This window comes from Cervus elaphus, chromosome 7, assembly GCF_910594005.1.
Source record: "Cervus elaphus chromosome 7, mCerEla1.1, whole genome shotgun sequence".
In the NCBI taxonomy this organism is placed as follows: Eukaryota; Metazoa; Chordata; class Mammalia; order Artiodactyla; family Cervidae; genus Cervus; species Cervus elaphus.
The window spans coordinates 6,011,903-6,300,260 of NC_057821.1; the positions used below are offsets into that span (position 1 = coordinate 6,011,903).

At 38.2% G+C, this 288,358-nt stretch overlaps 1 protein-coding gene across 1 annotated transcript; it reads left to right on the top strand.

The window, feature by feature from the left end:
* The first annotated feature begins 5,824 nt into the window (after positions 1-5,824).
* On the top strand, positions 5,825-140,673 carry BMP5 (bone morphogenetic protein 5). The gene is made up of 7 exons (XM_043907049.1): positions 5,825-7,068; positions 80,002-80,194; positions 96,123-96,271; positions 119,715-119,909; positions 132,441-132,517; positions 134,654-134,764; positions 138,833-140,673. The coding sequence occupies exons 1-7, from the start codon at positions 6,579-6,581 to the stop codon at positions 138,980-138,982; spliced, it is 1,365 nt and encodes a 454-aa protein (XP_043762984.1). The 5' UTR covers positions 5,825-6,578; the 3' UTR covers positions 138,983-140,673.
* The last annotated feature ends 147,685 nt before the right edge of the window (positions 140,674-288,358 follow it).

The following is a 288,358-nucleotide window of genomic DNA, read 5'->3' on the forward strand; positions in this document are numbered from 1 at the left end:
AAATTGCATTTTAAGCTCAGCATTCAAGTATAAATATTTAAGGAAATCATTCTAGAAACAACTAACCTCCAAATTTGGAAAGATTGGAGACTATGTGTTCATTGCTATAGCGGATGTTGAATAAATTGTATTTAGTATATAAACAAGTGCAAACGTTTTTCTGGACGCAAGCATTGTGTATTTCCGTAAGCAATTTATTGCTTACCTGGGAATCTTAGCAGCAATCAAGGAAAAATCATAAGCCTTGTTCTAATTTGGACACTCTATTATGATACTGAAACATCCTCATGTGTGTAATGGGTTGGAAGTTGCCAAGACTATTTGTTAGGGGTGCTTAAGTTTGGCTGCTTATTCATCAGTATTAAAAAAAATACTAGTGCCTCCTTAAGAGATATGATTTAGTTGGTCTTCTGGCCTAGTCATACTAATGACTAGTGACCCAGTCATTAGTATTTTTTTTTTCTTTTTTAAATTGAGGCATAATTGACGTACATTATATTAGCTTCAGATATACAACATGATTCAACATTTGTGTATATTGCAAAATGATCATTAAAGTCTAGTCTACTCCCTTAACAACATTGGTAGTATTTGTCCAAAGTTGTCTCTGCTCCCCATTTCTGATTATGTAACCTGGCTTGAGAGCCTTTGCATTACAGGGTTAGTGTTATACACTTACAACTTGAATATTAATCATTTTTTCCGTTCTCCTCATTATTAGTTATATTTCCTCGTCATATGATGTCTTAGGGAAGACTTTGTGTCCTCTCATGATGCACAATAGGAATGGGTCTTGGGTGACATATAAACAGGCTTTTTGCTGTTGTTGCTGTTGGACAGTTTTTGTGATATAACTGGGGCTAATTTGTGAGGCTCTAGATTTATCCTGCAGCTTTACCCTAAAGCTACTGATGAGGGTGCTATGAAATAGTGTCTACGTCCTCAAAAAAGACAATATGGAAAAGCAGGACTGTTTAGGCTTCCCAGCTGGTGCTAGTGGTTAAGAACCTGCCTGCCAATGCAGAAGATGTACGAAATAGGGGTTCGATCCCTGAGTCGGGAGATCCCCCGGGGAAAGCACGGCAGCCCACTCCAGTGTTCATGCCTAGAGAATCCCGTGGCCAGAGGAGCCTGGCAGGCTACAGTCCATAGGGTCACCCTATGGAAGTGACTTAGCACACACACAGGGCTATTTCATTAAAGCACTACTGATAGTGTAAGTATGGTATCAAGGCACATTTGCATTAGGTAAAGTAATTTAAAAATTTCCTTTGAATTGTCTCATTTTGAATGTATCGATGGGAAGAACATTTATAGGTTATATCTTCCACTGAGGACTGAAGCACCATTTGTGGGAATTATAGGGATACATTGACAGTCATGCCTTTCATTCATTCATCCGTGAGACTCCTGCAAATTTTGAATTGGTTAGTATGTTGGTGAGATACTTCTAGAGTCTTCCACCTGCTAAAGTGTGAAGGATGGAAAACATGGGTTGAACGACTTTGACTTTTAGACACCCCAACCTGCTTTATGAAATGCCTCTTCCACCCTCCAGGTGGGTTCAGACTTCACTTCCTCCCAGGGTGTGTCTCAACTCTCTACGCCCACTTGAGTCTTGGCAGGTTGTGGTGTTACCTGCTAATGTCTGTTAAACAAAAAGTGGTCCCTTTCAGGGCTTCTTGTAATCTGTGTCATAAAACAGCATCCAAACTCAAAACAAATAAGCCATTACAAGCCAAAGGCATGAGGTATTCATGGACAGGAACAGAAGTTGCTCTTTTGGGTGAAGGGCCACTTTAATTCAATGGGCACTCACCTCATCAGAGCTCCCTGTGATGATAGACCAAGATATTTTGCAAGTGCTAACACAATTCATTGTTGTTTAGTCGCTAAGTCACATCTGACTCTTTTGCGATCCCATGGACTGTAGCCCGCCAGGTTCCTCTGTCCATGGGATTCTCCAGGCAAGAATACTGGAGTGGGTTGCCATGCCCTTCTCCAGGCAATCTTCCTGACCCAGGGAATAAACTTGTGTCTGCTGTATTGGCAGGCAGATTCTTTACCAGGGAAGCCCTAATGTGACTCATTATATGATGCTTTTTGATGTTTGCACTCTGATTCTTTGCTGTGGGATGAGGCCTGTCATAGGCTAGTTTCCTTGCAAAAGGAGCCTTTGGTACTGTAGGTGAGTCTTCCTATTGAGAGACAGAGGAGTTTGTCGATGAGTATGTCTATGCTGCAGCAGCAGCAGCATGTCTATGAATCCTTACAATTTATAATGCTTCCAGACAATACTGCCCTTTAAAAAAATTCCTGAAGTATTGTTCATCTTTGTTGAAAACTCAATTGTTCAACAAATATTAATTGAGCTGCTAATATGTACTGTTTAACAGTGATGAACAAAAATTCAGCACCTGCTTTTATGGTGCTTGTATTCTAGCTAAACTCTCAAGCAAAAAGTGAAATTATCTTTTGAGTAACAATAACATTTAAATAATAATTTTATGCCCTTAAATCAACTGAATCTATAAAATGTGATTGTAAGCTTTTTGAGGACAAGTATATTGTTTGATTTGTTTTTACTGTATATGCAAAACAGATAATGCATAATAGTCATATATAGGCATTCAATAAATGCTTGCTGGATTAATTATTCCAAATGTTCAGTCGTTGTGAATGAGTTTTTAAAATTATGAAACGTGCTCTATAAATGAAATTATTCTTTCATGGTTAACTAAATAACAGCTTAATGCCCAACCTACCTATTTAAATAATCTGTCAATTTGGATGACAGATAAATCCTCTGCCTTAGTAATTTGACTTATCAATGTCTTGGGGTCAGTTAATTGGAGTCTGTTTGTCAGATGAATCCTTAGATCAGTATTTCATTAACAGTGTTTCCTTTCTAATGATTAAATGTTGGTTCATTCTTCCTTAAGTTACTTCCAGACTACCTACTCTCATGAAATAAAATAAAACAATCTTAGGAACATGGACTAATACCAAAGGGTATTGATGTATCTTTTGTTTGCTTAAAAATATTCAATAATATCACCATTCATTAAAAATAATACCAACTTAAAGTTTCAAATGTTTTGGGTCACTATCTTTTATTATTCACATCCAGTATTTCTTTAACAACTATTAACCGGGCAGAAGGTGAAGGCTATATCCACAGTTACCATCGCTTTTGGGTTATCGCAGGCATGTCCAAGTCAGATGGAATGAAACAGAAAGACCTTTCCATAACCACACAGATTTATAGATACTGCAACCTTCTTTTGAAAGGCTGGGGAAAATGGATCTGTCTACTGAATGTTGTCAGTTTGCATATCCGTGGACTAAATGTGTCCAGTTTTTGTGAGGGGTAGAGAAAAATGAATAGGAGGAAAGAGTGCGGAAGGACTTCTTCCATGTATTCAATCATCTCTGTTTCCAACCAGAAGGACGCTTATATTAGCATATACCCCAGGCAAAGACTACGCTGTGAGAGGTGGGTTTTTACGAAGGCCCCTCTTGGAATGTGCTTATCTTTAGGAACAATTCTTGTGATGCCGTGGCTGTTTCTCCTGTCCCAACTTCTTCCATACTGAATATATTTCTTTGGTCTGTTCAATGACTTATGCAACTTTTAAATATATGCTCTGAAATTTGGAACATTTATACGTTGCCATTGCAAAATGCTTAACTTCTAAATTGCCCTCACGTACATACACACCCACCCGGAAATCCCAATGATGTGGCATGACACCTTTACTTTTAAGTCGAAACAAATTTAGCTTTTCGCTTGGTGGTTAGCATTTCCCCTCTCTTTCTGGCAGTTTTTTTTTTTTCTTCTTTATTTTCTTTCCCTCTTTACACATGTTGATCCTTTTGAAAATGAATGTTTGCCAAATCTAGTCTGAGTTGGAAGGGAGGTGGGGAAGAGTGGATATGAAAAGTTCTGACTAAGAACGCTAGCAACTGATTTCTAGTCTAGAGGTGGGCTCTGTGCCTGGTGAAGCAATTAAACTACAATTACACTGACTGATATTATAAATCAGACTTTGGGAAAATGAGTTTGGGGACTGGTGACACCTAGACTCATTTTTATTTTTCACTTGCATCTTAGGGAGAAAAACTCAGCACTTGTGGAAGATAAGAGTTGTTTCTTCCTCTAGGGTAGCCAGTTTTCACTTGTAACTCTAAGCTGTGCTTTAGAGACATGAAGCAAATTCATAACCTTGACCATCTCTTCTAAAATGTAAAGAGAAAAACTGCAGTATCTTTTATCTGGGGGCATATTAAAGAAATGCAGAGGAGAAGGTTTTTATCTCCAAGTAATTGATTTGAATCCTCACCACTGGCCAAAAATTTCTTAGTTTGTTTTGGATGTGAAATCCACAGTTTCAAGTTTAGTGGTTTCAGTCACTTCTTACTGAAATGATATTCTTTAATTCACTTTCAAGCGGCACTACTGCTATTCATGGGATAGCTATGTTATAGAAGTGTATCATGTATGTCAGTATTTGGGTCTGCTCCTGTGGCATGCTACTTGGCTGTTAATAAAGTATTTTCAGTAGGGCAAATATTCAACAGCATCATCAAGTTTGAATGCAATAAGTTTGTATCAGAAAAATGATGCAGACAATCAGATTCCACAAGTCCTTTTGGTATCTTGCCTTCACCAATAAATTGTAGATTTATGAGAAATATGACTTTGCTTTAAAGTTGATTTAAACCCTCAGAGGAAATATTTAAAAAGAAATTAAATAGGAAACCAGGCACCTCTAGGTAAAGGAAAAACATTAAAATTTCATAATAGTTTGAGAATTTGTTTGATAAATCTACACTGGTATCAGAATATTCTCCCAGACAATGAAGGCACTGTGAGCCCTAAGGTTAAGGGAAAATTATAGCTGCGCAGAAACATTGTAGACTTCCAAATTTTAAAGGCATTAAACATTAAGGATAAACACGCACTTTGCTCATTTCCCCAGATGAAGTGTGGCGTGTTAGAAAGGTGTGCACTTTCCCCATTGTACCCATCACATTTTGAAAATGCAAATCTGCAAGTAGTCAGAAAGAATATCTGACTTCTGTTTATTTGCATGGGTTAAGGCAAATCAAAATACTGAGTACAACATATGGGGAATATCTAATTTGTAAATCTGCTTATATTTCAACTGAAATGACTTGAAGGTTAAGAATCATGACACCATATCTTAGGCTATTTGCATTTCAAATGTGCTGCATTAACTAGAGAAGTATGAATATACTTTGCTGCTTAAAATCTTAATATTCAAAGATCACTAAAGCCAGGCTCTCTCATCACCATTATTGAATTATTATAACTATGGCTTTGGGAACTAGAATATATTTACTGATGATGAATTCTCTACTGTATTTTATTCTGAAAAGATCTGGCTGTCATTAACAAACAACAAATTAACCTTCATTTATGAAACTTCCTTTTCTTTTGTAAGAAGTAAACTTAAACAACTTGTAAAAACTAGAAACAACCTCAAATATAGGATAGAGACATCTCATGTTAATTCAGCCACAACCTGAGACTCAATATAGAAATGTACTAAATGTGTACTACTAGAAAAAAAGATCTGAAAGGGTCCTCTATAAAACTGGTGACCAAATTTTCAGTCTGCTGCTTGAAAACTGGCTTTCCCCCACTAGAACTTACATGCCCCATGCACCCCTGTGCTGTATGAGATGCGTGTCTATGAAATTGTGAAAATGGAGGCTTTTCTGGTAGCAAAGGGGTTAAGTTCTTTTTGCTTTACCAGTTTCAAATTACAATGAGAAGCCTCTTCTTTCCCAGCAGGGTTGTGCTTACATTACTCTTTAGATCTCCCTTGAAGAGGGCTGGTATATTTGTGTCTGCTGGAGGTGGAATTAACACTAAGAAGGAGAAAGAGAGTGAAGGGACTTACAGGAAGGTTTGCAAGTAAATTCAGGAAAACACATTGACTTGAATAGTACAACCTTGAGTCTTGTTTTACACTAAGACGACACAAAAGATGTTAAAGTTATCACCAAGCTGCCGGACAAATATATATTCCAACACCAAGGTGCAGATCAGCATAGATCTGTGATTCAGAAATCAGGATTTATCTTGGAAAGAGCTCAAGGGTTGAGAAGAACTCAAGAGCAAGTGAAGATCACTGTGGGAACTACAGTTTATTAGAAGATCAACTTTCGTTCATTCCAATACCAAAGGCCTGATTATCATATATTGATATAGGAATGCATAGGTCATCTGATCAAATAATATTAGCCGCCTTCTGCTCCATCCATGCAGCAAAAGCTCTTAACAACTGTGGATAATTGGAAATTCGAGTTTCAGCTTTCTTAGAAATAACTACTCTTGACATATTTCAAAATACTGAAAATAGAGCAGGAAAATCAGTGAGGATGTGTGTTCAGAAATGTCACTCTCACTTCAGAAATGAAGAATAGGTAAACTTGTTTTTCAGCTACTGGGAAAATATACCTCCTAAGAACTTAGAATTTTTTTTTTTTTTCTTTCTGGTAAGAGGACAAGAAGGACTAAAAATATCAACTTTTGCTTTTGGACAAAAATGCATCTGACTGTATTTTTACTTAGGGGTGTTGTGGGTTTCCTCTGGAGCTGCTGGGTTCTAGTGGGTTCTGCGAAAGGAAGTTTGGGAGACAATCATGTTCACTCCAGTTTTATTTATAGAAGACTACGGAACCACGAAAGACGGGAAATACAGAGGGAAATTCTCTCTATCTTGGGTTTGCCTCACAGACCCAGACCATTTTCACCTGGAAAACAAGCTTCCTCTGCACCTCTTTTTATGCTGGACCTGTACAACGCCATGGCCAGTGAGGAGAACCCCGAGGAGTTGGAGTACTCCGCGAGGGCGCCCCTGGCAGCAGACTCCCGGGGAGCCAGGAAGGGCTCCCCAGCCTCTCCCAATGGGTACCCTCGCCGCATCCAGCTGTCTCGAGCGTCTCCCCTGACCACCCAGAGTCCTCCGCTAGCCAGCCTACATGATGCCAACTTTCTGAATGATGCTGACATGGTCATGAGCTTTGTCAATTTAGGTATGTTGTTCATTTATTTGTTAATCTATGTTATTGCAAAGTGGACGTTTTCCTAATGGCTAAGTAGCTGCTTGGTAGGTGGTCATGTTTATGTAAAGTCATTTTCTATAACTCTCCTCTCCAGCTTCTGTTTCCTTTTTTTCATTGATGTAATATAAGATTTTGCCTTAGGCAACAGAGTCATATGTACATATATATATATTATTTTAATATAAATAGTTAAAATTAAACATGTGGTTTGGGTAGATTTGGGTCTTCTCACATCTTGTTAAAATTTCAATTTTGTTTAAATGTATGAATAAACAGGCAATAGTCTAAAGAATTTATGAGGACAGCTAATCTATGGGTCAAATAATAATAATAATGCAGGTATTTACAGATGAAAAGGTAAAAGTGACATTCTGAACCTTTTTTTTTGGTTAATAATTTAAAAAGCATATAAATGTAACTTAAATGCCACTTAAGAACTCTAATTTCAGGGCAGAAACTACTGCGAAAATATTGATGTGAAACTAATTAAGATCAAATAATATTGTAAAGGATTACTATCAGAGACTGTCAGGGACAGATTCTGAAATTCTGTGAAAAATATTTTGGAAAAGAATTTTCAATCTAACATTTTTTTACTAGAATGATTAAAATACATCATACTTACTTGATTTTTTTTCAGAGGCAAGAGAAATGTAAAACATGCTATGATAGTCTTTACCTATATAAAACTTTCCTTGTCATTTAAGATAAAAATATTTCAATCAGAAATTATTTAATTAACAAAATTCTTAGAAAGTAATTTTTAAAATTATGTTCTACTGAGTGCTGATACTGACAATACCAAAAAATTGATCTTGACAATATCAAATGATAAATTAATGCCTTGTTTTCATCTTGCAATATTATTAAAGAGTCTTCATTTTAAAATGATTTTACAAGGGCTGTGATTTTCCTTAAATTTTTTGGTAGCCACTGAAGGTAAAAGTTTGCTATCTTTAGACACTAAAAAAAGAAACTAAATAGAATCAACAAGTGTAATCGATTCTTAATGTTAGAGTTTTTAAAACTTTGTTTTAAAGTGCAATCTGCTTGGAGTTAAAATTGACGTGTTCTATTAGACACTTAATTAAAAACTTCCTCATTTATCAAAAAAATATTCTTTGAAAAGTCAGATAGCAACAAATCTTAATGACACATGAAGCTTTTATAGTATGTGTTGCTTAATATGCCCTGTTCATTTGCTCTGAGCAATCCTAGTAGGAAGGATAAGGTGCCTGATAAATCATATGTTTCACGTTATAAGAGACAAAGCTCTCATTATAAGCTGTAGTAAGTCATTGGTGGTTGCCTTAATCAAGTGTCCTGGGGGCCCTTTCTTCTCTATGTAATTAACAGGTTCCATTTGGAACTTTTAAGCCATCAAAATATGTCTTAATTCTAAATTAGTTTGATTGCTTTTTCCTCGTAGGAGTGACATGCAAATATGACTCATGGTATATTTGACTTTGTAGCAATTTCTCAAGATTATTCAATAACTTAACTTTCTTTTTAATATTTCTATAGATAAAGTCCAATCTGGCATGATTTAAACATTCATAAATCACTGAAAAAGCAGTGATTGTTTTATTGATTTATAAAACAATAGCTAAGTCTTGAATCTGTCCTAGTAATATATTATATTACAACTGAATACTTTGATCATTCACAGGAGAAGTGTATTTGTTTTTTCAGAAAGGAATGAAATACTATTTTTGAACCCTTGCTCCATTGCTTTTTATAAATTTACATAGAATAAGAAAGCCAACAATAACAATAAACAGTTATATTCAGGGACTTCTAGGACCATTTTTATCATTAAAGCATATTTACATTTTTAGATCAATAAAGTTTTCATTACTTGGATTATAATTACAGAGCAGTAAATTAATTATACTATGAAATAAAAGTATTAATTTTACACTAAAGAGACAATACTGGGTATGAGCTTCAGAAAATGTTTATTTATTTATTTATTCATATCATGCTTAACTTGCTGATAGTGATTTCTCTTCAATAATAAACTGTGTTGCTTTTTCTTTAAAAAATCCAAACTAAATGTCTCACATGAAATTATTGACTAATTAATTGTGATACTAAGTGAGTTTTTCCTAGGAGTCTCTGAGGAAAAGTAAACCACAATTTTATTTTATTCTCTTTAGACCATGCCTTCTAATACAGCCAAAGCTTGCAGCCAATCACTACTTAGTAAAAAGCTTTGACTCCTGTATTTCTTCCGTAATAAAATAGGTCAAAGCATACTTATAAAAGGTAAAAGTGTAATATCATTATTAGCTGTGCTAAGAATTTCAGTGTTTCTTACGGTAACATTAATTAACAAAGACTCAAGAGGATTTTATTTTTTTAGTGTCTTTAAAGATATGTACAGAGTGGAGACTGAGGGCAAACGATCAAATTAGCAAGAGGCAAGGGATTTGTATTGAGGAAGCCACCTGATATTTAAATATGTGAAAAGAATCTGTTGACATTTCCCATTATAAGTTGAATTATATAAAAAGGATCTAGTAGCATCCTTGTTATTCATGCCTGCCTGGGTCATTTTCAAGTTACATAATGGATTTTCTACAATTATCTTGTCATTCAGAAACACAGTTTTTTTTTCCAACATAAGTTTAACTCCCCAAGAACAATTAAATTTAATTCAAACTGTGATTAACTTTATGTCCATAAGCAGAAAACAGATTGGAATTTACTAGAAGAAAAAATAAAATGTGAATAAATTGCCTCAAAGCCAATGTAAAAACTAAATATGAAATTAAACACATTATTCTATTCTGACCTTTAAATTATTTTTTGTGATTTGTTCACTTTGAAGAAACAAATATTAGTTGTTAATTGTGTGAAAAGAAATTTTCCGCCTAAATTTATTCATTATTCTTAGGCCAACTTTTGTCAGTCTCCTAGTCAACAGCTTTTACAGATTGATTTCTCTCTTTTGTCCTTGAAATTATTTAATATCAGTGGAATTTTGCTTATTCAATTCCACAGTATTTTGTCAGTAACAAAAACATCATTCTGGTAATTTTTTTTTAACTATTGCTTTTTCAAAAATGTTAAGGATTAGTTTATATATCAAATATCTTTGCAAATGAAAGGAATAATTAGGTAGCTTGTTTGCAATATTTAAGTATATCTCTGTTTACATAAAGATAAACAAATAGTATATTTCTAAGACCTTTTAGTTAGAAACGAACTTTACTTGATTACTTGATTACTTGGTTACTTGGTTACTGTATAATTAAAATGATGTAACATTTGTAGCTATTTCAGAGGAAAGTACAGAAAACAGCAAACACAGGAAATTCACTTTTATATTACTCTTTGTCTACATGTAGTTCCCTGATAAAGAACTTTAGGTTTATTAATGGGCTTTGACCAGTTGGCTTGGAGTCAGATTCCTAGGTACAATTCAAGAATATAAACTCATTCTCATGCAAAAAAGTATGAAAATGTGGTGCTTACATGTTTTTTTTTTTTGTATTTTATAACAACATGTTTAGCATGTTAAGGTATGAAATAGAAAAACAGTTTCACAATTTTAAATGAAAGCCTTCTCCTTTACTCTCCCCAATCATTAAACTCTCCCCAATCATTAAACTCTCCTGGTACTGGAAGAAAAAAAATGTGCTCATACTCTCAGTTGACAGATTTGAAAGACATCATTGATATTTATTGTTGGTTTTGGCTGACTCAAGTGCCCAGTGGAGAGGAATTTATACACAGATCTACCTAAAGAAGCCTATCTATGTAGTCCCTCCAACAGGGTTATTAACACTTGTGTAACATAAACACACCTATAAACACACGCAAGATTTTTTTTTTTTTTTTTGAGGAAGGGGGGATGGGAGGAAAAAATATCTAAAACCATTATAGTACATATTCACAGATTATGCCTGGAATAACAAACGTTAATATTGGGTGAAATAGTCATCCCCGCCCCCCCCCCCCCCCCCCACACACACACACTTTTCACTTTTGAAAAGAAGTTGCTGAGGGTGGAGGCCTTTATCTTTCTTCTCTGTGAACTCTTGGCATTCTTAACCAAGCCCTGGGCGGGGTGGCGGGGAGAACCTTGTTCTTCTCTAATGCTATGTCCTTGCTGATGGACGGCATGGCTGCAGAGATAATTATAACCATAGTTTAATTAGAAGTGTTTTGCAGGTTTGAATGGTCACTCACAAATTGCTAGTTTTAGAAGTTTGATCAGGAGTCACGGCTGGAGAGAAGGTATTGACAGATGACACGCTCTGGAAGGGCTTGGGGCGGCTCACCTGCCACCTCCAGCTCCTTCCCTTGCATCCTTCCATTTCTGCAGTCCCACCGCCCTCTCTTCTTTGCCTGCCCCCGGCCCCAGCCCCGGTCTTAAGGCCTTTCCCCTGGAGTTCTAGGGCCTCTCCAGCTCCAGGCTTTCTTGGCATCCCTATCCTCACTGCCCCACCTCTCCTGGGGGCTGCCTTTGGTCCTTGTTTCTTCATGGCTGTAGGCTTAGATGAGCTGAAAATCAATTTGTCACAGCCCCATAATTGAGGTACAGTCTCCTGTTTTCTCTCTCCTTGAGAAGGAAAAGGATACGAAGGGCCCATGCAGCCTCCACGCATGAGGAGCAAAGCTCCCCAGGGCGTCGGAACCTCTCCAACAGGCTGTTGAGTCCACTTTAATTGCTTCTCTACCATCCCCAGTCTTCCCTGCCTGCTCGCCCTGAAGATCTCCTGGACTAAACTGAATTGTTTGTGCCTCTCCTAATTTATAAGACTATTAAAATTTAAAAGGGGGAAACTCAAGGACAAGTGTTACAAAGGGGAAAAACAGCATCACTGAACAAAAATCACGCTCATCAAAAATGCAACTCGTTTTTGAGTTAGAAAACCCTTCGACTGACAGAATTTTTATGGAATACTCATCGCATGCCTGTGAAGAGTGATGCTTTCCTTTTTTTAGTTGAGGAAAGATGTTGAGAAAATATAAAGAGATCAAAAGTAAACTGGTGGAGGCAGGGAACAGGGAGGATGAGACGGAGACAGAAAAAGTATTTTTCTAAAGCCCTGGAAAGGAGGAAAATGGATGGAATGAGTGTGAGGGGCCGCCTCTGGGCGTCGCAGGTGGAGGCGGTGGGGGAACCCTCCGTCCGCCTCCTCCGGAGATGGCAGCTCACGCCGCATCCCCAACCGCATCAGCTCCGGGGGAAGCCCTTTCATCCTTGCAGACTGAAATACCGAAGCGGGGCGGAGGGAGGGGGCATCAGTGTGTGTGTAGAAGGAGCACGCAGACGGGCCACTCACATTTGCAGTCATAAATAATGTAGTAACTCAGCTTGAAAAAACCACAGGTTCAAGGAAGAGGCTTCCCTGACGCAGAGAGGGGCTGAGATCAGAGGAGCCACTGAAAGGGTGAAGGAAACAATGCGTCCCTTGTTCTAGGGAATATTTATGAGTGCTTCTTTGCACCTTCAGTTCGTATTTTATTGGCCGGGCTGTGGGGTTTCCCCATTTGCTCATCCCTTAAAATAATACCCTTGGCTAAGATAGCCTTTAAAACACACCAGTTAACCCTGACAACTGGCTCATTTATTTGGGGAGAGGGAAAGGGAGCTGCTGAGATGTCCATGTCTGATGGGGATGTTTAAGATCCAGTCGTGGGTCTTAAAGTTATGACTCAGATAAAAATCGTAGTTGGAGTATTCACCTGCCATTTTCAGAGATGTTTACAAGGACCCATGGAACCAAATAGTAACCCAGGTTTGTGAGAGTCTTGTTTTAATGGCTGTGATAAAATTGATAATATAATAAGGTATTATAGAAACAAAATCTGTTGAAAATTACAATGTTCAAAATGAAAAAAAAAAATCATTGGTAAGTTAGTAAAAGTCTGCTTAGTGGTTTGAGGAGAAAAGGAAATAACAAACCTTCATAACCAAAGAGAGCACATATACTATACTTGGAAGGCAGTGAACTACCCACATATTGTAGAAAACGTAGAAACCCAGATCTTGTATAATGTTGAATTGTTTGGTTGGTATAGAAATTAAACCAAGGTTTAATTATTTTATAATTTCTAAGATGATGAAGGTCCTTGGCTTCACAATGATGTGTCCTTTCACTCTATTTTCCCCAAACAAGGCAGTCTTAGGAATTGCATTACAAAAAGAATGCTGCATTTTAGAAATAAATCCATCTCTTATTATTATCTCTTGCATATTGTGTTTATTTAACTTCTTTCTGGAAGTAAAGAACAACTTTTATTGTGCTTGTGGTTTAATAGCTTTCTTGAAGTTGTTTGCAATAAAGAAAATAGTTTAAAGAGGTCAGATGCAAATCTCATTTAGATTTTATGCAGACCTAGGAGACATGTCAACATTAAAAGATTTATTAATATTTACAAACCCCTTCAGCTATGCTGTCTTGATATGAGAAATTCAGTATTATTTGTTGTGCAGATTTCCTGTCCTTAGTGTCACTTTGCAATTAGCCTTCCTATGCAGGGAGATGGAGTCTATTTTCAGAATCCTAAAGTCCATGGTATATTACTGCTCAAACAGCTATTAGGTTTAATTATAAATGAAATCAAAGCCAAAATGCCTATATTAGAATCCCATAGGCTACCCTTTCTTTCAGGGTGACCTCAGGCAAGTTATCAATACTTACATTCTCGAGGTGCTTCTGGTTCTTTGACTAAGAAGTTCTGAAGATAATAATAACACCTTCCTCCTTAAGTGTTGAGAGAATTAAATGAGTTAATTACATACAAATTTAAGAAGAGTATTTGGAGCATAGACCTCTTGAAATGGCAGTGATTGTTATTGAAATTGCATTTGAAGCCAACATCTGTATTGCATTTGCAGGAGTAGCTAAGTAATTTGTGGAGCCCAATGTAAAATGAAAATGTGGGGCCACTTGTTTAAAAGTTATCAAGACTTCCAAGATGGTGGCTGCAGGGTATTAGAACCAGCATAGGGCCCTCCTAAGTGCATATTTGATGACATGTAACAAATGACATGTAACACTAGCGAGAATCAAGCCCTATTCATCCATTTTTATCCCCAGTGGAAAGAGACAACTTGCACAAATGGAGGCATTTGTGGGGAATTTAATTAAGGTTATAATATTTCTAATGTAGTGGGTGGGGCTTTCTGAAAAAAGTGGAGATAATGCAGCACCTGAACTTTCAGGGGAGCCTTCCTTCACGACTCCTGGGATGGGATGGGAGCAGAAGCGGTTACCAGCAGAAGAGCTGTAGGGGAAGGCACCCTAGTGGGACCAGTGGTCTTTGTGAGACGGGTGCCAGGCAGCCAACTCTAGGTGCTCAGCAGGAAGTGAGGCCTGGGAGTAAACAGCAGACTTCACTCCTCCGCTATCTCTCCTGTTGGCTGATCGTCACTGAAAGACCAGGGCCATGGGGCCAGTTGGACCAGCTCCCGAAAAATCAGCCTCTTGGTGCAGAGAGCTAAGGAGAGAAATGCGGAGAGTGGATCTTGAGGCATAAACTGAAGATATCTGGGACAAATGGATAAATGCATATTGAGTGTTTAGTCAACAAGAGTTCTAGAATCACTTCAATTTCAGTCCAACTTACTGATATGTATGTTAATCCTTGTCCAGGTTAATTGCAAAATTTGAGAGATAATGATTTATTGTGAGAGCGGTTGAGTGGCAAAAACAGGCATGGGATGCTGAAAAAAGTTCTTAAATTGTAGCTGGATCTGTAATTTTATATTATATATTAAAAGTATTGTAGAGCAAATTGAAATTAAAACAAAGACCCACAAGAACTTCCCTGGTAGTTCAGTGGTTAAGACTCCAAGTTTCCAGCACTGGGGATGTGGGCCCTATCCATGCTGGGGAACTAAGATCCCACGTGACAGGTGACATGGCCAATTTTTTTTTTTTTTTAAAGTAGTAAAAAAACCAAAAAACAGAAAACAAACCCACAATACAAACAGTAGACTAGTATTGCCAATCACAAAACTCAGTATAGAAAATACTAGCGTAAATGCAAGGAAAATATAAATAGCAGTTTATGTTTGCAATCTCAGGTCTGTTGATTCTCAGTCCTATTGTCATTCTTCCTCACATGGCCCATGAGTGTGCAACAGGTTTTTGAATTCTGAGTGGAATCACATGATACCATCTACAGCTCCTGTTGCAGGCAGAAATCATTTCAGGAGGAGGTAAATTGGAATAATTGACTTTCTCTTTGCTACCTCTCTTCTCCCCTGGAAGAGTTCCTGTGACTCCCAGATGTATAATTTCATGGGGGAACAGGTGTGTTGCTATTTAGTTCTCATAAATAACCAACCTCTAAGCCTGGAGGCCAGAGCATCCCCTATCCTTTAATACCAGATGAGCATCGAGTAGAAGAGCTTCTTCCCAGTATAGACCCTGCTCCCCTTTAAATCGCCAAAGGATGGTGATTTTAACCTGAGTTTACTTCTATAGTTATCAAAAGCAGAGGAAGAGAGAGTTCCATTTATAAAGGTTGTAGGCTTCTCAGCAGATAATCTTGGTGTAGACACTGACAACTAATTTCATGAGGAAGAAGTACAGGTCATCGTTTATATGGGCCTTATGGTTGATATTTTGCAGATGTTTTCTTTGCTGAGAGTGAGGACAGGTTACTTGGTCCCCTAACCATCTCAGTAAAAGGTTTTGGAGTTGGAATGGCTTGAATACCAACTTTGCATTAAAACCTCTGTATCTTGCTTCCCTGGTGGCTCAGATGCTAAAGAATCTGCAGTGCAGGAGACCTGGGCTTGATTCCTGGCCAGGAAGATCCCCTGGAGAAGGAATTGGCAACCCACTCCAGTATTCTTGCCTGGAAAATCCCCCAGACAGAGGAGCCTGGTCGGCTACAGTCCATGGGGTCGCAAAGAGTCAGATATGACTGAACACTAACACACACACATCTTTGAACAAATTATTTCACGTAATTGGGCTGTTGCCTTGTCTGTAAAGTGGAGATCATAATACAGAATTGTATTAATAGTTAGAACTTAACAAGGTGGGGTTATAGCTCTTTAAGCCAACATGAGGTAAGGATGAAGTTACCAGCTACTGTAACAACTTCAACTCGAGTAAGGTCCACGGTGTTCTAATGCCGAAGTTGGTGTTTTAAGCCCAGTCCACCAGATATCGTCAGATCATTTTCTAACTGAAACTGTGGGACGTTACCCACATGAATTTTGCTCTATCCAAAAGAAAATGAACTTGAATTTTCAGGGACTGTGTCTTCAAGTTGGACAGTTGATGGACTCTGCTTAGTCCTTGGGGTGTCCGGGGAAATGTCAGTCCACAACTGAACTTTTGGATAACTGGGAAGTCTCCCTGTGATTATCTGAAGGCAATGCTTTCTGGGAAGGGCTACTGAAAGGTGCATTTTAATTACTTTTGGACCCATTCCTACAAGGAACCCAACATTTTACTTTCCAGATATTATTTATTTATATTCCAGATATTACCTGTTCCATTTCCTTGCTTGTTATGGAGAAGGGAAAATTGCTGGCAGGCCAGTGTTGTAATGAAGACGTGGCCACTCTCTAAATGACCCTTTGAAAGGATGGAAAAAAATCTTGAGTTTGAAAGTTTGTTTTCAGAAGCTAACATTTTGTTTTGTTTTGTTTTAATTTTGAAAAAAGTTGACTCATGATGAAAATCTCAGTGAATAAACTTCTGAACTCTAAAAAGGAAAGCCACTCTGTTCAAATAATCATGCAATCCTGGTGTTTTGAGTGTTATCTGTTTCTCAGATCCTGTTTGAATTTATGATTTTCTAATTTCTAGCTGTTCTCATTACTGTTCGTATCATTGTGGAAATTTTGTTTCTATTTCACACAATCCAGCCTGAGGCATTTTGACTTTTCTAGACTATTTGTTTGAATTTTGTTTTGTTTTCTTTTTTTCCAGATGATAGTTGGATCTTTTTATTAATTTTTCTTGAATTGTTTCTTGTTTTAATATTTTAAAGCAAGATGGGAATGCATGGATTTTATCCAAAAAGTCGCACAAAAGGCCTTGCATGAACTGTGGACCTCTTCTGTTTACACTATCCATATTGTAAAGTCATCACATGGACTTTTGTTATTTTCTGATATGTTGAGTGGAAAAACATGGGTTTATTGTTTTTTCATTATTTTATAACATGCTGAAAGTTAAGTCATCATGATGCTCTTTGCTAAAGTTTTCATTGTGATGAGTTAAATTCTTATAACATGGATTCCGACATGTTCTGACATGTTCAAATCAACAATTAAGATTTTTTTCCTCTATACTGTCATATCAAAAATGGTCAGCATTTTACAGTTGTTTACTTGGAGGAAGAATTTATCAGAATTAAGCAAGCTGGTTATCATCGTTTTTTGTGTGTACGTGATACATATAAAGTATACATTTTCACCTAATTTTATTTTACTTTTAAAAAAAAATCATTTATGTATTTTGCTACACCAGGTCTTAGTTGCGGCATGTGGGATCTTCAGTTAAAGTAGCATGTAAACTCTTAGTTGTTGCAGCACTTGGGATCTGCTTCCCCAGCCAGAGGAGGAATCTGGGCCCCCTGCATTGGGACCACGGAGTCTTAGCCACTGGACCAGCAGGGAAGTCCCTGTCACATAATTTTAAATGATAGTATAGTTGTGGCTGCTGCCGCTGCTGCCAAGCACTCATGTCCGACTCTGTGCGACCCACTAGACCCTGCCAGGCTCCGCCGTCCTTGGGATTCTCCAGGCAAGAACACTGGAGTGGGTTATCGTTGTAGCAGTAGTAGTCACTAAATCAACAATAACAGCAATTAAATATAATTCCTCTGCCTGGACTGGACTAAGTGATTCACATGCCTTTTTTCAGTTAATCTGTGTCTCACTGTTGTGGGCAAATATCTTTCTGTTCCCATTTTTTTTTTTTTTTTTTTTGGTGTGAAAATTGAGACTCGTTAGAAGTTAAATAACTTACACAGTTCACTCAGCTGGTAAAGGTAGAATCAGTACGGGGACCACAATCTGTGTGGCTATCCATTTTTTTGTTCTTTGCTACTACTCTTTAGGTAGGTAACCTACTTTTGAAATATATAGATCACAGTGCAACTTCTAACAACAACAATAATCATGGTTTGCACTTTTGTGCATCATCATTTTTTATTTTTTTCAATTATTTTTATTAGTTGGAGGCTAATTACTTTGCAACATTGTAGTGGTTTTTGTCATACATTGAATTGAATTAGCCATGGATTTACATGTATTCCCCATCCCGATCCCCTCTCCCACCTCCCTCTCTACCCGATCCCTCTGGGTCTTCCCAGTGCACCAGGTCCGAGCACTTGTCTCATGCATCCAACCTGTAGGCCCTTGATTCTTATGCCAGGAATTTTTTTTTTTTTTTTCTTTTTTGCTTAATGTCACCTACTTTCAAAAAAATCACAAAAATTCCAGCACCAAGTTAAAACCGTTAACAAACATTCTCTAAAACAATGTGTTCCTTTGTTATTGAACTAACCAGGTAGAATTAACCTCTTGTGTACAGAAAAAAAGTTTTCAAACCCCCATCCCTTTAAAGAAAAATTTTAAAAAGAAAAGCGTCTTACCAGCAAACAGAACCTAAGGAAGCCCGTTAGTCCAAAAAGCATAAGGCAGAGGTAGACTGAGGTTCCGCACAGCTTAGAGGCTCTCTCTGAAACCTGCTCTGTATCACATAGGACTGTACTAATAGGAAAGTCCAGTGATTTCAGGGCCGATATTTCAAAAGAAGATTCATATTTTGTACCGCATGCTTACTGTATGTTCGAGAGTATAAGTGTGGCTTAAGCATTTATTATTTATTGTGCTGTGCTTAGAAAACAGGGGTAAAGATCACACAATTTTTCAACATTAGGTTATTGGATCTGTCTGAAGTTTCACCCCAGACCCTATGTTACTTCTTCACATGCGTGCTCACAAGCTCGTGTTTGCTATCTCCTCTGTTACTGTACATATTGCACATAGTATGGATTCAGGATATAATCAGTCACTGAAGACACACTTTGTCATGGACAGAATAATGAAAATTCAAAACACTGGTATACAGAACTTTTGGATATACAGCTTTGAATCTTCTCAGGATCCTGGGCATTAGACCATTATTATTTCAACTTGATTATTGAGAAACATTGCCCAGTGTTTTACCACTGCTTGACTCTTTACCAGTGATCTTCTGTGATCATGAAGTGAACATATACTGCAAAAAGTGCATCTAAGTCTCCTGGGACGCCATCGCTGAGACTGGTGCTTACCCAAGAATTCATATCAACAAAACACCAGATCGTCAAAGTGAAATCATAAGAGGAAGGACTTAAAATGTGCCCTGATTTCTGCTCTAGTGGAAGGCACTGTCTTCCTCAGCTAACACTTTGGTGCTTCTAAGGTGCCAGCCAGTGTGCTAATAATATTTCAAGTGCTACCATTTAATTCCCACAAAATGACCTTATTTTACAGATGAGGGAACTGAGACTCAAAAATGTTGTCACTGGTCCAAAGTCCTACATCCTGTGAGAGGAGGAAGTGGATTCAGAGTGCAAGTTGCCCTCTGCAGTGCCGTGTCGCCTTTGTAAATGCTGTCAGGAAGGCTGTTGGTTGGGACACGGTGTGAACTCTATCAACTTCTGTATATTTTTCCAATGTTTCCCATATTGGACTTGGGATAGTTTCACTTCATTAGCAATGCTTTAGATTTGAGACGGGAAAAATCCCTAGGAATGAGCTTACCATAAGTCTTTTCCCTGGAGCTGGGCTCCTCTAAGCCTTCTTCTGAATGGGGATGCATGGCCTTTTGAAGAAGGCAGATCCTCATGACACTTGCAAGGCAGAGGGAAGCAAGCGCTCTGCAGACCCCAGGGATGCTGACCTTTGTGACATTTGACCAGTTAGCCAGTAATGAATGAGGCAAAGGGGATCTGTGTTGAGTCCTACCTTCAAAAGACAGACTTGAGAGGAACAGGAGTAATGTTTGGCCAGAGAGAAAAGAGAAAGAATATCAAAGCTGTAAACACTAACAGGCCTCAGAAGCAGAGGTCGGAAGGTGGAATAAATAATAGTGAGTTCATTTGGATGCTGGAAAACTACCAGCACGCTGGCCAGTGTAGAAGGGCATGTAACAGCTCTGTGCTGCAGCTAGGATGAAGGCCTTGTCACAGCTTTTGTGACCCAGTCCTGGACTGGCTAGCAGATATCATGAAGAACCTATTAAACTGGAAGTTTGGGCTGTAGGACCATGTGAACCTACAAGTTAGGAAATCCCTGCTATTGCAGATGGGAGCCCTGGCAGCTAGCCTCTGCTCCATCCTGCTGGTTATGGCTGAGGTCTCCTCTGTGTTCTATATAACACTGATCACTCCACATAGAATGCACGTCTCCTGATTTGTAGCAGCCACAGCCCTAATCTCTTGCATGTGTAAAGTGAGTGCCTTTCACACAGCTCATTCATGGCCCCTACATCACACCAAAGCTAAACCTATTGTTTCTGCTTTTCACATATCTTATGAATTTAAAGCTAAGGCCTTGGGATATTTAGGGCTTCCATCTGGTGGCTCAGACGGTAAAGAATCTGCCTACATTCCCTGGAAAAGGGAATAGCTACCCACTCCAGTATTCTTGCCTGGAGAATTCCAAGGACAGAGAAGCCTGGTGGGCTACAGTCCATGTGGTCGCAATGGGATATTTAATTTGTTTTCCAAGAGAAAATATTTTTGGGGCAAGGTGCATGGGGACTCTCAGCTGCCCTCAGCCCTCAACGGGCTTCCCTGGTGACTCAGATGGTAAAGAATCCGCTTGAAATGCAGGAGTCCTGGATTCGATCCCTGGGTCTTAATACCAAGCCAAGAATCAAAAAGGGACTTGTAAAAAGCAAGGATATTTATTCATGTATCAAATTTCAGCAAAAAGCCTGAGGACTAATCTCTGTTTTGAAAGGCAAGTCAAGAAGTAGCTGCAGCAAAAGACAAACATTTAGGATGGCACCTGCTTGTTTTTAAAAATTCTATTTTCTTTCTCTCTCTCTTCTTCCCTTTTCCTGACCACTCCCACCCAATCAACCCACAGCCTGGTTGTAACTTAAGGGGAAGTATGAACAATCCCAGTATCTGACTTCTAATTGTTTACACTGAGATATACTTAGAAGGTCAGAAGATAAAATTATTGTTTATGACTGGGTCATAAATTATATTTAATTTTAATTCTGCTAACTTCATTGATATACAATAACTCAGTTCAGTTCAGTTCAGTCGCTCAGTCGTGTCTGACCCTTTGCGACCCCGTGAACCGCAGCATGCCAGGCCTCCCTGTCCATCAGCAACTCCAGGGGTTTACCCAAACTCATGTCCAATGAGTCAGTGATGCCATCCAGCCATCTCATCCTCTGTTGTCCCCTTCTCCTCCTGCCTTCAGTCTTTCCCAGCATCAGGGTCTTTTCAAATGAGTCAGCTCTTCGCATGAGGTGGCCAAAATATTGGAGTTTCAGCTTCAACATCAGTCCTTCCAATGAATACCCGGGACTGATCTCCTTTAGGATGGACTGGTTGGATCTCCTTGCAGTCCAAGGGACTCTCAAGAGTCTTCTCCAACACCACAGTTCAAAAGCATCAATTCTTCGGTGCTCAACTTCCTTCACAGTCCAACTCTCTCATCCATACATGACTACTGGAAAACCATATTCTTGACTAGATGGACCTTTGTTGACAAAGTAATATCTCTGCTTTTTAATATGCTATCTAGGTTGATCATAACTTTCCTTCCAAGGAGTAAGCATATTTTAATTTCCTGGCTGCAATCACCATCTGCAGTGATTTTAGAGCCCCCAAAAATAAAGTCAGCCACTGTTTCCACTGTTTCCCCATCTATTTGCCTTAAATGATGGGGCCAGATGCCATGATCTTAGTTTTCTGAATGTTGAGCTTTAAGCCAACTTTTTCACTCTCCTCTGTCACTTTCATCAAGAGACTCTCGTTCTTCTTCACTTTCTGCCATAAGGGTGGTGTCATCTGCATATCTGAGGTTATTGATATTTCTCCTGGCAAGTTTGATTGCAGCTTGTGCTTCCTCCAGCCCAGCGTTTCTCATGACGTACTCTGCATATAAGTTAAATAAGCAGGGTGACAATATACAGCCTTGACGTACTCCTTTTCCTATTTGGAACCAGTCTGTTGTTCCATGTCCAGTTCTAACTGTTGCTTCTTGACCTGCATACAGGTTTCTCAAGAGGCAGGTCAGGTGGTCTGGTATTCTCATCTCTTTCAGAATTTCCACAGTTTATTGTGATCCACACAGTCAAGGATTTTGGCATAGTCAATAAAGCAGAAATAGATGTTTTTCTGGAACTCTCTTGCTTTTTCAATGATCCAGCAAATGTTGGCAATTTGATCTCTGGTTCCTCTGCCTTTTCTAAAACCAGCTTGAACATCTGGAGGTTCATGATTCACGTATTGCTAAAGCCTGGCTTAGAGAATTTTGAGCATTACTTTGCTAGCGTGTGAGATGAGTGCAATTGTGCAGTAGTTTGAGCATTCTTTAGCTTTGCCTTTCTTTGGGATTGGAATGAAAACTGGCCTTTTCCAGTCCTATGGCCACTGCTGAGTTTTCCAGATGTGCTGGCATATTGAGGCAGCACTTTCACAGCATCATCTTTCACAATTTGAAATAGCTCAACTGGAATTCCATCACCTCCACTACCTTTGTTCATAGTGATGCTTCCTAAGGCCCACTTGACTGCACATTCCAGAATGTCTGGCTCTAGATGAGTGATCACAACCATCCTGATTATCTGGGTCATGAAGATCTTTTTTGTATAGTTCTTCTGTGTATTCTTGCTACCTCTTCTTAATATCTTCTGCTTCTGTTAGGTCCATACCATTTCTGTCCTTTATTGAGCCCATCTTTGCATGAAATGTACCCTTGGTATCTCTAATAACTCAAGCCCCTGCTGAAACATGATTGTTTAAATCTGTTGGACACCTTCAATTACTGACTCTTTTAAATCAGAATTCTTAGCATTTGTAAGGGGATTTCCTTGAAAGTGCTTTAAGTTCTTCTATAAGGGGTGGATCTGAAATTTTACAGTCAAATAAATTTGAACTGTTCTGAGAAACAGTCATTAAATAAGGTTTGATATTTCCAAGAGAAGACTTCTCAGTATCTTTATTATGTTAATGAGCATTGTGCATCTCTGCAAGGAGGATATGGGTTATGAGGTTTCCAAGGCACATGAACTCTGGAGCTCTCTTGACAGAGCCATGTAAACCCAGTGTTACAGGGAACTCACTCTGAGAAACACTCCTCCACTAGGAAATTCTATTATATGAAATCATTTTTGAAACAATGGCAAGCAAAGTATTATGATAAGCTAGTTTGTTGACACCATGACTACTTTATTTCCAAAATTAAAAAGAAGCAGCAAAAAAGTTTAAATCTATTATCTAGAACCACTATTGTTGATATTTTAATATTTCTTTCTATACTTTTCAAGCATTCATTTTTCAGAATTAAGCAATGTTTATGCAATGTTGTGCCCGATGTTTATTCTTGATTTTTTTAGTATATGACTATTCTCATTTCTTCATGTGCTCTTTATGAGCATGTTTTTGATGACAATAATATTTCAGCTGAATAATTATAGTTGGGCATGTAATTTTTCCTTTTTTGTTGTTGTTTATTGCTGCTGTTTAGTAGCTAAGTTGTGTCCAATTCTTTTCCAACCCCATGGACTGTATCCCGCCTGGGTTCTCTGTCCATGGAATTTCCCAAGCAAGAATACTGGAGTGGGTTGCCATTTCCTTCTCCAGGGGATCTTCCCAACCTTGCAGGTGAATTCTTTACCACTGAACTACCAGGGAAGCCCTTTTCCAGTTTTCACTATTATACAGTCTGTTGAAATGAACATCTTTATATATGTGTTCATAAATATTTTTTATAATTTCTGATCACTTTCTTAGAGTCTGTTCTTTAAAATTGTGTTAGAATAAAATTATCTTTTGAATCTTCTGGAAAATATTACTAAATATTACTAAATTGTTTTTCAGTAGACTTGTTCCAATTACTACTTGCACCAACCATAAATGCTATTTTATCGTGTGTGTGTGCGTGTTGTGGTGTTAGTTGCTCAGTCATGTCTGACTCTTTGCAACCCAGTAGACTAGATCACCAGGGTCCATGGAGTTCTCCAGGCAAGAATACTGGAGTGGGCTGCTATTCCCTTCTACAGACTATTTTATCATACTGAAATCTAAATTAAATCTATTTACATTCTTAACTAATTAAACCTTTTTTAAAAAATTTGTATTTCTTCTGAATTCAAAAAATTCAGAAAAACTGGAAAACATTCCCATTAGTTAACAGTTTAGAAAATATTTCATCGACATCCTTCTCCAGAAACAACTGTTGGAAGGTGCCATGTAGCTGATCACTGGAACAGAAATCACTAAGAATGGACAGGACGTAGTCTTCAAGGAACCGTATTTGAGAATAAAATTCAGCAGAAGAAATAAATTTTGGTCTAAATAAACTTACACCCTAATAACCTTCTGTAATCTAATTATAAAATCTGCATTTATAGATAACCTAAGAACAGGGATGGCAGAGGGGTATAAGTATCTCATTGATTATACTGTTTAAAGGTGGCATTTGGGGATTGGAGGGAGGCGAGCTAAGTAAACACACAAATGAAAAAAAACATTGTTTTATTTTTGGCTGCACTGGATCTGCATTGCTGCACGCGGGCTTTCCCTAGCTTCGGGGAGCAGGGGCTACTCTTCCGTGAGGTGCACAGGCTTCTCAGCGCGGTGGTCTCTCTTGTTGGGGCACCCAGGCTTGGCTGCCCCATGACATGTGGTATCTACCCGGACCAAGTATCAAACTCGTGTGCCTTGCATTGCCAAGCAGATTCTTAATCACTGGACCACTGAGGTGGTCTCTACACAAATTATTCTTAATTGATTATCCATTGCCTGCATTTACCCACAAATAACATACCTTCTAGTTTAGGATCAAGTTTGATTATTGGTCTAAATCTTTTTCACAGAATCCCGTGACGTTTTAGAATCACTTCTTGCCATCGGCTGTTGTTTAAATGATCATGTTGATGAGGAACATTCATGGCCCACTTTCATCAACTTGGCCTCTTAAGCATCTTCTAGACTGATCTGAGGTTAAGTAAGTGTAGGATATGCCTACACTTTTGTTTTGACTAAATCTGGTCTCTAAATCATGATTTTTCGGTACACATATTCATCATCTTATCAGCATCTCTTAGCCTTGAAAAGTTCAATGCTATATCACAGTATAGTTTTTAAAAAAGACATTTATGCAACAGTTAGAAATCTAAGTATTAGTGCAATGGTGTCCTAACTGCAAAAATAACTCAGCTGAAGTGACAATATAAAATAATTAGATAAATTCTGAATCAAGAAATAAGGCATATCAGAAACATACAAGGAGAAGAAATCAGGGGTCATAATTTTATGTTAGCTAGTCTAAGATGCAAGGGAAAATGAATGACATAAAACAGAGCAAGTCAGTATAACACGGACTGTATAAAACTTGACGAAGCTCCAGGTTTGCCAGATCTTTGTATGGGAAATATTAAATCAAAATGCATAGAATAAAAATTGTTAGAAGTGTAAGTAAAAATTGAAGCAAAGTTATAGTATGAAAACTTACCATGCAGTTAAAACTGCATAATAGAATACATACATACACAAATACAAAATAATGATGTACTTGAATAACACAGCTAATAAAGTTAAATTAATTGACTTACCTCAAGGACTTTACTTTGAAATATATTGACTTGTATCAAGTTGTGTATATACTTCTTCTAAAATTCAGTGGACTGTGTACATACACTCAAAATATTACAATACTTATTGATAGATGATAGGCACAAACCATGTTCACCATCATCAGTTATTAGGGAAATGCTAATTAAAAACACAATTAGATAGCATTACACATCATAAAAATAGATAAAATAGAAAAAAACAACAACAAAACCTCCCTGTGCCTCTACTAATAAAGATATGGAACTCTCATCAATTGCTGATAGGAATGCAAAATGACACAACCACTTTGAAAAAAATATTGGCATTTTCTCATAATATTAAACTTACACTAGCCCTGTGACCCAGATATATCACTTCTAGGTATTTATTGTAGAAAAATGAAATCTGTACTTGAATGTTTACAGAGACTTCCTTCATAATTGCCCCAAAGTACAAAGAATTTAAATGTTCTTCAATAGCTTAACTGCCTATTCAATGAAATTCTCAACAATAGAACTATTTATACATGCTAAGCTTAATTAATGATTAAACATCTATTCAATGGAATTCTCAACGATAGAACTATTGTGTACATGCTAAGATAGAGGGGCTTCCAAGGTGGCGCTAATGTTAAATAACCTGCCTGCCAATGCAAGAGACACAAGAGACCTGGTTTTGACCCCTGAGTTGGGGAGATCCCCTGGAGGAATGCATGGCAACCCACTCCAGTACTCTTGCCTGGAGAATCCCATGGACTTCTGGGGTTCATGGGGTCACAAAGAGTTGGACACGACTGAGTGACTTCACTTCACTTCACTAGGAAGAGCAACACTATGGAGATGGGGAATAGATGAGTTTTTGTCAGGAATTAAAGATAAGAAGTGTTTGATTACAGAGAAGCTACAGGGTAGTGAATTCTACAGGTAGAGAATCTACAGGTAGATTGTGGGGGTGGTTACAAACCTCTGCATTTGTTAAAAGCCACAGAGCAAGTAGCAGGTTATTTGTGAAAATAAATTGCAAACAGGAAGATAATTTACATGCCATATTTATAATTGAATATTCATAAACTGTATAATAACTATATAAATTTCCTGACTAAATTAAGAAGAAATTAGATGTTTAAGGAATAAGTTTTAATAAAAACACCGTTTATGAAAATTTATCAAAACATAAGAATGGTTGCTAAAGCTATACTCTAGGATAAATTCATGTCTTTAGAGCTTTAACACTAAAGGGAAAAGAATAGAAATGAAGGTAGATTAATGAATTAAACATTTTATTCAACATGCCCCATGAAGTCCTAAAAGGATAACATATAGAAATAAAAAACAAAATTCACCCAATTAGAAAACAAACTATGAATTGATAAATTTAAAACTATTAATTTGAAAGATGAAGTAATCAGTGAACTTCCAATAAATACTATTAAAATGGAAATAAAATAGATAAATGACATATAATTATTTACAAATTTTAACACTTTATAGAGTACTAAGTTGAAAATGAAATACCTTAAGAATGAGAAATATGAATAGGTAAGCACTGGTAATTATTGAAAATTTGATCAAAATATTTTTTTCAGAGATTTGAAACTTTGTCATTTGGGGCAGAGGAGTGAAAAAATTAAGAAACAGAGAAGCAAATGCTAATAAACTGGTCCAGAATGCTAAACAAAAAAGGTCACCGAGTAATTTTTAACAATTTAACAGACTTAGATAGAAAATATGAAACAGAGTTGTTTTTTTTTTTTTTTGCAGGGCAGAAATATCACTTAAAATTACTTGCAAATCAAAATTAAGAATCCTGTGTCAGTTTTAATTAAAATATGTGCAAATTGAAATGAATTTAAAATAGCCATATATCTTTATGAAATGAGTTTGATTCTAAAAATGAATGGATGATTTAACATCAGGGAATCTGTCAATTCAAAGACTTACATAATCTTGATTGGTGGCACACATGCTGATATTCAGAGTACGTGACACCTAGCTCCTCTGACAAAATATCTTCAATAATAATCATGAAATGAATTCAGCAAAATAAGACCACAAGGAAAATACAGTGAACAATTTCCTTATTGAATGATACATGTATATATATGCATCTATGTCACTAAAATAATAAAAAATTAAAAAAATTAAATAAATAATAAGAAAAGAGGTACTGGGTAAACACTTTTAATTGCATTAAAGAGTTTGTTGAAATAAAGGAAAATAAAAATACTGTCCAATATCAGTATTATATTTGGTAAAATCTTCTGAAATTCATAATGGTTCAGAATTTTTCAAGCTCGATCTGGGTTCTATTTATGTCTCCAAGTCATGTGATACTGTATCGTCTCCATTTAAATAGTGGATTTCGTACAGTGAATGTAAAGAAAAGTATGTAATTGAACTTAATTTCTTACTCACCCATGTGCATTAGGGTTCACTGTATAAACAGTAATTCTCCACTTTGCAACATTCACAGAATAAAATGTTTATTGTAGGATACATAAAAAAATGTGCTAATTTGAGGCTTACATGTGTATTATGAAAATACAACAGTAGTGATAGCAATTTTTCAAACACTGATCAACACAACTTTTTTTCTATGAGGAGTATTTTGTCACTGACACGGTTTAGAATTATGAAGCACGGTGATAATAAAAAGCAGAATGACTTATAGTTGGTTTTATTATTATCCTTAATGAATACCTTTCTTTCCTAGACCCACTGTAGATTGCTCTAACTGCCTGCTCTTGGTACACCAATGATATTCATAAAAGATTAATGGTGTACAGTAAAATTCAATTCCCAGTCCTGTTGGAGAGAGAGCAACAGGAAGAGAGAGAGAACTGAGAATAGAAGGATATTTTACTCACGTGATAAAATCTATCACAAATCAAGAACAACGTTTTAACACTTTAGTCCTTTTTTTTTTAAAAAAAAATGACAAATTAAACAAGAAAACCACAACAGCAAAAACAAACCTCGTGCTGGTTATGATCATAAATAATAAACAGAAATCTGGGAGTTCTGGAAAATGCTACGTCTAACTACACATCATTAACATTATTGCTCACTTTAGAACTCAGCTGAAAAGGTACTAGAATAAATTGGTTCGGCTAAATGAACAGAAATAAAATGAAACATATGCATATTTCTTGAAAATAAGAACAGTCAGTTAGAATCTATAATGAAAAATTATATCCCAATTACAGGAGAAGTAACACCACACACCAACACAATGAGGTAAAAGGTTCAATGGAACCCTCAACTGAAACATGTGCAACCTTTGTGAATAAAAAGCTTTACATAAATTAAAAAATAGTATTAAAAAAGGTATAAATCAATTCAGGGACAAACTATTTCCTGAATGAGAAGAGCTGTAGAGAATCATCTCTTTACAAACATAGATTTATTATTAACTGTGCTCACCATGAGGTACATATTAGTGTTTACTTTGAAGGAAGAAGCTCTGCTGTTAGTGGGAGTGAAAAAAATCTTGGAAAAAAGTAAGATTTAACTATATCACAGATAAGCAATTTCTCCACCTAAGAAAAGGGAAATAGAAAAGAAGATCAACAACCAGTTGTATTAAAAAAATTTGGAATCAATATAAAATATAAATTTTGGATGCTAACTATATAATGAGTTTATATAAATAAAACTAAACACCAAGACTCTAACTGAAAAAAGAGGGAATATATTATAGATATGGATCAAACTACTGTTATGGAATATATAACTACTTATTAATAGGTTTAAAAAATATATCACAGAATGCCTAAGAAAAAATGAACCAAGCTATTAATTAGCTTAATCTCTGGAAATTAAATCAGTGATTTTCTTATTTTATTCTTTATATACTTTGTTACTGTTTTTTCCAAATATATTGAGATTGTAATTTTATCATTACAAATAAATTTTATTAAAATACATACACCAAAATCTCTTTCAGTTCAGTTCACTCACTCAGTCGTGTCCAACTCTTTGTGACCCAATGGACTGCAGAACATCAGGCCTCCCTGTCCATCGCCAACTCCCAGAGCTTGCCCAAACTCATGTCCATCGATTTGGTGATGCCATCCAAGCATGTCATCCTCTGTCGTCCCCGTCTCCTCCTACCTTCAATCTTTCCCAGCATCAGGGTCTTTTCCAGTGACTCAGTTCTTCTCATCAGGCAGCCAAAGTATTGGAGCTCCAGCTTCAGCATCAGTCCTTCCAATGAATATTCAGGACTGATTTCCATTAGGATTGATTGGTTTGATCTCCTTGCAGTCCAAGGGACTCTCAAGAGTTTTCTCCAACACCAAGGTTCAAAAGCATCAATTCTTTGGCACTCAGCTTTCTTTATGGTCCAACTCTCACATCCATACATGGCTACTGGAAAAACCATAGCTTTGACTAGATGGACTTTTATTTCACTCTACTTTAGAAAATCTCTTTTTTTTTTTTCATTTATTTTTATTAGTTGGAGGCTAATTATTTTACAATATTGTAGTGGTTTTTGCCATACATTGACATGAATCAGCCATGGATTTACATGTGTTCCCCATCCTGAACCCCCCTCCCACCTCCCTTCCCATCCCATCCCTCTGGGTCACCCCAGTGCACCAGCCCCGAGCACTTGTCTCATGCATCAAACCTGGACTGGCGATCTGTTTCACACTTGATAATATACATGTTTTGATGCTGTTCTCTCAGATCATCCCACCCTCGCCTTCTCCCAAAGAGTCCAAATGTCTGTTCTATACGTCTGTGTCTCTTTTTCTGTCTTACATATAGGGTTATCGTTGCCATCTTTCTAAATTCCATATATATGTGTTAGTATACTGTACTGGTGTTTATCTTTCTGGCTTACTTCACTCTGTATAATGGGTTCCAGTTTCATCCACCTCATTAGAACTGATTCAAATGTATTCTTTTTAATGGCTGAGTAATATTCCACTGTGTATATGTACCACAGCTTTCTTATCCATTCATCTGCTGATGGGCATCTAGGTTGCTTCCATGTCCTGGCTATTATAAATAGTGCTGTGATGAACACTGGGGTACACGTGTCTCTTTCAGTTCTGGTTTCCTTAGAAAATCTCTTTAATTTCTCTATTTTATATAAATTCCAGAGTTTACTCCATATCTTTTTCCTTCTATCTTTTTCTTCTTTAGTGATCACTTATTATTTGCAACTGTATGGTATGCTAATTTCAACATTCTTTGGCATTGCCTTTCTTTGGGACTGGAATGAAAATTGACCTTTTCCAGTGGTGGGGCCACCACTGAGCTTTCCAAATTTGCTGGCATAATGAATGTAGCACTTTAACAGTATCATCTTTTAGGGTTTGAAATAGATCAGTTAGAATTCCATCACTTCCACTAGCTTTATCTGTAGTAATGCTTCCTCAAGTTCACTAGATTTCACACTCATGGATGCCTGGCTCTCGGTGAGTGACCACACCATTGTAGTTATCTGGGTCATTAAGATCTTTTTTGTGTAGTTCTTCTGTGTATTCTTGCCACCTCTTCTTAATATCTTCTGCTTCTGTTAGGTCCATAATGTTTCTGTCCTTTATTGTGCCCATCTTTGCATGAAATTTTCCCTTGGTATCTGTAATTTTCTTGAAGAGCTCTCTAGACTTTCCCATTCTATTGTTTTCCTCTATTTCTTTTTTCACTTAAGGCTTTCTTACCTCTCCTTGCTATTCTCTGGAACTCTGCATTCAGTGGGGTATATCTTCTTTCTCCTTTGTCTTTCCCTTCTCTTCTTTTCTCAGTTATTTGGAAGATCTCCTCAGACAACCACTTTGCCTTCTTGCATTTCTTTTTCGTGGGATGGTTTTGGTCACCACCTCCTGTACAATGTTATAAAACCCTGTCCAAGTTCTTAGGGCACTCTGTCTCTAATCCTTCAAGCTAGGCTTTAGCAGTACATGAACTGAGAACTTTCAGGTGTACAAGCTGGATTTAGGGAAGACAGAGGAACCAGAGATAAAATTGTCAACATCCACTGGATAATAGAAAAAGCAACGGAATTCCAAAAAAATCTACTTCTGCCTTATTGACTATGGTAAATCCTTTGACTGTGTGGAACACAACAGACTGTGGAACATTCTTGAAGAGATGGAAACATCAGACCACCTTACATTCCTCCTGAGAAGCCTCTATGCAAGACAAGAAGCAACAGATAGAACTGAACTTGAAACAGTGGACAGGCTCCAAGTTGGGGAAGGAGAGCATCAAGGCTGTATGTTATCACTCTGTTTATTTAATTTATATGCAGAGTACATCATATGAAGTGATGGGCTGGATGACTCACAAGCTATAATGAAGATTGCTGGAGAAATATCAATAACCTCAGATATGCAGATGATATCACTTTAATGGCAGAGAGTGAAGAAGAACTAAAGAGCCTCTTGATGAAGGTAAAAGAGCAGTGTGAAAAAGCTGGCTTAAAACTCAACATTTAAAAAATGAAGATCATGGCATCTGGTCCCATTACTTCATGGCAATGAGATGGCAAAACAATGGCAACAGTGACAGACTTTATTTTCTTGGGCTCCAAAATCACTATAGATGGTGATTCAACTATGAAATTAAAAGACACTTGCTCCTTGGAAGAGAAGTTACGACCAACCTAGACAGGATATTAAAAAGAAGAGACATCACTTTGCTGACCAAGGTGCTTACAGTCCAAGCTATGGTTTTTCCAGCAGTCATGTGTGGTTGTGAGAGTTGGACCATAAAGAAGACTGAGTGCTGAAGAATTGATGCTTTCGAATGTGGTGTTAGAGAAGACTCTTGAAAGTCCCTTGGACAACAAGGAGATCAAACCAGTCAATCCTAAAGGAAATCAACACTGAATATTGAATAAGGACTGATGCTGAAGCTCCAATACTCTGGCCACCTGATGCGATGAGCCAACTCCTTATAAAGATCTTGATGCTGGGAAAGATTTAAGGCAGGAGGAGAAGGGGACAATAGAGGATGAGATAGTTGGGGTACTGCTGACTCAATGGACATGGGCTTAAGCACACTCAGGGAGACAGTGAAGGACAGGGAAGCCTGGTGGTCTGGAGTTCACAGGGTCACAAAAAGTTGGACATGGCAGCTACTGAACAATAAATTATTTCAAAGCAAGATTTTATATATCATATTTACTGAATTGGGTCAATTTCAATACAGTGAGGGCAGATATATAAACATAAAAATTTTCTTTTTTATGTTTTTGTATGAAATATGTCTGGTACTTAAATTTACTTTTAAAAATTTGATAAAGAGGTGAAATTTTGGGTGTTTTTTTTTCTGAATTTATTGGGAAATCAAAAGAATCTTCAACTTTTTTGTAGACTTATGCTCACAGGATATCATTGCAATAAAATATACTTCTTAAAAACCTGACAAAGCCCAATCTTAAAGCTTTTTATAATTTTAAAGTCCTTTTTAAAATTTACTGTAGGAAACAGGTAGATGACCTCTTTTTAGATGCTTTCTATGACATCTGATCAGTGTAATAATACTATAGACATGCTTATTGCTTAAAATGAACAAGTACCTTTGGAATTCTTAATCCTTCTAGATTGATTTTGATTTTTACCAAAATTAAACATGCACGTTTTAAACCATGATGCAAAATCTTCTTAAAACCAGAAGTCTGCTCTATTTTCCAAGCCCACGGGTTCCTATAAAGTGCAATGTCCCTGTGCCAATCTATCTCTTGAGAAAGATTCCAGGAACATTCCCTGGGATTGAAAGCCCACTTTCCATACCCCTTTCAGAGATGTTGCCACCTGCTGGCTCCAAGAAGGACCTGGTTCTGGACTCCTTCCACTGTCTTGGGAAATCTTTCTGCTCTGTCTGTGGCATCTGTCCATCTCCATTCAGAAGCATTTAGCTGACATACTTAGCATAATCCCATCAATAACGTTAAGTTATAAGCCTAAAAAAGCCAGGAAGGGACTTTTGTTTTTCTGTCATAAAACACAATCATCCCCTGAAAGTGAAGTTTGCAGACAGCCCTACGTAGCTTCTTGGAATGGGGAGAGGAAAATTAAGAGAAGAAAATCTTAGATGGCTTTCTTTTTTTCTTTATTCTATTAAAATAGAAAAATATGCTAACAAAACACAACAGAAAGATCAAAACTATAACTTTGGTAATGTTAACACCTGTTAACATGCCCCTGGCTTTGCAATCCACAAAGTGACTGATGCTGCAGATGCATTTTATCCTTTGAACCAGTTCCCATCCTGTTGTGTAAATCCTGGTGCTTATGCCACATTTGCAGATGAAGAAGTTGAGGCTTGAAAAGGCCAGGTAAACTGCCCAAAGTCACACTACTCACAGGTTAAGAAGATGGGATTGGAAATTATTCTACCCATTCCCATGGCAAACAGCCTCGAGATATATACATTTAGTAGATGCTTAATAAATATTTGATGAAAGAATTTATGACAATAAACACATAGCTGATAGCATATAGCAGTGCTGCTGTCAAATACTTGTGAGTGCTTTTGTTGGAAAAGAGCATATTACTTTGAGTAGACAGAGGAGATGGTGGAAAACACACGCCTAATAACGCTTACGTGGGGTCAGTTTAAGCTGGAGAGGAATAGCAGAGCTCTGTGGGGAAGAGTGGTGTGGAAATACAGGAGTGTTGCATGTGCGACTGGGGCCAGCACCCCTGCTTAGGGATTTACAAGGGAGAGTGATACATTTGGGTATAAAAATCTGTAATGTGTATATTGTCTATAAGGGCTTCCCAAGTGGTCTGGTGCTGGTGCTGGTGCTGCTAAGTCGCTTCAGTCGTGTCCGACTCTGCAACCCTATGGACAGCAGCCTACCAGGCTCCTCTGTCCATGGGATTCTCCAGGAAAGAACACTGGAGCGGGTTGCCGTTTCCTTCTCCACCAAGTGCTGTGAGGGGGAAAGAATCCACATGTCAATGCAGAAGATACAGAGATGTGGGTTAGATCCTTGGGTGAGAAAGATTTCCTGGAGTAGGAAATGGCAACCCACTTCAGTATTCTTGCCTGGAGAAGTCCATGGGCAGAGGAGCCTGGTGGGCTACAGTCCACAGGGCTGCAAATGTTGGACAAGATTGAGTAACTGAGCACATTGTCTATAAATGTACATAAACCCATCCTTATACATGTATAGGCTTCACGTCAGGTGAAAAGAGTTAACTTTTATCTACTGCTTATCATTCATTCACCAGGCATGTGCTAAGCAATTTATATCTACTATCTCAATCCTCAATAGCATCATTATTATATAAATACAATTATTAATCTTTATCTTACAGATAATTAAAATGAGATTGGAAAAGTTAAGTCATGGGAAATGGCAACTAGTAAATGTCAGCCCTGATTTGAATCCAAGTCCTCCAAGAAAAGGAGATATATTCAAGAAAAACTGGAAGCTTTGCTCTAGGTTGAAAACAAGAAGAAAAATACAGCACTGACAGATCTTGACAGTTACCACATGTGTTTCCAAAGACTCCAGAATGTTCTTTGACCCTAAGTTCAATCAAAAACACTTGACAGAAAGTAAATGTGTTAATGGAATACAATTTAAACTTTATTAATAGAGTAGATTATCAAAAGTTGGGTGGAAAGAGTCCTATTATAGGTGCTTCCCAGGTAGTGCAGTGGTAAAAAATCTGCCTGCCAATGCAGGAGACGTGAGATGTGGATTTCATTCATGAGTGGGGAAGACCCCTTGGAGTAGGAAATGCAATCTACTTGAGTATTCTTGCCTGGGATATTCCATTGACAGAGGAACCTGGTGGGTTACAGTCCATGGGGTCACAAAGTCAAATATGACTGAGTGACTGAGCACACAAGTCTTATTATAATTTTTGATCAGAAAAATTAGTGTTGTTTTCATTACCTTCCAGTCCCCATGCTTTAAAAGACATGTAGATAAAGTTCAGTAAATTCATGGGAGATCACTGCAGGATGTGAGCCTGTTCTAAGCCATTTCATTAATTCAGGAGAGCTTGAAAGAAATTAAAACGCTTTCCGTTACAAAGAATAAAATTCAAACTCCTCATCTGTTCAACAAGACCCTAAGTAATTCCATTTCTGGTTTGCTTTCTTACATTTTCCTCTGACTCTTCCTGCAGTTCACTTGACCCTTGGCTGATTGCCCTTGAGTAAGTCAAACACCATCATGCCTCAGGGCCTTTGCACCTGCCATTCACACCACCTAAATGTTCTTCCCCAATGTATGTATGTGGTTTATGTTCATCTTACTAAATTGCCACTTCTGCAGAGAGCCCTTCCTTGACCAGAAAAAAAATAGCACCTGTTTTACTGACTATTCACTTATCCTTTGTGAATGTATGCATATATACATGTGTGTATATGTACACCCATAAATTGCATTTATCACCATCTGATGTTATTTCTGTATTCATCAATTCTTAGTCAATGCCATTGCTGCTTTCACCAGTAGAATATGAACTTGAACCCCATAAAGACTGGGATTTTTCATTGTTCCACTCCCTATAGCTACTGTTTTTCCAGTGGTCATGTATGGATGTGACAGTTGGACTATAAAGAAAGGTGAGTGTTGAAGAATTGATACTTTGGAACTGTAGTGTTGGAGAAGACTCTTGAGAGTCCCTTGGACTGCAAGGAGATCCAACCAGTCCATCCTAAAGGAAATCAGTCCTGAATATTCATTGGCAGGACTGATGCTGAAGCTGAAACTCCAATACTTTGGCCACCTGAAAGAAGAACCAACTCAATGGAAAAGAAAAAAGAAAAAAAAAATGATGCTGGGCAAGATTGAATGCTGGAGGAGAAGGAGATGACAGAGGATGAGATAGTTGGATGGCATCACTGACTCAATGGACATGAATTTGACCAAACTCGGGAGGTTGGCGATGGATAGGGAAGCCTGGCGTGCTGCACTCCAGGGGGGTCGCAAAGAGCCAGACACGATTGAGCTACTGAACTGAGCTGAACCACCCCTCCAACCCCCAGAACTGAGTGTGGCACACAGTAGGCTCACAATGAGTATTTCCTGGAGGAATAAATGACTGATCAAATGATCAGCCTGGAGTAGGGAAAATGCAGCGTGGCTAATCATTATCCTCAAATATTTGAACTGCTTTTGTACAGATGTATAATCTGACATAACCAGATTATATAGTTGAGCTCAAGATAAGGAAGGACTCTAAGAGTCCCAGTTGTCAAAGATGAAATGCACTATTAGGGGAGTGTTTGTTCCCCGTTACCAAGGATATTCAAGCAGGGTCTGCCTAATTTCTTAGTTAAGATTTACACATGATCCTGCTCAGACTACAGGAACGTTAAAAGCTCATTAAATTCCCAGTCTTTTATGACTGGGTAGAAGAGGAAAATGCCTTCCACAGCACAGTCAGAACCATAACAGTTTAGGGCTGACAGACAAGAGAGATCTTATAGAAAATGAAGTTGCAATCCCTCTGTGGCCATCCACCAACCACAGATAAAGTCCTGGGTCCTCACTCAACAACAAACATTTATTAAGCTCCAATTACACCAGGCGTTGCTTTCAATCCTAGGGTTACAGCAGGGAATGAGATAAACAAGAGCTTTCTTCTCATTGAAATTCCATCCATCGTTTGGTAGCCAGACTTACATATGTGTGCAAAATGTATGTGTATAATTATATTGAGTTTATGAATTGGATGAATATATCAGACTATGAGTGGTGGACAAATCAACTCAACTTTGTGTGTTATGATTAGATGACAAAAGATAGAGAATAGAATGTAGTGACTGGGATGCAGTGTTTTCTCTGTTTACAGATTTGCATTCTTTTGGCGTTTGAGTGATTACACCAAAGTGACAGCATTTGGTCAACCAGAAACCAGGAGTCAGCTGAATTTTCACAGGATATTTATTCATACACTAGGGTGGTCTTCCAGGAAACAGAACAACAAACAGAACATTTTACAAGCAGCATTATAGAAGTATATCCAAAGAAGCGTTCTGGTTGGAAAGCTGAAACTTGGTTTCACACTGGGAAGTCTAAATGGAATTTAGGCTACCCCAGAAATTTTGACTAAAAAGTAAATAGCAGTCTTTAAAAAATTATTTTAAAAATAATGGCTTAAGAATCAAACCTCACATGTTAGAATCATTTATCCTTCTAAGGAAAATTAATTGGAATAACATTAAAAGTACGGTTTATTGAGAATATTAGTGATCACTATGAAAAAACTATCAGTTCAGTCAATTCAGTCACTCAGTCCTCTCCGACTCTTTGCAGCCCCATGGACAGCAGCATGCCAGGCCTCCCTGTCCATCACCAACTCCCGGATCCTGCTGAAACTCATGTCCATCGCATCAGTGATGCCATCCAACAATCTCATCCTCTGTCCTCCCCTTCTCTTCGCAGCTTCAATCTTTCCCAGCATCAGGGTCTTTTGAAATGAGTCAGTATTTGCATCAGGTGGCCAAAGTATTGGAGTTTCAGCTTCAACATCAGTCCTTCCAATGAATATTCAGGACTGATTTCCTTTAGGATTGATTGATAGGATTTCCTAGTAGTCCAAGGGACTCTCAAGAGTCTTCAACACCACAGTTCAAAAGCATCAGTTCTTTGGTGTTCAGATTTCTTTATTGTCCAACTCTTACATCCATACATGACTTTTGGAAAAACCATAGCCTTGACTAGACGGACCTTTGTTGGTAAAGTAATGTCTCTGCTTTTTAGTAGGCTGTCTAGGTTGATCATTTTGAGCATTACTTTACTAGCATGTGAGATGAGTACAATTATATGGTAGCTTGAGCATTCTTTGGCATTACCTTTCTTTGGGATTGGACAGAAAACTGACCTTTTCCAGTCCTGGGGCCACTGCTGAGTTTTCCAAATTTGCTGGCATATTGCGTGCAACACTTTCACAGCATCATCTTTCAGGATTTGAAATAGCTCAACTGGAATTCCATCACCTCCACTCGCTTTGTTCATAGTGATGCTTCCTAAGGCCCACTTTACTTCACATTCCAGGTTGCCCTAGGTGAGTGATCACACCATCGTGATTATCTGGGTCATGAAGATCTTTTTTGTACAGTTCTTCTGTGTATTCTTGCTGCCTCTTCTTAATATCTTCTGCTTCTGTTAGTTAGGTCCCTACCATTTCTGTCCTTTATTTTGCTCATCTTTGCATGAAATATTCCCTTGGTATCTCTAATTTTATTGAGTAGATCTCTTGTGTTTCCCATTCTATTGTTTTCCTCTATTTTTTTGCATTGATCACTGAGGAAGGCTTTCTTATCTCTCCTTGCTATTCTTTGGAACTACATTCAAATGGGTATATCTTTCCTTTTCTCCTTTGCCTTTAGCTTCTCTTCATTTCGCAGCTATTTGCAAGGCATCATCAGACAACCATTTTGCCTTTTTGCATTTCTTTTTCTTGGGGATGGTCTTGATCACTGCCTCCTATACAATGTCATGAACCTCCATCCATAGGTTTTCAGGTACTCTATCAGATTTAATCCCTTGAATCTATTTGTCACTTCTACTGTATAATCGCAAGGGATTTGATTTATGTCATACCTGAATAGTCTAGTGATTTTCCCTGCTTTCTTCAATTTAAGTCTGAAGCTTGCAGGATCTTAGCTTCCCAACCATGGGTTGAACCCTTACCTTTGACAGTGAAAGTGCAGAGTCCTAACTGCTGCATCACCGTGGGTGAACTTGAGGATGCACTGACTTTGCATCCAAGCTTCAGGACTTTCTAGTGCAAACCTGGACAAATAAATCCCTTGGAACCTCAGATTTTACACCTATAAAATAGAAATGTAATTCTCATTACAGGAGATAATGGAGTTGTGGTTACACAAGGCTGGAGACATGCCTGGTCCATAGTTAGCCATCAGGGGTCACTTCTTCTCCCTGCTTTAGAGCAGAGATTTCATCTTGAAATTACCTTTTAACTCTAAATATTTACTTTTCTGGAATGAAAAACATCTCAAAACATAATCTGCTTCTGCTGTTGCTGCTGCTGCTAAGCCACTTCAGTCGTGTCGAACTCTGTGCGACCCCATAGATGGCAGCCCACCAGGCTCCTCTGTCCCTGAGATTCTCCAGGCAAGAGTACTGGAGTGGGTTGCCATTTCCTTCTCTAATGCATGCATGCATGCCAAGTCGCTTCAGTCGTGTCCGACTCTGTGTGACCCTATGGACAGCAGCCCACCAGGCTCCTCTGTCCACGGGATTCTCTAGGCAAGAATACTGGAGTGGGTTGCCATTTCCTTCTTCCAAAACATAATCTACCTACACTTAATTATAAAATGTCAGCAGATGTTTAAATGTGATTGGTATATAAGAATAATAAAATGAAAAACTTTCAAAACATTATATATTTAGATGCATAAAACTTGAGTCTTGCTTCAGCAGATGAAGCAATAAAATAGTTGCTTGAACTTACTAGAAATGAAAATACTGAAATTGAAGAGACATGATGTCAGAAACTATTCCGTGGGGGAAAAAAATAAACACGTTGAAATAAAAGAGAAGATATTCAGGGAAAAAAGAGCTTTATTAAGTAGTGTAAAGTGACAGGAAAGTGAGCCACGTGCACAAGATAAGAGAAGGAGGGTGGTCATAAGTGTGTGGCTCAGAGTTCGAGCTGAACTGAAGATAGAATACACACAAAAAATTTACCAACCGTTGATATGGAGAAAATGAGGGGCTATTAAAATCTTACCCGTGAGAATGTAAACAATGCTCCTGTGAGCCCCTTGGAGTGCATCTGTTCTAGCCTGCCTAAGGTGGTCAGGAGTTCTCTCTAATAATGTAGTGAGGACCCTCCCAAACAACTGGCGTGTGTCCTCAGTAATAATAGCAAAATATGAATGAAGCAAAATTTATCCAGTTAATACTTGCATTTTCCTTTCTATTTTATTTTGCCATCAATGCATAGCATTTAGATTATACATTGGCTACTGTATAGAGTAGCAAATCAATACTTCACCAGTTTCAAGCTGATGCCTTTATTCCACTTAGACTTCCCCTTCTGTGTTGAACTTTTGCTGAATTACTGGTATTTTTTTGTGTAAGGTATGGTAAAAACTGTTCAGTATTTATTATGTGCTAAAGAGTGCCCAGTTTCTATTTGCTGGAGGAGACATCTGTCCAGGTGCAAGCACTGCAGCAAAGTGTCCCAGGTCCCAGCCTGTCTCATTAGAACATTGGAGGGAGGGTTTTGGGGAGGAGAAGGAATTGGATTTCATATTCTTCTTCCCAAATACTTGATTCCATAAAAGTATAAGGTAAGGTAAGGTAAGGTGAAGTCACTCAGTCATGTCCGACTCTTTGCGACCCCACGGACTGTAACCTACCAGGCTCTTCCATCCATGGGATTTTCCAGGAAAGAATACTGGAGTGGGTTGCCATTTCCTTCTCCAGAAAAAGTATAAGAACGATGAGTTAAAATAGCTACCTAATGACACAATATGGGCTTCCCAAGTTGGCGCTGGTGGTAAAGAACCAAGCTGCCAACACAGGAGATATAAGAGACACTGGTTTGATGCCTACATTGGGAATATCCCCTGGAGAAGGAAATGGCAACCCACTCCAGTATTATTGCCTGGAGAATCACAGTGACTGAGGAGCCTGACGGGTTACAGTCCATAGTGTCACAAAGAGTCAGATAGGACTGAAGCAACTTAGCACACAAGCAATGAAACAGTATATGTTTTCCAAGAAGACTGACAATGGGAAATCCAATAAACTGAGCCAAGCGGGTACATAGTTTTCCCTCCAAATTACAGAAGGATGGAAGCAACATAGCCTTGTCCCTGTATGAAAGAAAAACCTATTCTCACTTTCCCAAGTTTCCCTGAAAGGCTTCTTACTGTGGTTTTGTGATATGTGTGTTAGTCACTCAGTCATATCCAATTCCTTATGACCCATGGACTGTAGCCCACCATGTCCCAGGCTCCTCTGTCCATGGGATTCTCCAGGCAAGAATACTGGAGTGGGTTGCCACTACCTTCTCCAGGTTTGTGATATGACCAACCTCATATTTTAATCCAAACAAGTGTATTGGCTATTTAAGTAATTTTCAAGTAGCAGTACACTATTGGTATCATCCGTAGGTCTGCTCAGTAAGTGAAAATCTTCTTAAGCTGATAGAAGACACTCATCTTCATAGTAAATGAAGCATTGTGTATCCACACATTCATGGAAATACCTCCATCTTCTGATTGCATCTCTCCATCAAAGCATTCAGACCATAACTTGGATTCAAGAGTGGCCTTACAGACTCAGTTAACTTTTCAGGTGAATTTGCTGCAGGATGATTCAGTTACTTACAGATGTCAAATAATTTGTATGGTAAAATTTTATCTTGGAATAATTCATAAGGTTTCATGTTTATTTTTCATTGTCTGAGCATATCTGACTTGTTGTGAAACTTGGATTTCTTGGCAAAAACAGAAATCTCATTATAAATGTCCATTGAAGTAAATATGACAGCTCTGTTTCTTATTACTTGCATGTGCAATGTAAAGACATTAGCCGTAAAATTTGGTGAATGCCCTCTAGGGATTTCAAATTTTAGTATGTTTCAAATAACTTGCAGAATAGCATTTGTTTATAGTTTTTCATGTGTATAGGAAATAATAAATACAACTGACAGTCATGTACATGGTGAATTAAACTGAAGCTATGTGATATATACAAGGTGTCATGCTTTGGCTTTTGAAATAAACTTAAAATGAAATTACCATGTCAAAATCAATATTCCAAAATGTACCTTTTTAGCTAAACATTTAAGTCTTTTGGAAAATATTTTGGTAGTTGTTAAGCAGCATTGTTGCTTTTTTTCTTAGATAAGTTTCATGCCAAATATTATTTGGTATGAAATCATAAGTATTTATCTGTATAATTTCAATATTGCTTATAGGAAGAGTTAGACTGTACATTTACTAGATTTTAAAGGGCAAGAAAACAAAATTTCAATGGATCATGTAATTTATAAAATTTTTAACAAAAAGTATTACTATTGCACTTATTGACAAGCAATTGAATTATAAAAATCTGCTGTGAGCTTTCTTGGAGTTTGAAGTTTGGAAAACAATGTAATCTCCAATATGAAGAACTAAAAATATCACTCTCAAGGAAAAAGGTCATCATAAAAAGGAAATTGCTTCTAGTTTAAATACATAACATTAAAAATGAATTCAGAAATACACATAATCTGTTGCAGGTATAAAATTACATAACTTCATGATACTGTATTTTCCCTCATCTGATAGTTTTTGTTTTGAATTTTGACAGAGTTTGCACTTTTTAGGTTGATGTCACAGGGAAGAAAACCTGATGATGTTTTTATTCAGTTATCCAAATCGAAATTAGATAGATGAGTCATGGTGATGGCAGTGCAGTTGAAAGAACTGATAAATTATCAGTGGACTGTATCCAAACTCTAGTTGCAAAACTTATGAATGCAAAATCTTAGTGGGGAAAGTAACTTAATGGAGAAGACAGAGCAATCAACTCCTTGGCTCCTGCTATGTGCAGATAAATAAGATGCTTTATCCAAGGGTGGACGGAAACTTCATTAAACTAAAAGCAGCTCATCCTGTAGTGTAAATACTGATTCCACTAAAGACTCCCTCCCCTGCCTTTTTCCCTCGGTGTGTGTTGGTAAAGACATGAAAAGAGCTACTGAGGGTCAAGTTTGGCTTTCATTAAAAACCTGATCACTAAGACCTAAGTAAATTAAAGGATTTCCTTTTTACTTAAACACAAAAGTACAATAATCTGAATTTTTAAACTATTCAGATATCAAGCTTCTTTCAGGATATTATTCAGGCAGGATTTTGAGTCATGCAAACCTCTATTTGAATCTTGGCTCAGGCAGTATTGAAAAGCCTTGTTAATTTATTCAAAATTCATTCATTAAGTGAATGCCACGTATCAAAGATTGCACTTGGTATGATAGAACACCAAATAAATCATTTCTATTTAAAATTAGTTATTTTTTTCTGAATATCAGATTACTCTGCTGTATACTGTGAATACTAATTCCTCCATTTTATTAAATAAAATAATGATATAAAGCCTTAGCTCCAAACTAGTGCCTAATTTTTGTTATTATTAGAGTAAAAAAAATTCACCAAAGTAGATACTTGTCTAGTATCCATTCGTGTTTTTCCCTTAGTGATGTTGAAATAACAAAACCTAGAAAACAAATGTATCAAATTCATATAGTGCTCAAATTATCTTCAGCAGTAACTTGACTTATTACAAACCCTTTTATCCAGATATATTTATATCTATTTAAATTTTATAGCTTTTAATATTTTTAAATGATTGAATTTAGGAATCATGTCATTCTTTAAGGCAGCCTAACCAATGTGAAACACAGGACATATATATTAGAGTCATGCAGAAAAAATATAAATTCTGCACTTGGGAGAAAAACATTACATCAAGCATGATCAAACGGTTATGCCAGTATGCAAGTAATTGAAGTTTTTGCTCCAAATGTCATTATAGAGATGTACACTTTTGCTTTAGTTGGCTGTATTTCTTAACTGCAGAAATGTATTAATTTATACAGTTTATAAAAGGCTTAAATGCTTAACTATTTGAAGGAAACTTAAAAAAAATTATACTTGTACCAAGCAATCCAGTCTGTTTTCAGCTAATTCAGCTGCTTTCAGGAGACTGAATCAGCCAGTCTGCTTTCAAAGCTAATCTTTTATCAGTAAGTCTTAGAATCATGTATTTGAACTGAGGATACTTAGAGAAAAAATGAAAAGGTGTTTTTACATGATGGAAAGGTTTGTCGTTCTTGTTGTTTAGTTGCTAAGTCGTGTCTGACTCTCTGTGGCCCCATGGACTGCAGCACACCAAGCTCCCCTGTCTTCCACTATCTCATGGAATTTGCTCACATTCTTCTTCATTGATTTGGTCGGTGATACTATTTAACCATCTCATCCTCTGCTGCCCCCAGTTCCTTTTGTCTTCAATATTTTCCAATCAATTGGTTCTTCACATCAGATTGACACAATATTGGAACTTCAACTTCAGCATCAGTCCTTCTAATCAATATTCAGGGTTGAGTTCCTTTAGGATTAACTGGTTTGATCTCCTTGCTGTCCAAAAGACTCTTAAGAGTCTTCTCCAACATCACAATTAAAAAGCATCAATTCTTCAGCACTCAGTCTTCTTTATGGTCCAACTCTTACTTCTGTACTACTGGAAAAAGAGTAGCTTTGACTCTAGGGACATTTGTCAGCACAGTGATGTGTCTGCTTTTTAATATTCTGTCTAGGTTTGTCATAGCTTTCCTCCAAAGGAGCAAGCGTCTTTTAATTTCATGGCTGCAGTCACCATCTGCAATGATTTTGGAGCCCAAGAAAATAAAATGCACAACTGCTTCTACTTTTTCCTCTTCTGCTTGCCATGAAGTGATGGGATTAGATGCCATGATCTTAAAAATAACACCATGGCATTCGGTCCCATCACTTCATGGCAAATAGATGGGGAAATAATGGAAACAGCAAAAGATTTTATTTTGGGGGGCTCCAAAATCACAGGCAGATGGTGACTGCAGCCATGAAATTAAAAGACTCTTGCTCCTTGGAAGGAAAGTTATGACCAACCTAGACAGCATATTAAAAAGCAGACACATTACTTTGCCAACAAAGGTCCATCTGGTCAAGGCTATAGTTTTCCAGTAGTCATGTATGGATGTGAGAGTTGGATTATAAAGAAAGCTGAGCGCCAAAAAATTGATGCTTTTGAATTGTGGTGGTGGAGAAGACTCTGAGAGTCCCTTGGACTGCAAGGAGATCCAACCAGTCAATCCTAAAAGAAATCAGTCCTGAATATTCATTGGAAGGATTGGTGCTGAAGCTCCAATACTTTGGCCACCTGATGTGAAGAACTGACTCGTTTGAAACGACCCTGATGCAGGGCAAGATTGAAGGTGGGAGGAGAAGGGGATGACAGAGGATGAGATGGTTGAATGGCATCACTGACTTGATGGACATGAGTTTGAGTAAACTCCGGGAGTTGGTGACGGACAGGGACGCCAGGCGTGCTGCAGTCCATGGGGTTGCCAAGAGACAGACATGACTGAGCAACTGAATTAAACTGATCTGCATATTTGAGGTTGATATTTCTCCCCAGCATTCTTGATTCCAGCTTGTGATTCATCCAGCCTGGCCTTTTGCATGATGTACTTTGCATATAGGTTAAATAAGCAGGGTGACAATATATGACCTTGTTGTACTTTCTTTTTTAATTTAATAAGCTTACGGAAAAAGAAAATTTTGAAAAATATTATTTTATCTTTAATTTTTTGGCTTTAAAGCTTTCATAAGAAGCAATATTAATGTCCAGTGGATAGATTTAATGATATGTATTCTTCAGAGACTACATCTGGTACAGGCAAGCAGTTAGGTTCTTTTCAGTCTCATAGCAAAGAAGTGAGTGGATGAGTGAAGAAAAAGAACTCTCTAATGTGATATATATTATTTTAGCTTGCCGTTTAAAAAGTACATAAGTAATATATTTTTTCTTTAACTATAACATACTAACTGCTATTAGATTTAGATCGTTAATGTTAAAAAACAAAACATAATCAAACAAAGTAACCTATAAAACTGGGCAAAATACACATAAGGCAGCTTTTCCTGGCACTGGACATCGGGCAGTGGAAGCTTATGATCACCAATTGAACAGGAAACACGCAAGCGGAACCCATGCCTGGCTCTCTGTGTGGAGCATTGCGGGGGCCGTGATGCAGGAAGTTGAGTTCAGGCTGAGAGCAGCAGCGTGGGCCCAGAAGCAGGGGTTTGGAGTCTGGGGCTCCTTGGGCAGCTGCAGTTTTCAGGCAGAAGCTGGGTAGATAACTGAGCTTTGTGGAGGTGCTGAGCTCCCCTCCAGAACTTGGTCAAATGTTGGCCTCTACACGAGCAGGTCGAGGCTCTGGTTAGACAGCTGAAAGCAGCTGCCACTGTTGAATGAGACACTAAGTCCTGGGCAGCGCAGGAGACCCAGCCCAGCCAGTGTGGAGAGACCTTGTTAGGACCCCAAATAAGCCATACCTTAGGAGTAAAGATGCTTAAAGTAGGGCTCACACCCTAGAACTAAGGACAAACTAAGATCTACTCTAAGAAGTCATGATTTCTTAAATGTGAAGCCTGATGAGTTTATCAGATTTATCAGAAATTTAATTTTCTATTGAAACAAAACTCAACAGCTTTTAAAGAATGAAAACATACAGGCTCTTTATAATGCATCATTCACAATGGTGGCTAAAATAATGATATATTTTAAATGAATGAAAGAGGAGATAGTTCAAAGCAAGGAAACTGTATTCTAAGAAATACTAGAAGAAAATATCCAGGCTCAGGCAAATGATGTCACTCTTATGAAGGACATCTGCACAAAAGATACAGTTAACATTACAGGAGAAGGTGAAATTCTGAGTGATTTCTAAGTTAGGAAATAAGAATAACTATGCTTCCACTGTTTATTCAACATTGTTACTATAGTTCATAGCCAGGAAACAAGCCAGGAAAAACAAAAGGCACAAAAGATTAAAAAAGGAGTAAAACATCCATTATTTGCAGACAACATCACAACGTCACATTGGACAAAATTCCTTTAAAAATTCTACACCATCACTAACAAAAAAATTAGTGGGACTAATAGTCACAGAATACAAAGTCAATATAAAGTGATAATTGTAATTTCATAGCCTGGCATCAAATAATTGAAAAATAAAAATTTAAAACAGCTTTTGCCATAGCATAAAAAATAAATTTAGCAAGATAGATGACCTCTATACTGTTTTTGTTCTTGTTCAGTCGCTCAGTCATGTCTGACTCTCTGTGACCCCATGGACTGCAGCAGTCCAGTTTTCCCTGTCTCACCATCTCCTGGAGCTTTCTCAAACTCAAATTTGAGTCAGTGATGCCATCCAAACATTTTGACCTCTGTCATCTCCTTCTCCTGCCTTCAATCTTTCCCAATATCAGGGTCTTTTCAAATGAGTCAGCTCTTCACATCAGGTGGCTAAAGTATTGGAGCTTCAGCTTTAGCATCCATCTTTCCAGTGGATATTCAGGGTTGATTTCCTTTAGGACTGACTGGTTTGATCTCCTTGCTGTCCAAGGGACTCTCAAGAGTCTTCTCCAACATCACAGTTCAAAAGCACAGTTCAAAATCTTTCGGTGCTCAGCCTTCTTTATGGTCCAACTCTCACATCGATACATGATGACTAGAAAAACCATAGCTTTGACTGTAAGGACCCTTGTCAGCAAAACAATGTCTCTGCTTTTTAATAAGCTCTCTAGGTTGATCATAACTTTTTTTCCAAGGAGGAAGCGTCTTTTAATTTCATGGCTGCAGTCCCCATCTGCAGTGACTTTGGAGCTCAAGAAAATAAAGTCTGTCACTGTTTCCATTGTTTCCCCATCTCTTTGCCATGGAGTGATGGGACTGGATGCCATGATGTTAGTTTTTTGAATGTTGAGTTTTAAGCTAGCTTTTTCACTCTCTCACTTTCAGCAAGAGACTCTTTAGTTCCTCTTCGCTTTCTGCCATAAGGGTGGTGTGTCTGCATATTTGAGGTTATTGATATTTCCTCCAGCAATCTTGATTAAAGCTTGTGCTTCATCCAGCCCAGTACATCCATTATGTACTCTTCATGTAAGTTAAAAAAGCAGGCAGACAATATACAGCCTTGAAGTACTCCTTTCCCAATTCGGAACCAGTCCATTGTTCTACATCCAGATGTAACTGTTGCTTCTTGACCTGCATACAGGTTTCTCAGGAGGCTTGTAAGGTGGTCTGGTTTCCCATCTCTTTAAGAATTTTCCTTAGTTTGTTGTGATCCACACAGTCAAAGATTTAGCATATTCAGTGAAGCATAAGTAAAAGTTTTTCTGGAATTGTCTTGCTTTTTCAAGGGTCCAACAGATGATGGTAATTTGATCTGTGGTTCCTCTGCCTTTTCTAAATCTAGCTTGAACGTCTGGAATTTCTCAGTTCACGTACTGCTGAAGCCTCACTTGAAGAATGTTGAGTATTACTTTGCTAGCATGTGAAATGAGTGCAATTGTGAAGCAGTTTGAACATTCTTTGGCATCACCCTTCTTTGGGACTGGAATGAAAACTGGCCTTTTCCAGTCCTGTGGCCACTGCTGAGTTTTCCAAATTTGCTGGTATATTGAGTGCAACACTTTAACAGCATCATCTTTTTTGGATTTGAAATAGCTTAGCTGTAATTCCATCAACTCCACTAGCTTTGTTCGTAATGATGCTTCCTAAGGCCACTTGACTTTGCACTTCAGGGTATTTGGCTCTAGGTGAGTGATCACACCATTGTGGCTATCTGGGTCATTAAGATCTTTTATGTAGTTCTTCTGTGTATACTTGCCAGCTCTTCTTAATATGTCCTGCTTCTTTTAGGTCCATACTGTTTCTGTCCTTTTTTGTGCTCATCTTTGCATGAAATGTTCCCTTGGTAGCTCTAATTTTCTTGAAGAAAGAGATCTCTAGTGTTTTATTCTAATATTTTCCTCCATTTCTTTGCATTTTTCACTTAGGAAGGTTTTTGTGATTTTTTTTTTTTTTAATCTTTCCTTGCTATGCTTTGGAACTCTGCATTCAGATGGGTATATTTTTCCTTTTCTCTTATGCCTTTTGCTTCTCTTCTTTTCTCACCTATTTGTAAGGCCTCCTCAGACAACTCTTTTCCCTTTTTGCATTTCTTTTTCTGGGGATGATTTTGATCATTGCCTACTATACTCTTTCACACTTTCACACTTTACAATGTTACAAACATCCATCCATAGTTCTTCAGGCACTCTGTCTATCAGATCTAATCTTTTATTATTGTATCTATTAAGTGTAAAATGGGAGTTCCCAGGTGGTGCAAATGATAAGAACTTGTCTGACAATGCAGGGGACACAGATATGATCTCTGGTCTGGGAAGAGTCCACATGCTGCAGAGCAACTAAGCTCCTGGGTTGCAACTACTGATCCAGTGCTCTGAGGCCTGGGAGCCACAGCTAGTGAAGCCCCCGGACCTAGAATCTGCACTCCACAAGACAAGCCACCGAAGTTAGAAGCCTGTGCACCACAGTGAAGAGTAGTCACGGCTTGCCACAATAGAGAAAACCCATGCAAAGCAGCAAAGACCCAGTACAACCAAAAATAAATCGATTAAAAAAATTTTAAGTATAAAACATAGCTGAAATAAACTAAGGAGATTTGTTTAAACAAATGAAAGGGTAGACTGACCTCTCCGAAATCTCAATATTGTTAAGATGACAATCTTCCCCTACTTGAATTATATATTCAATGTTACAACAAATGGAATACCGATTGTCTTAAAAAATATAAATTGACAAACGGCTTCTGAAATGTATATGGAAGCAGAAAAGACCTTGCATAGCAAAAATGATCTTGGGAAAAGAAGAAACAATTATCCAATTCAGGGTTTAGTGTGAAGTTACAATTATCAGGACTATGTGGTATTAGAATAAGAACTAACAAATAGAGTAAAGGAACAATAGATGCCAAAATAAACCCACAGGATTACATTCAAAGGATGTTTGACAAAGGTGCTAAGGAGAAAAGGAAATTCAACGAAAAAGGATAATCTTCTGGACAACGGGACTAAGACAATTGGGAAACATTTAGAAAAAAATGAGCTTAATTCTTGTCTCACCCCATGTAATACTAATTGATAAATAGAAATGGATCTTAGAATTAAAAGAAGTTAAATTATCTTGCTTCTAGCCAAAAAATAGGACAGTATCTTTATGACTCTGAAAGAACTAAGTAATTAAACCCCTTATCTCTCTTTCTATAGATTACTTTATATCAGTGTGAATGCATGGTTAAATCCCCCTCTACCATTGATTAAAACAAGCATGTTGTTACGAGTGAGACTACTCATGTGCTTAGAACAAAATATTTTAAATGAAATTATCAATATGTAGACTTTGGAATAATTTTTTTCTACAAAGAGAGTTCCTTTCTAACTAATACACACACATGTGTGTGTGTATACATATATATATGTGTGTGTATGTGTATGTGTGTGTGTGTATATATATATATATAGAGAGAGAGAGAGGTGGGAGGGTGGAAGGAAGAGGAGTAGAGAGGGGGAAAGAGGGAAGGAAGAGGCAGGGATTTTGAGGGGTGAATGGCCTATAGTAGCTTTTGAACGAATGAATGAAAGTGAGTGTTAGTCTCTTAGTCATGTTGACTCTGCAACACCATGGACTGCAGCCCGCCAGGCTCCTCTGTCCATGGAATTCTCCAGGCAGGAATACTGGAGTGGGTAGCCATTCCTTTCTCCAGGGATCTTCCTGACTCAGGGATCAAACCCGGGTCTCCTGCTTTGCAGGGTGATTCTTTACCATTTGAGCCTCCAGGGAAGCCCCATAGTAGCCTCTAGTAGGTGTCATTTTACTACATTCTGAGTTTGTTGAACTAACAGCAACTTTTATGTCTTTATATCCCCTATCCTTTTCTTGACCTCTGTCAACATTTCAATTCATTACAAAGCTTTATAACAATACTGACACAAAAAATACAAAACTAAAAGTATTTTTACACAATAGATGATACTCAGCGTGTCCTAAAATCATTTAGGAGCTGGGACAGAAAGAAAATGGAATATGTATCAGTGATCAGGATGAAACCAAAATATTGTTGTCTTCATCATTTCAGGTTTTCCTTATTTTTCATGTTAGAAAATATTTAAGGCAGTTTAATCGAGGAGATGGGTTAAAACATCAAATGGGATAATAACTGTTAAAGAACCTATGGTGAACATGTTACACTGGGAAAATTAGTCAAATATTCCCATAAATACCATAGTACACTTCAAACACTGAAGCATTGTTTTTCAAAATAATTCAATCTAATAGTACTATTCTAAATTTACCCTTGCTGGCATTTCTATACACACATTTTTTTAAGGTTTCTTTTTTTTCTTTGAGTTGTGTGAAATTACAAAATGCAATTAAAAGGAAAAGGGATATGGAACATGTTGTTATTTATAATTTATAAAGTCCCACAGAAATGCGGCAGGAAAAGCACCATGAAATATGTGATTTATTGATATTTCTCTGAGCTAATAATGAGACCAAGAAATATATTTTTAAATGATATGAATAACTTGGAGTTATTGATCTGGAGAACACCTCCAGAATTTCTTAAAACATTATTTAATGTGACAGCTTAAAAAAGTTGGACTGATTTAGTTCAAAATAACTACCTATCTTATCTATCTTTCCATTTTCTATTTATCCACTCATCTATCTAACATTTATCTGTTCATTTACCTATCTATCTAAATTAGTTATATTTATAAGATATAAATGACTATTTAAAAATGTTTTGCAGTTATAGAATTTTCAGTATTTCTTCCCATACTCTTAATACTAAAAGCACATTTGATAACATTTTGCTTCATTAAAGAATTTTGCTTATAGTGTATTTATTCTAGTCTCCTACAATATTTTTTTCTGATTTGAATTTTTGTAAACCTCAAGTACAATGGAAAAAATGTTTTTTAAGTTGTGCAGTAAAATAGTACTTAAGGTAGGTCTGTGAACATCCTAACACTGATGTTTCATGCCGAAACAAGAAATTACAAAGTCCAGCCACGTGAGTCCAGAATTGACAGTGCTATCTGAAATGTTGCGGTTTCCCTGGTTTCCCTAATGACTCAGATGGTAAAGAATCTGCCTGTAAAGTGGGAGACCAAGTTTGATCCTTGGGTTGGGAAGATCCCCTGGAGAAGAGAATGTCAACCCACTCCAGTTTTCTTGCCTTGAGAATTCCATGGACAGAGGAGCCTGACAGGCTATAGTCCATGGGGTCACAAAGAGTAGGATACAGCTGAGCCACTAACCCTTTCACTTTTCTGGAATGATAGCATCAGGCTGACCATCAAACTGGATGATCTGGGAGGTCTTCCAATGAGTGATACCTACTTGTGTGTGTTTGTGGGGAGAGGGGGTTAAATCACTACAGTCTAGAGCCTGTCAACAGGGAATCTGGTGTCAGTGGACAAAAATCTCATTCTTATTATTGATTCATTGTAAAACTTCATTCACCAAGATTAGATTAGATTTTCAGTCTGGATATTGGTACTCTGAGTTTAAGACCTAAACCCCGCTACATGGATGGAGAAAGGTGCCTGTTTATTTGCTTGTTTTGCTTTCGAAATATGCACTCTAGTCCTTGCAGAAAGTTCTATGTGTGTAGAAGGTCTAGGACGTGGTTAATGTTTACTCTTTATTGTTAACAGTTTTGCTGCAAAAATGTAATAGCAATCGGTTTTAAGGTTATTTTTAATTTTATAGATTTTATACAGTATTTAACAAAAAGGCATTTATAGCCTTTAATTCATTGCATAGTTTACTTTAAATGCTCGATAAACACTTGTAATTATAATAATTATTCATTCTCTGATTTTTTATGAACCTTTCTAGATATCAAAATCAACTTCACAAGTGTGTCAATTTGACATTTGTTTTTGCTTTCTTTTGTTTTTCTTGGGAATACTGAGCTCTGTAGGCTATACTTAAATAATTAATATGACAGTGTTATTATTCCACTTACTACTGAAGGAAGAAAGAACAAAATCAGTACTTTATTTGTGTAAAATCAAAATGTGTTGCAAACATACCAAGAGTGGTGTAGATGATATGTCTATTTTTTTAAAAAAAATTTCTAAACTAGTGCCGTTTAACTTTAAATTCAACTCTCACTTTGGCTTTATAAATTGAAAACTGTTTGTAACACTTTCCCCCAAATAGTTTCTGACAGAAAATTCCTTTCTCAGTCCCTTGCCACCAAAGTGTTTTTCAAGTGTTGCAACTCTGCTCTCTCTGCTGCCTTCCCTCTTGAACACAATGAAGGCTAGAGCTGGCATTCTGGAAGGGAAAAATAGGTTCCTGAAAACTGGATGGAAGCCAAGACTCAGACAGAGGGAGATGGAAAAATAGAACTGTATACCCTTGAGCCCTGAACGATGTAATTTAGTCTCAAACCCAAAACACATATTCTACTGCCCCTTCCATAACTTCAAGTTGAGAAACTGATACAAAATAGGCGCTAAGTAAATATGAATGAAATTCACCTTGCCATTTATTTTCAAGGTAGTAAGTAATGCAAAAGGTAAAACAGCATTGCTTAACCAAATCTAAATTATCCTGTACATGTGCATTTAAAGTCAAAGAGACCACCCCTACTCAATTAGGAAGTTTTGCCCCAATCCATGTTACACTTTTTTTGATGAAATCTTGCATTCTCTTATCTATTCTTTGTTTGGCACTTGGTGGAGGGAATTTGGAATAGGGTCTTGGTTCTCATGCAACTATTTTTTTAGATGGTAAATTAAATAAAAGGTGACTATTTCCCTGTCAATTAGGGAAATTGTCCTAATCGTCCCTGTGTCAGAAACAGGAGACTAGTTAGGTTAAACGCAGGAGGATTTAGCTTCACTTACCCATCTAATCTCCATAACATCAAGTATATTTACTTTTATTGAATTCTTTTCTCAGAATATAACTAGGAGGGAAATAAAAGCAGGATTCTAGGACAAAGGAGAGGCAGTGTTTGGGCATGAAATCTAACTGAAAGTAGTCCTAAGAGGACACACAATTTCATGTTTCAATAATCAAGGCATCCATCACAGATGGAAAAAGTGCTCTGATTTAATTAACAGGAATTTCCTGTTACTTTCTGTGATCTTTATTTCATCTAGTCAAAACAGCCTTGGAGTATAAGTAGACACTCACAGGTAGATAACATTTAAAAAGCTTTGTTTTATTGACGGACAGTTGATTTACAATGTTGTGTTAATTTCTGTTGGGTAGCAAGGTGATTCAGTTTATACATATATATGGATACACACATATGCACATGTGTTCTTTTTCATATGCTTTTCCATTACAGTTTGTAGCTGGATATTGAGCATAGTTCTCTGTGCTCTACAGTGGGACTTCGGTGCTTATCCGTCCTATATGTAATAGTTTGCATCTACTCATCCCAAACTCCTACTCCATCCCCCTCCCACTTCCTGTCCCCTTGGCAACAGGTCTGGTCTCTGTGTCTACAAGTCTTTTTGCCTTGATAACTTTTTGTTTCTACCTCTTCCATCTCCTTTCTGTTCCTATCCATCTCTGCTGAAAATGGTGACTGAGTAATAAGCATTCAATTAGTGTTAGCTGAATTTCTCTCTTCTCTCACTAAATACACATAGCATTAAATAAGATTATGTGCATTGGGTATAAAGTCTCATAAATGTTAGTTATAAGTTTATAATAATTATTATTACTACTTAGTCAGAATAGTCTAAGGCTTTGAAGCTAATCTTCCTAAGTTCATCAGGATTCCATGACTGAATACAGAGTGTCCTGCATGATTTGAGTGAGAAGAAAGGAGATCCCAGAGCTTCTATGTTGCTCCGTCATTAAGACAGTTAATGAAACGGACGCTGCTTTATTTTTCTATGTTGCTATTGATTGGCATATTCTTTTGACATCCTTGCTTGAAAGTATCAGGTCATGAATATTAATAACCCTTATTAACCCCTTACTCTCTCACATGCAGTTTCTCTTTCAAATGGGTTCCTCAACCATTTCCATGACCATCGTTGGCTCTCTTTAGGTGAATGATTCTTTCCATGGTTATTTTCAGCTTTAGCTGGTTTCCTTCAGAAGCAAGGGAAAAAAAGGTAGCTAGTTTAACTGGAAATGTGTGAAACATATCTTAGCTTTGGGCTTGCTTTTGTTTTCAGTGTATTAAGAGCAATGTAGAATAAAACTGCTTGGTGACGTTCCCATGCTTTCAGAATTATGCTTTTGGTTGCCCTTGTGAATGTGCATCTAAGGATGAGAAGACAAAACAGAACTTCAAGTGTATTTTCTGTTTGCATGTGAGAGCCACTCTTGGTATACTTAAGTGTGATTTAGAAATAACACTTGCGTTTTGCAGAGTCTCAATATTCTGTGCTGTGACCAATGCTTGAGGATAGCTGAAAATCTTTCCTAGTGTTAGATATTCCAAATCACACTATGGTTTCCTTATAAAGGAAATATGTCCAAAGGAAAAGTGAGAAAAAGTAAAATTTTGGAATTAATATAAATACGGGGGCAGAGGATAAAGATAAAAGTTCAAAAAAAAAAAAATTCTGTAGCCTCTTGAAACTTTTCTTAAGAGGCGTTGATGTGGTTAGACCTGGCTTTGAATCCATACTTCAAGAATCGCTGTATATGTGAACTTGAATGGATTATTTTTCTCTACTTCAATGAGAGTTTATATTTTAATTGGATATATTTCACATACTAGTAAATATAAAACCAATTATTATTAAAACTAATAGGAAACACAAGCTCCTTATTTAAGTGGAAGCATTTTGGTGAAGGCTGACAGAAGATGAGCTAAGCACCCCTGTGAGTAACTTATGGCTGTTTGCTTGGCAGTTTTTAAATGCCCTTCCTAGGGAGTGGTGTCCTGGGAATCTGGAGGGCTGTAAGGTGGGGAGGCCGGGTATGACCCAGTCCACTGAAGCCAAGAGGGAGTTGGGCTGTGTTGTCATCTCAGCTACCAGGTTTAATGTCAACAGGCAATTTGGAGGAATATGGCAAAAAAAAAAAAAAAAAAGGAAAACCTAAAATATTTTTATGGGAAAAGTGAGTATTCTCAGATGACCCAGGCAGCAGGACTTAGAAGAGAGAGCAGGAGCTTCATAAATACATGTCAGGAAGGCTGCATCTGTGTCCAAGTGTGACTCAGGCTCACTCAGACTTTGTCAAGGTCAAAGGCTGATGCAAATGGGAAAAGAGATCTTTAACCTTAAAGTATCTCTCTGTGGAGTCACACCGCTCCAATGTCGACTATCCGCCTCTATGCCCAGAGCACAACTGTCATCTTGGGATTTCCTTCATCATCATTCTGGGAATTATCTTTGCTTCTCCACATCAAACCTCCTTCTTTCCTGTAGCCTATGCCTTCTTCACCTTCTTTCTGGCTGATACTTTGTTTGCTTGTCTTTAAGATTTTTTTACTTGTGAAGAACTTTTTATTTAAATTTATTTTTTATTTTATTCAAGGACAGTAGGTCTTTGTTGGTTATCTGTTTTAAATATAGCAGTATATACATGTCAATCCCAAACTCTCAATCTATCCCTCCCTTCTCACTCTTCCCCCGGTAACCACACGTTTTTTTTTTCATATCTCTGTGTCTGTTTCTGTTTTGTAAGTAAATCCATTTGTATCTTTTTTTTTGTCTTTTAGATTCCACATATAAGTGCTATCATATGATATTTGTCTTTCTCTCTCCGACTTCACTTAGGGTGATGCATGGAGCAAAGTCTTCAGGTAATTCCCAAGAAATGTTTTTTGGGAATCAAATTTTGGATACCCTTCACATCAGGAAGTGTCCTTGTTATACCTTCATTTTGATGGGTACTTGAGTTGAATATATTGAATATATTTCAACTCAAGTGGAAATATGTTTTCATCATGATTTTGAAGTCATTGGTTCCTTGTCTTGTAGATGGCAATGTTGTTTTTGAGAAGTCTAAATCCTTTTTGATTCCTGATCCCCATGCATGGAGCGTATATTGTGTGTCTGGAAACATGTAGAAACTTCTCTTTGTTGACAGAGCAGACATTTTCAATCTTGAAATTTTTGCATTTGGCTCAGTGCACTGAATTATTTCTTTGGTGATTTCTTCATCGCTTCCTGATCCCTCTTTCTGGAACCACTATTATTAGGGCTCATTCTGAACTACACCCCTTATTTTCCCTTTCTTAATGTCTTCCTACTTTCCTTTCTTTCTCGCCTATTTTTCATTCTTTTGACTAATTGCTCTCCTTTTTGAAAATTTCTTCAACTTAATCTATCAAACCAAGACTGATTTTCAGCTTCATTTTCAAGAGATGTTTTAGCATTGAATATTTGTCTTTCATAGCATCTTGTTTCATGGATGTGAAAGCTTCTCAACTCTCAAAGGCAGTTTGGTATTTTTTAGTAATTTTTCTTTCTTTTATTGAAATACCTACAAGTTTCTTTAAAAAAAAATTTCCTCGTCTCTATATTTAAAGGGAGAAAATTTTCTCAGCTATCTAGTGATCTTTGCTTGTTAGCTCTTTCTTAATTTCAAGAGACTAAAAAGCTGATTAGAGAGTGGGTGGCTGAGTCCCTGATATCTCAGACAGTAAAGTATCCACCTTCAATGTGGGAGACCCGGGTTCGGTCCCTGGGTTGGGAAGATCCCCTGGAGGGGTCATGACAACCCACTTCAGTAGTCTTGCCTGGAGAATCCCCATGGACAGAGAAGCCTGGCGGGCTACAGTCCTTGGGGTCGTAAAGAGTCAGACACGACTAAGAAACTAAGCACATCTTAGAGACTCTTAGCATAAGGGTGGAACTTGGTATTATTTTCCAAGATATTTTTGCATTGCCATTTTGTGGAGACGTTCTTTCTGCTGGGAATGGTCAGATTTCAATAAGACGGCTCTTTTATTCTCATGTCTGGAAGGCATGGGCCTGGTTGCCAGCATTCTGGAAACTGAGTGGGGAAAGAGACCCAGGACTCAGCATTAGTCTGCGTGGGTTGGTCTAGTTCCTCTGTTTGCAGAATACTACATTCTCAACTGTGCTGGTGATGCCAGTTTTCCAGAAAACTTCCGAACTTCTCTTCAGGTGGCCAGAGCACTATGTAGCACCGATGCGGAGGGTGATCTAAGGCTCCACCCGCTTCTTAAACACCTAAGACTCAAACATTCTTGCTTCAGTTGCATTCTCACACCTGTTCTTTGCACTCACTTCTAGGTACTAGGTCTCACCAAGTCCTGCCATTTGGAGGAATATGTGGGTTAAATGAGGTTGGTATCTAGCTTTTCTCATTGCTGAATTTGGTTCTTTATGTGACAGCATATATGGGTAGTTGGATGGATTATGAAATAACATTAAGAACAAATCAAACTATTAGCAATAAAAGCATCAGAAAACAGTTCATCTGATAATGAATATAAAATTGAATTGGAGACTCAGGAAGTTATTAACTGTGACTCTAAGACAGGATCATCTGAGCTGGATCTCAGAAGGCTTATTTTCTTTCCAGGTGTGCATCTTAAGGATCTTGGAGGATTTGTATAGTTTGAACTCAAAACCAGATACTGCTCAATGATTCTTCACTGAGTTTTGCTCTGAGTTTTGTGGTTGACCTGAAATCCCAATACAAAGGAAAAACCCAGGAGTGTGAAACCAGATCAACCAAAATATGAAACTGTTCATATGAAAACTCCGTGACCTGAGACCACTAGGAATCCCTTGACTCTAATTACTATGTGGTCTCATTCCATAAATGTGGGAAGGTCATGTGATTTCTTTATTGATTCTGGCACCTGTTACATCTTTATTAAATCTAGCACATGTCCTTAAGTAGGTCTCCAATTATAAAAAACATTTTTAATACAATGTATTGATTCATCTAACACAATTTTAATAATGTGCTGCAAAGAAATGTTTAAACAAGTCATGTATTACGTATTCCAGTTTCTGTCTTTAAGCACTCAGACTGATGAAATGATCTTTCACTTTCAAGGATGATGCTAGAAAAACATATCAAATAAAAACAGTTCTAAAATTTTTTTATAATGAAAAAGAAACTAAAAAAACAAAGCATATTTCTGAAAGAAGCAACTATTTCCATTATTTTTGGTAGAAGATTAAAAATATTATGATCATGTTACCAAGTATTTGTTTATATTGCCTATTGCAGAGGAGAAATTAGTGTTTTCATATAAATAGAGGAAAATTACATAATATATAAATTATTATATTAAAATACATAAATATTCTTTTCTACAGCATATGATTCATTTTGAAAATTATTTTACGTATAATTCTATTAATAAGCATAAAATAGACCAACGTTAGTTTTTCTATTACCTTTTTCTCCTTTCCCAAGAGTAATGTATATCCATTGAAGAATCAGAGCTTCTATTATTTCAGCATTTGTCTTTAAGTATCAATATAGTTGGTGGAAACAAAATATTAGGATTATAAGTTATCCTTATTTATTTGAATCCCATTCAAAGAAGCAAATGGCAACCCACTCCAGTACTCTTGCCTGGAAAATCCCATGGATGAAGGAGCCTGGTAGGCTACAATCCATGGGGTCATGAAGAGTCAGGCACTACTGAGCGACTTCAGTTTCACTTTTCACTTTCATGCATTGGAGAAGGAAATGGCAACCCACTCCAGTGCTCTTGCCTGGAGAATCCCAGGGATGGGGGAGTCTGGTGGGCTGACTTCTTTGGGGTCGCACAGAGTGAGACATGACTGAAGTGACTTAGCAGCAGCAGCAGCAAAGAAGAAAAAGAAAGGAAATATACCACTAGGAAGAATACTATTTTGAAACATGGGCAAGACTCATCTAAGAATAAATGGTTAAATTGTAAATCAACCAGATTTCAATTTTTTGAAAAAGAACAAATGATTGAGGGGCTTTTGGCTCAGTTGGTTCAATGGAAAAGTGAAAGTGAAAGTCTCTCAGTTATGTCCAACCCTTTGAGACCCCATGGATTACACAGCCCATGGAATTCTCCAGGCCAGAATCCTGGAGTGGGCAGCCTTTCCCTTCTCCAGGGGATCTTCCCAACCCAGGGATCGAACCCAGGTCTCCCGCATTGCAGGCAGATTCTTTGCCAGCTGAGCCACAAGGGAAGCCCAGTTGGTTCATTGGAGTCTGTATTTATTCTCCCTCCTGAAACAAACAAAAAGAAACAGAATCAGACATAAATACCTATATTCTCATATGCATTCACTTCCCATGTATAGTCCTCACCTACTATATCAGAGATTGAAGAAGGAATGGAGTGCACAGTAATGAGACAAGCAGAGCTGTTGTTGTCAAGCTTTAAGTCTGGTGCCATGGAGTTACATGTCCATGGCTGATTCATGTCAAAGTACGACAAAACCCACTGAAATGTTGTGAAGTAATTAGCCTCCAACTAATAAAAAAAAAAAAAAAAAAAAAAGTCTGGTGCCAGGGGCAGCAATAGCAACTATAGGAAACAAACTTGGGCCGCTGTGACCACTATGGGCCTTGCCTAAGCAGAACAGATGAATTAGTCATAGAGCGTACAGGTAATACATTCATATATACCATTTTATTCCTTTATTAAAAGCCTGTGAACCACGTAATTGTGGTTCTGATCACTTGGTATGGCTTTAAGTCCAGTCTCGTTTCTCTGTGCCTCCTTCCTGAACCAGACTTCACTGATGCAGCCCATCAGGCAGGAAAAATGTAGTTCGGCTTGAACCACAGTTTGAACTTGAGTGAACTCTATAAAAGTTATCATACTGTTTTCAAATTTAAAGCAGCTCACTCGAGAAAGACATTTATTTGTTTGTTCAGCTATAGAAATTCTCATATCCTTTATACAATGCAAATGTCTTAAACTTCCTTCATTTCCCCCCATAGAGAAATTTTGAACACACTTAATGGCAAGTTTTCTAGTTTTCCTTTTTTTCCACTAAGGATGATGATGATTATTTTTTTTTTCCTGGACAAGATGTTTCTGAAATTCTCCAAAATGAACACTGAGTACACTAAAAATGTGATATGAAAACAGTATTTCTTTATTGTATAAATAAAAACTTGCAAACCCTAACGACTGATACACTTAGGGTGAGTGGTTTCACTTTGACATCCCATGTATCATGGTATCAAGATATCTCTCAATTATAACCAAAGCAAGTGAGAATGGATTTCAGGCCTGGAGAAGAGCTCTTAAGGGGATAATAGACTTTTGATGTTTGCCTTTTCACAGCAGCACAATGGCTAATTCCTGTAACCCCTGACCTTGTAGTGTCTCCTAACCAAGTATTGACATTAATCTACTGCTCATCTGTCACCCATCACATTTGGGAGTCCAGCCTCTGTTTCCAATTATCAGTCATTAGAGAAGACCCTGAGCAATTTCAGAGAAAACTCACAAAACCTTTGACCTGTTTTTGTCAGATAACCACAAGTATTTGCTGTAGATAAACTATCATTTCATTTCATGGTATCCAAGATGTAAAAGAGGGCTCTTTGCTGTATATCATTTACTGTAACCTCCATCACCTTCAGGTGGTTAAAAATGAACTGTTTTATTTTACCAATGGAGCAGACGGATTCACAAGGTCATTCAGTGAAATCTGGCGTGATTGGGATGGTTGACCTCTAGCTGCCAGACCATCTACAAAGACCACAGATATTTCCACTAAAGAACACGAGATAAATATTTACCAAAAGGTGATTATCAGATAGTTGTGTTTTTACACTGACTTCTTGTAGGTAAATACAAAATTTCTCAAATATTTGTACATAGTTTAACTGAAATCCATTATTTACATACTAAGTATATTCACTCATCATTAAGTAATCATTTTTATTACACAGAATGAATTAATCAGGTACCATCCTTGCGGATATTAATTCTAAACTGACTTTTGAAGTTTAATATTAACATCCAACCCACAAAAGATGAATATTTGCTTTAAAGTCCAAATAATTATTTCCTGTATAAAACATCTATAATAAAAAAACAACAAAATATTTTCTGCATGTCAGGATGCATTATTGTCTTCACGGGTAAAAAAGCTAAGTGACTTTCAGATTCCTTTAAAGAAGAAATGTTTCAGGACCTGTTAATTTGACTGGATTTATGAGTAATATATGAATGTCAAAATGCATGCTGCTGTGTCCTCTATCTTGTAGATGTGAAATATTTAAAACAAAATATTGAGTAAATACAATTATTTTCTAACTACCCACAGTTGTGAAAATCTAGCCTGATTTTCTTTGTTGCTGTTGTTCAGTCACTAAGTCATGTCTGACTCTTTGTGAGCCCTGTTCTTCATCATCTCCCGGAGTTTGCCCAAACTCATGTCCATGAATCCATGATACCATCAAACCACCTCATCTTCTGTTGTCTCCTCCTCCTCCTGCCTTCAATCTTTCCCAGCTTGGGGTCTTTTCCAGTGAGTAAGCTCTTCATATCAGGTGGCCCAAGTATTGGAGATTCAGTCCTTCCAATGAATATTCAGGGTTGATTTCTTTTAGGATTGACTGGTTTGATCTGCTTGCTATCCAAGGGACTCTCAAGAGTCTTCTCCAGCATCACAATTCGAAAACATCAATTCTTCATCACTCAGCTTTCTTTATGGACCAACTCTCACATCCATACATGACTACTAGAAAAGCCATAGCTTTGACTATATGGACCTTTGTTGGCAAAGTGATGTCTCTGTTTTTTAATATACTACCTAGGTTTGTCATAGCTTTTCTTCCAAGGAGCAAACGTCTTTTAATTTCACAGCTGCAGTCACCAACCACAGTGATTTTGGAGCCCAAGAAAATAAAGTCCGTCACTGTTTCCATTGTTTCCCCATCTATTTGCCATGAAGGGACGGGACTGTATGCCATGATCTTTGGTTTTTGAATGTTGAGTTTTAAGCCAGGTTTTTCACTCTTTGCTTTCACCTTTATCAAGAGGCTGTTTAGTTCCTCTTTGCTTTCAGCCATTAGGGTGTTATCATCTGCATATCTGAAGTTATTGATATTTCTCTCCTCAATCTTGATTCCAGCTTGAGCTTCATCCAGCCCAGCAGCATCTCACATGATGTACTCTGTATAGATGTTAAATAAGCAGGGTGACAATATACAGCCTTGATATATTCCTTTCCCAATTTTGAAATAGCCAGTTTTTTCAAGTGCAATTCTAACTGTTGCTTCTTGTCCTGCAGGCCTTTGTTCTGCATACAGGTTGCTCTGTTTTTCTTAATGCCACTATAGCAACATATGAAAATTTAATTATATAACTATAACTAAACAAATAAAAGAAAAAAAAATAACTATGACACTGTAACAAAATTACATAGCAAAATTAAAAACCAAAAAAATTTTTCTTTTCAATTTTATAACAAAGTTAAACATTATAACAAAATTAAAACATGATAATAGTCATCAACTTTATTAATATGTCTATAGCCCAGACATAGAAATGGACTTTTTGATCATCAGTATGGCTGTGTTTCAGGCCAAGTAACAATTTTATACAGTTAAATTTTTATTGATTATTTACTGCTTTTGTGATATATTTGTAAATACAAAGAAAAGGGACAAAACAAAATGGATATTCCTCTAAAATATCTTACTCAATGGGATTAATATAAAGTGACATAATAATTATAATGTAAATGGAAAATAATTCACACAAGAGCTACTTCTTTTTGAGAAATTGCTCTGTTTCAGAAACTGTGTGATGATTCTCTTTCAAATATTATTTAACTTCTATAGTACACTGTGGAGAAAGCCTTTCCTGATTGATCTCCATGTTAAAGATAGATAAATAAAGTCACAAGCATGTTGAAAATCTCTTCTAACATCACCAAAGTATTAGAGCTTCAGTCCTCCTAAATGAATATTCAGGGTTGATTTCTTTTAGGATTGACTGGTTTGATTTCCTTGATGTCCAAGGGAAAGATTAGGGAACTAAAGTGTTAGTCACTCAGTCGTGTCTAACTCTTTGCAACCTCATGGACTGTAGCCCGCCAGGCTCCTCTGTCCATGGAATCTCCAGGCAAGAACACTGGAGTGGGTACCTATGTTCTTCTCCAGGGGATTGTCCTGACCCAGGGACTGAACCCAGGTCTCCTGCAATTCAGGCAGGCTCTTTATTATCTGAGTCACCAGGCAAGAGCTAGGGAACTAAGGCTTCCAGCAGGAGAAATTAATTTGGGGGAGATTTCAAAGTAGTCTTTGAAGTATTCAAACGGGAGATATTAAGTTCAGTTAGTTCAGTTCAGTTCAGTCACTCAGTTGTGTCTGACTCTTTGCAACCCCATGGACTGCAGCATGCCAGGTCTCCCTGTTTGTTACCAACTCCAGGAGTTTACTCAAACTCATGTCCATTGAGTTGGTGATGCCATCCAACCACCTCTGTCGTTCCCTTCTCCTCCTGCCTTCAGTGTTTCCCAGGATCAGGGTCTTTTCAAATGAGTCAGCTCTTCGCATCAGGTGGCCAAAGTATTGGAGTTTCAGTTTCAACGTCAGTCCTTCCAATGAATATTCAGGACTGATTTCTTTTAGGATTGACTGGTTGGATCTCCTTGCAGTCCAAGGGACTCTCAAGAGTCTTCTCCAACACCACAGTTCAAAAACATCAATTCTTCAGTGCTCAGCTTTCTTTATAGTCCAACTCTCATATCCATACATGACCACTGGAAAAACCATAGCATAGCTTTGACTAGATGGACCTTTGTTGGCAAGGTAATGTCTCTGCTTTTTAATATGCTGCCTAGGTTGGTCATAATTTTCCTTCCAAGGAGTAAGCATCGTTTAATTTCATGGCTGCAGTCACCATCTGCAGTGATTTTGGAGTTCCCCGAAATGAAGTCTGCCACTGTTTCCAATGTTTCCCCATCTGTTTGCCATGAAGTGATGGAACCAGATGATATGATCTTAGTTTTCTGAATGTTGAGTTTTAAGCCAAATTTTTCACTCTCTTCTTTCACTTTCATCAACAGGCTCTTTATTTCTTCTTTGCTTTCTGCCATGAGGGTGGTGTCATCTGCATATCTGAGGTTACTGATATTTCTCCCAGCAATCTTGATTCCAGCGTGTGGTTCCTCCAGCCCAGCATTTCTCATGATGTACTCTGCATATAAGTTAAATAAGCAGGGTGACAATATACAGACTTGACCTACTCCTTTTCCTATTTGGAACCAGTCTGTTCCATGTTCAGTTCTAACTGTTGCTTCCTGACCTGCATACTGGTTTCTCAAGAGGCAGGTAAGGTGGTCTGGTATTCCCATCTCTTTCAGAATTTTCCACAGTTTGTTGTGATCCACACAGTCAAAAGCTTTGGCACAGTCAATAAAGAAGAAATAGATGTTTTTCTGGAACTCTCTTGCTTTTTCGATGATCTAACAGATGTTGGCAATTAGATCTCTGGTTCCTCTGCCTTTCCTAAAACCAGCTTGAACATCTGGAAGTTCACGGTTCACGCATTGTTGAAGTCTGGCTTGGAGAATTTTGAGTATTACTTTATTAGCGTGTGAGATGAGTGCAATTGTGCAGTAGTTTGAGCATTCTTTGGCACTGCCTTTTAAATCAAAGATTTTAAGGTGATTCTAAGTAGAGGAGATTTTAAGTAGAAGTGGGATTTGGACTTTAAACATGTGGGAAACATCTTAGAGGATCTTAGGTCTAGGATCTAGGTCCACCCTCAACCCACCATGTGCAAGGACAATGAACTATTTATTATTCACTCCTGTGGCCCTAAGTTTCCTGTCTAATTCCACCCATACAAACTCCTTTCTCTACATGGTGATGGTTTGTTAAGGCCAAGTTCAGAATGACTTCCCCTTGAAGCTCCTGCACTCCATGTGGCTCCTTCCTTCCTTATTTTGCCCCACACACGTCTTCCTCAAAACCCCACCCCATTGTGTCACACGGTGCTTCTCCACGTCTGTTCTTCTCATCCTGAGCTCCTAGCCCTTTGCTTCTCAAATCTCCTTAACTGTTAGGGTTTGACCCAGAGCAGTTATCCAGTTAATATTTTTGGCTTGAATAAAGTTAGAGGTAGCACTGTGGCTATTTTCAGGATAATCAAGATGTGTGAATATGGAAGGTCAGAGAGAGAAAAGCAGCTCCCTGACAGCCAGGACTGGGATTGGATCAAGGAAGGGAGAAAAAGTTAAAAATTAATATGTATTAAACTTATGAAATCAACAATTACTTAATTTATTGCTATGATTCTTTATTATTGAACATATCAGTTTTTATTCAAATGCTTGATTTAATTATTATTATTGAATTCTAATATCCACTGATGGCTGAGTGCTGGGCCCATCCAGTCTGAGAAGTGAGGGGAAAACTCAAGATAATCTTCCTTCCAGTTCCAAAGCTCTTTTTGTAGAAGACTTGATGAATTATAGTTGATTTACAAAGTTGTGTTTAATCTCTGCTCTACGGCAAAGTGACTCAATTATGCATATATATTCTTCCTCATATTGTTTTCCATATGATTTATCACAGGATATTTAATTTTTTCTCTGTGCTCTACAGCAGGACCTTGTTGTTTACCCATCCTATGCATAATAGTTTGTACCTACTAATTCCAAACTCCCACCACCTCTCTCTCACACCTCCCTCCCACTTGGCAGTCACAAGTCTGTTCTGTATATCTCAGGTTTAATTCTTTGGGTCCCTAAATTGCTCATGTTTTTAAAGCAAAGTAATAAAGCAAATTTGGAAAATTTAGCAGTGGCCACAGGACTGGCAAAGGTCAGTTTTCATTCCAATCCCTAAGAAAGACAATCCCAAAGAATGCTCAAACTACTGCACAATTGCACTCATCTCACACGCTAGTAAAGTAATGCTCAAAATTCTCCAAGCCAGGCTTCAGCAATACATGAACCATGAACTTCCAGATGTTCAAGCTGGTTTTAGAAAAGGCAGAGGAACCAGAGATCAAATTGCCAATATCTGCTGCATCATCGAAAAAGCAAGAGAGTTCCAGAAAAACATCTATTTCTGCTTTATTGACTACATCAAAGCCTTCGACTGTGTGGATCACAACAAACTGTGGAAAATTCTGAAAGAGATGGGAATACCAGACCACCTGACCTGCCTCTTGAGAAACCTGTATGCAGGTCAGGAAGCAACAGTTAAAACTGGACATGGAACAACAGACTGGTTCCAAATAGGAAAAGGAGTATGTCAAGGCTATATATTGTCACCCTGCTTATTTAACTTATATGCAGAGTACATCAGGAGAAATGCTGGGCTGGAGGAACCACACGCTGGAATCAAGATTGCCAGGAGAAATATCAGTAACCTCAGATATGCAGATGACACCACCCTGATGGCAGAAAGCAAAGAAGAAATAAAGAGCCTCTTGATGAAAGTGAAAGAGGAGAGTGAAAAATTTGGCTTAAAGCTTAACATTCAGAAAACTAAGATCATGGCATCTGGTCCCATCACCTCATGGGAAATAGACGGGGAGATAGTGGAAACAGTGTCAGACTTTGTTTTTTTGGGCTCCAAAATCACTGCAGATAGTGACTGCAGCCATGAAATTAAAAGACGCTTACTCCTTGGAAGGAAAGTTATGACCAACCTAGAGAGCATATTAAAGAGCAGAGACATTACTTTGCCAACAAAGGTCCGTCTAGTCAAGGCTATGCTATGGTTTTTCCAGTGGTCATGTATGGATATGAGAGTTGGACTATAAAGAAAGCTGAGCGCCGAAAAATTGATGCTTTTGAACTATGGTGTTGGAGAAGACTCTTGAGAGTCCCTTGAACTGCAAGGAGATCCAACCAGTCCATCCTAAAGGAGATCAGTCCTGGGTGTTCATTGGAAGGAGTGATGCTGAAGCTGAAACTCCAATACTTTGGCCACCTGCTGTGAAGAGTTGACTCATTGGAAAAGACCGTGATGCTGGGAGGGATTGGGGGCAGGAGGAGAAGGGGATGACAGAGGATGAGATGGCTGGATGGCATCACCGACTCGATGGGCACGGGTTTGGGTAGACTCCAGGAGTTGGTAATGGACAGGGAGGCCTCGCGTGCTGCGATTCATGGGGTCGCAAAGAGTCGGACACCACGACTGAGCGACTGAACTGAACATATAAGTATTGGGTAATTAATTTAATTTTGTCAATTTTAAAATTATGTGCAGCATTGGCTTTAATTAATTCAGGAAATTAATTTCTTTACCTATCACAGGACAAAATTTAAATAATTTAACCATCTCAACATTGTTTTGCAATTTTTCCTCCTTATAAAAATGTATTCATGAAGCATTTATGAGCACTAATAAGAAGACTTCAACTATAGGACATTCAAAAGTCAATTGAAATTGTTCTTCACAATAGGCCATTCCGGGGGACAGTTTTCCCTTTTTAAAGTCACACATGGCTATGGTATTAATAGGCTCTTAGGGTTTCTGGAATCTGGAGTTTACCACACTCTCTGGGATGGTTATCCTTTCAAAGAAACATGTAACATGTGCATTCACTGACCAATGAATAGCCCTTTATAGGCCCAAGTTTATGTTTCTCGGTGGACTAGTCAGTGAAGAATGCCTCGCAGGGTGAGACATCTCGGTAGTCACATGACAGCTTTGCTTTTTTTTTTTTTTCCACTTTAAAATGTAATACAGATAAGTAATAATTCTATGAGTAATCTCTTAATGATTTTTTGCACTCAGCAGCGAACAATGATCTGTATCCTTTAACAGCTGGCTGTGCTCCTGGAAAACGCTATCTTTGCCTTGCAGCTACTGGTTCTGTTTGAATCTTCCAAGTTACAGCCCTGTGTGGGAGATTAAGACTGATTACCCATGGATGCAGCCCCTTAAAACGGCAGATAAATCACTAAATAGATAAAACTGCAATTTTCTGTTAATTAGCCCTACTCTTCAGATATTGCAGACAGCAAAATATTTAGTCAGGACATTTCGATCCAATTTCTACTTATGATAAAGTCATTCAGAGAGGTGTCTGTTTGGAAAAAAGAGAATGCCATCAGTCATTGACTTCTGTAAAGTTATATCTCAGCAAGAAAATGCCTCAGTGTATGTCTTGTCTTTAAACACAAGAAGCTTAATCTTTGCCGAACTTTGGCAATTTAGAGCATTTAGAATGTAGTTTGGGGTTCTACAAAGGCGATCCTGTTTCTTTTCACTCTCAGCCCATTACTCACGGAATGTGAATCTTCTGATTCATATACTACCTCTTGCATGCTTTGATGTTGCCACTTTTAAAATAAACTATAAAAATAAATCCATTCTCTGTTTCTGTCAGTGTAGGTGACCTTTCAGTTGTTCTAGGTGGTTTGTAGATAGAAACGTTTGGAAGACACAAAACATGCTTTCTGAAAGCAGAAGGAGGTACATTTCCCATCATCATTACAATTCTGTTTTGAGTGGTAAGCTGTATTAATTTTGCTGACTTTTGATGTTTTTTCTGTGATTTGGTGTGTGTGTGTGTGTGTAGGAAGCAAATCTTTCATTTTTGGAGAGAGCTCTGTGGGCCACCATCAGCTCAAATGTTAAATAAACAACGCTGTGTTGATGCACTTGTTTAATTTATGGTGATCTTCGCTGGTTTCCATGTAACAATCTTTGAAACAAGGGTGTATCACAAACAACAGTGGGAGAGGAGCCTGTGGCATTTGGGTTGCATTTGCCTGGCTGTTTGGCAAAATACAGCCCGTTGATCTGGTTAGATACATAAGCAGATAAGAAAATAGAAGTCTAGGCAGGTTGTCCTGTTCTCTTTTTAAATACAATTTTCAAAGGTGAATCAACTGATAAAAATGTATGTTTTAAGTCTAGCTATATTTGTTCCTAAGGGCTTCCCAGGTAGCTCAGCTGGTAAAGAATCCACCTGCAATGCAGGAGACTTTGGTTTGATTCCTGGGTTGGGAAGTTCCCCTGGAGAAGGGATAGGCTACCGATTCCAGTAGTCTTGGGCTTCCCTGGAGGCTGAGCTGGTAAAGAATCCACCTGTAATGCAGGAGACCTGGGTTCAGTCCCTGGGTTGGGAAGATCCCCTTGAGGAGGGCGTGCGTGGCAATGCTCTCCTGTATTCTTGCCTGGAGAATCCCCGTGGACAGAGGAGTCTGGTGGACTACAGTCCTTGGGGTTGCAAAGAGTCAGACACGACTGAGGGATTGAGCACATATTTGTTCCTATACTCTCTTTTGCATTTCATATGGGAGAAACTGTGAAGTGTTGTGGGATGAAGAAATGATCCCCACCAGAAATAAGTGTTAACCTCCTGGTCTCAGCCTGTTTCAACCCGTGTCATTTTATCCCCATGGACAAGTCTTGGTGTGACTTGAGTGAGCTCACCCTTCTTTTTTTATTGTTTTGTTTTGTTTCACTTTTTGTTTTTATTTGTCTTGTCTGGCAATGAGATCTTTTCTACCCCCAAATAGGAATGTATTGACAGGTATGGTTTTTATAAGATCTGGCAGATCTTAATCTTGTAACACAGACTTTATTAGAAATGATAATAATGCTATTTTCTCAGAACATCCCACCCTCGCCTTCTCCCACAGAGTCCCAAAGTCTGTTCTGTACATCTGTGTCTCTTTTTCTGTTTTGCATATTGGGTTATCGTTACCATCTTTTAAAATTCCACATATATGTGTTAGTATACTGTATTGGTCTTTATCTTTCTGGTTTACTTCACTCTGTATAATGGGCTCCAGTTTCATCCACCTCATTAGAACTGATTCAAATGAATTCTTTTTAATAGCTGAGTAATATTCCATTGTGTACATGTACCATAACTTCCTTATCCATTCGCCTGCTGATGGGCATCTAGGTTGCTTCCATGTCCTGGCTATTATAAACAGTGCTGCGATGAACATTGGGGTGCACGTGTCTCTTTCAGATCTAGTTTCCTCAGTGTGTATGCCCAGAAGTGGGATTGCTGGGTCATATGGCAGTTCTATTTCCAGTTTTTTAAGGGATCTCCACACTGTTCTCCATAGTGGCTGTACTAGTTTGCATTCCCACCAACAGTGTAAGAGGGTTCCCTTTTCTCCACACCCTCCAGCATTTACTGCTTGTAGACTTTTGGATAGCAGCCATCCTGACTAGTGTGTAATGGTACCTCGTTGTGGTTTTAATTTGCATTTCTCTGATAATGAGTGATGTTGAGCATCTTTTCATGTGTTTGTTAGCCATAACATTGAAACAAGTATACTATCAAGGGTGAAACAGACCACCAGCCCAGGGCTGGTGCACTGGGAAGACCCAGAGGGATGGGATGGGGAGGGAGGCGGGAGGGGGGATCGGGATGGGGAACACATGTAAATCCATGGCTGATTCATGTCAATGTATGGCAAAAACCACTACAATATTGTAAAATAATTAGCCTCCAACTAATAAAAATAAATGAAAAAATAAAAAAATTAAATTAAAAAAAGAAATGATAATAAGGTCATATTGGAAACTCACGCATAGCATTTGTTGATTTAACACAAGTAAAATAATGAATTGAAAGGTCCAAATATTTAATACATTGTCAATCAAATCAAAACCTTCAAATATTTTGTACACATTGTAATGATTTTTCTACTTGTTTATTGTCTTTTAAGCTTCCCAAGCCATTTACAATTGCATTGAGTTATGTAGCACATGTAATATACAGAGAAACACAATATATTTAATATAAAATAATCACAATATGAACAAGGCAAAGTTAGTTAGTTAGTTAGTTCAGTCACTTAGTCATGACTGACTCTTTGTGACCCCATGAATCGCAGCACGCCAGGCCTCCCTGTCCATTACCAACTCCCGTAGTTTGCTCAAACTCTTGCCCATCGAGTCGGTGATGCCATCCAGCCATCTCATCCTCTGTCATCCCCTTCTCCTCCTGCCCCCAATCCCTCCCAGCATCACGGTCTTTTCCAATGAGTCAACTCTTCTCAGCAGGTGGCCAAAGTATTGGAGTTTCAGCTTCAGCATCACTCCTTCCAATGAACACCCAGGACTGATCTCCTTTAGGATGGACTGGTTGGATCTCCTTGCAGTCCAAGGGACTCTCAAGAGTCTTCTCCAACACCATAGTTCAAAAGCATCAATTTTTCGGCGCTCAGCTTTCTTTATAGTCCAACTCTCATATCCATACATGACCACTGGAAAAACCATAGCCTTGACTAGATGGACCTTTGTTGGCAATGTAATGTCTCTGCTTTTTAATATGCTGTCTAGGTTGGTCATAACTTTTCTTCCAAGGAGTAAGCGTCTTTTAATTTCATGGCTGCAGTCACTATCTGCAGTGATTTTGGAGCCCAAAAAAACAAAGTCTGACACTGTTTCCACTATCTCCCCGTCTATTTCCCATGAGGTGATGGGACCAGATGCCATGATCTTAGTTTTCTGAATGTTAAGCTTTAAGCCAAATTTTTCACTCTCCTCTTTCACTTTCATCAAGAGGCTCTTTATTTCTTCTTTGCTTTCTGCCATCAGGGTGGTGTCATCTGCATATCTGAGGTTACTGATATTTCTCCTGGCAATCTTGATTCCAGCGTGTGGTTCCTCCAGCCCAGCATTTCTCCTGATGTACTCTGCATATAAGTTAAATAAGCAGGGTGACAATATATAGCCTTGACATACTCCTTTTCCTATTTGGAACCAGTCTGTTGTTCCATGTCCAGTTTTAACTGTTGCTTCCTGACCTGCATACAGGTTTCTCAAGAGGCAGGTCAGGTGGTCTGGTATTCCCATCTCTTTCAGAATTGCCCACAGTTTATTGTGATCCACACAGTCGAAGGCTTTGACGTAGTAAATAAAGCAGAAATAGATGTTTTTCTGGAACTCTCTTGCTTTTTCGATGATGCAGCGGATATTGCAATTTGATCTTTGGTTCCTCTGCCTTTTCTAAAACCAGCTTGAACATCTGGAAGTTCATGGTTCATGTATTGCTGAAGCCTGGCTTGGAGAATTTTGAGCATTACTTTACTAGCGTGTGAGATGAGTGCAATTGTGCAGTAGTTTGAGCATTCTTTGGGATTGTCTTTCTTAGGGATTGGAATGAAAACTGACCTTTTCCAGTCCTGTGGCCACTGCTGAGTTTTCCAAATTTGCTGGCCTACTGAGTGCAGCACTTTCACAGCATCATCTTTCAGGATTTGAAATAGCTCAACTGGAATTCCATCACATCCACTGGCTTTGTTCGTAGTGATGCTTTCTAAGGCCCACTTGACTTCACATTCCAGGATATCTGGCTCTAGGTGAGTGATCACACCATGTGATCATCTGGGTCATGAAGATCTTTTTTGTATAGCTCTTCTGTGTAATCTTGCCACCTCTTCTTAATATCTTCTGCTTCTGTTAGGTCCATACCATTTCTGTCCTTTATAAAGTTAGCTCCTATAAAAAGCTTACATTTAAAGAGTATGATATGTATGTATTCTCTTTCATCTATTTTGGAAGTGTTGTTTAGTAGTAGATCTGATGGAGAAAGCTAATAGCTAGTGAGTTACAATTATTTTAAAATGCATTTGTAGGAAAAGGATGACCTTGTATGCTAATAGATATATTATATAAGGACTTTCCTGGTAGTCCAGTGGTTAGACTCTGTCTTCTACTGCAGGGGATACAAGTTGGAACCCTATTTGGAGAACTGGGATCCTAGAAGCCATGCATTGTGGCTACAAAAAAAAAAAACAGAAAGGAAATATTATATAATATTAATTTAACTTGTGAATACAATTGCCTATTTGTTTATAAACATTTCCTTAGATAAGAAATGGAGTAAGTATTAAACAAGTGAATATAATATAATGTTTTCTAAGTTAAAGGTTGGAGGGAGTGATTTCTAGAGTGAGTGGGGTTCAGAATGTAAGGCATCCTCTCTAGGGTAGGAACATCTTGGAGAGGAGAATGAAAGCATTGAAAAATCAACTCTCCTGAGGGATAATCAGACAAAATGAACAATCAAAATGACATCCAGGAAAAGCAAACACACAGTGTCTTGTTGGGGCTTGGGAAGTTGACATCTTGATCTTGGGTTGAAATCTGTTCTCTCCCAATTATAGGCTGTGGGCTCTTGAGCAAGTAAGAGAAACTTATGGACATAAGTAAAGTTGTGAGTATTAAATACAATATATGTCCCCCCTCCCCCAAATGAGAGGCAAATAAATCATGATGCCCTCAGTCAGTGGGAAATGTGGCTTGATGGTGCTGAGTGTAAAGACAGAAACAGCCCTTGATCTATTCATAGTCTTTCATTCAACCAAAGTTTATTAGGAGATTTCTTTGAGTCAATATTTTGTTGGGTTAGATGCTGATTATACACTGGTAATCAAACCCTTGCTTCTTCACCTCTCCTCCACATTTTTGTGTATTGCTGATAAAGATTGTTGAAATATACAGTTGACCCCCAAAACAGCACAGTTGGAACCTCATGGATCCACTAATAAGCAGATTTTTTCAATAAACATATTGGAAATGTTTTCAGAGATTTGAAGCAGTTTGAAAAAGCTCAGACATGAACATAATGACCTAGAAAAATCAGAAAAATTAAGAAAAAGTTAAGTATGTCATGAATGCATACAATATACATAGATATACTTATAACATACAAAATATGTGTTAATCAAAAGTTTATTATATAAGTAAGGCTTCCAGTCAACTGTAGGCTATTAGTAGTTAAGTTTTGTGGAGTCAAACTTACACACAGATTTTTGACTGTGCAGGAGGTCAGTTTTCCTGGCCCCTGTATTGTTCAAGAGTCACCTGTACTAACAATGAACTAGTCCCTAAGTAGGATGTCATTATGTAGGTGGTATGGACATTGAACAAAGATTTATAATGAGCTTTAGAAGACAGACATCTGTTACTGCCTAGCTGTCATCACCCAATTTCTTTTTCTTAAGTTGGGGATATTAGTATTTGACACTTCCCTAGGTAACTGAGATTACCTTGTGAATATTTGTGAGCATCATTAGGAGTGCAAGGCTATATAAATACTACTTTTATTCCATTACTCATTGCAACATGTCCCATGGAATTTACCGGTGCAATTATAATTCAAAGCAGTAGGATATAGGAATTTGAATTGCTGGACAAATCTGCTCTGCAACTTTATTCTGTGTGGTATATTTAATATAAAATTTTATTAAACTCTTTGAAAATCTGCCCCCTTAAGGGGTTAGGTTAAAGAGCCTGGATTAGAAAACTGAAATTTTATAATAACAGCTGAAACTCTAGCTTTCCACTTTATTACACTAACATCTCACAGGGGATTCCAGAACAGTAGATGACTTTACATAATATGAATTCAATACTCATCTGCATCATGCAGGTGCATGCTTTAGATTGGACCTTAACAAACTCATGTCAAAGTTCTGAGGTTCAAAATTATAGCTATTTTTGTCTAAATTTCAAATGCCAAATTGATTGTTAATGGAAAATTGAATAATGGTTGTTATCACTCAGAATTTTGAATATTGACTTTCAGAATAGAGAATATACACTTTTGAATGACTGATGAGTGCTTAGAGTCTAAAGTGTGGAATTTCTCAAGCAGAGTCTGGATCAGTGCCACCCACTCAAACAAACAGAACATTTCTGCAGCAAAGCAATAAATATAAAGTGGGGATAAATGGGGACTTTAAAAATCATCTCAAATTGGTTAATTTTCAGTTTTTCTGCCAATTGAGGCTAAAGCCAAAATTTCAGTTTACAGAGCTTTTTGGATTTTGGACTTGTAAATGCAAAATTTCAGATCTTTTATTTGCTTTTTTAAAAAATGAAATATAGTTTATTTACAATGTTGTGTTAGTTTCAAGTGTGCAGCAAAATGATCCATACATATATGTATGCATATATATATTCTTTTTCAGATTCTTTTCCATTATAGGTTATTACAAGGTATTGAGTATAGTTCCCTGTGCTATAGAGTAGGTCCTTGTTGTTTACCTGTTTTATATATGGTAGTGCGTATTTGTTAATCCCAAACTTCTAATTTATCTAATCTTTATTAAAACATAAATACTTAGAACAAAGTAACAGTCTCTTAGCACAAGCAGCCCAGCCTCATGTTAAGAATCACAGTTTGGTTCAAGTGCTTGGATTTGTCAGGTCAGTTTATTTCTCTTCCTCGGTTCTTATCTTTCACAACAAAAGTCTGGAGCAATGGAGAAAAAGGTGTAGAACAACAGACAAGTTACAGCTCAGGTCGACTCACAGATCTTTTAGAAGACAGACACTCCCAAGACGGGAGCAGGCTGGCCCCAAAGGAGTTCTCATCCTTCCTATCGATCCCTCTTGGCTTTCCCCTTTCATACTTCCAGTTCCTACTTTTGGCTATGCCCTGTGCAAAGTAGGACTCGTACCCACCACCAGTCAATGAAAGGGAATTCATGTGGGCATACCCTCAAGGCCAATTGACTACTGCAAGTTATATAACAACAGGCTGTCCTGTTTATGTCTTCCCATAATTCAGTCTGTTATAATTAAATGTAAAATATTCATGAGCTCTTCATGGACTCCTTACTGCCCAAGGTTACTTAGAGAAGCCCCTGTGGTTATTTTGCATGGCTTGGGTACCTAGGGTGCCTGTGTAGGGGTAGAAAAGTCTCTGTGGTTACTTTGAAGCATATCTGTGAGTTCTCCTGGGTGTGCCTGGCCTGGAGTTTAGAGATCAGCTTGCATCCCTTTCAGACAGGCCACCCCTTGTTGCTGCTGCCTAACTTTCTACCTAACAGATTCAAATTATTTGGCAAAGATTCCTTACTCTGCCTCCGCAGTTTCTTCATCTTCAAAATGAGGATGATAATAGAACCTGCCCCACAGGTTGTTATAAAATGTAATGTGTTAATGTTAGTAAAATTCTTAAAACAGTTTTATTTAAATTTGTTTCATGATGTCATCTGTTTTGTCTCAATTAAGATCAGAAAAGAAGTAGTTTACAGTGAATTAAATGTAGTGCTCTGTAAAAAAGAGTTTTGGCTAATTTTAAATTCATATGTACACTCTAGCTATTGGAAATACAGTTTGTAGGTAATTTTCTGCCCTTATACTTTGGAGGTAGAGACTTGTTCATAGCAGACTATACTATAGCCAGCTGAAGTTTAGACATAAAAGTGATTTAATTTATGGAACAAAATATGATCTTAAAAATGCAGTCATCTTCCTTATTTAGGGAAAGGTTAATTAATTTCTCCAGGAGTGAACCTCTTTTAGGACCAGTGAAAGTTGCTCAGTCATGCCCAGCTCTTTGCGATCCCATGGACTACACTATACAGTCCATGGAGTTCTCCAGGCCAGAATACTGGAGTGGGTAGTCTTTCACTTCTCCAGGGATCTTCTCAACCCAGGGATCGAACCCAGGTCTCTCACATTGAAGGCGGATTCTTTACCAGCTGAGCCACAAGGGAAGCCCTTAGGACCAAGATAATGATATTTAAATAAAACAAAAGTTCATGAGTCATGGGAGATAGTGCTGGTGTAACCAGGCAGCCTGAGAGCACCGTTCTTTTCAAGTTCATGGGATGAAGATGCCTCCAGGTATAGCTTACATTTTCCTTTTTGCTGGGGTAGGTATCTAAGGTGGAGGTGGGGCTGAGCTTCTTGCTGTCCTAAATCACCTGCTACTCCTCTAGGAAAAATAAACCAGAGATTATTTTGGAGGATAAAGGCAAAGAACTGTGGGTTTCTTTATCATGAGCTTCCATTCAGACTTGGAACCTGTCTGATGCTGGTACTTAAGTGTCCAACAGCCTCGGTTCCCCAAAATCACTCCTCAGTGATCAGGATTGCCTTCTTTCTTCCTTAATCCTGACCTTTCCTCTAGTTTAGGACCCCAATGTCATAAATTTCCAGCAAGGTTGGAATTTCAATTAATCTCCTAAAGATATTCTTGTATCTTAACGTAGTTAACAAACTTTGTGAGTTGTTTTTATAGCATACATCTTTTATCTTCTTTAATGGCATTTTAGCAATGAAATATCACTGAATGTATGTAAAAAATATTATTGTAGGTTTGTGAGACACCTGGAACACAGTACTTGGCAGTGGATTTTTTGTAACCTGTCCTATGGGTGCTAAATTGCTTCAGTCGTGTCTCTCTGCGACCGTATGGAGCATCACCTGCCAGTCTTCTCTGTCCAATATTATCTGAGATAACTGAGATTTCAGAAACTTACCAATGTTGAGAAACTTAATTCCACCAAATGATATGTCATTACTAAACAAGTGCCCTTTCATTAGGTTGCTCTTTAAGAAAGACTTTGGTACCCAACATGAGACAAGCTGGGATGCAGGACTCTTCACAGCAGTGCCCGCATCTGGACTGGTCTCCTTGAGTAAAAAACTACAACGAAACTATAAGGGACTAAAAATCACTATGTGTATGCCAGTTGGGGCAAAATACAGACAACAAGGTACAAAAAGATCAAAAACTCAACTGCCACTTCTAAAGAGCCTGGAGCAAAAATAGGGTGTTGAGAGCAAAATCCCGCACATTGCCCCTGCACACAGCACCGCCTAAGCCATCCCTCTGGCCTGACCCCTGGACCCACTCCTGCCCTCAGCTCATATAAGGAGCCAGCTCACTGCCACCCTCCCCTCAGCAGCAAGCAAGGGCATCTATTGCTTTTGCTCCCTGCTGCTGCACCAGGGCCCCCAGCAAAGCCTTGTCTGAATTTCTTGTCTGACCTCTGATCAACAAGCACAGACTGTATCAAGCAATACAGCATTTTATAAAGCCAGATTATGTAATGATATGCCTGACACTTCCTGTCCTGAGTTCTTCAACACTCCTCCATATTCCCAAGAGGAAAAATTCTCTGACCTCTTTTGGTAGGAAGGTTGCTGAAGGCGGAATCGTGTTGCCCTCTCAATTACGGAGCCTAAGAACAGGCGCAGGGCTTGGGAGACTGGATGCTGCTCCACCGGTGGGGGCGGGGGGCGATTGGGGAGGTTGCGCTCAGTAACCACTAAGAACTAACGAAAGTGCATTTAAAAAAAATAAAATAGAGCACTGCATTTGCTAAAAGGAGGAAAAAACTCTCCTGGGAAGACATTTTAGAAATCATCTTCCTTGTGAAAATGAATTTGTTTTATTTCCTTGACCTCTAAAATTTCATAAACACAGTCCCGCTGTGCCGGCAGCTCCCTGGGCCGCCTTCCGATTTTCCTCCCTTGGCTGTACTAAATCTCCCCGCTGACCTCACCTGGAACTCTGGAGCTTTCTATCACAGAGTCCTAATTCTTGCATGAAGCCTCCTCTGTTCCGGTACTGGATACACACACTAGTAATAACTTGACAACCATCCCTTTAAAAAACATTTTTGGATAACCTTTCCATTTAGGAGCCAGGAATTTGTATAAAACCGCAGAGGTTATATTGCTTTTGAACTAAAGGCTGTTGGTTTGTGGAATTTCCTTTAACTAGAAACACGTATGAGTCTGTGGTTTTAGTGTTTTCCCAGTTTTATAACATCCTGCTTGTTTGTTTTCCAGATTGAAAGAATTCACCATTAATTTTCATACTTAATAAAGGACTAACATTTTACTTCCTTTTCTGTTTGTTGGTTTCAGTTGAAAGAGACAAAGATTTTTCGCACCAGCGAAGGCATTACAAAGAATTCCGGTTCGATCTTACGCAGATTCCTCACGGAGAAGCAGTGACGGCAGCAGAATTCCGGATATACAAGGATCGGAGCAACGGCCGGTTTGAAAACGAAACGATTAAGATTAGCATATATCAGATCATCAAGGAATATGCAAATAGGTATCAGTATTTCATCTGACTTATTATCCTAGCAGATGCACGTTACACCGTAGTAAAATCCGTTGATAACCCGTGTAATGTATCGAATCATGCTTATTTGCATGTGATGGCACCAAGCCATGTATAGACACGTGGAAGCCACTTGTAACTGACTGAACGTGCCTCGTATATTTCACAGCTTTTTCGTACTCCCGACGCCGATCTGTGCTCGATGGTCTCAGGCTCCCCTGTATGTGTTCGCCAGGCCTGTTGCCTCGTTTCCTGAATGAGAAAACTTCCATTTTAATTATGCACATATGGAATTTATGATTAACATTATTTAAATCACTGTTTTTTAAGTTAGAGTGATTTTATTTTTTCCTGGTGTTAAGTGTAAACTGTGTATACTTCTTATGTGGGTTTTGTATTTGCAGTAAATTCTGACAGCTAATCTGTTTGTCTTCTGTCTATAAAATGCTTAATTCAAAATGGTACAAAAATGGACAGAGAATCTGAAATTCTAAATGTATGAAAACCTCAGCTGATAATTATTGCAAATGAGCTATCAAATATAAGAATTGGTGGAATTTAGTGGTATTTTCAAACCTTCCACCAATGTATAAATTGCTTGGATAAAACCTTTGACAACCGATAAGCTCTTTTGTTGGATTGCTCTTACATTTTTTTTTTTTTAATTCTCATTGAGATATTATATTGAGGTGAAATTTGTTTTCCATTCATTAATCTAGATTTCCACTTTGATGAAATACTATATCCTTCTTTGACAAGACAAACATTTAGAGACAGCTATCATGAACCTGCTGAGGCCTCTTTCTCTTCATTGAATATTTCTAGCTCCTGACATTTGCATTTATTTATTTATTTATTTTGGTGTTAAAGTGTACACGATTTTCCAGTGAGTGTTCCATAGAAACTAGCTCCTTATAATACTCAGTGAAAGAAGAGAATAAAATGCTTCTGCGGTCAAATGCATTTCAAAAGTCTCCTTGTCAGACTATGTTTTAGGTGCTTCACCGTTCATATCAGAATAGTAAAGTCTTGTCAGCAAAGAAACCTGTCAATTTAGTTTTACCTAGTCTTCTTCAAAAAACTACAGAATCTTTTTCTTTGGTTATCAATAATATCCTATGAAACACTGGTTCAACAGGACACACCTTGATGGAAGCTTTTCCCTATACAGTGTTATTTTCAGAGCAGTGATTTCAAAGCAGAAATATCGCTGCTCTTTTCTCAGCTGTAACACATACTAGCTATTTGTCTACGGATGAGTTTTTTTGTTTGTTTTAAATCTCAGTCTGGTGGTTCCATTTATAAAAAGATACGAATTATTTTCTCACTACTTTATTTTTTTAAATACTAAACAATGGTGGTGTCTTTTAAAATTAAATGACTAGAATTGAAAATAATGATCCAAATACTATTTAATTATATTGCCATAGTTAATAAATCCTTCATTTATATTTCTTTTTTACTATGTCTGTTGTGACATTTGTGCTTGTGGCATCCTGAAACAAGGGACAGTGTCTTAAGTAATTCTTTATTTTTAGAATCAGAACTATGAATTTGTTTGATATGATTTACAATTTTGAAATTATCATTAGCCATGAATGGGGTACTCCTTCCATGGACATATCTTAAAATGCTTGAATTATCTTACTTTTTGACTATTCGCAATATATTTTTATGTATGTTAAATCTGCTTGGTTATTCAACATGCCAAGTATTTTTTACAGGAACTGTTTGTACACCAGGCCCCTATTAATTTGTTTGAATCTAAATACAGACATTTACATTGACCACAATTAAAGGTCCTAAGTTTTATTTAGGTCCATTGCTCAGGATATTTTTGAATGTCCTCCACTGAACTAGCTATGCTTTGAGCTTGTTTTCATGCTATGTTGTAAGTATGTTACTACAGTTACATGATTTAAGACATAATAACAATGATGAGAATAAAGGACTAATACACTTGTAATTAGAAAATAATGCTAATATTTATAATTATTAATTATTCATTGATATTTATAGGTTTATTTATGAATGAACATATGCTGAGTTTTATTAATAATACATTTTGAAATATTTATGAGTATTGATACTTAATCAAGTATAATAGTTTTGGAAAATTTAATTTCTCTCCAAAAATGGAACATTTGTCTATTTGGAAACTTTGGTATTTCTCTAATTATAACTGATTTTAAACATGTTGCTCTCAGTGTTTTTACCACTCTGTCTGACTGCTCTGTCACTATTCTTGGGTATAATTTGGTTAAGTCTTTAATTATTTTAATATGTGTTTAAATCTACTGTAAGATCCAGAATTTCACTGATATTTTTCCTAACTCTTTGAAAATAATTTCTAAAATCTAAACTACATGTATCTCTTTGATTGGTGTTTTCTCACTCTACCATTCCAGACTCTAGAATTGCATAGCTTGGATAGGATTCTATTCAATTTAATGAACATTATTTTGAAATATTTAATTCAGTGAATTCAATTGAATATTAATTCAGTTCTAGCAAGTTCACATTTTTGAATATTTACTATTAAAGTACTGTTGCTGTGTTGTGATTTTCTCCTCTTCAGTTCAGTTCAATTCAGTTGCTCAGTTGTGTCCGACTCTTTGTGACCCCATGGACTGCAGCATGCCAGGCTTCCATGTCCATCATCAACTCCTAGAGCTTGCTCAAACTCTTGTCCATTGAGTTGGTGATGCCGTCCAACCATCTCATTCTCTGTCTTCTCCCCCTGCCTTTGATATTTCCCAGCATCAGGGTCTTTTCCAACGAGTTAGCTCTTCACATCAGGTGGCCAAAGTATTGGAGTTTCAGCTTCAGCATCAGTCCTTCCAGTGAACACCCAGGACTGATCTCCTTCAGGATGGACTGGTTGGATCTCCTTGCAGTCCAAGGGACTCTCAAGAGTCCTCTCCAGCACCACAGTTCAAAAGCATCAATTCTTCAGTGCTCAGCTTTCTTTATGGTCCAAATTTCACATCCATACATGACCAGTAGAAAAACCATAGACTTGACTAGACAGAACCTTTGATGAAGTAATGTCTCTGCTTTTTAATAGGCTCTCTAGGTTTGTCATAGCTTTTCTTCCAAGGAGCAAGCATCGTTTAATTTCATGGCTGCAATCACCATCTGCAGTGATTTTTGGAGCCCAAGAAAATAGTCTGTCACTGTTTCCATTGTTTCCCCATCTATTTGCCATGAAGTGATGGGACTGGGTGCCATTATCTTAGTTTTTTGAATGTTGCGTTTTAAGCCAGCCTTTTCACTCTCTTTCACGTTCATCAAGAGGCTCTTTAGTTCCTCTTTGCTTTCTGCCATAAGGGTGATATCATCTGCATATCTGAAGTTATTGCTATTTCTCCCGGTAATCTTGATTCCAACTTGTGCATCATCCAGCCCGGCATTTCACATGAGGTACTCTGCATATAAATTAAATAAGCAAGGTGACAGTACACAGCCTTGATATACTCCTTTCCCAGTTTGGAACCAGTCTGTTGTTCCATGTCCAGTTCTAATTGTTGCTTCTTGACCTGCATACAGATTTCTTAGGAGGCAGGTCGGGTGGTCTGGTATTCCCATCTCTTTAGGAATTATCCAGTTTGTTGTGATCCACACGGTCAAAGGTTTTGGCATAGTCAATAAAGCAAAAGTAGATTATTTTCTGGAACTCTCTTGCTTTTTTGATGGTCCAACAGATGCTGGCCATTTGATCTCTGGTTCCTCTGCCTTTTCCTAATCCATCTTGAACATCTGGAAGTTCTCGGTTTTCTACTGTAAGGTTATGCTATACTTATTGTCTTCTGTGTATTTGCTAATGTGTATGGAATTTGTTCCCTATTATTTGTTTAAATCTCTGAAACATACAAATGTACACATGCATGCCTGGCACTTCAATTTTATGTATCATTGTCCAGGTTGGAGAATCTCTTGCAAAATGACTTCCTTATATGTGAAAAAAAACATTCATCCACTGCCAGTGGTTCATTAATCCATAGTGTGCATGTGTGTTAAGTCTCTTCAATTGTGTCCAACTCTGTGCAACCCTATGGACTGTAGCCCGCCAGGCTCCTCTGTCCATGGGATTCTCCAGCCAAGAATACTGGAGTGGGTTGGCATGCCCTTCTCCAGGGGATCTTCTGGACCCTGGGATGGAACCAGTGTCTCTTATGTCTCCTGCATTGGCAGGAGTGTTCTTTACCTCTAGCGCCACCTGGAAAGCCCTACCCACAGTGTAATAAAATGCAATCCTAAAAAAAAAAAAAAAAAAAAAAAAATGCAATCCTATACTGTGTCATTGTCTGTAAATCTAGGACCCCCTTTTTGGACTCCAGTTTCTCTGCCAAAGAAAGATATTTAAGGGACAGAAGCTGTAAAAAGGGCATATACACCTCATAGTGTATTTCACGTTTCTTTTTTTTTTTTTTTTCACATTTCTATATAGGATTTCAGAGTCATTGTAGATGATGGTAGTGTATAGTAATAAAAGCACAGACTTCAGAATTCCCATATAGAGAAAGTACATCTTGAAGTTTCAGTTTATAAATCTAACCAAAAATAAAAGCAAAAATAAGCATTTCAGAACAATAAAAATATTTCAAATGTTGTGGGAAGGACTGGTGCTTATTACAGTGCTAAGATCAGAGTTGATACTTAATAAATATATCAACAGCTTTCTAGGATCATCTATTTTACTAGGATTTAGGGAGTTGTATACACAGGGTAACAAAAAGTAGGTGGTTACTATAATAATAGTAGCTACCATTTGCTATTATTTATGTCAAGATAAAGTAAGCAAAATGATGGTAGTTGACTTTCTTTAATAAAAAATTACCTGATCTTTGATTCACATGAAAGGAATTGGTACATTCTTAAGTCTAATAATGAAATGAACACCATCCAGCTTATGAGCGATTGAAGCTATTTGTGAGCTTGTTCCTGAAAACCCAAGTTTTAAATAATCAAATTGTCCTGTAAAATACAGTCAAAAAGAATGGGAGACTGCTTATCCGTGAATTTATTTTACAGAAATATCATAGATATAGAAAATTAGACAAAGATTCACATATAAATGTTTATCACAGTATTATTGTTTACCATTGCATAAGTTGAGAATATTTCAGTTTTAGAGAAGAGAAAAAGTTGTACTTTGTTTCCTGAAACATTGACATGCTACACTTTATACAGCAAAAAGAAATAGTGTTTTTTAAAGATATTTTATTTAATAGTAACACTGGAAAGTGCTTAGGCTGTAATGTTAATTAAATAAAAGTATGAAACAAATTTTATTTATGCATTATACATATAGTTATATTAGTTAGAATGAATTCATGTACAAAATGAGGGAAGCAGCAAGTTTTCATTAACAGCTTGGTGGTAATCTTAAATTTTAATTCAGCCCCTTTTATGTACTTTTTATAGTGAAAATTATTTTTATAATCAGAAACAAGCATAATAATTGTTGGGTAAAAGAAGATAATGAAACAGCTTTACATGTTTCTTTACAAAATAACAATCCAACATTTCTAGGTAGACAGAGGCAAAAAGCTGAACTAAATTGAACAAAACACCAGGATCAAAAAAAATAAGTTGCTCTTATTTTTCTCTGGCTACGAGAGGCATAGGATGAACACAGATAGTTTATTTCTTTCCATTTTTTATGGAAAATGTTCTTGACAATTAAAAACCTTGTCTGTAATTCTCTGAAAGTGAGGAAGAATGGATTAAAAATACTTCATTTGTTTATCAGGTGATTACAGTTAAAATGCAAAGAATTTCAATTTGAAAAACTAATTTTAATACTGAGTTGCTGTTATTTGTGGATTATTAATTTTTTGTGGCTTCTTATATTTCTCAACAACTGAACTGGAGATAGAAAAAGGAACTAGTACTTTCGGACACTTTCAAGTCTTGGTCACCTCTGCAAACTTTCGTCGTCAATCATGTGGGTTTTATGTATGTACTTTGTTGTTGTTCAGTTGCTCAGTCGTGCCCGTCTCTGCGATCCCATAGACTGCCGCACGCCAGGCTCCCCTGTCCTTCATCATCTCCCGGAGCTTGCTCAAGCTCATGTCCATCGAGTCGGTGATGCCATCCACCCATCTCATTCTCTGTCTTCTCCCCCAGCCTTCAATCTTTCCCAGCATCGGGGTCTTTTCCAATGAGTCAGTTCTCATCAGGTGGCCAAAGTATTGGAGCTTCACCTTCAACATCAGTCCTTTCAATGAATATTCAGGACTGATTTCCTTTAGGATTAACTGGTTGGGTCTCCGTGCAGTCCAAGGGACTCTCAAGAGTCTTCTCCAACACCACAGTTCACAAGCATCAATTCTTTGGCACTCAGCTTTCTTTATGGTCCAACTCTCACATCCATACATGACCACTGGAAAAACCATAGCTTGGACTATATGAACTTTTGTTGGCAAAGCAATGTCTCTACTTTTTAATATGCTGTCTAGGTTGGTCATAACTACACTTCCAAGGAGCAAGTGTCTTTTAATTTTGTGGCTGCAGTCACCATTTGCAGTGATGTTGGAGCCCAAGAAAATAAAGTTGGCCAATGTTACCATTGTTTCCCCATCTATTTCCCATGAAGTGATGGGACTGGATGCCATGATCTTAGTTTTCTGAATGTTGAGTTTTAAGCCAGATTTTCACTCTCCCCTTTCACTGTCATCAAGAGGCTCTTTAGTTCCTCTTTGCTTTCTGCCATAAGAGTGGTGTCCTCTGCATATCTGAGGTTATTGATATTTCTCGCGGCAACCTTGTTACCAGCTTGTGCTTCATCCAGCCTGGCATTTGTCATGTTGTACCCAGTATATAATTTAAATAAGCAGGGTGACAATATATAACCTTGATGTACTCTTTTAGTGTTTTTTAAAATATTTTATTTAAATACAGTTGATTTACAACGTTGTGTTAGTTTCAGGTGAACTGCAAAGTGATTCAGTTATACATTTATACATGCATATATGTTGTTGTTTAGTCGCAAAGTCATGTCTGACTCTTTTGTGATTCCACAGACTGTCGCCTGCCAGGGTCCTCTCTGTCCATGGAATTTCCCAGCTAAGAATACTGGAGTGGATTGCCATTTCCTTCTTCAGGGGATTTTTCCAACCCGGGGATCAAACCTGTGTCTCCTACATTGGCAGGCAGATTCTTACCTCTGAGCCACCAGGGAAGCCTAACATCTACATTTTCACCTATTACTGGCTATTAAAATATATCAACTGTAGCACAGTTCCTTGTGCTATGCAGTAGGTTCTTGTAGGCTATCTGTTTCATATATAGTATAAGATGTAATAGTGTTTTGAATTCAACCAAGAAACCATTGAAAAGTCAATGCAGACTGTACTGTTTAAGGCAGTGTATTTGACATTGCAAATGCGCACGTGCATGTGTGTGTGTGTGTGTGTGTGCTAAGTTGCTTCAGTCGTGACTGACTCTGTGACCCTATAGACTGTAGCCCGCCAAGCTCCTCTACCCATGGGATTCTCCAGGCAAGAATACTGGGATGGGTTGCCATGCCCTTCTCCAAGAAATCTTCCCTCCAAGAATCAAACCCACATCTCTTACGTCTCTTGCATTGGCAGACAAGTTCTTTACCAATAGCGCCACCTGGGAAGACCATATATGTGTGTGCATATATATAATTTCTCAGTATACTATCTATGGTGAAACAGATCACCAGCCCAGGTGGGATGCATGAGACAAGTGCTCGGGCCTGGTGCACTGGGAAGACCCAGAGGAGTCGGGTGAAGAGGGAGGTGGGAGGGGGGATCGGGATGGGGAATAAGTGTAAATCTATGGCTGATTCATATCAATGTATGACAAAACCCACTGAAATGTTGTGAAGTAATTAGCCTCCAACTAATAAAAAAATTAAAAAAAAAAAAAAAAAAAAAAAAGCTTACTTCCCTTAAGGTATCGTCTAGTAGGAGTGCCAGGGTGGGGGTCCTTGCAGTAATATAGGTTTATGCTTTATAGATATATTTTATGTTCAAGACACTGTCTGATCTACTAAACCTCTACTCTATAAATACTTTGATAGTGTTATATAATCAAATATGAAAGAGACAGACACATGATGTCATCTCTTTTCACACTTATTTATCTTAGCAAGACCCAAAACTCTTAAAATTATAGATTTTATTCCTATCATCTCCCACCTCCTTCATTTATTCGTACTCCTATTTAAATGTGTGCCATTTAAAAGAGTGTTCTGATGTTTATCCAAATCTTTATTTTTCTTGGTAAAAAGTTAACATGCTTTGCATCATTTCACTTATTTAATCTTTTCATGTGAGGCAGACAGCCTCATATTCTGTATAGAAAGCATCACTTTTCAGTCACACCTCATATATCTGGCATTATTGGGAAATGAGGTTTCCACATGATTGAATTTTCCAGATAATACATCTGAGTTGACCATGCTTTTGCTGAGCACCTTGCACATGGCCAGCACAGGGCACCCAAGGCAAGTAAGTAAGATCCTCACAGCTCATAGCCTGAGGCTGGGGTTGAGGTGGGCTTGCCACACACAGGCTTTAATAACTGTAAAACAATGTGCTAAGCAGTATGATGTAAGTATGTACTACGCGTTGTGGAAATACAAATGAGGGTAATTAATTCTTCATGTGGGAGGGTGAAGAACCTTGGGGAAAGCCACTGGGAGGCATTTACCCTTAAGTTGGGCCTTTGAAAATGAGTAAGAGCTTTTTTTTTTAATGTCTAAGTATATTTTTCTGACTCTTTATTGAAGTATAGCTGATTTACAATGTAGTGTGAATTTCTACTGTGCAGTAAAGTGACTCAGTTATGTGTGAATATATATATATATGTATATATATATATACATAATTTTCCATATCTTCTTTCATGATGGTTTATCATGGGATGTTAAATATAGTTTTCTGTGCTAGACTGGAGGACCTTGTTGTTTATCCATCCTATATATAATAATTTGCATCTGCTAATCCCAAACTCCACTCCGTCCTTGCCCCCAAAGTCTCCTCAACCTTGGTGACTGCACATCTGTTCTCTATGGCTGTGAGTCTGTTTCTGTTTCATAGATAGGTTCATCTGTGTCATATTTTAGTTTCTGCACATAATTGGTATCATGTAGATTTGTCTTTCTCTTTCTGGCTTACTTCACTTCGTATGATATTTACTAGATCCATCCCTGTTGCTGCTAGTGGCAGAATTTGTTCTTTTTTACAGTTGAGTAGTATTCCATTGCATCTAGGTACCTCATCTTCTTTATCCATCCCCTCATCGATGGACGTGCAGATTGTTTCCATGTTCTGGCTATTGTGAATAGTGCTGGTATGAACCTACAGGCACATGCATCATTTTGAATTATAATTTTTTTCTGGATATAGGCCCAGGAGTGGGATTGCTGGATCATAAAGTAAATCTATTTTTAGCTTTTTGGGAAACCTCCATGCTGTTTTCCACAATGGCTTTACCAACTTATATCCTCACCAACTGTGTAGGAGAACTTTCTATAATGAGAGAGAGTGGGGTGGTGGTTGGGAGAGAGATGAGAGAGATCCTAAGAGAAATATTCCTAAGCACTGACATGTCTAAGTATAAAGAATTGAATAATTAAATGGTAAGAATAATGCCACTAGTCCTACTACTAAGCAAAGCAGTCAGCACTCGTCCACTTAAGGGGTACTCACCGTGTGTGTAGCATTGCGCTAAGTGTTTTCCTTGGTTAGTGTCTTTCACAAATATATACATTTATATATTGCCCAGAGAAAATGTGCTGTGTAGAATTCAACCCCTTCCAAATGTTCTGCTGTGAATATAAATGCCTGGGCCCCGTTGTGAAAACATTTTAAGCTGGCCTGCTGGCTGTCATTTGCCACCTTCCCTACTTGGATATATTTAGTTGAGCTGTTATCATTCCAATCCACAGGCAGTTTCACATTGACATCATCTCCCCCTCCTGCTCCTCTAGGATTTGTGACTCTTCTGTGGACGTACTTCAGGATGCACGCTGGCAGTCACATCCGGGGGATTTCACGGCTCTTGAGAGCAGTGGAAATAAAGCTCCGATGGGCGGTGCCCTTGGCTCTGAGAACATGAGACAGCACCCAAGCATGACTTGCGTTCCTGCACTTGCAGAGATCAGGCTCTCGCTCCATTTCTCCACTGAGGGGATTCACCCCCAGGAGACATTTAGCCATGTCTGGAGGCATTTTGGGGGGTCTCACTGTTGGCGAGGGTGGAGGACTGCGGACATCCGGCGGTAGTAATGCTGGGGTGATGAAAGATGCTGCTAAAACTTCTGCCATAAACAGGGCGCCCCCACCCCACAGAGAATGATCTGGTCAAAATTGTCCATAATGCTGAGGTCGAGAAATGCTGCTCTAGCTATAGATTTATGTTGTAAAGCTAAAAATGGGCATAATTCATGCCCTAAAAAGTCATTTTTTCCTTGACTATTTCATATCCACTGGGGTCATAAGAGTCATAGCATAGAAGAATTCTTAGGATCTTGAACTGGGTATATCATTCATTCATTAGGGAACTTAAAAGCAGTTGGTTTGTGTCTGTAATACTCTCACTTCTTTGTTTCTTGTTGAGTGAAGGACTCTCTCATGCTGTGCGTGTGTATGTGTATTCAGTAGCTCATGTATAGATCTCTCTGCAAGGGAAAAATATGAAATGGTGCAGTGCCAGGAAACCTGCTAATATTATCAGTATCTTGGCAATTTAAAAAAATCTGCAAAGAGAAAAGTGGTTGAATTTTCATAGTGGGAATTCAGCTTGTTTTCCATTTTGGCCGTTCAAGTCCATGTTATATTACTATTTTACCAGTTTGCATCTATACCTTTTAAATGGAAACACAACATTGAATTAGATAATCTGAAAAATGGGTGTTCTGTGAGATTTACAGAAGCTTATTATTTCTTATTTGTTTTGGGAGAAAAAACAATTACCATCTGAAAATACCAAAGTCAAATTCTAACACTTTTAAAGTTGCTCATGATAGAAACTATTGATATTATAAACTCCAGAGAATAACATTTGCACCCATTGTTAATATGTCCCATGCTTGAACTGTATGTCACATTCCTCAGATGGTGTGTATTTCTGGTCGGATACCCAGAAAAAGAAGTATTCTTTCTTCTTAGGTGGTCATCATTACATTTCTACTAGCCATGGTAAGCTATTCAGAGACAAAGAAGATGAAAGGAGTTGAAAAAGTTATAATGGAGAAAGTTTGGGAAAAGTGGAGATATCACTTCTTGCCTCATGGAAATAGAATATTTTAACTTTTGCCTGGAAATTTATCTCTATATCTTCCAGACAGTTTCCCAAAACTTTTCTTAACTAGATTTAGAGCTTTTTGGTTAGACTGTAGAATGTTTATGCTCCTGGATGACTGTTTCTTCTTCATCTTCTGTCACTCTCTCTCTTTCTCTCTCTCTCTATATATATATATTTGTGTGTATCCATATATATATATGTGTGTGTGTGTACATATGATTGAAAGTGTAACAATATGAAGACTATTTCTCTTTCACCATCTCATTGTTGAGTATATAAATAACTTTACTTCCTTTTGATGTTTTCAACTTCGTTTTTCCCTCTTGTGGCAAAAGATTCAACTATAATTTTCCTCTCTTCCAAACAGAGATCCAGATTATATTACATTTGGTCTTCATGCACTCTTTTAAGGCAGGGATTTTCATACTCTTTTTATGCAAGGGGAAACTGAGGCTGAGGAATTCCTTAATTGTTCAAGCTCTGTCTGCTCCCTAAATCCTTGTTTACTTAATTATAATACATTGATATTTATATAAAGATGGTAAAAATTATTTTAGCTCCTCTAATGTCATAGTCTTCGATGTGCATGCATGCTCAGTCGTATCCAACCCTTTCTGACCCCATGGACTGTAGCCCGCCAGCTTCTCTTGTCCATGGAGTTTTCTAGGCAAGAATACTAGAGTAGGTGACCATTTCCTACTCCAGGGGATCTTCCTGACACAGGGCTCAAACCCCCGTGTCTCCTGTGTCTCCTGTATTGGCAGGCAGATTCTTTACCATTAGCACCACCTGGGAAGCCCAATGTCACAGTGTTAGATATGTAAGACTATTTTCAGATGTGTGGTTTTAGGATGATGATAACTCAACTTTTACTGAATTTGGCTCCTGCTTGTTTAGTCCTTAGTGAAGTTCCTACCCTTTTGGTATTTTGAGACTCCCAAGGCAAAAACCTTTCCTGTGTACAAAAACCTTTCCTCTGTCAGTAAAATAAAGTGTATTCTTCTAAAGCAGTATATCCAAGCCCACCAATTTCCCATGGAAAGGCATGTTTAAACTCTGGTCATGAGTGAACATGAGTCACATGTATTTGTACCAACCTCTCTAACTGTGTCTACACATCTACATATTATGTTTCCTCTGTGAGTAATTATATTTAATATATCTATATGTTTCCTATCTAAAGTATCTATTTGTGCTGCAAATCTTTTATCTATTCAGAGTGACTCTATATTTAACAACTGCAGGATAGCTTCATTTAGCTGTATGAGGAATTTGTATGCTAATCTGTATCATACTCAATACAAAGGTTCAAATTCTACCTGAAAAAGAAAAATACAAATTTTAGTCATTATGAGTTATTTTGGTCAGTGTAAATTGATTTCCATGTATTAGTTTTGTTTTTTTTTAAGCATTTCAGTGTTGATAATTGCTATAATGTCAGTAAACTGAATGCTCATATCTAGGATTATTCCCGCCTTTAAAAATTTTTTCAAAAGTAGTATTATGGGTTAAACTCTGCTCCCCTCTCTCCCCCATCTGTATGTTGAAGTTCTAGCCTCTAGTACCTCTGAATGTCACATTGCTTGGAGACAGTCTTTAAAGAGATAAATATTCTTTAAAGAGGTAATTTTAAAGTAGTCTTTAAAGAGATAATTCAAAATATTCTGCTATTTTCAAGGAGATAAGTGCTATTCTTTAGTGGAATAATTTTATACTTCTAAAGAAATCACATCTCGATTTCTATAGAATGGATAGGAATTTATTTTTAAGATGCTGTTATGAAACTTGTTGCATGACTGAAAATTATGTAATTATTAACATTGTGCTTATTAAAAATAGACTTGATTCTCCTAAAGCATATTCTCTTGTCTGTAGTTAACGCAGGAGAGTTCTTTATACAAAAAGAAAGAGGAGAAATTTAAAAATAGAAGTTAAGGGTCAAAAATAAAATGGCTTTACTCAAGAATAGGAAACCATGAAGCTTATGAAGCTAACTGAATGTTTATAACTTTTAAGAGGTGAACTAGAAATATATGGATTTTCCAAACCATACTATTTGCCTGGGTTTACCTTCCAATGACTTGCGATTTGCATCACAGAAATTCAAGTATTTAGGCTTTGCTAGGATCTGTTGGTGGGTGCTTTTTCTAAGTATTTCCATTAAAACTGAAACTGTTTTCCTCATAGACTTGCTTAAAAGTTTGAGACTTGAATGTTAGCAGTTTGGGAATTCTTTCTTTCAGGAAAAGTAGCACAATTAAAAAATAATAAATAACTACCTAAAGGTAGGGCTTCCCTTGTGGCTCAGCTGGTAAAAAATTTGCCTGCAATGCAGGAGACCTGGGTTTGATCCCTGGGTTGGGAAGATACCCTGGAGAAGGGAAAGGCTACCCACTCCAGTATTCTGGCCTGGAGAATTCCATGGATTGTGTAGTCCGTGGGGTCTCCAAGAGTTGGACATGACTGAGCGACTTTCACTTTCACCTAAAGATATTTGTTAACTAGTTGAAATTGCTCTCAGAACTTACCTCTTTGTTCTGTTTTGTTATTCAAATATTTATTTATAGCATGCCAAGGATTGGTAATGCTTTGCAGGATTTATTAGAACACCCTTATCATATTTCAAATGAAATCAGACTAACAGTTGAGTATTTTCAAAAGGTGAATCCTTCTCTCAACAAGTTAACAATGTGATAAGTTAATTCCAAGACAACAGTCTTAAAGATAGTTTTAAAATATATCAACATTTTAAGGATAATCAGTATTTTCTTAGATTCTGTTTATTTGGTAGGTTTTTCAAGTTACGAGAGGCAGGGAGAATTTTACTTTTGTTCACTCACAGTGTGAATATAATGGATCCTTAAAATTCAACTGGGAACAAATTAATCTTTTCATTGCATTGTATTATATGCTTGTTGTATACCTGGAGTAACTCAAACTGAGTCCTGTATTGGATGTGATAAAGTGTCTGTAACCCTTCTTTGCTAAGAAAATTGTGAAGGAGAATGAAAGCTGCATATTTTGGTATATGGTAGCTGGTCAATTTAATTGATTGTAACATTAATACCTTTATTTTAACTTCTCTAGGTTAATGGAAGAATTGTTTAAATCAAGTTTAAGTAAAGAAATGAAGTTATAGCCTCTAAGATATTGACTGAGATTCTTTACTTCTTTTGTGATTCAGTTTTTAATGATCACTGATGACTTTTTTCTAAGGAAATAATAAATGTGCATGATTTTATTAAAATTAACTGTTTAAATTTTGTAAGCCATCTTTGAAGTGACTTCTAAGATACAGTGGAGAAGGCAATGGCACCCCACTCCAGTACTCTTGCCTGGAAAATCCCATGGATGGAGGAGCCTGGTAGGCTGCAGTCCATGGGGTCGCTAAGAGTCGGACACGACTGAGCGACGGAACTGAACTGAACTGATCATGGCATCTGGTCTCATCACTTCATGGGAAATAGATGGGGAAACAGTGGAAACAGTGTCAGACTTTATTTTTGGAGGGCTCCAAAATCACTGCAGGTGGTGATTGCAGCCATGAAATTAAAAGACACTTACTCCTTGAAAGGAAAGTTATGACCAACCTAGATAGCATATTAAAAAGCAGAGACATTACTTTGCTAACAAAGGTCCATCTAGTCAAGGCTATGGTTTTTCCAGTGGTCATGTATGGATGTGAGAGTTGGACTGTGAAGAAAGCTGAGCGCCAAAGAATTGATGCTTTTGAACTGTGGTGTTGGAGAAGACTCTTGAGAGTCCCTTGGACTGCAAGGAGATCCAGCCAGTCCATCCTAAAGGAGATCAGTCCTGGGTGTTCATTGGAAGGACTGGTGCTGAAGCGAAACTCCAATACTCTGGCCACCTCATGCGAAGAGTTGACTCATTGGAAAAGACCCTGATGCTGGGAAGGATTGGGGGCAGGAGGAGAAGGGGACGACAGAGGATGAGATGGCTGGATGGCATCACCGACTCAATGGGCATGGGTTTGGGTAGATTCCGGGAGTTGGTGATGGACAGGAAAGCCTGGCGTGCTGCGATTCATGGGGTTGCAAAGAGTCGGACACGACTGAGCAACTGAACTGAACTGAACTGATCCATAAAATAATTATATAACAAAAACAGAAAATGAAATAAAAATGGAAAAAAGTATAATAAAGTGGAAACAAAAGGAAAATGATCTCTGAAAGAGAAAATTATCTCTAAAAGACTTGCATCACAGACGGCCTGTCCTCCATCTCCATGGAGAATCCACAGCCATCCAGACTGGAACAGCCACTTTCACTTCCTCTGTATTCAGTTCAACAGTTGCTTATGAACTTGCCAGTGTACTGTTTCGGGACTAAATCAAGACCACTAAGCCAGTTTGTAAAGGAAACTTGACAGTGAAGAGCCGGAAAATGGAAATTACTTTCAGATATTCCTAATCTGCACCAGATTTGGGATGGGATTCTAGCAATAAAACGTTCTGTATCTTATTCCTCATCACTTGACTCATTTGTTCTCCTTGTTCCTTAATCAACTCTTGTTATTTTAAGAGTGGTTTTGTAGTGTTTTCACTTAAGTGTAGGGAATGATGATTTTCATTCAAACCTGTAACTGTTTTTGTTGTTGTTTTCTTTCTCCTTAGGGATGCAGATCTATTCTTGTTAGACACAAGGAAGACCCAAGCTCTCGATGTGGGTTGGCTTGTCTTTGATATCACTGTGACCAGCAATCATTGGGTGATTAATCCACAGAACAATTTGGGCTTACAGCTTTGTGCAGAAACAGGAGATGGTAAGCACTGAATTTTGTACATACTGTGGTACTGGTTTGGACACATTGAGAGTTACAACTTTTTGTGGGATATAACCAATGTGTTTTTTATACACACAATGTGCAAAGTGGTGCATTCTACAAGACAAAGCAATATATTGATTAGTTAATTGATTTATAAACAACATGCATTTATTGTTGTGGAGTGTTATCTGCAGTGGCTGTGGGAGGTAAAGAAAACTAAAGCCCTATTCCTGCTCTTGGGGTTTTTAGTCTTGTGTTGAGGGCCTGTATGTAAATGAGCAGCACAGCTATAATATAGCAATACTGAAAGAAAGTGACGTGTGAAGTGCTGTGGATCTATGTCTTGACCGTGGTGGTGGTTACACAACTGTGTAATTTGTAAAAATGTATCGAACTGTACACTAAAGAAGAATGAATATTACCATAGTCAAAGAATATCTCGAAACTTTAATTAAAAAAGAAATATATATCAAAGCAGGTGATAGGGAAACAGACAAATGACCTACCATAATACAGAGGAGGATGAGGATGGAACAAAAGATTCACGAGAATATGCAGAAGATGTTGTCGAGCTAGATCTTAACATACTGTAATATTTGGCCAAAGACAACAGCTCCAGGATCACTTCTGGGAGAGATTTGTTGACTTTAAAAAAAGAAAAGCGCAACCTAAAAGTTGAGAGTTATGTTTTACTTGGTGGAAAAAACTGAGGACTTAGGCCTGGGATGCAGCTTCTTATATGACTAAGTTCAGTTCAGTTCAGTCGCTCAGTCGTGTCCAACTCTTTGTGACCCCATGGACTGTAGCATGCCAGGCTTCCCTATCCATCACCAACTCCTGGAGTTTACTCAGACTCATGTCCATTGAGTCAATGATGCCATCCAACCATTTCATACTTATATGACTAAGGGACTTCTCTAAAGAGGTAAGCAGGGAGCCAGGATATGCAGAGATTTTTTGCAACAAAGACCAGGTAGTTGGAACATCAAGGGATTACTGTTAATTAAAGAAAGCCAGACATCTCAAGTTAGGGAACTTAGTGCTTTTCTATGTATGGGAAGATGCAAGAGTATGAGTATGGACTCACTGAAATCATTCCGCTGATATCCACCTCAGCTATCCGGGGTGGGGGGGGGCCAGTATCCTGTACTTTCTCATCTGGAGTCTCCTCGGGTGCACTGCTGTGGGCGTGGGGTGGCTGCGGCGGCTGATAGTTTGGTAGGGAAGCATCTTGTTTTCGCCTTGAGTTCCCTCGGGGCTGATTGAGATGCCTGTAATGGGAGGCCTTGATGCTGCAATGACCTTTGTTTACTGATACGGCAGGTGACGTTCTTAGTACACAGGTCTATAGGGAATCTTTGCTGAGAAGCTGCAGAAGTTATTTTTATGCTCAGAAGTACTCGTTGAATAAGGATGTGCTGTGTGCTTGGCTTAATGCTGGAAATAAAATGGTGAACAAGTTCAGAGGTGACTTCCTGAGGTTTGTAGCTGAATGAGGCATAAGTAGTCAGCATGTAATATTGAGTGCGTGTTGCTACACGCTGAGTGTCAAACAATGAGCAAATTCTAGCTACAATCATAACGTTCAGGAAAATATGGTTGGCGAAGAATTGGAAGGCAGGCATTTTGGGCAAACAAAAGAGAGTTCACAAAGACTATGATGAGAAGGCTTTTGGCCCGTTTGATCAAGAGGTCAGGGAGCGCAAGACCTTGTTCACCTTTGATCACTCAGAGTCCAAAGTTTTAAATTCAAATCTAGACTTTCAGGTCATTTAAAATTATATTTGTCACAACAGGAGGATAAAACATCCTTTAATGATTTGTTACCTTGATCAGTACTTTCAAAATATTCAGAAGTCTACCAAGTGGGCCTTAGTTATGCTTTTGCTCCACACCTGAATACAGTAAGATCATGGCTGCAGAGGGTGGTTTTAAAAGTGATGATTTATTAGAGAATGTGCCATATTTTAGTTTACTATCTGTAGTTTTTTTGCAGAATCCAGCAATAGAAACATCAGCCCTAGAATCCATCTCCTTCATTTGTCCTTGCTATATTACACTAAAGCCTTGCTTAATAGACTACTGAGTTAAGTAAAAGTTAGGTCTGCCCTGGGTCTTTTTCAAGGAGGATCATTACTGACGCAATTGGACTTCATGATAGCATTGTTTTACCTACAACCAGATTCGTAGCCTGAGAATCAGACCATGCCCAGTGCTGTTACTCCAAAGATTGTGTGTGTGGAGTGAGGTTGACAGACACAAATCAAATATATTTCAGAGTTTGTCTACTGAAGGTTTCACGTGCCTCGGGAAGGCTCTTATTGAAAGTGTTACAGACAAGTTTGAGACATCTGCTCCCAACCCCTCCCAATCCAGACTTTTCCATAGATTTTAATTACAATGCTGATGTTTTAAATTTTCATAAGCAATTAAAATATTTTGAATTATAGGGTATTTTCCATTATGGCTTTGAGACTATCATCAAAGATTTTCAGAGTTCAATCATTGTAAATGTAGGCAGAAAAGCATACATCTAAATAATCTCCCTTAAATTTTTACAGTATTCAACTACTGTACATTTATGGTAAGAAATGTGACAGGGAAATGTGCCCGGAGGGGCTGAGCCAGGGGTCTCTTCTCTGGTATGTGGTCCAAACAAGAAAAATTAAATTAGTGGTATGTGCTTCCCCCGATCTTTTCCTTGGAGATATGCTGAAATGTCTAACTAAACAAAACTCAGGAGATCTGTGAAATATGACCCCTGTTTCTTTTTAACTTCCTCACCCTTCCCTCCCAACTAGAAAATTCTGAAATTTCTCCTCTATTTTTTTTTACTTCTTCTCTTATGTTGGTGCTCTTTCCTTTACACTCTAAACTGTTTAGTTCTATCTTGCTTCCAATTCATCCTTTCCTTTGAGAACTACTTTATATTTTGTTTATCCTTTTCCTTTGATTGATTTCTCTTATATTTTAGGAGTAATTTTACTTTAAATGACTCATGTTATTTATGGGTCTTTTTTTGGAGCCTAAAATAAACTAACATTTAACTTCTTTCAAAGGTTTCCAAATTCTTTATTTAAAAGTTAGGCTTGAGATACAAGCCTTTGATTTTTTAATATTGTCTGATATAAAGATGTTAAAAAGATTATATATGCTAGGCAACCTGGCCTTTTGTATTTAAGCAATAATTAAATCTTTAACACTTAACAGATTTTAACCAGCATTAGAGCATATATGGCCCTGGGAAAGCAAGTGACTCTCTGGGGTCACCTTAGTTTTATTAACTACAACCTCATGGAAACTAGGCTTGTGGCATGCTTCTATAAACATAGATAACAAGATGCCCCGACCTATTACTGCTCCCTCATCACTACTGCTGATGTTCTCAATGTTCTATTGGAATATTGCTTCAAACGGATTAGACAGACATCTTTTATTTGCAATAATGTATTCTGAATATGTTTACTTCTCAGCAAAGTAGTTGGAAATCGTAAAGAATGAAGCTCAGGAAAGTCAACTTTCAAATTCTTTTGTTGACTATTATTCATTTATTGATTTGTTCGACACAGAATCTTCAAGTACCTATCCATGCAAGACAAAGTGTTGGCAACTTCCTGGCAGTCCTGTGGTTAAAGCTACAAACTTCCAAGGCAGGGGCCAAGGGTTTGATCCCTGCTTGGGGAACTAAGATCCCACATGCTGTGTGACACAGCCAAAAAGTAAAAATAAATAATGGCAAAGTGTTAAGGAGACTATGAACTGGGAGACAGACATTTGTAGTTACTTTAGAAGGAATAAAGTGCCTTAAATCCTAAAAATAGTAATACAGTCAAGACACTACAGGGAAATGTGAGAGAGCTGGTTAGTCCAAATGGAGCCAAAAGTGCCATGGACCCGGTGACTTTTGGGCTCGGTCACTTGGCTAAGATTTCAAGAAATGAAGGTGAGGAGGGAGAGGAGGTGGTGTAAGGAAGGAGGAGTGAGTGAGTTCCTGGATGAGGAAACAATGTGAGTAAATACATAGAATGGCAAAATGGCATGGTATCCTTCAGAAAAACTAGAACTCCAGACTAGGCTAGAACAACTTTCATGTGTTTCTACGATTGCAAGTGCTGTTATTTTATGAAAGTGACTGGGAGACCAGTCATGGACGGGCCGTGACATTTATGTGTATATTCTTGTAGCTTGATCACAAGTCATTGAAGAACTAGACTTGCTGCTTTAATTAATCAGACTAACACTTTCATGGTTACATGTTTGAATATCTATTTCATAAGACCACAGATATGTATTTCTGGCTCACAGTGGTACCCTTGGTATTTGGTACCATGCAGGTTGTAGGTATTAAAAACATGTTCTGAATGATCACTGAATGAATTTGTGAAGTAAAAGATTCTTGCAGACCATCTGTCCTTGAACATGTTATTCTTTTTTCTTTTTTTTTAAGTTGAAGTATAGAGGATTTACAATGTGTTTATTTCTGGTGTGCAGTAAATTGTTTCAGTTATATAAATATACCTTTTCATTTTCTTTTCCATTTTGATTTATTACATGATATTGAATATAGTTTCCTGTGCCATAGAGTAGGACCTTGTTGTTTATCTATTTTACATATATGAACATGTTACTCTTAAGAAGAAATTCCAAACTATAAATTCGGGTTGATTATTAATCAAACAATTTTGGTTTAACACAGGAGAACTTTATACCACAAACCACAGTACAGTAGTTAAAATTGCTTCAATCTTAGAGTGAGGAGGAAATCACTGATACGGATTGTTAAAGTTTGTTTATCCTGCTTTCACAAAGAAAAAACAGCTAAGAAGCCTAAATATATTTTGGAAATCAGAAGACTGTTGAAATCAAAAGGAACATCATGATTCCTCAGAGGACATGTGGAAAGTATGTCAGTTTGTAAAATATTCTTTCTAGTAATTTGATAAATGAACTGCCATGGATTTGGCAGAAGAGTTTAAGGATATTCTATTTATTTTTTTCAGGCAGAATAGAAAATTCTCCGAGTTCCATATGTCTGTTTCAGCTAATAAAGCAAACATGCAAGCAAGCAAATGGAGAAGAAACATTGCTACTTCTTAACAACAAAATTTAGAAACTCCATAGAAGTGGTTCTACCAATTATGCTAAATCAGTTTCAGAATCCTTGAACACTCTCTCACAGTAGTCAATAACTTGGTAATATAGTTAGTCTTTTTTTTAGCAGGAAATGAGTAGGTTTAGATCTGTCTTAAAATTTAAGATTTTCAGTTCCCTGAAGTATAAAGATACATTAATTATGTGCCTTGTTAGATCTTTATTAAAATTGTTAGTAAATCTATAGTAATTATGATCCTTTACATATATAAACATGCACACACTCACACACACATGCAAACACATAGACAAATGTGTATGTACACAGAGTTTATTATCCAGAGAGCAATTTACTCTAGCTTTTAAGCCTTGAGTTTTCTCTGAAAACACTATAATTTTCCATTGTTTGATGCTTTATATAGTTTAAACCTTCCAAGTAAATTAATTCTTTTTTTTTCAAATTTGGGTTTATAGAATAATTTAAAGATAGAAAACAAAGATAGTATTTTTGGGACCATTAGAATGTCTTTTTAAAAACCCTATGTTTTCAGACGTTTTAGGTTTGGCAATACTCAGGGTAAATTTTGCCAATGACTTTTTCCTTTCTATTCAAACCCACTTATACGTCAAGGAAAATTCAATCCTTATGTTTCTGATTCATTTGTATTCAAGTCATCAAAATGTTGTTCTGTCAGAGTATTGTTTAATGTCCAAGAAACAGTATAAGGTTCTTAAAAAAAAAAATAAGACTCTAAAATCCATTTTTCTTTGAACAAAGTTTGTGGCATAATTTCCAAGTGTATCAAGGTAAAAAATCAGATTTTAAGTCAGGGATTTCAAGGTTTTAGTAAATTTTGTAGCCACATCAAGGGGGAAAAATTTCAGAGATATGAAATTATCAAATTATATTCATTATAATGTTTAATATATTATAAAAAATTTATACGTTTTGTTATGGTAACTTAGATTTTAAGGTTTTGATACTTAATTTAAATAAGGAGATAAACAAAGTAGAAAGTGCCATTCTGAAAGTATAAATTCTAGGAAGAAATCATTAGGAAAACTAGATTAAAATCTTGGCTCTGAGAGATATTTTACATTTTAGCCATAGCGTTAGCTAAATGAGTAAAATGATAACACCTTTCAAAATGGTGCACAATTATATTAGACAATAGTACCTGAAACATGGTAGGACAAGAATAAAATCTGTGGGTTGAATTGGATGAGAAAATACACAAAGACTTACTCCACATGACACTCCTTTAATTTAGGGTCAGTTCTTTTATTGTGCAGATTTTACAGATGATTTAATAGGGTTTCAGATGAATTCACAAATGATAGTCCACTGGAGAGAGGCTGCATTGCAGGCGGATTCTTTACCATCTATCTGAGCCACAAGGGAAGCCCCAAGATTATTGACATATGTTCTTAAATCTTGAGTTGGAAGCATAGTATATTAGGTGCACGTCTAATAACTTTGGTTAACATAATGATTATTGGTAGGAAGCTTTTAAGTACATTCAGATCTAGGGTATGAAGCCAACAGAAATTCAGCGATATGTGCCATGATCAATTGAATGCTTATATTGGCTAGGTCTTCATAGGCATCAGAAAATATCAAGTTACTAATACTTAATATGATAGTTTTAAGATTCAACCATTTTATTCTTAAGAAAAAATAATATAGTTATTTGGGAAATAACTAGTTACATCAATGAATATAAGGGAAATAGCTGTTGTTATAGGGTAATGTGTATTGTACAAGCATAATTGATTAAAGATTGCAAAAGGTTGACCTATATAACTATAAGAAAAAAATTTCAACCCAGAAATAGATCAGTGTAAATTACTATCATTTGGCTTCATTAACTCTTCATAAAACTATTAACAAACCTTGCACATCAATATGGCTTCTTTCAAAGACAGTTGAATTATAAGCCATATTTTAATGGTCATAGAACACGTGATTAAAACACATTTATTTTCTTTGTTCAAGAGTTGGGCCCAAGAGCTCCTAATGTGTTAAGATTTTTAGCAAATTGTATAAAATCCCCACTACATAAATAATATTTTCCACTGAGAAAATCAGAAAACTGAAGATACTCTATTGATTGGAAAAACATCACAGAAGACCTTTCTGAAAGTCAAGGAAACGAACTCTTAGAATTGTTGCTTTCTCAGGTTATAGCCCATATTGATTAGCAGCTGTATTTCCCAGACATTGTAAAGGGGTAAAATTATGGCTTTTTAAATTTTTTTCTGCTTACTGTGTTCTCAGTCTTATCTGACTCTTTGCAACCCCATGTATAGAGCACATGAAGCCTTCCAGGCCCCTCTGTGCTTAGAATTCCCCAGGTAAGAACACTGGAGTGGGTTACAGTTTCTCTCTCCAGGGGACCTTCCTGACCCAGGGATCAAACCCGTGTCTCTTCCCTCTCCTATGCCACCTGGGAAGACTATTTTTCCTGCTTGTTGGTACACAAAAATTTCTCTATTACATATAGAGAAGGCTGAGTGTCGAAAAATTGATGCTTTCGAACTGTGGTGTTGGAGAAGACTCTTGAGAGTCCCTTGGACTGCAAGGAGATCCAACCAGTCCATCCTAAAGGATATTAACCTTGAATATTCATTGGAAGGACTGATGCTGACACTGAAGATTCAATACTTTGGCCACCTGATGTGAAGAGCCGATTCACCGGAAAAGACCCTGATGCTGGGAAAGATTGAGGGCAAGAGGAGAAGGGAGTGACAGAGGATAAGATGCTTGGATAGCATCACTGACTCAATGGACATGAGTCTGAGCAAACTCCAGGAGATAGTGAAGGACAGGGATACTCCATGAAGGATACTACATAGCTTGCTGTAGTTCATGGAGTGGCAGAGAGTCAAACACAACTTGGTGACTGAATAACGTTTATATATATATAATTCAGAGCTTTTCTAAAAGCACCAACAATTTAATCCTCTTGTATTTTCACCAATATAATTACTCAAACTATAAAAAAGGTCTTGAGTTAGTGCAATTAAATTGAAAGTGCGTATTTTTAAAACTTTTATTACCCAAGGTTTTGCCATGCTCTCTACTCTTCACTTGTGGGAATTTTAGGGTTCATTCCTGGAAATTGATAGCTGCCACACTTACATTAATAAGAAATGGGATTCCATTTTGTTTTTCCAAAAATATGAATGGGTTGCCTATTTCTATTGTCACTTCTTAGGTTCAGAGTAATTTAACATACTGATAAATTTTTCTTTTCCAAAATTGCAATATTTGTGAAGTCTTCTTAATGTGTTATCTTAAAAAATTAGATTTTTCAAAAATTCCATGATATATTTTCAATTAAAGAATATATACTCCTAATTAGAAAAATCTATTCTAGAATCTAAAATTCTCATGTCGCCATACATTAACCAAATGTGCAAGTTACTCACTTTGGTATTCTTTTCCTTTATTAAATGTGAGCACGTCTGTCTGAGAGAGATGTGGAGTTCTAAATGTGATATATGCTTAAAGTTAGTAAGTACTGGAATCTGTTTCTTTTCAATGCAAGTATCTGATTAAATAAGTTTGCTGAGTTATCCCTGGGTTCCCTAACACAATCTTTTTTACTTCAGGGGGAAGTTTTCCAAATGAAGCCCCTGTGTTGTCAATGACTATCTGTCTGTGTTAAGGGTCAGATGATCTATATGGCTGCTCCATCTGAATATCAGCTGACATGGTGCTAATAAGTAGCAGAAGAAATTCAGAGATCAAGTGTGATATTTTTCTTTTTGTCCTGCTGTTTTGACTACAGTTTCTCATTATTATGCATCTCACTTCAGAAAGTTGAGGTATGTCCCCTTATCAGAAGATCTCTTAAACATTTTGAGATTTGGTAATAGCTCTTCCCTTATCTGAACTTGATATTTTAAAGCAATTAAGTCATTTTTGTTCATAAAACCATATGGTTCCCTGCTGCTGAATTTATGGTGATGACAATTGGTTTCAAATAAATAAATGAGGTCTCTACTTCCAAGAAAATGTAAGAATCACATATCTTGCTAAATGTTCTAATAGGAAAAAGGAACATATAGTTCTATGATTTGTTTTCAGTAAATATTACTATAAATGAAGTGGTTCTTTATGTACTGTTTACTGTTGAGGATAATTAGAGCATACGTGCTTGACTTTAGGATGAACATTTAAGAATAAATTAGGAAGATAGTCAAGGAATGCAAGCGTGTGTGCTTAGTCGCTCAGTCGTGTCCGACTCTTTGCGACCCCATCAGCCCACCAGCCCATCAGGCTCCTCTGTCCATGGGATTCTCCAGGCAAGAATACTGGAGTGGGTTGCCATGGCCTCCTCCAGGGGATCTTCCCATTCAAGGGATCTAACCCAGGTCTCCTGCATTTCAGGCAGATTCTTACCTTCTGAGCCACTACGGTCAGTCAAGGAATCTTCAAAAACTTAAATGCAATGAAGAAGTAAAATTAAAATTTCCCTTAGTTCAGAAATTAAATCAGTGTGTGACAAAGGGCAGGTTGAAAGCATTAGATAAAAAAGTGCCCCAAGACCTGGGTGTTAATGGCTGTGGAATTGTTTGTATCATGAAGGAGTGAGTTCATGTGACTAGAATAATTCACTGTTTATTTGACTTTTGTCTAGGGATTATTATATCTCCTGAGATAATTTCTCAGATAACTGCAATTTATAAGCATATGTTTACACTTTTAGCATGATACACATATAAATATTATATTCAGAGAGGGTACAGTGAATAGATATATACCACCTTCAGGTGTCTAATATCAAATAGTTCCATTCAAAGCAAAACTCAAGATATTATATAACATCAGAGATCGAGAAATAGGTAAAGGGAAGTAAATGTTAGATATCCCATGAACTTTCCTTTGGGATAAATGTGTGTGTGTATACAAAGAGGGGAAATACCTAGGCATAAACAGATTCTCAGCTAATCATGTGAAGGATCAGATAAGCTCACAGTTGAAAATCTATAATTATTAAGGAATCTAGAGAGCTCTTATTACATCATTTAGTAGGATTGTATTTTTTCTTTTCTTTAAGTGCCACAATGGAAACCTAAATTTCTCCAAAACATTTTAAAATGGCTTCTGTTTCTATAAATTTTAAAAACATTAAGGCATAAATAAATCTATGGCAATATGTCATTTTTCTTTCTTTCTTTTTTTTTTTTTTTGGTATGAAGCAAGCCAAAGCGAGATTTAGAAGATAGCTAAACAAAACAACTGCCTAGGTCAATTTATGTGAATGATTTAAAAGAGTTTCCATTGAGAAGAATTTTTTTCTGTATCTTTATGGTAAAAATGACTAGATTTCTACTAAAAATAAATATGACATAGATTTCCTTTGGGGTTTAAGATCAGTATTTGTTAATTTTCCAAACCCATGTAAGCTGTGACCTATGGATTTTCTAACTTGTGTTATGTCTTAAAGCACATCAGAGAACATAAATCTTTCCTGGCTTTAGATTTTTGCTCTTTTCCCACTGCATAAAAATGAGCAAAATCATCAATATGCCTTTCATGGCTAGAGTAACTAAACAGAAACATTGAAGCACTGTTAAATTTCTGCCTTGTTCAACCTAACATCTTATTAATTCTCTTCTTAGTCATATACTATTTTTATAAACTATACTTTATGTATTTTCAAATTCACTCAACCTAGTAAAACATTTTCTGTCTATACAAATAACTGCTTTTTAATAATATGACTTTGTCAGTATGTTTAATTTAAATTCCATACTAATATTTTGTATTTTTTTAGTTTTCATGATCAATTCAGGTTTTATTTCCTAGGTACATCTGCAGCTCATATAAAGTAAGCATTCAAACCCTGTATTTGCTGTGGTGGTCAATCAACATAATATTAATAACTTATGGAAACTAACATTTCCTGAGAAGGTGCTAGATGTCAGCCATTTGGTGAGATTTTTAGATGGAATGTCTGCTTTATTTTCACTATTTTCTCATTTTGTACATGAGGAAACAGTCTTACAAAGCTCAAGAATCTTGCCCATGAATCTAAAAATGATTTGTCTTCCAAGTCAGATCTTGCACACTATGACTCTCACAAATGAGATGAATTTTATATAAATTCCAAACTGAAAAACAATGCATTTTTATAATTTCCAAACAAAACAGTGCGTTAATCATGATTGTTATGGAACAAAATTGAGCTTTATGTTGAATTGTTGGGAATTACCTTTGGGTTTTATATTTTCTGCCTGGAATCTAACTGTGATCTGACCGACAAAAAGTAACTGCAGTTTTGGCCATTTTTTTTTGTTTTTTAAATCTATCTACTTCAATATGGGTGGCTCAGACGGTAAAGCGTCTGCCTGCAATGCGGGAGACCTGGGTTCGATCCCTGGGTCGGGAAAATCCCCTGGAGAAGGAAATGGCAATCCACTCCAGCACTCTTGCCTGAAAAATCCCACGGATGGAGGAGCCTGATAAGCTACAGGCTACAGTCCATGGGGTCTCAAAGAGTCAGACACGACTGAGCGACTTCTCTTCACTTTACTTCACTTCAATATTACTTATAGCGCCATACACAGTTACTGTTAACTTGATAATTTGTAGACTGAAAAGAAGAAAATGTGACTTTTTTCTGCCAGTGATCAGCTTCAACATGTAATTAAATTTAGTCGAATTTCATTTCTTTGTTTTGATAACGGACGTCTCCTTTTCTTTGTGCCCTGGGTTGCTCACTAATGTATTTTTCTAGATTCTCCCTCCCATCCCTCATTTCCTCTCCTTCTGTTTTTTTACCCTTAGTCCAGACTCCCCATCATGGAATCCTCATGTCTGCTTCTCCCATCTTCCTTTATTAAGTCTCAACTGGTACCCAAGTTTGTAGTTTCAATCATGGTGCAATGAACTCACTTGAGATGAGTCAAGCAGGCAGTTTCCACAATTTATTAATTAGTTTGCAATATTTCAGTATGAAATTCGTCCTGTGTCTTATCTCAACAATTCTCTTCCTAGCATCTAGGCTGATGGTAACCTGTTATTATTCCAGCCCTAAAGAGGATTCCCTGAATTGTATTTTGGGAGCAACAAATTGGGATAAATTTTCCCCCCAAAATTGAAAAGACAAAGTATCTGGCAATGAATCACATTTTTAATTTGTCAATGTGCTTAACTTTGCTTTCTAATTTTTCCCCCTGTGAGCAGAGTTACATTGGGTTAGCCATAACAGCTTTGCTAAAAACATCATATTTTGAACAAAATTGTTTCAATGTAAATTACACATCCCTTAGTTCTTTTGGAAATAACAACTCATGATGCTGGTTTCTTTTTAAATATCTATTTTGCTATCTCTATTATTATATTTTTCTTTAGTTGGTATCTGAAATGGGCCTCTACAGTCTACTTGAGTCTTCTATAATGATCAGTAAAGGGAAAATAGCTTCTCTTTAAAAATAGATTTGACTATAGTATATATTCAGTAATAAATTGAAAATCTTGCATGTGGTGTTTTATGTCCACTATGTATACAGTGTTTTAAAACCAAAATTTAAATCAACTTATTTGTCTTAATTTATAGTATGTTTGTATTTGAATAAGAGCCACTTGGTAAACATCATTTACTTATCCAAATTTTAGCATCACAACTCAGAAACACACATGAAAAATAGTTTTGAAATCAAACAGGAGTTAGTGCTATTTCACTACCTGGCGAAAGAGGTATTTTACCATTTTTTAGATTTCCCTTAATGAAAAGGGAAATGGAAGTGTTTGGCGACATCTGTATTCCTGTTTTTGATTTTCCCTAATTCAAAACAGTAACTGTGGAGCACCCATCTTGCCAAACAAATGCCAAGGTCAGGAACATACTCCAGTTTTTGTTGTTCATTATTTTCCCTACTCTAGGCTCTAACTCTGCTTTGACTGATGATCTGAAGGGTAAATATTTTCATGGTAATATTTCATTTAGGGGCATGAAGAATATGAGATTCTCCTATTCTCATCGTGCACAGACGTTAACTCTGTCTCTTCCATTGTTCTTTCCCCTATAAGTTGAACATGGCTGAATGTGTTTCTTAAAGACATATTGCAGAATAAGGACAGTGCTGGTTTTGTATGTTGAGTATGCAGAACAGTGCAAAGAAGTTAGTTAGTTTAGTCACTCAATCATGTCTGACTCTGCGACCCCATGGACTGCAGCACGCCAAGCTTCCCTGTCCAACACCAACTCCTGGAGCTTACTCAAACTCATGTCCATCTAGTCAGTGACGCCACCCAACCGTTTCACCCTCTGTCGTCCCCTTCTCCTCCCACCTTCAATATTTCCAAAATATTCCAATATTTCTAAATCCAGCTTGAACATCTGGAAGTTCCCAGCTCATGTACTATTGAAACTTGGCTTGGAGAATTTTGAGCATTACGTTGCTAGTGTGTGAGATGAGTGCAATTGTGCGGTAGTTTGAACATTCTTTAGCATTGCCTTTCTTTGGGATTGGAATGAAAACTGACCTTTTCCAGTCCTGTGGCCACTGCTGAGTTTTCCAAATTTGCTGGCATATTGAGGCAGCACTTTCACAGCATCATTTTTCACAGTTTGAAATAGCTCAACTGGAATTCCATCACCTCCACTAGCTTTGTTCGTAGTCATGCTTCCTAAGGCCCACTTGACTTCACATTGCGGGATATCTGGCTCTAGGTGAGTGATCACATCATCGTGGTTATCTGGGTCATGAAGATCTTTTCTGTATGGTTCTTCTGTTTATTCTTGCCACCTTTTCTTAATAACTTCTGCTTCTGTTAGGTCCATATCATTTCTGTCCTTTATTGTGCTCATCTTTGCCTGAAATGTTCTGTTGATATCTCTAATTTTCTTGAGTAGATCTCTAGTCTTTCCCATTCTATTGTTTTCCTCTATTTCTTTGCATTGATCACTGAGGAAGGCTTTCTTATCTCTTCTTGCTATTCTTTGGAACTCTACATTCAAATGGGTATATCTTTCCTTTTCTCCTTTGCCTTTAGCTTTTCTTATTTTCTCAGCTATTTGTAAGGCCTCATCAGACAACCGTATTGCCTTTTTGCATTTCTTTTTCTTGGGGATGGTCTTGATCACTGCCTCCTGCACAGTGTCACAAATAGGTCCATAGTTCTCAGGCACTCTCTCAGATCTAATCCCTTGAATCTATTTGTCACTTCCATTATATAATTGTAAGGGATTTGATTTAGGTCATACTTGAATGGTCTAGTGGTTTTCTCCACTTTCTTCAATTTAAGTCTGAATTTGGCAATAAGGAGTTCCTGAGCTGAGGAAGAAGAGAGAGCTATTAGTCCATGAAAGGCATCAACAGTCACTGGCGATTTGGCTAAACTTTGGCTCACTCATAGGAACAAAGGAAAATCATAAGGAACCAAAGCATCCACCCACCTAAGTCAACAGTGTGTATTGTAAGTGAGGCTCAAAACTTGAAATTAGAAGGAAGATGCTTCGATAGGAAAATTGCAAGTCCCTAATCCTTGAACATGGGTTATAATTTCTCTGTAGTCAGCCTTGTCAAGTTTCAGTTTGAAGGGAATGGTAAGTGGTAGGGGGACCACCTGTGTCGTTGTGGGCAGAAGTGTTGAGTGGTCTTCCCTCTTGATGTTGTCGTTGTTGTTCATTGCTAAGTTGTATCTGACTCTGTGATCATGTGGACTTCAGCACACCAGGCTTCCCTGTCCTCCACCTTAAACTTCACAAAACCAGCAGCAACCACAGCATCCTTGACAGATGCAATGTAGATGTTACTGCCAGACCCAGGAGATGTTTGGATTTCCTCCAGTCTTCTCAAGGTGGGGAGCAGAGACCCAAGAGGAAGGCATTAGCCCTAGAGAATCCCTATCAAAAGGGAGCTCTGTGTACTGAAAGGAATAGAGTGGACAGGGATGACTTAAAACCATGACCCTTCTCTGATCTTTATTTTATTCCTTTAAAAAGTGTAATCATTATTTTACTGGGAAGAATACATAACACACTGTGTGTAAGACAACTGTTAAATTACCACATGTCAACATGGCAGCTGCTGCTTCCTTTTTAACTTCAGAAAGATTGAATCGGCTCCTCTCCTCAATTCCCAGTTTCCCTGACCCCTCTGAAAGGCTTGCTGGTTATGACTTCTGGGTATCAGCTCTATTTATGAGTGGAGGTACTCACACGATTTCTCTGTGAGGTGATAAAATGGTAGAAACATGAACATTCCGGTGTGTTTCTGACTCAGGCTGACCAATAGGTAAACACCTGGGAAGTACCTGTTATTTTGCTTTCTAGACAGCTCAGTAGGATGCTTTTGCCCTGGGGGCCACCATGGAATCATGAGGTCTCACGTGGTCTCTTATGAGTAAGTAAGTAAGGCTCTACTTTTCTTCACTCAAAAGAATGGTTTGTGATCCAACCATCATATGTGAAGGATTAAACTAAGTCCCAAATATCTTAACTCCATTTTTTTCTTTTTTGACAAAAAGTAGACACTTATCATGGTATATACATTAGGTATTCAGTATCAGGCCTTCACTATGTATATTTTGGAAAGTATCTTTTATTCCTTTCACTCTTTTTATTAAGTGTCAAAATGATTTATTTCTCTTGCATTTTGGTAGTCCTGCACTATTCTAAGGCTTCTAGAAGTAGCTTATGATCATTTCATAGGTTCATGTATCAAATTGAAAGGGAAGGTCAAACATTTAATGAACTATGTTTTTCTATATGATAAAAGTTCTTTTTGCATAATCTGTCATATAAGCTGGTAAAAAAGAATGTTTCCTTTAGAGACTCATAAATTTCCCAAGTAACTGCATTAAGTTCATTGCAAAGACCACTTTCATCCACTACAGATAAAATTCAGCGTCTGAAATTAATTTCAGTGCTATGAAACAAACCCAAACGAGCCTGACGTCTAAAAGCTTTTCTTCATTGATATCTTAACACGTAGTAATATATAGTTTTAAAAACTTTTTGGTTGATTTCTGCTGAAATCCTGCTTTCATTATAGTTTTATTGAACTCTCCTGTGATTTTAAAGGAAAGAAGTGTATGTGTGTGTACACATTTCTTATTTTAAAAAGTCACATAAGAACTGGAAAAGAGACTAAAAATAATTCACTCTTCCCATGGTTTTGTGAAAAGAATGTTTCTGCTTTCTTAAAATAAATGAGACCTGTAAGACCAACTGTAACCAAGCTTTTGGGGGCGTGTGACAGATGATGTCTGTAAAACTCTTAGGGCCTCGGGGGAAAGGCTCTATATATAAAGAGAAGAGCTATTAAAAAGTAAGTGCTTATGTGAGGGTAAACTACAATTCCTAGTTTGAGATTCATATTTCCACTAGCTGAAAAGAGAGCCTCAGTAAAAAGCATTTGTGAGGCTGGTCCTGCCTGAGACAGTGAGCCGCCGTGTTTCAGACAATGTCCCTGGAAGGAGACTAATCCTTTTCCATCACTCAGTCCCACCCTCAGCGCAATAAAACATTTGCGCATTCTGGAAAGCTTCCCCCATGAGGCACAAACCTCTGGCCCTACTCCTTTATGTTTCTCTGCCTTTCTTCCTTCTGCCCCGGCCCCTCTCCAGAAGCCTCTTAAACTACAGGTCTCAGCTGTTTGAGTTTCCCTCTATCTTGCCTTGAGCCATGATACCCATATTTCTAAACAAGCATCCCAATTTCTTTTCTCATCTCCATGATTTTCTCAGACGGTAGATGATAACGATTCCTTCCACAAACTTTTCACAAGGAATTGAAACTCCTTAAAATATCTTTTCCTCCTTCGAACTTCTCTATCCTTCACGTATCCCAATCCTAGAGGAAAATGAATTTCTTCCATTGCAATGTTACCAAGAATTGCAACCGCATTTCTTGTCTGCCTGAATAACAACCCCAGCTCGTGCTGGCTCCTCAGGAGCTGGTCCCCCACTGTCCTCTGTGGATGTCATACCTCCAATATTATCTTTTCCTCTTTATCATCAGCCACAGAATTCTTTCCTCATTTGCACACGTTATTACATTTGACCGTTCTTTTGTTGTTGACACTTTTTAGTAATGAATATATATACATATATATATAATTGCTAATGTATAATACTTAACATAAGATGAAGTAGTTATTTTTAATTTACTCTTTTAAATTTACATATAGCAAAGGGATTGCATGAAGTGCCTGGCTTGTTAAATAGTGTTAGATAGAAGCTCAGAATCACCATGAAGAATCACTAAAAATTCTAACCACCTTGCACTCTGAAGTTCAAGAATATATATAATTTACCAATACCACATTCCTGGGAGTTTTCAGTGTCACTGAAATAGTTTAAAATCCCAGCTTTTCCTTGTTTTTGTTTGAGATTACAAGGCAATGTAAGCCATCTTCACAACAGGAAAATTCTGAGCACAAATGTAAAATTCTATTTATGATACTTCAAATATCTGGCAATAGGTCTGTGCTTTTACTATAAAACTAGAAACTGTGCAAGTTTTTCATCAAGTTATAACACAGTTGAAATTCATAGCTAGATTACAATTTGCTCAGTTTAAGATTTCACTGAGTTAAAATGTATATTTTAAGTAGACAAAATTCTATCTTTCCCACATTCCTTAAAATCTGATATAAACATGATTTAGTCTATATGCCTGGTAGAGAATTCTGCACATTTTAAATCATCTGTTTCTAAAAAGGGTACAATTCCAGTATAATTTAGAGCCAGGAAACTATAATTTAAGAGCACCAAAATCGAATTTAATCACAGATTGAAACTAAGCAAAGAGCACGTGAGTACGTGAATGAGAAACCGTGCGGGGATTTGTTTTCTGTGAACTAGCCCACAAAGGGTGCCGTGAGCTCTTCTGCGATGAAGAATAGGTAATTTGTGCACAAGTTTCATCACAGGTGTTTTGGGTTAAGCATTCAATTACTGTGGGTTTATAGGGGGAAAAAAAGTGGAATTTATGCTAACATCTTAGAGTGATATCAACGTTTGGGCTCTGATAAATCCTCAAATGAATGTTTTTCAAATTGTGTATTCTGGAGGGAAACTGAATGCTCATATTTGGAACCACTTATCCTTATAACATCAACATGTCTCTAAAGAGCTGTTTTATGTCAGAGGCTCCTTTAATAACCCTGTTTTTAAAGAAATAAACATTTCGAAAGTCACATTTCCCCCCAAAAAACGGTCTGAAATACAAAACGAATCATTTGGGGATGGATCCTTGGTTTGCCAGTCTACCTTCTCCATGATGCTAAACTTTAAATGGTTGTGTTCAGAGGCAGACATGAATACAATACTCTGACACCCAGGACTTAAATAAAGTCATACAGATCAGGGGAGCAAATCTGGAAATCTTGAAACTTTATCTTCAGTTATGGCAAAATGTAGGTTAAAGCTCCAGAATCACGTATTTTCCTGTTGATTCTTGTGTGAAAAGAATGATTATTTCCTTAGAAGATACTATCCTAACCCCATCATTATTCGTTTTGCAGTTAATAAAACTGAGAAATGTCCCAATATTCACTTCTCAAATTCTTTCTCTTCCCTTGATACCTGTACAGTAATTTTGAAATGAAAGCAAGATGGCCAAAATTGGAATAGTTCTAAAAAAAATTCACATGGAAAGATTTAACGGGCATTCTTTGTTCAAATGTGAAAGATGATAACTCTGGACTCCCATATTTGTCCCCATCACCCCTTTTATTTTATAACCCAAGAATCCTGCGATACATAAAGCTGGGATAATCGGGCACCATGTTCCTTTGGGTCCAGTTGCCATCAGTGGGATCACTGGAACGCTGATACATCCTTCGGAGAAGCTTTTCTACCTCCTCTCCCATTTTGCGTGGAAGATTCCAAGTGAATGTAAACTTGAACAAATCCCAACAATCAAGTTCTTCTCCCTCCCTTGCCCTCACCCTGCCCATTTCCTCTTCCTAGTGAACAAGATCAGGACACGGATATGACGTAAAGAAAGTGTCTTCCTATTCCGGGACCGTTTATTCCCATCACTTGCCCTGCCCCTCACTTTGGGACAGTTTTGGGTCTAACTTCCAAAGCCTTCAGATTGCTGCTTGGCTCCGCTTTGAACTGCTGCAGCTCTCTGAAGCTGGTGCTGGTGCAGTAGGTCATCTTGAACCCACCTACACTATGGGGCTGCCACCTTGTACCAGTGTGGAGCTACTTGGAAACCACTTTTCTGATGTAGGAAGAATCTTTGGCCATCACTTGTGTTACATCATTAACCAAACTCCAAAGTAGGGCTCCCTTGCTCTCTCAGGATTTTACAGGGACTTTGGGTAAAAATAGGTCTCTTAGATTTCCATGAATTCCCCTGGTTCTTAAGGAATTAATCATGCAAACATTGGAGCAAGGCCAGAAGAAAAACTGAGTTACAGACTCAAAATCCCTGCTTCCTCATACTCACTGGGACATTATTCTGAATCTGTACTCTAGGGGTTCACCTTTTCCTCATGATGAGTTCTCTCCCTCTAGGTCTTTCTATTCTCTTCCAAATATATGCCTGGTGAATTAAGCTTACCCATGTCCTTCTAGCTCTGCCTAGACTTGTCTGAATCCTAGAATGATTAAGCTTGGATTCCAAGCTGGTGCCCCTTATCACCATTTTATTACTGTTTTTGTTCCCCCAGGTCATTTTTATTTCCACTTTATATGCTTTTATATTTTTTTTCAGTTTTCTATACATATATATTCTTTATATATAGTATATAATGCACATATTTACATATATGTTCTTTTTCATATTCTTTTCCATCATGGTTTATCACAGGGTATTGAATATACAGCAGGATCTTGTTGTTTCCTACCCACATTTTTTAATGAGAAGGCAAAAATAAGGATCAGCTTTGAGAAATAAAACCACTGTAATACACATCTACGTATATAATGGTTTTCCTAAATGAAAATGTTTTAGATAGGTTTCTTTACTGATGTATTTGCAGTATCTAAATCACCCTGTATCTTTAATAACAAAAGTCAGCATTGTTAAATAGATTTTATAAAAGATTCCTTATTTTTAATACTTGCAATAGAGTCTGGATTTCTTTAGCACTTCTAAGGAAAGTGACTATTCAGCCCTATTCAAAAGGTTCAGTCAACATCATCAGTGGAGGTGTAATGTGTCTGAAGGAGAAGGCCAAATAATGCTTCCATGGTGTAGCTCAAGATCAAGACCCACTGAGCAAGTATTAACTTATGGAATCTTAATAGTCACCTCATTGCTGAAGTGGAAAGGAAACCAAGAGGAAACTTAATAATATCAAAAGTTATTTTAAAAGGAGTTCACGTTTGTTTGAAGGGGACTTTGCCTCACACACAATATCCCCCTTTGTAAAGACCAAGAAACCCATATTTGTCACACACACACACACACACACACACACACACCCCTTTATAGTTTTCAAAGCATCAATCTTGAGAGCAATCTTCTTTCTCCAGAGATAAAAATCAAAATATTGAAAGTCTTTCAAATAATTACAAAAGGTACCCTCTTAGAAACCCAAGAAATTTGGGATTTTGGTTTCAGTGCTTATTTGATGAGAAAAGGGTCAGTGTGTTGTAATGAATAGAAAACTGATTTTTACTGTATTCCATTTGTGCGTCGTGTGGCAACGTATTTCAATATTAGAAAGATCATCTATTAAAAATGATTTCTGCAGTTATCCATGTATACAAGTAAAAAATTTCATTCCTGTTAAATTAACACTTCATTAAAACATCAAACTCAAAGCTCAACAAATACTTTTTATGTTGCGTTCCAGGACAGAAAAAAAAAAAAAAATCCAAAATTTAAAGAACAGATCGCCAGTTATTCTAGTCCATCACAGTCAAGTTTCTCAGTTCTGTTTTTCTTTTTTTCTTTTGCTGTGCTCTCTGTCACTGGAAACATCTTAAACCAATTTCAAGTGCTACACCTGAATAAACATGTTGTAAAAGTGTTTATGTATTGAGGTGGGTCAGTTCAAGGTATGGTATTTGGCTGGAACTTCTAATTTCTCTTTTTACAGCAAAAGGGCTGCCAGAAGGAGGAAGTCTGAGCTGAATTAATACATTTGTTACAGTGGAAGTAGAATGGAAACTACTCTGACCACAAATCAAACTGCCTCTTTCATTTATGCCAGTGATAGAGTTTTTCTAAGAAATATAGACTCTGGCATGGAGCCACTGTAAGTTTGCATTTAAAAGAGAAACCCATAGGCTTATTTGTTTAAGGTTTACTGCTCTGATTATTTTGAAGTTCTTTCTCTGCTAGGATGGAGTGGAGTGGCATTTGGGAAGGGAGCGGCTGTTTTCATGTTTGTAGGAATGTAACAAGTTTTCCCAATGAGCGATTGTTGAGGACACCAGTGAATGCTGTCCGCATTGATACACATGCATTTTTTCAACCAGTATCTCCACATTTGAAGGACTTCTGTGTCCCTCGCAACAGCTGCACCACCTCACTTAACACAGTCTCGTTTTCTGACGGTAGAAGGTCCCTGCACAATACAAGTATACACAAAAGTGTTTATGCTGCCAAAATAAATTGTGTTAAGAGCAAGAGTTTATTTGCTAAAATGCCATTGATGCCATTTCAGGGACTTGATTTCTTTCTTCCAAGGTGGGTTAGGTCTTATAATGCACTGAAGCTGCTGCAGAGTCTTAACTGAATAAATATTTTAAGAAAACTTGCACATCCCTCCAGGGACAAGGCATGGCCAATCATGCGCGTATTTCTAACCACATGATATATTACTCTGAAAAGATTGGTAACTTTCGTATCTGGAGTAGAATTTGTTTTTTGCACGAGCTTTGAGTAATTTTCAATTAAATGTACAACTTAAAGTTAAATACTTCATTCTCTCTGGGTAATTTTCATTGAGTTTTTTATCAGTCATTGGTTTTCTTTATATATATGCACATATATACATACAAACACACATACATGCACACACACACAAACATATATATATACACACACATATATATAATTTTCTGGGATATTTATTTTAAATGAAAAGATCATAACAAGAGTGAATTGTAAAATGTGTAACAAATGCCTAACTCCTAATGTATTTGTGAAATCAAATCAAATAATGCATGGAAACCACTAAGAAAAATGCCTACCATAGAGTCAGAAAGTATCATGGTAGATGCCAGTGGTTGCGGGTGTTGAAAGAGATGGGGAAGGGGAACGGGGACTAGCGTTTAATAGTGACACGGGTTTCAGTTTGGGAAGGTGAACAATTCGGGACATGGGTGATGGTTGGAGTTGCACAACAGTGTGAATGTACCTAGTACCGCTGAACTGTGCAAGTAAGTACAGTTAAAATAGTATATTTTATATTAATATTATGTGACTTTTATCATAATAAAAATATTTAAAAAAGAAAAGAATAATACCTAGTGTACATAGCAAGTGCTCCAAATGCATTTGATACTGTTGTAGTGATGAGTATTATTTTTGCTACCCCAATGGGAGAAGCACTTTATCAACATCTGTTTCTTGTCTGTAGGGCAGCTGATTTCTCATCCACTGTAGCACAGGCCCTGGGCACACTCCTTTTCTGATAAACAACCACAACAGTGGACTCAGAAGGGTCTGGGACACAGACTGCTTTAGACTAGGCTCATCTGGAATTTTTTTCCTTTCTGAGCATTTCCAGGCTTGATTTGCATCCTCTGAAATCCTTTCAGTAAACATCATTCAAGTGTGTCCAAGCGCAGAGAAAATTTTGAAATTTTCATGTTTGCTTCAAAATCCTTTACATGGAGAAAGACCTGTTGCTTAGGGTAAAGCTCCATGCCCAGCGGGGGCCTCTGGAAGGATCTTTGAAGTGCTTTAAGTGGATCGTAGCTTTGTAAAGTTTGCTGGGCCTAGGCCCGAAGTGAGGAGGGGTTTATCAACCCTGGAAAGTCTCCAAAGAAGCAGGGGAAAGTAGAAACCCCCAGCCAGCCATTCAGCTTTAATCACACGAAGGAAAATTACAAGGCATTTAGTGCAAAAGTGCCTGTAGCTAATATTTCTGAAATCACTGGTTAACATGGCCATTTCCAGGCTGATGGTGGTGAAGCCATTTAGAACGTTCCCAACTTTCAGGTCTGAGAAAAAGCCCATCAGTGTAGGCCTGGGGGTGTTGTGTGGCTAAAGAGTGATACGAAATGGAAAACCAAGAATGGATAACCGTCTGTGACAGTACATTTTCCACATTTATGAGATTCTTTGGTCAGCAGATTAAAGGTTCTGGTAGTGTCTTCAAACCTTTACCTCTTCCCACAGACCCTCTGAGCTCACCCCTCAGCAGGTGACCTCATCTCTTCTTGATAAACCCAGTGCCCCTTCCTCTGCTCCAGGTCACAGCATCAACGTGAAGTCGGCCGGCCTCGTGGGACGACATGGGCCTCAGTCAAAACAGCCATTCATGGTGGCCTTCTTCAAGGCGAGCGAGGTGCTTCTCCGGTCTGTGAGAGCAGCCAACAAGCGAAAAAATCAAAACCGGAATAAATCCAGCTCTCCTCAGGACTCCTCCAGAGTGTCCAGTGTCGGAGGTGAGATAAAGCCAGAGCGGCAGCTCTGCACAGAAGGTCACGGGGTCGTATGTTGCAAATCAAGTAGCCACAGTAAATTTACCCTCTGGTGTACCCTCATTTGGTCTATTAAATCATCCGGCCGTGTTTCTCACATCCCCCAAATGTTTCATCAACGAATCATTCAGTAATTCATTTTAAAGTAAGTGGGACTTACCTCAATCTGCTGAAAGATGCAATTCAAACTCAAATCAAGCTGGCAATAATAAAATTATTAAATGGCTACATCAACAAAAGCTAGTCCAAATTGAACTCCACAACTTGTGGGCTGACCGTTCCCAGGAATCTCACATATGGATGGGTAACAAGTAAATTAAAAATAAAAGCATTACTTTGGTACTTAAAACAGTATGTAAGAATCATGAGCTTAATTTTTTTGGACAAAAGAAGCAGGGTAGAGTGTATGGAAATTGAGATAATATTTATATTTCCATTAATTATTTAGAGGGATGCTATGTAGATAATTTGCTTTGAGTGTGTGTATACATATACATGCTCATATGAAATCAAACAAAATGTTGTAAATGCACAGTTGATCCCAGTATGTTTGCAATTTAATCTATTAATTGATAGAGAGATAAAAAATACACTTGATCTGAACTCATCTAATGGAGAAAATCTGAAGCAATTTATTCCTATACTTTGTACCAATAAGTACCTTGTTTAGTTCTAGCTGCAAACAAATTTTTATAAGCTGTTCTTAGATGAAAATGACGGCTATTTTATTCCTAGGAATTGTCTTATCTATGAAAAATAACCCTATTTGAAGGAGAAAGCTTGCCCTAGAACAGCCCTAGTTAGGACGAAGTGTTTGTTCATTGTAAAATGTGTATTCTTCTCTGTTGGTGGCCACCATATGCAGTGTACTTGTGAGGCACCATGAATGAACTGGTGAACAAAACAGATATGACCTCTGCATCGGTATTTCAGCAAATGCGAATGATTTGCTCTTCCAAAAAGACACATCCACACAGTGTTTGCCATTAATGATTATAAATGAAACAAAAATATATAGAAATTTTTTTTATCCTGGTACTCTTAGCAAAAATACTAAGTGGAATTCACTGGAACCCTCCTAGAGTGAAGGCACAGGAGAAGTGTGTTAGAAAGAAGTCTATTTTGTGTATCTAACAACAGAAGCAGAGGTAAGAGTTCTGTGAAATTGCATTATCGTAAATTACATTCTACATAGAAATCCATGCTTTAAAATAATTTTCCATCAAATAAGCTTCACTTTTTCAGTTGAAAGTAAATGTGATATTAGTGCCTTATTACAAGGCTATTTTATAAAGATATTCACAAGATATTTAGTTTGGCAAAATTTTTAATTGCTTAATATGAAAGATGGAGAAAAATAACTTTCTAAGAACTTTTCTTCCTTGTAAATACTAGCCTGTCAAAGTTGTATATTTTTCTTTTCATATAGAATGGTTCTGAAATGGGTTGAAATGTTTTTAATTTAATGTAGCAGATTGCATTAAGAAAAAGATTTGTTAAATCTTGAATAGAATAGTAAACAATTTTTGAGAAAATGTCAAAGGGAAAAGTCACCTGTGTATTATTAGAGCTGGTAATGACTCTGGCAGAGGTGTTCCAGCAACTGAAATCATCTTTCTCCCTATTGGTGAACTCTATTTATCTTCCCTTCCTGACCACAAGTAACAAATGTGCTTCTATAACTAGATATGAATAAAATACATGAAGCAGAAGTCACATAACTTTTCACCAATTTCCTAACACCATTTAGAGTACAAAATTATTCTAATACAGACCAATATTTTCTTTTTAAAAAGTGTGTCATTGGCACCCATTTCTGTGAAATATGTAGTAGGTGGTTTTGGAACATGTTCATATTTTGATAAGAAGAAGAAGGAAAGTAGTTGGTTTGTGTGTATGAGACTTAACCTTTCAATAGGTAGTAATCAAACAGGCAGGAAAAAGTCTCATAGGATTTGGCCCAAAAGACAGGGGTTTAATATAAACATAAAATCTGATACTTAGGAGACTTGAAATGCTAGTGAAATTTTAAAATTATCCAAATATAAATAGCAAATGCTGTAATACTACTAGGCTTTTACATTAAAACACTGTGTGAAGACGCCATAACTAAGGTCAGTAGGGAGAAGGGAGAGTTGTATTAGAAGTTTGCTTGGTTGCATTTTTTTTTTTTTTTTTTTTTGCAAAGCGTATTCTCAAATGTTAAAAATCTCCAACAGTGCAGAACCCAGGTCATTCTTGCTGTCTTTACCTCATCCCTTTCTTCTTTCAGAGTCCTGTCTTCTGACTTCTCAGTGCCCTTTTATTGTTCTGTGCTCCTGTGGGAGAACCCAGAACAGTGTCCAACACAAAACAGCAACTTCACAAACACACATTCAGGATATTAACATGGTCACTGTATGGGAGAACTCGCTTCCTTTTTCAGCTGTGTATATATAGAACCACTGCCCCTGGATTTTCAGCAGAAACCCTCTGTCTTTGCTGCTCTTTAGGTTTTTAGCAAGAACTTTGAGCAGACACTTTGTGAGAGATGTTACTTATTTCACAATGAGCAGGCACCATTGATTTGCCTTTGAACTTGGGTTTAGGGGAAAGGAAATGTAGGCAATAGCTAAATATTAAGGTAACCACCCTTTGGGTTGGAGAGGCACTAAGTTGATAAGATTTTAAAGAACCTACCAGGAGCAAGATGCTATTTTAAGGACTATAGCATTCAAAATTTAAAGTATTTACGAGGCACAGAGTTAGTTCTTGCTTACTGAAGAACTGCTTGAAAAGGTGCTTATTGCAAGCTTGGTGCCCTGCCTTGCCTGCAACTCCCAACTCTGACAGGCACTATACCTTGCCTAATGGATACAATGTAAAGTCATCCCCCTTGGACAACCATTTTAATCAAAACCAGAAAGAACAATCTGTTGGAATTATTTGTTTAGAGTGCATTGTTATATAGTTAATACATAATTTTATTTTTTAAAAATAATCACAAATAAAGCTAAAATTCTCGTTTAATCATTTCTTTTAAGATAAATTATGCTGATACACTGTTATTAACAAAATACAAGTACTTCCAAGGTTTTTCCTCCTATATGTGCATCACTTTTGGAGGATATAATTTTATTATGTGTTATATAGAGATATATTCTTTTTCAGATTCTTTTCTCTTAGAGGTCATTATAAGATCCTGGATGTCACTCTCTGTGTGGTACAGTAGGTCCTTGTTATTTATCCATCTTATATACAGTGGTGTATACCTGCTGATGCTAAACTGCTAATTTCCTTCTCCTCTTCCAACCCCCTTTGGTAGCTTTAAGTTTGTTTTCTATATCTAAGTCTGTCTTTGTTTTGTACATAAGTTAATTTGTATCTGTTTTTTTTAGGATTCCACATATAAGTGTATCACATAATATTTCTCTTTCTTTGTCTTGCTTATTTCACTTAGTATGATAATCTGCAGGTCCATTCATGTTGCTGCAAATGGCATTATTTCATTCTATTTTATGGCTGAGTAATATTGCATCAATATTACTTTGATTATCAATATTACATTGATAATCAATATCAATTATCAATATTACATTGATAATATCAATTGTAATCAATTGTAATCATTGATTATAATCATTGATTACAAAATCATTGTAATCAATACAATTATCAATATTACATTGATAATATCCATTATCAATGGATAATATTGTATCCATTGTATCAATACATGTTCACTACATCTTTTTTATCCATTCGTCTCTTGTTGGACATTTAAATTGTTTTCATGTCTCGACTTTGTAAACAGCACTGCTATGAACACTGGGGTGCATGTGCCTTTTCAAATTATAGTTTTCTCCAGATATATGCTCAGAAGTGGGATTGCTGGATCATATGGTAGTTCTATTTTTAGTTTTTTAAGAAACTTCCAGACTGTTCTCCATAGTTGGCACCAATTTACATTCTCCCCAACAGTCCAGGAGGGTTCCTATTTTTATGAACCTTTTTAAGAGCAGTTTTAGGTCCACAAGATTGAAAGATTGAAGATACATAGATTTCCCATGTACTCCTTACCCCACAAATGCATAGCCTCCTCCGCTATCAACATCACTCACCATGGTGGTGCGTGTCTTACCGAAGATGAACCTACATGGACACATCACAATCAACTACAGTCTATGGTTTACCTAATGTTCACTCTTGGTATCATATAGTTGGTCTTATGGATTTTTTAAACAACATATTTCAGTCATCTTTCAAATTAGTGACTTCATTTTTTATACTGCTACAATATATTCAATACTGCTTTTGTCAGAATTTATTTAGTCATATCGCTCTTAAAAAGACATTTTGGCTGTTTTTAAATTGGGGCTTTCAAAATCAATGCTGCAGTAAAAATCCTGCAAGGCTGCACCAGTGAGAATGGTTTTAATCCACATGGTTTTTATAGTAATTAACACCAAAAGCAGTTATCTGTGCTCTGAATATGCAAAATTTTGAAAATTCCTTCTCAAATGATAGTTATTTTGTTATGTAGATCTAGTTCGATCCATCTTTTTATTTATCTATTCATCTGTGTATGTGTGTGTGCGCGTGCGAGCTCAGTTGTATCTGACTTTGCAACACTATGAAATTATAGCCTGCCAGGCTCCTCTATCCATGGGATTTCCCAGGCAAGAATATTGGAGTGGGTTGCCATTTCCTTCTCTGGGGGATCTTCCTGACCCAGGGATAGAACCCGTGTCTCCTGCTTGATGGGCAGATTCTTTATCACTGAGCCACCTGGAAAGCCCCATTCATCTGTACCTTTATCTTTTCTTCTGTCATGTAACTCTGGGTCCACCTCTTAGTAGCTGTGTAATCTTGGACAGGGCATGTCACATCTCTCTATTTCTTCATCTGGAAAGTGGGAACATTAATAATACCTGCCTCATAGAGTAAAATTACTTGAGTTGCAAGGATTAAACGAGTTAATGGGTATAAAGGATGGAGAACACTGTGTATACTCATTCAGGGTTAAACATTATCATTATTACCAAATTAGGGTTCGATTTCTCCAAACTGGTGCCTAAAGAGTTCAGACTTTTGCATCAGTACCCATTCCCCTGATCACTTATTGTCAAGTTTCTATCTAGAGAAAATTCTAGAGATGATATGTCTGGGTGTGGTTTATTGTAAAATATTTATTCATTGTTAAATAAGCACCACAGCGTGACACAGCATTAACTATCTGATCATGCAAGATGGGTAGCATCCGAATCTTGCTTCTGAAAAGGCATTCTGTTAGACAGTGGCAAAGACGTGCATGCTAGTAATTATCAGGCGATCAATTCTGCTAGAGTAGGTACAAGGAAGTGTGGGAGCAGTAAGGATAGAGCACGACTCCAGTGAGAAAAAACAGACATTTTTCAGAAATGGAGGTGAAGCCATGTCAGATCTTACATGCAGTTACAGAACCACACAGCAGTGTCTGATGGCCACGTTGTACTAGTATTCTTGTATGAGAGCAGTGTGATATCAGCTAGAAAATCATGCAGGGACCAAGTCATAATGGTCAGTAACTGTGGTGTTTCCATGCAGGCATTTGGAAAAAGGAGTGTCACCATCAGATACGCATTTTTAAAAAGTTCAATTTGGCATCAGAAAGAAGGATGGGATGCCAAGGGGAGAAACTGGATGCCAAAATATGATTAGGAATCTAGTCTAACACTCCAAGCAATGAAGATTATAGATTGGAGACAGGGGAAGTGGGAACCAAAATATGTGGAATGGAGTCAGCAGGACTCCAGAGATGGGCGTGGAAGTGGAATATGTAGGACGCAGCCTTGAGCCCCAATGGTTAGATGAAGCACAAGACTCGAAGCTGCTATAGAAACTGGAGTAAGAGAGAAACATTAAGGATGGATCCTCCACTGGGAACATCAGTACTTTGAGTAAAGGCAAAAGAGAAAAAGCAATTCCAACAACAAGGCAAAAGACTTAGGGTCAGAGAGCAAAGAGGAGTTAGGGATGAAGGGTTATCCTAGGACCAAGTTCCCAAAAAGGATGTTGGGGGAGTGTGAAGTAAACAAGGGTGCAAAGGACTTCTGATAGGTTAACTAGGCTAGAGTTTGGTCGCTTAAAAGGGAGTGTAGATGGATTCAATGTAGGGTAGGAGTGAGAACGAAAGAAAATCAAGAACTGTATTTATTAAATTTTCTGGCTTGAGCCACTAGATCCTGTTAACCAAGTAGAATGAACGGAAAGAGTGTGAGGTCAGAAGCCAAAATAGTGAGTTGGAGGCATTTGAGAAACTTTCATGCACAGACGTCTTGCAGGCATTTGGAGACAGGTTTGTGGATGGGTTTTTATGTCAACAAGCTCTAAGGTGAGTGCGTCCTCTGCATCATCCACAGAGACACATTGCTGAGCAGAGTCAAGCAAACACACCAGACAGTTATTATGTTGTGGTGTCTGTTCTGTGTCACACATTCATACACAAATCCCTACACAAATAAATAACTGTAATTCCTACTGGGTTATATGCCAGTTCGGTGAGGAGTTCATTGGATGTGGGACTTGGGGATTAAACTAGGGTAGCAGTAGCATTTGAAATCTCTCGTCTTTGGGAGTGGTGTTATTTGTTTGGGATTTATCATGATTTTCTCTACCCCAAAGGCCATGTCAAAATTTACATTATTGAATAGTCTACAGTAGCACTGCACCTGCTATTTTATAGCCACTTCATGCCTCCATTCATCTGAAATTTTCATTTTCTATTAATTAATGAACATCCTGCAGTGTGGAGGCTGATGTCTGTGACCTCCCTCAGAGTATGAAGCAAGAGATGCTGACGTCTCCTCCTTTGTTTTGAGACACAGCATCTTGTTATATTTGGCTTGTTTAAGCTGTTGATTGTTTAAATTTTGAATTCTATTTTGGACTTTTTTTCCTTCTCTTTTACAGATTTAACTATATTTTATTCCTCAAAGACACTAACACTGGCACTTAAAGGGAAAAGAATCCTGTACCAGTTTGTGGAGTTTTTTGATTTTCCTTTGTGCTCTTCACAGTTTAGCTAGCGTGTCTTCATTTATCTGGCAGTTTCTTTGGGGACTAGTGGACAAACCATTGAGGCCCCTTTGTAGATCTCAGAAGTTTTATTAACCACTCATTTCACTTTTTTTCTAACACAAAATGAATTTTAACAAATCAAACTAAGACAAAGATTAAATTTGTATTATTGAAATGAGAAGGGGGAACTGGAAGAAGGCAGTCAAATAGTTATCATATAAATACTAAGGATGTAATATGCAACGTGATAAATATATTTAACACCGTTGTATGTTATATATGAATGTTGTTAGAAGAGTAAATCCTAAGAGTTCTCATCAGGAAAAAAAAGAACATCTTTTATTTCTTTAATTTTGTGTATATCTGACATCATTGTCCAGTAGCTAAGTCGTGCCCAACTCTGTGATGCCATGAACTGCACCACACCAGTCTTCCCTGTCCTTCACTGTCTCCTGGAATTTGCTCAAACTCATGTGCATTGATTTGGTGATGCCATCCAACAATCTCATCCTCTGTCGTCCCCTTCTCCTCGCACCTTCAATCTTTCCCAGCGTCAGGGTCTTTTCCAATGAGTTAGGTCTTCGCATCAGGTGGCCAAAGTATTGGACTTGATCTCCAGTATCAGTCCTTCCAGTGAATATTTAGGGTTGATTTCCTTTAGAACTGACTGGTTGGATCTCCTTGCTCTCCAAGGGGCTCTCAAGAGTCTTCTCCAGAACAGTTTAAAAGCATCAGTTTTTTGATGCTCAGCCTTCTTTGTGGTCCAATTCTCACATCCATACATGACTACTGGAAAAACCACAGGTTTGACTATATGAACTTTTGTTGGCAAAGTAATGTCTCTGATTATTAATATGCTGTCTAGGTTTGTCATAGCCTTTCTTCCAAGGAACAAGCATCTTTTAATTTCGTGGCTGCAGTCACTCTCTACAGTGATTTTGGAGCCAAGAAAATAAAATCTGTCACTGTTTCCACTTTTTCCCCATTTATTTGCCATGAAGTGATGGGACCTGATACCATGATCTTCGTTTTTTTGAATGTTGAGCTTTAAGCCAGCTTTTTCACTCTCCTCTTTCACTTTCATCAAGAGGCTCTTTAGTTCCTCTTCACTTTCTGCCATAAGGGTGGTGTCATCTGTGTGTCTGAGGTTATTGATATTTCTCCCAGCAATCTTGATTCCAGCTTGTGCTTCTTCCAGCCCAGCGTTTCTCATGATGTACTCTGCATATAAGTTAAATAAGCAGGGTGACAATATACAGCCTTGACGTACTCCTTTTCCTATTTGGAACCAGTCTGTTGTTTCATGTCTGTTCTAACTGTTGCTTCCTGACCTGCATACAGGTTTCTCAAGAGGCAGGTCAGGTGGTCTACTTTCTGATCCTTTTAAGAATTTTCCACAGTTTGTTGTGATCCACATAGTCAAAGGCTTTAGCATAGTCAATGAAGCTGATTTTTTTTTAAAATTCCATTGCTTTTTCTATGATCCAGGGGATGTTTGGCAGTTTGGTCTCTGGTTCCTCTGCTTTTTCTAAATCCAGATTGTTCAGCTGAAAGTCCTTGATCATGGATGTTCACTAAACTTACTGTGGTGGTCATTTCATGATGGATATAAAATCAAACCATTATGCAGTATATCTTAAAGTTGTACAGTGCTATATGTCAATTACTTCTCAATAAAACTGGAAGAATAAATAATCAAATAGCTTGTAAAACATAAATGTGGATATTTTTTCCAGAAATTGATCATAAACAAATTGGCAAAAAGTATTTAACAATAGTCAATATTTTGGTTTCCCAATATTATTGCCAATATTATTACTGGTTTCCCAATATTATTGCCATTAACAGGCGAAACAGAAATCCTGTGTCTGTGATACCTGCCTTGTGGTTGAGGAATGCTTTTCTAGTGCTGGCTGTGACTTCAGAATGTGTAGTGGTTTCTGGTGATACTCTTGAATTCTAGGCAGGTTTGTCAACAGCAGCATCATGTCCAGCTCGTTTTCTTATTTGAAGGGTTGCTGATCAATGTTTTTTAAAAATATAAATCTAATTTCTTTGCCTTTCCTCTCAGAGGTTTTTCTACCAACCATTTAGTAAAGCTAACTACAGACTTTGCTGGTTTTGGTACAACATTTACTCAGTATCCATTAATTTTTATTTCTGACCAACTAAGCATATGGTCCTAACGCTCTATGAAATCAGACTCTTGGAACCAGATTCTGTTATAAATTTCATTGCTCGTTACCTTTATGTGATGTTGCAATATATACATCACTTAGCCTGCATGAAAAGCTGTATAGATGGAACAGATCTATTTTGACTTTTAAGTTTTACTTTCTTTTTTTATAAACATGGAATTCAAATGGTCATAGACATAGTTATGGTTTTTCACATATACTTGAATGTGTTATTGGATATAAGGTCTTTATTCACATTCAATGTTTTTTATTAAGGCAGGGATGGATGAATAAATATTCTCATGATTGTCTGATGCAGGGTTTGGCAACATAAGCCATTGCCTGTTTTTATACAACCCAATTGCTAACAATGGTTTTTACATTTTTAGATATGTGAAAAAGAATTAAAATAAATAATATTTTGTTTCATGCAGAAATCATGTGAAATTCAAATTTTAAGATCCACAAGCAAAGTTTGTTTGAAATACAGTCACATCCATCCATTTATCAATACATACTAAATCCTGATTTCATGCTACTGGGGCAAAGCTGAATCACTGTGAAGGAAACCCCATAGCCTGAAATATATTATCTGTCCTTTTTGAGAAAAAATAAATTGCTCTCCCTTGCTCTAATGCATAGTTGACACTTTTAAAATTTTTTTTTAAATATCAAAAAGTTTATGCAGTCAAACTAATACCAGACTTGAGTTATTCCTCTTCCCTAAAAATGATACAGTGTTCAGACTTATCCATTTCATGGTATTGTACTTATTGTTACTTTATGCTGCTTCATTGCTTGGACACAGTTAACTTTTTTTTTTGCTATTTCGATTAAAAGTTTACCCAAAGAAGAAGGGTGCTAAATCTCAAATCAATTCTCTTTCCTCCGCTTTCTGTCATTATCTGTATATTTATTTTTTCAGATCTTTTAGCTTGTTGTTAATGAAACAGCGAGCATCTTAAGGACAGAACTCACATTCATTCTCTTGTGCTCAGTGTTGGCATATAGGTGCTTCCTAGGTGTAGTTACCATGTGAGTGATTGCATGCAAGCATGAACAAAGTGTCAGTGTCCTTGCTTGAGTTTTCTATATTTTCTTTGACCGATGTGTGTTTATGATAGGAATGTTTTTAAATTTATTTTTAATTGAAGGGTAATTGCTTTACAATCTTGTATTGGTTTCTGCATACATCAACATGAATCAGCCAGAGGTATACAGATGTCCACTCCCTCATGAACCTTGTTCCCGCCCGGCTCCATCCCACTCCCCTAGGATGTCACACAGCACCGGTTTGAACTCCCCCCGAGTCACAGCAAATTCCTACTGGCTCTCTGTTTTACATATGTTTTAATGAAGGTCATCACACACAGGAGTAACACTGGTCTAGAAGTAAAAGGATTTCTGCACTCAGATTTAATCATTACCTTCTTTTCTAGACTCGCGTTAATTAAATAATTAGCTGATGTCACTATGACAGGCAGATGACAGGATCTGTTAAGACAGGTCTTTTAGATCTTTGACGTGACTTCATTTTCATTAGCGGTTGAGGATAACGAAGCTGGCAGGTGACACGGTAAGACAGGCTGCTCTTTATAGCAAACGTCTATGTTGGTTTGCCAGAGACTGTCAGAGTGAAAGTGTTTATTCCTAGAAGAAAACATTAGCTGTCTTCCTTAAAAATGAATTATTTTGCAGTTCCCATCACCCTAAGTTTTTTCCTCTTTCACTTTTTTGTGTTGGAAATAATTACAGTGGGTTCCATTATAAAGCATGAATAGACATTTTCTGTAATGCTCTGGTTTTCTTTTGTATTTTACTTTATTCCAGATGCAAGTGGGATTCTTAATTTTTTTCAACAATTATCAAAGGTTATGAATTTTTCAGATTGTATTCCAAAATAAGTTACGGAAAGCGTGTATTTCCTTTGCTTCAGGCCATTTCTGGAACATTCTGAGGCATCCATTCTTCAGTTCCTAATTATTTATTTAGTATCTACTGTGTGCCAGGCCCTGTTTCTGACATTTGGGGTATCAGAGAAATGGGACCAGGCAAGATATTTACTCCTAGAGAGCTGACACTCTAGAAGGAGGAAACAGACAAGAAACAGTGTACATGGTGAATGTGTAAGTGGTGTAACATATTAACAGACAGTAAGCAAAATGGAAAAAAAAAAATCAGAGCAGGAGGAGAGAGAAATATGAGAGTAGGGGTTAGGATATGAAACAGGGGAGTCAGTGAGGGCTTTGTTGACAAGATGATGCTTAAGAGTTGAGGAAGCTCTGAGCGTCAGCTAAGTAGATATTCAGGGGAAGGGCATTGCGGGGAAGGGCGGGGTTGTTGAAAGGAAGGGAGCTAAGGTGAGAGAAAGCAGACCTGTGTGCAAAACAGCACGGAGGCTGTTTGGAGTACAGTAAAGGAGAGCAAATGGGCCAGAGGGTGATGGGACTGGATCGCGTAGAGCCGTGTGAGCCTTAGTGATACAGGAGCCACTGTGAGACTCTATGATGGAGCGTGACAGTCGGTCCACTTGGCTACTTTGATGGGATGGGGATGGTGCAGAGCCGGAGGACTAGCAATGAGGATGTGGCAGTGATTCGGAAAAGAGATGATAGTGGCTTCGACCAGAGCCAGTCATGGAGCTGGTGAGGGTGTCTGAATTTCAAATGAAGGTAAAATGTGTAAGGGTTTCCTGACAGATTGGATGTGGAGGTGAAAGGCAAGAGTATGTTTGGACTACAGCGTTTGTTTTGCCTGGGAACTTGCTCGCAGCCATCTGCGGGTGAAATTGGTTTGCGGGTAGGGGACAATCGGAAGCACCACTTTGGGGAATCTGAGTTTAAGATACATATTAAGATAACATGTACTCTGGAACATCCCAGTTAGTACTTTCCCAGTGCCTGCCTGTGAAAGAATACAAAACGTAGTGTTTGAATGTTTTATATGCTTAAGTATAGTCAGCACAACTGTGGTTTGGGTTAGTTAATGAATGAGCACTCATTGAGTGGCAGGCGTCAGGCTGCTATTGTCACAACGCAGAGGATCCAACCCGATCCTCCGCACGACCTCTCAAGGTCTGCATTTCACAGAGGCAGAAACTCAGCACAAGTGACTTGCTTGAAGTTCACATAGTTAGTAAGCGGCTTTCACTTGGAGATTCAAACTCAGGTTCTACAACTTCAAATACAGCCCCCTTTTGACTTTATAAGTGATCTCACAAAAGAAATACTAATATACCTGGTAGACTGCCATTTGTTGACAATCTGATTTTCATCTTCAGATTATAACACCAGTGAACAAAAACAAGCCTGTAAAAAGCATGAACTCTATGTGAGTTTCCGGGATCTGGGGTGGCAGGTAAGAACGGTCCGTCAAATTGGTTGCTGCTTTTCTGCTTTTTATCAATCCTAAATCTCTTGTAATCTTTCCTATACAGTAACCAGTTATTTTTTATAATTTATTTTTTATTGGAGTATCACTGCTTTGCAATGCTGTCTGCTGTTGAAATAGCATGTATACTATCTATGGTGAAACAGATCACCAGCCCAGGTGGGATGCATGAGACAAGTGCTCGGGCCTGGTGCACTGGGAAGACCCAGAGGAATCGGGTGGAGAGGGAGGTGGGAGGGGGGATCGGGATGGGGAATACGTGTAAATCTATGGCTGATTCATATCAATGTATGACAAAACCCACTGAAATGTTGTGAAGTAATTAGCCTCCAACTAATAAAAAAAATAAATAAATTAAAAAAAAAACACAACGCTAAAAAAAAATAAATAAATAACGTGAATGAGCCATCGTGCACACGTATCCCCTCGCCCTGCCCCCAGCCTCACCCTCTGGGTGGACACGGAGCGCCGAGCGGAGCCCCCTGCGATATGCAGCGGCGCCCGGCTCGCTGCCTGTCTTACAGATGGCGGTGTATATACGGGCGCGCGGCTCTCCCAGTTCTTCCCACCCTCTGCTTCCCCAGCTGTGTTCACACACCCTTTCTCTACATCTGTGTCTCTATTGCAATCCTCAGGAACAGGCTCATCTGGACCATCTTTCTAGATTCTATATATAGATGCTTGTTTTTCTCTTTCTGACTTCACTCTGTATCGCAAACTCTGGGTCCGTCCACATCCCTGCAAATGGCCCAATGCTGTTCCTTCTTATGGCCGAGTAATGTTCCGCTGTATGCATGTACCACATCTTTATCCATTCATCTGTCAGTGGACATTTAGACTGCTTCTATGTCCTGGCTGTTGCAAACAGTGCTGCAATGAACACACCAATTCTTTTTGACATTGACTATTCCATATAAGGATTATCCACATCATTTTTATTTCTGCATTATCCTTTCACTATTGAAGCATAATTAATAGAGTTTATGGTAAAAAAAAAATTATGCTGAAGAACAAATGCAACCTTAGAAAGTGAAGAAAAGAAGTCCTGTTGTTTAAATATACCCAAATTTCCATTTTAGTTCCCATTTTTCAGATTAACTCAAGCAATTTCCGTTTGCCTCCTATGGTCACAAATTATTGGTATAGGAAGTAGAATCCTTGACTGTGTCTGTGGTAAGTCAGATGTAGAGAAAAAAATTTTTCTTGTACTTAGAAATCGTATTGCTATCTTTTACACAAGCTTCACAAACACAGTGAGGAGGAAGATTTAACCACAATAATTTTCATAAATATGCCAAAAGAGTTTAAATTGAATTGTTAGATTATTCCTTTACAATGGATCCTCGGAATACAAGCTATTATATTGAGAAGTGATATTAACATGTAAGCATTTTCAAATTTATGATAAACCTTCAATGTTAATTGTTCAATAATTTTACATTGGTGACAAGTTTTACATCTCTGGAAAAAAAATCAAGGCCACCATCTCAAGTGCCAACTTTTTAGCTTCCTAAAATTTTTCATACACAATGCTCAGGATTTTTCTCCAACTCATTTCTTCTAAAGAGACTATAAAGTTAACACATGATTGGAAAGAAAAACAGGACAAGGAACAAATCTTAGAGCCTTAAGAGGTTGTCAAGCTTCTAAAGCAGGAATGAGTTATTAAGAAGTAATGAGAATTATCTCAATTAAGTTTATTCTTCTTTTCCTTTCTGGTTCAGTTGAACTTTGCAGAGTTCATCATTTCCTGTTTAAACAATATTTAGAATGCTATTTCATGATTGCAGCTTTATTCATGAATATATGGGCTAATACAGGCTAGGAATATCTAACATAATGACCTCTGGGAAAAATTACAGAGGACAATTCCTTGTGAAAATATTTATACTTTTGTTGTAAACTTTAAGTTAATCATAAATTAAAGGCTTGAGGGAGCCTGTCTTATTAGAATAATTGTTGGACCAAAAAGAGAAACCAATCCAGAGTATTTAATATTATATTATATTGAATTATATTAATTATATTTAAGTATTCTTTAAGTATTGTTTTTCTGCGCTTTTATGTTGGTGATCTTATTTCTTCTGCTTTCGTGCATTTTAGGACTGGATTATAGCGCCAGAAGGCTATGCTGCATTTTATTGTGATGGAGAGTGTTCTTTTCCACTCAATGCTCATATGAATGCTACCAACCATGCCATAGTTCAGACTCTGGTAAGTTTTCTTTTTGTAGAATAGAAAGTGGTTTATGATGCAAGCTTCCTATAAAGTTGCTTAAAAAAAAAAAAAGCATCTATTTGGAGTTAAAAATGCATTTTCTTCTCAAACTCCGAACGTAAAAATTGTACCAGAATAAGAAATGTGGATATAGTCAGGAAATTCAGGCTGCTCTGAAGAAAAATCCTAATTCCAAAATGAGGAAAGATTCAGCGAGGAAAATTGGAGCAATCACAGAAAATGGTCATTTTGCACTGATTTCTTCAGTAGGCAATGTGATTAACCACACAGGGGCTGTTTCTAACCTAACCATTCATTAGCAGTCATTACAGAAACTTTGAATAATAGCTGTGCTGAATTTCATCTGAGAGCTTTTAAACTCCTTATTTAAGAATGTTCCATAACGTACTTTGGTATCATGGAAGCTCTTCAGTGTAGAATATAAGTAGAAGATTGGTTTCCATTTTTTGATATCTTTTTCATTTATAACCCTTACGGTGGAAATTAATCTTCATTTCTTCCCTCCCACACTTAGGAATGCAACAGTGATTTAATCTCTACTAATCTAGGCTAATTTTTGTGAAGGAAATAATGAAATGTTAACCTCCTGGTCTCTCAGTGGTCGTACTTATCTCTTAAGCTCAGGAAAACCCTTGGGAGTCTGACTCCAACATCCATACCTTTTAATGTGATGGGGGAGCGGCCTCTGGCAGATGAGGAAGAGGTTCTAGAAGATGCGCAGGCTGTGTGATGTGACCCTGCTTCAAAGTTGGGGTCACAGGAGCATTTCAACTATAAGTAATCAGGACAGAGGAAGAGAACAAATAATTTTGGAATCAAAACACTGATGGGAATAGTTATTTGGTAGATAACAGTAGAGCAGTAGCTGTTAGAAAAAAAAAAAAATTTATCTTTGTGGGTGAGGCTTGTTTATGACCAAGAGAAAGAGCAGCTATTAGAATGTGTAAGGAGTTGACTCTTCAGAACATTATCTTCTTTTGCAATCTATTGAAAATTTAAAGTTGATGGAAATAACATCCCAGTTCCCTTCTGAATAAGAATGGTGTATACACCTTGACAGATGAAATCCTTGACTTGATGTTTTGCTGGCATCTTACTGACCTCAGAGGTACTACTGGATAGCTAGACCACAAAGATGCACATCTGTGGCACCTAGAGCATAGATTTTGTCAAAGACTTTGGAAATAACCTGGGAGTAGAGAGGAAGCGGAGAACTAAAACAAATACGTATTTTGAAAGGTAGTCACTTATAAATACTCTTTTCTCCCCCAAGTTTGAAGAGAAACATTTATTTCAGAATACAATCATGTAAAATTATCGAGTTGCTTTTTAATAATGAATGGAAAACATTTGCTCATGCCTATCCTTCCCCAACACTGATTTTTGCACCCTAGATTTCTTTACTATATCATACTCAGCAAACTTTAGAGGTGTGGGGAAAAACTACTATTTCTTCCTTGATTGCAAAATTTATATACACTGAAAGAAAACCTTAGCTTGCTGCTGCTCTTATTTCACTGTCTAAAGTGAATACCTGGAGTCTAAGTCCCAACCAGCATTTTCTTTCATGCTTGCTTTGTGCTGCCAATGCCATAGAAATATTCTTCTTTTTGTTGATTTTTGACCAATGATGTTCCCATATGCAAGTATAGAGTCAATTCCTAAGGGTATTTTAAGTTTTGATATGTCTATGATATGTTTTTATGCTATCCATAAAAATAAGCACTTCCTTTAAAATTGTTTTTGTATTTAGTTATTTTTATTTTTGCCTGCCCTGAGTGTACACTGCTGCACTTGGGCTTTCTCCAGTTGCCTCACATGAGGATTGCTCTCTAGCTGCGGTGCCCAGGCTTCTCATTCTGGTGGCCTCTCTTGTTGCAGAGCATAGGTTCTAGGTGCATGGGCTTCAGTAGGTGCAGTGTGCTGGCTTAGGTACCCCTTGGCACGTGGAATCTTCCCAGACCGGGGATTGAATCCCTGTCCCCTGCTTTGGCAGGTTGATTGTTAACCATTGAACCACGAGGGAAGCTCTGTAAGTACGTCCTAATATATGGTATTACTGTTGGGGCAGGGAGAGCAGGTATGCGGCACAAAAAAAGTTGTTATATTCAAATATCCTCCAGTAAGATGAATGTCTGGGGAGTCTAGCCTTCTATCAGCTGAAGGCTCCTTGCAGAGAGAAGGATGCTTCAATTTCATGCCTTAGAGGAAGAGCTCTCCTCACTGTCCATCCGCAGGGTCACAGCAGAACAGCCACTATTAGCCTATAGAGAAATGCCACTTAATTTCTCAGAAATTAAGCTCTTTGTACTGTCATTTCAAAGACTCAGAGAGCTTTCGCCGTTTCCTCAGATATGCGTCTAACACATCCAAGTTCGCTCAGGCTATGCAAAGCTTAATTATTAAAAAAAACTCTGTCAAATACCCGTGTCTCTCTCTCTTTTTTGCTTTTCTTAAAAATAAATATATAATTACATACTGTCAACTTTTAGAACTGTAGTCTAGAAGGCAGCGTCTAAAAACAAACATTTTTTAAATCGCTGACACGGACTTGGAACAAGCCCCTCGTCTGTATCGCTGTCCTGGGATGTGGAGCATAAGTCATCACAGAACTTGAAGGGAACATGGGAAGTTTGGTGTTTCTGGTTTTTTTTTTTTTTTTCTTTTTTTCCTGGCATTGTGCATTCTCTGTTTATTTTGTGACGGACATGAAACAAGAACACAGGCGCGTTTGTTGTTAAAGGAAAGCAGGTCTGTGCCGAACACGTTTGAGACATGATGGAAGGACAATCTCATTCTTTTCAGAACAATGGCTGGGTGAGGTGATCCTTGAAGCAGGGGGTTATCCATCCATCATGGGTGAGGGGGTTGAGGAGGATAAAGCCAAGGAGGGCTTCAGGCTGCCTCTGAAATTTGGAGAACCATGCAGCCTGCAGTTTTGTGAGGTCTTAGGAAATTTCACGTCCGTGTCGGATCACCTCATTTTTCCTGCTGTGTCTGTCCATAGGCAGGACTCCTATATCATTTCAGCCAGGAGGTTCTGCAGCCAAGACTCTAAGAGCTGTATTTTCTCTTTGTAGATCCCCGAGGACTCTGCAGTGGGACTTCCCAGAAACTCCTCTGGGGGAAGGGCTAGGGGAGGCGGGTGGAAACGGGGAACCAAGTTCTGGCTCCTTCTTTGATTGTTGAAGATCAGAGGTAAACTTGCCAGTTTGATGAAAATGAGAACAAATCCTTTACTTAAGCATTTCACTGGCCATGCTCAGCTACCTTTTCAGGCTTTGGAGGGGGAGAGGTAGGGATGTATATTCAAGTTGTAACATATCTAGGCTTCTTTTTTCTGATTGAACATAGCTTGATTTTTGGCACTTGTCTACGGGAGAAAGCAAGTCAAAGGATGTTAAACTCTGGCCAATCTGGTAAAACATTATGGGGAGAAGAGTTGAAATCATTGCTTTAAAGCAAGTATTGGATTTGTACCTGGAGTTTATTTTGCTGGGATTATGCTTCCTTTACCAAAGGAAATGAAGAATTTGCATGCTTTTAATTTTATTGTTAAAAAAGCATTGGTTTATTGTTTAGTTATCCTTTTAAGAATAATTCTTAGATCCAGATCTTCCTATGGTCAAGTGCTGTCCCTTTGTTGATTTTGCATTCATAACTTACGTGTTTCTCATGAAGTAAACAGAAGTGGCCATTTTAACTAAAAGCAGCCCAGTCCTACTTGCCATGTTCTTTCCTCCAGGAAAATTTCCACTGAATATTCCATAGAGAGAGTTTTCCTTCCTTGGTAGAATGTTTTTCAAAGCCCCACCACATAATTAGAACCAGTGGGTCGAGTCTAGGTGTTAATACTTAAGGATACCTCCTTCACTACCAGCTCCCACCTCATCTCAGCATGGAGCAAAAATAGAAGAGAGGGAGGTAACTTAAGAGAGTGCCTGATCGTCAGTGATAAAGCAAGAATGTCACCTGAAAACTACAGACGAAACATCTATTTTATTTCTTAAAAAGTAAAACATTTTCTTCCTCCCACCCAACCAGGTTCACCTGATGTTTCCTGATCACGTACCAAAGCCGTGTTGCGCGCCAACCAAATTGAACGCCATCTCTGTGTTGTACTTTGATGACAGCTCCAACGTTATTTTGAAAAAGTACAGAAATATGGTCGTGCGTTCGTGTGGTTGCCACTAATAGTGCATAATAATGGTAATAAGAAAAAGATCTGTATTAAGGTTTATGACTACAATAAAAACTATCCTTTCAGATAAAAGGGGAATTTAATAAAATTAGTCTGGCTCATTTCATCTCTCTAATCTATGTACAAGAGCATGTATATAGTCACTTTTATTTATTTAAAGGTATATATTCTCCTTTGTGGATGCCTTTGCAGTAAAATGTATTTTAGTTCACTTCATTATGCAAAAAATTGCCCATTCTAATTTTTCATAGGCTATGCTGAATCCAATTCAATTTCACTTCAATATTTTTAATGTAATTTTTATACAATTTTCTGAAATTAGACAGAACTCCTTTGACTGTTAAGTATTGTTGAAGGAAGCTGAATGCATTTGGTTATGCTGTGCCAATGTAAACTGATAGGATATTTATTGATATTTAGAATGAGACTTAAAAAAATAACCACCCAAAACAAAAATGCTTGGAGGAACACAATTTTTCTTTGAGAGTTTCTGCTTCATTAGATAAAGTGAAATGTTGAGCTGGCTTTGAGTAAATAAACGGGAGCAGAACACAGAAGCTGAAAGATTGCACGTAATTGTTGTAACTGTTTGCTTGAACAGAATTGGTTTAACTGTAGGAAAGCGTTTCTTCTTGGCTCACCGGTTGTAGATTTTGCAAAGAGCTCAAAGCTTCAGGAATTCTGTGGAGACAGACTTGAGCCTGTGTCCATAATTTTCCAAGTTAACACTAAAAAAGCGTAGTACAACCTTCTTACCTCAAATAAATCATGTCTGCCTATTATCTAGAACACTACTGCTGCAGTTTTTGTGGGTTTTTTTTCAGATTTAAAAACAGTCCAAAATAAAGAAACATTTACACGTGCTCCCCTTCCCTCCCCACAGATGAGAGTCACTGCATGCATAAAATATACCCGAGCAAAGCGGCCGACAGAGCCGTTTTCTGTAGCTCTCTTTTATAACTGAGTTTGCTGATTGATGTGATGCAAGGGATTTTATTTAGGGTAAAAGCACTGAAACTCAACTGGAGGAAATTACCCCAAATCCCAGAATGGCTTTGACAGAATTGCCATTTCGAAAGAACAGCTGAAATCCATTTTTCATATCTTGGAGAATGAGCTCATTGAAAACCTTATTTTGGAGGGGGATTTTTGTAAACCTTCCTCCAAGCACAAATAATTCCAAGTGGGAAGGTTCTGTTGTATGTATGTGCATGTGTGTTCTTCCCTCTGAAATTAATTTATTTTCTCTCTCTGTTTCTCTCTCTCTGCCTTTTAAGGCTTGTGTTTAACCCACTGACTTTTGGAAGAATGACATTTAGTGGATAAGTTGCTATTTATGTGGGCTCCACGGCTAGGATTATTTACAGTTCATCTAAAATACTCATAAAGCACCATTTATTAATCACCCTTTTGGACTTTCTAAGTACAACTTGTATCAAAAATAGCTTAAAAATGTTATGGGTTTGTTCATGATTCAGGAATATTGCCATGTTGTTTTAAAATACAGATTGTCTTAAAGTAAATTTGATAATAACTCTATTGGGGGTACATTAAGTAATATATTTTTGAATTAATGGTATACCATTATAAGAATAATAAATGAAAGTCTATTATATTATTCTTTAAATGTGCTGTTTAAATATATTTCTATGTTTTAAAATATATTAAACATGTGATGCTAGTTCCTATTGTGCTGCTTGATTTGGCTTTTCTTTTTTTTAAAGAGGGATACAAAATGTAAGTATGTCCTAACCGAGACTATAAGCGTATCAGATCTAAAATGTTTGTGTATTACATGATCTTAGTTGCCAAAACTAGTGTTTGTGTTGTTGATACGTAACTCACTATTAAATAAGCAAAGCAACCATCCATGAGTTAAATATTTTCTTAATCTGTTCCAACAATAAGGAAAATTTTTAAATAGCAAAAAAATAAATGATTAGGATGGGAATTGACCTTATTTATTCTCTTTCATTTAAGAAGGGAGATATTTAGCATCAGTATTTTTATATTTTCGCAAAATATGTATGAATATATATATATATATCTGTGCATATGGTCAGTCACATTATTTTCAAATAACTATTAGAGTAAATGCTTAGTATTACTTTGAATGCTCAAACTATTACAAGAAATCAGAATAATTTGGTCTATTTTAACAGGATCCAAACTACTCAGGTCTTTTTGGCTAGTTATGCATTGACTTTTCTGTTGGTATGTTTTTAATTTTTCTGCTTTGTAAAGTGGTCCTAATCATTTTTGATACTAGAAGGGCAAAAATGACAAATACTCATTGTTCTTTAAAACTAAGGCAAAAATAAATTTGTCTGTACTGAAGTTAAGAAAGAAACAGACACAGAAAAGAAAATGCAAAAACATTTTTTTTCTCAAGTAAAGAACTGTCATTTAATAATTCCTGTATCACCAGCATTGAATCTAAACCAGCATCTAGGAGCTACTATATAGTCTGCAAATTTCATCTCTCAAGACATTTACAATGAATAGGTAGCTTATAGTATAACTTCACTCAAGGCAGAAGAAATCCTCATTTCCAAAGACAAGTCACTGTCTCATAACGATTCAGTCAATTGTGCCGTCGATCATGTGATCTGGCTCTCAGATTACCTGCTTTTCTATGTTCTTTCTTTTGCATTTTGGGGGGAGGGGCCTGGTGCTTTTCAAAGTTACAAGTGAAGATGCCTTTGTTGTTAAAGCACATATATCACTACGTATTTATCTATACATCTGTATTTTATCGTTTACTTTCTTTTTAACCAAAGGAAAAATAGGAAAAGTAACAATCATTGACGGTATACATTCTTATGTACGTAGAAAGGTGACAGTCTATTCAAGTTAACAAAACAAAAAAAAAAGAGCCAAGTTTTGCAAAATTACTTCCAAGTCTGTTGTCATACTTGTTAGAAGTTGTTTGAAAGATGGGGATTTCAAAGACAGGAGAACCAGGATCAGGTACAGCCTTTAAAAGTACAAAGAAACTTCAGACTTTGAAAAACATGCACTTTAACCTTTGCATATTAGTTTCAACTTTACAGAGGCAGCTAGCCTCCAATCGGGTGGGTAGAGAATGGGGAGAAGCGATTCAGCCTCAAATCCAGAGGCTCGGGTACGGGAGGATGAGAGGAAGGAAGCACTGGAAAAACAGCCTCCAGACTAAGCATCTGGAAACAAGACCAAAGCTGATGGTTCAGTGGGGCGTGGTTGGTGTTTCTTCCCAGTTCACTGTGGCTCTAATGACATGATGAAATACAATAGGACCAACCAAAAAAAAAAAAAAAAAAAAGAACTAGACTAGTTATTTTCCTGTCCATACCTATAGGAAAAGCCCAAACTAGGAAAATGATTTTCTACCTTGAGCCACAGGCCAATAAGATGTCTCTGATTATCTTTACCCTTTCTTCATTAAAACATACTTATTACACACTCACTTATAAGTAAGTATATTTATTTAAACAAAATGCATACACTGACATAAAGACATATTGTTTTAAAGAAGAGAGAATAAAAACATGAATGTGAGTATGTGTGCTCAATCATGCCCAACTCTTTTGTGATCCCATGAACTGTAGCCTCCCAGGTTCCTCTGTCCATGGAGTTTTCTAGGCAAGAATACTGGAGCGAGTTGCCATTTCCTACTCCAGGGGATCAAATCTATGTCTCTGGCGTTTCCTGCATTGGCAGACAGATTTTTACTACTGGCTCGCCTGGGAAGCCCACAAAAACGTGAATGCAAAATGTTTTAGGAACTCCCCTGACAGTCCAGTATTTAACACTACACTTCCAATGCAGGGGGCACATGTTCCATCCCTGGTCAGGGAACAAAGATTCCATATGCTGACGGTGTGGCCGAAAAAAAAATTTTTTTTCTTTAAAGCAAAATGTTTTAAATGAAGAACAGAACTTCTGTGAAGGAAAAATATAATACTGGATTTAAACTTTATAGGATATGTTATGGGAAACACAGTGGGTGGAAAGACAGATAAGAAAGAATTATCCAGGAGACAGCATTGAAACATATAAAGTGATGGAAAGTCAAAGAGAATTCAAAGTTAACAAAGTTGTAACATCCATTTAATCAATATTGCAGAGAACTGGGGACAATTTAGGGGCAAACAGCAGATCAAAGCTTGCTTCTCAACTTGGAAGGCAGTGAACAGATAGTCACTATCTTCAAATTGCTCAGGAAAAATAGCTGTCATTTGGAATTCTGTATCTGTATCCAACAAAACATTAGGGCAAAAGAAAAACATTCTTAGGCAAATAAAAATTAGAATTTACCATCAATGGTAAAGCCACTGCTAAAGGTTTTACCTCAGGAAGAACCAAAATTAACCCCCAATGGTAATGTATACAAATACTATGAACAAGAAAATAATAAACATAGGGTAGATTAAAATAAAAATGTTTAGCAATTGTGGTTTAAAACAGCAAGAGAGTTAAATTAAGTAGGGCTAGCTATAGCAAAATATTGTACAACTATAGAATGCATTGGAAGGTAGGTGTTTGAAAATACAGCTTTTGTGTTTTGCTTAATGATGATGATTAAATTAGACTCATAAACAATGCATATTTTGAACCAGGGCTGGGCAAACTCTTTCTGTAAAAATGTGGTAATAAGTATTTAGGGCTTTGTGTTTGCAATTACTTACCTCTGCCACTGCAGTGTGAAAGTAGCCATTCTCCATATGTACACTAGTATGTACGGATCTCTTCCAATAAAATTTTATTTACGAAAACAAGTTGTGAGTGGGATATGACTCATTGGGTATTGTTTGCTGACCTCTATTCTAATCCAGTAGAGGGAATAATTGCGATGTGGTAAAATGAAATCAGTTCAACATGATGAAAAAGAAGAGAGAAAAGGATAAAAAGAAACATAACAAAAAGGAAGTATTGCATATAGTAATATGATAGAATTAAATCCAACATAATCATATCATATTAAATGTAAATGGCCTAAAAAGATCACTATTGCCAGGTTGGATTTAAAATAATAATGTCAACAGCTAGCCACAGTCTGTTCAAAAGAGGCACTCTAAAAACTTAATAACACATGAAGGTTGAAAGCAAAATGAAAGTAAATATATATCAGGTAATATCCATCAGAGCAAAACTGAATAAGCATATTAAGCCTTCAGGGAAATGAGAATCAAAACATACAGTTCAGTTCAGTTCAGTTGCTCAGTCGTGTCCGACTCTTTGCGACCCCATGAATTGCAGCACGCCAGGCCTCCCTGTCCATTACCAACTCCCGGAGTTTACTCAAAACTCATGTCCATCGAGTCGGTGATGCCATCCAGCCATCTCATCCTCTGTCGTCCACTTCTCCTGCCCCCAATCCCTCCAAGCATCAGGGTCTTTCCCAATGAGTCAGCTCTTCACAGCAGGTGGCCAAAGTATTGGAGTTTCAGCTTCAACATCAGTCCTTCCAATGAACACCCAGGACTGATCTCCTTTAGGATGGACTGGTTGGATCTCCTTGCAGTCCAAGGGACTCTCAAGAGTCTTCTCCAACACCACAGTTCAAAAGCATCAATTCTTCAGCACTCAGCTTTCTTCACAGTCCAACTCTCACATCCATACATGACCATGGAAAAACCATAGCCTTGACTAGACGGACCTGTGTTAGCAAAGTAATATCTCTGCTTTTTAATATGCTGTCTAGGTTGGTCACAACTTTCCTTCCAAGGAGTAAGTGTCTTTTAATTTCATGGCTGCAATTACCACTGCAGTGATTTTGGAGCCCAAAGAAATAAAGTCTGACACTGTTTCCACTGTCTCCCCATCTATTTCCCATGAGGTGATGGGACCAGATGCCATGATCTTAGTTTTCTGAATGTTGAGCTTTAAGACAACTTTTTCACTCTCCTCTTTCACTTTCATCAAGAGGTTTTTTAGTTCCTCTTCACTTTCTGCCATAAGGGTGGTGTCATCTGCATATCTGAGGTTATTAATATTTCTCCCGGCAAACTTGATTGCAGCTTGTGCTTCTTCCAGCCCAGCATTTCTCATGATGTACTCTGCGTAGAAGTTAAATAAGCAGGGTGACAATATACAGCCTTGACGTACTCCTTTTCCTATTTGGAACCAGTCTGTTGTTCCATGTCCAGTTCTAACTGTTGCTTCCTGACCTGCATACAGGTTTCTCAAGAGGCAGGTCAGGTGGTCTGGTATTCCCATCTCTTTCAGAATTTTCCACAGTTTATTGTGATCCACACTGTCAAAGGCTTTGGCATAGTCAATAAAGCAGAAATAGATGTAAACATATCAGAAAATTTTAATCACTATTGTCATTTCTCAGCTTAATAAGTAAGAGACAGAATTCTATGTTTTAGAACCACATGAATCGAAAATTCATAGAATTATGAAAAGAAATTAAAACTGCACCTTTTTAGTGAGAAATTTTAACAAATCTCTCTGATTCATTGACATATTAAGGAAAAATGATCAGTGAAGCTAAAGCTGATATACCCAATTAATAAACATTAACTAATGAACATGTGCAGAACATTAAAAAAATACATGATTTTCCAGAAAATATGGAAGATGTTTAAAAATTGATCATTTCAACCAACTTTACAAAATAAGGTTCCTAAGTCAAATCACTTTGGTGACAAGAATATTGGAAGAATTTATCTCTTCCTTGTCTTTCTTCTTTGAGATGTGCAAGTAAATAATATGTCCTTAGAAAGGTTGCAGCTGTGAGGATAGGGTGCCTCCTTCTCTTTTGAATATAAAGACATATTGTTAGACTAATAATTGTTTTTCTGTCTCCCCTGCCCCCTACTAAGTTCCTTCAGAAGGATGTTAGTCGCTCAGTTGTGCCCAACTCTTTGCAACCCTATGGACTGTAACCCGCCAGGCCTTTCTGTCCATGGGATTCTCCAGGCAGGAATACTGGAGTGGGTTGCCATTTCCTTCTCTGGGGGATCTTCCCGACCCAGGGATCAAACCCAGGCCTCCCAAATTGCAGGCAGATTCTTTACCATCGGAGGATGGGAAACACATTATTATACTTTGTGTTTCCTCCATTTTTCAAAATAATGATGTATTACTATGTTTGTTTGTTTTTTAATTTAGAAGTATCTACAAAAGGTTAAATATTATAACTTTATTTTAGGAAATGAGGTAAAAAGGAAGAAAATGATAACTAAAATGCAAAATATAAAAGAATCTACCATTTTTGCCTATTCAACTTTTGACATAACTTCTTGTAAAATGACAGAAGGAAATTAGAGAATGAAATGGCAACCCACTCCAGTATTCTTGCTTGGAAAATCCCATGGACAGAGGAGCCTGGTGGGCTACAGTCCACGGGGTCGCAAAGAGTCGGACACAACTGAGCAACTTCATTTTCTTTCTCATAAAATAATCTCTAGAATGCCTTTTAAAATTGCCAGTTTAAAATGGGTAAACAAAAATAATTTTAGTTTGGCATATAGTATCATTCTCTTAAGGTTATTAAGACATCATTTGAAAACTACTTGTCTTTGAGATCAAGGTCTATGATATTCAATACCTGCTGATGTTATTAAGTCTTTCTATGTTATCCTACTTAGAACTTGAAATAAAACATTAGGAAATGAACAAGCAATTATCCAAAGATGTTATGATAAAAAATAAGAACATTTGAAAAGTCTTGGCTATTGACTACAATGGATCTAATGAATCTCATCTCAAACTAACCTCCTAGGGTTATTATTAAGTCAAAATAAAGTACTTTTGTATTCCCAATACATAAATACATTCTGGACCTTGATAACAATTTTCCATTCCTGGGAAATATCTTCCCTAAATTCTTCTCACTGATATTCTACCAGTTTCTGAGGGCTCTTCTCATTTGCCATTTTCTTCAAAAAGACCAAATACACCAAACCACAGGTGTTTGATCTGGCTAGAAAGCCACTGCGGCCCTCTTGCTTCTAAGACATGCCTCTCATTATGCCAGTTACTATAGTTATTTGGGAAAACCTTATACTCCTAAACTGTAAGATGAAGAAATTTACCATATCCATTTTAAGGAATTTATTAATTCCTTAAAAATTATCATAAAGATATTCTTGGAGTTGATGTTCTACAAATGACTTGGAAAAGCATAGCTTAATGTACTACTTTATTGGGAAATAAACAGCAAACATAAAGATAATACTGTCAAAATTGAGATGGTAAACATACAAGAGTTCTTATTTTATAAAGAATGTCCCTAAAGTATCTTTCACTTTTAGGGCATTTGAACCTCCATCTTGTCAAGATTTTGTCTGAGTTTTTATCTTGTTCTTTTGCTTGGAACATATCCTTCTGTTTCTTCATTTTGCTTAACTTTCTGTGTTAGTTTCTATGAATTACATGAAACAGCCACCTTCTTCCAGTCTTGTAGAGTTGGTGCTGGATAGAAGATGAAAGTTGTTATTCATCCCTGCCCTAGCTCTTGGCCATCTCTCAAATTTCTGTAATTGCCCAAGCAACATATTTTACTTTAATTGCTCCCAGTAGTTGAAGGTGAGCCAAGATAGTCAGTGTCCCAAAGGGGAAGATCTCAGTCAGTACCTAGATTCAGGCAGATTGGCAGCTCGACACTCAGGGAGCACTCTTCAGGGATGCAACTATGCACTGTCCTGTGGGACCAGAAGCATAAGCCCTGCTGGCCACTAGGGTCAGGAGATCTGGAGCTGTTGCCTGGCAATAGCAGCAAAGATTTGGGCTCCATAGGAATGTGTAAGCTTCTTTCTGGGAGTGAGTGCATTGAGGCAGAGGGAGAATGTGGTGCTGGCACAGCCCAGCCCATGCTCCGTGAAGGTACTCTTGTAGCCTCCAGATGTCTGTTGGCTCTGAAGCCCACCCCTCAGGTTAGGCTGGTACCAGCAGGTAGAAAGGAAGGCGTGTGTTCTGACTGCTCTCCGTGCAGTGCCCTAGGATGGCAGCCAGTCAAGAACTCTCTGACTGCTACAGTCCCATGGAGCCCAGGGGACTCAAGGCCGTCTGGGCACCAGAGTCAGATGGCACCGATGTATGCCCTGCAGTGGCTGCAAAACTCAGGGCAGCAGACATACACAAGCTCCTGTTCAAGAGATGCTGTGTTCTGAGGCAGAGCAGCTGACGTGAAATTGGTACCCACCCTCTGAGTTTTCAGGGAAGGCTTACTGTCAGCCCTTAGATGTGTGCTTCATTAGGAGCCTACTGAAAGGCTGTTGCTGAGCCGTGAAAGATGCTGGGATTCTTGGTCTCTGGAGGAGAGGAATTCAAACTGGGGCCAATGATGAGGCTTGATCACTCACAGTTATTGTATGATAAAGTTTTATTAAAGTATAAAAGGGATAGACAAAGCATCTGACATAGACATCAGAAGAGGGCAGAAAGAGTGCTCCCCTGATAGTCTTTAGCCATGTTATATACCTACCTATACCATATACCATATACCATAGAGGTATATGTTATATACCTCTAATTAGGCTGCTGATTAGAGAAAGGAAATGTCTCAAAACTCAGAGAGTGGCACCAGGCCCCTCACCCACAACATGTATTTTTGAGATAATACTGGCGCAAGATGAATCATCCTGGGCCATGAAACGATCAACATGAATCTTGAAGAAAGGCAGGTTTCCAAGCAAATATATAGTTTCATTGACATAGATTAGGAGAACAATTGCATGAGTAAAACATACTGGTTTGCTGAATTATTATCAGTTCTGAGTCTTAGGTGGAACCAACTTGAAGAAAGACAGAGTCTAGGGTAAATACATAGTTCATTAACATAGCTTAAGAAAAGCATTTCCATAAGAAAAACGCGTTGCTTAGCTCAAGGTTTGAGACAAGTTAAGTTCAGGTGGAACCAGGTGTCCTCATGGAAATACAGAATTTTAAAAGAAACCTCCTCTTACTTTTGTATAGAGAAGGGAAAAAATTTGACACTTGTAGTTTGTTTCCTCCTGCCACTTAAGAGAGAGAGAAAAAATGTCTGACACTTGCAGCCTGTTTCCTCTGTGTGGGGACCCCTGGCCTTCCTGCCTGTTACACTCTAAATGCCACACAGGCTGCAGCTATAGCAATAAGATAATAGGCTTCATTCACTAAAAGACAGCTCCTGTGTCTGTGGCCCCCTGCTGAACCCTGGGGGGCTAGATTTTTGACACCTCCTTCTAGGTGGCTTACAGTCCTAGGACCCCCTCAAGCGTAAGCCTGCCGGCCACCCAGACCAGAGGAATGCAGAGGTGACCCCCGGCAGAGGCCACAGCAATCAGAGCATCAGACGAACTCCCTTCTGCAGAGAACAGAGATGGCATCCAAGGCCAGGAGCATCTCCTGGGACCCCCAGAAGAGACACTCCAAACCAGGAGCCTGCCCCCCAGGCCAGTGCTGCTGGATGAACAAAGAGGCTTCTTTATCAGAAAGGCTGGCATATATCTCAGGCTCTGTGCAGCCCCCTGGGTCAGATTGTCACAGTCCCCTGAGACCCAGGAACTCAAGCCCCCAACCCCCCCTCCCCAGGCTTCCAGAGACATGTGATGAAAGGGCATCCCTTGGGGGGCAGCCATGAGAAACCTGGTCACCAGATGTAAAAACTGGGGCACCAGACATTGGAGATATTGAAGCTCTGGATGGTGTGGAGATGGTGCCCATTGGCTAGAGGGAAGCAGAGAGGCAGTGCAAAGATGGTCCTCAATGAAAAAAGGGGAAAAGAGTAAAAAAGAAGAAGGAAAGAAAAAAAATGAGAGTAAGAAAAATAGAGGGTAAAAAAAAAGGAAAATAATTTGGAAAAAAAGAAGAAGGAGAAAGAACAAAGAGAGAGATGGTCCCTGTGGGGTGGCCCAGGCAGAGGAGGAACAGGAGACGTGCCCTGCCTCCACCGTGGAGAGTCTCAGCAGGGCCCTGCCTCAAACCGTTGCTTCAAAGTGAGCAAACACGTCCCTCTTGGATCGAATCTGAGTGGTCTTCTTGGGCTGCCTCTGCCTGGGCCGAGTCTTTGGCAGCCTGGGAGAGGCGTCCTAGCACACCACCAGGCCGGGGGTTTCTGTGCAGGAGCCGCTGAGTCTTAAAACCCTGCATTCTGTGGGCTCCTATCTTGGGTACCAGGTGTAGCAGAGAATGCTTTGCTCCTGGGGAAGCCATGGTGTGAGCTCCCTGCCAACTGTGGGCTCTGCACCTGGGGAGGTCAGGGAGAGACCGCCTCAACCACTTATACCCACTTTGGAGAGATTTCCCTCTCATTTGCCCCATGTGTAGGGGCTACTATACCGGTTTTTAGGTCTTTTTCAGAGAACATTGCTCCCATATAGCTGTGAATTCAGTGCACCCCAGGAGGAGGTGAATTCAGAATCTTACCTGTCTTGAACCAGAACCTATAATTCTATCCTGGGTAAAACAAACAGCACAAGGAGTCCACAGGATGATTAGTTCTTAATTGTAGGAGCAGAGAAAGACCTCCATTAAGGTAGGGACAGCTGGCTCATTCCCACAGAGGAGGAGCAGAGAGAACAGAGACAGAAGTGAGTTCTGTAGTCCATGGGAAGAGTGCTCCAGGTTCTTTCTCCCATGAACACAGCCTGGGTAAGGGGAAAGGAGGTGGGGAGAATTTCCAGAGCTTCAGCAGAGGCCGGATTGCACCAAGTCCTAGAGAGTGTGATTTGGGGCATTTTTAATATCTGAGTGAAACGTCCAGAAAAGTAGTTAAAAACAGGAGGCCTGAGAGTAGTAGACAGGGCTAACCAGACATAAATCCATAGGTCATCAGCGTGGGATGATGTGTAAAACCACGTGATCAGGGAGATCACCACTGCAGGCAGAGACTCTGCTGTGAATGAGACCCTTCCCCACTTCTCACCCATAGCTCATTCATACCCAAGGTCTACCTGTGGGAAACAGGTACAAGAAGTCCCTCTTATATGAATCTTCAAGTTGAGACCTTTCAAAGGAGTGAATGCATGCTTCCATGTCCAGTCATGTAAGTTCACGTGTCTGGTGGACTTTATCACCTGCATCCGACCTCTGCAACTGGCTGTGCTTCTGTGTACTTTACCGTACAGTTCTGTATAGCCTGGGGCTTCCTGGTGGCTCAGCTGCAAGAAGCCACCTGCAATGCAGGAGACCCTGGTCCAGTTCCTGGGTTGGGAAGTTCCCCTGGAGGAGGGCTTGGCCACCCACTCCATCTTCTTGCCTGGAGAACCCCCATGGACAGAGGAGCCTGGCAGGTTACAGTCCACGAGGTCACAAAGAGTCTGACACGACCAAGTGACTAAACACAGCACAGCATTGTATAGAGTACAGTATCTTTATTTCAAGCCCTGGATGTCCTGAAGCAAGCATACAAGCAGAGGTGTATAGCCATTGTGTCAGCTGGGTACCTAGGCTAACTTCACTGGACTTAGAAACACACTCTCAGAATGGAACTCAGTCATATATAGAGGACTTACTGTACTGACATGAAGACAATCACTGTTCTGCTTTTGTCTTCCGGGGGCTTTCTGAATCATGTTATCTCTGTTTGCAGTCAATTGGAACTCCCTGAAATCTATGCAGAAAACAGAATGTCGGTAGTAATTTACTAAACATATTTGAATGATTTTGTGATAATGTTTGCCGTGCATTTAAGAGTCCAGGAAGCTTTGGGAACATGAACTCGGCAGTGAGATAATACAGATATTAATAGATGAAGCTCAGTATCTGGGAACATTGGTATAAAATGTCATTGATAAAAACGCTATATGCATATGAGTCCTTAATAAAGGACACATTAAAAGTAATGCATCTTGGCACTAATGAACCTATCTACAAAACAGAAACATACTCACAGACATAGAGTACAGATTTGTGGTTGCCAGGAGGGAAGTAGAGAGGGAGAGGGAGAGACTGGGAGTTTGTGGTTAGTGGGTGCAAAAACCTATTACATTTAGGATGGATAAACAGCAGGGTTCTACAGTGTAGCACAAGGAACTATATCCAGTCTCCTGGGACAAACCATAATGGAAAAGAATATGAAAAGGAATATACACACACACAAACTGAGTTACTTCCATACACAGCAAAAAATACCACAACATTGTAAATCAACTATACCTCAATTAAAAATTGTTTTTAAGTAATTCATTTTCTATCTATTCTATATATGCAATAACAGGGGGAAAGAGCTTCAGTGATAGCATTAAAGGTTTAGGAGAGATATAAGGGAGGCATCTAAAATTCTACTGAACCCTGAAAAGGTTCTCCAAGAAAATACTTTGAGAAACCCTTTATAGAAGTGCTGTTGAATTTTCATCATCCCTATCTCTCAACTTTTACAAAGTATAATTCTGCCTTTTTGCTGTAAATTTCTTTGTATATTATTAAAATGTCCTTTATTTACCCAGTTTTCTTTAGAACTAAATTTATAGCTGTTTACTTCTTGTAAAACTGAAACTTTTTCTGCATTAAGGCCTACTTAGTAAGAAACTGTTTTTTAGAAAACTGAATATACTAATGCAAAAGAATTTATATTATAAGGAAACAATGTGACTATCAGTCCAATTTTTTCTAGCTGTTATAGCATTAGTGCAACTATTCTGTAAGTGAACACTATTATTATTGGGTTAAGGTGTGTTATTTACCATTAGACATAATCACATATCATTTAATACAATTATAAAAATAGAATATATGGATTTTTTTCTGATACCTTTCTTGAATATGTGCTGGTCATTTTATTTCGGTTTTACTAGCTTTAAATAACAGCGCTTCAGGTTTTGTATCCAGAGCCTGGAGAAGTCTTTAAAATATATTCTGTATTTTATTTGTTTTATTATTCTATGTTTCTAACAGTTCTCTTAGGAAGTATTTTATCCTACGAGATATTGTGGGAGTTGATTTAGAAGAGTTTAGCTGAGTGTTGAATGTTTAATTAGAATGAACATTTTGAAGAAGTCTGTTTTCTCTCTTTGCCTTTTAAACCTCTCCTCACGAAGATGTGGAAAGGACCAACCCGTCAAAGCAGGAAGACAAATTCTTTAACTGTTTGGAAATAAGTGCCACAAGCCCAAATTCTATCTGTGAAAAATAAAAATAAAATTAGAAAAATGCTCATGCTGAAAGGCTGTGTAAATTGACATGTCATCCTTTTTTATTTAGCTCTTTTAAAACTTTTTATTTATTTTTAATTGGAGGTAATGACGTTACAATATCGTGTTGGTTTTTACTATACATCAACATGAATCAGCCATAGGTATACATATGTTTCCTCCGTCTCGGACCTTCCTCCCACCCCTCTAGTTTGTCACAGAGCATCAGATTTGAGCTCCCTGCCTCTTACAGAAGGTTCCCTCTGGCTATCTGTTTCACACACAGTAACGTATGTTTTTCAATGCTGCTCTTAATGCATCTCACTCTCTCTCCCCTACTGTGCCCACAAGTCTGCTCTTTATGTCTGCATCTCTGCTGCTGCCCTGAAAGAGGTTCATCAGTACAGTCTTTCTAGATTTCACATATATGCATTAACATATCATACCTGTTTTCTTCTGACTCACTTCACTCTGTATAATAGGCTCTAAGTTCATCCACCTTATTAGAACTGACTCAAATGTGTTCCTTTTTATAGCTTAGTAATATTCCATTGTATACATATATCACAATTTCTTTATCCAGCCATCTATTGATAGACATTTAGGCTGCTACCATATGTCATTCTTGATGGCCTAGGAAAAGCTTTTCTCGTGTAAGATTTTAACTTCCTACTTATGAAACTTACATGAGACACACTCTAAAGATAAGAGAAATGAAGTGAATGTCCTCCTACTTTTCTATATATTCAGTCTATTCAGTTTTGAGAATTTGATATTGAAACTCCAACTAAAAATTTTAATTTATCTACTTAAAAATAATTGTAATATATAGTGGAACTATGTGTAATTTTGTTATGTATTTTCCAAGTCTCCCATAAATGCGTTGTCATACCTTCATACCACTGGTCATAGCGAACACCCTCTTCCAAAGACACAAGAGATGACTCTACACATGGACATCACCAGATGGTCAATATTCAGTATCAAAATCAGATTGATTATATTCTTTGCAGCCGAAGATGGAGAAGCTCTATACAATCAGCAAAAACAAGACCAGAAGCTGACTGTGGCTCAATCATGAACTGTTTTGCAAAATTCAGACTTAAAGTGGAGACATTAGGAAAAACCACCAGGCCATTCATGACCTAAATCAAATCCCTCATGGCTATACAGTGGAAATGACAAATAGATTCAAGGAATTAGAACTGATCGACAGAGTGCCTGAAGAACTATGGATGGAGCTTCTTAACACTGTACAGGAGGCAGTGATCAAAACTATCCCCAAGAAATAGAAATGCAAAAAGGCAAAATGGTTGTCTGAGAAGGCCCCAAAAAAGCTGAGAAAAGAAGAGAAGCGAAAGGCAAAGGGGAAAAGGAAAGATATACCCATCTGAACCTAGAAACCTAGAGTTCCAAAGAATAGCAAAGAGAGATAAGAAAGCCTTGCTAAGTGAACAGTGCAAAGAAATACAGGAAAATAATAGAATGGGGAAAACTAGAAATCTCTTTAAGAAAATTAGAGATACCAAGGGAACATTTCATGCAAAGATGGGCAATCTAAAGGACAAAAACAGTTTGGACCTAACAGAACCAGAAGATATTAAGAAGAGGTGACATGAATACATAGAACTGTGCAGCAAAGGTCTTAATGAAATGGATAACCATGATGGTATGATCAGTCACCTAGAGCCAGACATCCTGGAATGTGTAGTTAAGTGGGCCTTAGGAAGAATTACTAAACAAGCTAGTGAAGGTGATGGAATTCCAGCTGAGCTATTTCAAATCTTAATATATGATCCTGTGAAAGTGCTGCATTCAATATGCCAGCAAATTTGGAAAACTCAGCAGTGGCCACAGGCCTGGAAAAGGTCTATTTTCATTCCAAACCCAAAGAAGGGCAACGTCAAAAAATGTTCAAACTACTGCACAATTGTACTCTATTCATATGCTATCAAGGTAATGCTCAAAATTCTTCAAGCTAGGCTTCAATAGTATGTAAACTGAGAACTTCCAGATGTACAAGCTGGATTTAATAAAGGCAGAGAAAACAGAAATCAAATTGGCAATATTCGTTGGATCACAGAAAAAGTAAGAGAATTCCATAAAAAATCTACTTCTGCTTCACTGACTACACTAAAGCCTTTGGCTGTGTGGATCACAACAAACTGTGGAAAATTCTTAAAGAGATGGGAATACCAGGCCATCTTACCTGCCTCCTGAGAAACCTGTATGCAGGGTAAGAAGCCACAGTTAGAACCGGACATGGAACAACGGACTGGTTCCTAATTGGAAAAGGAGTACAAGAAGGTGTATATTGTCACCCTGCTTATTTAACTTATATGCAGGGTGAAATTCTAGGTACATTAGTGAAATTCTAGGCTGGATGAAGCTCAAGCTGAAATCAAGAATGCCAGGAGAAATATCAATAACCTCAGCTATGCAAATGACACCACCCTTATGGCAGAAAACAAAGAGGAACTAAAGAGGCTCTTGATGAAGGTGAAAGAGGAGAGTGAAAAAACAGGTTTAAAACTCAACATTCAGAAAACAAAGATCATGGCATCCAGTCCCATCACTTCATGGCAAATAGATGGGGAAACAATGTAAACAGTGACAGACTTTATTTTCTTGGATCCAAAATCACTGCAGATGGTGACTGTATCCATGAAATTAAAAGACACTTGCTCCTTGGAAGAAAAGCTATGACAAACCTAGACAGCATATTAAAAACCAGAGACATCGCTTTGTTGACAAAGTTTCGTACAGTAAAAGCTATGGTTTTTCAGGATTCATGTATGTGTGTGAGAGTTGGACCATACAGAAGGTTGAGTGCAGAAGAACTGATGCTTTCAAATTGTGGTGCTGGAGAAGATCCTTGAGAGTCCCTTGGACTGCAAGGAGATCCAACCAGTCCATCCTAAAGGAAATCAGTCCTTAATAATCATTGGAAGGACTGATGCTGAAGTTGAAGTTCCAATACTTTGGCCACCTGATGCAAAGAGTGAACTCATTGGAAAGACTCTGACACTGGGAAAGATTGCAGGCAGGAGGATAAGGGGATGACAAAGGATGAGATGGTTGGATGGCGTTACTGATTCAATGGACTTGAGTTTGAGTAAAGTCCAGGATATAGTGAAGGACAGGGAAGTCTGGTGTGTTGCAGTTCATGGGGTCGTAAAGAGTTGGACAAAGCTGAGAGACTGAACAGCAAAACACTTTTATAACTTAAAAAAATAATAATTAAAAAACAGAATACAATGTTGGGGATTTCTCTGCCAAAAAAAAAAAAAATGAAATGAAAATAATATTTGAGAAAAGGTATAAAAACATCTAGTAGAAAAATGAGTAAAAGTTTGAACAGGCAATTCCCCCAAAAGAGTTATGGCCAAGTAATATGTGAAACAATGTTCAGCTTCACATCATTTATCAAAAGATAAATAAAGACAACTATGAAATAACGTTTCACACCAGATTGCCAAATAAGTTTATCAAGAAATGTTTTAACCTTCACTGTTGGAAAAATATGGATCAGTATGCTGCTAAAGGGAGTGTAAATTGGTTAAATTAGTTCTGAAAACAATCTAGCTTAATCACATAAAGAATATCCACATATTCTACCACCCAACGATTCCTTTTCTAAACATTCATCATGAAAACACTTTTGGAGATGTAAACTAGGAAACTATGTTTTTGTTTAGTTGCTAAGTCATGTCCGACTGTTTTGTGACCCCATGAACTGTAACACGCCAAGTTTCTCTGTCCTTCGATTTTCCAGCAAGAGTATTGGAGTGGGCTGTCAATTCCTTCTCCAGGAGAGCTTCCTGACCCAGGACTTGAGCTCTGCTCTCATGCATTGCAGGCAGATTCTTTACCATTGAACCAGAGAAAGGAAACTATACCAGAAGACTGTGACAAGACTATTTACTTTAGCAGACAGTAATAAATAACCAAACAAATGTCTGTATATTACAGCTAAAAACGTGGACACAGAGATTTTTATCTACAGAAAATGGACTGATAAATTGTATTGTACTGCAGGGAAAATGAATGAGCGGTAACTTTACAGATAAATCTCACAAACATAATGCTGAAAAAATAAAGTACATTATGAAGCACTATGTATGGTTTGATGTATATTTTATAAATCTCAAAATAAAAAAATTCTGAATGAAATATTTGTAGGTGTATATATGTGCATGTACATTAAAGGATAGCAAGGAAATAGTAAAACAAAAATTCAAAATTCAAGAAAACAATTATCCCAAAGGGACGGGAAAGTAGTTTTAATTGAAATAGAGCCTTCTGTAATGTTACTTTTTGATATGAATAGTAGTAAACATGATTGAGGGCTTCCCAGGTGGTGTTAGTAATAAAGAACCCACCTGCCAATGCAAGCTATGTAGGAGACATGGGTTCGATTCTTAGGTCAGGAAAATCCCCTCGAGGAGGGCATGGCAACCCACTCTAGTATTCTTTTTTTTTTTTAATTAATTAATTAATTTATTTTTTCAGTGGGTTTTGTCATACATTGACATGAATCAGCAATAGATTTACACATATTCCCCATCCCGATCCCCTATATGCAAAACAGAAAAAGAGACACAGAAGTACAGAACAGACTCTTGAACTCTGTGGGAGAAGGTGAGGGTGGAATGTTGCGAAAGAACAGCATGTATATTATCTATGGTGAAACAGGCCACTCTAGTATTCTTGCCTAGAGAATCCCATGGACAGAGGAGCATGCCAGGCTACAGTCCATAGCGTCACACAGAGCTGGACAGGACTGAAGCGACTTAGCATGCAAGCATGCACATTTATGGCTGAGTTCATTAATATTTTAAAAACGTATACGTACTTTGAGTTTCAGGTAGCTTTTGCTATGTAAAAGAACACCCTTGCATCTTAGTGGGACACAACAATGATTTATTAACTCACAATTGTGGATGAGTCCATTTGAATAGACTCAGCTGTGATTGTTCCACTGATCATGCCTGGACTCACTCCTCAGTGATAGTCAGCCTATGCATCTGCTGGGGCTGAAAGTTCGGTGACAGCCTCATTCCTGTCTGGTAGTTGATGCAAGCTCCTTGATGCCAGCAGTCAGCTAAGAGTAATATGGTGGGCAGGCTTACATCTCTAGCAGGCTAACGCAGGCTCGTTTTCATGCCCGTAGGCACAGAATTCCTAAGAGTTCATGTGTATAACCTCAGATACCACGTTCCCTTCACCACTTCCCCAAATAGGCTTTTTGGAAGAAGTGTTTTCTCAGTGGTGTCTTTACAGATCAAGAAGGGTTTGGTCCTATTTAAATTAATTGTGAATGGCTTGAGAGATGCATGGTATGTCCAAAAGCAAATGAAAACCAGCAATAACAAATGTGAAAGCCCTCAGGCCTGTGGAGTTAGAGAAGAGGAAGGAAGCCAGAGGAGAAGCTGGAGCAGATTTCTGTGTTCTACAGCGGGGGTTATGGCAGATGGTGTGAACAGATCCACTTACTCACCACCACCACCCCAGAATCCACACCCTGTGTCATGAGACTGTGAGGTTGCTCTCACTAAAAGGTGAGGTGTGTTTCTACAGTTCGTGCCTTTGAACTTGAACCCGTAACTTACGTTGTCTAATAGATGATTGGTGGATGTGATATGAAACAAAGCATTAGAATCTACTTGAACGACTGGGTTTTCTCTATCGCACCCCTGCCAATTCCCTAAAGATATGTTTAGGCTAGCTCCCTCTTCCAGGAGATGGGTGCATGCTCAGTCACTTCAGTCGCATCCCATTCTTTGCAATCATATATATGGACTGTAGCCGCCAGGCTCCTCTGTCCATGGGATTCTCCAGGCAAGAATACTGGAGTGGGTTGCCATGACCTCCTCCAGGGGCTCTTCCCAACTCAGGGATCAAACCAGTGTCTCATGCTTCTCCTGCATTGCAGACAGATTGCTTACCACTGAACCATGAAGGAAGACCTGAAGGGTAAGACATTGAAAGCTGAAAGCTAGGAAACCATGGAAACATGAAAGGGCCTGGTCAGTATCAAAAGAGCTGCTAGGCTTGCCCAGTTTAGAGCAACTCACCTACAAGTGACCTGCAGAAGTGTGAATTGCTGCTGCTGCTGCTAAGTCACTTCAGTCGTGTCCGTCTGTGCGACCCCATAGACGGCAGCCCACCAGGCTTCCCCATCCCTGGGATTCTCCAGGCAAGAACACTGGAGTGGGTTGCCATTTCCTTCTCCAATGCATGAAAGTGAAAAGTGAAAGTGAAGTTGCTCAGTCATGTCCGACTCTTAACCACCCCATGGACTGCAGCCCACCAGGCTCCTCCGTCCATGGGATTTTCCAGGTAAGAGTACTGGAGTGGGTTGCCATTTCCTTCTCTGACAAAGTGTGAGTAAATAAGTGCTTATTCCTGTATGCCGCTGAGATGTTTGTGGTTGAATTTTTGACAGCATTATTGTGAATTTAGCTCACTGATACAGAGCTATAAACATTGGGTGGAGTTTTGTTCCAAGATCTCTCTTCTCTTCACTGATGAAACCACATTTGGTTGATTAGGCCTAGTGTGAGTATCACTATGCTCTGGTTTCTCAAAAACATAAGTTCTGGGCAAGTACAGATATCTGTTGTGGTTTTTATTTGTTTCTTTTTCTTTTTAAAAAATTTTTTTTAATGTGGACCATTTTTAAAGTCTTCATTGAATTTGCTACAATATGGCTTCTGTTTGTTTATGTTTTGGGTTTTTTTGGCTGCAAGGCATGTAGGAGCTCAGCTCCCAGACTAGGGATGAACCTACATCCTCTGATTTGAAAGGCAAAGTCTTAGCCCTTGGACCACCAGGGAAGTCCCAAAGATCTGTTTTGTGTTGCTCTTTTTATAATGTATGTCAATGTTCAATATCTCTCATATGTTTATTATTTTTTGAAGAGAATTAGACTCAAGATTTACTCTTAGAATCACATCTCATGTTACATTATGATAAAAGAGTAAGAAACCAAAGTTGATTTTTGCTATACGTGTCAGATAATTTTCAATATGGCTATTAAATCACAAAGGTAAATATTATTATATTCTTTAAACAAACACCATTTACTTGCTGTTGAAATTATTTTCAGTGTCAGTTCAGTTCAGTCACTCAGTTGTGTCCGACTTTTTGTGACCCCATGGATTACAGCACGTCAGGCCTCCCTGCCCATCAGAAGAGTAATAGCTTAATCACAACTTTCAAATACCTTTTTTTAAAAAATTAAAATTCTATTTAAAAAAAGGGGGTAGTCTATAGTTTAATTACAACTAGTAGAAGAGTACTGATACTTGGATATTGTCTCCTATCAGCTGGTGCATTTTGTTTTATGAACATCTGTATAGCTATTGGCCATTGTTCCTTACATGTTTTAATGAACATAAGGTTATATTTTGACAAAAATGGTTATTTATCCTCTGATAGGATACATATGAAAAACACTTCATTTTAGAAATGCTTGTAACTGAAAATGTTTCCAAAGGAACACACTGTGATGAATAACATACATTAGAAAAGCAGTTGCTGTGTTGTGTTGGTCGGCCCTGAGAAGTGTGATAAAGTAGGAGAACTACCTTGCCCTTCACCTGTCCCCATTCCTCTTCCTCGATACCTCCTTCTTAGACTGTCACACCAGTTCTGGTTCAGCTTTGGTTACTGCTCTCCCAGGTATATGGGGCCCACACCCCTCAAGAGTTCATGCCTGTGTTAGGCCCCTGATACCAGAAACCCCATTTGTCTCTCTCTTGTTCTGCTGAAGCAACCAAATACCATATACTGATGGTTACCATTTTTGTTTGGTCTGCTCTTCTTGCATTTATGTCTGGGAACCCATAAGGCTGGTGTCACTAGTTTAATGTCTCATTCTAGCTCAAGGAATATATTTCAGCTCCCACAGACTAAAGATTTCATTGGGAGGTACAACCTGTAGTTACAATATGAAAGGAAGTGGGTTGGTAATAGGAATTACAGAAACTACTCAGGGAGGAAGATATTTTTGTATAGGTGGGTCATATGCAGCCACTAACTGTACTTTGCTTGTCCAGGGCTCAACTCTCAGAGACTCATGCTCTGTAACATTGGCCTTGAACCACTGGCTATAATGTCTTCACATTAAGTTCAAGAAATGACACTTTGTATAACATTTTCCAGGATAAAAATGATATTGATAGCAACAGTAACAATAAATAACCTCCAAAACAGCAGCAGCAATTCTGAACTATTGAGACTTAGTTAAAAATTCTGTATGCTGTATGAAACCAGGGAAAAGGGAGTTCAATAAAAATAAGTGCCCTTAACAGTTTTTATGTATTACTACATGCTGAAGGGAAGGGTGTTAGAAGCAATACAAAAAAAGAAAGAAGAGATTGATAACTGACCCATGTATCTACTTTACCAAGCATCTCAGTTAGTTTAATTTAGATGAGAGTCTTTTACAAATAATGTATTAAAATTTAAAATTTTTGACCAGAATTTCTCGCTCACAGAGAATCAACGTAATTAATCACAATTTCTTGCATCTGGATTTCAGCGTAACTAACAGAACTGAGAAACCAGAGCTCTAGAGCTGATTTATAAACATTTTATTAGGACACTAAAACTTCAATTTTACCTTAAAATTGTCAGATACAATTTAAACTCCAGGAAAATTAAGTGCATTACATTTAAAATTTAACCTCAAATATCTTCAAGGAAAATCCTAATAATCAAAGAAATGTAGCTTCTATTTAGTCAACCACACTAAATAGATACAATTTGAGGTTGTTTTTTAGTTGGAATATTAATGAGTATAGTTTATAGGGTAGAAAAATTATTTTGAAAACGGGATTCTTATTTTAGAATTAACAACTTAAAATCTAAGATCATATGAAGTGCTAGTATGAAAAATTAATTTCAAACCTCGTCTCCAAAACCAATGAGAGTTTTAATTCCCATCATGCAGCTACCCAAGTTCCACAGTAATTGAATAGGAAGGAAATGGGAGAGGAGTGCAACAAAGAGCAGCTGGTTAAATCTTCACATGTTTTAGCTCCACATTGATCTAATGAAATAGGCAATTACTTTTTCACATGGTGAAGATGATATATAATATGCTTTTCTGTAAAAACTGGTTAGAAATATTTTGTGGAATAAGAAACAGTATGTTGGTGGAAAGGGATTTATACCTAGATTGGAAATTTTGACTGTGCCATAGTTCCAAGGTAATTCTTTAACCAAACATAGTATTTCTTGAGCCTATTTATCATTAATGACCAAATTGCTGGAATTATATTTTTATCAATGGTAGCCTATGAGAATTTAATTGATATATCTAATGCATTAAATATCATATATATATATATATATATATATATATATATATATATATATGTTTGTATGTATCTTATATTTAGGATTCTATGTCTGTCCTACAGTATGGGACTGTAAGCTTCCAGAAGGCAAAGACTGTGTGTGTGTGTTTTGAAGTATCCCTGTTATTTCTAGCAACTACCCAGGTGACAAGATATCATACACAACACTCAGATGTCAATGAATTGATGGAAGAAAGAATGAATGGAATCATCTATTTCATTTAGGTGTTTTCACTTTTTAGGTAAAGAGCAGTGTAAGGATATGTGTTACTGGAATTATTCTTTAAACTTATAATTTAGTCTTTAGATTTGTGGGATTTTTTCCCTATAAAATTTCCAAATCCAACTTAATTACTCACGTTTTAGTCTTTAATTTCTCTACACCATTTATACTGTTCCCTAGTATCCAACTAACTATACCCCAGATCTTTGCCTCCAAAGGATGCTTGATAACTGATGACCTTAGATAATACATTTAATCAGATGCAATCACTTCATGTTGAGATTTGTTTCATTCCAAACTTGAAATATTAATGAGACTGTTGCTGCCTTCTACCCTATTTCAGTCACATGCCCAATACCAAATTTCTTACATTTTCTGAAGGTTTTTCCCCAGCCTGTTGTGCAAATCTTATGTTGCAAAAAAATAGAAACTGATGTTTTAGGGGAAAAAAAAGACTGCTCAAGATTGAAAAATAACAATTAACATCATAGAAAATCAACTGATTGCTGAAGAGTGAGACTTGAAAAATGGCCCTTTAGAGAGGTGTTACTGCTCTGAAATCCTGAAAACACAATGGCAGAGTGTCTGAAAGGATGATGAGGCACAGAGGGGTATAGTAAATGTTGTCAGTGCTTATCCAAGACCCCTTTCTCCAGTTCTGTGTTTTCCTCACCTCAGGCAGAAAGCCAGAAGTACCTGGGGATTCACGTATAAACTAAGAAACAGCAAGGGCAGGAGAGAGTCTCCAAGCTGCAGGCCCGTCCGGGGAGGCGGTTCCAGCGCTGCAGGGACACCCGTGGGGCCAGGCCTGAGATGCTCTCTGATGGGCTTCCCTGCACTCTCCCCACGCAGATGAGTGAGTTTCCCCCTGCCCCTCACAGATGACCACAGACTCAGAGGCTTAAAGCTACACAGGCTACACGTGATGGGCTCAACACTGGTTCCTCCGGGCTAACAGGGTGTTAACAGTGCTGCCATCTGCCCGGAGGCCCCGTCCTGCTTCTCAGCTTCTGAGCCCTCACTCCGTCTTCATCTTCAAGGTCGTCTCCCAGCGTTGCCAGCTCCCTCTCAGTCTCCGACTGCTGTCTCCCTCTTTTACTTGCAAGGGCCCTTGTGATGGTGTTTGGCTCACTTGGATAATCCAGGTAATCTCTCTGTCTCAAGATCCTTAATTTAATCACTGCTGTGAGGTTCCTCCTGCCATGTGATATACCAAACTCATAAGTTCCAGAGATGGAATACGACGTTTTTGAGGGGAAGGGGTATTATTTGCTTATCACATTTGGCATCCTTCATCCTTGACCGTCCCCTGCCCCCAACTCTCATTACAAGTTCCCTCCCACCCGAGCACCGTTTCCTCAATAAATCACTTACATAGGAATCATTGTCTAAGGATATGTTTTGGGGAAACATGACCAAATACAGGGCAATTGGAAATACAAAATGATGAATATCTATTAAAGCCAAGGTCTGTAATTTATTCAGGAAAGCTTCCGGTATGCGTAAATACCTCTCCTCCTACCCGCAGTCTCATGAAAATGATTGGAATCAACATTTTAAATAAAGCACCCAAACACAACCATGTTGGAAAACAGGAAATAGAGCTACCAGTGGACCAGAAAGTTTAAACAAACCCTAGAAGCTAAAAAAACAGGTGGGATGGAATTAATGGGGAAAACAGAGCAGAAGAATTGAAGCCAAGATTCCAGAAGTGAAAGCAATCAATCCTAATGGAGCCCATGAGAAATTCTAAGATCAGAGACAATACAAAGATGAGGAGAGGGTCCTGGGAATCATTGGGGAAATTAATTAATTAAATAACTGCTTTCGAAACATCAGGGCCTGAAGAGACGTATTCCCTCTCCCTTCTCCTTTGCCATATTTGCTGATAAAATGACTGAGACCAGCAGTATTTGCCTCCAGGATAGAACCTAACGCCTGTCTGGGGAGGTATTCTAGAGTGAATGTGGGCCCGAGAGAGAAGTAGAGATGGTTTTGAAATGACTCCAGACCTTTACATCAGACGCTGAGAAAACACTAAAAAGCAGAGTGAAAGAGAGTCAAGAAAAAGTTCAATCTGGTATGAAATACAGCAAATTACTTTTTCCCCAGAGAAAACTCTCTTTAAATTGATAATAATTAGTTTGCCTGCTCTATAATCAAGCACTCTACAGTATATTGACCTGTTGATATGACCCTACGCTCTAACAGAAACCAATAATTAGGTCTCTCAGGTAAGCTCCTGGGATAACAGACAACACAACCCAAGAGAAAATCCATGAAATAACTGTGAACTAGGAACGAAGATCAATGCGTATTTGGAAGATACACACACACACATACACATACAAATCATAAATATATGGAAAGCATAACAACTAATTCCAAAGGAATTCAAAGTGATAAATGGAACAAAGGTAATTTTCAATTTCTAACAGGTACATTCCCATGTTTCTCAGTTCAGTTCAGTTCAGTTCAGTCACTTAGTCGTGTCTGACTCTTTGCGACCCCATCAATCACAGCATGTGAGGCCTCCTTGTCCATTACTAATGCCCGCAGTCCATCCAAACCCATGTCCATTGTGTCGGTGATGCCATCCAATCATCTCATCCTCTGTTGTCCCCTTCTCCTCCTGCCCTCAATCTTTCCCAGCATCAGGGTCTTTTCAAATGAGTCATCTCTCTGTATCAGGTGGCCAAAGTATTGGAGTTTCAGCTTCAACATCAGTCCCTTCAATGACATTTTGGGCCAGATATTTCTTCTGGTGGGTATTCCTGTAAATTTTAGGATATTTAGCAATACCTCTGGCCTATACCCACTAGATATCAGTTAGTAAATCTCATAACTGTGATGAGCAAATGTTGTCAAACTTCCCCTGGGAGGCTAATTCATGAGCCACACTGGGAGAATTCAGAGTGAGTTGAAAGACTATATATAAATAAATTAAGAATTGATTGCTACTGAAGAATGAACAATTTAGAAATCAAGACAGAAATTTTAAGCAATGAATATCTTTTTTCCCCAAAACTGTAAAAAATTAAGTGAACCAGCTAAAGAATAAAATGGTTAAGTTTAAAAAACCAAATGAGTGATCTATCTAAAAGTATGGAACTTACCCATAATGTAGAGCTAAAGAAAAATTCGAAAATGACATGAGAGGAATCTGAGAGAAGATTGAAAATGGAGGTATTTATTAAATAAAACATGTTCAGAAGCAGAGTGAAAGAGACAAGAAGATGGAAGAAGTCAATCAAATAGATAATAAAAGAAAATTTCCCCAAGCTATGGCAAGACATGGGTCTTCAAATTCAAAGAATCCAAAATTGCCCAAAGGAATGAATGAAAAAGGGTCTACACATGCATAGTTTCAATCCTAATGAAGAAAAACATTCCAAAATCTTGTCAGTAAATTGATTAAACACAAGAAATTGATTACACACAGATGAGCTAAAGATCAATCAGTGGATCAAAGATAACATCAGGCAATAGGATACAATAGAGCAATGATTTCAATTTCTTTTAAACAATATTTTCAACTTAGAATTCTATACCAAACCGTGTTATCAAGAAAGTAGGAGGGCAATATAAACACAGTTAAAACTAAGAATATTTTCTGCTCATGTGTCCCTAAGAAAGATACAATTTCTCAAGTAAATTTGAGAGCACAGTAAGAAGAGGATGCCTTCAGATGAGACTGATAGCTGATGATGACTATGAAAACCAAAGGAAGCCGAAAAGCCAAGTAAAGAGTGTGTTGGCCTTCGGCACATTCCCCTGCAGGTTTCAGGGACTTAGTGACATAGGAATGCACTTTCTTCTCTAAGCATTTCATTCCATTTCTTAATTTTGCATTAAGGTTCAGTTAAGTTCAGTTCAATCACTCGGTCATGTCTGACTCTTTGCGACACCATGGACATGGACTGTAGCATGCCAGGCCTACCTGTGCATCACCAACTCCCAGAGTTTACCCAAACTCATGTCCATTGAGTCAGTGATGCCATCCAACCATCTTATCCCCTGTCGTCCTCTGCGTTGACATATTTATATGATTCTAATATGATAAATTTTATTTTTATTCTTGATATATGAAAATGGTCAGTATCATATCATCTGTAAACAGTGACAGTTTTACTTCTTCTTTGCCAATTTGGATTCTTTTTATTTCTTTTTCTTCTCTGATTGCTATGGCTAGGATTTCCAAAACTATATTGCATTAAAAGTCGTGAGTATGGGCATCCTTATCATATGACCCAGAAATTCCAATCCTGGGTATATATACAAAATCAAAAACACTAATGAAAAAAGATACAGCATCCCAATGTTCATATGTTCATAGTAGCATTATTTATAATAGCCAAGATATGAAAACAACCCAAGTGTTTATCAACAGATGAATGGGTGAAGTAATGTGGTATATATATATATTCCATGGCATTGTAAAGAGTAGGATGCGACTGAACGACTTTCACTTTAACTTTCATATATATACATGTATGTATATATATACTTACATACAATGGAATGTTAGCATTAAAAGAATGAAGTTTTGCCATTTGCAGAATATGGATGGACATAACAAAGGGCATTGTTCTAAGTGAAATAAGTCAGACAGAATAACAAATTTATGAAATAACTTATAATTGGAATTTAAAAACACAACAAACTTGTGAATATAACAACAACAAACAAAAGAAACAGACTCCAAATATAGAGGACAAACTAGTGGTTGGTTACCAGCAGATATAGGAAGGGCAACATAGGGGTGGGGGAGTGGGAGGGACAAACGACTAGGTGTGAGATAGGGTCAAGGGTACATTAGGCAGCACAGGGGATACAGCCAATATTTTATAATCACCACAAATGGAATATAACCTTTAAAATTATGTAAACAATAAATTCAGAAAAAATATTCATCAAATCCAACAAACTATGATGGAATTTCTAACCAGAATCCTGAGACAATAGCACTTAATATAAAATGCAGATATAATTGTCCCAGTTATCTATTGTCGACCCAAAACCTAATGGCATAAAACAACAAGCATGTTATCACTATCTCTCGTGGTTTGGGTATTGACTTGCCTCAGCTACTCTGGATTTCTCAGTGCCGACTATCACATAGTGACTGGACTTCACAAAATCTCCAAGGCTTCCTCACATGTCTGGAGTTTCATCCTGGCTATCAGCAAGGACCTCAGCTGGGCCTGCTGGCTGGAACCCTACACATGGCCCCTCTTTGTCATCAGGGTTTCTTCAGAGTCTGGTGGGTGGGTTCCAAGAATGAACATCCCAAGGGAACCGTGAGAAAACTGTGCTGTCTTTTATGACCTACCCTTGAAGGTCATGCTACATTACTTCTGCTGTTTTCACAAGCATGTGAGATCAAGGGAAGGGAATGAGCATCCCACACCTCAGTGGAAGGGGAGTCAGCATCACACTGTAGATAAGGGATGAAAGATCTTATCTTGGAAAATAAAATCTGCCACAGTCACTTGGGATGTGAGTGAAAGGGGGCAGTGGAGTGCAGTTTTGGTGAATTCCTCCTTCTTTACGGTGGCATAAGCAATAGGTACATTCTACATCAAAACAGAGAAGTATATTATTTAGTCATAACTATAACATTGGATGATGTAAACAGGACAATTTGCCAGTTCTGGGAAAGCACCCAGGGGTAGAGAATGGGGTGATGGAGTGTGTCATTTTTTTTAATATTGCCAGTATTATTCTTTTACAATGTTATAGGAATTTTTATTTAAATACATAATGAAATATAATAAGTAATACACACTTTTATTAATATAATGTAGTTTTATAAAAGACAACTAAAAATGATATAAGGGTAGTATTTGCCAATCATGGGCATTTATTTCATCTCAAACAATAAATATTCATTGGATGCTAACTGAATGTTTGTCCTGTGCAAAAGCCAGGAGATTTTAGGTATATACACAGAACTGGAAAGAAAGTTAACATATATTTGGTCTAATTTCTTAATTTTGCAATAGGAAACTGAATCTAAGGGAAGTCTCTTTCTTTGTCCAATATCACACAATTTTTTCCTACTAAAATTATTATAGGCAGAATTTCAAAGTTGTGTTCTCTTCCCAAGCTTTCCTTCCTTGGGTTATTTTATCACAAACTAATTTAGGCACTACTGTTAAGAGACTTTGCATATGAAATTAAGGTTGCTAGACAGGTGACTTTAAAATAGGGAGATTAGCTTGGACTGTCAGGTGTATCCAGTGTAATCACATGAACTCTTAGAAGCAGAAGATGGAGACAGAAGAGCTACCCAGAGAAATGCAGCCAAGAGGAAGATGGACAGGGGTGGTGGGAGGAGGAAGGTAAAGGATGAGAAGCCCTTGACTAGCTTTACTGGCTTGGAAGATGAGAAAGGAAGGCATGAGCTGGAAAATGTGGACAGCCTTTAGAAGCTGCTGATGATCACAGCTGAAGAACAGCAAGAAGATGGGAAACTCAGTCCTACACCCACAGGGAACAATCTGTGTCACCCAGGATGCAGATTCTTTCTTAGACTCTAAGCATCCTAGTAAGAGCCTATTCAGCTGACTCTTTGATTACAGTCTCTCAAAAAGAAAGGAGTTGAGACTCCTGACTTACAAAATTCAGAGCTAATAAATTTCTATTGGATTAAGCTAAACTACTAGAGATCTCTTCAAGAAAACTAGAGATACCAAGGGAATTTTTCATGCAAAGATGGGCTTAATAAAGGACAGAAATAATATGGATCTGACAGAAGCAGAAGATATTAAGAAGAGGCAGCAAGAATACACAGAAGAACTGTACAAAAAAGATCTTCATGACCCAGATAATCACGATGGTGTGATCACTCACCTAGAGCCAGACATCCTGGAATGTGAAGTCAAGTGGGACTTAGGAGGCATCACTATGAACAAAGCTAGTGGAGGTGATGGAATTCCAGTGGAGCTATTTCAAATCCTGAAAGATGATGCTGTGAAAGTGCTGCACTCATTATGCCAGCAAATTTGGAAAACTCAGCAGTGGCCCCAGGACTGGAAAAGGTCAGTTTTCATTCCAGTCCCAAAGAAAGGCAATGCAAATAATGCTCAAGCTACGGCACACAATTGCACTCATCTCAGACACTAGTACAGTAATGCTCAAAATTCTCTAAGCTAGGCTCCAGCAATACGTGAACCATGAACTTCCAGATGTTCAAGCTGGTTTTAGAAAAGGCAGAGGAACCAGAGATCAAATTGCCAACATCCGCTGGATCATTGAAAAAGCAAAAGAGTTCCAGAAAAAACATTTATTTCTGCTTTATTGACTATGCCAAAGCCTTTGACTGTGTGGATGACAATACACTGTGGAAAATTCTGAAAGATGAAAGAGATGGGAATACCAGACCAGCCGACTGCCTCTTGAGAAACATATGCAGGTCAGGAAGCGACAGTTAGAACTGGACATGGAACAACAGACTGGTTCCAAATAGGAAAAGGAGTACGTCAAGGTTGTATATTGTCACCCTGCTTATTTAACTTATATACAGAGTACATCATGAGAAACTCTGGGCTGAAAGAAGCACAAGTTGGAATCAAGATTGCCGAGAGAAATATCAATAACCTCAGATATACAGATGACACCACCCTTACGGCAGAAAGTGAAGAAGAACTGAACAGCCTCTTGGTGAAAGTGAAAGAGGAGAGTGAAAATGTTGGCTTAAAGCTCAACACTCAGAAAACTAAGATCATGGCATCCAGTCCCATCTCTTCATGGCAAATAGAAACAATGAGAGACTTTATTTTTTGGGGCTCCAAAATCACTGCAGATCGTGATTGCAGTCATGAGATTAAAAGATGCTTACTCCTTGGAAAGAAAGTTATGACCAACCAGGACAGCATATTAAAAAGCAGAGACATTACATTGTCAACAAAGGTCCATCTAGTCAAGGCTATGATTTTTCCAGTGCTCATGTATGGATGTAAGAGTTGGACTATAAAGAAAGCTGAGAGCCGGAGAATTGATGCTTTTGAACTATGATATTGGAGAGGACTCTTGAGAATCCCTTGGACTGCAAGGAGATCCAACCAGTCCTTCCTAAAGGAGATCAGTCCTGGGTGTTCATTGGAAGGACTGATGTTGAAGCTGAAACTCCAATACTTTGGCTACCTTATGCGAAGAACTGACTCATTTGAAAAGATCCTGATGCTGGGAAAGATTGAGGGCAGGAAGATAAGGGGATGACAGAGGATGAGATGGTTGGATGGCATCACTGACTCAATGGACTTGAGTTTGGGTAAGCGCCGGGAGTTGGTGATGGACAGGGAGGCCTGGTGTGCCGCGGTTCATGGGGTTGCAAAGAGTCGGACATGACTGAGCGACTGAACTGAACTAAAGTAAATCTGTGGCAATTTGTTTTGGCAGCAGCAGAAAATAAACACAAACACCAAAACTAAAATCAAGTTCTTCTGATACTTCATTTTCTTTTCTTTTCAATGGACCAAGACTAGAAAAGATAGTATCTTTACTCAAATGTTTACAGTTTAGTTTGTTGGGAAAAAATAAACAGAGGTACATCTGAAAAGAAAATGTCGAATGAGATAGTTCAACTGACAATCCTTCACATGCCAGACTTTTTATAGGTCACCCCTCACAAGTTCCTTTAGGCCTCTTGAGACAACAATACAACTAATACCCACATTAGGTGACCACTCACAACCCTTACTTCTCTGCTAGATTATAGAACAAAATTCTAAGTGAATTGACTATTTCTCACACAGATTGGGGCTTTCTAGGTGGTGCTAGTGGTAAAGAACCCACCTGCCACTGGTTTGAGAAGATCTCTGGAGGAGGGCATGCAACCCACTCCAGTATTCTTCGCTGGAAAATCCTATGGGATTGCAAAGAGTTGGGCATGGCTGAGGTGACTTAGCACACACACACACACATACACGCACACACACTCACACACACAGATTATGTTTTCCTTTGTGAAACAGGCATTTTAAAAAACAAGGTCACAACTATAGAGATTATGGACCCTGCAGTGAAGGGCATTCTACTTTTGCATGATTTATAGTCAAGTGTGCATTTTGTACTACATTTAGTACGTTTTAGTACTGTTGGTATATAAATGTGCAGAAATGAATATAGTGTGATTTCAAGTCATTGATCTTCTAAATTAAAAAATGGGAAACTAAGTCAAAATCTGTAAATTACTGAAATGTTCACAATGATAATGCTGTGTATATAGACATAAGAAGTATCTGTGGATTTTACTATATCTAGAGTAAATGCTACTAATAAATCATTTAAAAATGCTAACAAAGTACTAAAATACTTCTGTGGGAATCACCATGTTTGAAAAAAGCATTGCGCAAAAGAAACTAAAGAGACCATAGCAAAAATCAACAAAGCTGAAAGCTGGTTTTTTGAAAAAATAAACAAAATTGACAAACCATTAGCAAGACTCATTAAGAAACAAAGAGAGAAAAACCAAATTAACAAAATTAGAAATGAAAATGGAGAGATCACAACAGACAACACTGAAATACAAAGGATCATAAGAGACTACTACCAGCAGCTCTATGCCAATAAAATGGACAACTTGGATGAAATGGACAAATTCTTAGAAAAGTATAACTTTCCAAAACTGAACCAGGAAGAAATAGAAGATCTTAACAGACCCATCACAAGCAAGGAAATCGAAACTGTAATCAAAAATCTGCCAGCAAACAAAAGCCCAGGACCAGATGGCTTCACAGCTGAATTCTACCAAAAATTTAGAGAAGAGCTAACACCTATCTTACTCAAACTCTTCCAGAAAATTGCAGATGAAGGTAAGCTTCCAAACTCATTCTATGAGGCCACCATCACCCTAATTCCAAAACCAGACAAAGATGCCACAAAAAAAGAAAACTACAGACCAATATCACTGATGAACATAGATGCAAAAATCCTTAACAAAATTCTAGCAAACAGAATCCAACAACATATTAAAAAAATCATACACCATGACCAAGTGGGCTTTATCCCAGGAATGCAAGGATTCTTTAATATTCGCAAATCAATCAATGTAATACACCACATTAACAAATTGAAAGATAAAAATCATATGATTATCTCAATAGATGCAGAGAAAGCCTTTGACAAAATTCAACACTCATTTATGATTAAAACTCTCCAGAAAGCAGGCATAGAAGGAACATACCTCAACATAATAAAAGCTATATATGACAAACCCACAGCAAGCATCACCCTCAATGGTGAAAAATTGAAGGCATTTCCCCTGAAATCAGGAACAAGACAAGGGTGCCCACTCTCACCACTACTATTCAACATAGTGTTGGAAGTTCTGGCCACAGCAATCAGAGCAGAAAAAGAAGTAAAAGGAATCCAGATAGGAAAAGAAGAAGTAAAACTCTCACTGTTTGCAGATGACATGATCCTCTATATAGAAAACCCTAAAGACTCTACCAGAAAATTACTAGAGCTAATCAATGAATATAGTAAAGTTGCAGGATATAAAATTAACACACAGAAATCCCTTACATTCCTATATACTAACAATGAAAAAACAGAAAGAGAAATTGAGGAAACAATACCATTCACCATTGCAACAAAAAGAATAAAATACTTAGGAGTATATCTACCTAAAGAAACAAAAGACCTATACATAGAAAACTATAAAACACTGATGAAAGAAATCAAAGAGGACACAAACAGATGGAGAAACATACCGTGTTCATGGATTGGAAGAATCAATATTGTCAAAATGGCTATTCTACCCAAAGCAGTCTATAGATTCAATGCAATCCCCATCAAGCTACCAACGGTATTTTTCACAGAACTAGACCAAAGAATTTCACAATTTGTATGGAAATACAAAAAACCTCGAATAGCCAAAGTAATCTTGAGAAAGAAGAATGGAACTGGAGGAATCAACCTGCCTGACTTCAGACTCTACTACAAAGCCACAGTCATCAAGACAGTATGGTACTGGCACAAAGACAGAAATATAGATCAATGGAACAGAATAGAAAGCCCAGAGATAAATCCACAAACCTATGGACACCTTATCTTTGACAAAGGAGGCAAGGATATACAATGGAAAAAAGACAACCTCTTTAACAAGTGGTGCTGGGAAAACTGGTCAACCACTTGTAAAAGAATGAAACTAGAACACTTTCTAACACCATACACAAAAATAAACTCAAAATGGATTAAAGATCTAAATGTAAGACCAGAAACTATAAAACTCCTAGAGGAGAACATAGGCAAAACACTCTCCGACATAAATCACAGCAAGATCCTCTATGACCCACCTCCCAGAATATTAGAAATAAAAGAAAAACTAAACAAATGGGACCTAATGAAACTTAAAAGCTTTTGCACTACAAAGGAAACTATAAGTAAGGTGAAAAGACAGCCCTCAGATTGGGAGAAAATAATAGCAAATGAAGAAACAGACAAAGGATTAATCTCAAAAATATACAAGCAACTCCTGCAGCTCAATTCCAGAAAAATAAATGACCCAATCAAAAAATGGGCCAAAGAACTAAACAGACATTTCTCCAAAGAAGACATACAGATGGCTAACAAACACATGAAAAGATGCTCAGCATCACTCATTATTAGAGAAATGCAAATCAAAACCACAATGAGGTACCATTACACACCAGTCAGGATGGCTGCTATCCAAAAGTCTACAAGCAATAAATGCTGGAGAGGGTGTGGAGAAAAGGGAACCCTCTTACACTGTTGGTGGGAATGCAAACTAGTACAGCCGCTATGGAAAACAGTGTGGAGATTTCTTAAAAAACTGGAAATAGAACTGCCATATGACCCAGCAATCCCACTTCTGGGCATACACACTGAGGAAACCAGATCTGAAAGAGACACGTGCACCCCAGTGTTCATCGCAGCACTGTTTATAATAGTCAGGACATGGAAGCAACCTAGATGCCCATCAGCAGATGAATGGATAAGGAAGCTGTGGTACATATACACCATGGAATATTACTCAGCCGTTAAAAAGAATTCATTTGAACCAGTCCTAATGAGATGGATGAAGCTGGAGCCCATTATACAGAGTGAAGTAAGCCAGAAAGATAAAGAACATTACAGCATACTAACACATATATATGGAATTTAGAAAGGTGATAACGATAACCCTATATGCAAAACAGAAAAAGAGACACAGAAATACAGAACAGACTTTTGAACTCTGTGGGAGAAGGTGAGGGTGGGATATTTCAAAAGAACAGCATGTATACTATCTATGGTGAAACAGATCACCAGCCCAGGTGGGATGCATGAGACAAGTGCTCCGGCCTGGTGCACTGGGAAGACCCAGAGGAATCGGGTGGAGAGGGAGGTGAGAGGGGGGATCGGGATTGGGAATACATGTAAATCCATGGCTGATTCATATCAATGTATGACAAACCCACTGGAAAAAAAAAAATAATAATAATAAAAAAAAAAAAAATGAAAAAAGCATTGCATCTCCCAGCGGTTAGAGATAAACTTATCTTTCTTTTTCTTCACCCATAAACTTCATTTGTTAAATATCCAGCTCTGGTCCCAGTCTATATTTATATTAATCATATAATTATGATTAATAATATTTGCACAGGAAAAAGCTCTGTGGAAAGCAATTTTCAAAAAGCAAAAGTATGTGGTTCACAAGTCTGTACAAAGCTAGAGTTATTTTTCTTTCTTGTCCCATATCTTCTCCTTCATCTGTTACAGAGAAATACAGAAATACTATCTGTATTTCTTACAGATAGTTTTAAATTAAGAGTGCCTAATACTTCCTCCTAACTCTTGGCGATTTCATAGTCATTCATGTTATACCTGTACTGATTTCAGGTAATTTAATCGTTCAGAAGGGAAGAAAAGTGTAGTGTTTTCCTCTTATTCCTACTGCTTCCCTGGTGGCTCAGACGATAAAGCCTCTGCCTGCAATGCGGGAGACCCAGGTTCAATCCCTGGGTTGGGAAGATCTCCTGGAGCAGAAAATGCAAACCCATTCCAGTATTCTTGCCTGGAAAATCCCAAGGACGGAGGAGCCTGGTATGCTACAGTCCATGAGGCCGCAGAGAGTCGGACACGACTGAGCGACTTCACTTTCACTTTCTCACTATTAGAGATGTTCTCCTTGGTATGACGCTTCTTTGAATGGAAGTTTACTTTCCTTTGACCTCTTCTCCCAAGGAACAAAATAAGATACATAGAAAATTGAAAATTGCTTCTTTTCTTTGTAGTATTGATGGTTTTTACATGAGTAAAGAGTTTGCAGAATCTATTTTAATGCATTTGAACTGGGTCTGGATCAGCAGCATAAAGAAATCTAAAGTTGAGAATTCTATGGTGGTTAGAACTATTTGCATCCACTGCAGAGGGTACAGGTTCAATATCTGTTCTGGGAACTAAGATCCAAGTGACCATGCAGCCAAAAAAAAGGGGGGCGGGGTGGTGGCAGGGAGACAGACAGACAGAGAGAAAGAATTCCTAAGCATTCTGGACTGAATTATGTTTTTTTGTTTATTTTTACCCCCACCCCCTATAAATGACATGGTTGCATAAAATAACTCATTTTTTTGCATGTTAAAAAAACACCCATCAAATAATATTTCCTGGCACACACACACACACAAAAGTCAAACTAAGCTGGTTTGCTATCCACACATATACTCTAAGAATTAATCATTCACTGGTATTCATTCTGTTTTCTTACATAATTAGCTGATATCTCTTGAAGGAATAAATAAAGATAGCTTATTATTTGAAATTTATTTCAGTGTTTTATTCACCTAAAAGGTATTTTCTTTAAATAATCTCTTTGAGTTAATAAAATATGTGATTTTAGTAATATCAGAGATAATTAATGTATTCATTGCTAAATTCATATTGACTCATCCTTACCATGGCAACTATATAGACTGAATTTTTTCATGAAAGAAAAAGTTATGTGAAGTTTGCTCAGCGTTCAATTGTTCTTTCGATGAATTTGTAGGGGAGAAAGTGGTTTCCCCGTCCTATTCCTCCGCTATCTTGGCTCCTCCTCGAAAGAAAAAGTTAGAATTCATTAAAATTAAACTTGTTCTACAAAGGTATTTGTGGAATGAATATACAAGACTCAGACTAGGGGAAATATTTGCAAAAAAAAAAAAAAAAAAACCAAGCGTTTGATAAAGACCCATATCAAAAAATACAAAAACTCTTAAAATTCAACAATAAGGTAAACAGCCTAATTTAATAAGTAGGCAATTGATCTGAACAGATCTCTCATCAAAGATGTAAAGGTGAGTAAACATATGAAAAAATATTTAACATAATTTGTCTTTAGCTATATTTGTTTCCTGTTACTGCTATAATAAATTGCTATAATAAACTTAGTGATATAATCCAACACAAATTTGTTCTTTTATAATTTGGAGGTTAGATGTCCAAAGTGGATTTCTTAAATTATTTTTGAAAATTGGAATATAGTTAACTTGCAATGTTGTGTTATATATGTTCTTTCTCAGATTCTTTTCCATTGTAAATTATGAATAAGACTGATTTTTAAATGTCAAGTTTTATTTCAGGACAAATGTTATCAACTAAAATTTTTCATTTACCCAAGTAAGTGCTTTTCAGTAACTTCAGCAGTTTAAAAAATCACACCCTTTAAGAACAGAGTTTCTTTAGAAAAAGAGAATTGCAATCCAAATTTGAAGCATAAAGTTCATGGTCAAATTCATAATCCTACATGAGGTCAAAATTTAAAAGACAACTGATTTTATGATGTGACTGATGACCTACCCCTGGAGATATTTAACACCCTGGAATTAAATACCAAGACACCACAGAGGTGTCACATATTACATATAGCAGACAATTGTGCTAAATTTATGAATTATATTGATTTGATTATTTTAAAGTGACTTTTTAATTTTGTTATTATATTCATTTTGAGACAAGTCAAACTGCAAAACCTTCTCCCTGTGAAAACTTACACAGAACAGAGTTTACCTCTTAATCTAGAACCTGTGTTTTTAATACAAACAAATAACATTTTTCTACATGGGTAAATAATTTAACTATTTAGAATTTACTTCCTTTGCTTTAGCTGCAAATAGCCTACCAAATCACATACATTTAATTATAGTTCATCCCCTTAATTGCTTTCTCTGCGTGCACATTTAACAACAGAAATGTTGCAGCATAGCATTTCCTAGAGTCTCACTGCAGAGAAACCCACATCCACAGGACATTAATATGTGTTCTAGGAAAAAAAGGAGAGATTTACATTTATATTTGGGAAATACTGAGTTAAAGAAATTTAAATAGGTTTATTTATTGTAGGAATTCTCTATTCTTTTTAACAGACTAATACACATTTTGAACTCCTAGTAAGAAAATATATACCACAAAAAATATTTGGCAATGAAATTCTTTTACCATAGGCACTTTCAAAGATAGTATTAATACTATTCTTATGAACACTTTTTGTGAAACACTGATGTAAGGAATAAAGAATATCTGACTAATTTATTTATTTAAAAATAAATATTGGAACATCTCTTACAAGTTTAGGTGATAAGACATAGTCTCTGTCCTCAAGAATTTAGAGTTCACTGACTGAGATCAACACATAAACTCTTAAAAGAATCATTGCAATAAAAACAATAATATTTTGAAATCTAGTGAAACTTACACAAAAGGAAAAAACAAAAGAAAGATGGGCTGAGTCTGATTGAGGCAGACAAAGAGAATTTCATATGATAGTTGATATGTTGGCTGACTCTCAAATAATTTGCCAGGGAAAAAAAAGTACATGTTTCATGTAGGCAAATATAAAATATTTTGCAAGATTCAGAACTACAGAGGACCTATAGCAATAGATATTTACAATATTATAAAATACTGATCCTTCTAGGTTCGGGAGTTTGGGATTAACAGATGCAAACTATTACATATAGGATGGATAAACAATGAGGTCCTACTGTATAGCACAGGGAATTCTATTCAATATCCTGTGACAAACCATAATGGAAAAAAGCAGGAAAAAGAATAGGTACATGTTTAAATGAATCATTTTGCTGTATAGCATAAGTTAACACAATGTTAGAAATCAAAAATACTTCAATAGAATTCAAAAGAAAAACAGGAAGCACTCATCCTTCTAAATTCATTGTCTTTCTGCTTGGAAATTTAGTTACTCATATAGTCTACATAACATACTGCTTTATAACAAGTATTTCTAAGAGAGAAAAAACAGAAAATGTTTGTAAGCTTGAAGCAAGTGATAGAAACTCAGCTTAAAGTAAGAACCAGATTATATGAACATGTAAAACAATTACCTCATAAAGATGGTGTAAAAATATAGATCTATGTGACAAAGGATATAGAACTCTAACAATTGCATAACTTCAGGTCAATTGCTCAGTCATGTGTGACTTTGTGATGCCATGGACTGCAGCACGTGAGGCTTCTCTGTCCATCACCAACACCCATAGCTTGTTCAAACTCATGTCCATCAAGCCAGTGATACCATCCAACCATCTCATCCTCTGTCGTCCCCTTCTCCTCCTGCCTTCAACCTTCCCAGCATCAGAGTCTTTTCAAATGAGTCAGTTCTTCATATCAAGTGGCCAAAGTATTGGAGCTTCAGCTTCAGCATCACTCCTTTTAACGAATATTCAGGACTGATTTCCTTTAGGAAGGACTGGTTGGATCTCCTTGCAGTCCAAGGAACTCTCAAGAGTCTTCTCCAACACCACAGTTCAAAAGCATCAGTTCATCAGCGCTCAATTTTCTTTATAGTCCAAATCTCACACCCATACATGACTACTGGAAAACCACAGCTAAAACTAGAAGGACCTTTGTTGGCAAGGTAATGTCTCTGCTTTTTAATATGCTGTCTAGGTTGGTCTTAGCTTTTCTTGAGGAGCAAGTCTTTTAATTTCATGGCTGCAGTCACCATCTGCAGTGATTTTGGAGCCCCCCAAAATAAAGCGTGTCAGTGTTTCCATTGTTTCCCATCAATCTGCCATGAAGAGATGGGACTGGATGTCATGACCTTAGTTTTATGAATGTTGAATTTTAAGTTAGCTTTTTCACGCTCCTGTTTCACTTTCATCAAGAGGCTCTTTAGTTGCTATTCACTTTCTGCCATTGAGGTGGTATCATATGCATATGTGAGGGTACTGATAATTTTCCCAGCAATTTTGATTCCATTTTGTGCTTCATTCAGCCCCAGCATTTTGAATTATGTACTCTGCATCAGTTCAGTTCAGTTCAGTTCAGTCCAGTCCAGTTACTCAGTCATGTCCAACTCTTTGTGTCCCCATGAACTGCAGCATGCCAGGTTTCTCTGTCCGTCACCAAGTCCCAGAATCTACTCAAACTCATGTCCATTGAGTGAGTGATGCCGTCCAACCATCTCATCCTCTGTCATCCCCTTCTCCCCCCACCTCCAAGCTTTCCCAGCCTCAGGGCCTTTTCAAATGAGTGAGTTCTTCACATCACAAAGTATTGGAATTTCAGCTTCAGCATCAGTACTTCCAATGAATATTCAGGACTGATTTCCTTTAGGATGGAGAGGTTGGGTCTCCTTGCAGTCCAAGGGACTCTCAAGAGTCATCTCCAACACCTCAGTTCAAGAGCATCAATTCTTCAGTGCTCAGCTTTCTTTATAGTCCAACTCTCACCCCTATACAAAACTACTGGAAAAATCGTAGCTAAAACTAGATGGACCTTTGTTGGTAAAGTAATGTCTCTGCTTTTTAATATGTTGTCTAGGTTGGTCATAGCTTTTCTTCTAGGAGCAAGTCTTTTAATTTCATGGCTGCAGTCACCATCTGCAGTGATTTTGGAGCCCCCCAAAATAAAGCGTGTCAGTGTTTCCATTGTTTCCCATCAATCTGCCATGAAGAGATGGGACTGGATGTCATGGCCTTAGTTTTATGAATGTTGAATTTTAAGTCAGCTTTTTCCCGCTCCTGTTTCACTTTCATCAAGAGGCTCTTTAGTTGCTATTCACTTTCTGCCATTGAGGTGGTATCATCTGCATATGTGAGGGTACTGATAATTTTCCCAGCAATCTTGATTCCAGCTTGTGCTTCATACAGCCCAGAGTTTCTCATGATGTACTCTGCATATATATTAAATAAGCAAGGTGACAATATACAGCCTTGACGTACTCCTTTCCTTATTTGGAACCAGTCTATTGTTCCATGTCCATTTCTAACTGTTGCTTCTTGACCTGTATATAGATTTCTCAGGAGGTAGGTCAGGTGGCCTGGTATTCCCATCTCTTTCAGAATTTTCCACAGTTTGTTGTGATCCACACAGTGAAAGGCTTTGGCACAGTCAATAAAGCAGAAGTAGATGTTTTAGTGGAACTCTCTTGGTTTTTCAATGATCCAATGGATTTTGGCAATCTGATTTCTGCTTCTTCTGCCATTTCTAAATCCAGCTTGAACATCTGGAAGTTCACAGTTCACCTGCTGTTGAAGCCTCTATTTGAGAATTTTGATCATTATTCTGATAGTGTCTGAGATGAGTGCAAGTGTGTAGTAGTTTGAACATTCTTTGGCATTGTTTTTCTTTGGGGTTGGAATGAAAACTGATCTCTTCCAGTCCTGTGTCCACTGTTGAGTTTTCCAAATTTGCTGGCATAATGAGCACAACACTTTAACTGCATCATCTTCTAGCATTTGAAATAGCTCAACTGGAATTTCATTACTTCCACTAGTTTTGTTCGTAGTGATGCTTTCTAAGGCCCACTTGACTTTGCATTCCAGGATGTCTGGCTCTAGGTGAGTGGTCACACCATTGTGGTTATCAGAGTCATTAAGATCTTTTTGATATAGTTCTTCTGTGTATTCTTGCCACCTCTTCTTAATATTTTCTGCTTCTGTTAGGTCAATACCATTTCTGTCCTTTATTGAGCCCATCTTTGCATGAAATGTTATCTTGGTGTCTCTAATTTTCTTGAAGAGATCCCTTTCCTCTATTTCTTTGCACTGATCACTGAGGAAGGCTTTCTTATCTCTGCTTGCTATTCTTTGGAACTCTGGATTCAGATGGATATATCTTTCCTTTTCTCCTTTGCCTTTAGCTTCTCTTTTTTCCTCAGCTATTTGTAAGGTCTTCTCAGACAACCATTTTGCTTTTTTTGTTTCTTTTTCTTGGGGGTGGTCTTGATCACCTCCTCATGTACAATGTCACAAACCTCTGTCCACAGTTCTTCAGCACTCTGCCTATCAAATCTTATCCCTTGAATCTATTTCTCACTTCCACTGTGTAATCATAAGGGATTTTATTTAGGTCTAGTGCTTTTCCCTTCTTTTTCAATTTAAGCCTGAATTTTGTAATAAGGAGTTCATGATCTGAACTTTGTTCCAGTCTTGTTTTTGCTGACTGTATAGAGCTTCTTCATCTTTGGCTGCAAAGAATATAATCAATCTGATTTCAGTATTAACCATCTGGTGATGTCCATGTGTAAGATCATCTCTTGTGTTGTTGAAAGAGGGTGTTTGCTATGACCTGGTAACTGTTAGTGATTTTTCTTACTACATGGGTAAGGACAAGATACCCAAATTTAATATTTTATGTGATGATAGGAAGATTTTTAGAATATCGGTCTCCAAACTTATAAAAACCATGCACTCATTCATATTTTGTAGCATGATTATAATATATTGTATATTTTTGTTGCTGTTGTTCTGTTGCCCAGTCATGTCCGACTCTTTGCAACTCCATGGATGGCAGCACCCGAGGCCTCCCTATCCTTCACCATCTACCTAAGTTTGCCCATATTCATGTCCATTGCATTGGTGATGCCATCCTCTGATGCCCTCTTCTTCTGCCTTCAAAACTCCCTAGCTTCAGGGACTTTTCCAATGAGTCAACTTTTTGCATCAGGTGACCATAATACTGAAGCTTCTGCTTTAGCATCAATCCTCCCAATAAGTAATCAGGATTGATTTCCCTTAAGATAGACTGGTTTGATCTGTTTGCTGTCCAGGGGACTTTCAGGAGTCTTCTCCAGCACCACAGTTCAGAAGCATCAATTCTTGGTGCTCTGCCTTCTATACAGTTCAGCTCTTACAACCATGCATGACCACTCGAGTATATGGACCTTTGTCAGCAAAGTAATGTCTCTAGTTTTCAACACGCTATCTAGGTTTGCCATCGCTTTCCTTACAAGAAGTATTTGTCCTCTGATTTCATAGCTGCAGTCACCATCTGCAGTGATTTTAGAGCCCAAAAAGAGGAAATCTGTCACTAGCTCTACCTTTTCCCCTTCTATTTGCCGTGAAGTAATGGTCAGATGCCGTGATCTTAGTTTTGTTAATACTTACTTTGAAGGCAGGTCTTTCACTCTCCTCCTTTACCCTCATTAAGAGGATCATTAGTTCCTCTTCACTTTCTGCCATTAGAGTGGTGTCATCTATGTATCTGAGGTTGTTAAAGTTTCTGCCACCTATCTTGATTCTAGCTTGTAACTCATCCAACCTGGCATTTCTCATGATGTGCTTAGGGTATAGGATAAACAAACGGGGTGATGGCAGGCAGCCCTGTTGCACTCCTTTCTCAATCTTGAACCAGCCAGCTGTTCCATACAAGGTTCTAACTGTTGCTTCTTAACCCGCATCCAGGTTTCTCAGGAGATGGGTAAGACAGTCTGGTGTTATCATCACTTTAAGAGCTTTCCACAGTCTGTTATGATCCACACAGTCAAACGCTTTAGTGTAGTCGATGAAAGAGAGGTAGATGTTTTTCTGAAATTCCTTTGTTTTCTCTATGAGCCAGTGAATGTTGGCAACTTGATTTCTGGTTCCTCTTCCTTTTCTAAACCCAGCTTGGACATCTGGGAGTTCTTGGTTCGCATAAATGCTAGGCTTCAGCATGACCTTAGTAGCATGGAAAATGAATGCAATTGTCCGATATTCAGCACATTCATTAGTACTACTCTTCTTGGGAACTGGGTTGAGGATTGACTATTTCCAGTCCTGTGGCCGCTGCTGGGTCTTCCAAATTTGCTAACATACTGAATGCAACACCTTGATGGCATCATCCTTCAGGGTTTGCATAGCTCTACTGGAATTCTATTGCATCTACTAGCTTCATTAACAGCAGTGCTTTCTAAGGCCCACTTGACTTCACTCTCCAGAATGTCTGGCTCTGGGTGACTGACCACACCATCATAGTAATCTGGTTCATTAAGATCTTTGTTTTTACAGTTCTTCCATGTGTTCTTTCCATCTCTTCTTGATCTCTTCACCTTTGGGTGTGTCCACCTTTGGGCAAAATTTTCCCTTGATATTTCCAATTTTCCTGAAGAGATCTCTATATTTAATAAATAAATTGCATATTTATTCATATATAAATGATACATATAAACCACTGGAATAGCAGACAATAAACATTATGCAGTACACAAAATACACATTTAAAAGGAGATAAAATGATAATTTAAAAGTTAACAGATATATAAATAAATGTATAAATTTGGAATAAAGTATATATTTGAATTAAATATTTTAATAAAGTTTTCATTTACTTTATCTGTTAATGGTAAAACCAATTTATCAATACTAATACTGGAGTGAGTGTAATGTAACTGAATTAATTTTATTACTTTTACACTCTGTTTAATAATGTGGGACAACAATAGAATGTTTGTACTGATTTCAAGTTTGTTCTTTTCAAGCTTGGTTTTGAAGCTGTCAGCTAGAAAAGATAATTCAAAATTATCTATAGATCTAAACTTTTTTATGGTAATAAAGTTATTAAATTTCCATCTTCTTAGATGTCAAGCAGTTTTCTTATTATCATTACTATTTTGAAGTTATATCTGTATCTTTTGGTGATTATAACAAACTGGTTAAGTTCTCACTGAAAATCTTCATGAGAAATGTTTTAAAAGTACTTAATAAATACCTCTTTCCACAACTTTTTAAAATATATATGGGATGGACCTAGAGATAAACATACTACATGAAGTAAGTCAGAAAGAGAAACAAGCATCATAAGATATTGCTTATCTGTGGAATAAAAAAAATGATACAAATGGACATATTTATAAAACAGAAATAGAGTCACAGATGCGGCAAACAAACCTCTGGTTACTGAAGGGGAAAAAAGAAGTGGGATGAATTGGGAAATCAGGGTTGACACATACACACTGCTACATATAAAACAGATAACTCATAAGGACCTGCAGTACAGCACAGGGAACGCTGCTCTATTGGCCTCTATGGGACAAGAGTCTAAAAGAACCAGTTGCATACACAACTGATGCATTTCGCTGTGCGCCTGAAACTACAACAGCATTATAAATCAATAAGAGTATTTTAAAATACATATGTATATAATTTTACAGATAGTGCAAATTATTTTTAATTATAAAAAATCTTAGAATGGTTAAAAACATTTTCTAAAATGAATTTTCAAAATTCTCTCATTCTTTTTAAAAATATTATCTTTATCTTGAAGGTCACATGAAACGTGATCCTCACCACTCACTCCACACATACCTTAAACAACAGGTATTATCAAGTTATCGTTACAGAAAAGGTCAGCAAACTGAGAACACTTGTCTTTTTGTAGAAAACAAAACTGTAATTCAGTCTCATACATTTTTTTTTTCTCTCTCCTCTCTCCTTACTGCTTGGAGGGATATATATATATTTAATTATGAAATATATCATATGCCAAAGTAAATAAAAATGCACACATATAATTTAAAAATAATAAAAAGTATATATCCACATAGCCACTGTCAAAGTGAAAGAATAGAAAAGAACCTTATTTCTAGAAGTTAATCACTCACTTTATTAGCTCTCTTTCAAAGTCATTTATTATCCCCAATAGTTAGCAGCCATCATGCTGAATTCACTTGCTTTTCTCACAGTTTTTATATATATATAATATATATATATAATCTTGATAAACTATCTTGTTTCCCCTGTTTTTGACATTTATATAAATAGAATCATACTATATATTTTATTTGTGACTTCTTTCATGAAACAATATACTTTTTAGATTCTAATCTATTGCTGCATGTTGTAATCAATTTTCACTGCTCTTCAACGTTCCATGCATAAATATACCATGTCTTATTTGTTCATTTCATTAATCTGTTTACCTTGCTTCATTTCTTCTGCAGCCCACAAAACCATTTCTGTACTTTCCTAGAAAAAAATCAGCAGAGTTGTTACTAGTGTTCATTACTTGTTGGTCTCTATTAATCAAAATCCTGGCAACTAGTTTCTTTTTTTTTTTTCCACAATCCTTTCACAGCTCCTCTAGAATGCTTAAGCTTTTCTTGGATAAGTCAATTGACGAAGTTTATACTGCATATACTTAAAATTTTTATATCTATTTTCCTATTTTCTCATCAGACATATGAATTATACTGAATATGTTATTTCATCTCCTCACTTACCTCTCCCCAAATACTCTGGGAAATGTAACTCCCGTTTATGATCCCATCTTTGTTCCACATGGCTTTCTCAAATAAGACATTTTCATAACCTGATGCTGTTTCCTTGACTACAGTTGATTAGAACCAAGGAAGGGCCCAAGGTAAGCTCCTCACACATTAGCCTGTTGATTGATCTATAGATAAGCTTTGCCAAAATTTAACCAGCCGGGGCTCTTCTCTCTGCTTCTGGGTCCCAAAGAGTGGGGCCATTCTCTGTTCAGTGTGTGGATCTGTAAGAATTTAAGCTCCAGACCTGTTGGCAGCCATGTGTACCAGTGCGGCTGAGGCCTTTGGTCTCCAGAGGGAATCAGAAAAATGAAGCAATGAAGCAATAAAGATAAAAGAAATGAAGTTGTGACACATGCTACAACATGGATGAACCTTGAAAACATTAGGCTCCTTGAAAGAAGCCAGATGCAAAAAGCCACATGTTACATGATCCCATCGATATGAAATGTCCAGAATAGGCAAATCCATAGGGACAGAACGTGGATTACTGGGTGACCAGGGCTGCAGGGAGGAAGAATGGGGAGACACTGCTAATAAGTATGGTGTTTTTTGGGGGATAATGAAAATATTTTGCAATTAGATGGTGGGGAAACTTGCAGAATCTTGTGCACTGTACACTCTAAAAGGATGAATTTTATGGTATACAAATTACATCCCAAGAAAACTGCTATTAAAAAATGAATGAGGGAGAGGTTTGAAAACAGATGGGAAGAAGATAAAGTTCTGGTAACAAACAAGTGACAAGTTTTAGGTATATTTAAGATGTAGGGGCTCTCCTGATTCAAGATTGTGCCACAAATTGCTCATAAAACAGTTGGTTTTCCTTCATCTCAAGTGAAAGCATCTTGCTTATATCATCTTTATTACCCTCATTTTGCATATGAGGAAACTGGACTCAGGATAGCCTAAAATAAAGGGGAACATACTTCACCCCATATCCTTATTTTAATTTATTTCTATTGCCCTCTTTACAAGTTTAAGCCTGTTGTAAATATATATTTTTCACATTTAGTATATCCACTAATTATTTAATTTAATTGCTTTTCCCACTTTCCAATGTAGGATTATTTTGTTCTTGGGGTGATTTTTTTTCCTTCATTCCTTTTTTTTTCTTCTGCATTCATCAATAATACTCCACCTATATTCTGCACAAAAGGTGCATTTTCTTGAAACTACTTCTTTAGGCAAAGTTCAAAGAAAGACCCAAGTAACAGATGGCGATGGTGATTGGTTTAATGGGAATTAAAATAAGGATACTATGTAATGTTTCCACACCTCATGGAGCCATTGCATGAAGTAATGGAAACCAAAGGCTAGAAAGCCACAACCTTTCCTGTGTGCATGTCCCTTGAGGAGGCCTTTCCTCTCTCGCTCTGTAGACCAACTCCCTCTGTTCTCCAGTCCACAAAGAATACGTATCTCATTAATTCCAAAGATTATCCATTTCTTACCCTAAGCCAGGACTTCTCAACCTTCATACTATTAATATTTTGGGTTGGTCAATCCTTTTTTTTTTTAATTGAGAAAAAATTGACATATAACATTGTATTTAGTTTCAAGTGTAAAACATAATGATTTAATATTTATATACATTGCAAAATGGTCACCACATATAGTTACATACATTATTTTATTCATTATGAGAACTTTTAAGATTTACTGTCTCAGAACTTGCAAATATGCAGCCCAATATTAACTATAGTCACCCTCTTGTATATTACATCCCATAGTGAAGTCGCTCAGTTGTGTCCAACTCTTTGTGACCCCATGGACTGTAGCCTACCAGGCTCTTCTGTCCATGAGGTTCTCCAGGCAAGAATCTCCAGGTTGCCATTTCCTTCTCCAGGAGATCTTCCCGGCCTAGGGATCCAACCCAGGTCTCCCACATTGTAGGCAGACGCTTTACCGTCTGAGCCACCAGAGAAGACATCCAAAAAGGACTTATGTATTTTACAATTAGTAACTTGTACCTTTTGACCCTCTTTACTTATTTTGTCCACCAATCTGTTCTCTGTATCTAAGAATTATTAACTGACATTTTTGTTTGCTTGTTTTACATTTCACAAATATGAGGTTATATGATATTTGTCTTTCTCTATCTCACTTATTTCACTCAGCTTAATACCCTCTAGGTTTATCCATGTTGTTGTTTGCAAATGCACAATTTCTTTCTTTTTATGATGAATAATATCCCTCTTTATATATATGTATGTGCCACATTTTCTTTATCCATTTATTGATGAATGGACACATAGGTTGTCCCAATATCTTGACTATTTTAAATAATGCTGCAATGAACATAGAATTGCATATTTTTTTTCAAGTTAGTGTCTTCATTTTCTACTCAGAAGCAGAACTGCTGAATCGTATGGTAGTTCTATTTTGATTTTTTGAGAAATCTTCATACTGCTTTCCATACTGACTTCACCAATTTCCATTCTCACCAACAGTGCACAAAGATTCCTTTTTCTCCACATCCTCATTGACATTTGCTGTTTGTTCTCATTTTGACGGTAGCCATTCTAAGAGTTGTGAGGCAATATTTCATTTCCTTTTCAAAATTAAGCAATTAATAATTTTTGGTTGCTCTGGGTCTTTGTTGCTGCACGTGGGCTTTCTCTAGCTGTGGCTAGCAGGGACTCCTCTCTAGTTGTGATGTGTGGGCTTTTCATTGTGGTGGCTTCTCTTGTTGCAGAGCATGGGCTCTAGAGCACAGGTTTCAATAGCTGTGGCACGTGGGGCCAGTTGCCCTGCAGCATGTGGAATCTTTCCAGACCAGGGGTGGAACCTGTATCCCCTGCATTGGCAGGCAAATTCCTAACCGCTGGACCATCAGGGAAGTCCAGTTTCATTGTGGTTTTGATTTGCATTTCTCTGATAACTAGTGATGTTGAGCACATTTTCATGCAATTATTGGTCATGCATACTTTTTTTTTTGGGAAAATGTGTATTTAGGTCCTGTGACTAAGTTTTAATTAGGTTGTTTTGTTTTTTTTGCTATTCAATATAAGTTCTTTGCACATGTAGGACATTAGCCCCTTATCAGATGTATGATTTACAAATATTTTTTCCAATTCTGTAGATTGCCTTTTAGTTTTGTTGATGGTTTCCTTTGCTCTGCAGTAGATTTTTAGTTTGTTAGAGTCTCTCTCATTTATTCTTGCTTTTGTTGTTGTTTTTTGTGTCAAATTAAGAAAAAAATCATTGCCAAGACCAGGGTCAATGAGCTTACCTCCTATGTTTTCTTCTAGGATTTTTATGGCTCCTGAAAACATTTTAATTAAAGACAGAATATTTATACCATTTTAAGGCCTGGTAGAAGAATATTTGTTATATAATTATGGTTCATCAATTATCATAAATAATTCTATATCTTAGAAGAATATGAAACCCTGTAAATTAAATTTAAAACAAAGAAACAAAGCAAACAGTTAATAAAAAGATAGGTAGAATTAAAAAGGCTTAATATCTGGGAAGCAGAAACCAAAATATAACTGTGGTCATCAAAATATTAACTGTGTTCATCTCTGGGTCATGGAATTACATATGAGACTTTCTTTGTACTTTTCTAATTGTTTTTACAAGCCATGTCTTGGATTTTAATCAACGTAAGGTCATTAACTTTGAGAAGCTAAATTAAAATATATTAATTTAATGAATTCTTTAGTAAAATGCCATTCATTTCTTTGGGAACATTTGCTTAGGTTAAGTGTTTGGCAATCTTGGGCTAGTTTCAAGTAAGGTGTGACCTCTGGATGGTCATTTCTCAAGTGAGGAAGTAGTGGGGATAAGTCCTAGTGAGCAATCAGAATCAAAACAATGGAGCTTCTGAAATACTGCAAATTTATTTAGTCTGTGTCTGTGTGACACTCGGAGTGAAGGCAGTCCTGGCAAATCAGACTGTCCAGGAGCCAAATTCAATAAAATATAAAAATCAGCCCCAAGAGGTTCTTGACAGTTATGAAATCTAACCTGAAATTTCCTTTATCGCCTTGTGTTTGACTATAGCCTAAGGAGATAGAAAAAAAAAAGTGTGGCTGGATAACGTATTTCTTTTGCAGAACAAGAAGAGTCTGTTAAGTGGCTTTTTTAAACGCTAGAATAGGCCTCACTATACCTATTTTTCTTTCTTATTCATTAATTTATAAAGAGAAAACTTTAGCCTTTTCATGCTATTCATGATCCATTGGGAGAAAAGGTTGAAAATATGCTTAGGAAAACCCACAATACATGTAAAATAGAGTCAGATCTCCTTACCATAGTCTCTAAGGCACCGTGAAAACTAGTGCCTGTAAGTTCTCTGAGCTCAGGTTATGCTGGGTTTTGATCTGTTCCTTAGACACATCACGCCCATTCCCCACAGGACTTTTGCCCTTGTCATTCATTATGCGTATTACGACAATTTCTAACTCCAGTTCTCTCATGACTGATTCTTTCTCCTCTCTGAGTCTTACATAAGGAGACACCAATTTCAGGGAGGTCTGCCTTGACCAGTACAGCACCCTGATCACCCACTGTTTCTCGGTTCTGTGGCTTGCTCCTTTCTTGATTTCCTGCCTGACTCTTCTCAGTGAATAGAGCTACCCTCTGAGCCCACTGAGTCACCTTCTGTCCTGTTCACACTTGTATCACCAATGTCTAGAACTGTGCCCAGCATGAAAGAGGCTCTAAAAAGTATTTCTTGAATAAAGGAATAATCTCTGAATAAATGACATATAAGGCTATTGACAATAAATATAAAATTTTGCATGGGATATTTTATTCATGTAGATTATTTTCCCTAAAAGCAATATTGATAATGACATGACAAAATAAGGAAACGAAGAAAAGTCAATTTAACTATAAAAATTAATTTCATAGGTTACCACATCTTAAGTAATTTTCTTCTGATTTAAGCTTTTGGCATTGTCTTCTGAATATTAATTTCTATTAAAAAGAAGTTATTGAAATCTATATCAAAATAGTATGTGTGTATTGTTTTAGTTTTCATCTTCTACAACAGTTTGATTTGTACAGATGGGGGATTTCCTTTTTGCATTTTGGCCACATTCAACCCTGATTTGTTATTGTTTGAAATTCTGAGAATGTTTTACACACGTTTACAAAAGAGAAACATTTGGCCTCTGATAAACGAATGCCGAGCATGATATAAACGCTCGGGGAAGATGCTTCAGAATCCCAGCAGGAGACCCACACATCTGTCTCCAGCTGTGCCGCTACTCAGAACCAAAATGACTAATCCTGCTCTGGCCACAGCCAGTAATTATTTTTACTGTTGATCTGAAGATCAAAGGTTATTCCCAGGAAGTAAGGCTAGGGCGTTGGACTTTGCTATCTAACGACAGTGGAGATTTATGACGCTATGGTGGGGCTCACGGCTTGCACTTAACCTGGCGCTAATGCATATGGATGACAGCAGAAATGTAAACAGCCTTGATGTGATATTCATTATAATTGGCTCAAAGTAAATGAATCTACTGGTCTTGAATCATCTTTGCCCTTTTGCCTGGCCTCGCATCCTGACCCCAAATGTTAGGAAAATTTACAGCAATCGCATCCCACTTTTAAAAGAAAATATGTAAGTAACTCTCTGAATCCTTGCTCCTATTCAAAACTTTTTTTGACCTTCTCTTCATTAAGATCATTTTACATCGAAAAGTCTTACTTTCAATGACTTACACAGGTGAGAACAGTCTAATCATCCTTATAAATTCCTGAGAAATCCTTAAAATGTAAGTGTTCAGTATTATTTTTACATCAAGCAGAGCATTATTTCTTGCAGTCAGTTTGCAGCATGATGTACTCTCTATTTTCATTGTTCTCTGATATTGAGCCAGACCATTCTGCAGGGGATGCTTCAATAAGAAATCATAAAATTTTTTTATCAAGGACCTGCTGTATTGGGGCCACATTTATAAACATACATATACTATGTCATGCATATTTTCAAGATATACATACGTCTTTAAAAGTTATTTTAATCTTATCATATGTTATACATAAGAGAAAATCATTTATGGTTAAGAATAAACATTAAAATTGTAAGAGTATATACATTGTATGTATACAGCAAACGCCTCCGTTTTTGAAATTTTAACTTTATTGATTTACAGTGTTGTGCTAATTTCAGGTGCAACAAGCTCCTCTTTAGTAGGAACGTTAGAGACTATATACACATTGAAAAGAACATACTGATGTGGGCACATACCATACTTAGTAGGGATTTTTTTATTTTGCTACATTGCCTTAATGCATTAATATTTTGATTAGTCATCCCTGAAGAAACAGATGATTTATTGACCCCATAGTTTCATGGAGTCTTATTTAAAAATAACTGTCACACAGTAGTAAATATATTAAGGATGTTCTCTATATTTAACTGTCCCAGAAATGATGCCAATAGCATTTAGTTTTCTTTAAAGCTCTCTCTTTGAAATAAAGCAGCCCCAGACTTAACACTAATCTTGATGTTCATAAAACACCCAGGATAACAACCTGTACAGCAGGTATTTCTCAGCACTGTAGCTGGCTAGAACTGTCACCTACTTGATGTTATTAAAGTTACAAAAAAGTCTAAAGCCCTCTCTACTCTATTAGTATTTTATCCATTTGCTTGCTTTATGCTTTAAACTAAAAAGTCACTTATCAATGAAAGAGCAGCTAATTCTCTGAGTTCACCATTTCAGCGATCACATTTGCTCTAAGAAAAAGCTGAGATTTAGAGAGCTACAATGATTTCTAGCTACATTGGAGGTGGTTTTTTTTTTTTTGGCAAAATGATACCAGCTAAATGAACAAATAACTATTTATTTGTCAAGAGTTGCTGGCATTTAGGTATATTTCTTATTGTTCTTCTTTGAATTTTCTTTCTTTCTTTCCTTCCTTTCTTTTATGCAGAGGATGTTGAAAATCAATTAAACACTTGTTAACATTATGGACTTTCAATTGCTGTGAAAGTTTGGCATGGTCTCATGATATCTTTCTCATTCTGCTCATTGGCAGTAAAGTTATTGAAGACCCCAGAGTTACAATCAGTGATGTAAAATTTAATGAGTAGCCTTTATATGAATTGAAGAAAGGGAAAACCATCAGGCCATTCAGGTATGACCTAAATCAAATCCCTTAAGATTATTCAGTGAAAGTGACGAACAGGTTCAAGGGATTATATCTGAGAGACAGAGTGCCCAAAGAATTATGGAATGAAGTTCCTAACATTACACAGGAGGCGGTGATCAAAACTATCCCAAAGATGAAGAAATGCAAGAAGGCAAAATGGTTGTCTGAGGAGGCCTTACAAACAATGGAAGAAGAAGAGAAGCAAAAGGTAAAGGAGAATGGCAAAGATATACCAAATGAACGCAGAGTTCCAAAGAATAGCAATGAGGTATCAAAAGCTTTCTTAAGTGAACAATGCAAAGAAATAGAGGAAAACAATAAAACTGGAAAGATAAGAGATCTCTTCAAGAAAATTAGAGATACCAAGGGAATATTTCATGCAAAGATGGGCACAATAAAGGACAGAAACAGCAAAGACCTAAAAGAAGCAGAATATATATCGAAGTGGTGGCAAGTATACATCAGTTCAGTTCAGTTCAGTCACTCAGTCGTGTCAGAATCTTTGCGACCCCATGAATCACAGCACGCCAGGCCTCCGTGTCCATCACCAACTCCCTGAGTTGACTCAAACTCATGTCCATTGAGTCGGTGATGCCATCTGGCCATCTCATCCTCTGTCGTCCCCTTCTCCTCCTGGCCCCAATCCCTCCCGGCATCAGGGTCTTTTCCAATGAGTCAACTGTTAACATGAGGTGGCCAAAGTATTGGAGTTTCAGCTTCAGCATCAGTCCTTCCAATGAACACCCAGGACTCATCTCCTTTAGGATGGACTGGTTGGATCTCCTTGCAGTCCAAGGGACTCTCAAGAGTCTTCTCCAACACCATAGTTCAAAAGCATCAATTTTCCGGCGCTCAGCTTTCTTCACAGTCCAAATCTCACATCCATACATGACCACTGGAAAAACCATAGCCTTGACTAGATGGACCTTTGTTGGCAAAGTAATGTCTCTGCTTTTTAATATGCTATCTAGGTTGGTCATAATTTCCTTCCAAGGAGTAAGTGTCTTTTAATTTCATGGCTGCAATCACCATCTGCAGTGATTTTGGAGCCTCAAAAAATAAACTCTGACACTGTTTCCACTGTTTCCCCATCTATTTGCCATGAAGTGATGGGACCAGATGCCATGATCTCAGTTTTCCGAATGTTGAGCTTTAAGCCAGCTTTTTCACTCTCCTCTTTCACTTTCATCAAGAGGCTTTTTAGTTCCTCTTCACTTTCTGCCATAAGGGTGGTGTCATCTGCACATCTGAGGTTATTGGTATTTCTCCTGGCAATCTTGATTCCAGCTTGTGCTTCTTCCAGCCCCGAGTTTCTCATGATGTACTCTGCATACAAGTTAAATAAGCAGGGTGACAATATACAGCCTTGACATACTCTTTTTCCTATTTGGAACCGTCTGTTGTTCCATGTCCAATTCTAACTGTTGCTTCCTGACCTGCACACAGGTTTCTCAAGAAGTGGGTCAGGTGGTCTGCTATTCCCATCTCTTTCAGAATTTTCCACAGTTTATTGTGATCCACACAAAGGCTTAGGCATAGTCCATAAAGCAGAAATAGATGTTTTTCTGGGACTCTCTTGCTTTTTTGATGATCCATCAGATGTTGGCAATTTGATCTCTGGTTCCTCTGCCTTTTCTAAAACCAGCTCGAACATCTGGAAGTTCATGGTTCACGTATTGCTGAAGCCTGGCTTGGAGAATTTTGAGTATTACTTTACTAGCATGTGAGATGAGTGCAATTGTGTGGTAGTTTAAGCATTCTTTGGCATTGCGTTTCTTTGGGATTGGAATGAAAACTGACCTTTTCTAGGCCTGTTGCCACTGCTGAGTTTTCCCAATTTGCTGGCCTATTGAGTGCAGCACTTTCACAGCATCATCTTTTAGGATTTGAAACAACCCCACTGGAATTCCATCACCTCCACTAGCTTTGTTCGTAGTGATGCTTTCTAAGGCCCACCTGACTTCACATTCCAGGATGTCTGGCTCTAGGTGAGTGCTCACACCATCATGACTATCTGGGTCATGAAGATCTTTTTTGTACAGTTCTTCTGTGTATTCTTGCCATCTCTTCTTAATATCTTCTGTTTCTGTTAGGTCCCTACCATTTCTGTCCTTTATTGAGCTCATCTTTGCATGAATTATTCCCTTGGTATCTCTAATTTTCTTGAAGAGATCTGTAGTCTTTCCTATTCTATTGTTTTCCTCTATTTCTTTGCATTGATCACTGAGGAAGGCTTTCTCATCTTTCCTTGCTATTCTTTGGAACTCTGCATTCAAATGGGAATATCTTTCCTTTTCTCCTTTGCTTTCATAGAACTATACAAAAAAGGCCTTAATGACTTGGATAACCACAATGGTGTGATCACTCACCTAAAGCCAGACATCCTGAAGTGTGAAGTCAAGTGGGCCTTAGGAAGCATTACTACAAACAAAGCTAGTGTAGGTGATGGAATTCTAGCTGAGCTATTTCAAATCCTAAAAGACGATGCTGTGAAAGTGCTGTACTCAGTATGCCAGCAAATCTGGAAAACTCAGCAGTGGCTACAGGACTGGAAAAGATCCGTTTTCATTCCAATCCTAAGGAAGGGCAATGCCAAAGAATGTTCAAACTACCATATACTTCTGCTCAGTTCACATGCCAGCAAGGTAATACTCAAAATCTTCAAGCCAGGCTTCGACAGTACATGAACTGAGAACTTCTAGAGGTACAAACTGGATTTAGAAAAGGCAGAGGAACCAGGAATCAAATTGCCAACATCTGTTGGATCATAGAAAAAGCAAGAGAATTCCAGAAAGACATCTACTTCTACTTCATTGACTATGCTAAAACTTTTTATTGTGTGGATCACAACAAACTGTGGAAAATTCGTAAACAGATGGATATGCTAGACCACCTTACCTGCCTCCTGAGAAACCTGTATGCAGGTCAAGAAGCAACAGTTAGAACTGGACATGGAATAATGAACTGGTTCAAAATTTGGAAAAGAGTACATCAAGGTATATATTGTCAGACTCTTATTTAACTTATATGCAGAGTACATCATGCAAAATGCTGGGCTGGATGAAGCGCAAGCTGGAATCAAGATTGCCAGGAGGAATATCAAAAACCTCAGACCTGCAGATAATACTGCCCTAATGACAGAAAGTGAAGAGGAACTAAAGAGCTTCCTGATGAGGGTGAAAGAGGAGAGTGAAAAAGCTGACTTAACACTCAGCATTCAAAAAACTAAGATCATGGCATCTGGTCCAATCACTTCTTGGCAAATAGATGGGGAAAAAGTGGAAATAGTGGCATATTTTCTTTTCTTGGTCTCCAAAATCACTGCAGATGGTGGCTGCAGCCATGAAATTAAAAGACGCTTGCTCCTTGGAAGAGAAGCTATGACCAACCTAGACAGTGTATTAAAAAGCAGAGACATCTGCTTTTTAAAGCCAACAAAGGTCCGTATAGTCAAACCTCTGGTTTTTCTCGTAGCCATGTACAGATGTGAGAGTTGGACCAAAAAGAAGCCTGAGTGCTGAAGAACTGAATTTTTCAAACTGTGGTGCTAGAGAAGAGTCTTGCGATTCCCTTGGACAGCAAGGAGATCAAACTAGTCAATCCTAAAGGAAATCAACCTTGAATATTCATTGGATAGACTGATGCTGAAGCTGAAGCCAACACTTTGGTCCCCTGATGCAAGAGCTGACTCATCGGAAAAGACCTTGATATTGAGGAAGATTGAAGGAAGGAGGTGAAAAGGATGGCAGAGGATGAGATGGTTGGATGGCATCATTGACTCAATGGACATGAGTTTGTGCAAACTCTGGGAGATAGTGAAAGACAGGGAAGCCTGGCATGCTGCAGTCCACAGGACTGCAAAGAGTTGGGCACAACTTAGTAGATGAACTCTGAAGGATCTGTAGCTGAGGTCTCAAATACAAATTTAGTTTGGAATTTGCCTATCAGTCTGTTGATTATGGTTAATTGCTATTGTGTGATAGACACAGTGCTAGACATTTAATATCATATGCCCTTCACTACCTGCAAGTGAAAGTGGGCATATTGTCCTTGTTTACAGATAAATGAATTGAGACCCTGCCCCAAATGATAAGAACAGTATCTGCTCTGATTCAAAATAAATCTGATACAATATGGTCTCTGGCAAAGTCAAAATGATGATTTCAATGCTGACTTCTACAGTTACATGGGATTAGAAAATCTAGTCTACTCTTCAGCAAATCTTTAGCAGTTTCTTTGTTTTGATACAATTACTGTTTTGTGATTATGAGCATTCCATGAAGGCTAAAAATTCCGTGGGTGGCTAGAAATTTTTCCTCCAGTCATTAGAATATAAAATTTATTTATATAAGCTTCCACATGAATTTCATCTTCTTGGGAGTGATAGTCTTTTATTTTAATAAAAGTTTTGTGTAGCCCTTATAGAAATTGCATACAACAAGCACTCAATAAATTCAACAAATATTGAATTTTTTCACAAATTTATATAGCAAATATCAATTCAGGTTGACTTGAGAAAGAGGTCAAGGCAACTAAAGAACCACTTGAATTTTTTCACAAACTATTTGTAACTGTTGACAGAAAATGAGTATATATGGGCACAAGAGTCTACTGTTCATTCTGTTATTCACAAATTTATATCACTCTTCCAAGGACTTTTCTCCATGAGGATGTCTTTGATTTTATTAAGTCCAGTGAGATGTGGAATCTTTTGAAAAAGGGTATAAGTATACTGCTTGATAAAATTTTTGTGTAGATGATAACAACAGGGGATCTTGCATTTAAGTAGAGGTAAGGAAGGGAATAAAACAATGCTTATTGTGGAACTCATTGTCATGTGTAATGACTTGTTAAGCAGTGATATAAAGCATATATAGGATATAAAGCATTCTTTATATCCTAAAGAAATAAGGACAGTGTGGGGAAATTAACAAGATGGGGCTGGTCAGGCCCTCTTGCCCCATGTTGTGTAAACAATGACTTTGCAAGGTTATGTAGCAGCTGAGATTACTTGGAGCACTGCACATGTACCTCACGAGGTACTTGCTTGGCCACGGGCTACTTTTGTTCTGTAAGTATATATAAGCTTTACCTGGAAAGCCCTGAGAAGTTGTGTGGTTATGTTGTGTTATGTTATGTCCGCTACTACGGCTGCTGGGCTAGCCAGGATAGAATAAACCCATCTGCAGTTCCTATGGCTCCTTGCATTTTCTTCCAGCCTCTTAGCTCCTTCATTGTCTACCATAGGTTCAGGGAACAGTGAACAGTGTGTACATGAGATAACAGTGAGACACTTGGTGCTGTGAGCAGGGTCAGCAATATAATTGGGGTAATCAGCAAGATACCCAGCAGGTAGGGGAATGTGAGGCTCCACTGGATGGAGGAGACCAGTGACCACCATAGAGCATGTGGTCAGTGTGGCCGCGAGCCTCTCAGCATGAGCTCCAGTGGAAGACTGGGAGGTGATGGACAGTTCACCAGATAGCATTGAAAAAGCAGTGAAGGCCTTGAGTTCCTATTTGCTGAATAAGGTGGTACGGACTGCAGCTGGCACTGTGGGGTGGGTTTTCCTGACTGCCCTGAAGGCAAATATTGATAGCACTCTCTGTGATGCCACACCGGTGTGCAATGTGCAGAGACACTTGGAAGAACTAGAGCAGCATATATTGGTGTTAGAGCAAGAACCCCGTGGCCCTGAAGAATCCATCATCTCTGACAGTGAGGTGGTAAGTGATGGTGATGATGAACGTTATGAGACCGTGGGTCCCCGCTTGGCAGCGAGGCCCGTTGTGCAGCAGAAAGTGAAGTGTGAGCAGCCTAAGGCCAAGGAGGGAGAGCATGCTCAAGGGACCCCAGTGTGAGTTCATGATATATCAACCATATACTCAGGCGGAGTTGGTTGACTCAGGTATGCGATTTTGGCAAAAGCAAGGGGAACCTTTGGCAGCATGGCTCTTGTGACTTTGGGACATGGCGGTGGACAGTAGCCTATATGTTGGGGACGAACTAGAACGGTTGGCATCCACAACCACTCGCCGCTTGTTGGGACAAAGTTTGCAGAACACCAGGTGACTGATGCAAGAGGCACCTGACCAAACGCACACACTCACGGAATGGGTTAACGCTGCCGTCCACAGGGCGCGGTCAAACACGGGAGAGCTCCCAGATCCTGTGCTTAACCGGCGCACCTATGCCGCGCTGACCCACGTGGTGAGAGAGCTGGGCACGAAGCAGTCAGCATTTAAGCCAAACACCCGAGGTCCGGGTGACGAGCGCTGCTGCCGGAGGCGCTGAAGACGCTCTCTGGGCCGCCGCCCGTCTGCCTCCGGATCGCTGGCTGTTGTGCTTGCGGCCTGTGTGCGCCGCCCCGTCTATGAGGGGACCTCTGCGGGGGCTAGCTCGACAGAAAGAGGGGGACGGCAGCAGGCAAAGGGTACTGTAAGCCTGAAGACCCCGAAGGGGGCCTGAGATGGTAAAGCCTCCATTCGAGCGATGAGAATGCAAATGTGGGCTGATTTTCTGGCCATGGGAGTTAGCAGCAATAAAACTGACACACAGCCCAGGGCTCTGTGCCTAGAGCGATGGAGGCAACTGAGATCAGAGCAAGTTTACTAAGTGTGGGAAGCACCCACAGCAAGAGATACGGGCCATTCAGTTAACAGATTGCATGACACCCAAGGATGTTATTTTGGAGGATGCCCTTCTCCATTTTGAATAGGGCGCAAACCAAGGTGCCCTCCTGAAGAGCCCAAGCAGGAACTGGAGGCCCCCGTGTAGAACATTGGTCACCAGCGAATGTACAGAGAGTAATGGCCCAGGTTGACACCGGTGCTGAATACAGCCTTGTTTATGCCAAGTCCGAGCCGTTTCCTGGTCTCAGGGCATACACGGATGGCCGTAGCAGCCAAATGATTAAGATTTAGGCTGTATCCTGTGATGCAGATTTAGTAGAAGAGTGTTCAGTAAAGGCTGTGGTTTTTCCAGTGGTCATGTATGGATGTGAGAGTCGGACTATAAGGAAAGCTGAGCGCAGAAGAATTGATGCTTTTGAACTGTGGTGTTGGAGAAGACTCTTGAGAGTCCCTTGGACTGCAAGGAGATCCAACCAGTCCATCCTAAAGGAGATGAGTCCTGGGTGTTCATTGGAAGGGCTGATGTTGAAGCTGAAACTCCAATACTTTGGCCACCTCATGCAAAGAGCTGACTCATTTGAAAAGACCCTGACGCTGGGAAAGATTGAGGGCAGGACGAGAAGGGGACGACAGAGGATGAGATGGTTGGATGGCATCATCGACTCAATGGACATGGGTTTGAGTGGACTCTGGAAGTTGGTGATGGACAGGGAGCCCTGGCGTGCTACGGTTCATGGGGTCACAAAGAGTTGGACACGACTGAGAGACTGAACTGAACTGAACTGAACTGTACAGTAAAGACTGTGTCCTTTGATTTTCTTGCAGATTTAGAACAATAGGAAAGAATTTGGAATTATGTGGGTGGGCTATAAATGCCACCAAAAAAAAATCCCATCTTTGAAGGGATGGCCTGGTGCCTGTGGGGGGTTTTGTGGGTCCTTAATAAAATCTCCACAGGGGTGAGATTGCCCCTGTAGAGGCTTTCCTGCAGTTTCACAAGGACAGACAGTGGACTGGACTTGGCCATAGATGATAAAGGCACTCTCCACGTGGTGGATGGCTCTTCTAGCCCCATAAGGGCAAGGACTGCAACAGGAGTTCCAGGTGATTCCTGGCATTAGGTCTTGCTGTGTACCGGGGATGTAACTGTTTGTTGTTGTAGCTACTGTTGTTGTGGGGTGTGGGTTCAAGCGGCGGTACTGTATACTAGGAGGATGCCGCAGAGGTTAGAACCTGCATAATCTGTGGGACAACAGACCCTGAAGGGGTGGAATGTGGGAAAATTAACAAGATGGCACCAGTCCGGCTCTCTCGCTCCAGGCTCCCACGCCCTCTCATCCCATGTTCTGTAAACAATGACTTTGCATGGTTATGTAAGAGCTGAGCTCAATTATAGCTCTGCCCATGCGCATCACGAGGCTCTCACTTGGCCACCGGCTACTTTTGTTCTGTAGGTGTATGTAAGCTTCACCTGGAAAAGCCCTGTAGAGTTATGTGATTATGTTGTGTCATGTTATGTCTGGTGCTTCGCCTGCTATGCCAGCCAGGAAGAGAATGAACCCATCTGCAGTTCCTGTGGCTCCTCGTGTTTTCTTCCAGCCTCTTAGCTTGCTCCTTGCCTACCATGGGTTCAGCGAACAGTGAGCATAGTGAGAACACAGCAAGGCAATTGGCGCTGTGAACAGGATCAGCAATACAGACAGCTCATCTCACGTCCTCCTGCCACATGCACGCACGGGCACACACACACTCACGAGTCCACGAAGCTCCTTACCCAAAGGCATATACACCACAAATTTTCCCAGGGACAAATTTGTTTGAGCTGATTAACCACTCTTGGAGTGCAGCTATATTCTCCTTTTCCATTCAAAAGCCATAAAGCGTTCACTAGTTACTGACTGGCAGGCATTGTGCCAAATCAGGGGGCCCCAGAGCAAACTACATGTGGCTCTTAAAGAGCTCATGGCTCCAAAAGGAGACTGGATAGTAAAAGACTATTCCATGAAGACACTATTTAAAAATGCTATGAGAGATAATGATTGGAGCATTTAACAGGGGCATCTTAATTCAGAATCATCATTAAAGGATGATGCATTTATGCTGGGTTTTGAACCTGATTAATTAGGTGTTTATAACTGCAGTGTTCCTTTGAGTGACCTCAGCAGGTAGTGGAACTTTCTTGAATGGAAATTTTAGTTAGAGGAGGATGAATGCTTTTAGAATATGAAATGCTTCCCCAGAGCACCTCTTTTATCTCCACACCAGCTTCCTGGACCTGGAAAACATCTCTTCTGCTAAACGATATGAGCCTCATCACCGGTTGCTTGAGATCCACTCTGCCCCTTACTGGTTTTCCACACCACAGTCAAGTAATAATCTGGCATGTTTGTTTAAGTACTTTCTTGATTCAAAAACTTTCAGGGATGCCCCCAGTGTCTTTAAGAGAAAACGCCTTCAGATAGCTGACACCTCCCCTTGGTCGCTCCCTTCCTGCCTCTGCAGCCCTTCTGGCTCCACGGTCTGGTCAGTTTCTGCGGTTGGCAGACCTGCCCTTTGAACGTACTGTATTTATCCATCCAGCAGATGGCTGGATCCAAGCCCCTCTGCCATCTACCAGCTGTCTCTCTGTGGGCAAGTTGCCTAACTTCCCTGTACTTTAGCTTCCTGTCTGTATAAAGAGGATAACAATCTCCCCATGTACATCATAGTGTGAGGATTATACTAGTAAAAACGTAGATAGGAACATGATAGCAACTAAATGTTTTAAACTGTTATCATTTATTGAGAGCCTATGATAAGCAGGAAACTCTGTGAGACATTTTGTATATTCTATACATTGTTACATTTAACCTTGATTCCAGCCTTTCTTTCTTTACTTAGCTCTATTAATGCCCAAATTTCCTATATACTGCATCCCTCCAAAGTGGAGGAAATCATGCCAAAAAAACAAGACAAAGCAAAAACTCATGAAAATCAAGTGAGTCCTCAGACACTAGACAAAAAGTTTACTCAACATTTTCACAATTTAAATGTCTAAATTTAAAAAAAAAAATGTCTAAATTACATATATGGTCCAAAGGTAGATAAAATCAAAGTGTTTATTTTCTTTAAAATTTTTCAGGGGTGAATTTTGCATTTTTATTAAATTAAAAATATATACTGAAATAATGTTGATTTACAGTGTGTTAAATTTTTGCTGTACAGCCAAGTGACTCAGTTCATATTTATATTTGTTTATATATATATGTATTTGTTGTTTATATATGTGTTTATATATATATATATGTATCAGTCCTGTCCGATTCTTTGTAACCCCACGGATTGCAGCACACCAGGCTTCCCTGTCCTTTACTATCTCATGGAGTTTACTCAAACTCACATCCATTGAGTCAATAATGCCATATATACATATGTATATACATACTTTTTAATATTCTTTTCCATTGTGATTTATCACAGGATATTGGATATAGTTCCCTGTACTACACAGTAGGACGTTATTGTTTTCAAAGGTTTTTAATATCACAGGCTTCCAGATCCAAAAGTCATCAGGCCTGTATTGGCAATGGTTCCTGGCAAATTTAAAGAACGTTTTCATATAATTGTCAGCATTTCCTTCCAGAAGTTTGTTAAGTACTATTCAGATGTATAGTCCACTATTATCCCCAAATTTCATTCTACGAAGTTTATTCAGACCTCCTCCTGAATAATATTAACCTACATTTCTGAAAAAATAAGCATAGTTCCCTGATTAAGTATCAGGAAATTTGAAAGATACTATCCTGTTTTTAATTTTAAAAAAAGGATCTAGTTACAAACCAATCCACCTACTAAAAATTGCCCTGGGGCTTATGTGCCCTCATGAGTCTAAGTTGAACACTTTTTAGAGAAGTGCGCTTGTACCTGACACGAACCATGAGAAAAGTTACATAACTCAGCCTTTACTTCAAAGGTAGCTTCAAAGCCATTTAATCATGAGATTAAAGTCATCCTTAAGAAATCAGCATGTGTGTCAATTCACAATCTTTTAATCATTTTGTGTGTGTGTGTGTGTAATTGTGAAGTGATCTTGACAACTACCTACAGGGTTCTAGGAAACAAAGCGCACGCATGCCCAGTCCATCTTGGTGCCTCTCTTTCTTCCTGTTTCAGCTCCAAGGATGCCAGTGATGCACATGCCTCCGTCACTCAAGGCTGAAGTGGGTGTGGTGACTGGGAACACTTCCTCTCTCTTTTCTCCCATTTGCCTCACATCTCCTGTGACCCACCCCCGGCCCCGTCTGTCTGTCTGTCTTGCTTACCTCTACAACATTTTTTTACTGGCCTCAAGAAAATGAGTGAGGTAAGCCAGAAAGAAAAACACCAATACAGTATACCAACGCATATATATAGAATTTAGAAAGATGATAACAATAACCCTATATGCAAGACAGAAAAAGAATCACAGATGTATAGAACAGACTTTTGGACTCTGTGGGAGAAGGCGAGGGTGGGATGATCTGAGAGAATAGCATTGAAACATGTATACTATCAATTGTGAAGCAGATCACCAGTCCAGGTTGGATGCATGAGACAAGTGCTCGGGGCTGGTGCACTGGGATGACCCAGAGGGATGGGATGGGGAGGGAGGTGGGAGGTGGATTCAGGATGGGGAACACATTAAATCCATGGCTGATTCATATCAATGTATGGTAAAAACCACTACAATATTGTAAAGTAATTAGCCTCCAACTAATATAAATAAATGAAAAAATAAAGGAAGAAAACACTTCTCCTCACTGACTTCATGGGTAGAAGACATGGATCAAATTGTTTAAAAATACAGAATTTTCAAAATAAAGAGCATGAATTTGGCTCCATCATTGCTGTTGAATAGAATGGTGCTCTATGAGGCTTAACATTAAGGCAACACTGTGGAGATTTGGAAAGGGCCAGTGGAAAGGGCTTATGAATGTGGCCTTATATATAAATTTCCCACGAGCCCTTGAAAGGTGGCACTTTACAAAAGGAAAAAGTTAGAAAAAGTTAGTTTTTCCCTCTCTTTTTTTTTTTTTAACCAAAAAGCTTCTTCTTGCTAAAAGAAGATGTGTTATCTACATGTTATGTTTTCAACTCCTTTGAATGTGGTAGTCAGTGGCTTTTCTATGATACAACTTCATAAATTCTACATAAGATACGTAAATACAACATTTAAAATTGAAAACAAAAAGTGTGGAGAAAGTTCTTTTCTATTATTGCTTTTACAATAAGAAAAAAAATCTGTCTCTTGTTCTGTGAGTTTTTTACTACCGTCTCACTCAGGTAATCATTTCAAAGTTTCTAGAGTATAACACTAGCTCTGCTTTTCTTTTTTTATCCTCTCTTCTTTAAAAAAATCTAACCTGAGTGCCTGTTCTTAAACAAATGGAGAATATTTCAAATTAAAAAAATAACACCATGTTGGATTTTATTTATTTATATGGAAAGGAGTTACATGGATCCGTACTATAAAAAAACTTAAAGAATGTGAAGTTTTAAAAGAACTCCTCTGTCCATGGGATTTCCCCAAGAAGAATACTGCAGGGATTAAGCATTTCTTAATTAGGACATTACCATCTCCTTCTTCAGGGAATCTGTTGGACCCAGGGATTGAACCCAGGTCATCTGCCCTGCAGGTGGTTTCCTAGACTGCAGGCAAGTTATTTACCAACTGAGCCAATAGGGAAGACAAACACATTATTTAATGGATCAAACCCCTAGTAATCAGGAGTAATACTGCTGAAGTGAAGAGAAAATACTAGGTCATATGAAAGACGATTCTGAATTTTCTTAGGATAAGCCAAGCCAAGCTGTAACAAGAAAAGATGAGAATGTTGAGTGTATATGGTTGCTTCTAAAATAAGTAATCTGTGAGTTTCTCATTTTATGAATAAGGATTCCTATTGCCTTCTAATATATTTTCACAAGGTCTTTTAGATTTGTGAAACTGCAAAAATAATTTTAAAAACTAGAATTAGGGATAAGTATTAATATCAGGATGGAACTGTAGAGAAAGGACTCTATCAAGGCAAGGGAAGTAGATAACAGCCAAATGAAAGAAGGGAAGAATTGAAATGTTCCCACTTTAGGAAAAAAGGGCTTCCATAAGGAATGAATATGATCCAGCAAAAAGCAGCATTTCCATGTCCTGTGAATCTTTCAGGGTTTAATAATTGATCCTAATTATCTTTACATCAAATTCCTTTCACTGAGCTAGATAAAAGACTGATTTGAAATCATTCAGTCAGTTCAGTTCAGTTCAGTCGCTCAGTCATGTCCGACTCTTTGCAACCCCATGACTTTCAGCAGGCCAGGCCTCCCTGTCCATCACGAACTCCCGAAGTCCACCCAAACTCATGTCCATCGAGTCGGTGATGCCGTCCAGCCATCTCATCCTCTGTCGTCCCCTTCTCCTTCTGCCCCCAATCCCTCCCAGCATCAGGGTCTTTTCCAACGAGTGAACTCTTTGCATCAGATGGCCAAAGTACTGGAGTTTCAGCTTCAACATCAGCCCTTCCAATGAACACCCAGGACTCATCTCCTTTAGGATGGACTGGTTGGATCTCCTTGCAGTCCAAGGGACTCTCAAGAGTCTTCTCCAACACCATAGTTCAAAAGCATCAATTCTTTAGCACTCAGCTTTCTTCACAGTCCAACTCTCTCATCCATACATGACCACTGGAAAAACCATAGCCTTGACAAGATGGACCTTAGTTGACAAAGTAATGTCTCTGCTTTTTAATATGCTGTGTAGGTTGGTCATTACTTTCCTTCCAAGGAGTAAGCGTCTTTTAATTTCATGGCTGCAATCACCATCTGGAGTGATTTTGAAGCCCCCCAAAATAAAGTCTGACACTGTTTCCACTGTCTCCCCATCTATTTCCCATGAAATGATGGGACCAGATGCCATTATCTTAGTTTTCTGAATATTAAGCTTTAAGCCAACTTTTTCACTCTCCTCTTTCACTTTCATCAAGAGGTTTTTTAGTTCCTCTTCACTTTCTGCCATAAAGGTGGTGTCATCTGCATATCTGAGGTTATTGATATTTCTCCCAGCAATCTTGATTCCAGCTTGTGCTTCATCCAGCCCAGAGTTTCTCATGATGTACTCTGCATATAAGTTAAATAAGCAGGGTGACAATATACAGCCTTGACGTACTCCTTTTCCTATTTGGAACCAGTCTGTTGTTCCATGTCCAGTTCTAACTGTTGCTTCCTGACCTGCATACAGGTTTCTCAAGAGGCAGGTCAGGTGGTCTGGTATTCCCATCTCTTTCAGAATTTTCCACAGTTTATTGTGATCCACATAGTCAAAGGCTTTGGCATAATCAATAAAGCAGAAATAGATGTTTTTCTGGAACTCTCTTGCTTTTTCGATGATCCAGTGGATGTTGGCAATTTGATCTCTGGTTCCTCTGCCTTTTCTAAAACCAGCTTGAACATCTGGAAGTTCATGGTTCATGTATTGCTGAAGGCTGGCTTGGAGAATTGTGAGCATTACTTTACTAGCGTGTGAGATGAGTGCAATTGTGCAGTAGTTTGAGCATTCTTTGGGATTGCCTTTCTTTGGGATTGGAATGAAAACTGACCTGTAACAGTCCTGTGGCCACTGCTGAGTTTTCCCAATTTGCTGGCCTATTGAGTGCAGCACTTTCACAGCATTATATTTCAGGATTTGAAATAGCTCAACTGGAATTCCATCACCTCCACTAGCTTTGTTCATAGTGATGCTTTCTAAGGCCCACTTGACTTCACATTCCAGGATGTCTGGCTCTAGGTGAGTGATCACACCATTGTGATTATCTGAGTCATGAAGATCTTTTTTGTACTGTTCTTCTGGTGACCAAAATCATCCCTAAGCAAAAAAAAAAAAATGCAACATGGCCTAGTGGTTGTCTGAGGAGGCCTAACAAATAGCTGAGAAAGAAGAGATGTGAAACACAAAGGAGAAAGGGAAAGATATACCCAAGTGAATGCAGAGTTCCAGAGCATACCAAGGAGAGATAAGAAAGCCTTCTTAAGTGACCAGTGCTAACAAATAGAGGAAAACAATAGAATGGGAAAGACGAGAGGTCTCTTCAAGATAACCACAGATACCAAGGGAACATTTCATGCAAAGGTGGACACAATAAAGGACAAAAATGGCAAGGACCTAACAGAAGCAGAAGGTATTAAGGAGAGGTAACAAGAATACACAGAATAACCGTCCCAAAAAAGGTCTTAATGACCCAGATAACCACGATGGTGTGATCACTCACCTAGAGCCAGACATCCTGGAGTGTGAAGTCAAGTGGGTTTTAGGAAACGTCACTGCGAAGAAAGCTAGTGAAGGTGATAGAATTCCAGCTGAGCTATTTCAAATCCTAAAAGATGATGCTACTAAAGTGCTATACTCAATAGGCTAGCAAATTTGGAAAACTCAGCAATGGCCACAGGGCTGGAAAAGATCAGTTTTCATTTCAGTGCCAAAGAATGTTCAAACTACCATACACTTGTGCTCATTTCAGATACCACCAAGGTAATGCTCAAAATCCTTCAAGCTAGATTTCAACAGTATGTGAACCAAGAACTTCCAGATGTACAAGTTGGATTTAGAAAAGTCAGAGGAACCAGAGATCAAATAGCCAACATTAAGCATATTTCTGCTTTATTGACTATGCCAAAGCCTTTGACTGTGTGGATCACAACAAACTGGAAAATTCTTAAAGAGATGGGAATGTTGGACCACTTTACTTGCCTCTTGAGAAATCTGTATGCAGGTCAAGAAGCAACAGAATCAGACCTGAAACAATAGACTGGCTCCCAATTGCGAAAGGAATACATCATGGCTGTATGTTGTCACCCTGCTTATTTAACTCATATTCAGAGAACATCCTGTGGATTTTCGAACTGGAAGATTCACAAGCTGGAATCAAGATTGCTGGGAGAAATATAAACTATCTCAGATATGCAGATGATACCACTCCAATGGCAGAAAGTGAAGAGGAACTAAAGAACCTCTTGGTGAGGGTGAAAGAGGAAAGTGAAAAAGCTGGCATCTGCTTCCATCACTTCACAGCAAATAGATGAAGAAAAAATGGAAACAGTGGCAGATTTTATTTTCTTGGGCTCCAGAATCACTATGGAGAGTGTCTGCAGCCACGAAATTAAAAGAGTTTTTCTCCTTGGAAGAAAAGCTATGAGAAACATAGACAGTGTATTAAAAAGCCAAAACATCACTTTGCCAACAGAGGTCCATATAGTCAAAGCTAGGCTTCTCTGGTAGCTTAGATGGTAAAGGGTCTGCCTGCAGTGCGGGAGACCAGTGTTCGATCCCTGGATTGTGAAGATACCCTGGAGAAGGAAATGGCAACCCATTCCAGTGTTCTTGTCTGGAAAATTCCATGGACAGAGGAACCTGGCCAGTTACAGTCCATGGGGTAGCAAAGAGACGAACATGACTGAATGACTAATATTAGCTAACTAATGGTTTTTCCAGTAGTCATGTACAGATGTGAGAGTTGGACTATAAAGAAGGCTGCATGCCAAAGAATTGATGCTTTTGAATTGTGTTGCTGGAGAAGACTATTGAAAGTCCCTTGAACAACAAGGAGAAAAAAACCAGTCAATCCTAGATGAAATCAACAAGGAGATCAAACCAGGCAATCCTAGAGGAAATCAACCCTGAATATTCACTGGAAAGACTGTTGTTGAAACTGAAGCTCCAATACTTTGGCCACTTGTTGTGAAGAGAGGATTCACTGGGAAGAAAAGAAAAAAAAAAAAAACCCTGATGCTGGAAAAGATTGAGGGCAGGAGGAGAAGGTGGCAACAGAGGATGAGATTGTTGGATGACATGGCTGGCTTAATAGACATGAGTTGGAGCAAACTCTGGGAAACAGTGAAGGACAGGGAAGCCTGTGTGCTGCAGTCCATGGGGTCACAAAGAATCAGACAGGATTTTGCAACTGAACAACAAGGAACAACCAACTTTGCGAGGTCACAATCAATGTGTGTATTGGAAACACCACCAATACAGTGTACATCTTAATTTTTAGAGACTTAAAACAACACAAATTTACTATCTTACCGGTCCATAGGTTACAAGTTCAACAAGGGTCTCCCTAAGCTAAAATTAAGGTGTTGTCGGCAAGGCTACATTTCTTTTTAGAGGCCTTAGATGCAAAGAACAGACTCCTTTGAAAAGTCCCTGATGCTGGGAAAGATTGAAGGCAGGAGGAGAAGAGGATGAGATGGTTGAATGGCATTACCAACTCAATGGACATGAGTTTCAGTAATCTCCAGGAGTTGGTGATGGACAAGGAGGCCTGGCGTGCTGCAGTTCATGGGGTCGCAAAGAGTCGGACACGACTGAGAGACTGAACTGAAAGTGAAGTCGCTCAGTTGTGTCCGACTCTGCGACCCCACGGACTGTAGCCCACCAGGCTCCTCCATCCATGGAATTTTCCAGGCAAGAATACTGGAGTGGGTTGCCATGTCCTTCTCCAGGGGATCTTCCTGACCCAGAGTTCGAACCCGGGTCTCCCTCATTGCAGGCAGACGCTTTACCGCCTGAGCCACCAGGGAAGCTGAAGGGAGATTCAGTTTCCTTGATCATTCAGGATGTTAACAGAAGTCAGGTCCTTACAGCTTCAGGACTGCAGTCCTGATTTCCACGTTGGCCATTTGTAGCTTCTAAAGGACACCTGCATTCCTTGGCTGTGATTCCCATCCCTTCTCTTTTTTTAAAGCATTTTTAAAATCGAAGTATAGTTAATTTACAACATTGTGTTAGTTTCAGGAGTACAGCAAAGTCATTCAGTTATTTCTCAGATTCTTTTCCATTATAGGTTATAACATGATATTGAATATAGTTCTCAGTGCTATATAATAGATTGTTTTATATATATATAGGTTATTATATAATACATATTATATATTAATATTATATTATATATAATTATATCATATCATATTATATTTATATATTATATTATATTATTTATATGATATATTATATATAATAGGTTGTTATATAAAATAGATCTATTTTATATAGTCTGCAGTCTGCATCTGTCAGCCCCAAACTCCTAATTTATGTCTTCTTGTTAAGCATTGCCCTCTTTAGAAGCTGTCCTTTAAGTCATAAAAACCTCTGAGAAATCTGTGATGAGGAGAGGGTGCTGGAGGACACAGGTGATCCTGAGGCGTGACTTGCTCTGAAGGAGACCATGTTAGGTCCATTCACTTGCCTGGAAGCTTGGATAAGCACCCCCCTGCCTCTTGGTGTGGGAAACCTGGAGGGATTTCTGAGTCTGACTGGGTGTTAGATTTGATTATTATGCCTCCACAGTAGGAGGTGTACATTGATGCATCCCTGAATTGCAATTTTAAAAAAGCCAATGTCCACTAGACAGAATGTTTATCAATTTATTGTTTCTGGACTTCCTTGGCTGTCTAGTGGCTAAGACTTCACACTCCCAATGCTGGAGGCCTGGGTCCTGGGACTAGATCCCACATGCTGCAACTAAGAGTTCTCATATTAAAACTAAAGATCCTTCACGCCACAGTGAAGATTAAAGATCCTGGATGCCACAACTGGGACCCAGCACAGCCAAATAAATAAATAAGCATGTTCAGTTTAGTTCAGTCACTCAGTTGTGTCCGACTCTTTGAAACCCCATGGACTGCAGCACACCAGGCTTCCTTGTCCATCACCAACTCCTGGAGCCCGCTGAAACTCACGTCCTTTGAGTCAGTGATGCCATCAAACCATCTCATCCTCTGTTGTCCCCTTCTCCTTCTGCTTCAAACTTTTCCATCACCAGGGTCTTTTCTAATGAGTCAGTTCTTCACATCAGGTGAAACTTTATTAATTTCAATAGACACAAGATTAAAGAGTAGAATACATTTGGGGATTAGAAGATACTTTGGAACTATCCAGGCTAAGGAAACTTTTAGTATTATTAGGAAGAAAGATATTTATAAAGGAAATACTCAAAGCTTCATAGCTTTTCACCTGGGTAATAATAAACAGACAGTGGTGGTGGCTTGGTACTAAATCAATAGTTGAAATGGAAAACAAAAGAAAAAATAGCTCAACTTCCAGAGTTTGGCTGTTTGAGCTTGTGAAACGGCCTAATACCACATAGGTGTGAAAACCAATACTCTCATTACAATTTATGTGGAAAGAAAGGTTCTCAGTGAGCTAATTTTACTCAGTAATAGACCACAGTTCCTCAATGTTTATTGTCAATCATCCATCCATTTTGTCCCGTCACCACTTGAGATTTACAGATGGCAGGAATAATTGCAGTATTTTGTGCTCTGGCACTTTTATCTTTACATCTTTTAATATAATTGCAATTTCTTTTCTTTTTCTTTTTTTTTGAAACCAGGAAGCTTCCTCTATTGTATCTTGCAGGAAAGAGGGGAAGTCTTCTTTTGGCTTAATTTCTTCTTGTAAAGCTTCCTCTTTGCCATATAATCATTTTCAAATAATTTCAACTGTGCTTTTTTAATGCAGATTTAAATCAAGAAATAGAGACCAAATGCTTTTTTTTAATTTCACACATTTGAAGATTGAAAGGTAAGCGTATTTTTGGCTGGACTCACCTCCCTAAATTCTGAGTCTTCTTATGTTTTAGGGAATGGAAAAGAAACTTGTGTTGGCATTCTACTTGGTGTCATTTGGATCCTCGATTTTCTGGCTTCAGTTTACATGCTAAGGATTTGGCATAGTGAGGCCAAGACCATTATAAATATACCCCTGGCTTCTGAAATACTGGGAGCATTATGCTCATAATGCAAGAAAGCTTAAAAACGTTGTTTTCATTATAATTGGAGCCTCTGTAACAATACTACAGACGTACTGTTTATATCTGGATTTATTTTTCTCAATATTTCTTTGTAAAAGCTTTACAATTTTATTTTGTAAATGGCTTTAAAAAATGGTTAAAATGAAATCAAGATGTGTGGATGCCAGAAAGATGTGTAGGCCATGAAAAATATGATGACTTAAAGAGTTGATTTTGTCCCTACATCATCTAGGCTTACCACTTACACTATTCACACACATTGGAAACCTGCCATCTTTCTACTTTGCAGTAGGAAGAACTGGCCCAGAAGCTTCCTCTTTATATATTTATGTGGGTGGGAAAGGAAATCTTCTGGAAAAGTTACTTTGGTAAAATTATTGTCATTTCTGTGCAACTGAATCTCAGTACCCATAGAAAAGTTTAAATTGTTTTATAAGTTGATTTATTTTAAACTGAATTGAGCTAATAATTTGACTATCCACGTGGGCAGACTCAGGAACAAATACTCAGGTGGAACAGGTTGTAGTTATGATGGAGATAAGAATTACATTTGTACTGAAGTGTGCTATTTAAAAACAGAAGGAACCCTTTACATGACTGTTAAACACAAATTAAGACATAATTTTTAGGGAAAATCATTGAAAATTATTTGTGATAACTATCACATTAATATCTGTAGCTTGGCTTTCTGGCCCTAATTTCAGATTTGAAGTTTTTAACCTAAACAACTGGAAGAATGGGCTTGTCTGAGGAGGAACATCATAGATCATTAGGTGTATAAGGTTTAAATTCAATAACATTCTCAGTAAAAATAGGAATCGGGACCTGTCAGCATTTCTGTGGTATTTATAGCCAGAAGACTGGCTGAGATCATCCAGGGAGTCGATGCAGATGAAGAAGAGAAGATGACAAATGAGCCCTGCGATTTTGCACATGCAGTGTCTGGGGACGAGGGGAGGAAAAATGAATGGGGCTGAGAAGGAAGAGTAAGTAGGTGAATCAGGAGGTAAATGAAGAAATTGTGACATCCTGGAAGACATGTGAAAAAGTGCATTAAATGAGATTAAAGAGTTGAAGCTGAATCTGGTTTCTGTACCCTGGCACCGAGTTAAATCTTACAGACAGAGTTTTGGGTGAATTAAAAAAAACTTTATTGCTTTGCCAAGCAAAGCGGACCACAACAGGCTAAGGCCCTCAAAGCTGTGTCCCACCCTGGAGTGGATAGTGAGGAAACGTATAATAAGAATTCAAAGAGGGCATGACCAGCTCATGGATGCTTTTCTGATTGGTTGGTGTTGAGGTATTTGGGAGTTAGCATCATCAACCTGGTTCCAATCAATATGGGGTCTAAGTGCTTGTGGACAGCATACAGTTAGCTTTCCCCACGTGGTGAGGGTTTCAGCATCTGCAGACCAGCTTAAAGATACTGCTGTGTGTGTCCTTTGAGGGGGAATCAGGACCCTGCCCCCAGGCTGCACTACTGTTTTTTGCCTACTCCTCCTTTGTTTTAGCATCCCCTCCCTTTCCTGATTACAGCTGCTTGAACTTGCTTGTTGGAACTCAGGGAAGGTCAAGGAGGCTGAATGAAGCTTACTTTCTGTAATCAAGAAGTAGGGGACACAGGAAGACTTTTGTGAACAGGAGCCCCACAGGATCCTGCTTCGTATTTAAGGTACTGAGAAGTCAATTAAGATGAAGACCTATAACTGAGCACTGAATTTACTGTGGAAGTTATCGTTACCCTTAGTGAACAAAAAGAAAGTCATGTCCAACTCTTTGTGACCCCAGAGACTATAGAGTCCATGGAATTCTCCAGGCCAGAATACTGGAGTGGGTAGCCTTTCCCTTCTCCAGTGGATGTCCCCAACCTAGGAATCAAACCCAGGTCTCCCGCATTGTGGGCGGATTCTTTACCAGCTGAGCCACAAGGGAAGCCCAAGAATACTGGAGTGGGTAGCCTATCCTTTCAGTGGATTTGTCTGACCCAGGAATTGAACCCGGGTCTTCTGCATTACATACAGATTCTTTACCAGAATATTTAGAGAAGCCTAATGGACAAAGGATTAGGGCAAATATTTGTTTAGAGTGGGTTTAAGAAGAACTGAAGGGGGAGGCAAGTGTAGACACCTCCATTCTTAACTGTTCCTCTTATATACGCCATTGTCTCATGGCCAAATTTCTTGAGACAGGAGCTGGAGTTACCCTTTTAAAATGGAAGTCAGATGTGGTCACTCTCTATTACAGACTCCCTTCTTTAATGGAGAACAAGAGGAGGCATCTTCACCTGGCTCCTCCCGTCCCTCTCTCCCCCTGGTTCCCTCCCTTCCAGCCATCCAGGTGTCCTGCCTACACATCAAACTTCAGCCCTTTTGTTCTCATTCTGCTTTTTCTTCCATAGAGATGCTCTTATTCCAAATATCCAAAACCTTCAGTCTTTCCATGAATATCATTTCAATGAGGCTTTTTGGGTGATTCTATTGAAAATCATACTCTCCTCTGTCATCTCCCACACTGACATTCACTTTGGGACTTCAACTTTTGTCCTAGGCACTAGCTAACGTTTTACATATTTATCATCTTTATTCTTTGCTTCTCTCTCCACCAAGTCAGCTCCAGAAGGGCAGGAATTAAATGCATTTTGGGTCCTAGTGTATACCCTGTACTTAAGAACACCACTCTTCGCCAATGGAAATGCAATAAATATTTGCTGAAAAAGTAAATGAGAGACACGCTACTCATCTCTGTATAAAATAAAACAAATCTCTGTTGTAGTTTTCCCATAGCAAAGATAAACACCAGCAAATAACATCACCGTCTACTTCCAAGTCATTAGGTGAAACGTGTATGACTATCCTAAATGGCGATAAATATAAGTAATAATTGATGAACTTATTACAGAATACCTGTGTTTTGAAGCAAATTCAAATGTAAAATAAAGAAAAGATAAAGGTACCTTGACATAAACATATATGAAACTAAAAAATGGTATTTTTTGAAAATATTTATCAAAAGTGAAAAGATATTGAAACAGAAGACCTTTGATGATTATCTTTGCTTTTATGAAATTAATAAACTAGACTGTTTGTTGTTCTTTTTTCACTATGCTTTGTCCAACTCTTTTGTGACTCCTTGGACTGTAGCCTGCTAGGCTCCTTTGTCCCAGGCAAGCATACTGGAGTGTGCTGCTATTTCTTTCTCCAGGGTTCTTCCTAACCTAGGGATCAAAGCCATGTCTCTTGTGTTGGTAGGAAGATTCTTCACCACTGAGTCACTCAGTTCAGTTAAGTACAGATGCACAGTCGTGGCCAACTATTTGCGACCCCATGAATCGCATTACGCCAGGCTTCCCTGTCCATCACCGACTCCCGGAGTTTACTCAAACTCAGCTCCATCGAGTCGGTGATGCCATCCAGCCATCTCATCCTCTGTCGCCCCCTTCTCCTCCTGCCCCCAATCTTTCCCAGCATCAGGGTCTTTCCAATGAGTCAACTCTTCACATGAGGTGGCCAAAGTACTGGAGTTTCAGCTTCAACATCAGTCCTTCCAGTGAACACCCAGGACTCATCTCCTTTAGGATCAGTTGGATCTGGTTGTATCTCCTTGCAGTCCAAGGGACTCTCAAGAGTCTTTTCCAACACCACAGTTCAAAAGCATCAATTTTTTGGTGCTCAGCTTTCTTCACAGTCCAACTCTCACATCCATACATGACCACTGGAAAAACCATAGCCTTGACTAGACGGACCTTTGTTGGCAAAGTAATGTCTCTGCTTTTTAATATGCTATCTAGGTTGGTCATAACTTTCCTTCCAAGGAGTAAGCATCTTTTAATTTCATGGCTGCAATCACCATCTGCTGGCAAAGTAATGTCTCTGCTTTTTAATATGCTATCTAGGTTGGTCATAACTTTCCTTCCAAGGAGTAAGCATCTTTTAATTTCATGGCTGCAATCACCATCTGCGGTGATTTTGGAGCCCAAAAAAGTAAAAGTCTGACACTGCTTCCACTGTTTCCCCATCTATTTCCCATGAAATGATGGGCCCAGATGCCATGATCTTAGTTTTCTGAATGTTGAGCTTTAAGCCAACTTTTTCACTCTCCTCTTTCACTTTCATCAAGAGGCTTCTTAGTTCCTCTTCACTTTCTGCCATAAGGGTGGTGTCATCTGCATATCTGAGGTTATTGATATTTCTCCCAGCAATCTTGATTCCAGCTTGTGCCTCATCCAGCCCAGCGTTTCTCATGATGTACTCTGCATAGAAGTTGAATAAGCAGGGTGACAATATACAGCCTTGACGTACTCCTTCTCCTATTTGGAACCAGTCTGTTGTTTAATGTCCAGTTCTAACTGTTGCTTCCTGACCTGCATACAGGTTTCTCAAGAGGCAGGTCAGGTGTTCTGGTATTCCCTTCTCTTTCAGAATTTTCCACAGTTTCTTGTGATCCACACAGTCAAAGGCTTATGCATAGTCAATAAAGTAGAAATAGATGTTTTTTTTCTGGCACTCTCTTGCTTTTTCGATGATCCAGTGGATGTTGGCAATTGGATCTCTGGTTCCTCTGACTTTTCTAAAATCAGCTTGAACATCTGGAAGTTCACGGTTCACGTATTGCTGAAGCCTGGCTTGGAGAATTTTGAGCATTACTTTACTAGCGTGTGAGATGAGTGCAATTGTGCAGTAGTTTGAGCATTCTTTGGGATTGCTTTTCTTTGGGATTGGAATGAAAACTGACCTTTTCCAGTCCTGTGGTCACTGCTGAGCTTTCCCAATTTGCTGGCATATTGAGTGCAGCACTTTCACAGCATCATCTTTCAGGACTTGAAATAGCTCAACTGGAATTTCATCTCCTCCACTGGCTTTGTTTGTAGTGATGTTTTCTAAGGCTCACCTGACTTCACATTCCAGGATGTCTGGCTCTAGGTGGGTGACCACACCATCATTATTATCTGGGTTGTGAAGATCTTTTTTGTACACTAGCGAAACCCAAACTAAACTATTAGGAAGAAGCATTTTTTTGCAGACCACACTCAGGTACATTTTCTTAGACTAAAAATGATCTGAAATGTTTTTTCAATCATGAGTTCTGCTCTCATAAAGAAGTGTTATTGAATGGTATTACAATATATAAAACAGAAAAAAGAATTAGATTCCAGGAAATATAAAGATGTCTGTACATCAATAAGAAACAGCAAAAAAAAAAAAAAAAAAAAGGAAGCTAATAGAGAAGTGAGTGTAGAATATTATAGCCAGAATGGTTAATAAACTATTGACAAAATTCTCAATTGCCCTAGAATTCAGAAAAATGCTTATTAAATGGTAATGCAGTAGTATTTTATATACAGATTGACACACATTTAAAGTCTGAAAATGCCAAATATTGGTTCAGTTAAGGAAGAAAACTCTGTCAGAAGGAAAGTAACTGATACAATCAATTTGACAGTTTCTACAAAAGGTAAAATATATATATATACATATATATATATATCACATGATTCAGCTTTTCTACATAAGTAAAGCACAGTGACCACATCTTAAAACTCCAGTTAAGTTGACTTGATTACAATCTTAGGGATACAGGAATGGAATATGTTTGGGACCAGAAAGCTAAAATTTAATGAGCTATGTTTGTAGCCTGGTTGGAGGCTTCTGAATGAAGAGTTGATAAATGATCAGCACGGAGGATAGAAATGGGGAGCATAAAGGTAAAAAAAAAAAAATGTATTAATGTACCTGCAGTACTTCCTCTGAAAGAAGACAGGGGGTCAGTTGGGATGAATTGCTGGCATCAGTGGGCTAATGTTTGCCTCTATTGCAGAGTTTTAAAATCTTGGCTTTCAGAAAGATAAAGACCAATACAGTATACTAACACATATGTATGGAATTTTAAAAGATGGTAATGATAACCCTATATGCAAAACAGAAAAAGACACAGATGTACAGAACAGACTTTTGGACTCTGTGGGAGAAGGTGAGGGTGGGATGTTCTGAGAGAATAGCATTGAAACATGTATACTATCAATTGCGAAGCAGATTGCCAGTCCAGGTTTGATGCATGAGACAAGTGCTCAGGGCTGGTGCAATGGGAGGACCCAGAGGGATGGGATGGGGAGGGAGGCAGGAGGGGGGATCGGGATGGGGAATACATGTAAATCCATGGCTGATTCATGTCAATGTATGGCAAAAACCACTACAATATTGTAAAGTAATTAGCCTCCAACTAATAAAAATAAATGGAAAAAAAAGTAAAATCTTGGCTTTTTGCATTTTGGGGCTGAATCATAGGCAGGAATAGGGGGGTGTATCTTATGCAATGTAGGATGCTTAGCTGCATTCCTGGTCTCACCTTACTAGATGCCAGGAGTAGTCCTCAGCTGTGAGAATTAAAGATGTCTTCAGGCTTAGGTGATGGCCTAGGAAGGTAGAAGAATTAGACTCCTCAAATTTGATGAATTTAATTCATCAAATGCCTTGAAACTTTCATTTGACATGAAGGTAGTTGTCCTGATTCCATCAACTGGCATTCCTACTTGAGGTTGATATTGTTCTTTCTGAACCTTGTACTCAGTAATAAAAATTCAGTTTCTTGACTTTCTAAACTGAGGACCTGAACATTGAAATGGTAAAACACACCCACATATGGTCACTCTTTCAAAGTCTGCCTATATGGCTGGCTGGTCTCCAGGATAACGATGTCATGGTTCTTTTAACTGCAACAATAGACAGTAAGATTTTGATATACTCAGTTCCCTCTAGGAATATATAATAAAGAAATAGGAAGAAATTAGGACAAAGGTTTATGCACTGAGAATTCATAGCTCCATAATAGCCATTATATTAATCTCTTTCTACCAATTTGATTCAAATGATAAAAAAAACTCCACTTAATCTACATAGAAAAGCCAAAAGCAAATGAAATAAATAAAAACAAAAGTTTGAGTAACATATTTGTATATTTAATACAGTTGCAGGGAGGGCAAATGAGGAGCTGAAGTTATGTAGCTGGATCTAGAAACCCAAATGATGTCAACACACCCTTGTTCTAACTTTGTCATCCTTGCTTCTCATAAATTAGAGCTGAGTGTTCCTGTATGTGGTGGAGCATAAATACTGTTGAAAAGTATTTTTAAGTCATCCGGCATCCAAAGATATGCACTACTAAGACTTTCCTTCCAGGATTCATGCATATAATTTTTTGCATACATAATACCCCAAACACACATACAAGCATAAATAATCATTTGGGGAGCAGACTGAGTATTTACAGTTTTGTAGCTTGCTTTTGTTACTTAGTACTTTTTTAATGAAGGTTATTATTATTAAACTTTATTTAAAGCTGATGCTCAAAGATGGCCTCCTAATTCATTCTATCGATCTTTACATAACCATGTCTTGCAAGGTGTTTTCAACATTTAAAATGATTTCAATGCTTCATCATTAAAACACAAAATAAAAGCAATCAGATACACATTTCCAGCTGTAAAATACATGTCATGAGTAAGTAATGAACAGCCTGGAGACTATAGTTAACAATACTGCATTGCATATTAAAAAATCTCTAAAAGAGTTGATCTTAGAAGTCTTTATCGCAGGCACACAAAAGAAGAAAAGTTCGGTAACTCTGTATGGTGTTGGATGTTAACTAGACTTTTCACGGTAATTATGTCACAATATATACAAATATCAAATCATGACGTGATACACCCAAAACTAAAAATATAATGTTAGGTGTCAATTATACCTTAAAAAATCTGAAACAAATTTTTCATTGTGTCTGAGAACAAATTCCTAGACACGGAATAATGGGTCAAAGGATATGTACGTATTTGAGGTTCATAAAAATGATTGCCAAAGTCATGGAAGTTGTTCTGATTTAACATTTCATCAGCATCATATGAGAATGACTTTATTACTATAAATCTGCCAACATTAGGAGTTATAATTTACAAATATGTTTGCCAACTTGACAGATACCTTAATGTGCTTAAATAATTCTTCAAATGTTTATTATTAATTTTCATGTTAAACGTTGAGAATTGCCTAAGTCTGTGTTTGCCAAATTTTATTGAAATATTTTTCTTTTCTTTATTGATTTAAAACATGCATTTATTTAATAAATTTACTAGCCCTTTATTATATATGCTGCAAACACTTTAAAGTGTTTTTGTATTGTAATTTTGTAGTTTTGATACAAAATAACTTCAGATTCATAGTCAAATTATCACTTCTTTCTTCTCCATTTTCCACAGTTACCAATACCCATTGTTGTATTTAGACATTATTATAACTGCAGTACATATTTAGATCTAATTTCAAACATATGTCCCTTTTCAACTTTCCAACTCACTCCTTCTTCCCTAGAGGACTTTCTCTCCATCTGTCCTTTACTTTTCATTCTCCTTCCAGCCCAAATTTCCCTCCTTATCCAGCAAAAAGACCATCAAGATGATAACCTCCCAGAATACCTCCTAAACTCCCCTAACCCTCTTATTTTATTTGTTCTATACAAAAACCTCTTGATTGGATTCAATTCTAGACTGTTGGCAGCAAGACTCAGTGTGATGGGAGAAAAATACGGTGGTGTTGACTGGTTTTCCAATAAATCAATGACCACTAACCTCAACAGGGCCTTTTTGCTGCAATCATATAATAGTTCCAAGGGGACTCAGTGGTAAAGCCTCTGCCTGCCAACCCAGGATATGTGGGTTCAATCCCAAGGTTGGGAAGATGCCCTGGAGAATGAAATGGCAACCCACTCCAGTATTCTTGCCTGGGAAATCACATGAACAGAGGAGCCAGGCAGGCTACATTCCAAGACGTCACAAAAGAGTGGGCCATGACTTAGTGACAAAACTACAACAACAGACTGTTAATACCCTTCTTCCTTCCAACTACCAGTTTATAAATTTTGTTCCTATTACACACACAAAATAGAGTCTGTCTTTGTTTCCATTATTTCCCCATCTGTTTGCCATGAAGTGATGGGACAGGATGCCATAATCTTTGTTTTTTTAAATGTTAACTTTTAAGCCAGCTTTTTCACTCTCCTCTTTCACTTTCATCAAGAGGCTCTTTAGTTTTTCCTTGCTTTCTGCCATAAACGTGGTGCCATCTGCATATCTGAGGTTATTGATATTTCTCCCAGCAACCTTGATTCCAGCTTGTGCTTCCTCCAGCCCAGCATTTCTCATGATGTACTCTGCATGTTGCTCTGTTGCTTCCTGACCTGCATACAGATTTCTCAGGAGGCAAGCCAGGTGGTCTGGTATTCCCATCTCTTTAAGAATGTTCAACAGTTTGTTGTGGTCTACACAGTCAAAGGCTTTGGCATAGTCAATAAAGCAGAAGTAGATGCTTTTCTGGAACTTGTTTTTTTAAGAATCTAATGGATGTTGGCAATTTGACCTCTGGTTCCTCTGCCTTTTCTAAATCCAGCTTGAACATCTGGAAATTCTCGGTTCCGGTTCTATTGAAGCCTCACTTGGAGAATTTTCAGCATGACTTTGCTAGTGTGTCCTGCTGCTGCTGCTAAGTCACTTCAGTCGTGTCCAACTCTGTGCAACACCATAGACGGCAGCCTACAAGGCTCTCCCATCCCTGGGATTCTCCAGGCAAGAACGCTGGAGTGGGTTGCCATTTCCTTCTCTGGCTAGTGTGTGAGACGAGTGCAATTGTGTGGTACTTTGAACATTCTTTGTCACTGCCTTTGTTTGAGATTGGAATGAAAACTGACCTTTTCCAGTCCTGTGGTCACTGCTGAGTTTTGCTGGCATATTGAGTGCAGCACTTTCAGAGCATCATCTTTCAGGATTTGAAATAGCTCAACTGGAATTCCATCACCTCCACTAGCTTTGTTCATTGTGATGCTTCCTAAGGCCCACTTGACTTCGCATTCTAATATGTCTGACACTAGATGAGTGATCACATGATCATAGTTATCTGGGTCATTAAGATCTTTTTCATATAGTTCTTCTGTGTATTCTTGCCACCTCTTCTTAATATCTACTGCTTCTGTTAGGTCCATACTGTTTCTGTCCTTTATTCTGCCCATCTTTGTATGAAATGTTCCCTTGGTATCTCTAATTTTCTTGAAGAGATCTTTACTCTTTCCCATTCTATTGTTTTCCTCTATTTCTTTGAATGGATCACTGAGGAAGGCTTTCTTATCTCTCTTTGCTATTCTTTGGAACTCTGCATTCAAATAGGTATATCTTCCCTTTTCTCCTTTGCCTTTCACTTCTCTTCTTTTCATAGCTATTTGTAAGGCCTTCACAGGCAACCATTTTGCCTTTTTGCATTTCTTTTTCTTGGGGATGGTCTTGATCACTGCCTCCTGTGGAATGTCACAAACCTCCATGCATAGTTCTTCAGGCACTCTGTCTATCAGATCTAATCCCTTGAATCTATTTGTCACTTCCACCGTGTAACATAAGGGATTTTATTTGGGTCATACCTAAATGACCTAGTAGTTTTCCCTACTTTTTCAATTTAAGTCTGAATTTGACAATAAGGAGTTCATGATCTGAGCCACAGTCAACTCCCAGTCTTTTTTTTGCTGACTGTATAGAGCTTCTCCATCTTTGCCTGCAAGGAATATAATCAATCTGATTTAGGTATTGACCATCTGGTGATGTCCATGTGTAGACTCATCTCTTATTTTGTTGGAAGAGGGTGTTTGCTATGACCAATGCATTCTCTTTGCAAAACTCTGTTAGCCTTTGCCCTCATTCATTTTGTACTCCAAGGTCAAGTTTGCCTATTACTCCAGGTATCTCTTGACTTCCTACTTTTGCATTCCAGTACCCTATAACAAAAAGGACATTTTTGGGAGGTGTTATTTCTAGAAGGTCTTGTAGGTCATCATAGAACTGTTCAACATCTTCTTTGGCTTTAGTGGTTGGGGCATAGACTTGGATTACTGTGAATTTGTATGGTTTGCCTTGGAAACAAACAGATCATTTTGTCATTTTTGAAATTGCACCCCAATACTGCATTTCAGACTGTTTTGTTGACTATAATGACCACTCCATTTCTCCTAATGGATTCTTGCCCAAGGTAGTAGATATAATGGTCATTTGATTTAAATTAGCCCATTCTAGTCCTTTTTAGTTCACTGATTCCTAAAATGTTGATGTTCAGCTCTTGCCATCTCCACTTCCAATTTACCTTGATTCATGGACCTAACCTTCCAGGTTCCTATGCAGTATTCTTTACAGCATCGAATTTTATTTCCATCACCAGTCACATCCACAGCTGGGCATTGTTTTTGCTTTGACTCCATCTCTTCATTCTTTCTGGAGTTATTTCTCCACTCTTCTCCAGTAGCATATTGGGCACCTACCAACCTGGGGAGTTCTTTCGGTGTCATATCTTTTTGCCTTTTCATACAGTTCATGGAGTTCTCAAGGCAGGAATACTGAGGTGGTTTGCCATTCCCTTCTCCAGTGGACCACGTTTTGTCAGACCTCTCCACCATGACCAGTCTGTCTTGAGTAGCCCTACATGGCATGGTTCATAGCTTCATTAGACTAGGCTGTGGTCCATGTGATCAGTTTGGTTAGTTTTCTGTGATTGTGGTTTTCATTCTGTCTGCTCTCTGAAGGATAAAGATAGAGGTTTATGGAAGCTTCCTGATGGGAGAGACTGACTGTGGGGGAAACTGCTTCTTCTTCTGATGGGCAGGGCCATTAAAGATTAAAGTAAACTTTTAATCCAATTTTCTATTAATGGGCTGAACTATGATCTTGCCCTGTTGTTTGGCCTGAGGTCAAGCTGTAGGGGTGATGGCACCTCCTGCAAAAGGACTTGAGGCACTCTGTTGTATTCAGTGCCCCTGACCCCACAGCAGGCCACTGTCCACCCACACCTCCACCAGAGACTCCTGGACACTCACAGGAAAGTCTGGCTCAGTCTCTTGTGAGGACATTGCTCTTTTCTTCTGGCTCTGGCTGCACACAAGGTTTTGTTCGTGCCCTCCAAGAGTCTATTTCCCCAATCCTGTGGAAGTTTTGTAATCAAATCCCACTGGCCTCCAAAGTCAAATTCCCCAGGGGTTCTCAGTCCTTTGCCAGATCCCCAGGATGGGAAATCTGTTGTGGGTCCTAGAACTTTCTTAACAGTGCGACAATTTATTTAGTATAATTGTTCTGCAGTTTGTGGGTTGTCTGCTCGGTGGCCCTATGGTGGGGCTAATGGTGACCTCCTCCAAGAGGGCTTATGCCACACACATCATGACCCAAGTCTGCTGTAGTCAGAGCTCCTGTCCGCAGGGCAGGCCACTGCTGACCCATGCCTCCACAGGAGACACTCAAACACTCAAAGGCAGGTCTGGCTCAGTCTCTGTGTATTCTCTGGATCCTGGTATACACAAATCTTTGTTTGAGTCCTCCAAGCATCTCTGGTGGGTATGGGGCTTGATTCTCAACATGATTTTGCCACTCCTACCATTCTGTTGGGACTTCTCTTTTGCCCTTGGACATGGGATATCTTTTTTGGTGGGATCCAACATTCTCCTGTTGATGAACAACTGACGGTTGTTCAGCAGTGAGTTGAAATTTTGGAATTCTATCAGGAGAAGATGAACTCACGTCCTTCTACTCCACCATCTTGTCCAGTGTCACTGCAAAAGGTGACTGCAGTCATGAAATTAAAAGACTCTTTCTCCTTGGAAGAAAAGATATGACCAACCTAGACAGCATAATAAAAAGTAGAGACATTACTTTACCAACAAAGATCTATCTAGTCAGTGCTATGGTTTTTCCAGTAGTCATGTATGGATGTAAGAGTTGGACCATAAAAAAGCTGAGAACTGAAGAACTGATGCTTTTGAACTGTGGTGTTGGAGAAGACTCTTGAGAATACCTTAGACTGCAAGGAGATCCAACCAGTCCATCCTAAAGGAAATCAGTCCTGAAAATTCATTAGAGGGACTGATGCTGAAGCTTAAGCTCCAAAATTTGGCCACCTAATGTGAAGGACTGACTCATTGGAAAAGACCCTGATGCTGGGAAAGATTGAAGGCAGGAGGAAAAGGGGACGACAGAGGATGAGATGGTTGGGTGGCACCACTGACTCAAGGGACATGAGTCTGAGCAAGCTCCAGGAGTTGGTGGTGGACATAGAAACCTGGCTTGCTGCAGTCCATGGGGTTGCAAAGAGTTGGATATGACTGAGTGACTGAACTGAACTGAACTGAAGGAACTAGAAGTCATCAGCAGAGGATCCATGTTCCCCAACTATCACACAGAACATGCAGCCAAACCTCTGTTCCTATGGATGTCCTGTCTTTGTTTCTAGGAAGGGACAATATTACATTTGGTCACTTCATCCCAGTTCCTCTCCCTTAATCATTACTTAGTTCCAGAAACAGTTCCTTCTGGATATTGCAGTGTAACTGTATCCAAGTAATCACTGTCCAGGGACAAGATCTGACTTGTGAATCTGCAGAGAATCCAGAAGACATTCAGAAGGTCCTAAGTGGTCACGGGGGTTGCTTCTCTACCATACTGAGATGACTCAAGCCCCTCGGTCCTTCTATAGATTCAGACAAAATACTGGAGACAAGCCAAGGATGGGAGAGTATTTCAAAGATAGCCTCCCCCTACCCTCCAGAGTCTGAGTCACTGGTTAAAAAATGCATTAAACAGAAGACGGTATCATGATTTAAAAAAAAAAAAAAACTTGAGTCCAATTTTCTCTATTCTCTTCTACTTAGCTTGGTGTAGACATTTTTTGTTAGCACTTTTGAATAGTATAATAAATTTTCAGCACACAAAATGAATTTCTAGTTAAAGACATAGTTGAGTGCCAACTTTCTTCTTCTGTCTGAATAATATTAATACGAACTGGTAAATACAATGATGTAGGCGCCAACTTTCCCTGAATGGAAGTAAAGTAATTCCACCAGCTCTTTAATTAACTAAAAATATTTCTGAAGAAATATGAATTCTGAAGTAGCAACTTTATTTCTATAACAGTAAATTCGAGGCTATTTATTGCCACACTTACACAGAGCAGAATCTGTTATACATATTCTTTAATACCCCGAGTGAATATCCTCTTTCAGAAGTACATATGACCTACCAATATAGCTAGTGTAGGAGTCAGGTAGGGTCATTTGTAACAGTAAGTAGGAGGCAGAGAGACAGAAAAGTGAATTTTGCTCACAGTAAATTAGAATAAGTAATCATCCACCTCTCCCTCCTTTCCTCAGGGTGTATTGAGGGTGGATGGGAGGGGCTCTCTCACATTCCTCCTGAGTGTGTGGTGTGAAGCCACTCCTAGTCTCACCGGTCCACCTACATTGCTGTTAGTTGCATCATGGAAAACTTTTTACTTTATGACTGGTCGCTGGCTGGAGCTTTCAGACCCAGGTCCCTAAACACATACTGCTCTTCACCAGAAGAACCAGCAGAGAATCTGCTGTGGTGTGTAGCGCCTTCAAATTGCTTCCATTTCTTCACATCACAACTCCTACGACTTCATCAGATTTTCTCCAAATTTAGTGGTATGTATAGGGAAGCAAAGCGTAGGAGGAAAAAAATAGGGAAATTCAAGTTTACTTTTTAATCTCATTTCCCCATATACAAGTTAGTCTACTTTTGGGAGCACCCATTTTTTTGGAGTCAGTTTTCTCCACTGCCAACTGACATCTCCTGCTCACCCCCATCTGATGTGGGTTATCTCCTAACCTCTAGCATGCAAGGCTTTTAGGATGCCTCAGTTTCTATCTGCAAGTTTAATTTGCTTGAAGACTCATCACATTCCCATCACAAAACCATAATCAACCCAGAGATGAATGATTCCAAAGATCCACGTGATTGGTCATAAAACCTACTTATGCCTGAATGGTGGTGGGCATGCCAGGCTCACTCCTGGGAATTAAGGGACCTGACCTGGCCGTGCTTCTGACACCAGTAACATCTCTCCACTGGTATTGCTTATTCTCCATGAAGTCTAGAAAGTAAATGGTGAAATTTGGGCTTAAGTCAATGTGATTCTTTCATGCTTTGGGAGACAATAAAGGTAACCTCATTACTTTGTTCTTTTTTCAGGCTGTGTCTTTTGTTGTATGGCCGCACAGGCCTGCTGTATGATCTTTTTTTTTTTTACTAAATGTTTCTCTTCCTGTGAGACTTACTAAAAATCAACTTAGTGGCAAAAAGTAATGTCATACTTACACTTCTGTACAGAAATGCTAATGAGTCAAATATATGGTTTTGCATAGTAGATATCCACTTGTGAAATGTTTGGATGTAATGCTAAATGAAATGTGTGAAATTTAAAATAAAAAATATTTATTAACATGCAAAATAACATATCCCCCTCCCCTAAATATAAGTATTAATTCTCAAGGCAGCAGAGTTTAATTCTACAATGAATAAAGAAAATTATCTCTCTAACTGCTTCTTCCTTTAAAATGTCTCTCACATGATGGGAATTCTTCCATCTTGAGGAATGAGTGATGATAGACATGTATCATGTAAACTTTTTACTTAAGCTTTGAAAAATGATTGAGTTCATAAAAAGAGCATTTCTTGAGCACCATTTACCTATAGGCACTGGCTTCTAAAACTGGAAATCTGGGTGAGATGCTCTTGCCCCAGCCTTCTGTACTCTTGGTCCAGCACTAGGGACGGCTCATTCCTTGCAGGAATGTTCTAGCAGATTGTATGCATTGTGGTACTGGGGATCTATACTTCTTTTCTCTCTCTTGTCACCAACATTGAGCACAATGTGCATTACACAATGTACATTTTGTGAATGTCATTAGTGCATTTAGAGTAGTTGTTTAAAATCTATTTTTGAGTGGATGAGTTATAAATTTCATAATAAGATCATTGACACTTTAGAGAAAAGCAGATATCTGTCCATGCAGCTGGTTAAAAATTGTGTGGAAGGATAATATACTGAAAGGTTGTTTTGTGGCTTATTTTTGTTACCACAGGGACAGAAAAATATGCCAGATACTTTTGCCTTCTTGAAAGAGTCCAAACATGTCTATATATACTTGTTTCTGATTCCTAGGTGGTGTCTTTTGTTTTTTAGTGGGATGGGAAGCAAAAGTTCCTTTGTGTTTGTCAAAACTTCTTGATGAAAATCCCTGCACAGATTGTGTCTTGTCGGTCGAAGCCCACTGAGAAACTCATTTCAGGAACTGATTAAGTGAAAGGTACTTGATCCAGCAGGGAATGATGTGGGCTTCTCCTTCGCAGGACCACGGAGGGGATAGCTGTGTGCAGTGTGTGGGGAGGCCGCACAGTTGGCTGTGGTCCCAGAGCTCAAAACATCTTCTTAGTGTGGAAGGAGAATGAGTAGTCCTGGGCTTTCTCAGCGAAGTGAAGATGACCCTTGTCTGCTCAACCTAAAGTCCCTTATAATCCCTTATAATCTCAGCAATTCTCTGGGCATGGTTCATATGGGGACCGGCTGGCAATTGAGGGCTTGAAATCAAATTTCATGTGCTGCAAATTGTTCTAGAATAATCCAACCTCATGAACAACAGATGAAGTGATTTAGAAGAGGGCAGTGAGCAATTCATTTTTTCCAATGACTTAAGTGTGGGAGGGAGGGATATGAAACAGAAGGAGTCCGTAAGCATTGATTAGACACAGAAGGGGAAGGGGCATCCCCTGGTGGTCTGGTATTTAGGACTCCATACTTCCATTGCAGGGGACAGGAGTTTGATCCCTGGACATGGAAGAAGTTCTACAGGGGTGTCTGATGAGAAGGTGAGAAACACAGGGATAGAGGGGGAATTATAAAGAAAGAATAATGGGACTTTAGCCAAAACTGAGACAGGCCTGGATTTTGAAGAATGTTGAACATGTTCAAAAGTTTGGAGTCTGAAGGGAATTGCATCATCTTCCATGTATTGTATATATTTTATTATTCCTGTTTATGCCATTTTTTATATTTATATTGCTACTCATTTTATCAGAGGTTCCCCCATACTCCTTCTTTTCATCCTTCATTTAATAAACACATTTTGAGCACTTCTTATATGTTAGACACAGATGTATGGATGCAGATGTAAAATAAATAATCCTTGAGCTCAAGAAGTTCTTAGTATAGTTCTGTTAATACTTTACTAGACTTTTCATGAAAATTGAAACATCGGTTTGCAATTTAGAACTTATGTCAACCAATTGTATAGGGAAGCTTAATCTATTTCCAACAAAATCCCATATTTTTCCCCTAAAACATAGAACATTTTTACTTCTGAAGCAAAATTCTGCCTTTAACAGGTATTTTAAGGAAGAAAACACTTATTAAGTCATAAGATCATTGCAATGAAATTCTAAAGGAAACTTTGAAACCCTTGCTACCCTGGCTGGCCTTTGTAATTTAAATATTTACAAAACAAAATGAACATCTTTAAGAAATTTCACTCTTAGTTGTCTCTTAACGAGTGATGATTGAAGTAGTTTTGAGAGTGCCTTGTTCTACGTAACTTGATGTATGTATGTATGTGTCTGGGTGTGTGCACTTCCAGGTAGAATTACACTTACAAATAGTTTAGGCTTTAGATTCAGGCCTCAGAAAATAATTCCAAACTCGGACACTTTCTCCTGTTATAGGTTTATTTTCTATAACTTCATTTTGAAAAGGTGTATTAGGTTATTTCACAATTTATTCACGCAGAAATATTTCAAAAGTGCAAAATGTTAATCATAAGAGAACTGGAAGAACATGTTTCTTCCCTTATGAATGTGTTGGTCAGTCATGAAAATACCAAAAAAAAAAAAAAAAATGCATTTTGTAAAATGCTGAAATAATATATGGACACTACGAGAGACTAAAACTACCATGCAATCAAAGGTAAATGCCCTATTTCTTTGCATCATAAAGGTGACCTTCAGTGTACAGAAGACACCTATTTTGATGGCGATTTTCTCACAGGAAGGAACATTGTGTGGCCTGCATTCTCCTCAGTGAGAAGCACCAGAAGTCTTCCAGGTGTTCCGGAGCTGGAGCCCAGAAGTGGGTGGGCATCAGATGCTACGGCAGGGCCACCTGCCGGCCCCACTCCTGGCTCCGTGGGAGGTTTGCGTTCCTGTGGCCTGCTGCCTGCAGGACCCCTCTCAGCACCTCCCAGCCCCCTGGCCTGGTTAACATCACGGCTGCCTTCCAGCCACGAAGCCTCTCTTCTGTATTAACACCAGCTCTCAAGAACGAGGGCTCCTGCCATGATTTCTTTGCTTGGAGTATGATGTTTTTACTTCATTGAGGCCACATAAAAGAAAAGGAAATATTTTTCTATGGGCTGGATTAGGAACAAATAAATGTCTTCTTCCTTAAAATCATGAACAGATCATTTGTCCTCTCATGTTTCATGGAGGTAATGCTCCTCATTTTATTCTACAAATGGTGTAAGTTAGATAAAAAATATAAATCTTCACAATATTAATATCCATGAAATGCTTTGATTTTGTTCCTTTATATAATTTATGTCTATTATATAAATTTATATATATATCTGTTATATAAATTTATATTTATATCTGTTATATAAATTATATAAAGGCCAGTAGAGTAAGTCACTTGAGTGTGTTAAAATCAGATGGCAAAGGTGGTGATCGAATTCATCTATAAACCTAAGACATTTCAGGTTTCAGAGAGGAGATACAATATCTACAATAGGCGGCAAGACTGTTGAGAAGATGATTCATAGCACTGCAGTGCAGAGTATATTGAGAACACGAAGAGAAAGAGGAAGCTGTCAGCGAAGGAACTTGCCAAAGAATGATTTTTAAATTTTCTGAAGGGTGGCATAACTATCAGGAGTGTATACAGCTAGATTTGGGGCATTGCCCATGAGAGATTGAAACAATGGCTCATCCCAGGCACTAATGTTAGAGGGTATTGACATTATTTATGGGATGCATCTTTATTGTTTTTGTTAAATAATTAAGGCTTCATATTAAAATGGAAAATTATATTTAATTATATACATATAGGTTGAAATAAAATATGTCTGATTCATAAAAAAAAGACCTAAAGCATTTTGCATATATCTTTCTTGGTTTAAGGAACAATTACTTAAATTGAATCAACATTTTAAAAAATAAAATAAGCAATTCATGAAGGAATGCTTTTACTATTCTGAGTTTCTCTAACATGTCAATAGGTTTCATATACAAACCACTTATCATGGATTGAGAATTCAGATAGAAGACAGCGTTTCCATGCAACATTTAAACCTGATTCGACCTGGCTTTTAAATAAAGTCACCTGTGACCTAAACAAGCATAGTTGTTGTTGCTCGTTGTTCAGTGCACTAATAGAAAAGTGGGGTAATAAGTTTAATACTTCAAATATATTTATAGTATTGTTTTCAAAATAATCACTGCCATTTTTCCTAAAGATAATTCATTTGAGCTTTACCAGTAGTGAGGTAATTTAAAAAATTTTAATATAATTGGAAATATTATCTTATTACTCATATTTATTCCCTAGAATACTATGATATTTTAATAGTCAAATTTATTTTTTCTATGAATTGTACATTTATTCTAATTAGGAATTATTTTTAAAATATTAACAAATTGAATTCAACGATTATATAAAAAGTATTATACACCATGATTAAGTGGGATTTATTTCAGGGACGTCATTCAATATCCTCAGTCAATGTGTAGAACCACATTAATGAAAGGAAAGATAAAAGCCACATGGTCATTCAATACATGCAGAAAAATCATTTGACATATTTCAACATCCATTCATGACAAAATTCTCATCAAAGTTGGGATGGAGGGAACATATCTCAACATAATAAAGATCATTTATGTTAAATCCACAGATAACATCATAGTCAATGGCTTTATAGCCATTGGCTAATAGCTTTTATAGACAATGGCTATAAGCTTTATAGCCAATGGTTAATATTTTCCTCTAAAAAATTGGAACAAAGACAAAGATTCCCACTCTCACCACTTCTATTTAGCATAATATTAGAAGTTCTAGCCACAGCAATCAGACAAGAAAAAGAAGAGACATTTAGATTGGAAGGGAAGAAGTAAAATTGTCACTATTTACAGGTGACATTTCCAAGAACAAAGAATTACTTAAATAAATTACAGCCTAACAACATACTGGGATAATTTGCAATGTCTTTAAACCTCAGTTGTTTCGTCTGACAAATGGGGATAATGCCTACCCTTGAAGTTGTTGTGAGGATTTTATGAGGTTATATAAGTAAAATATTTAGCATGGTACCTTGACAAAGCCACTCCATTTTATAAATTCATGTTTAGATGAATAGAAATATATTTGGAAGTATATAAAAGTAGGCAGAGATTAAGGTTGACATTGAACAACTTTATAACTTTTTAACATTCTTCTTGTATCTGGCAATTTCCTTATACTTATGATAGAATTGTGATATCTTACTTTATATTTAAGTAATCTGGACAACAATAACAACAATTGAATGGAATCAGCAAAGAAATTAGAGCAAAGTATCTGTTATTTAGAAGGATTATCTTATCTAGCCCCTTCCTTTTTCCTATTTTTCAATTTATTGAAACTGTTCTGATAATATTAATATGAGTTAATATTCTATAAGGTATGCATTTTTATTTTATTGTATTTCTAGTGAGCTCACATTTTATTACTCTTGCACATAGACACATATTGATTTATAAACTATGACTAATACAAATAGAGAAAAACAATATTTGAATGAAAATGAAATTTAAAAATCAAAAAAGTATACAGTCCTTCAAAACCAACAAAAATTCTGAACGAAAGTTCAGAAGAGATTATAAAACTTCTCAGTGATGCTTCAAAGCTAAGTGGTTTGTGAGGAAAAAATTGACTCGATTCACTTCTTACCAAATAAACATTTTGACAAAAACATTAATTAAATAGCTTCTTCTACATTACTTTCAACTGAATTGCATGTCTTTATTTTGGAGTTCAAGAACCTAAAACAGAGTAGTCAAGAGATTTCTGTCACAGGATATACTGGAATGCATGCTTAATTCCAAATCTTAAACATTATATTAATAAAAATGTTCTATTTTTCTAAAACAGTGGAAAGCACTAAAGGCTTTATTGGGCAGAGAGCAATGTCAGAAATGTGATCTTTAAGCAAAATTACTGTTGGCAGTGTGGTCAATGCACTGGAAGGGCAGAGTTAATTGAGTTGAAAATCAATATTGAGGAGCAAAGACTCATTTGTGGTTTGTTTTATGTGTGAAACTCTAGTTTCAGGCTTGGTCTAATGTAACAGGGCATTTTTCCTGGAAAAGTTGTTTTCACACCAGAGGGCTTTCCCAGAGGTCTTTATAACCTTCCTAGCATCATTGCACAAGGACACTGTCTGAAAAAAAGTTACTTTCTCTCCCATGGATCTGTTTCATACGTTTGGATATTAACTACAGATAGGGATGCAGTTTCACCTGAAAATCAAGACAACCGCTGCTAAGACTCATTTGGAAAAAAAATCATAGTTCTGTAGCCCTCTAGTGTGTAAGTAGACAGGCTTCAGTTTCATAATTTCATCATTTGCTGAAAGGCTCCATTGTGAAACTACCTGCGTACTATCTGTCTTGCAGATATTGCAGGGCTGCTGCTTATGACAGTGTGTCTGGAATGAGTCACTTTGATACTATTATCTACTTAGAGTGTGATCTTAGTCTTTGAGGCTGAAAGTCCTCATTTGAAGTTTAGTTTAGGGAAAATACTCAACCGCTTTCTTGCAATCTATTGTGTCGCTTGTAGGCAGGTGCTATTAAAACCTTCAGTTTTAAGCTAATGTGAGTTGTGAAGTAGCACTACCCACAGCATCATGTCTGGACCAGTAACACTAGCATCTCCTGGCAACCCAGGCCTCCTAAATCAGAGCCTGCACCTCACCCACAAAGCTCACCTAACCCTGTGCCCATTAGCGTCAAAGCAGTGCCCTAGAGAACACATGGGCACCTGGGTCCAGGGAGTAAGGTGCATGGTATGCCCTGGCAGTGGGTATTCACAGGAGAAACTACACTCGACTTATCATGGAAAACACTAAGAAATATTTAATAATACTTATGTGCTGGGGATTGTCCACTCATGTCCGTTCTCCTGTCCCCCCGCCCACTCATCTGTTTTCTAACTAGTTAATACAGATAATTCTGGGGAAGGTTTGTGTCTTTTTTCAAACTTGTACCTTCCAAGGACAGGGAAAAACTGAAAAGCCAATGGGATGGTTGTTTTTCTAAATGATAGAAAACTGTTTTTAAGCTAAATGACAGGGAATGAGATTGCATCCCATGAAAACAGCCACCTTCTCTTTGTGGCTTCTTTTCCTTTTTGCTCAGTATCACTACGCAGGTTGGGTGTGACAGGCTCTAAACCTCACAACACAAGTTCATTATCACCTTACTTCCAGTCCTTGTGCATAGGTTGGTGCCCTCAAGACCATAAACCCGCTTTCCAGGAATTTACTTTTTATTTTATTTATTAAGAATTCTTTTTTATTTTTTATTTATCTCCTGTGTTTGCTTTCATTCCACATGCTGTTTTTCTCGTGCACCTAATAAAGTACCTTGAAGCTCCAGAGTTTGTGCCGTTGCTCTTTTCCTGTTCTTGGTAAATTGGAAAGTCTTCACAGGTATATCTCCATTTTTAATCAGGTGAGGAATAATGATAAAGGATTTAGAAAAGAAAAGCGAGGATAAATTAGGAATGAACTTTCCAGAGCAAATATATCAGATCACGCCAAGTATTTAAATCCCAACTTATTAGTATTATTGTAATTGGGAAGAACAAATCGGGCTCTGTATTAGGTCTGTTCCTTTTATTTTAACACTTGCGCTTTGCTGCCTGTGCTTGTTCATGCTAGCTTTGCATCTTTTGTAGAGGAATGCTGCCTATAGCCTGAAATTTACAGGATAGCCCATTCTCAGGGCTCTGACCTTTAAGATTCCATTCCTATGGAGATAAAAACCTGCAGAACAGAGAATAGCATTTGTTTTGTTGGAGGTTCACATGAACATCCTGACCTAATAGCATTTGTTTTGTTGGAGGTTCACATGAACATCCTGACCTAATAACATTTGTTTTGTTGGTGGGTTACATGAACATCTTGACCTGACCTAAATGGACAGCTGCAAGAAGAAAGGATTTTGACACCAAGAATTTTGCAACAACTAATCACACCCCTCCCTCACCTTGCCTTTAAAAAGGCTTTGCTAAAACCCTTCAGGGAGTTTGGGTTTTTTGAGAATGAGTCACCTGTCTCCTTGCATAGCCCTATAATAAAACTTTCTCTACTCCAAACTCCAACATTTTAGTTTGGCCTGACTAGGCATCAGGCACATGAACTTGTGTTCAGCAACATTCTCTCAGTCACAGCTCTTGACTCTCAAAATACCAGTCATGCATGGGGTGATGTCCTGATCCGGAGCCATTAATAACTCTTCATATACAGTAGCTTTCTGGCTGATAACATACCATGTAGGTGTTTTCAGCTTGGCGCTGTGCGGAGTGTCTGGAGGCTGGGTTGTAACTCTGTCTCTCTGGTATAAAAACACAGTCTCACTGAATGCCTGCAGATAAGTCATCACTGTCATTAGTAGCGCCATCATGATCAGATATTGATCCTTACAATTTTAATAAGGATTGTCCTTGTTATTATTATTACATCCTAATATTAAGTCATAATATTAAGTCCTTACACTTACATGACAGGTGGAAGCAGTGAGTTAGCCAAGATGCTGAAAACATATGCCTTCTGTCGTTACCTCATGGGATAAGTGTGAAGATGAGACAAGATTCAGGTCGATGGCCTTCAGAAAGAGAGCATTGCCCCTGTGATATGGTCATTTGAAGGTTGCTTCATGCTTACATTCTTCGCCTCTTGGATTTGACTATTTCCTTTTCCATGCTGGGGAAATTTTTGACTATAACCTCTTTAAAAATTTTCTCAGGTACTTTCTTTTTCTCTTCTTCTTCTAGGACCTGCATAATCAAATGTTGCTGTGTTTAATATGTCCCAGGGGCCTCTGAGAAGATCCTCAGTTCTTTTCATTCTTTTTCCTTTATTCAGCCGCTATTTCCACCATTCTATCTTCCAGCTCACTTATCCATTCTTCTGCCTCAGTTATTCTGCTATTGATTCCCTCTAGAGTATTTTTAATTTCAGTAATTGTGTTGTTTGTCTCTGTTGGTTTATTCTTAATTTCTTCTAGGTCCTTGTTAAATGTATTAATTCATTCTTGCATTTTCTCCGTTCCATTTTGAAGTTTTGCATCATTTTTACTATCCTCACTCTGAATTCTTTTTCAGGTAGTTTGTCTATCTTTATGTGAGTTTTATGTGAGTTTCTAGCTTGTTCATTCATTTGGGCAATGTTTCACTGCCTTTTCTTTTCTTTTTTTCCTAACTTAATGTGTTTGAGGTCTTCTTTTCCTAAACTTCAAGGTCAAACTCCTCCTTCCTTTTGGTTTCTGCCCTCAGTGATGGGCAGGGCTGAGTGAGGTGGTAATACTGTCTACTGATGATTGGATTTTTGTGTTTGTTGCATTTGCTGTTTGTGTGAGGCATCCTACACTGTGTGATGCTGGTTGGGTAATGCAGGTGGAGGCCTTTGTGGGAGTTCTCACTAATCAATAACCCCTGGGGCTAGGAGTTCTCTGACAGTCTAGGGTCTTGGAGTCAGTGCTTCCATTCCAAAGGCTCAAGGACCAATCTCTGGCTGAGGAACTGAGCTTCCACAAGTGTTTGCATCCAAGGGGATTCAAACAAACACACAAAAGCAAGAAACAAAAGCCCCAGACAAACAGTAAATACAAAATCAGGCAAATGATAACAAAAACAATGGAATGCACACACACACACATGCAAAAATAAACAAAATCAAAACAGTCCAAAAAAAGAAAGTACAACAGATTGACCCAGTGAGAAAAGGAAATAAAAAATGATATAAATCAGTTAAAAACAAAACTGACTAAAGAACAAATTGGAAAACAAAACCAAAGCAAGGTGCCAACTGGGAAATAAAGCAAAGAAAACAAAACAACCTAACATGGGAAGAAAAAGAAGGAAAAGGAAGAAAAGAAAGAAAGACTAGAAAAGCAAGTCAAATAGAGGTAGATAAAAAAGATTTATATATATTAAAGAATAACTATGACAGGAAAAGAGTAAGAAAAGCAAACTAAAGAATAAATATAAAAATAATGAATTTTTAAAATTAAAGAGAAAAGAAAAAAACCCACAGAACTGCAAAAGGCCAATGTAGAGGCAGAAGTATATAAAGGAAATACAAAGTGTGATTATCAAAAAAAAATTCTCAAAAGCTTAAAATGGATTTAATAGTACTAATAAAATCAACAACTGTGGCAACAGAAGAAAAAAGAAAAAGAAAAAAAAATCCAGGAGCAACTATGCTGCTGCTGCCAAGTCACTTCAGTCGTGTCTGTAACTCTGTGCGACCCCATAGTTGGCAGCCCACCACGCTCTGCCGTCCCTGGGATTCTCCAGGCAAGAATACTGGAGTGGGTTGCCATTTCCTTCTCCAATGCATTAAAGTGAAAAGGGAAAGTATAGAGCAAGTCAACATATAAGAATAATGAAAAATGTTTTCCTTGATTCTCAACCATCAGGTTCCTTTCCCTAGCTGTGGGTCACAGTCCACCTTGCCTCCCTTAGATGCCTTCCAGTACTGGGCTGGTCTCTGGACCTCCTGTGTGGACAGCTCAGACTTTAATCTGGCCCTCCTCCTGCGTGTTCTTGCCTCCAAGGTCCACAGCCGCCAGATTGAGTGCGTTTTCTTTTGTGGGAGCTGTTACTGTCTTTTTATATATTCCATAGGCACAGAGTCTGCTAGTTGATCGTGTGGATTTAATCTGCAGTTTTTCAGCTGGTGGGAAAATGTTGGGTCCTCATCCTTAGCCATACTGCCACTGGGTTTCAATTCTGGTTTTATCTCCACCTCTGCAAGGCAGTGGTCCACAGAGGTTTGCTCCTGAGATTGACCTGGAGGACTTGGGCCTGCCCCAGTGAGAACTGGGTGTGGAAGTGGCAGCTGCCTGGGCCGCAGGAGTTCGGGCAGCACCAGGCATGCAGGGGAGCCAGGGCTAGGGCAGCAGGAGATAAGGTGCTCTTAGGGTTTTGTCTAGGCTCTGCCAGCTCCGGCCCAGTGGGGATCGAGTGTGGAGGTGGCACGGTTGCTTGGATCACGGGGAATACGCAGGAGTGCCAGTGGCTATTGTCCAGGACATATGGTGCAATTACGGTTTTTCCTAGCCTCTAACAGTTCTGCCCCAGTGAGGATTGAGTGTGGGGCCCTTCTGTGTTTCTTGGCTCGTTCAGGTACCTAAAAGGCCCCCCCCGGCTGGGGCCCTTCTTTGTTGCTCAACACACCAGGCACCCCAAGAGCCATGCTCTTGGGGTCTACAGTGATGGCTCCGCCCCCGGCACGGGACTCAGTGGGACCCCCGAGCCTCCACAGCTCCCTGCTTCTCCGCCGCAGGCATTTCCCACCACCATCTCCTCCATCACGTCCCCGCGGGTCTCTCCCCACGTCTCCGCCCTGCGATTGCGCTCCAATGGCTGCACTCCAGCTCCCAGCCACGCGCTTTCTAGGGGACCTGCGTCCCCACCTGGGGTTATATAGGGCTGGGGAAAGGCTTGTCTGTATGATTCTCATTCCATTCAGACTGCCACAGATCAGCTGCTTCGCTCTCCAAGAGCCTCAAATGCTTCCCCTCTGTCCCAGACAGTTGCCCCCATGTGGGGATCCGACCCCTGCTTCAGGGCCCCTCATGCCTCCGCCAGGGGCAAGTCCAGGCCTGCTCGCTGTCTCCTTCCTCTCCCATCTTCCTTCATCCTCCCAAGTTTTGTATAGGTCTCTGTGTTCTTCTCCGGTGGTCAGGTACTCCTGCGCGCTCTCAGCTTTTATCCTTAAAGACCTTCTGTGTCTAAAGGTGTTTTCCTGATGCTCTTGAGGAGAGAGATGTACCCCACGTCCATCCACGCTTCGGCCATCTTGTCAAGTCTCCCCACTTGCTGTCAGTTACTAAAGATCAAGCTGTAAATAGATGTGATTAGGTTTTTTGGCAAAATAAATTCTTTTCTATGCAATCAGTTGAGAGCAGGGACAGTCTAAAGTAGGATTATAGCATTCTGTGGCACATTAAAACATGTCATATTTAAATCAAAGAATGACTGTAACAGAATTCCCAATGAGAGACCCCTCAAAGATTCTTTTGACTCTGAAATAACAGCCCGGGACTTCCCTGATGGTCCAGTGGCTAAGATTCCATGCTTTCAATGCAGAGGACCCAGGTTCAATCCCTGGTCATGGAATTAGATCGCACAGGCCACAACTAAGAGTCTGCATCCTGCAAATAAAGATTCTGCATGCTGCAACAAACACTGAAGATCTGGCAAGCCACAACTAAGACATGGAGCAGCCAAATAAATTAAAAAGTGATAATAAATAAAGTAAAATAAATATTAGAAATAAAATAGCAGCCCTTAGGTACCAGTAGTTTTTAGTATTATAAGAAAAACAGTCTTGGATTTAGATGTGCGAGTTTGGATGTGGTAAATTTCTCCTCACAGTGTATCTCAGGCTGTAAAAGTATTATATGGAACATATTTTGTAAAGTCATATCATTTAATTTTTCTATTATCTGGGTTTGATAAAGCCTAGGAAATAGCAATTAGATGACATTTGCTAACACTCAGATTATATCTACCACAATACCACCTCTCCCCACCATTGTAACTAGGTGCTAACTGCCATTGTGTTCAAGTATATGAAGTCATAAATAGGCCCCAAGTACCATGCGAATACAAAAGCAGACAAAGCACTTTTCCTTGCATATGGGAACCATCTCTTATGAATTTAATTTCAATCAAGATAGGCAGTTTGAATTGTTTCTCTATTTCCTTTGTTAAGAAACTCTTTATATTCTTGAAAACAAGATTTCGCTTTTGGTTCTTGTATAAACATAGTGGACAACTTAAATATTTTGCCAACTGGAGAGTTTGGGTCCATGGTGTTTGTCTCAAGCACTTTCTGTAAGTGTATGAGAATTATATGACTTTGAATATTTCAGGTGTTGTAAAGATTAGTCTCCACAGTCAGTCCCAGGCTGTCCCTGTGCTGACGTTATTAAGTTTAGGCAAATGTGTGCAGTGAGTGAGGGAAATGTTTGGAAATGGGCCATGCAGAAGGGGTGAGGAAAAGCCAGACATTTAGGCTATTGCCATCAGCACTTCCTCAGTGCAAGGTTATTTAATGAACTTAGCCTTCACAGATTTTTAATAAGTGTCAAAATTTTGGAAGGCATCTGTTTGAATATTAACGCTATTTTGCTTTTCTGATTAAAAAAAATAATTGAAGGAACATCTGCTACATCTCTGGATTGTCAGTACTTTACAGTAGTTGCAAGGTAGCACCTTGTTTTTTGTTTATTTTTGCCTGTTTTTATGTTGTACCTTAAATGAGCATAAGAATATTGTTTCTCTGACATGCAGAATTGCACTTTGATAGTCATTAAAACTTGGGAAATGAGTGGTGTTTGGTATTAACCAGCTGTGGCCTTGAGTGATGAAATTCTGAAAATATGTAGTGTGCCTTCTCAGAAAGCATATGCCTTAAATATGTAGAAGTAATTAAACACATAAGAGCAACCTTCAGGCAAAATTGGCTGAAGGTGGTATAAGCATTCGGTTCTTGACTCCAGGGACTATAGTTCAGGAACTGGAGACTTTGATATGTAAATGGGAATAATTGCATAACTAACAATTCTCAAACGAGCAATAAATAAAAACATTCCTATTTTATTTTATATGTAGATATAATAAAATGAGCACATGCACACACCCAAAGAATGCCATAACTAGGTCAGATCTATTAAAGGAGTCTTAAGGATTTCAAAAAGGTTGTTGCAAGACAGAAACAAAGCCAGTGACCCTCAGTATGTATATCTCTTGCCTAAATTCATTTGCCACTTATTATTTCATATTGTTGACCTTTCAAATGGCTTAGGAATTTAGGTTTCAAAGAATCACAATAAGATAGCTAGTCACCACAGCATTAAAAAAAAATCCAGCATACATTAGTCAGCTAGAACACAGCCATTGACACCTGAGAAGATTCATAATTTAGTCCAAGAATGAAAACTTTTTATTGTTACAAGCAGTGTTAGTATCAGTGTAATCTGAAAGAATAAGAATAGACCAGATAAAAATGTTTCCATTTTTTCTTTTGCTTTTGTGAAAATAAAAAATTTATTCTCAAAACTCCCTGTAAATAGTTTTCAGTACATTCTATGCTAAATCTGTATTAATTCTATGTTCTATTTTATGCCTATGTTTACATGGAACTTTTCATTTAAGTACTTACATCAAAGTATTCATTTAGCATATTATCAGATGATGTAACAAAAAATACCACTTAGGCACAAGTAAATGTTTTTGTTTCCTTCCTGGAGAATGCATTGGAGAGAGTGGGTTTTTGTTTTTTATGAAATTCTTTACAAATATTCTAAAACATTCGCTCATAGATTTTTTTCTTCTTCTTTTTTTTAACTTCTAAAAATATGAAGTCTTTATGTCAACTCAGCAGATGTCAAATCTAAATTTCTCTTGCCACAACTGAAGCCTGTCTCCTCTTCCTCCTGGTTCACTGGAAAAAGAGAACAGCTGTTGGATATTACCCTCTAATAATAATAATTCTCCTCTTAACTTTCTCTTTTTCAGCTCATTTGAGAACCCCAAGCCCTAATTTTTCTCATAGGTCATATTATTCTTGCTAAAATTGTTGGATGCAATCTTAGAGTCACACTGCCATGGTCTAACACGTGCAGAGCCCAAAATTGGGAAAAGTTGCCTCACAAAGACCATGTTTATCACAAAGGTATGGTTGCCTAGCTCATACCTTGCATAACATTTCAAGTATGATAATACTATAGAGAGGGCTGCCCTGGTGGTTCAGTGGCAAAGCATATGCCTGCCAATGCAGGAGACAAGGGTTCAATCCCTGATTGGGGAAGATCTCACATGCAGCAGAACAACTAAGTTCACGTGCCGCAACCATCAAGCCTGAGCTCTAGATCCTGGAATCCACAACTGCTGAAGTTGAAGACCATGTGTTTCAACTACTGAAGCCCACAGCCTGGAGCCAGTGCTCCATAACAAGAAAAACCACTACAGGGAGAAGCTCATGCACTGCAACTAGAGAATAGCCCTTGCAGCAATGAAGACCCAGCACAGCCAAACATAATAAACAGAAATGTAAAAATGAAATGAAATGAAATACAAAAATCATGAAAAGCAATGAAAGGATAACATGGAATCTGAATGTACCACATTTATCCTTTCAATGCTTTTCATGATTTTGTGTTTCATTACATTTCAGTGAGGTATTCTTGTGACCTAGATCAATTGTTTTCAAATGATCCATTCCATTTTAGATTAGGTATTTCATTTATAAATAGAGGTCAGAATGAGTCATGGGGCACCTCACTTTTCCTGAAAAGGTACCTGATTTATTCACTAAAGTCCTTGATGGAGTTAGGATGTATAAAAATGATGATGTTGTGAGAATAATTTGAAAATGGTCGTAATACATCCACATCATTTTCACGTACAAACATTGTGAAATACTAGTAACTATTGAAGTAATCGCTTTCTTCCCTCATCACTCTCAAACTTATGAATCTATTTTTATTCTATTTGTATTCATAGATGTTAACAGTATGTATACTACACATATATGCATGTATAGTACTTAATAGTGTGGATTTTGAGTTTTACCTTTGACATTTATTACCTCTCTTATACACATGGACATTCTGAATATTTTTAAACTTTGCATAAAGAATTGTGCACAATGCAAGAAACACGGGTTTGATCCCTGGATCAGAAAGATCCCCTGGAGGAAGAAAATCACAACCTACTCCAGTATTCTTGCCTGAAAAATCCCATGGATAGAGGAGCTTGGTGGACTATAGTTCAAAGGGTAGAAAAGGGTTGGACAGGACTGAGCAACTAAGGATGCACTTCACCTGTAAAATGGCAAAACCAAAGCTGACCACACAATATCACAGTGTGACTGCTGGAATTAAATTACACTTGAAAAACTTGGAAGATACCTGATATAATGAGCATGCAATACATATTATCACAAGTACTGCAATTCTATTATTTTTATTACTATCATTATCCCCCAAGTGACATCATCACTAACATAGAGTTCTCTGTTACACTTTACTCAAGCCAAAGTTGTTGTGTATTAGTGATTTTGCAACTATTTTATTGTGATTGGTTTCTAATCCTACATTTTCATTGGTATTTCATTTCTTGTTTTGTTTATTTGCTTGTTTCAGTCTGTTGATGGTTCTTTACTGTCTTCTCACAAGCTATTTGCCCTAGTACAGTTTAAACTGTTATTTCTAACTTGGTTTAATATATATATACATATAAATATAAAATATACATATATATATATTTTGCACTGCATCATTTATCTTTATGTGGGCAGTGTTTTTTTTTTAAGTTTGATAATTGTATAACACAGGAAGAGGACAATCACCATATAAAATGCTGAGAACAGCTGGATTTCCCACAAAGAAAGAGACCCAATTTCCTCTCTCCGACATTTACACAGGACCTATCAGGAGGCAGTTGGAAAACTCTGGACTTTCAAACTGACTCTAAAATCTTGTTAGCATGAGAAACACTTTCTATTTGGACAATGACTTCCTGGGAAGTTTGTATATTAGTATGTATATCAATGTGGCCTTGAAGCCCACTTGGCTAAACTACCTTTTTTTTTTTTTTTTTTTAATTGGAGGGTAATTGCTTTACAATGTTGTGTTGGTTTCTGCTATCCAACAGTGTGAATCAGTCATAAGTATACATGTATCTCCTTCCTCTTGGGCTTCCGTCCCACCCCCCACTCCATCCCACCCTTTTACGTCACCATAGACTGCTGGGCTGGGCTTCCTGTGTTATATAGTAGCTTCCTACCAGCTTTCTATTTTACACATGATGGTGTATATATGTCAACGCTCCCCCTTCGATTCCTGCCACCCTCTCCTTCCCCCACTGTGTCCACAAGACCATTCTCTACATCTGCATCTCTATTCCTGCCCTGTAAAAGGGCTCATCAGTAACATTTTTCTAGATTCCCTATGCATGCATCAATATATGATAATGGGCATATGGTCATACGGTCATTTTATTCCTAGTTTTTAAAGGAATTTCCATATCATTCTCCATAATGGTTTTATAAATTTACATTCCCACCAACAGTGTAAAAAGAGTTCCTTTTTTCCTGCTAAGCAGCCTTTTTTTTAGAACTTCCTAGGAAGAGTAGTTAGGTCATTCAGGGGCTAAACTGAGTTATCAGTGATGACTATTGGTTGAGAAAATTGAAATCTTGTCTGGCAAAACTTAAAAAATAATTCCAACATCTGTGTTCCTAAAAGTTTCCTTGCTAATGAGTAGTATGCACTTATAATCAAATAGTTTCCATGGCAAAATCAATCATTTTACATTTAGCGTACTGGTGTACTAATTATTAATAATAAAAATTGGAAAATTCAAATGAGATATAGGTTCTTATAAACAGTAAAATTTGTAAAGATTTTATATAATTATGTAATAGTATATAATTACATAATAATTTCAGTGAGGTATACACAAGCTTGAATAGTTCACCTTATGTTTAAACATGATGTTTAATAACAAGACACATTGGTGAGTGTCAGTTGCAAAGTGTCTACATCCCAACTTGGTCTTGTTTTCTTTTTCATTATTATATGCCTTAAGCTCTGAAAGAAACAAGTTTGTGTGTGTGTGATTTTTTTTTTTTTTCTTGAGAAATAGTGTGCCTGAGCTCTTTGGCAAGAATATACAAGATGTATTCCAGGAAAGAGGAAGTTTTTCCATTTGATTATAATAGGAGGCTTATTAGGTGGGTTAGGAAGATAGATTAGGTATAAATGATGCAAAATCTGGAATGCCAAAGAAGGAATTAAAGTGTACTCTTTAAGCAAAGAATTTGAGCATAATAAATATACTTTATTTTATAAAACATAAATTCATAAATTTATTTTTAAAGTTTATTCTAGACAACATGGAAAACATGGGAAAGTATGTGGACTAAATATTAAGGAGTCAGAAAATTTTAAAAGTAGCACACTAGTTTATTTCTCTTTCCTCTCTTTTCTATAAATGTAATTTTAAATATGATCAGGATAACACTGATTTTTTAAAAAATAAAATTAGGTGTTGATATTTGAAAAGGTAATAATCTCCCCAGGTTTAAAATTCAGAAAGCACAAATAGGGTGTGCACTGAAAATCTCCCTCTTAACTTCATTCCCTGGCACCCAGGTATGTCCCCCAAAGTGCCAATTTACTTGCCTTCCCAGGCTAATCATGAGCATCTGTCCTTACAGCACAAATATGTGTCCTGCTAGCTGATGTTTACTTTCTTTTGCACCATATCTTTTGCAACTAGCAATGTATCTTCAAGATCAGTCCACATCAGTTTGAGACCTCTCTCATTTATCTCATGTTCATATTGAATGTTCATATGAATGTTCATATTGAATGTGAATGTTTTGTCCTTATTTAAATAGTACCCCACTGATGGACTGTACTGACCAAGAAATGCTAGCTATTATTGTATTAAGAACAACAAAAATCCCCAAGTCTTAGTTGCTTATATAACAGAAGTTTCATTTGGGTGTCAAGCTCCATCTATTCCTTCTTCCAAGGACTGAGTTGAAAGCCTTCATCATTTAAATGTCAATAAATGACAAATCTCAAGGTTAAGTTTTGACATATTTTTACTTGTTTTCTATATACTAATTCTATCTATTACTGAGAAAGGAGTGTTGAAGTCTTCAACTAGAGACTAATATCTTTAATTCTCCTTTTAGTTCCATCAGTTTTTGCATTATGTCAAAGTTTTGCATTATGTCAAACCTATGTGTTTGCATTACTTTTCTATTGCTCATAACAAATTACACAAACCTAGTGGCTGCAATCCACTTCCATTTATGACCTGGAGTCTTAGAAGGGCTCATATAGGAAGCAACAAGTCCAGGAGGGCTCATCTTGGTTCCAAAGAGAAGGGAAGGAATGGTCCAGATGTACCAAATGGTACATTTGGCGATACTTTGAATTCTAGGTCATTTCCTCTGCCCGCCTGGTATGTGCACTTTCCAGAGTCCTCCAAGGGTGACATATTAAACCTGTGCATTTTTTGTAGTTGTTCTCATGGAGGAAGGCAGAGTGGCATGTGTTCACTCCTCTTGTATCTAGAACCTGAACCCCAGCTCGGGGTTCTTAGAAGTATCAGGCTAGATGCCATGCTCTAGAGACAAAGCTGTTAATCCCATGATGGAACTCTCCTGGTGAGAGAACAGAAACTCTTATATTCCACAGTGGCTGCTGCTGTCAATAGGAAATCAGTCTCAAAGCCAATGTTCATCTTTGTCTCCAATGCCTTCTTGCTCAAGCCACTCACTTCTAAAATCCATGGCTCTCATGGATGAATCTAATCTGTGAGAATTATATCACATGTCTCTCTGTGCAAGTCAAGTCCCGCACTTGTTATTTCTAACACTGAAATCCCAGGATGTGAAAGTGAGTTCTAGGGTCCTGCCTTATGAAGGGAAATTCCCCTAGCACACCCAGGGTGTTCAAAATATGCTTGGCAACCAGGGTATGTGACAAATATCTACTGCACTTTGAGTATATTGTATAAAACAAAAGAAACTTTGATCCTGCCTTATTTAATAACAATATGTGATCAATTTTCAGTTAAAACTGTCGATACTAATGTGCTTTATATATCTAGAATGTTTAATGAAATTACATGATATTCTTAAATGCTTTTATTGTGATGTTGAACATAGGTAGACAAGAAAAATGTTATATATTAATGGATTTTTGTATTATTTTGCTTAAGAATTCATTATGCCAAGTTTTTATTATAGGCCTGTGCAACAAACAAACAAACAACAAACACACACTGGATTCTTGCCTTCTGAAGTGTTTATGTCTTCACATATTTGTTGTGGTTCAGTCACTCAGTCACACCCAACTCTTTGTGACCCTGTGGACTGCAGCACGCCAGGCTTCCAAATCCTTCACCACCTTCCAGACCTTGCTCAAACTTATGTCCGCTGAGTCAGTGATGCCATCTAACCATCTCATCCTTTGCGTCCCCTTCTCCTTCCACTTTCAATCTTTCCCAGCATCAGGGTCTTTTCCAATGAGTCAGCTCTTCCCATCAGTTCAGTTCAGTTCAGTTGCTCAGTTGTGTCCGTCTCTTTGCGACCCCATGAATCGCAGCACGCCAGGCCTCCCTGTCCATCACCAACTCCCAGAGTTTGCTCAAACTCATGCCCATCGAGTCGGTGATGCCATCCAGCCATCTCATCCTCTGTCGTCCCCTCCTCCTCCTGCCCCCAATCCCTCCCAGCATCAGGGCCTTTTATAATGAGTGAACTCTTCTCATGAGGTGGCCAAAGTACTGGAATTTCAGCTTCAGCATCAGTCCTTCCAATGAACACCCAGAACTGATCTCCTTTAGGATGGACTAGTTGGATCTCCTTGCAGTTCAAGGGACTCTCAAGAGTCTTCTCCAACACCACAGTTCAAAAGCATCAATTCTTTGGCGCTCAGCTTTCTTCGCAGTCCAACTCTCACATCCATACATGACCACTGGAAAAACCATAGCCTTGACTAGGTGGACCTTCATTGGCAAAGTAATGTCTCTGCTTTTTAATATGCTATCTAGGTTGGTCATAACTTTCCTTCCAAGGAGTAAGCTTCTTTTAATTTCATGGGTGCAGTCACCATCCGCAGTGATTTTGGAGCCCCCCAAAATGAAGTCTGACACTGTTTTCAGTGTCTCCCCATCTATTTCCCATGAGGTGATGGGACCAGATGCCATGGTCTTAGTTTTCTGAATATTAAGCTTTAAGCCAACTTTTTCACTCTCCTCTTTCACTTTCATCAAGAGGCTTTTTAGTTCCTCTTCACTCTCTGCCATAAGGGTGGTGTCATCTGCATATCTGAGGTTATTGACATTTCTCCCGGCAATCTTGATTCCAGCTTGTGCTTCTTCCAGCCCAGCGTTTCTCATGCCATAGGACTGTTCAAAGTTAAGATGCCACGGCAAAGATCAATGGATAACCTAGTCTGTATAAGTACATGATGTACAGAATGTTGAGTCTTGCTCCAAGGCCATAAGTGCAAGGCTTTGTACCAAAGCCACAGAAGTGGAGCCCAGGATCAAAGTCAGCTTCAAAGTGGACTGGGCCCCTTTGTAACTATTGCCAAAAGCCCCCGATCATCACCAGAAGTCTTCCAGACCCCAAATTAGGCAAAAATGCCCAGCCTGGGAGACACCCTATAGCAACCTGATCAATCACCTAATGCCAACCTTCCAGCAGGAATCTGCCCTGAGGTCACTGACTCCTAACCCGTGAAGCACGTCGACTCTCCCTGGGCTGCCGGGAGGCTGGCCTGCGGTACTGTGTCCACACTCTGTCCTTTGTTCCTAATAAACTCACTGCTTTCTGAAATGCTCTATGTCTGGAAATTCTTTTCCAACCAGTGCTTGGACTGCCTCAACACAGAAGTCCAGACTTTTGAAAAAACAATGTGAATGTTTCTTGGCTTCTGTGTCTCATGTTATGATAAGGGAGATTCAACTGCAGTGTCTTTTGGTCCTTCCCCTCTGTCTGTTTAAGGGTGTTTCATGCTGCTTTGGCAGATGATGCTTCCAAAATTTTGAAATGTTTCACTGGTGCAGCTTTCTGAACTGGCTGCTACCCATGCAGTAGGATTTGTTTCCTTTTGGTATAAATCAAATGTTTAAGATGATAGCTCAGAGAAAATAATTGGAGTTTTATTGCTTTGGAAAGTATCTGTGTGAGTCCTTCATGCTCCGTTAGTCAGAAAATATTAACATAATGTATGAGTCCTGCTATGAATCTGGGATAATGTATGGACCGATCTCCCATAATAAAAAAATAAAAAATAAAAACTCTAATCTTTACAAGGCTTTAACATGTAACATTAGATGTAATAACATGTAAGGTTTTTTTTGTTTTTTTTTTTTTTTACTTTCACACAGCAACAAGTGAAAAAAAGAGAATGTAACCACTTTTGCTTAAGGTCTTAGAAAATACCTCCCCTGACTAACTCAGGCACTTCAGAAAGATCACTGATTTTTGATACTTTGAGTGAATAAAAATGTGGTTTTCCATGAAGAGGGTTAACTTATTACTGAGGACCCTGTGGGTTAATTCTTGAAATGGGATCCTATTTCTGACATATTGCACAGTTTAGTTAATGCTGGTTTAAGGCCCTCTTTGTAAAAGTTATTTGCATGGCTGGGTCATGTTGGCCCCATTACATTTTAGCATACAGTTGGGCCTGCAGAGTCTCTACACGATTCAGAACCAAAGAATAGGATTTATAAAAATGTGTTCCTGTGGAGGGAAAGCTTGGGAGCTGAAAATTTATGAGCGCAGGGGTTCCTTTCCTCCACTTCTCTATGTCCCGTCATTCTCAGAAGCTTATATTCTTGTCAAGGGAGCAGTAGTTTCTTGTGTGGATACTGTGGGGCCATGTGGCCCTTCCTGTAGGTTTCAGTTACTTAATAATTTACCAATTTGTCCAACTTCATAGTGACTGTATTACATTGTTTTGTCTTTTTTTTTTTTAAATTTTTTATTAGTTGGTGGCTAATTACTTCACTGTTTTGTCTTTATAATTAAATATATATACATTTTATTGAAAAAGAATTCAGTTATAATGTGGTGTTAGTTTCAGGTTTATAGTACAGTGATTCAACTATACATACATGTATTTTTTTTCAGATTATTTTCCTTTATAGATTATTACAAAATATTGAATATAGTTATAGTTCCCTGGGCTGTAAAATATATACTTGTGGTTCAGTCACTAAGTTGTGTTTGACTCACACCAACAATAAGCATTGCAATGATATTTTCCACCAATTTACTTTGAGAAATTTTAGGATAAGATATATTTTAAAGAATTGTTTTTAACAATGATTTTAAAAACTTCCTTCTGTAACTAGATCAGTTCACAGGACAATCTTTTGCACCATGGCTGAGATTTGAGACAGATGACTTTTCAGTAATGTTTTAATTCCAGTTAAAAGCTCAAGAGGATTCCCCAGCAAGAATAAAGGGAGGGTTTGGAGCTGGCCTTGGATGAGGAAGCAGCTTCTCCAGCTGCAAAACTGTCACATGGGGGAAGCAAAAGATCGCGTGCCAAGGACACTGGCAAGAGAGGGGCACCCCTCGTTTCTGCCTTGAATCTCCCCCTAAATCTTATATTCCCCCGTCAGCCGTAGTCTGACTGCCATTTCCCTGTCCACAACATCAAGGAAATGTGTGCACTTGAAAATCACCTTGTAGCTTCTGTGATGAATGAAAACATCAGTGTCTCAACCACGGAGTATATTCTTATTTTACAGTCACAACCCTGGAGTAAATCACGTCACCTAACACTATCCACAAAATTTTTCAGTCTCTCTTTAAGGAGATAACTGTTTGCCTCCAAAAATCAAACCAAAAACATCAAAAAGATAGCCCATAAAGCCAAAACTAAAATTCTCTTGCGTGATTTCGATATACATCTATTCCCTTAACATAGAGATGCGCAACCATGCAGTAGGCAGCTTCTAAATGACCCCCCTTGTATTCATGCCCTTGTATAACCTCTTCTGCTTGAGTATGGGCTAAACCTATTCACTCACTTCTAAATAATTGTATGTGGTGGAAGGAATAAGATGACACTTAAAAGCTTTGCTTATTAAAGCATCAGGGCTTTGTCTTGGTCACTCATTCTTGTTCTCCCTCTGGGAGAAGCCAGTGGCCATGTGGGTGAGGGGTTGCTAAGTGTGTGGACAGACCAGCGTAGGAAAGGACTAAGGGCTGCCAGCAACTACATAAGTGAGCTTGAAAAGGATCCTTAAGCTAGTGAAATTTTGAGATGACTGCAGCCTGGCTATTAATCTATACAATATCTTGAGAGACCTTAACTGAGACACCTTCTGGCTAAGCCTCATCCCAGATACTAAACCCGGAGATATTGGTACATACATGTTTATTGTTCTAAGGCTCCAAGAACAATAATTGGGGATATTTGTTACAGGACATAATAGATAGCTCAGTTCAGTTCAGTTTAGTTCAGTCGCTCAGTCATGTCCAGCTCTTTGTGACCCCATGGACAGCAGCACGCCAGGCCTCCTTGTCCATCATCAACTCCCAGAGTTTGCTCAAACTCATGTCCAAAGAGTCGGTGATGCCATCCAGCCATCTCATCCCTTGTAGTCCCCTTCTCCTCCTGCCTTCAATCTTCCCCAGCATCAGGGTCTTTTCCAGTGAGCCAGTTCTTCACATCAGGAGGCCAAAGTGTTGGAGCTTCAGCTTCAGCAGATAGATAGCTAAAAAATCAAAATATTTAAGTTAATTGTTTAAAAATCGAATGTTTTCCTTCACAGACATCGTTTTAATAGTATATTCACCAATGCATATCTGCACATATGTAATTCATCTCTGTAGATATTTGGAAAGTAAGTTTCTCTCTCATTCTGTGCTCTTCATTCTCCAGTGTTCTTTCCAAGATGTAACCACTGTTACTATTTCATGTATCCATCTGAATATCCTCCATACACACAAGTAGATATGATTATACATCTTTTAAAGATACACAGGAGCCATCCACATAATGATTATACATGTTGCTTTCTAGCTTACTGACATATTTTTGAATCAAGTTATCAATTGGCTTATTGTTTTTAATGTCTACATGCCATAATTTCTCCATCAAATTCTCAACCAATGAACATTTTGATTTGTAGTATTTTGCTGTCACAAAAATACTAAAATGCACATCTTGTATCTATTCCTATAGGACAACTTTTTAAAAATAAAATTGCTTTGTCCAAAAATTAAAAAAAATTTAGTTTAGATAGATCTTGCCCAGTTTTCTATGTAAACTTTGTTCCAGTTTACACCCCCACCAACAGTGTAAGACAATGCTCATTTTCTACAATTGTATTAACATGGTTCTCCAATTTTTATATTTGCCAGTCTCAAAGTCTAAATAAATAAGTTCTTATGGTCTAATACTAATTACAAGTGTGGTTGGACATTTGTTAAGATATTTAAAAACCCTTTCATTTCCATTCCTACGGACTGCATATTCATATTCTTTGCCCCTTTGTAAAAATCAGATCACTGACTTATACCTTTTTGTGGTTTATAGAAGCGTTTCACATATGAGAACATCAGTCTTTTATCTTCAAAATATTTGCTCTCATTTTTCATCTGTTTTACTATCGTGGGCATATGGACATGGAATATTGAGATAACTGAATCAGGCGTGAAAAGATGGTTAATGGGAGTTCCTCTGTGCTTAGATCACTTTGTGTGTTTAGAGGGCTACCTACAAAGTATCAGTTGCAGGGATCTACATATGATCCAGGACTGGTCGCTTTCCCTTGACCATATCAATGTGCAGGGGCATAGCAAAGACTTCAGGAAAGTGCTGTAGTTACCATTTAATTTTGAAGAAGCCACAAAAAAGGAAGACAAAACTTTTCAGCAAAGGGAGAAAAGAAGATATCTGAAGAGACCTGGACAAATATTTTAAAAAATTAAAAAGAAAAAGCAAACTGAGAGGCACTAAATACAGTGGTTTCATCCCAGGAAAGTGTGGAGAGAATTCTGAACTGCTCATTACCTATGTAACTAACTCACATAACCACTAACTAAGCACTTACCAGATGTTTGCTACTCATTCACATGTATCAGGTGCATTACTGAGAATTCAGTGCACTAACCAGTTGTTCGTTCAATTGTCTCCTTCCTGAAATAGGGAAGGGCCTAGGCCTAATAAAAATTTAAAGGATTGCACTCCATGGATCACAACAAACTGTGGAAAATTCTGAAAGAGATGGGAGTACCAGACCACCTGACCTGCCTCTTGAGAAACCTGTATGCAGGTCAGGAAGCAACAGTTAGAACTGGACATGGAACAACAGACTGGTTCCAAATAGGAAAAGGAGTACGTCAAGGCTGTATATTGTCACCCTGCTTATTTAACTTCTATGCAGAGTACATCATGAGAAATGCTGGGCTGGATGAAGCACAAGCTGGAATCAAGATTGCCGGGAGAAATATCAATAACTTCAGATATGCAGATGACACCACCCTTATGGCAGAAAGTGAAGAACTAAAGAACCTCTTGATGAAAGTGAAAGAGGAGAGTGTTGGCATCTGGTCCCATCACTTCATGGCAAATAGATGGGAAACAATGGAAATAGTGAGAAACTTTATTTTCTTGGGCTCCAAAATCACTGCAGATGGTGACTGCAGCCATGCAATTAAAAGACCTTTGCTCCTTGGAAGAAAAGCTATCACAAATCTAGACAGTATATTAAAAAGCAGAGACATTACTTTACCAACAAAGGTCCATCTAGTCAAAACTATGGTTTTTCCAGTGGTCTTGTACGGATGTGAGAGTTGGACTACGAAGAAAGCTGAGCACCGAAGAATTGATGTCTTTGAACTGTGGTGTTTGAGAAGACTCTTGAGAGTCCCTTGGGCTGCAAGGAGATCCAACCAGTCCATCCTAAAGGAAATCAGTCCTGAATATTCATTGGAAGGACTGATGCTGAAGCTGAAACTCCAATACTTTGGCCACCTGATGTGAACAACTGACTCATTAGAAAAGACCCTGTTTCTGGGAAAGATTGAAGAGGGGAGGAGAAGGGGACAAGAGAGAATGAGATGGTTGGATGGCATCACCAACACGGTGGATAAAAGTTTGAGTAAACTCCAGGAGTTGGTGATGGACAGGGAAGCCCGGCATGCTGCAGTCCATAGGGTCACAAAGATTCGGACACGATTGACTGAACTGAACTGAACTGAACTGAACTGAAGTGGTGTAAGGAATAGGATGAAAATTCTAAGTTTAGTTTATTAAAGGATCAGGCCTTTGAATTTACTTTTGAAGTAACATTGTGCTTCTATGATACTGGTACCATAATACCCTGTGAATGCAGTGAATTAAACAAATTGTGAATTCTGTATCCCTCTGTTATGTGGTCAGAGAATGATATTTCCAAAATGTAAATAGAGTTTCATAGCTATTTGATCTTAGAGCTACATTATAAATTGCCATATCTCTGAGAAACGCTTTGGTAACTTTATGTTTGGAGGTTATTGTGGGGTCATTTACTCTCTCAGGAAGGAATTATCTGGTACCCACACAGCATAAAGTGAAGAGTGAAGATGCATGTCTGTGGAACTTCAGGATAAGTCACTGTTATACAAGAAAATCAACATGTCAGAAAAATGAAATACATATAAATGTATCAGTACATCAGTCAATGAAAATTATACTTCTTTTACACCTCTTGGACAGAGGAAGAAAGAATATGATAGATATCTGAAAGTATGGAAAATTACCAAACTCTAATTACATTTCCTTCCCTCCTCACTTACTTGACAACCACCAATTAAGCAATTACACCAGTTATTTTCTTTAGCGTTCACTTTGACGTCTAAGACATATGTTTCTGATTCTATCTCTGTAGACTGGATTGCCCCCTCAGAGAGAAGGAAAGAGAGACAGACAGAGAGACAGATACAGAGAGGAAACAGACCATCAGGTTTTCATTCCTGAGAGTCTTTGAGATAATATCTAATGAAGTCATAAACTATTTCAGTTAGGTGTATCACACACTTCTAATTCATTATCCATTTAATAAATAACCATTTGCCCCTCCCTGCTCCCACTTTCTGTTTTTTTCTTGTATTCTCTCTCTCAGGGAATGATATCTTCATCCCCTAAATTACGTATGCCAGAAACATTGACGCAACCTTAACATGATACACTCTAACCACCTACGTCCATCAGTGTGTGACAGAGTGCTCCTCCCAAATATCCTTTGACCTCCCCACTTCATTTTGTTTCCAAGATCAGTCAGAACCAATCTATTACTATATGTGTGTGTGTGTGTGTGTATATATATATATATATATCAGTGTATATATATATATATGTGTGTGTGTATATGTATATATATATAATTGTATTTATGCTATGAGCTGGTGAGTGAAAGTTGCTCAGTCATGTCCAACTCTTTGAGACTCCATGGACTATAGTCCATCAGGCTCCTTGGCCTGTGGAATTCTCTAGGCAAGAATACTGGAGTGGGTTGCCATTCCTTTCTCCAGGGGATCTTTCCTACCCAGGAAATCGAACCTGGGTCTCCTGTATGACAGGCAGACTCTTTACCCTTTGAGCCACAAGTGAAGCTCATACACATTTAATTTCTGGAGAATTCCATGGAGAGAGGAGAGTGATGAGCTATAGTTCTTGAGGTCTCAAAGAGTTGGGCACGACTGAGCAATTAACACTTTCACTTTTTGCACACACACATTAATAGTATAAGTGTGTGTGTATGGTAACTCAGTCACTAAAGGATCCACCTGCAATGTGGGAGACCTGGGTTCAATCTCTGGGTTGGCAAGATCCCCTGGAGAAGGGCATGGCAGCCCACTCCAGTATTCTTGCCGGGAGAATCCCCATGGACACAAGAGCCTGGTGTGCTACAGTCCATGGGATCTCAAAGAGTTGGACAAGACTGAGCTACTAAGCACAGCATAAACTCAAAGACAGAAGACAACAATGCTGAGAAATATGTGGAGTAAAGCATATCCTTGTGCACGATTGAGGGGAATGTAAAGTGGTACAGACATTATCAAAATATGTATAGGTTTTCCTCAAAAAATTAAAAATAGAACCACCACATAATCCAGCAATCCTACCTCAGGGTATATACACAAAGGAAATGAAAACTTTGAAGAGATATTCATTGCTGAATTATTCACAAGAGCCAAGATATGGAAACAACCTAAGTATCCGTTAATAGATGAATAGATAAAAGAACATTGGACAAGAGGCAGTGATCAAGACCGTCCCCAAGAAAAATAAAGGCAAAAAGCAAAATGGTTGTCTGAGGAGGCCGTACAAATAGCAGAGGAAAGAAGAGAAACGAAAGGCATAGGAGAAAGGGAAATAGTCTCCATCTGAATGCAGAGTTCCAAAGAATAGCAAGGAAAGATAAGAAAGCCTTCCTCAGTGATAAATGCAAGCAAATAGAGGAAAACAATAGAATGGGAAAGACTACAGATCTCTTCAAGAAAATTAGAGATACCAAGGGAACATTTCATGCAAAGATGGGCTCAATAAAGGACAGAAATGGTATGGACCTAACAGAAGCAGAAGATATTAAGAAGACATGGTAAGAATACACAGAAGAACTGTACAAAAAAGATCACAACCCAGATAATCATGATGGTGTGATCACTAACCTAGAGCCAGACATCCTGGAATGTGAAGTCAAGTGGGACTTAGGAAGTATCACTACAAACAAAACTAGTGGAGGTGATGGAATTCCAGTTGAGCTATTTCAAACCTTAAAAGATGATGCTGTGAAAGTGCTGAACTCAATATGCCAGCAAATTTGGAAAACTCAGCAGTGGCCACAGGACTGGAAATGGTCAGTTTTCATTCCAATCCCAAAGAAAGGCAATGCCAAAGAATGCTCAAACTACCACACAACTGCACTCATCTCACACGCTAGCAAAGTAATGCTCAAAATTCTCCAAGCCAGGCTCCAAATTCTTCAAGCCAGTTCTTCAAAAGTATGTGAACCATGAACCTCCAGATGTTCAAGCTGGATTCAGAAAAGGCAGGGGAACCAGAGATCAAATTGCCAACATCCACTAGATCATCGAAAAAGCAAACGCATTCCAGAAAAACATCTACTTCTGCTTTATTGACTATGCCAAAGCCTTTCTGTGTGGATCACAGCAAACAGCGGAAAATTCTTAAAGAGATAGGAATACCAGACCACCTGACCTGCCTCCTGAGAAATCTGTATGCAGGTCAGGTAGCAACAGTTAGAACTGGACATGGAACAACAGACTGGTTCCAAATCAGGAAAGGAGTACGTCAAGGCTGTATATTGTCACCCTGCTTATTTAACTTATGTGCAGAGTACATCATGAGAAACTCTGGGCTGCATGAAGAACAAACTGGAATCAAGATTGATGGGAGAAATATCAATAACCAAAGATAGGCAGATGACACCACCCTAATGGCAGAAAGAGAAGAAAGACTAAGGAGCTTCTTGATGAAAGTGAAAGAGGAGAGTGAAAAAGTTGACTTAAAACTAAAGATTCAGAAAATAAAGATCATGGCATCCAGCCCCATCACTTCATGGGAAAATGATGGGAAAAAATGGAAACAAGTGAGAGACTTTATTTTCTTGGGCTCCAAAATCACTGCAGATAGTGACTGCAGCCATGAAATTAAAAGACCTGCTCCTGGAGGAAAAGCTGTGACCAATCTAGACAGCATATTAAAAAGCAGAGACATTACCTTGCCAATAAAAGCCCCTCTAATCTCAACTATGGTTTTTTCCAGTGGTCATGTATGGATGTGAGAGCTGGACTATAAAGAAAGCTGAGCACCAATGAATTGATGCTTTTGAACTGTGGTATTGGAGAAGACTCTTGAGAGTCCCTTGGACTGCAAGGAGATCCAACCAGTCAACCCTAAAGGAAATCAGTCCTGGGTGTTCATTGGAAGGACTGATGCTGAAGCTGAAGCTCCAATACTTTGGCTACCTCATGCGACGAACTGACTCATTGGAGAAGACTCTGGTGCTGGGAAAGATTGAGGGCAGGAGGAGAAGGGGATGACAGAGGATGAGATGGTTGGATGGCATCACCTACTCGATGGACATGAGTTTGAGTAAACTCCGGGAGTTGGTGATGACAGGGAGCCCTGTGTGCTGCATTCCATGGGGTCACAAAGAGTCGGACACGACTGAGCGAATGAACTGAACTGAGACAAAGAAAATGTGTGTGTGTATGTGTGTGTGTGTTGTGTTGTTCTTTGATTCTTTATCATCTGAGACACCAGGGAATCGTCCTTATAACAGGTATGAGGTGATATCTTACTGTATTTTTGATTTGCACTTCTGTGATCATTAGTGATATGAAACACTGTTTTAAAATACCCGTATCATTTGTATGTATTTTTTGAAAAACATCCAAGCAAGTTATTTTTCCACTTTTTAACTGAGTTATATACACACACACACACACAGGCTATTGAGTTGTTTAACATCCTTGTTTATTTTGGATATTGACTTCCTATCAGATATAAGGTTTACAAAAATTTATTCCATTCCATGGTTTGCTCCTAACTTGATTATTTCCTTAGCTCTTCATAAAGCTTTTAGTTTGATGCAATCCCACTTGTCTATTTTTTCTTTTGTTGCCTGTGCTTTGGGGGTTACAGTCAAAAAACATTGCTCAGACCAGTGTCAAGATTCATAGGTAAAAATAGTTTCATGATTTCAGGTCTTACACTTATGTCTTTAATCTATTTTGTTTTGATTTTTATAAATGGTGTGAGATAAGGATCTCAGCTCATTCTTCTGCATATGGATATTCACTTTTCCGAAGACTATTTTTTAAACCATCATTTTTCTGTTGCTTCTTCTTGACAGTCTTGTCACAGATTTCTTGGGTGTAAATGCATGGGTTTATTTATTTTTTATAGGCCCTCTAATCTGTTTCACTGGTTTACATGTCTGTTTTTTGTGCATGTATCATGCTCTTTTGATGATTATAACTTTGTAATATATTTTAAAATTAGAAAGTGTGGTGCCTCCAGCTTTGTTCTTCTTGCTCAAAGTAATTTTTATTATTTGGGGTCTTATGTGGTTCCATATGAATTTTAGGATTGTTTTTTTTTTCTATTTCTGCTCAAAATAGCAATGGAATTTTGATAGGGATTTTATTGAATCTGTAGATCACTTTGGGATATCATGAACATATTTGGATTATTCCAGTCCATACACATGGTCTATTTTCCATGTATTTGTATTTTATTAAATTTTTTTCATCAGTGTCTTATAGTTTTCAGTGTATGGATCTTTCACCTCCTTGGTTAAACTTATTCCTAAGTCATACTCAACAGTAAAATGCTAAAAGCTTTTCCTCTAAGGTCAGGAACAAGTCAGGGATGCCCACTCTCACCACTTGTATTCAAAATAGCAGTGAAAGTCCTAGCCAAAGCAATTAGAAAAGGAATGAAGAAAGCATTCAAATTAGAAAAGAAGAGGTAAAATTATCTCTGCTTGCAGATGTATGATATTATATACAGAAAATCTTGAAGACTCTAGACATATACACACACAGCTGTTAGAACTAAGAAGCAAATTTGGCAAAGTTTTAAGATACAAAATCAGAAATACAAAAATCAGCAGCATTTTCATACACTAGCAATAAACTCTTTGAAAAAGAAACTAAGAAAAGAATGCTGTTTGTAATTGCAAGTCTTTTAACTGCTCTCCCTCAACCCGCTGATCAGTTGCCCACTATTCTTCTCACCACACAGAAGCCAGAGCAATCTAGTTAAAGAATATTTATCTATTTATTTGCTGCACTGGGTGTAAGTTACAGCAGATGAGATCTTTTTAGTTGCAGCCTGTGAACTCTTAGTTGTGCCATATAGAATCTGCATCATCAGAGATGCAACCTGGGCTCCCTGCATTGGGATCAGGGAGTTCTAGCCACTTGACCTGCAGGGAAGTTCCCAGTGTAATATTTTAAAGTTTAAGTCCACTTGTGTAATTTCTCTGCTCAGAAATTTCTAATAGATAAACTAGCAGATAAACTATTTGCTGTTAAGGATTGTCCTGCTAGTAATAGAAGCATTCAGTTCAGTTCAGTCACTCAGTCGTGTCTGACTCTGCGACCCCACGAATCGCAGCACGCCAGGCCTCCCTGCCCATCACCAACTCCTGGAGTTTACTCAAACTCATGTCCATTGTGTCGGTGATGCCACCCAGCCATCTCATCCTCTGTCGTCCCCTTCTCCTCCTGCTCCCAATCCCTCCCAGCATCAGGGTCTTTTTTAATGAGTCAGCTCTTCGCATGAGGTGGCCAAAGTATTGGAGTTTCAGCTTCAGCATCAGTCCCTCCAGTGAACACCCAGGACTGATCTCCTTTAGGATGGACTGGTTGGATCTCCTTGCAGTCCAAGGGACTCTCAAGAGTCTTCTCCAACACCACAGTTCAAAAGCATCAATTTTTTGGCACTCAGCTTTCTTCACAGTCCAACTCTCACATCCATACATGACCACTGGAAAAACCATAGCCTTGACTAGACAGACCTTTGTTGGCAAAGTAATGTCTCTGCTTTTTTATATGCTGTCTAGGTTGGTCATAACTTTCCTTCCAAGGAGTAAGCATCTTTTAATTTCATGGCTGCAATCACCATCTGCAGTGATTCTGGAGCCCAAAAAAATAAAGTCTGACACTGTTTCCACTGTCTCCCCATCTATTTCCCATGAAGTGATGGAACCAGATGCCATGATCTTAGTTTTCTGAATGTTGAGCTTTAAGCCAACGTTTTCACTCTCCTCTTTCACTTTTATCAAGGGGCTTTTTTAGTTCCTCTTCACTTTCTGCCATAAGGGTGGTGTCATCTGCATATCTGAGGTTATTGATATTTCTCCCGGCAATCTTGATTCCAGCTTGTGCTTCTTCCAGCCCAGAGTTTCTCATGATGTACTCTGCATATAAGTTAAATAAGCAGGGTGACAATATACAGCCTTGACATACTCCTTTTCCTATTTGGAACCAGTCTGTTGGTCCATGTCCAATTCTAACTGTTGCTTCCTGGCCTGCATATAGGTTTCTCAAGAGGTGGGTCAGGTGGTCTGGTATTCCCATCTCTTTCAGAATTTTCCACATTTTATTGTGATCCACACAGTCAAAGGCTTTGGCATAGTCAATAAAGCAGAAATAGATGTTTTTCTGGAACTCTCTTGCTTTTTTGATGGATATTGGCAATTTGATCTCTGGTTCCTCTACCTTTTCTAAAACCAGCTTGAACATCTGGAAGTTCACGGTTCATGTATTGCTGAAGTTATGAACAGTATGAAAAGGCAAAATAGAAGCATTAGTGGTAGTAAAACGTCATCAGTGAAAGCAGGGACCAACATGCTGGCATCAGTGACAGCAATGCTTTTGTTTGCAGTAATAATGCCTAGTACTTCGTGAAATCATACTACATGTCAGGAGTATGAATTATTTAATCCAATTATTTAATCTCAATAAGTTACCTATCTCATTCAGTAGGTATAATTATCATTTTGTGAATAAGAAAACTGAGTAAAGAAAGCATAAATAATTATCACTAATTACAATTAGAATTTACAGACTGATTATATACGAATAAAAAAAAGTCTTTATCCTTCAGACACTGGTAAACATTTATTATTTCAGAGTCTGCTTGGGCTACTAGGAAACACAGATTGAGATATGCAGCTCATCTTTAACAAAATTTCAGACTGTATGGTATAAATTTAGTGCTTATCATACTCCTGGCTTTATTTCCCTGTTTCTATTTTTTGCTTGTGTTAATTTTCTAAATAATTAGTCTGTCTTACTGTATATATTTTTGAAAGTTACCAAGCTACTTTCAAAAAAAAAAAAAAAGTTCAGGGATACATCAAAATAAAATTTCCCCTTCCCCTATTTCTTGTCATTTGTATGAGTACCCATGGATTAGGCAGGCTTACTATCTACATTTCACAAATGAAGAAATTTAGTTTTCAAGAAGTTCATGTGACTTTTATGTGATAGTAACATCTGCAAATGAAAAATTCAGGACTCAATTAAGTGAACTTTTCTTTTTTCTTTCTTTTCTTTCTCCTTTTTTTTTTTTTTTTTTACTTTGCTGTTTGTTTTGTTTTTAGGTTTACTTTTATGGTATTGAATTGCCATTTGTTATTTAAGTTAGTTTGTGAAGGCAAGTATTGATAAATTTCTCAATGGGATAAAATTCCTATTTCTAAAAGACATTTTATTTCCAAAGTCTAGTATCACCTTGTCCTCCTCTGTACTCCAACCAAAAATGTAGTTCCATGATCCAGATTGCAACGTTGATAAAACTGTATCTGTTTTAGACACTGAATTCCAAGGGCAAAGTTATGTACAGCATGTGGAGATGAGCTTTGTAGTTCCACCATTTGGCAGTGGTAGGGGTAAAATAAGCAATGCTTTGGGTGGCCGCAGGGTGCTCTTCTCTTAAGGCCTCCACGCTGCTCTTTGCCTTGAACTCACAAACCCATTCTGATGACAGAAGATTTACTTCCAATTCTCTACTGGGCAATTTTATCAACTATGCTTATGTACACTTATGTATGTGTGCATATCAAATTGTAGGAAAAGGACCAGGGGAACTGCATCACTCTTCATCCTGTTCATGACACCAGTTGTCTTGCTATATCTCACTGTGCACACGGTTCGTTGAACCCAGGGTAGGCAACACACTGAGCTAAGAGGCTAGAAGACCGGAGGAACCGTAGGAAGTGCAGACACATTTATTCCCTCTCCTGCCTGAGGCAGCACCCGTGGCAGTAGGCTCGCTATAGACGGTCCTCTCGTGGCTGACCCAACTGACACAGCTGTGAGGCAGCAATAACGATGCCACTTATTTAGGTGGAGCTCACCTATGCACCATACACGGTAACCCGAGATGAAGCCAGCTCCTCGTGATGCACAGGCGCAGTGCTATATATGATCTCAGCTGTTACGTAGTCATTATTTACAAAACGTGGGACGAAGAGAGCCTGGACACGCCATTTTAGCTAATTTGCTTTCTCCCCACACTCCATCCCTTTAGGGTCTCTCGCCTCACATTCTATGCACCGTCCATCTGATATTCCCTTGGTGAGTAATGCTGACCCTTGGATTTGCATCTTTCCATAGCAGTAGCTACCACAACAGTTACATACACAATACCAAACGCAAAACCCAACGCCAGGTATCACCTGGGACTCCTGTTGCAGTCCTTGTCCTCATGGTGCTAGAAAAGCCACCCACAAAAACATGTGGAGTGCCTTTATCTTCCATGGCCAAGTCCAGTCCACCGTCTGTCCTTGTGAGATTGTAGGAAAGCCTCCACAGGGGCAACTCCACTCCAGTGGAATTTTATTTAAGACCCGCAAAACCTCCCACAGGTGCTGGGTCCACCCCTTTAAGGAGGGGATCTGCAGCCTTCACAGTCTTCATTGATTACACTTGTTTAAATCTGCTAGAGAATCAGAGGTTAGTGTCAAAGGACATAGCCTTTATGCATGATAGGATACAGCCTAAATCTGCACCATCCATCACAGGATATAGCCTTTACAGTATACCTTTGCACAAATCCGCCCACAGTTGCCTCCATGTAACCCGAGTGGCCCACTTTCGTGTCTTCACAGTTTCAAAGGGGGTCTCACATGCCAGCCATCTACTTCTCTCAGTGAAGTGAAGTGAAAGTTGCTCAGTTGTATCCGACTCTGCTAACCCATGGACTATACAGTCCATTGAATTCTCTAGGCCAGAATACTGGAGTGGGTAGCCGTTCCCTTCTCCAGGGGATCTTCCCGACCCAGGGATCGAACCCAGGTCTCTCCTGTTGCAGGCTGACTCTTTACCAGCTGAGCCCCAAGAGAAGCCCAAGAATAACTTAACAAAACCTTCACTGGTGCCAGGCCCACCCCTGTGTCCCAGAGTTGCAAAAGTCATGCTACCAAGGGTTCCCCTTGCTTTTTGTGCTGAAACTGCTTACCCACGTCGACCAACTCTGCCTTGTGTATGTGCTCTATACATTGTGAATCAGTCACACTGGGGTCCCTTGAGGATGCCCTCCCCTCCCCGCCCCCAGTTTTGGCCTTAGACTGCTCACGCTTCACTTTCTGCTGCACAACGGGCCTCACTGCCGAGTCGGGACCCAAGGTCTCATAACTTTCATCACTACCATCACTTACCACCTATCAGAGATGCTGGGCTCTTCAGGGCCACGGGGTTCTTGCTTTAAAGCCAATATGCATTGTTCCAGTTCTTCCAAGTGACTCTGCACATTGCACTCTGGCAGGGCATCACAGAGAGCACGATCCGTATTCGCCTTTAGGGCGGTCAGGAAAATCTAACCCATGGTGTCAGCGACATTTCCCTGCCACCTGTTCAGCAAACGGGAACTCACCACCTGTAACACCTTTTCAGTGCTATCCAGGGAACCATCCACGGCTCCCCAGTCTTCCACCACAGCCCAGGCCCAGATGATCACAGCCACAAGGTACCACATGGTGGCCACTGGCTTCCCCCATCCAGGGAGCCGCGGGCTTGTCTACTTGCTGGGTATCCTGCCGACCACGCCAATTGTATCGCTGATCGTCCTGTTCGTGACACTAGTTGTCTTGCTGTATCTCACTGTTCGCTGAACCCCGGGTAGGCAAGGCATGAGCTAAGAGGCTGGGAGGCTCAAGGAGCCGTAGGGACTGCAGGCACATTTGCTGTCTCCTGAATGGACAGCAGCCGTAGCATCAGCCTTAGCATCACCTAACACAACACAGCCTCTCTCCTGGCTGGCGCAGCAGCTGGAGAAGCAGGTAGGCCGTATCCTCTCCTCTCGTGGCTGGCCCAGTGGACATACCCGTGACGCAACAGTAAATGCAGCGGCTTCTTAAGGTGGAGCTCATGTATCCCTATCGCACACAGGAACCCATGATTAAGCAAGTACCTGGTGATGTGCATGCACAGTGCTATAAATCTCAGCTGCTGCACAGTCATTCTTTACAAAACTTGGGGCCTGAACACGCCATCTTGTCTAATTTGCTCTTTCCCCACAAGAACATATGTGTCATTTTAATATGTATCCTTTGCTTCCTCATCCCAGAAGAAATACAGGAGAGTTGATGATCAAATGTGGTCTCTACTCAGAGAATGGTTATCTAGCTCTCTGACTGAAACATTTAAATGGAAGGACTAATGCTAAAGCTGAAGCTCCAATAATTTGGCCACCTGATGCGAAGAGCTGACTCATTGGAAAAGACCCTGATGCTAGGAAAGATTGAAGGCAAAAAGAGAAGGGGGTGACAGAGGATGAGATGATTGGATAGCATCACAGACTCAAAGGACACGAATATGAGCAAACTCTGTGTAGTAGTAAAGGACAGGGAACCTGGCTTGCTGCAGGGGTATTACAAAGAGTCGGACACATCTTAGCGACTGAACAGTGAACAACAGGGATGCTCTGAGAAGAGATGTGTTTAATATGCATATTTCAAGCAGAATGATCCCTTTGTTTTTCAACTGAATTTTTAAAGTCACTTGTCAAATGTGCTTTCATGGAAGAAGTAATTTTATTATCACACTTCTTTCAACTTTTTGGGACAACTGAGTTGGGATTTTAAAAGCTTGTATCACTGCAGAAAACTGCTTATAGCATCCCTCACCCCAGGGAATCTGTCAGACGTGAGTAATGTGCCAGGAACCCTCTTCCAGCCACTTTCTTTTATAGCACTTGTTTCCTTTTATTAAATTTGTTAAACAGTTCATCACCCTGGTTGCTCAACTTTCTTTCTTTACTGTTGCACAGATTTTGAAATAATACTAGTTGGTCTGTAATTATTATGAGAAAAATACCTGGGAAACCTGGTGTGAATACAAGGCACCTCTTGGTTTGAAGTCCCCAGAGGTATATTATTCACATGTTAGTTTAACACATCCCCACAGGCAACAACTCATTGCTTAAATTTAAGAAATATGAATCCTTTACACTAAACCATAATCTATTTAGCTTACCAGCCATTGAATTGAAAAGATTTAGGTTGTGAGTCCAGCTGTAACACTGGAAACAAACCGTGTATAGTAAGAAGGACATATGGAAATTTGAGGGAGCTACTAAAGGCAAGGCCAGAAAATGTCGATTGTCAGTGGTCAGTGAGAATGTGTTGCTGTGCATTGAAATCATTCTTCATGTCAGCCTTCAAAGTCCTGTTTCTGTCTCTACTGACTTCTATCAAGAACTATATCTGAAGATTGATGTGTCCACTAAGCCTGATATTTATATAATATTGCTGCCTGACTCAGACAGGAAAAGAATCTGCCTGCAATGCCGGAGATGCAGGAGACCAGGTTTGATCCCTGATCTAGAAGATCCCCTAGAGAAGGGAATGGCTTCCCACTCCAGTATTTTTGCCTGGAGAATTCCATGGATAGAGGAGCCTGATGGGCTAGAGTCCATGGGGTCGCAAAGAGTTGGAAATGGCTGAGCGACTAAATCTTTCACTTTCACATTCACACATCAAACTTTTAAAAATGCTCAAAATGTCTTTCTAATTCCAAATGTTTTTTTACCTTCCTCTTGGAGACGGTCTCAGTTTTATTGTGGTTTCTGTGACATATGCTGAGTCATACTGCTGATGGGTTGTGAAGACGAAACACGCATCCCCAAAGTCAAGGGTACCAGTGATGATGAGATTCACAGTTTCAGGGTTTCAGAGTGGAATCTGGTCCTACGCAGGGGTCTGTGCACTGTGATAGGACTTCTGGGTGCCTCGAGTAGACACATGTCTGGGTCAGTCAGCAGGAGGTGCCAGCAGACAAGCTACATTCCCAGAGTAGCTTCTGTTCTCTGTTCTCTTGGTCACAACATTTCCCCAAAAGTTTAACCCTGCTACTGTGGTCTCACTCCTTATGACACACCACCATTTGTCTGTATTCAGGGTCAAAAAGTCCAGGACAAAGAATCCTTCATTCAGAGTTTTCATCGTAGCGCTCGGGCCCCCTTTATTCTGCCCCTGCCACCTTCCCCAGAGATGGAATAAAGAAGAAATCTTGCCAGAAATGCCTTGCAGAGAATGCAAAATGACGGATCTTTCCCATAAATGTAAGCAAAAGTGAAAACTGACCCTCTGAAAAAATGGCATGTAATTGACAACTAACACCCACTCCAGCATTCTTGCCTGGAGAATCCCATGGACAGAGGAACCTGGAGGGCTACAGTCCACGGGGTTGCAAGACTCTGACATGACTTAGAGACTAAACAATCACCACCATGGATTTTTGAGAAGAAGGTACATAGTCTTAGTAATTTCATATCTTCATCAAATCAACTACAGAAAAATAATTTTAAAATATATGCAATTCCGTGTCTTGTTTTCAGCTGGTATATTCCACTGAAATGAGAGGAGTGTTCCTCACAGAGGACCTTTGGCTGGGCTTGTAACACCTGTTCCTCACCATGTGTAACTTCTGGAGAACTTCTCTAGTTTTCCAATATCTGATGTTTTGGACTAAGTCTCAGGTTTCCTTTACCTAGGCAGTGTTTCCCTTGGCTGTGTAGTTATGTAAATTAAAGCCGGGTCTCAGTTGTCTGTTTAGCTTTCTATTGCACATGAATGGAGAGATAAAATTTACTTGGAAAAAAGTTCCATATATTGTTCAATTTTTCCATTTTTGTTCTCAGGGCATACTTTTTTTTCCCCCCCTGTAAATTACAGATCCTCCAGAATGATGTGAAAACACATGTATTAGAATCAGATCATTTTGTCTATCCAGATGATACAGTTTAAATGTTTTGTCTAGGTCAGTTTAATTCCAGTTTGTAGGAACATCCAACATCCCTTAGGGAAAATTAAGTTATTTTATTCAGAGGTCTGTTTACTTGGAAACTCAGGATATGTGTTCCTTTACAGATTAAACTCAGCTATTTTTAGAATGCGTAAAAATTCTCATCTCCAATTTACCTTTATAGGATGCAGTTTTCCACCCTCACACTAAATAGTGTTTGATTATATTCACCAAGAGCCCCATTTGGTGGTGAGCAAGGAAATTAAAACATATTCTAGGAACTAAAACAATCTTCCAAGACATCTTCCTTTTCTGAGATAGAAACTATGTCCCACAAATGGATGTGTGTTTTATCCAGAGTGCCACGAGGGTTACTACCACTTTACCCCAAGTGAGATTTTGGAATTTGGGAGAGATTTCAACAGAGTGATCTAACTGGGAAGGAGGTATGATGTGTTTCCCTTCATTACCACAGACAGACGGCAGCAGAAATGTTGGGGAGAAGCATTTTAGTCATTTGAGAAATGTCATTGATCACTTCCAGCTACATGGATTAAGATGTTCCAAGTCATTTCTCCAGTTCCTCTTTGTCTTAAATTCCTGCTGAGTTCGCAGTAGTAATCTTAAAGAAAGAGTACTGAAGTCAAGCAAAAGCATGCACAGGAATTCTGAAGTTCCAGATGTGAAGTTTCTCTTTTATCTCCCTTTCCTTTCCATTTCTTCTACTCTTGCTGGATGTTGTGGCTGAACAGACATTTCAGCAAGCATCACATGCTCGCGCACACACATGTTTCAGTAAAATTTGAATCTATCCATGTCATTAATTGGGCCTCACTGGTGGCTCAGCTGATAATCTGACTGCCATGTGGGAGACCTGGGTTCGAGCCCTGGGTTGGGAGGCTCCCCGGAGAAGGAGAAGGCTACCTACTCCAGTGTTTTGGCCTGGAGAATTTCATGGGGTCACAAAGAGTCATTCATTCATGTCACTAATATCCGGCATCTGGCTAATGGCCTCCCTCTTTTGTTTTTCCTTTCTTTAGTGGTACAATGTTGTATTAGTTTCTGCCACTCAGCAAAGCTTCTGTCCCCCATCCCATTTAAGTCACCAGAGCTCTGAGTAGAGCTCCCTGCGGGGTACAGTAGGTTCTTCTTGGTCATCTGTTTTACACACAGTGGCAAAACTGTGTATATGCCAATCCCAATCTCCCAGTCCATTCCACTCCCTCTTCCTCTCTTTGTATTCATACACTTGTTCTCTATGTCTCCATATCTATTTTTGCTTTGCATATAAGTTTGTCTGTACCATCTTTCTAAATTCTCTCTTTTTAAAACACAGGTTGGCACAGAATCTAGGATGCCCTGCTCTGAGCCCCACTCACTCCACATCAGCATTGCTTTCTGTCTTTGACACAGGGGCTTCAATGCGGTGCTCAGCGAAACTTTCACCTTCTTCCAGTTAAAACGAAGTGATAGTAAAACTATAGAAAAAATTTAAAATATAATCCTTATATGGGTGTGAAAGGGTTGACAGTAATAATATATGAGAATACATCATTGATTTGAGTGGAATGTTTGCCAGAAGACTGGCTCTAGCATTTGTCCAAATTAGATGTACTGCTAATTGTAAATTTATTCAGAAAATATTCCCAGCACCTGAGGAAACTGACTTAAAAGTAAAATAAGCTTTTTGGCACTTTTATCTCCCCTTCTCCAAATCCAGTCAGCAAGATTTGACCATAATATAGTTTTTTTTTTTCATAATATAGTTTTAATGTCTTTTAAATTTGCATATTTCTCCTCACTTCTTATTGCCCATAATTCAATGAGTCATTTCAGAGCTTTTCAAGTGATTATTCTTGACATAAAGTTGTAATCTCTTGGGTCCGTTCTGTTCACCTATATTGACTTACTTTTTCTAAAACATGTTCTTGGATCACTTTATTTTTTTATGTTTATTTTTCACATCATTGTATCTTGCCAAAAAACCAAATTGTTGCTTGATGCCTCATCAAGGATGAACTTCTTAGACTAACTTTAATGACTTCTTTTTGCATAATATCACTCTTTGAGAGCTTCCTGACCTTATTTTCCACCATTGCATTCTACTTGCATTAAATTTATTTCTTCATTGTTTCATGGTCATCGTTCTCATTTTGATCTTTATTCCTAAATCATGCTGATTTATGTACTTGGAATTCTCTCTTTGCTAATTCAAACACACCCTTCTTCTGAGACTACGTATATGTCCCCCATGAACAATTAATGACTAGGCAAGCTCGTTTTGGCCTAGCCATTGTTTTGATTCCTGTAACTCAAGGGCACACTTGACCATATATTAGACCGTAGACATTCTCATATTTACATTGGTAATTTTGACGTTTGTGAGATCACACAAGTGCATGCAATTTGGTGGGGCAGACCTCTGAATCACCCAGGCTTGAGGCTGGTGTGGGCTAGTGAGTCACTCACTAGTCAGCAAATTGGCTGATACCTTAGTCCTTTGCTTTATATTTACATTACAGTCCTTTGTAAAGTATTAAATGCAATACTCTCCCAAATGAAAATGTTTGCAAATATGGAGATTCAAGTAGGACTCTAGATGATTCTCCCAGAGATGTTAAGAGCCCATGTGCTTTATGTGGCTTCCTCATTGCTTCAAGTATAGTATGTGGTCTCCCAGATAGTCAGTAAAATCCTTGGGGAACTGAACTCTGCACTGAAATTCTCTACTCCAGAAATCTCTAGAGGAGTACAAGGAAGAACACCATAATGCCTTTACAGAACCGAAATATATTGATTATCTACTTGGCATGGTACCTGTTACTGTATTTTATTCATCCTTAGGACCTCAGCTTCCCCTTTGATATGACACATGGTATAATATAAAGATGCACAATTCACATCCCTCAATTGATGTGATGAGTACATCCCTTCACGAGAAAGGTTAGTACTTCCAGAAAACTTAAATTGACATGAATTTTACTATAAAAAACTAAAACAGAACAAGAAATCTATTCTGCTAGTTTTATTCAAAGAGTCAGGGTTTCTTTTTTGATCTTTTACACAGAAATAAATTTTCAATTAATAAATTATATGTAATTTATATGCACATATATATGCATATATATATGTAAATGTTGTTTTCTTTAGCTGCTAAGTTGTGTCTGACTCTTTCGTGATCCCATGGACTGTAGCCCACTAAACTTCTCTGTCCATGGGGCAAGAATACAGGAGTAGATTGCCATTTCCTTCTTCAGGGGAACTTCCCAAACCAGGAATCGAAACTATGTCTCCAGCATTAGCAAGTAGATTCTTTACCACTGAGTTACCAGGGAAGCCCATATATATTATAGAGAGCTTTATTTAAAATGTAAATATGGATCATGCTTATTAATTAATAAAACTACATATATAGCATAGACATAGTAAAATATGTTCACTCAATTAATAAAGATACAGTGGTCATGACCTGATTCTTTAGCTTATTATGACTTGCTATGTTACTCTCCACTTTCTCTCAGTATCAAATTTCTTAGCTATGATGGATTAGGACTTTCTTACTCTTCTCTGGATTGCTACCATATGGTATGTCTTTACTAAGGTGAAATGTGAGGAAAGTAAAATTTGTTTGTTTGTATTAAGTGCATCCTATAATAACCTTCATCTTGGCTCAAATGTTGTTAGATATTCACTGCTTCTGGATATGGGGGTCTCCTGGAGGTATTGATTTGTTTCAGCCGTAACATCAGTTAAAATTTTAAAAAAGAAACAAAAACGTCAGTGCTTGGGAAACACAGGTATTCATAGAGATTATTCTCAATGCAGAAGTGTGAGAATGCAAACAAGACAAACAGAATCCGTATCCTAGAAGTGTTCTGCCCTCTGCTTTGCTATTCTTCAGGATTTCTAAACTACCCTGTCATCATCAGACCCTGACACAAAGACAGGGAATAGAAACATGATTATACCAAACTTCATGTGTGTATAAACTTAATGTGTATAAAATATATTCTTTTACGTATCAACTTGGACTCAAAACACATAAATGAATGCCAGAGTGAATCATGGAGGTGATTCCCAGTAATAGCACAAAGGAAATAAACCGTTACTGTTTTTCACATGAATTATTTGATTTTCAGTGTGCATTTTTAAGTGTAAAAGATGATTGATGTAACCAGAGCACCTTTAGTCCTCATTTGGAATCAGGGGACTTCAGGGCAGGTGCCCTGTGCGGCAGGGACCCGGGTGCAAAGGCCAGGTGTGAGCTCTCCAGGGGATGGTACCACTTTGACTCTGCCTGGCCTCTTGGCTTTGAACAGACAATCATGATCTTACTGTCTTTATGGTATCATTTCCTTCCTGGGGAACTTGCTGTTAGTTACAGTGGTGTGAACCGTTCATTACAAAGTACTCATTAATTCTATGGTTTGTGGAGGAATCAAATGCATGTCATTGATCAAATTTAAATCTAGGTGGCCTACCAAAATTTGCAGTCTTTTGGTTTGAATCTAAAATCTATGAAAAGGCATGAGAATCAGTTGCCTTATTAACTCTGCAGAAATATAAATTTCAGTGTATATTACAAGCAAAATTACATTTCTTAGAGGTGCTATTTTATAGGAAGTATGCATTTGATGCATTTATGCACAATTCTTTTAGATCAAAGCAGTTTTCATTACAAGTACTACACATACTCAGTCTATAACACATGCGTGCACAGAACCAAGCGTGAAAGCTCTCTCTTCCCTGTGCATGTATTCCAAATGCATCTGGCATCCTGTCAACTTCATCTTCTTTGTGCCCTTCTTAGAGTCGTTTCACCTCCCACCTCCATGCTGCTGGCTTTCTCTGGAGGGCTGCCTGTGGTCTCCATCATCCTGTAGTCGAGTCATCGTTTCTGAAATCCATGTTTTTCCTTTTTCTGGTTTTATCTTCTTTTTAGAGGAAGCACCTCTTCCAGTAACTTCCTGAGAAAAGTTGAGTGAGAAGTCAGAACTTCAAAACCTTGTACACCTGAGAATGTCATTATCTCCTCATATTGGATACAGGTTCACTGGGTGTATAATTCTGGTTGAATGATTCTGATTGAATATTTCTCTTTGGCATTTTTCAATGTTGTTAGTTTTCAGGTCTTTTCAACTTTCAATGATTTTAGGCTTTTTAATCTCCAGTACACTAAAAAAAAAAAAAAGTTACTTTTGTTACTAAAATGGTAAATAAAAAGTTACTTACCTAAAAATCCTGTAACATTCTCACTCCAAATACTTTGCCTATGAATTTCTCCCCCTTTGCTCCTCTCTCTGTAAATTTGTAGGATCTTTGTTGCTAGAGTTTTAAGGTTTCAAAATCACATAATTTATGTCAGTCTTTTTTTAACCATTGTGCAGTAATCTGAAATATTGATGTTCCTAACTTCTAAAACAATTCTTGAATAATTTGAAAATTCCATCACTATTTTTTCCTGCCTTCTCTTTCTTAGATATCTATTACTTATAATCAGATTCTTAAACTGATCCTCAAATTTTGTTATTCTTTTCTATGTTTTTTCTGTCTGTCTTGTTGTTTTGTATTCTGGAGGATTTTCTCAATTGTATCTTCCAATGCTTCTATTCAAGATTTCATTTCTGTTATTTTATTTTAAATTTTCAGTAGCACATTTTTGTTCTTAAAGATTCTGTTTCTATAATTATATCTTCTTGTTACATAGTGAAATATCATTTCTTGTCTCTCCAAGAATATTAAATAAGTTTTCATGATATTTTAATATTTTTTCTTTGCTGGTTTTGTATTTTCCTCCTGAAAAAAAAAAGAAAATTTTTAAAAATCTGTGTTAGTCTTAGTTTTCTTACTAAGACTTCTTTCATGTGAGTTAAGACTATCCTCGACTTTTTTTCCTAGTTAGATTTCTAACTTAACTCACACGAAAGAAGCACTTAGTAAGAAAACTGAGACTAAAACAGATTTTTTTAAATTTTCAGGAGGAAAATACAAAACCAGTAAAGAAAAAATAATAAAATACCATGAAAACTTATTTAATATTCTTGGAGAGATGAGAAATGATATTTCACTATGTAACAAGAAGATATAATTATAGGAGCAGAATAAAATCAGCCAGGCAAAAAAATTAAAAGAAATTAGCTCCTATATGGCTAGTAGGACGTTCCATGTTCAAAAACGGGTCTTATTCTGACATAGAAAATAAACTTTCAGTTACCAAAGGAGAGAAGGGATGAATTCAAATTTGAAATTAAAATGTATACACTACTATATTTGAAATAGATAAGCACCAGGAACCTGCTCTATAGCACAGGGAGCTCTATATTCACTGTCTTATAATAAACTATGATGGAAAAGAACCTGAAAAAACATATAGAGAGTTTCATTTTGTATACATAGATATATATAAAAGAAAATATCATAGACATATATAGTTTTGTTATAGATACATAGTTTTCTTTTATATCCATAGCTTTCTTATATACACATAGACTGGATAGCTTAAAGATCAAAGACTGGATAAATAAATAACAGACATTTATTATATTTCTCAAAGTTATGGAGGCTGGAAAGTTCATGATAAAGGTGGCAGCAGAATTGGTGTCTGGTGAAGGCCATTTTCTGAGTCAGCAGACAGCTATATTCTTGCTGTATCCTTTGTGTGTGTATGTATGTATATATATATATGCTTAGTCACTCTGTTATGCCTGGCCCGTTGCGATCCATGGGCTGCAGCCCACCAGGCTCCCCGTCCATGGGATTCTTCAGGCAAGAACACTGGAGTGGGTTGCCATTCCCTTCTCCAGGAGATCTTCTCTATCCAGGGATCGAACTCAGGTCTCCTGCACTGCAGGCAGATTATTTACCATCTGAGAAGCATATATACATATATATATATAGAGAGAGAGAGAGAAAGAGAGAGAGAGTGCTAGCTTTTGTCTCTTCTTATAATTCTTATCATGGCACTAATATCATGAGAGATCCACCCTCATGACCTAATTACATTCCAAGGGTCCATCTCCAAATACCATAACACTGGGGACTAGGGATTCAACATATGTTTTGAGGGGACACAATTCAATCCAAGCATATGATAATTTTAAATTATATTTATTTATACAACTGTATCTTTCCACTTATGAGATTGCACATAGCATTGAATATACAAAAACAGCATGGAGAAATTTTATATATATTGAAAATATAAGATATTAAAGTTATGTTAGTATTTAATCATCCTGACTATTTTTCAGAATATAAATAACATCATTTGTCCAGTAAAACAGAAATATTAGTACTTTTCAATATCCTTAAATACAACATTATTCAAGCAAACTTACAATACTCTAGGATTTCCAGAGTGTGAGTTTTAGAAATTATTTTAGGTGAGACTGGAAAGGAGAAAATTAATTTTCTTTAATTTTCAGACACTCATTGGATTAAAATAATAAGAGACATTATCTCATCAGAATGAGTTAAATTTTTTTTTCCCTCCTCTTTCTTCTGATGTAATTTTTCTGAATGGTCCTGGCTGCCCTAAGCTCTGATCCTAAGCTTTTGGATCAGAGTTAGCCTGGTGTTCTTCTAACTCCTTTTCCATTCTCAATACCTTTGTCTAAATGATCTGATTCTCTAGCAGAAATACAGAGCAGGATTTCCTTTCAATTTGGAGGTAGGCAAGGGGGAAACTAAACATCTGCAAACTTTCTGAACCCACTGACTTAGTCACCAGTAAACTTGGAATTTATCTCTGACAGAGACAAGTGTAGGGTGCTGACTGTTGATAAAGATAATATATGTAACTATGTATAAATGGGATCCCATGAAGGAGATATTACAAGACACTCTAAGACTTTTGAAGGAAGGTCAGAAGTTAAGTGCTGGCAATAGATTCTAGTTGACCAAGGAAATGGTTTAGAATAGGACCAACTCTTTATAATAATCGGCGAAACTGGGGAGGCTGCCAGGATTTATATCCTCAATGTTTACTAAAGTAAGAAGTAAATTAATGTGTCCAAGAAGATAGGAAATGATGATGGTCCAGGAGGGAGAGGGATTAGAGTTAGCTTCCTTGAAAAAAAAAATAAACATTTAAAAATATTGTTTTTGTCATGAAGGTAGAAATCAAAATTGGGGAGCAGGAAGGCTTGCTTTCCATCAACTCACAAACATTTTTGATAGAGAATTTCAAAGATACTTCTGTCTTGCAGGTTGGATTCTGAAAGAAGCAGATCTTTTTGTTTGTTTTATTGTGTTTTGGGGGGGGAGTTGCTTGTTTTCTGCTTTGCTTTTTGTTTGGGGACTTTCTTTGTTTTTTGTTTTGCTTGTCTTGTTTTAGTTTGGCTGTGCAGGCCCTTAGCTGCAGCACGGGTTTCCTGGGCTTTCTCTAGTCCACTGACCAGGCGTCTCTTTGTGCAGCACAGGCTTCAGTAATTACACCTTGGTAGTTACAGCCATCACTGCTGAGTAGTAACAGGAACCCCTCAGTAGTTACAGCTTAGCTGCTCCATGGCATATGGGATCTTGGGGGCTACTCAGCTGGCAAAGTGGTAAAGAACCCGCCTGCCAATGCAGGAGATGCAGGAGACACGGGTTCGATTCCTGGGTCAGGAAGATTCCCTGGAGTAGGATATGGTGACCCACGCCACTAGTGTTGCTTGGAGAATCCCATGGACAGAGGAGCCTGGTGGGCCACAGTCCAAGGGGTTGCAAAGAGTTGGGCATGACTGAGCGCGCACACAGATGGTATCTTATTGCCCTGACCAAAAACTGAGCCAGCGGCCCCTGTGCTGGAAGGCCGGTTCTTAACCACTGGAACACCAGGAAAGTTCCAGGAGCAGAGTTTAGAGATGTAGTTTAGCTGCAGGATATGTCTTAAGAGTGCTCTTGGGATTAACACGTAGAAAAGGAAGGAGATAAAAACAAGACTAAATAGAGGGGAAAACCAGGTCTTGTGACAATTACAGCTGACCCCAAGGAGCTCTGGTGCTGGTGGTCTTGGCGTTGTCTGCAGTTGGCAAGGTGCCAGGTCATTATACTCATCCTTTGATGTAGAAATATAGATCAGCCTTTTTGGAGGATACCTGCCAAAAATTCCTTAGAAAAACTTGCTTAATTCTTAGTTTATACTGTGCCAAAGATTAAATGAGGAACTGTGATTAGGTAGTCCATGAAATGCTGATTGACTAATGAAAGAACTTTGGACTAGGAATTGAGATATTTGAGTTTGAATCTTGCCTCTGCCACTAGCTGCTTGTGAAAACACAGTTCTTAGTTTCTCTTTCTAAATGTAAGGTGGTTCATTAGAGGCATAGAGTATAAAAAGATCTTTCCCTGCAAAACTTTAATGGGTTATTTTTCCTAATTATGGACATATGTGTATTTAAAAATCACTGGATATCTCAAATTTCATATGTTTTTTTCAAATTGTTATATCCTTCAACCAAAGCTTTGATTAGGGGAATGAACTTCATTCAGCAGCTCAAATTCTCCCTTCCTGTTTCCCTTAAGACTCTTTTGGCTTACCAGGAAGTGGAGGCCTTACAGAGCAATGAAATACTCAAAAGACAGCAACAGAAGTATGGAGGAGGATGCTCTTCATATTGGATGACTAGCCTTCTGAAAACCTGTGTATTTTCAATCTACGTAATAGGAACATTGGGCTTCCCCGTTGGCGCTCGGGGTAAAGAACGCGCCCAACAATGCAGGAGACATAAGAGACACGGGTTCTTTCCCTGGGCTGGGAAGATCCCCTAAAGAAGGAAATGGCAACCCACTCCAGTGTTCTTGCCTGGAGAATCCCATGGACAGAGGAGACTGGCGGGCTACAGTCCATGCGGTTGCAAAGAGTTGGACACTGAAGCTACTTCACACACACGCAATAGGAAAATTATAATGACCTGCTACTAGTTTGTCTATTTCAAGAAAGTAAACATTATAAGTTGTATTGCCTTGTTATTTTGCTGGAGTAAAACTGCAAAGCACATACAATATTGATGAAAACCTAATCCTAAAGGTTTATATAATAGTTAGGAATGATTTATGAAAAAAATAGTACAACGCTTGAAATGGATTTCTAAGGCAGGGGCTTGGAGAGGGGATTATGTAAATTGCTGCCGCGGGGATGTGGATCACTCATTACTGCAGAAAACGGCACCTAGAGAATAGATAAGGAGATCATTAATTTTGAAAGATTTACTGTTTGGGTTTGTGGGGAGATTTACAATTAGAGAACTATTGAGTTAAGTTGGGATTAACAGATACACATCACTGTTTATAAAATAGATAACCAACAAAGACTTAATGTATAGCACAGTGAGTCATACTTAATATTTTATAACAATAATCTATAAAGGAAAAGACTCTGAAAATGTTTTATATGCAAATTTTTTCAGGTTCTTTTCCCTTATAGATTGTAAATATATACTATACATTAAGTGTTCTTTATGTATCTGAATTGCTGAACTGTGTACCTGAAACTAACATGATATATAAACTAACATGATATATAAATATATATGATATATAAATATACATGATATATAAACTAACATGATTTATAAATCACCATACTTAAATATTTTTTTCATTTTTTAAAATTATGTGACTTGCAAATCAGAATGTGATAATAAGTCTTTGGGATAGACTATGGAATACTAAGTGTGGGCCCTGTGGCTCAGCAGTGAAGAACCTACCTGGATTACAGGAGACTCAGGTTCAATCTCTGGGTCAAGAAGATCCCCTAGAGAAGGAAATGACAACCCAGTCCAGTATTCTTGCCTGGGAAATCCTATGGACAGAGGGCCCTAGTGGGCTACAGTCCATGGGGTCGCAAGAGCCGGGGACGACTTTGCAACTAAACAATAACAATGGAATAGCAAACTGAAGCAAAATTAGCCATCAAATGAAAAAAATAAATCATATCCAGTTGAGTATGCTGCTGCTGCTGCTGCTGCTGCTAAGTCGATTCAGTCGTGTCCGACTCTGTGTGACCCCATAGACGGCAGCCCACCAGGCTTCCTGGTCCCTGGGATTCTCCAGGCAAGAACACTGGAGTGTGTTGCCATTTCCTTCTCCAATGCATGCAAGTGAAAAGTGAAAGTGAAGTCGCTCAGTCGTGTCCACTCTTCGCCACCCCATGGTCTGCAGCCCACCAGGCTCCTCCATCCATGGGATTTTCCAGGCAAGAGTACTGGAGTGGGGTGCCATTGCCTTCTCCGAGTGGAGTATGAAGTTCTACCAATACCTACACATATATGTATGAGGTTTATTGAAAACTACAAAGAGTAATTGGAAATGTGCATCATAGACAAAACTGTTTCATTATCACTCAGATGTAATTCTCCAGGTTGGGTTCTTGAGAAGCAGATTTGGAGATGGAGTATAGCACACGAGATATTTATTAGGAGCGTTCTTGGAATCAATGTCTGCGGAAGAGAGGAACAGGAGCGGCACTGAGTGAAGAGTCAAGCTGAAACGCACGGCTGACCGTAGCCTCCTGAGCTAATACGACTAGTCAGAGTTGGCCCATCTTTGACAAAAGGGCCACATCTTTTACCTTCGCTCCATCAATCACTGGACAGAGGCTGCCCCTGGGGAGCATGCAGATCCCTCCAGTTGAGATAATCTTTGCAAGCTCTGCCAACTGAAGTCTTTCTGCCAACAGCATTTCCAGCAGCTGGGGCTACACACTCTTCATTGGGAAAATCTGGATAGTAGATCACTGTGAGTATCACGTACACAACACATGGTGGTTTTAAACATCAACAAATTAAATATTGTAAACAACAGTATACGATCTATGACTAATTGACCATGTAATTTACTTTCCTCATTTTTTAATGTTTACTTCTACCCAGGATTATTGAAAATTAATATATGTAAATATACTTTGACTACTCCCTGTAATGTCATGTCCACTGTATGAAAATGATGATTTAAAAACAGTAATATAAGTCCTTGCATCCAGAGAGGGTGAAATCATCCTAATAATTGTTCTGTACATTTAGGTTATCTGCCAATTAGAATGTTTTCAAGGAAAGCAGCATTTCATTTATTCTTAACTTAAAAACCAGAAAGAAAAAAAAAAACCTTTAAAACTGCAAACTATGTAAGCCAGTAGCCCTTGAAAATTCCATTGGTTTTCCACTATGTTTATAAGATGTCCCCCTCATATAAGTATCACTACACTAATATTTTAAAATTTCTTTTGTCTTAATCAAAAACTTACTAAATGTATAATCTTTGATAATGTAATTTAAAAGTTATAACATATACACCTAGATAACTTGAACAACACAAAAGTTAACTGAAACTAATCTAGAAATACAAATTCAGTCTTAGGTTTAAATGTAGCTAATTATATGTTTGCTACCTAGTTTGGCAGAGGTAGAAGGAGTTTGTTTTGTTTCAAAATAACTATGGAAGTTAAAGAGTGTGTGTGATTTTCTTTTCCTCAACTAATTTGTATGTAATATTTGTTTCCTGAGGAATCAACTTAAAGGTTCATATTTCAGTAGGAAACTTGGCAAAGACCTCTGCAGATAAAATATTTTCTGGTGGTGGAGCCAGCAGCTACAGGGCCAGCTCTCTGCCGCACATGACTCTTTTTCTATTTTATTTTATTTTAGTTCTACCAGTTTATTGCTACCAAACCATCTCCCTTCACCCTCATGCACACAGGATCAGTCAGGTAACCCCATGGACTGCAGCCCGCCTGGATCCTCTGTCGATGGACTTTTCCCGGCAAGAATACTGGAGTGGGTTGCCATTTCTTTCTCTGACTTTTATTCTATTTTAACAGGAAAAAGGTGCAGAAAAATTTTGGAGGTGACAATTTTATGAATGACTGTTCTCCCCACCAAACACTCTAGCCAACCCTACGAATGACTTTTCTATGGAAATAGATATTGAATAAGTATACCTTTTGTATGTACTTATGGAATAAAGTCAAGTTTTTAAAAAAAAAAAAAAATTATTGAAAGGTTCTTATGCTTCTACTCGTTTGTTTGCCCCGACCAAGAAAAAGTAGAACACTCTTGTTGAAGAAATGATAAAATACAAGAGAAATGACTGATTTTTAAACTAAATTAGAGAAACATAAACATGCTATATAAGTTTGGCTTTTTCAACTTAAATAGACAACATAATAACACTCAGACTGCTGAGACATAATAAAACTCTAAAGTTAAAGATGAGCAACAGGAAAGAAATCACCAATTTTTATGAAAGAAGACACAAATTTGAGTAAGCTGGTGGCATGGACATTTCTGTCCCCAAATCATGAAGTGAATGAAGCAAATACTAAGGCCAGTCTCTATGTTCTTATGTTGAATGAACCCAGGAGGTCTTAGTAACTAAAGTGACAAACTGCGATTTCTCCCACGTTGAGCAGTTAAAACCCCAGATCTGAATAGATAAGCGCAGGTAGCAAGATTGCTCACTTATGAATCTAGCTCTATCTTAGACTTTAAGATGGAGTTTAACAAGAGATAAAACCTAAAATAAATTATAATATAAAAATGATAACATAGATAAATTTGAAATAAAGGCACAGCACCAAATACTTGAAATTATCAACTAGGAATGAATTAGGGACATGCTATCAATGTTCTAGATGGGAAAATTTTAAAACTTTTCTTGGTCATATTATCCTTGATTGTAGCATCTGCTTTCAGGTTAGCACAGAGAGATAACTTGTTAAGGTGCCTTGAAAACAGAGCAATTTATCAAAAGAAGTGGTAGACTGGAGACTCAAGAATGATGAGTGATAAAATTTTTATTCTGTTACTTCAAGTCCCTCTGAAATCATGCCCTTCAGGTGATTCTGATGCAAGATAAAGATTGAAAACCATTTTTTTAGGGAAAAAATTCTTTATAATAGACGTATCATTCTATTAAATCATATAGGTATCTCACTTTTCATATGCTTGAACTTCACATAAAATGTACTTTAGACATTAACAGACTCACTACCAATTGATTTCACTGTATGGTGATGCCAACAGTTCATTCATCATTAGAAAGAAAGAAAGTGAAGTTGCTTAGTCGTGTCCGACTCTTTGTGACCCCATGGACTGTAGCCTACCAGGCTCCTCCATCCATGGGATTTTCCAGGCAAGAGTACTGGAGTGGGGTGCCATTTCCTTCTCCAGGGGATCTTCCTGACCAAGGGATTGAACCCAGGTCTCCCGCATTGCTGGCAGGTGCTTTACTATCTGAGCCTTCTGTTAAACTATATGTAAATATTTGCTTGTTCAATTGCTGAATATGATTATTTTATTACTTTTTTTGCCTTTTATTTTAGAAAGAATGAAAAAATACCAAAGGACTGATGTTACTTATTGAAACAGAAGCCTCCTAAATTTTATTTGAATAAAGCATTCACCTGAAATTACTTGGTGCATAAGAAATCACAAATTTTTAGTTCCAGTTGGATGATTATGGACTTAATCTTATTGATTCTGTGTTTAACTGTGGAAGGAAATACAAAATGAAGAGCGAATGCATGAATTGTTGAAAATGTATCATCAAAGATTGTGATTTAATAGAAAATGTGATTACATAACAATTTTTGGCTGAGAATGGAAGCATTCTTAAATGTAGAAAAATACTATTCTCTCTTGCAGTTTTAGTTACTAATTTTTGTGTGTGCATGTAAACAATATTCAATCAATTGTTGTCAAACTAAAAGATCATAAATTCCTTTTGGTACCTGATAGCTTAACAGAGATCGGTGTCAAATTCATGATCTCCGAAGGAGAGACTTTGTTTTGAACCAGAGACTTGGATTCAGTCACTCAGAGCTTTGTGTTGCAAAAGTTTTCTTACAGTGCAAAGGGGACAGAGAATGCTTCTGAAACAGACACCAGAAGTGGGCAGAGAGTGCCCCACTGGCTGGTCTTACCAAGGCCTTATGCATGTTTCAAGTGGTTACTAACAACAGAAAGGCTTTCCAGAGTCACTCCCACAGCAGACCTCTAAGATAACAGGATTAGTCAGAAAGTGAGAAACAGGTCCTCAAGCAGGATATATTGTTGTTATATAATCATTAGTACAGAGCTTAAGGAAAAACATGCCCTTGAGCAAGATGAGTTGTTTTGTTGTGCAATCATCAGCTCTGGGCTTAAAGAAAGTCCTAAAGATGGTTGTCATAACAGCTCAGAGTTTAAGAAAAAAAAGTCTTCTGTGACTAAGACAAAGCAATGTAGAAGAAAAACATTTGTCCCTTTCTCCTCCTGGAGGGCCCCGGACTCCTTTTCAACTTACCTAAGAATTAACTCTCTCATACCAAACAGTCAAGTACAAAATGCAGTTCTACACTACTACAAGCTTTACATGCTTATTTTTTGCTGACTTTATTTGGTTAAGGATTTTTAAAATTGTAATCATCATATAATTTATTTAGCAAGCTAAGAGATATAGAACCAAATGAAAAATTAAAGAAATGACTATTTTATTAATGATATATTATTTCAGATATTAATTCTATTTTAAAATGGACAAGGTTTTGTAGAAGTTACAAAGAAAGGCCAGTAAGGGGAAAACAGTAGGACTGAATAGATTTCATTTGTCTACACTGGAAAAGAGTATATATCAAAAGTTGGAATCAAGATTGCCAGGAGAAATATCAACAACTTCAGATATGCAATGATACCATTCTAATGACAGAAAATGAAGAGGAACTAAAGAGCCTCATGATGAGGGTGAAAGAAAAGAGTGAAAAAGCTGGCTTGAAACTCAGCATTCAAAAAAATAAGATTGTGGCATCTGGTCCCTTCATTTCATGGCAAACAGAAGGGGAAAAAGTGTAAACAGTGGCAGATTTTATTTTCTTGGGCTACAAAGTCACTGTGGATGGTGATTGCAGTCATGAAATTAAAAGACACTTGCTCCTTGGAAGGAAAGCTATGACAAACCTAGGCAGCATATTAAAAAGCAAAGACAACATTTTGCCAACAAAAAGCTGTACAGTCAAAGCTATGGTTTTTCCAATAGTCCTGTTTGGCTGTTGGTTGGTCTATAAAGAAGGCTGAGCACTGAAGAATTGATGCTTTTGATGTGGTGCTGGAGAAGACTCTTGAGAGTCCCTTTGACAGCAAGGAAATCAAACCTGTCCATCCTAAAGGAAATCAACCCTGAATTTCATTGGAAGGACTGATGCTAAAGCTCAAGCTCCAATACTCTGGCCACCTGATGTGAAGAACTGACTCATTGGAAAAGATTCTGATGCTGGAAAAGATTAAAGGCAAAAAGGAGAATCGGGCAGCAGAGGTTAGGCGTTATTACTGACGCAGTGGACATGAATTTGACCCTGAGACAGTAAAGGATGTAGAAACCTGGTGTGCTACAGTCCATGAGGTTACAAAGAGTCGGACATGAATTATCTAATGAACAACAACAACAACAAAAAGAAGATAATTGCTAAATAATAGGAAAACATAGTAAGTTTAAATCATATTACTTATGGTATAAATATTTATATTGTAAAACTCAAATAATGTTACTGTTATTGTTTAGTTGAGAAGTTGTGTCTCACCCTTTTATCATCCCATGGACTATAGCCCACCAGGCTCCTTCTCTCCATGGGATTTCCTAGGGAAGAATGTGGAATGGGTTGCCATTTCCTTGCCGGGGGACCTTCCCAACCAAAGGATTGAACCCAATCTTGCATTGGCAGGAGGATACTTTACCACTGAACAACCAGGGAAGCCCCAAAATGATATTACTCATGGTTTAAGTATTTATATTGCATAGCCTTTATTTAATGTGAGAAATTAACATTATAAAACATACTCATGAAATTTGGTCAAAGTCAGTGATTGATAGCCAAGTTAGTCTTAAGCATTAATTTACATCCAATTCACCTTTCAATCAAGAACATTTTATAATCAGAAAGTGTGCTGACCTACCAAGAGAAACAAATAGTTTTTAGAACCAAACTACTTGAATCACTGAATGGTAAATATTGCAAACATGGTCATAATTCTCCATTAATTCCTATATTCATGGCTTCTCAGTGTGAATCAATAGCTTCAAGCCATAAAGTCCATATTCTTGCACTCTGAGTTTGGATTAAACTTGGGACTTGTTTTGGCCAATAGAATGGAGTAGGATTCATAGTGTACCAGTTAAGAGACTTTGTCTGTATCCATTGTTTCTCTTTGAAATTTTCTCAACTGCTATGAGAACAAGCTAAGGCTATCCTACAGAATGACAAGACTCTTGTGTCCTAGCCACCCCAACAGTCCCAGTCAATAGTCAGCCAACAGTCAGACAAATAGTGAAACCATCCTCAAAGCCAGCTCTTAACCTTCCCATCAAGTGTGTAGAGATGCTGGAGAAAGCCCACCTAGAATTAGCCAAGCCTGGTCCAACTCAGCAGAGCCATCCAGCTGACCTGCAGAAACACAATTCACAGCATAATTCACACTCTCAAGTGTATGGTGTTGAAGTTTTGGATATGTGTGTCCATTCGGGTTGCCAGATTCAGCCAGTAAAGATGCTAGACGTCCAGTTAACTATTTGTTACTTGCTCTGTGTCTTACATTGAGATAAAATTCGTGTGGACATATCTATACTAATAGATAAATCTATACTGATTTACCTTCAAAAATTTAGGAGTATCTAAATTATACACTCCTTTCTTTTCTTTTTCGGCTGTACCCCATGGAATCTTAGTTCCCTGACTAGGGATCAAACCCATGTTTCCTGCATTGGAAGTGTGGTGTCTTAACCACTGGACCACCAGGGAAGTCCTATGCTTCTCTCTTTAATTATTTTTCCCTGATGGTTTGGCTCTATGGAACAGTTCCTTGTTTTGCAAAACTGGTTTATCAAATGCCTTGCAGGTACAGTCTATGTTTGATTTCCATTGACACACAGCTTCTATAACTGTCATACCTAAATTTTGTTCTTTGGGCCATTGAGCATTCAATAATTAGAAGACACAGTCAACATTAGCATCATGGGTTAATATACTGAATACTTGCTGTATAAAGTTAACACCTTGATACTTTATTTTCAAATCTGATTCCTTGAAGCATGTAATCTATTGTTAATGACATAACTTGCATTTCCACTATTCAGGATGACAATGAATATGTTGATCAACAACTTTTTTAAATGTGTCTATTAACTCAAATAGTATTGTTATCAATTTTTATTCCATTTTTCTTCAACACTACAAATGATTATTTCATGTTCTTATCCTGGAAGAGTGTTTACTAACATCCTGCACAAGAATTAAATTCCTTAAAGGATGAAATCCATTTCAAAAAATAATCATAACAATTATACCCTTCAACTCAGATTTCATTTTCCTGTTAAGTGACACTGTTTTTCTTGAGAATGGCCTTGACACTTAACAGGACATATTTTTCATTAATTCTTTCTTTAATATATTCAACAAGTTCCTGGAAGTGAAAGAGGACTCCAATAACATGGTTTGCTTTTCTTTCCATTTGCAAAATCCTGTTAAAGAGATATTCTAGGTTTTATTTAATGGATTATTTAAAATGTCATTTAGGATTTGGGGGCATTTTCTTCAGAATTAAAGCATGTTGCAGAGTTTCATGTAAATTGAGAATTCTTTCAGTTGCATGTGATAAAGAGACCACCCCGTAGAGTTTTGATTATGAGAAAATAATGCTGAATGCCAGCATAATCACAAAAATTCTTTAATCCTTTAGCTTGCACAGAACAAATATTGAATAATTTTATAACTTTTCAATAAAAAGGACATCCAATGCTGCTTGGGGAGCAGTACCAGAGAAGGGACAAGACAATCAACTCCTTCCATAGAATCATTCATGATTTGCTTCAAATTCAAATAAACACTGTCTATACCATCAAGCAAACATTCACAAATTTATATTTGTTTCACTTCCTCCCAAAATAGTAGATCTTTTTCTCATTAACTGTAAACTTAATGAGAGAATCTTTGGAAATTTTTCTATTCATTCCCAAGTCTTAGAAGTAAGACTTTTTCTTACTTCTCTGTTACAAGAGAGATATTTGATGTGCAAAAGGACAATTTTTTGTGTGTTGTGATTACTTGCATCCATGACCTATGCAGTAATAAAGTAAGACATTTATATCTTTGATAATCCTTGTAATAGTAAATGGAATCAGTACACTTTTATTTTTAATTATTGCAAATTTTTGTCCAGGCCCTTGAAAATTTGCCTGCAATTTGGCAATAAGAACATATTTCTGGTCGAAGTACACTGAGTGGTGTTTTCAGTCATTTGAACTGAAAGACTGAAAGACTGAACTGAAAGACTGACTAAATATTCAGTGTGGAAGACCACTGCAATTTGTTTACATTATCTGAATTTCTATCCATAAAATTATTGTTTATTTATCACTTTCATTGGTGCTTGTCGAAGATCCTAGCTGGAATATGGAATATGTTTATTTTAAAATCAGATTTTCCATTATTTTCATTACTGAATTAACAGATGCATTCTGTTCAAGGAGTTTCAAGAATTTCTTTTCCTTGCTTAATAAAAGTCTGCTGTTCAGAAAGCATTGTGTTTAATGCAGCTTAAACTTTGCATTTCGGGGTACAGTTTACATATATAAAAAAATAGGTAATAGCAATCACTGCAAGAATTGATAATTCCATTTAATCATCTTACAGACACAACAGTGCCTAGATTATTTCATTTTGGCAAACAGCAATAACCATAATTGGGGTTGAGCAGTTGAATCGGTTGCCACCTAACAGTAGGTGACTTTGAAATCCAGTGCAAGCAATGGTTAACTTCTGGTTCACCTGCAAGAGAGAACTGTCACTTAAGATAAGATGCAGAGAGCTAATATGGAGGAGGAATAGGACAGGGAGACCACTTTCTCCCCCACAAATTCATCGAAAGATCATTTGAACGCTGAGCAAACTCCACAAAACAACTTCTGATCGCTAGCAGAGGACATCAGACACCCAGAAAAGCAGCCCATTGTCTTTGAAAGGAGGTAGGACAAAATATAAAAGATAAAAAGAGAGGCAGTAGAGTGAGGGACGGAGACTCATCCTGGGAAGGGAGTCTTAATAGAGAAAGTTTCCAAACACCAGGAAACCCTCTCACCGGCGGGTCTGGGGGAAGTTTTCGAATCTCAGAGGGCAACCTGACTGGGAGGACAAATAAATAAAACCCACAGATTACATGCCTAAAAACAACTCCCAGCAGAAAAG

Bases quoted from the DNA above. Each gene is read 5' to 3' on its own strand.
- BMP5 (XM_043907049.1), top strand. From the start codon at position 6,579: ATGCATCTGACTGTATTTTTACTTAGGGGTGTTGTGGGTTTCCTCTGG. The intron at 7,069-80,001 runs GTATGTTGTTCA...TGTTGGTTTCAG, and splicing joins CATGAGCTTTGTCAATTTAG to TTGAAAGAGACAAAGATTTT. The intron at 132,518-134,653 runs GTAAGAACGGTC...CGTGCATTTTAG, and splicing joins TCCGGGATCTGGGGTGGCAG to GACTGGATTATAGCGCCAGA.